The 269,847-nt window shown below is 35.4% G+C and overlaps 12 protein-coding genes and 4 long non-coding RNA genes across 21 annotated transcripts; 8 read left to right on the top strand and 8 right to left on the bottom strand.

Annotated features, from left to right (window-relative positions):
* Positions 1-2,096: 2,096 nt before the first annotated feature.
* LOC123867622 (ras-related and estrogen-regulated growth inhibitor-like protein) lies at positions 2,097-40,910 on the bottom strand. Its single transcript, XM_045909731.1, has 8 exons — positions 40,545-40,910; positions 33,642-33,698; positions 27,269-27,345; positions 24,743-24,924; positions 24,039-24,225; positions 22,420-23,642; positions 10,309-10,321; positions 2,097-2,108 (listed from the first exon to the last, which is right to left on the bottom strand). Exons 1-6 carry the CDS (start codon positions 40,606-40,608, stop codon positions 23,574-23,576), a joined length of 636 nt encoding a protein of 211 aa, XP_045765687.1. The 5' UTR covers positions 40,609-40,910; the 3' UTR covers positions 2,097-2,108; positions 10,309-10,321; positions 22,420-23,573.
* LOC123867630 lies at positions 33,234-56,196 on the top strand. The gene is made up of 3 exons (XR_006796462.1): positions 33,234-33,471; positions 41,775-41,777; positions 56,187-56,196. It is a non-coding gene; the product is annotated as an uncharacterized LOC123867630 (long non-coding RNA).
* Positions 56,197-58,894: 2,698 nt separating this feature from the next.
* LOC123867614 (tRNA-specific adenosine deaminase 1) lies at positions 58,895-60,854 on the bottom strand. Its single transcript, XM_045909721.1, has 2 exons — positions 59,611-60,854; positions 58,895-59,300 (listed from the first exon to the last, which is right to left on the bottom strand). The coding sequence occupies exons 1-2, from the start codon at positions 60,543-60,545 to the stop codon at positions 58,994-58,996; spliced, it is 1,242 nt and encodes a 413-aa protein (XP_045765677.1). The 5' UTR covers positions 60,546-60,854; the 3' UTR covers positions 58,895-58,993.
* Positions 60,855-62,655: 1,801 nt separating this feature from the next.
* Positions 62,656-78,709, top strand: LOC123867617 (protein spindle-F). Of its 3 annotated transcripts, none has more exons than XM_045909726.1 (3): positions 62,656-62,666; positions 76,998-77,743; positions 78,222-78,696. In XM_045909726.1, exons 2-3 carry the CDS (start codon positions 76,999-77,001, stop codon positions 78,572-78,574), a joined length of 1,098 nt encoding a protein of 365 aa, XP_045765682.1. In that variant the 5' UTR covers positions 62,656-62,666; position 76,998; the 3' UTR covers positions 78,575-78,696. The 3 variants fall into 3 exon arrangements, with proteins under 3 accessions (XP_045765682.1, XP_045765683.1, XP_045765681.1); XM_045909727.1 differs by lacking the exon at positions 62,656-62,666 and having other exon boundaries at positions 76,941-77,394; positions 77,512-77,743; positions 78,222-78,709; XM_045909725.1 differs by lacking the exon at positions 62,656-62,666 and having other exon boundaries at positions 76,942-77,743; positions 78,222-78,692.
* On the top strand, positions 64,477-65,137 carry LOC123867625 (protein PET100 homolog, mitochondrial). The gene has a single exon (XM_045909734.1). It carries the CDS (start codon positions 64,638-64,640, stop codon positions 64,854-64,856), a length of 219 nt encoding a protein of 72 aa, XP_045765690.1. The 5' UTR covers positions 64,477-64,637; the 3' UTR covers positions 64,857-65,137.
* Positions 65,138-69,215, bottom strand: LOC123867616 (major facilitator superfamily domain-containing protein 9-like). Its single transcript, XM_045909724.1, has 5 exons — positions 68,877-69,215; positions 68,406-68,537; positions 67,690-67,819; positions 66,300-66,518; positions 65,138-65,895 (listed from the first exon to the last, which is right to left on the bottom strand). The coding sequence occupies exons 1-5, from the start codon at positions 68,916-68,918 to the stop codon at positions 65,192-65,194; spliced, it is 1,227 nt and encodes a 408-aa protein (XP_045765680.1). The 5' UTR covers positions 68,919-69,215; the 3' UTR covers positions 65,138-65,191.
* On the bottom strand, positions 70,487-74,840 carry LOC123867615 (major facilitator superfamily domain-containing protein 9-like). Of its 2 annotated transcripts, none has more exons than XM_045909722.1 (5): positions 74,623-74,840; positions 74,091-74,222; positions 73,373-73,502; positions 71,961-72,179; positions 70,487-71,306 (listed from the first exon to the last, which is right to left on the bottom strand). In XM_045909722.1, exons 1-5 carry the CDS (start codon positions 74,662-74,664, stop codon positions 70,600-70,602), a joined length of 1,230 nt encoding a protein of 409 aa, XP_045765678.1. In that variant the 5' UTR covers positions 74,665-74,840; the 3' UTR covers positions 70,487-70,599. The 2 variants fall into 2 exon arrangements, with proteins under 2 accessions (XP_045765678.1, XP_045765679.1); XM_045909723.1 differs by having other exon boundaries at positions 70,488-71,306; positions 74,598-74,840.
* Positions 78,710-79,278: 569 nt separating the features above from the next.
* On the bottom strand, positions 79,279-88,824 carry LOC123867624 (39S ribosomal protein L32, mitochondrial). The gene is made up of 5 exons (XM_045909733.1): positions 88,760-88,824; positions 88,566-88,684; positions 87,170-87,406; positions 86,241-86,371; positions 79,279-79,498 (listed from the first exon to the last, which is right to left on the bottom strand). The coding sequence occupies exons 2-5, from the start codon at positions 88,648-88,650 to the stop codon at positions 79,361-79,363; spliced, it is 591 nt and encodes a 196-aa protein (XP_045765689.1). The 5' UTR covers positions 88,651-88,684; positions 88,760-88,824; the 3' UTR covers positions 79,279-79,360.
* A 1,389-nt stretch (positions 88,825-90,213) lies between these two features.
* Positions 90,214-176,860, top strand: LOC123867620 (all trans-polyprenyl-diphosphate synthase PDSS1). The gene is made up of 8 exons (XM_045909729.1): positions 90,214-90,453; positions 131,955-132,143; positions 143,279-143,418; positions 148,325-148,466; positions 168,969-169,058; positions 169,836-169,967; positions 171,406-171,600; positions 172,872-176,860. The coding sequence occupies exons 1-8, from the start codon at positions 90,304-90,306 to the stop codon at positions 173,091-173,093; spliced, it is 1,260 nt and encodes a 419-aa protein (XP_045765685.1). The 5' UTR covers positions 90,214-90,303; the 3' UTR covers positions 173,094-176,860.
* LOC123867627 lies at positions 107,175-116,827 on the bottom strand. Its single transcript, XR_006796459.1, has 3 exons — positions 116,816-116,827; positions 109,931-109,934; positions 107,175-107,261 (listed from the first exon to the last, which is right to left on the bottom strand). It is a non-coding gene; the product is annotated as an uncharacterized LOC123867627 (long non-coding RNA).
* Positions 123,603-124,937, bottom strand: LOC123867629. The gene is made up of 3 exons (XR_006796461.1): positions 124,885-124,937; positions 123,977-124,794; positions 123,603-123,892 (listed from the first exon to the last, which is right to left on the bottom strand). It is a non-coding gene; the product is annotated as an uncharacterized LOC123867629 (long non-coding RNA).
* Positions 176,861-179,766: 2,906 nt separating the features above from the next.
* On the top strand, positions 179,767-190,147 carry LOC123867612. Its single transcript, XM_045909720.1, has 9 exons — positions 179,767-179,798; positions 180,768-180,912; positions 182,245-182,367; positions 184,326-184,512; positions 185,384-185,457; positions 185,543-185,635; positions 185,743-186,248; positions 189,139-189,211; positions 189,980-190,147. Exons 1-9 carry the CDS (start codon positions 179,767-179,769, stop codon positions 190,145-190,147), a joined length of 1,401 nt encoding a protein of 466 aa, XP_045765676.1.
* Positions 190,148-198,905: 8,758 nt separating this feature from the next.
* Positions 198,906-218,035, top strand: LOC123867302 (putative uncharacterized protein DDB_G0271606). Its single transcript, XM_045909289.1, has 2 exons — positions 198,906-199,075; positions 214,626-218,035. The coding sequence occupies exons 1-2, from the start codon at positions 199,064-199,066 to the stop codon at positions 216,345-216,347; spliced, it is 1,734 nt and encodes a 577-aa protein (XP_045765245.1). The 5' UTR covers positions 198,906-199,063; the 3' UTR covers positions 216,348-218,035.
* Positions 218,036-219,335: 1,300 nt separating this feature from the next.
* LOC123867304 (coiled-coil domain-containing protein 12) lies at positions 219,336-221,720 on the top strand. 2 transcript variants are annotated; one of them, XM_045909293.1, is made up of 3 exons: positions 219,336-219,813; positions 220,997-221,135; positions 221,258-221,720. In XM_045909293.1, the coding sequence occupies exons 1-3, from the start codon at positions 219,665-219,667 to the stop codon at positions 221,486-221,488; spliced, it is 519 nt and encodes a 172-aa protein (XP_045765249.1). In that variant the 5' UTR covers positions 219,336-219,664; the 3' UTR covers positions 221,489-221,720. The 2 variants fall into 2 exon arrangements, with proteins under 2 accessions (XP_045765249.1, XP_045765250.1); XM_045909294.1 differs by having other exon boundaries at positions 219,341-219,813; positions 220,997-221,117; positions 221,276-221,720.
* A 2,674-nt stretch (positions 221,721-224,394) lies between these two features.
* On the top strand, positions 224,395-237,461 carry LOC123867305. Its single transcript, XR_006796380.1, has 3 exons — positions 224,395-224,476; positions 229,132-229,136; positions 237,450-237,461. It is a non-coding gene; the product is annotated as an uncharacterized LOC123867305 (long non-coding RNA).
* Positions 227,350-255,980, bottom strand: LOC123867303 (putative carbonic anhydrase 3). Of its 2 annotated transcripts, XM_045909291.1 has the most exons (8): positions 255,771-255,980; positions 232,188-232,235; positions 231,318-231,482; positions 230,643-230,781; positions 229,173-229,278; positions 228,226-228,453; positions 227,672-227,936; positions 227,350-227,470 (listed from the first exon to the last, which is right to left on the bottom strand). In XM_045909291.1, the coding sequence occupies exons 1-7, from the start codon at positions 255,814-255,816 to the stop codon at positions 227,691-227,693; spliced, it is 978 nt and encodes a 325-aa protein (XP_045765247.1). In that variant the 5' UTR covers positions 255,817-255,980; the 3' UTR covers positions 227,350-227,470; positions 227,672-227,690. The 2 variants fall into 2 exon arrangements, with proteins under 2 accessions (XP_045765247.1, XP_045765246.1); XM_045909290.1 differs by having other exon boundaries at positions 227,350-227,936.
* Positions 255,981-269,847: the final 13,867 nt, after the last annotated feature.

Here is a 269,847-nt window from a genome sequence, read left to right on the forward strand (position 1 = left end):
GCGCCAACTATTCCGGTTAGCACGAATGTACGGAACGATACGATTGCCGCCACTCACACAATTCACAATATGAAATCACGAATCATTTGCTGAATCTTGATAGTAGAGCCGAAACATAAGTGAAATACTATCACACCAACCTCAATTTTTTACTGATAACAGGTAATCATGATAGCAGATACTAAGTCTACCTAAGCATACTTAAGCAGTTGGACTGCCTGTTTACCAAGGATGAGCGAGGAGCGAGGGATAAATGACTAAAAGGATGGCTTGTAAGCTAAGCAATCAAAATAAAACGATCGTATAGTGAATTAAACCAGAGACAGGTGTAAACTGTAGGAGGAATTCAGATACACTTTTCTAAATACTAAATAGTAACAAAACAAAGACGCAATCAGCGTTTGTCTGTATCTAGTACCTGTGCTAATCCTTTACAATTTTTAGGTCATGCATGACAGGCCGTTAAAGTTACATTACTGTTAACAAATTCTATCTATGCTACCCACTTTTTTAATCGTTCGTCATGTCACTACGAAACCGGGCGAGTCAGCGAGTGTATTATAAAGGCAAATGTTTACAAAGGTAAGGTACATATCAATAATCATAATAATATCTTTGCTCGGATTAAACCTATACATAGTAGGTACGAATTTCGAAATATCCGTCTGAGAATTGAAGCTTTATCTGAAGCCGCCGTCAACAAACATTTGTTATTACAATTGCTTAATAGAGTTTTCAATTTATTCTTGTCAGCATCTATCCTTACAAAATTACATTAGCGAGAACTGTGTTTATCGACCCTAGTGATAGACAATGGTTTAATGGGTACAAGGTCTGCGATCAGATTGCGATGCTGAAGTTCATCAGTTCTCACACGTCTTGTCGCAACCACGAAAAATGATTGAACGGGCTTCCTTTCATTAGTGCAATTCAAGTGTAATTATCTTTACAAACTTTCATAATCATAATAAACTACTTATTTACGTTTATGCTTACGCAATGCTCATAAATTATTATTATTTTTGTAAAATTAAAAATTCCATTCATCCATCCTGTATGCGTCCCCTGCAAGACATAGGCCTTTTGGAGTACGCGCCACCATACACGGTCCTCCACCTTCCTCATCCATCTACTTCCCACCAGCTTTTTAAGATTGTCGGTCCAGCGGGCTAGAGGTTATCCTACATTACGTTTACGGGTACGCGGTCTTGTCTGCTTCAACGGCCATGGGTTCTGCGACAAATACGGCCTGCTCACTGCCACTTTAGCTTGCTAACTCTCAGAGCTATATCGGTTAGTTAATTTGATTCTCATATGGATTCATTGCGAATCCCTCAGTGAAACAACCAACAAGCAATTTTAATTTAAACGTTTAAACTCGATGGAAAAAACCTCAACAAAACGAAAAAAATCTTTAATTTGCACAAAAATTAGATAGGTAGGTAAGTGCCTTAATTACGCATTGTCCGAACCTGAGCAAATTCTGCAGAATTTTTAGAAACCCAGATAGTTTGCATTATGACACAACGACACTCTATGTTTGACTCAATCAGTGATGTACATTGTACATACGTCACTGGAATTACCATAATAATATTTAAAAGCCATCATTCACTAATGAGTAACATTCTTTACATCTCTACAACCTTGAGGTGTTGAGGTGCGTTGCACAAGACTATTTGTAGCCTGTGTAAGTACATTTTGCGAAAAGCATGTTATGTTTTCACTTACAAATAAGACCTTGACCAATCAATGGCCCATTAGACCTTTCTGGGCGCCAGGCGAAGCTCCGGTTTATGATAACTAAGTAAGTACATGACGATAAGTGTACCAGCAATACATTTCTAGGACAGCTAATAACCACACCTTCGTTGTATTTTATAGGTAAGTTAGAACATAAATCCCTTTAAATCGTGTTAATTTTCCCATAAAAGTGCATTACCAATTGAGTAAAAACCGTGTCACGTGAAATAAAATAAGAATTTTATCCAAAAGATACCTACCTATTACTGCCGCTAGAAATAATAAACAGATAGGCACTGATTTGCAAAACGATTAATTTAAAAACTTAAGAACACGACTGTCCTGCCAAAAAATTAAAAAAAAAGCTTTTATAAATGGAGCCATATTAAATTATAGCCAGTTTCACTCTTTTTAAGGATACACTTTATAAGGATTCTAACAATACCATAAAATACATGCAAATCTCTTCGAGCAGTTAGAAGTTTTGGTGGGACAAAGAAATTCACCAACATTCAATATCACGTTTATTAGGTTATATTCTTATATGGTGTATCTATCTATTCATTAGAAGAAAGCTGGTGATAGTTGAAGCAACTTTTTACGTTATCTTATTAACATAAAACTATGTTCTGCACTGGCATACCTAGCTGTTTATACCGTTTTATTTTTAGCATATTTTTTTTTTTGCCTAAGTATAATTATTTCTTCCTAAATAAAAAATAAAACTTGGTCTAACTAAAATACCTACTGGATGGAACTGGGATAACCTGTGGTCTAAAATTCTTCTCAGCTTAGTGGTACATGAATACGCTCATTCACAAGGTAGGTATATTACTTAATAGAGATTAACAAGTCCATAGCCAAAACACATAATTACGTTTTACAGGATACAATAAAAATAGCTATGATCCAATTCAGAACCCAAACATTGTTTTGTTTGAGCAATAAGCGACAATAGCGAACGCTAAACTTAAAATAAAGTCTAAAGTATAGTTTAAAAAAAATATGAAAACACGACTGCCCTGGCATATTGAATTTTTTTCAAAAAAAAATTATAACAGTCATTTGGGTTGATGTAAGTTTTCTAACGATACCTACCCCATACATCCAAATTTTAGGCATTTAGAAGATTTAGAAGAAACAATAGTCCTTTTTTTATTTAAAGATTTACTAGCGATTTAACATAAACTTAATAACTATAATAAATACATTGTATTTTTCATCATGCTCAACTATGTTAAATCATTTAAAAGTAAACACTGCATACAAAATCAAATTTTTTAAAATATATAGGTACTGTTACTGTTTCGTGGACAGTCGAGCAAAACGTAAACAAAAAAAAAATGTTGTATTAAACTAACAACGGGATATCTACCTAAGTATGTTTCACCAAAAAATAATATACCATGATTAAAATAACAGGTGTTTATAAGTTTATGTAAAATCGATGCTTATCCCGATATATCGATAACCGGTAGCCGCGGGACAGCTCGTAAATACGAGAACGATCCCGATTAAGATCCCATATCGTTGAGAAATTCGATACGAACCATTGAAATTTCCTGTTCCTGTACACATTGTAGGTAGGCATCTATATCCATACTACCATGTTTATATTGCATTATAATCACACTAATATTATAAAGGCGAAAGTTTGTATGTGTGTGTGTGTGTGTGTGTGTGTGTGTGTGTGTGTGTATGTTTGTTACTCCTTCACGCAAAAACTACTGGACGGATTTGGCTGAAATTTGGAATGCAGATAGATAATATCCTGGATTAGCACATAGGCTACTTTTTATCCCGGAAAATCAAAGAGTTCCCACGGGATTTCAAAAACCTAAATCCACGCGGCCGAAGTCGCGGGCATCGGCTAGTATTATTATAAATGCGAAAGTGTTTCTGTCTGTCTGCTCGCTTTACGTGGCCCATGCTTTTGACTCATTTTGGTACCTACAAGACTTACTTTAAAAGTAAGCAGACAGACACACTTTCGCATTTATAATATTTTCAAGTACATATAAGTACCTATAGGTACAGTGTTAGGTGATATCTATTGCGTACCTCCGATTGAATAAAGTAATTGAATTTATAAAGGAATTTCCAATTATTTCAACTGTCTTATAATTAAAAATGTAAAAGATGGTTTGTTATCTTAATTTTATCTTCCAAATGTCGTCGTCTTATGCGTAATTAAATTATAATATTTTTATAATATTTTCAATAATATCGTATAATTTGCATAATCCTTTGGATGTTTGTTTTGATATTGCCTGTCACTTTTGCGATAGTGATCGCATAAAATATTATTTATTATTAAATGAAAACTGTTAGGTAAAACCTACTCTTACATTATGAAGAAAATGTGATTTTAACGAACTAAAGGCACTCTAAGGCCACGATATCAAGAAGGATGCCGGTTCAACCCTTGCCGGTTCCTGCTTGATTTGGTTAACGCCAAGTAAGAGGCGCGGCACGGGCTTCATAGGTTCACAGACCAGGCTGACTGACATGATCCATCAACGCACAGCTCAAACTACTGGATGGACCGGTACAAATGTTTGCACGCAGGTAGCTATTATGACGTATAGATCCGCTAAGAAAGGATTTTTCATAGTTCAGCCCCCAAGGGGATAAAATAGTGATTTGAAATTTGTCAGTAAGTCACGGAAATAAGCTAGTATATAAAAATAACTGTCTGACTGATCTATCAACACACAGCTCAGACTATTAAACGAAAAATTGAAATTTTGCATGCATAAATATTCACTAAGAAAGGATCTTTGAAAATTCGAAAAGTTAGACGCGTCGTAGATCCCCCGACCTACGACGATATATAGAAAAGAAATCCAACTCTTCTGTCTGGTGAATACCATTCCATACTTTGTCTAATATTATAAATGCGAAAGTGTGTCTGTCTGTCTGTCTATCTGTCTGTCTGTGTGTCTGTCTGCTACGTTTTCACGGCCCAGCCGCTGAACCGATGTTGATGAAATTTGGCACAGATATGGGCTACATCCCGGGGAAGGACATAGGCTACTTTTTATCCCGGAAAATCAAAAAGTTCCTGCGGGATTTTAAAAAACCGAAATCCACGCGGGCGAAGCCGCGGGCATCCTCTAGTACCGCATGATATCGTCACATGATAAATAGAATAATAATTATAATTATTGTATTACCTACGATGATTACAATTTACATCGGCTGCAGCAAGAGTTATGAAATCAGCCTGCAGGGTTGTGTACGCGAGACAGTCAAGAAACCGTTGGCGATATTTGACAAACTAATACTACTAACTGGCAGACAATTACTGCCTTCATCCGCTCTCGATTGAGAGCACTACACTGTTCAAAATCTAGGCACCTACTACCTCCGCTACCTAGTAAACTACACCATTGCAGGGATCGTACTGTACACCTTTTTGGGGCCACACTGTAGAAACCTAAGGGAAACTCATACCTAAGGGAAAATCCTTTTAGCAGATTTTGAGATTCTCGCCTTATTACCTTAGTTAGATACCGCAGGTAGGTATACTAGACAGTATAATAGATGTAAAAATTTATCTTCAAAACATTATAATGAAGACTTGCTCTGAATGACTGATTGATATTTCAGTGCATAGCCCAAACTTACAAAGACGTTATCTTCATTCACCCTTATGGGAAGTATAAAATAGGGGATGAAAAATGTATACCTTAAATGTCCGTCATTTTTCAAGGTATTTTAATGAAAATTGATATTTGAGCTTTCCATCAAAATTAAAGAAATTCGGGTTTCAGGATTTCTGGAAGTTCGCCGATTGTAATAACTTCTACTCGAGTGCAGCCGGGGTAGATCAACTAGTACAATATAATCAAGAAACGGCAGGATTACTTTTTACCAGGATAGATCTTCACACCTTTGAAAATGGAGGATTATTTAACTGCTCATAATTTGGCCGTGACTGTGGACTATAAATAACGTTGTAATTACAGAGCCACTAACGCGGATATCTTCATTACATCTGGATATACCTATTGAACTTAATTACGGAATGCAGCTAAAGACATTCAAATATTAATTTGCTTTACGATTGCGCTACGCAAGAAAATTTGAAATCTTACTTTAAAATATTATGTGGGGACTTCTTTCACAGTGCTCCCTGTGGAAAAGGATAGTATTAGGTTTAGACCTGTCAATTTAGAAATTGTGTACAAAAAAGAACTAACCACACAGCCACTCTACATACATAATAGGATTAGGTAGGTAAGTGTATTCGCTTTAAGACCGTGTAATATTTTTTTTATATATGTAATAGTGTTTAAATATTTTTATAGTGCTTCACGTGGAATGCCTAACATAAAATATTATGTTGAACAACATTCCACCATCTTGTAGGTAATGAGCGGATGTCGAGGATCGATAGCGAAATTGTGAGCATATTTTATAATTTTACTTTTAGTCGACCATAAATGAGCTTTGTAACGTAACAACAAGGTACTTTTTAAGCATCCAGAGTATATAAGGAGAAGTTATAAGGCACAAATTCGCATCAAAATAAAGTCCTATAAACTATGAAATAGAAGCTGAATTTACATCTTCTTCATGAGAGACGTGCAATAAATATAGGTAATAGAAGTTGGCGCCAGCCATTTCATACACGCACACGAACACGATAGGATCTCAAGTGTAGTCAACGGACTGTGGCTATTTTAAATTACACTTAATAATAATCCTCTAATCCTATTTGATACAATAAATTGGACTTCATGTCTTAATCCATCTTTTTAAATAGCATCAGTCTGACAATTATACTGATCCCGTGAATTAAACTTGTGGCTAGTGGCGATTCGTTAAGAGGAGTTTATTATTGAAATAGTCCAAACAAAGTCGTAGTGTAGTCCTTATTTGAATAGTTAACCAATCAAACTCAATGAAATTTGAGTTTATTATTCAAATAATAAACTCCTCAAATATTATTTGAATAATAAACTCCTTGACAATTCAATGCGCTCCAAACAAACGTACTTTCGCTGAGCTCATCTGAATAGTTAACCAATAAACTCAATGAAATTTTGTAGATCTACAAAATTCCAGAGATGGGCTTCATATAGTTCACAAACCATATAATAAAAAAAACTGCCAAAACGTCAAAATTTCTCAGTTAAAAGCTTACTTTAAACCTCAAGGAGGAATAAGAGTGCCTTTCCTTGTCATGCAAACAAAGTCGTATCCTTTGCCTCGAGCTACGTGCTCCAAATAAATGCTAATTCTCAAGAAAGTCTGTGTTGCGTCAACATTATTTTCTCTCTCCTATACACATATACATAGCACATATCTATCCTTATAATAAAACTGACTAGACGATTCTTATCTTATCATCTTCTTAAATATATTTTGGAAATTATAATCGTACGAAGTATTTTTATCGATATAGAGCCCAAAACAGTATTTTTATTAATCTGCCTGTCTGTCTGTGCACGCATTACGCAGAACTACTGAACGGATTTGAACGTATACTTATAGCTAATATACTTCATCAAATCTTAACGGATTTTGCCAATTCTTTTGTTATAAAGACTGTTTAAGTACAGTATTAAATAAAAGTGAAGAGATGATTAATAGTTTTGGAGCTGGAGAACGGGTAACAGCAAATCGATGGCGATCAGTGTAATAGGTAGCTTAGTGAAAAGTAAACATTTAACATATAACATCACACATTTTCATCCCATCATCACATCATGATTAGTAACAGGTTCCTTTTCGGTTTAAAAAAATGTTGGTATCTATCTTTATTATTATTTAGATCAAACCAGTTTATAATATGTTAGGTATTAAAATATTAGTCACATCTGTAGATTAATAGGTCAACCGTGTGCCCACCTGGGTAAAGTCAGGTTGGGTCAACTAGTGTTAGAATATTTAATATACCTACATAATAATAAAGAAATGAAAGTTTTGACAAATTAGAACATAGATTTTATGGCCTTTTTTCCTTTTCGATATAAGCTCTAACGATAAATTTATTCCTAGCAACAACGTAGGTGTTGCGTAGGTGGATATTGGATATCTCATTACATTATACATTAAGAAAATCTTGTTCAATATGTAAACGTAACCTAGGTGCTTACCCACTGGAGTGTCCGTGGTTAATGCACTTATTTATAAAACAAACTGTACTTTACTTGTAATTTAAAAAAAATAACTAGGAATTAGATAAAATAACGAACAAAATCATTAGGTATTTGAAACTAGAGGATGCCCGCGTGGATTTCGGTTTTTTAAAAATCCCGTGGGAGCTTTTTGACTTTCCGGGATAAAAAGTAGCCTACCCGGCTACTACCCTAAAAGTAGTACCCGGGGTGCAAGCTATCTCTGTACCAAATTCCTTTAAGATCGGTTAAGCGGATGGACCCTCAAAAGCTAGCAGACTGACAGACGTCTGTCTGTCTTTCTTATACTTTTGTATATTAGTATGGATTTTAGTTTACGTGCCTGTTTTAAATGCTTCTTTTATTATTGTAAACCTTTTCAGTTTACTTTGCAGATTGCACGGCCTTGTTTGGCAATACAAAATATAATCAATATGGAGAGATTTAACCATGTGCTATAAATATGCATGCGCGTAAGTGGTTAAAAGATTGTCCATAACTTTAGCTATATAAGAATTTGTAATATCATGTTTTTGAACAAATAAATACTTGAATACTCAAATATATTTTTTTAATTGATAGCGGAAAAACATATTTATATGATAAATAAAAAAAGTTTCATATTTTAAATGATTGAAGAAATGTAATAATTTTATTTGGATTTTGAATAATTCAAATCATATACATAATAACTCATTACCAAGACTCATTAAGTTCTCAATTACTTCGAATGAATTTAAAATGGTTTCACCTTTGGCTTGCTTTTATTCCAATGGTAGAGCAAATACAAACCAGGGCGCTCGTAGGGACATGTTTGCTCGAACTTATTATGATATAAGCATACTCCGAAAAGCTAATATTATTATGAGTCATTACTTGAAATTATTAGTATAGATTCCGTAATCAAAATGGTATTTAGATTCTGACAAATTGAATCACAAAGCAATTTGCTGTAACTAAAACCATTTAATTTTATGAACCGGACTGCCATAACAAGTCAGTGAGCCTATTTAAGGTAAGTAAAATCAAAGTCTGCTTAGAGTTTGAATGCTAATATTTATTGCTGAAAAAAGTTGTACGTACGCTTACCTACCTTATATTGCAAGCTTTAAACTTTCAAGTTTTACATTGTTCCTTATCAGAAATTCAGTGGAATATTTTAATGGAAAATGCACGTCACCAAACTGAGATCCCTTTTATCTCCTTCTCTAATATAATTTATTGTAAAATGAACAATAGAAAAGAGCAACCGTCAAGTTTCTTGCTGGTTCTTCTCGGTAGGAACGGCATTCCGAACCAGTGGTAAATTATTTGAAGATTCAAAAGCACTTGTAAAAGTTTATTTAAATAAAATATAGTAAGTAAATACCTACAGAATGCAGTAGTTATTTTAACTTTTTTCTTGGTGAATTTCAATGCAGTGTAACCATTTTACGTTCACATATTTTAGTCAATAGAATCTAATTCGTGATCCATAGAAAGCCCGGAATAAATTAATATGTAATTAAGAACACAAAGGCTGAGGCTATAAAATAGTAAAAACTTTTTATTTTTCATAAAAAAAAATTATCTTTTTATTTTAATATGTATATTAGTAAGTCATTAATGATACTTAAAATATTTATATGGTAATATATGAGACTCTTAAGAGAAATTATAAAAGAAATCGCGCATGTCGAACAACGGTGTCGACGTGAAATTGTTTGGCACTCGAGTTCATATTTTATCACTATCGAATGCAGATCCGGTTTATCTCATTTCATACTTTTCAATGCTTGCGATGAATTTATTGCTTCCTCTTTATAATGAATGGTCCGTGAGAATCGGTGAATCTAACTTCACTTTTAAAGTTATCTTAACCTTCGTCGTAACATTTGTGATGACAAAAGGAAAGGTCACAGGTATATTTCAAACTTTCTCAGTCTCTTACGATAATAATTCATGAATCATGATTTTTCGGAGGCCCTAGTTGAAGAAATTTAAATTAAATTGGGAAGGAAAACATTGTGAGAAAACCTGCATGACTGAGAGTTTTCCATAATGTTCTCGGAGCCGTGTAAAGTCTACCAATCTGCACTTGGGCAGCGTGTTGGACTATGGTCAAAACTCTTCTCGTACTAAGTACCCTGTGCTCAATAGTGGGCCGGTAATGGGTTGATGATGATGATGTGCGTAGTATGGACAGAAAAGGGGCGAAAAAGTTTTCTTTTCCTTTCTCGTTCATCCTAAAAGACAGATTTACGCACAGTTAACGTTAACTCTAAAAGTTACAATAGAACCTCTGATCTACTAAGGTACGTGTCGTCGTTGTTCGTTGTTTAAATTGATAGATGTCCACAGCTGGGCATAGACCCAGAACACGCTTTTGCGCCGCTAATAATAATAATTTGCCAATAGCTCCTATAGGCATTAGCTTGAGATCAACTGAACCAACTACTCTACTTATATACCTTACCTATCTACAAAGAGTATCGTGTGGCCTAGTTGCGACAACTTATAAACCAATCGGGCAACGGTAACCCAAGTTGGTAACTGGGTGGGTGACAGGCTTCGAAGGTTTGACTTTACGTTTCCTCTGTGCTTCGGGGAGTGCATTAAGCTGTCGGTCCCAGTTATTATCACTAACCTGATGATGACTGTACCTAAGGTCTTAGATACCCAAGAGCCCATAAGTCAAAATTTCATTATCTTAGTCGAATTGTAGCACCGCAATATTATCCTCATAAAATTCCTACCATTATCTGATCAATGGAAAGAGGGCATGATCCTCAGCAATGAGGAATAGGTATGTACGACGTACAGAGAAAGAGAGAGAGAGAGATCTACAATAGGTATTTATACCATTTTTATTATAATTAATAAATTATTTTAATAAACATAAAACGATGACGTTGAACTCTTTTGAATGAAAATTTAGAATAGAATGTAGATTTTTATTTTATATCATATTTTTCTTTTTATGTTTTTCTAGAATAGTTCCACGACTAAAAAGTGAAAAAAATACGGAGTTTTGTGAATAAGAGATTTTCTTTCATAGGTTTGCTCCTTAGGATCCAAGAAAAGGCTTAAAAAGTGTTTATCAAGATTTTTGATGTAAATTTTGGGGAAGTTTGGTATCATTGAATTCATTTAAGGAATTATTTTACTAGTTTTTTTCTGAATAATGCCTATATAAATGAATTCAGCAACCCTGTTTTTTTTTCGAAAATGATACTTACCAGTAATTAATATTATAAATTCGTAAATGTGTCTGTCTGTCAATTTTTTTTATAGCTTGTATCCTGGACGCAGATAAACCTACTAAGTACTAGGGTATTTTTATCCCGGAAAATCAAAGCCTCCCACGGGATTTTTGAAAACCTTAATCCACGCGACCGAAGTCGCAGGCATTAACTCGTTTACTATAATTTATTACAGACTGTCATCTTTGTAACGACTCCGTAATAAAAAGTAACATAAGCTCAATCATTACGGTGCTGCCGGTCACTCGCGTAGTTCTCAGCGTAACAAACGTGACATGTTTTATGCAACATTTGGTTTACAAATACAAATTAGCCATTTAGCGTTATCTTCGGACCAGCTTTAAATGATGGACACATGCGATTTGTAATTACAGATGTAGAGCTTATACGCTCACTGGATATGTCGGTGCCAGTAATTAAGACGATATCTTAAAATAAATATTTTATTGATGACAAGTAAAATGCTGCCTACATAACATAACAAAATAGTATATATAGTAGTAGAAGAATTCCAGTATGTCAACTACTTTTATCGTTTATTTCGATAAGAAATCAAAAATTAAGAAACGAGCAGAGTACGTGTAAGCATAGTGCAAAGCACTACAGATAGAAAACAATGAAGCTTATATTATTATTTTCTTACAATTGATAAGACATTAATATTGAGACATGTAATAAACATATTAAAGTACAAAAACTTGAAACTGGTGGCTTGAAAAATGTCTTTAAAATAACTTTAAACCAGTTCCGCTAGTATCTACGTCCGAAAAATGAATTACGTCGAAATTACAGTTCATAAATATTTGCCAGACAATCTTTGGTGTGTATCGTGTAATGATCGCTTTGTTCTTATCGTTTCTAGGTTCTATATCTCGGCAGTATATTTCACTTTCTCCGATGAGTCTGCCCACAACTTCTCATTCGTCAACGATTAGACAGGTGATCTCTGATTATCTACATTAAGCTCCATTAGTGTTTAACTCGATACAGTTCGGCCTACCGGTTTCCAGTTATACAATTGGATTGCAGGACTAGGAAATTTGAATATTATGAAACTCGTGATTTACGAGATAATTTCGACATTTGTTTCTACCCTACTATGGCAAAGCCAAAAGGAAAGGTTATGATTTTAGCTGTATGTGTATTTGTTTGTACCACCGTAGTGCCTAAACTCTGAGCCGATTTAAATGAGTGAGATGTTAATCAATTCATTATTATAATCCGGGTGACATAGGTAACATTTTATACTAACGAATTTAATATATTTAACGGATGATCCATCCAAAAAAGTAGGGGGAGTCTCTGAAATTTTGTTTTTGCTATCGTAGTTATCGTATGATTTGGTGTACTCAATACATCCCATGTCATCCTCGTAGTCAGGGTAGCGACTAAAGAAATTAGCCGCCAGAAAATCCGGCTATACACCGCACACGCTGCAGGCAGCTAAATGACCTATGGAGGCCAAAATATGCGAAAATTTTAGTTTATTTTTTTTTATTAATTTTGCCAAAAATAACGTAATAACAAACGTTGATTTGCGCTGTTAAAAGTTAAAACATCATTCATCGACTCAATCTTGAGTATGTTTTACCCGTAAATGTGATTGGAACAGCTTGCGCCAACGCTCGACTTAAAGTGCATGCGTTTGCTATCGATTGATGAAAATAATCTTCTGTAAATAGCTAGACTACGCTTTACATAACTGAGCACAAGTTGCAAGTTACGGACAAGGTAGGCGCAAGGGCACGTTGCGGTTAACATGGCTATCGGATTCAAGCATTTGACCACACGATCATATTATGTTATAGAATATTGTGAGTTCGTTAGTGTGCCCTTCAAGAATGTTATATTTTATATACTTACATGTGGGTTTATTGTTTAATAATAAGTTAGTATCATCTTTCTATTTTTCCAGGGCTATGTCGTGAGTTTCCCTGAAAGAGAAAGATTAATTTTTGAGGAGTAGGTGAACAAAACAGTGTTATTTACGAAATGCACAGTACACGAAAAAACTGAATGAAAGCTGTTAAAACTTTATTATAAGTGTACCGTTCTGATCGAAATCAAAAACTTTAGAATAAGTTTTAGGCCGTTTAGCTCGTTTGAAATTTGAATTCATTCAGGGACCGAAATTCTCTTCAATCGCTCAACTCAATTTCAGTAAGTATAGATTCTCAACTCAAATCGAGACTTTGAACTTAATTTCAGTAAATTTTTATTATATAACCTATTTTGCTTGGTAATGAATTCAGATTCGTATTCAGGGATATAAAAACGCCCGGATTAAAAAAAATTATCAGAAGTGCTGTAAATTAAACCATATTGTTCGTTAGTTCCCTCATTTGAAATGAAACGATCCACTGAAGAAGGAATGTAAATGACCACATGTCAACATGTGTTGACAGCGCGCAGCGGTTAGGTCACACATGTAGCAAGCAGAAGCGATGCTGCCTAGAGAAGGGCTGGAAAGTTCTACCGCGTAAGTACGTTTAACTCTAAGCGCCTTCCAGCACTATGGGCCGACGATTTTACAAGGATGTTGGCATGGCAGTAGCTGCATGAGGATGACTCATTACTGAAAACCAAGAGACTTAGATCTAGCAGTTTTACAGGTTTTCTACAAATTCATTATTGAGGTAGGTGTTGAGATGTGGTGTTGGCGACGCATGCTCAACATATCATGGACTGAACATCAAACCAACGTCTCAATACTTAATAAACTTAAGATAAAGATGAGGCTAGCTAACATCTGTCTGCGGAGGACTCTTGAGTACTTCGGTCACATCGCAAGGAAGAACGCCAGCAATATTGAAAAACTCATGGTCACTGGTAAGATCGAAGGAAAGAGACCCCGCGGACGTAGCCCGAGACGTTGGTCAGACCAAATAAAAGAAGCGGTCAACACACCCATCTGTGATGCAATCCATGCGGCAAAAAACAGAGTGCAATGGAAGAACATCGTAGCAAGGATTGCGTCAAAGGGGAGCCACGATCCTCAAAATTGAGGAAGCGACGCAGGAAGAAGGTATTTGAGATGATAGTTTATTTTTAACCCGGCAGTAGCAGGAAGAGAAAGTAGATATCAGCAGCCCAATGTGTTTATCGTTTAAAATTATCGTGTAAAACTTGTCTATTCCTATCAAGTGCAATTTGTACTAAGCGTTGGCGATGATCATATCGAGCCATTGAACTTTATTAAAACAAGCACGCTGGAACTGCGATTGACGACCTGTTTTTGAAGCAACTTGATTTTCGCCATTTTGGCGCTGACAGCAACAGTGAAGTCATGTGAGCATACTGGAACAAGTGCTAGGGGTGAGATGTCTGTAAACATAGTGTCAACACGAACAGCATTTGACACAAAGTGTCAATTTTAAATGCCCGGTATGTTCTCGGTGGGAAGCTTCGAATAGGCACAAAAGTAACTGTCATTGTGTATGGCAGACCTCTTCCAGCGTACTTGTATAAACAATAAGTTCATTTCCGCGTATCAAGCACATCATATTCATTAAACTTGACATCTATGGACCACAAAACACCTTAAGCTATACGGAAGATAACAAATCTGTTTGGATTAGAACCGTACAAGTTGAAATTCGTAGAACAAACGACGGTTTCTTAATTTAGTTATAAGACGTCACAAAGTATTACTAAACATTGCATTAGCTGACCATTATAATTCCTTGCTGTCTCCGTTCATGCACGAGTTTCCAAGACGAGACGAACATGAGCAATTAGACGACACTGGCAATCATTGATCTAAGCGAGAGATGAAAGTGACTGATAGAAGGCAATATCAGATCCATCGTGAACGCGCCATGAACGCCAAGATGTATCTACATGTCATAAGTCCTGTCACTGCATGCACGCATCACATCTCTGCTGCCATTCCTTACAATATTGTGAGAACGTTTCGTAAAGCCTAATGCACATACCAACCTAATATATTATTATTATTCAGAGTTGAGATTTACTTTTTTACTGAAAACGATACAATACAATTTTAATCTAGCCTTATCTAATTACTGTATAAATCAGGCCCGCGCGAGAGTGCCAAGAATAAAGATACCTACAGGTTATCCTATACCTCAAGGTATTATATACCTATAGGTTAGAGCCTCGATAGCTCAACGGTTGAGGAGCGGGCTGAATTCCGAAAGGTCGGCGGTTCAAACCCTACCCGTTACACTATTGTCGTACCCACTCCTGTCACAAGCTTTACGCTTAATCGGAGGGGAATGGGAGTATCTGCCATGGCTAATATTCTTTGTCAAAAAAAAGGTTGAATTTCTGGACAGCGTTTGCCTGAAAATGCACCTTTGCTTAAAAAATGAGCAAACGCATCTGTCAACAGATGAGACAGTTGTTGGTAAAGCTTTATTTTCTAAATACCAGCTTTACTGATATCGCGATAGATTCCAAATACTTTTTAATATAGTTACGTAAAAACTAAATAATCCTGAAATCAAATGTTCAATTTTTTTCCAGCACAATAACCCGAATATAATAACAGTTAATAAGTAGGTATAAGACTTTTCCCTTTCCTTCGTTATTCATAAAATACCAAAAATATTGAACTGATTTATGATCTTTTTGTAAAGTACATAATTTGTGAAAATAAATATAGCCATACATAGCCATACCTACTAAGTACATATCTGTAAAATAAATAAGTATATATTACAATAATATTTTCGTACTTATATCCTTAAAATTTGTTAAAGAGATCGGATTTCATCACGAGACTTGTTTTGATAAACCTGTTTAAATATAAAAGATATTTTGAAATTGTCTACGGCAGCCTTAGCAAAATGAATACAGAATAAGAGATTAAACATCAGTTTATATCACTATATCTTTATCTCTGATTGCCAATAGATCTTTTAAACGTGATCAATCCATACAATAGTTCGATAAAACTTGTCTGATTACGCGCTAAATGCTTTCACTGACCAATCAATTGTGATTCATTGCATTCTATACTTGACACTAAATTCGCAAATATACCACAAAAGGTCAGACTTTTAATCTACTGATTGAGTTAGTGAAATTTGGCTATAATAAAATAACGCTTTCTTTGTCGAAATGATGTTCTACATCATTAGACTTTGATATAAAATATATCTAATACTTCTCACTCTGAGAAGAGACCCGTGCCCAGTAGTGGGCCGGCAACGGGTTGATCACGCATATCTAACACTTACTCAATAAATCGTCTTTTGTTTTCATAATAGCAGTGCCTACATCAAAAAATTTAATAACTTTTTCGATACTTTTCAGCAGAGACAAAAACATAACTTTTATAGCATGTCGCAATTGAAATAATAACTTCTTCTGAACGTTTCATTCAAAAGAAGTTATGCTGATACTTAATTTCAATTTCTCCTGAAAAGTGTTGAATTTGAGTTGGTAGGTACCAATTTCACTTGAGGCACTGATAGGTATTTAGATTCAAAACTTACATAGGTATTATGAACGATTTAATTAATGAATTTACTATTACATTATGAAGGTTTAACGTATAGTTAACACACCACAGTAGGTACTATTTCACTAAAACTACTTTAAAGACCTCAATTATAGAGGAAAAACCTTCCTAACGTACATTATCTCCTCCAACATCTCCTTTGCAATACAGTTTATATATTGTTTTTGCAGTACAATTTGTATTACCTCTATCGATGTCAAGCGCCATGTATATAAAAGTAAGAAACTAGATTTATTTTCTCTTCCTGAGCACCATTTCACGGCTTGACATAAGAACGAGCGGAACGCTGGCGCCACTAACGCGATCAGGGAATTGGATTTATTAGTTACTTACATCTTATCGGTTGATACACCTGTATCCTATTAAAGAAGCCTACACAAACTCCGATTTGTCAGACTGCCTGCCTTATAGATAATCTCGTTTGAACAAAAAACGGACGCCGCCAACACTTCTTTAATCTTTTTAAATAAATCGGATCTAAAGTATTAATTGGTCGCCATAGTTTGTTATCTTCATCTTTATAGACGCTCTAGCTTATGCCCGCAACTTCATCCCTTAAGAGGGCTCTCTCCGTCACTCGTTTTATACCATTTCATACAATCGTAGTTCCAATTTCATTTGAATACTAAGCAACCAAAGTCCATGAAATTTTGCAGACATATTCTAGAAACTAATATCTATGTCTGTGGTTTTCCAGATTTCTGTTAAAATATTCGGTTTCAAAGTTACGCGGTCTTAAAATTTTCATACAAATCTTTGAGCCCCTGTAATTTTAAAACTACATATTTTTAGAAAAATCTAAAACACCACAGACACAGATATTAGTTTCTAGAATATGTCTGCAAAATTTCATGGACTTTGGTTGCTTAATATTCAAATGAAATTGGAACTACGATTGTATGAAATGGTATAAAACGAGTGACGGAGAGAGCCCTGTTAAGGGTTTAGATTTTCTGAGATCCTTTCTTAGCGGATGTCTATATCATAATAGCTATCTGCATGCCAAATTTCAGCCCAATCCATCCGGTAGTTTGAGCTGTGTGTTGATAGATCAGACCGTTTTCCGGTTATAGATTTCGGTTAGATTTATTGCGACCTGACAGGTCGTAAGGTCTGTATGCACTTTAACATCATCCACCGACTAGACTCTGGACCATTTATATGGAACATTACGTAATTGCTGCACTCGCCAATTAGTTATTGCTCTCATGCTGCCATTCATTCAAAAAGACCCAGTTTATTTATAAACGTGCTCTTGGACTTGTTACTGTTTTTACAAATTGCCGGGCGCTAAACAGTAAAAACCAATCAAACAATTTCCGCTTCGATGATCTAATAAAGTTTAATATTTAAGTTAACTGTACACAAACGGTGCCAAAGAGACTCTATAACTAAGCCTCAGAGGCCGTCCATCCGTCTGTATGTCATGCTGGCGGGGTGTACCTCATGAACCTGAGTTGAAATACACTTTGTTATCTATTCCTTATGCCGCTATAACAGCAAATATTGAATAAAAAAACCCAGATGGCGAAAAGTAAAACGGTCGCCATGCAAATTAAAGGAATTTTAAAGTACATATTGTTATAACTTGTGCGATGGTACGGAACCTTTTCTGTGCGAGTTCGACTCTCACTTGACCGGTTTGTACAAATTGCCGGTAGCCAAACACTAATCGAATAACTTCCGCCTCGGCGATCTAATAAAGTATCATATTTTTTAATAATTATCCCATTCATTGCAAAATTTCTCTGATACGCCTTAAATTTGCACCTGTCTCCAGCTTTCACATGTAGTAAACTAGTGCCGTCACATGCTGTTTATTGTGGGACGTTATCTGCGGATCGGCTATCGAGTGGGTGTGGGTGCTCGGAGCTTTGCGTACGAGGCCCGGACATTGAAACATTTGCCTTACAGCTATTATTGGAATCAATATTTGTACATTTCGTTTCTAATCTAGTCATCTTATAAAACCGGCACTAGAGTGACCGCGACAAACCAGGAATGAAAGGCGTGCTAAATGATCAAATTGATGGCACATCAAGTGATAGCTGCAATGCGCTCTCCAAACAAGACTAGAGATTAATTCCAGTGAGGAATTTATTTAAGAAAACAAACGTTTCCTAATTTGTCAAAGCGCCATCGTCAGACTTCTTGCAGTACCTACCGAATTTTCTATCTGCTGAAGTATTGAAGAGGAGTAGTTTTAGGTATAGCTGTAGTTCATCATGATCCCATCACCGGCCTATTACCTCAATACTGGTCTCTCAGAATGAGAAGGAGATTCATAGTTCACCTCGTTAGCCCAGTGCAGATTCACCGACTTCACACACCTTTGAGAGCATTATGGAAAACTCTCAGGTATGCCTAGGTTTCCTCACGATGTTTTCCTTAGTCATGGCTTAGTAAAGCTAGTTACGGTCTGGAAAACCATCATTCTTATCACTCCGGGATTAAAAAATATACTACAGGTATCCTTTCCTTCTCTATGCTAAATACACGTTTTAATCGGTTGCTTGCACTTCTATACAAAACTATTATAGAGCAGTGTTTTTAACCCCCGACCCAAAAAGTGGGGTGTTATAAGTTTGACGTCTGTATCTGTGTACGAGTATCTGAGTATCTGTCTGTGGCATTGTAGCTCCTAAACTAATGAACCGATTTTAATTTAGTTTTTTTGTTTGAAAGGTGGCTTGATCTAGTGTTCTTAGCTATAATTCAAGAAAATCGGTTCAGCCGTTTAAAAGTTATCAGCTCTTTTCTAGTTACTGTAACCTTCACTTGTCAAGGGTGCTATAAATTTTTAATTTATACTTGTAGACATGTCTTTTTTGGTCATGCACTATCAAAAATCTTTTTGAAGATAAAAATAATGCAGGTGCCACACTAGACTCGTTAAAGAATAATGCCAATATAATAATAAAATATAAATAAATACACTTATGGTACGGCTCCACTACCGGGATTCGGCAAATGATTGGAGTCCGAGCTTTAAATTAACAAGCCACACTATTAATTAGGGACACGGCGAATTTTCAGTGTTTGGCGAATTTTTAATTACATAAATAAGTTTGGCAAATGTAAGTCGGTGGGCAGACGCGACAATCTTTGACAGCGGTTAATTCTCCGTGTGATGGCCTTGGGTAGGTACTTAGTTATATGCCGGAAATACAAAGAATTACTTAACGCGTGATTGTTAAAAAGCCTATATTCGCGCCTTACCACAAGGCCGCACAAATCACAATTTACGATATCACGAATCATTTACCGGATCCCAAATAGTAGAGTCGAACCATTAGTCACCTCACGATCAAAAGGCGTTTAGACCTTAGATCCTATCTGCTTAGACTCATTATATCCCAGTTTAGCCGTTTTGTGATATGCTGAAACCTGTAGAAACCTTCATTTATCAAGGTTTGGAAGTATTGCACAGTTTTATTGTCTACTTGCCTTGTTAGTGTCCGTTTTGAAAGATGTATTGGGCAGTAACTGGGGCGAAGTACCCACGCTTGGGGCGCTAATCTCGAGGGCGCTGTGGGTCAACAGTTCCTATCGTATTTCACGTTAACGATACCAAATACATAGTTGTCTGATTTTCGTCTTTGTTTAGTACGAAATCGTTAGTTTTGCAAATTGCAACTGTACTTGTTGAAATAGCTTTGGAAAGCGTAACTTAAGTAAGTGAATACGCCCTGCTTATAAGTTAAAAAAAAACGTGGCACGTGATGTAGGTATGTTAGTTTTTAATACAGACTTTGCTCAAAAAGTGGCGTATTGCAGGGACGTATAGCGTTCGGGATGTGGGCTATTGCATACTCGTGCTTTTTCTTTACCTTTCCCGCACTCGTGCTTTTTCTTTCCCAACTGTCAAAATATTAAAAAGAAAAACCAACCATGAAGTTTTTACTAAAAAAATTCATTGAAGTTTTTATGATTCATGCAAATACGTATTTCTAATAAGAAGCTACTAATTTGTTTCAATATCAGATTTAATGATTTGCTTGAATGAGTTTGGTTAGGTTTCATTTCATTTCATCTCATTAAATTTCATTTTCATTTCATATCAATAAAAAACTTCTACTGAAGACTTGGCTATATGGGCATAGTTCCCTTTGCCTACCAGAATGGGTGAAGAAAAAAAAACTCTGCTTATATTCTACGGTTGGCGCCATTTTTCAGAAATTTTCTTTGCGAGTTTAGTTGTTGGTTGCCTAAAATGAGTAATTTCGACCCTAGTTTTTTATATCTATCAACAATAAAGTTGTTTTAAATTAAATTAAATTAAGTTAGTTGAGTTTATTGTGTTTTTATTATTTTATTAAATTGCTTCATTTTTTCGCAACTGTATTAAAAATAGTCGTTCAGTACACGTGCGGAACCGTCATTGCAACTCGTTCCGACTGTCAACCCTCGCCTTCAGCTACGCCTCGGCTCGGGTAGACATTTGTCGGAACTCTTTGCAATGACAGCCTTTCCGCACTTGTTATGAAATATACTATTGCCGTATGGAGTTGGAGATGGCAAATAACAGCGTTTGGCCATCCAAAGATGGGTAGTCAGTACTCAGTACTATAGGCCCGGTTGCGTATTTACCTGTCCGTGCGTAATAGGAGGCAGTACTACCTTGAAACTTGCACGGGTTTGTTACGCTAACTCCCTTTCCAAACCCGTGCTCAATTTAACGCACGCGTCCTTCAACCGCGCAAGGGTTTTTTTTTTTTTTTTCCAGTGTGTGATCTGCGATCAGTCGACAGACTATAAGCAGATTTGCTATGGTCGGTTATGACTTTTGCAGAACTTAGGACCAGTGTCCTTAGATCTGCACACTATCCAGCACATTAGCCCGCTTCAGACGCTTTATCCGTTCCACTGTTAGCAGGCTATGTGCCAGTTGATTAGGGTGCCTCAACAAGCGATCCCGATATTTTGTATTATACTTATTGATTTCCTCAATTACTGTTGGTATTTCCAGATATTCGCAAGGGTTTGCAACGCAAACTGTTCTTCCAAAAGAGTTCAAGTCGATGCATGGGATCCCTTAACTTAAGTTAGGTCATATATTATGGATTACCCACTAAACCTAAGTGCGCTAGGGGCACATGAATATCTATTTTCTAACCTAACCTAAATTGAGTTATTGGCAAATATAGTATTGATTTCTTACATTTGGTACACAATTAGAGGACTAGGTTCCATGCATCACCTTGAACGTGTTCGGAAGAGCAGTTTGCGTTGCAAACCCGTGCGCGATTGGAAGACGCGTGTTTTAAATTAAACACGGGTTCGGAATGGGAGCTACCGTACAAACCCGTAGGTCTGTACGTGTTTCAAGGCAGTACTGCTTCGTATTGTACACGGAAACGTAAATACGAGGTCCGGTTTCAATCATAGTGGTGATTCCTGGATAAGTTTAGAAGACCAATCAGATTTCATTTATAAATGATGTCATACCTAATTGGAAATCTGGCATAAAAATAATAAAACAGTATAATATTTTAATAAAGAATTTTTATTTAACTTCAGTGTATATTTTATAACTAAAAGTACCTACTTACATAAAAGAATATTTACAAGTTACTTATAATCTACAACAAGCTTACAAAAGCTTTCATTAATGTGTAATGCGAGGTTTCTTTAAATATAATAATATTTACAATAATTTGCAAAACTAGGTAGTTAGGTACCTACTATTTACATTTTATAAACCTAATTTAGTTATATTTACTTTAGTTTTCCTTAACTGACTTAAAAGATAAACAAATCGCATCAAAACCTCTGAGAAACGCGTAAGAGACTTAAGTTTTTCACTCATACTCGTAACATTATTTCATTGTTACAATGTCTGTAACTCAGATTGAAGTTATCATTAAAATCATTTGAGCATTTAAAGCCAATCATACAAATTATTTTTAAATAAACTCAAATTAAGTATGTCACAAAGCCATAATCTCATAATATGTGTGTAGGTGGGACTTGCCTACCGGGTGCCTATTTATATCTCGAGTTTAATACGGATATAAAACTTCACCACACTATTATTTCAAGCCTGTCTTGAGCACAGAAATAAACGTAAGCTACTAATTAAAACACCATAACTTTCCAAAATTGTAACAAAAAATTATTACTTAAGTAAAAAAAAATTCGAATATTCTTTACCGCCTCTAGCAAAGGCCTCTATAACCCTAGCAACCACACCCCCTCGCTACGCCACTGTATATTATTTTATCTTTAAAAATAATCTCCCCTTATTTATTTATGGTAGAGACTTTATAACGTTTTAAGATGAGTCAGTCTACGCTTAAGAACGTTAAATAATACAGAACATAGCAATCAGTATACTAGATATTTAAATAGTATACTAATTTATAATACCCTCAGTCAGCTGTAAAGTTGTAAGTACCAGTTATTGTAAAATCAGCAAAGCGCGGGCGCGGTGGCGGACGCGGCAATAGGGATGATGACTACTAGTCAAATCAGCGACTTTTTATCAAACGTCAAAACTTTCGCTTAGTAAGGGAGCTTGTATGAAATTCACAGATGTGACGTCATACACATTTGACGTAATTTGACGTACTTTTTTAGTTAAATCGATAATTTAAAATGGTTAGCAAACTTAAAACTATAGCATTGAATGTGGATTTTGGGAGGCAATCTATTTAAGAATTACTAAGAAATAATTTATTTTTGACATAGGTATCATCCCCATTATCGTAGAACCCCACTTTTAGAAATCATAGAAGACCCCATAGAAATCATTACTCACGTGCCCTAAGCCCACCAGATACTTTTAGCATCGGGCTTGTTCTTACATTATTTTGGTATCACGCCGGCTACCACGCCACGCCCGCCTATTAACCTAAACACAAACTAATGATATTGGACCCAAAATAAAACAACTATTATGTACATTGTACAGCTTAAATTACCTATTTAAACTAAACAGTCTATGAGAGTAAATCTTGACAATAAATAAACTTAAATACTAAGCGACGGTCGTTTCTTTCGCACACTTTTACTATTTTTTCCGAATATCGTTCCGATTACCTGCAAAGAAAACAATTATTAATTTTTTAAATAAAAATGTGACAAATTAAAAAAAGTACGTCTCAAGAACCTTATTCATCAGGATCAATCAATCCATTGTCAGCCCATCTACTGAGATCGGGTATTCTCTTAGAATTTAAAGGGAGAAAGAAAAACCTTATTAAAATAAATACTATATGTACCTATATTCTACTCGTACGTACTAAAACACGTTGAAACAATAAAATTACTAGCATTATTTTTGCGTTGTTATTGTTTTTACTTAAAAAATAATTTGAAAACACGTTGCCTGCGACTTTCTGTATCTACTAAAGTACGGAGCCAAATCAAAACATATTTTGTCCTCTTCTCAGGTTAGTTTACTTTAACACTACGGTCTTACTGAAGTTGGCGTACCTTGGAAACAGAGTAGGCGGCGAGCTTTCGTCTGGGCGCGGGTAGTAGTAAAGCTAAAGAACGCGCTTCACGCAGCAATGCGTGGAAGGCGAGTGCGGCGCCCGCGGACGACTCCGCCGCTGACACCTCGTAGAACTGACAGCCGAACCGCAGCGACAACTCCTGTCCCTCCTCTGCATGGACCTCCCTAAACAACAGAAGTTTACTTCAGTCAAAACATCCCCAAACTATGCAAAAATGTGTAGTTTAAAATATTTTGTTAGTCAGTAACACCGACATGGAACTTGGAAAGATTTTGAAGCTCACCACATTATTACCCCAAGATGGCCCTTACCATAATGTAATTAAGAGATAGCGGTCATGAGTCATGACTCACTGCAATGAGGAATACGAGTTACGATGCAAGGAGAGATAGAGAGCACCGAAACGAATTTATGACACTTCTCAAAAGAACTAAATCGATTATCGATCCATCGAGGTTGACCCACTCCGATTAATGATTAATTATTTCATGATTATAAATACTCAAAGTGCAGCGGCTGCGATAGTTTATTGCAGCGATTACGCGCAACAGCAGCTGTAGGTACGGCACAGCACGTCACATTAAACATGGTGTAGGATTTGTGGTATCATCATAATCACTCCATCTTATTACAACTTTTCTGCTATCGCGCGTCGCATTTGTAAGCCTTCAGTATATTTACCTGGCGTGTTCGAGGTCTCGTTTGTTGCCCAGGAGAGTGATCGCGGCGCAGCTGGGCAGGCGCGTCTGCGCCAGCAGCGAGAGCAGCTCGGCCGCCGCCAGGAAGGAGCGGCGCTCGCACACGGAGTACACCACCGCGAACGCGTCGCCCCAGCGCACGTGCTCGCCCAGGCATCCACGCATCTAAACAAACATTTTAATTATTAAAACTAGCTGATGCCGTCTTCGAACTTCCTTTCATGACACCCCATAGCACTCCATGTAACTATTGCAAACACCTGAAAAAATCCGTTTATCTTTGAGCTTCATTATCATTATCGTCATATCCATCATATAGGTACCATTAAGCCAAGAGTGAATAGGCATCCTCCAGGTATGCGTGTTCCGTCTTAGGATGTAACATCACCAACCCACTACTGAGTACCAGTCCCTCCAGTCTCCTCTTAGAAGAACTTAGTCATGTCCATCACGCTGGCCAAGTGAGGTGCTAGAAGACTGCACACACCTTTGAGAACATTATGAATAAGTCTCAGGTTTACAGGTTCCCTTACGGTTTTCCTTCACCGCTAAGCATGTGACATATTGTGACATTGATGCTTAAAAGGCAATTAACTCCGAAAAGTTAAAGGTACCTACGCCCGGGATCGAACACTCGACCTCCTGAATAGGAGGCCGAAGTCTTCACCACTAGACTACTATCACTACCTCTTAGCGTTTCCTAAACCCTAAAAAACAAAAGCAATGCGCTCGCTTTTATTTTTTAAATGCTATGTTGTTATCAATGCTGTGCACAAGAGAGGTTTCTTATTTCCAGTCACGGAAAAAATTCAACATGGTAGGCCAAGATGTTTCTTTAATTTACAAATAATAGGTAAGTACCTAATAAAAATTTACGTAACACAATGTGTAGCGTAGGTACTACCTACGAACAATAATTTAAACATTCCATGTTCCGAAATCTAATGCATCATACAATTACTTACAACTCGCCTTATAATAAATTTAGTGTAATTAAAGCGTACGCAGTAGATCAGGCGGCGGCGCCGCGAGCTAATAGAGCAAGAGATGACTATTATTTTAAAGGTCGAATACAAATACAAGTATTATTAGGTCCGACCTGGGTTTTTATTCTAAGGGTCCGACCACTTCTATAAACACTCGTTTTCACAAACGTTACTATGAGGTCTCATAGTGCGCTCGAACGCACAGTGTAGGTTCCACCAATCAGATTACTGTATCACGTCAATTTACAATGATCTGATTGGTGGAACCCACACTATGCGTTCGAGCACACTATGAGACCTCATAGTAATGATTGTGAATACATACAGCCGTAAAGACTAGTGAGTAGTGTCGCTTCGCTACACACCTGCGTAAAATATTACGTCGCCGAATGTTTGGTGGATGAATTTGCGGTCGTAGTATTCAGTTGGCATGACATACCTTTTGTAAAAAAAGCGCGCCGAGAAGTATCTGCACAACAGAACTTTTATCGTAGCGCCTTTTTTAGCGCGCTCCATACTGGTACATGGCGACAATGTACCGATATCTATTGCTTGTTGGTCCTTTCACGCTTGCCATGCAAAATACATTGAATACATTCTGGCAGACACTATCGCCCAACGGAAGGTAGTTACGGCACTTCGCTGAACGCGTCGTATTCAGTAAATAGGTAACATATCACTGTCATAGGTAACTTTCAACACTTTCTTTCTTTAGTTTCATACTAGTTACTAAATATGAAAAAATCAAAACGAAGTTCAACCTTTTACTTTGCTGGTCTAAGAGTAAATAAACATTATCAATTTCTTCCAGAGTAGCAGAAAACACCACTGTCTCTTGGAGTACAAACTGTCAGATTACCATCTTCATTGTTTGCCGTTTAATTAACTTTGTCCCATCTATCTCTTGATTATGCACTTCCTATTCGCGCGAATAATCTCTGCCTTAACGATATAAGGTATAGCACGGACCACAATGTAGGTAGGTACCTACTGGTTTAATTACACCATCACATTCTTCAGCTAAATATAGATTCAACGCGCAGCTACAAGCTATTTAAATACTTATAAATTCAAGTCCTGCTCTTAAAGCGTGAAAGTTACGAAAGTTGCAAAGTTGGCGAGATGAATAATTTTATCACTTTGTTAATTTTGAAAGGTCTACGAATTTATGATTTTAACGGTGGATGTTCTTTTAATATGGTCCTTATATACAACAAAAATTTTCACATTGCTTATCCGTATATACCTAGCACGAGTTGATACGTCCCGACTTTGCAAGGGGAGCTTACCTATCCCATAGGCAAATAGGAATATATTATATGAAAATCCTAACCTAATTCTAACCTCCCTAGCGAAATATTCTAAATGATAATGAAACTCGTATTGAATCGCCCCGAGAACAATAAAAAAAAATCTAATTGCATTTTTAAAACAATATACGTTTCACGTATTCGTTTATATTTTTATTATACTTACTTAACTAGCATTTTTGCACTAGGTAGGTATAGTTCAAACTAACTTACCGCACAATTTGAGGTGTCCAATATTTCGACCTCTGAAACCGCGCCGTCGAACGCCACTCTATGTGTGTACAGGAAATCTGTAAATAAGTTTTTAATTTAATACACTAGTTACATACATTCATTCATTCAACAAAAAAAAAGTCATTCATTAATCAATCTCATACACATGTTCCAATAATTATGTTACTACTAGCTTATACCCGCGTCTCCGTCCGCGTGGACTACACAAATTTCAAACCCCTATTAAAATAGGGGGGGGGGGGGGGGGTGAAGTAAACTTCACTAGGGATTGACGTTTCCAAAATTCTTTCTAAGCTACCTACGTCCTAATAACGAACTATCGATCTGCACGCCTAGTCCAGTAATTGTAGTTTGAGTTTTAAATAATTAGATTGTATTTTTTATTCACGCGTTTTGACTTAGTACAATGTGATCGTAGTTACGAAATAATTACATTGTATCGAATAATAAATAATTCGTCACATAGTAGTTTTAACTGTACTAATCAGTATAATACGATAATATTCTAATTTATAACCTTTTTTACCTCAATATTAAAGTTTTGTTTCTTTTGCAGGTAGGTCAGTTGAGTCTACATTTAAAATAGTTAAATGATTGTGCAGATATTGTCATTACTTATATTATCTATACATATAATAAAATTGTAGAAAAGTGGTGTCTGTACAATGGAAATATATAAAAAAAAAGTAGCAGGGGTTGTTATTATATCGATGCCGAACCCGAAATTGTAATTAATTTTTTTTTGTCTGTTTGTCTGTGTGTTTGTGCTCGCTAATATCAGAAACGGCTTATTCGATTTAGATACGGTTTTCACTTATATATTGTAGTAAGCTTCACTTAACATTTAACAGAGCTCTCTCCGTCACTTACTCCATACAATCGTAGTTCCCATTTCATTTGAATATTAAGCAACCAAAGTCCATGAAATTTTGCAGACATAGTCTAGAAACTAATATCTGTGTCTGTGGTGTTTTAGATTTTTCTAAAAATATGTAGTTTTAAAATTACAGGGGCTCAAAGATTTGTATTTTTCTTTAAAAAAAAGGCCCAACTTTGTGCTCGTTTTTCTAGACAACGAAGCAATTTAATGAAATTTGGAAAAACCACAGACCTAGAAAATTTAATGAATATTATGTAGTAAAAAAATTATCGTTATATATTTTATATTGTTATAATTATGTGGGAACTACGAAAACCAGAAATTACACCCAGAAATCTTGAAAATTTCGTGCTGTCTCGATTTGTGCAAGCGGGGTGGTGAAGTGCGGGGGACGACACGTGAAACTGACAGAAACGGACAGTCTAAACACACGGGCCACATTTAGACTGCACCCGACTCCAAACTTGTCGATAGGTCTAACTAAATACATTTCAACTTGCGTTAGACGTATGCGTTACCTACTCAGACGTTGCCTGTAGATAAAAATATGTCTCATATTTGCTGGCAATAGCGTATGCATCAAACCCTGCAAGTTGCAACTCTCTTGCAACCTATTCCTCACGCAATACGCACAGCTTTAATATTATAATTTTTGACAATGTATACTATATGTAATGCCATATCACAGGTCACTCTCTGATTTATTGCTAACAATTTACTTCCAAATGCAAAGAAATCTAAGTGTGTTGAATTCACACTGCCCAATACCAGGACCTTAAATGACATAAATTCATTGATAAATAATCATATGTTGAAAATAAAGGAGAACCCCGTGTTTCTCGGTATAATGTTAGATGCAAAGCTTCTATGGAACACCCACATATCAACACTTGATGGTAAACTCAGCTCTGCTGCTTACACTGTTAGAAAAATTCGACAGGTACTGACGTGGAAACTGCAAAAATTGTATATTTTGCCTATTTTCACTGTATTATGTCTTACGGACTCTTGCTATGAGATAAAGCGGTAGATATTGAGAAAAAAATGTATTACAGAAAAGGACAGGACGTGCAATTTATAATTTAAAACCGCGCGCTGCCATACAATAAAAATATAAGGAAATAAGTACCTTATCTATTATCTTATAGTAGCTTCTAAATATATTTACAACTAGCTAATGCCCGCAGCTTCGCTCGCGTGGATTTAGGTTTTTAAAAATCCCGATCCTTTCATTTCCCAGAACAAAAGTTGCCTCTCCGTAATAGCCCGTCCCCGGGATGCAACTTGTTTCTGTATCACGTAAGAATATTTAAACGGATTATCCTTTTCAAATCCCGAGGGATCACCAGGATTTAGGAATGCAATTTCTTACAGCATCAGGGTTGAGGTCAACGACAAAGTGTTTACTTGGTATAGATACCTTCAATATCAATTAATAATCGACACTTTTTAAATCCCATTAGCTTTAGTAGTCAGGTCCCCTGCAACATCAGGATTGAGGAGTTGGAATCCAAATTTTTTATTGAACAATGTCGCAAACTTTCTTTATCGATTAAAAAAACTACCCAAAATTACGCAGTTAGGTTACCTGCCAAATTTCATGGTTTTGAGTCAACGGGAAGTACCCTAGAGGTTTTCTTGACACACACGACAGACAGAGAGATAGACAACAAAGTGATCCTATAAGAGTTCCGTTTTTCATTTTGAGGTACGAAACCCTAGAAAACGTAGGAACGGCATTCCGAACCAGTGGTAAATTTTTCTGACCATCCAAAAACACTTTGAAGTTTACCTAAAAGTTTACAGGAATAAAAATTTATCATTGTATTCCATTCCATTTCATTCTATTCCATTCTGTTCAAAGATAAATAGATAATAAAAATATTTGTCACCGAAACAATAATTTACGATACATCGACCAATATCAATTTTACTGATGACAATCTGACTATTACTAAAGTGAACGACTACTATAATATCTATTATATACGACTAACATAATATGTATTATAAATTGTGTGCCGTTTGCATTCTCACTAGGTTCTCATTAAGTTTGTTTTATTTGGTTAAACTTTCTGGCATTTATATTGTTATGACGTTTAATTGGCAAACAGTCTGTTTATTGGCTGAAACTCAAAAATTCAGCCAATCACAACAAAGAAAATATTGTAATAATGATTGATGCAGCTTTCTGTAATTGAAAACAAAATATTTGACATTAACTTGAATGTGACAGTGTTTTCCGAATAGGGTTGCCAGAGGCCCCGTATTTTACTGGTTACCCCGTATGTCAGGATAGAGAAACCGGTAATTATGAAAATAAAATACGGGGCAAATAAAACTAAATATTTTTAGGGTTCCGTAACTCAAAAGCAAAAAGAACTCTTATAGGATCACTTCGTTGTCTATCAGTCTGTCTGTCTTTCCGTCTGTCCGTCTGTCCATCTGTCCTTCTATCCGTCTGTCATGTGTTCATGAACAAATATTAGTATTTTCAATTTTCAAAGTAAGATAACTACATATATCAAGTGGGTTATCATATGAAAGGGCTTTACCTGTTCATTCTAAAACAGATTTTTATTTATTTTTATGCATATTTTTTTTAATGCATAACAGTTTTTGATTTCTCGTGTAAAATGTCGAAAAAAATACCCGAATCGGAACCCTCGGTGCGTGAGTCTGACTCGCACTTGGCTGGCGAAACCGAACACTGACGTTATGTCCAGTAGAAAGAATATTTTCCTTTTGCGGCAATGCGTAGCCGAAACCCACTCGATATTGATCATGGTCGTAGCCAAGGCGGCGGGGCTTGGTTTGAGGATGTTAGCCTTTTTTTATACAAGTTAGCCCGTGACTTTAATCTTTTCTAGCGGTAAGTGATGATGCAGTCTAATTTCTTGGCCGTTAGGGCCATACTAACCATATAACTAGCCATGACCGAAGCCTCCCACCAGACCAGAAATTTAGAAATGGCGACTGCGCCTGGGAAGCCGTCAAAAACCTAAGCCTAAAATAATACTTACACTATTTCTTGCATTTGCTTACCAATTTTTTTTTGGAAATATATCAAACATTTCGCGCTCACTTCACTCGCGCTTTGAATTTGTATTACTTGGTGTAAGCCCCGCAATTTCGTTTGCATGAATTTAGAGTTTTAAAAATTCCGTGGGGGATTTTCCGGGCTAAAAAGTTTATGTCTGGGATGCAAGTTACCTCTGAATAGTAAGTACCAAAATTTTGGTAAAGAAGATGGGCCGTGAAAGGGTAACAAATAGATAGGCAAATAGATATACTGTCGTATTTGTAATATTAGTATGGATAGGGAGCTTTAAAAATAAAATCTTGCTATGGCTAAACTCGTTTCCCTTTCACTTTAATTCTTTCTGTAATTGAACCAAAAACACTTACGCTCACTGCGCTCGCGCTTTTTTATTGTTGTATTTTATCTCACTGTCAAATTGAAAGGCGAAATTCCACTAACCAGGTAATTAGCCCATAAAGTTGAGCGAATGTTATTTTCCTCATGACAGGATTCAGTTCCGGCCCTGATAAAACCTATCCCGAAATCGATTCCTGGCTACGGCCATAGTATTGATACTGTGAAGGTGGAATTACAAGTTAAATGTAAATTTAAGTTAAAATGCAAAGATTGTATGCATGAAATGTATAACATTTTGCTTTACAAAACTAGAGTTTTTAAAAGCTATTTAAATAAATAAATCTTTTATTTAAAATCACATTGCAAACACAGTTCACCAATCAAGACACGGCAACATACAGAGAAAAAATACAAAACTTACAAATAAACTGAAATATCTAAATAGGCTTTCCATGCATTTCAGAGAGAACCACCGCCTATTTCTTCAAATACTTCAAATTTTTAAATTTCTTCAAATCTAAACCCCGTATTTTTGATGGTGGTAGCCTGTAAATCAAAAAGAGGCAGGTGGCAACCCTACTTGCCACATGACATTACAGAATGAAAAATTGTTTTCATTACTCGGTAAGCCTACTGCCATAGTTTCACAGAAAGTGTGACGGTAGTTGTGACCTCTGATTGGTCGACTCTCTTTCACTATTTGCTAAAATTGATGATTGCAACAACAATTTTTTCTTTTTTGTAATCAAAAACAGAACACGGACGTCATACAGGTTGACTAATTGCAATCATTTCTGACCGGCTAACATTGTTCCGCTAGTGGCTCAAACTCACTGTCGCAGCAAGAACATGGTAAATTCAGCCAATCACAGCAATTAGAATTGGTTATCACAAATGCACCGATCTAGGAACCGAGAATACACGAACCAGGGCAGATAGAGATGAGAACAATAATATCATACGTAGGAAATCGACGGGGGATCGTTGACAATGATCCTCTTAATGTTTATTTCATGTCAATCGGTTCATAAATAAAAAAGTTATGTCAATTTAAAGAATCACGGCGAACATTTTTAACGTAGTGTACTACACGCCTCGCGCCTGAGCGTCCGTGGCTATATAAAGCGCGCTGATTCCACGCGAACGAAGTCGCGGGCACAGCTAGTAAGCAATAATTCTCAATCTCTGTAAATACTCTATCAATCAACACCGTAATTTTTTAGTAAGTGAAGCAATAGTTATATGCATAATTATTATCTTTGTTTATAAATGCAAATCATCACAATATTATGTCCTCACGCAATTGGAGTAAAACTCTACCGTGTCTCTTGATAAACAAATCTACCTTCCTGTATGAACTTATATGTAATTCGCGTAAACTTAATAATTTACAATATAATCCTATATCTATGTGTTGAAACGCACGCGTCATCGTGTTGACGCAAAAACTGGTTGTGGTCGGAAGGAAACGAATTTAAATAAAAAGAAAAACAAAGCTGTTTGGATGCTTTGTTGTTCACCTAAAAAATCTCCAAAGCTTAGTAATTAATATAATGTCTATACTTACTAATATTATAAAGAGGATAGATTTGTTTGTTTGTTTGTGATGAATAGGCTCAAAAACTACTGAACCGATTTAAAAAATTCTTTCACCTATAGAAAGCTACATTATCCGCGAGTAACATAAGCAATATTTTATTTTCAAAAAAAAAATGATCCCTAGAAAAACTGTAATAATGTGATTTTCGTCTCATCTGAGAGCTACCATGGCGTGCGTTGAGTAAATAATACATAATTAAAGTTACACGAAAACAATGTATGGTGGAATTGTTTCTCTCAAAAAGTTCTAAAAAAAAGTCCGCGATAGCATGTATACCTATCTATCGTTTAAGGTGGACTCACACTAACAATTTTTATCAATAGGTATTGATAAAGCTTTGACTTACTGCTAAAAATACTAAGTAAAATCTGTAAGCCCTAGCCGTGGTGGACTCAAACTATGTCACTTCACGATAAAATTTGCAGCCATGCGGAGCCGGGGCTGGTCGCTAGTGTATTAATTATCATATGTATTTAATTAAGAGATTGCTCACCCCCGGTAGAGCTGTATTCTCCAATATAGCGCTTTGTGAGGTACCGCACAACCACCGCTGCAACAAAAGAAATAAAACATCAGAATACGTTATTTAAAAACTGTACCTACATAGTGAAACATCTATTTCGAACATTCATTTTACGCAACTCATTAATCTCGTGCTATACCCTTCATATTACATTGCTCTAGTAGGTACTCATAGGAAAAAGTCATCAAAGGGTCATTACTCCCAACTTTCTCCTGGACGTGGCATTGATTAGTCTTTTCACTGATGTGTACCACTCCTGGAATTCCCATTTAAGGGTGTACAGTACACAATCAACATAGATGACGAGGCACGTTGCATGAATAGCAGAGGCTACCGACAAAACGAAGTGTGGAGAATCCTAGCAGCCCGTCAAAAGGACGCATCGTATTCTCAAAGGTGATTACATCTCTGACAGTACATGAAGCACCCAGCGTATTATGTTCTCACCATTTTGATAGATGGACTATGGTCAGACACGTTCTAATGATAACGTTCTTGTAACTACAAACTACGTGTTTTGTAACGATGGTAGATATTATGTAGATCTGCCTACTGAGCTGTTAATCATTTAACGACACAAATAGTACTAACAAAAACACACATATTACAAACGAATTATAATAAAATGTTATTATATTAATGAATACGATGAATATCTACAATGGTTTAAGCAACATAATATGTATATTATAAAAACTTATGATTTTAAGTTTAAATTAACGGTTTTAAAAGCTTAAATTCACGACATAAATGCCGGGCTCGGACCGGTGCAGTAGCAGTCACGTCGTGGCCACGTCAACTGGTTAAAAATATCGATAATTTAAAATCATTGTATTAATCGTAATTAGTGAGACGTACGTAGTAACATTGTATTATTACCTAAAAACCGTCCAAGTGCGAGTCAGACTCGCGCACCGAGGGTTCCGTACTCAGGTAATTTTTCCGACATTTTGCACGATAAATCAAAAACTATGCATAAAAAATAAAAATTAGAATATACAGGTAAAGCCCTTTCATATTATGATACCCCACTTGGTATAGTTATCTTACTTTGAAAATTGAAACACATTTTAATTTTTTTTCAATGATGTAACCACAAATTCTTGGTTTTCGGACGGACGGACGGACGGACAGACAGACAACAAAGTGACCCTATAAGGGTTCCGTTTTTCCTTTTGAGGTACGGAACCCTAAAAGTAATTTTAGTCAGTCAGGCATAGCAGCGAATCGCCTGAACCAGTTTAATGTTCCCTATTTATAGTCATTTCATCAAATCGGAGATACGAGTACACATAAATTTCATACTATTATAACAGTCCGCACAAAACATTACAATAAATTTGAAAGCCATTACTCGATAATTCATTACATGGCGATTGGTAGAACACTGCGGTCAGTTATACAATTGTTATATTATTATGAGTCATTGACTGTCATAGGGAATATTTCCAACGGGAGTTAGTATTCAGCTTGACAATCGAATCACGAGCTAAATCGGGTGTATAAACCTAGTTCAAATAAGACCACAACACTATTATGCAAGCGAGGCCGAGCACCGCATGACAATGGACTTGAAATAGATTCCATACGCATTCTATTTTGGAGACTCACTTAAATGCTACGTAATAGAGGACTTTTGTTGAATAAATACTACATACATGAAATTCTACGGATTTTTGTACATAATATTGTTATTTATGAATACGGTCGCCACGTATGGGCCTCATAAGAAAGCTTAGAGTCACTCAGCGAGTAATAGAGAGAGCTAGCTATGCTTGGAGTTTTTCTAAGTGATAAACCCAGAAATGAAGAGGCCGTAAGAGAACCAGAATGACCGATGTAGCTCTATTAGCTCCGAATATGAAGTAACAATGGGCAGGGCACATACTCGTAGTTCAAAAACCGATAGATGTTGGGACGTTATGCTACAAAATTTGCTATAGGGGAACTCAGTGGAACAACACTTCAAAGTATACCAATATAATATTTTCTTCATTAATCCATCCATACAGGAGCCTACACACAGGAGCTAACAGTCAGTTTAATTAAATTAAATATCGTCAACCGTTCTAAAAATGGTAATTTATAAAATACCTTAAGTTAATCGATGTTACTTATGAAACGCATGTCAAATTCCACACTCTCGTTTTCGTTTTATTTCTCTTCCCGCCTTCAGTAGGTATTTAAATGTAAACATTTTACTTTCTCTGTGGTCAGATAACGCCAGTATTTTTTACACTCAGCACTCAAAAATGTTCATTCATCATAATTCAAGTGATCATACAAAACGTATGGATGTTATTTTATCAACGTCATCGTACAGTGAAGCAAACTTAAAATGTCATTAGTTTTGAATAACCAAGTTGTCTTGAATTACGATATTAGAGCAATATTAATTGTTAATGTTTTGAGATTTATCACCAATGTTTATGGTCATCGTAGCGAACAAGACAAATTATAACGATCTAAGTACACGGCTCAACGTGGGTTGATGAATGATTCGGTGCAGGACAAACAATAGGTGTTGTATTGACAGGAATCGATAGGTAATTAATAGATCATGGGCACCATCAATCATATTATGTCGCTACGTGTGTGTAACATGTTTTGTATAAACAAGTTTGCTTTACTGCGCTGACAGCTGATTTTTAACCGACTTCAAAAAAAGGAGGAGGTTCTCAATTCGTCGGAATCTTTTTTTTTTTTTGCACCGATTACTCAAAGACCCCTGAACCGATTTGGAAATATTTTTTTTGTTTGAAAGGGTATACTGTGCAGGTGGTCGCGTGGTCGCATAATATAAATTTGGTGAAGATCTGATGAATATCTTCGGAGATGGAGAACAGAACTCCTCAATGGATAAGAGCAAATTGCTCAAAAGCAAAAAAAAATTTTAACTGATAAAATAGTGCAATAATTTGAGTAGAAAGATGTGAATAGTACTTAGTAGAAAATCCAAAGCTACCTCTCATTTCTACATGAAGAAAAAGCCAAGATTTTTTATAGACGCTGCGTTTGTTTCTTACAGTCAATAAATTATTTTACCAGAAAAGCCTTACTTAATAGATCAACGATAAAACCTACTACAACTCAAAAGGTCCCCGATTAACTACTTAGTAGGTAGATATTTTAGATAGTTATTTGAAATAAGCAAGCACCAATTTAGTAAAGGCTGAAGCTTTGTGAAAGCCTAGTTGTGCTTAGGTAAAAACCTATCATCGTAAAAAATCGTATAAGGGATGTAGGTTAAAGATCGTAATAATATTATAATATCTTAAGCTTTTAATCATAAAATACTACTACTAAAAATACTACCTATATTTTATGAAATTAGTGTTAATATGCGCGTCTGCATGTGTGTGTGTGTGTGTGTGTGTGTGTATGATACGCTTGTGACGTTTGCGAAAACTTTTTGCGACCCAGGCTTCCTTTCCACTAGGAACTGTTCACTGTTCCGTTGGCACTTGGCATTGATTGCTAAAAAGGTTGTCTGACCAACTTGATAATTGAAACAATTCCACCCAGTCTGTTACCTAAAGCTTTCGTTTTAATTTTTAAGATCAATATTAACAACAAGTAGGTAGGCAAGTACCACAGTATACACTCGTAAGATGCGTATCGCATTTCTTTAACAGACTGAGGTAGGTGAGAATAATTTTGGCGAAATGGGTGAGGGCCAAGAATTATTGTCCCATTATACATATAGTATTTTAAACAACGGTACATCGTATCGAAGTGAAATGAGGCCATACCCTAGTTTTATCCGTGAAAATCGTTAATAAAAAACGAAAGTGCGAAATGCTCCTAAAAGTTAAGTGGCGTCATTTATTACGTTCTTGAACCTTTGCCGTCGAAGTGAGCCTTTTAGACTGGCACTTACCATAAAGTTGACGTTGGCGGCTCAAAATATGCATAAGTATTCTCAGATAGTTACGTAGTATTAGTAGTCCGTCTACTAGTAGTTCATCTACTAGTAGTCCATCTACTAGTAGTCCGTCTACTAGTAGCTCGTCTACGAGTAGTTCATCAACTAGTAGTCCATCTACTAGTAGTCCGTCTACTAGTAGTCTGTCTTCTAGTAGTTCATCTACTAGTAGTCCATCTACAAGTATTCCGCCTACTAGTAGTTCATCTACTAGTAGTCCATCTACTAGTAGTCCGTCTATTAGTAGTTCATCTACTAGTAGTCCGTCTACTAGAATATATACAAACGTACATTATACCTAGTACGGAAAGCGTCAGTTTATAGCATATTTCTATGGTTTATAGAGAACAATCAGAACAATATTATAATACCTAATTCTTTATACACATTCTCGTATTATATAGATTTCTACTTATTCATATTCGGTATAAGTATATTTATATTATATTTCTCGGATCTAGTCCGACTGAACATATCAGCCATAGGTATAGCAAACTCTACCTAATAACGACAATAAGAAAAGTTTAATATGGTACGTTTATATGCAGCTATATAAAATACTGTGAACGATAAGTAGGTACTTACCAGTACTTACTACACGCATAATAATACCAAAGGCGACTTACTTGCTAAGAAGAAAATATATGCAACTCGCGTATACTCGTACCCATCCGTAATAAGGATTAAGGCTGTCAGACGTCCTCCGATACATAGACAGGATCTACTTAAATACCAATTTCCATGTCGGATCTTCTAGCGTAATGAATTGCAAAGGCATGCGTTGAGGCCGTCCGTCGGGCACAATTAGGGCGGTGCAATTACAGCGAGTCGCCGGCGACTCGGCCGCTGGGTCAAGAAGCGATTTCCCGACGGCAGCCACGAACTGCTGGCGCCAACATTGTGTAACACAAGCGTCCGTTCGGCCGTCAGTCGAGGTCGTTGATCTACATGTATGTATAGTATTTGCGGATTGTAGATAAGCGGGTTAGTTATGCGGATAGTTCTACTTACTTAAAGAAATGTCATGCACGGCGTTATTTTTGGTCCGTTGATAGCTTATATATCACAGACACTTGGATGAATGCGGACTTCATAGGTTGACAAGTGTAAATTAAAAATTTATAACACCCCCGACAAGTGAAGGTTACAGTAACTAGAAAAGAACTGATAACTTTCAAACGGCTGAACCGATTTTCTTGAATTAGAGCTTAAGAACACTCGATTAAGCCACCTTTTAAACAAAAAAAACTAAATTAAAATCGGTTCATTAGTTTAGGAGCTACGACGCCACAGACAGATACACACGTCAAACTTATAACACCCCTCTTTTTGGGCCGGTGGTTAAAAATAGCTTGTTATTATAACATTCTTCATTAATATGAATAAAACAAGTAGGTAGGTACCGCACCTACTCATATTTCGAATATTCCTTCTAAATTTTTCATAAATTAAGTTACAAATGGTTAGAAAAGCTCTAATATAATTCCGATCTATTGACGTGTAAGTATTAAGCTGTCTTTTATAGTACCTGCAGAATAACACCCGTTAAGTTATACTAGGTAGACGCCAAAAAGAATACAGTTCTTTAAACTTATGTTACTGCGTTTTCTAGTCAGGAAAGTTTATATATAAATAAAATAGTAAGTACCGTGAATGAATAACCAACAATGTATAAAAACAAAACTTGAAGTTTTTGCATATGAGTAGGTTCTGTCTATAACATAGCCTTATGCCCGCAGGCATAATTTTCTGTGGCCACACTAAGAAAGCAGTTCGAGAAAGGACGAAACGCCGGCAATCAGCTAGTTTCCACAAAAATCCTAGTGAAAATTTTAAAACTTAATTCTAAATTTATTTTTAAATTCACGCCTTTAAATTTTTAATAAGTAAAAGATTTAATAAGAAAATAATGGAAGTATTACCTTAAACTTCTATTATAGGCTATACCTTAATCTAGGCTCGTACGTTTTATTTTTTAATATTTTAGTTTAGTTACATTAAAAAAATACTCAAGAAAGATTTTAGGTCAACTATATGGATATTTACGAGTATATGCTAATAACTTTAAACTTAGGGAAAATTTCTTTAAAATTAAAATGTACGAGCATAGCTCTTCATTATATTATCTACATTTCTAAAACATGAAAATTGGATTACATTTACAGGGAGAAAAACGTTATCGCTTTTGTATGAAAATTTATACTAGACGATCCTCTTAAGCCCAATATTTTTATTAATTATGTAATTATAGGTAGATATGCTTATCAGAAAAGAAATAAATATAAATACTCTAACAATGCGTCATGGTATAAATTATAATAACCCAGCTGATATGAAGTTACAATAATAAAGAACGCCTCCGAATTAAATGCCATGATAACGCCATAACGTCAAAATAAATATTTGCACACTACCCAACACTACACAATAGAAAATGTCCTATAATAGGTATTAGGTGTCTACCATACTTACTCAGTGACTTTACAATATCGTCGTAACAATAATTACCTATTGTATTTAGTATTTACCGAAGGTAATAATCGAATGGATCATATTTTTTACTTGGCAGAAATAAAACGAATCGCTAATGAGACTCCTGTAATTTTTTTCAATAGGATAGGTAAGTACCTACCTAAGAAATTTACTAGGTATACTGTAAATGTAATTTTCTATCATTATATTCATAATTACATAAAAATTTGTGCAAATTTCTTATAATATTATCACAATTTTTCTGAAAAAATCCTAGGAAGTAGACGTTAAATTGACTGCGGACAAAAATACGGAAAGCCCAGCCGCTATTGCGCTTAAAGCTTCCGTTGTAAACAGTTGAGTTTTCCGGCATGGCTACCGATCACGTATTTTCTTTTATATTTTTAATAAATCATTTAAAATGGCATAGATCATACAAAATTGAAAATACACGCAAGATATAATTTGATACTAACCCGATTTCCCACTCCGAGGGCTCCCAAGCACAACCACCCTTATACGATTTACAGTCATCTTCATTTGGACAGTTTTCAGCGTTACACAATAAACGAAATGTTCAACCGGACATGGTAATAAGCTTTTATCACACCAGTTTATTATTCACTTTATGTATCCACAAATAAAATCATAAAATCGTGCAAAGTTATCGTAAATGCGTTCGAGAAAGCGTTCTGGAGCGGTGGTTCGCGTACCACGTACTCGACTATGCGCCGCTACGCTGGCCGTGCGACTGCCGGCATGTGCGCGCGCGCTGCATCTAGACTCGGGAGATCTAGCAACGCGTGCGCAGCCTCCGATTACACGCTACAGCCTCCGTTCTAGTTTGACGTATGCGCATACCGTATGGAATGCCATTATCATTATCTCATATAAATATTACTGCGCTCTAGCAAACTAAATCACGTCACTTATGTACTTATTGAAAGTTGACAAACATGCGTGGTATGCAAGATATTTCGTGTGTAAAGAACGTCTTGGTATAGGTATATCGTTTCCAAATATATTGTTTACAAACTACTTTAACGCAAACAGTGGATGCTCAGCTCAAACACTATAAAGCAATTAAATTACTTAGTGATACTGATAAGTGATGAACAATGAGTATCGTGGTATGTAAGGAATTTGATAGTTATCACCTTATCACTAACTGACACAGATAATACACAATATGCTCAGTATAAGACCCAGCCGGCACCGCGAATTTTATACGCGCGATTTATTTTCGGCGTACGGAATTTTTCCTACCCACACTGCAAAGTCGCTAGATGTCGCCAGATGAAGACAAATTAAAAGTTGCTAAAAGTTGCTGAAATCAGAATAGGTAGACACAGAAAACTAGAAAATCAATCACACTAATATTATAAAGGCGAAAGTTTGTGTTAATGTGTGTGTGTGTATGAATGTTACTCATTCACGCAAAAACCACTGGACGGATTTGGCTGAAATTCGGAACGGAGATAGATAATATCCTGGATTAGCACATAGGCTACTTTTTATCGCGGAAAATCAAAGATTTCTCACGGGATTTCGAAAAACCTAAATCCACGCGGGCGAAGTCGCGGGCATCGGCTAGTACAAAGTAAATGACGATTTTTTAATTAAACTTTTTTTTATAAAATCCAACTTTATTTCATTTACATAATGTCAAATATAAATACTTACACATTACAATAACAAGAAATAAGCAAGTCACCTCATTCTCGGAGGTATAAGTTATCTGTAAGACCGTGATCTCCATTTCATGGGTATTTTTTTTTAACAAAGACATATTTCAAAGGTCGCTAGAAAAGTCGCTCGCGTATTCGAAATGTCGTCAAATCTAGCGACGAAGTCGCTAAACTGGCAACTTAATATTAATAACTTATTTGTCATAGAATAAAGCTTTACTGATAATGAATACATAAACATAAGTCTAATCTGTGGTTCCCATACAAAAATACAGGAGGAGAACTTATCTAGGTAACACCAAGGGTAACACCGTGATCTCCTCTCCATTTCATGGGTGAAAATTTTTTCAAAAGAGACACTTCAAGAGTCGCTAGAAAAGTTGCTAACTATTTTTGTCTCTAAAACCGAAAAAGTCGCTAGTATTTTCGAAATGCCACTAGACCTAGTGACAAAGTCACCAAATTGGCAACATTGCTTACAATTACTCCATACTGAATAAATTAATATTCGCGCGGATTTAGTACCGCACCGCGTGTCAAATCACAGATTTATTTCCGCGCGATTTTTATTCGCTGTGCGGGCTAGCTCTAAAGGCTTGTGTATGTAGTAAATCGTAGTTGTAAATATCTTGTGAAAATTTTCCTAAGATTAGGTGCATTATTATTCAAGTGCAATAAACTTTTCAAACTCATTTTTAAGGCAATATCCGATAAATTCGAGCTTATTAAAAAAGTTTGACCGGTGTTTTATCGGCTTCGCTTGCATAGTTTTAGGTTTATTTTAATCCCGTGGTAATTCTTGGATATTCCGGGATAAAAAGCATATATCTCTCTCTGAGTTGCAAACTATCTCTGTACCTTTCATAAAAATTAATTAAACGGATGGACCTATAGGAATCTAGTGGGAACTCTTTGATTGCCTGGAATTAAACGTCCGTCTGTGGGATGTTAGCTAACTTTGTAGCTTTCATCAACATTGGTTTCATCAACATTACGGATGGGCCGTAAAATGCTAGCAGACAGACAGATACACGTTCGCTTTTATTATATTGTATTATATTGTGTCTTGGGGCATGAGACGGGCCTGCCCGCAAAATTCAAACTTAATTTGGTTTTTCGCAATTTGCAAACTAATACGACAACGTAGGCTTATGGCATTTTAATTGCGACAATGGCAGTATCATCCTCACAGGTTTATATAAAAATCTTTACTTGATAAAGTCCAGTTTAAGAAATTAGTTCTAGCTAGTATCGACTAATTTGTGAGAATAGTCGATACTAGAAATAATTTCTTAAACTGGACCCTTTCAAGCAAAGATTTTTATATAAACCTATGAGGATGATACTACCATTGTCGCAATTAAAATACCATAAGCCTACGTTTACGTATTAGTTCACAAATTGTGAAAAACCAAATTAAATTTGAATTTCGCGGGCAGGCCCGTCGAAATACTTTTGAATTTGTAGTAGGTAGTTGACGAAAACGAAAGCGCGCGAAAGTTTGAAGGACTTGCGCAAAGTATCGTAGGGTGAGCTCTGGGCGTCTTGGGCTGGTCTGCGACGGTGTCAAGGTGAGAGCGACGCCCCGGCGCCTTCTGTTGTAAATTAATTCGCAACGCCATGTAATTGGATCTGTCCACCGCTCCACCCACACTAGCTTCTCTGCATTCCACGAAAGGTACAGGTTAAGACGTATACATTTTAGAAGCAACATTTATTTTCTTTGTAAATCGTGACTAGAAGCATTTGCAGCGGAATTTTTGCAAAAAGTTGTTTAAGATAATTTTCCGTCAAACATAACGGCATAAGATATTTTTATCTCTCTCTCATTGCTATCGTTAAGTATTTAAAGAGCAAACATTCTTATAGTTTCTAGGTTTAAAGATTCAACGATTTCACATTCTATCCAGCTTTTTACATGTTTTTGTTGTGCTAAAAAACTCGGGTATAATGCGCTAGTTTTTGCAAGTCCTCTATTAGAATGTTTTACACAAAGTAACTCGTATAGAAGAAAATAGAAACCGTAGATGGTTTAACATCTCATTATGGGAAGTTGAATTGGAAAAATGCTTCCCGACGGCGCGACGCAAATTGCTCATTACTAAGACTTCCTCGAACAGGCTTCTCTGAGTTTATGCAATCGTCGCCATGGCGATGAACGCGCTTTTTACTCGTCTCGGCTATTTATAACTCCAGTGCACATAAAATATTTTTATTTTATGGCTTTATGGTCTCGCTTTAGGTACTTCATAGAGACATAATTAGTAATTACCTGTAGATGGCCAGAAATCATAATATATATTATGTGAAATTACTTGCTATACATAACTATCACTATGTAGTTATGTATGTAGTAGGGTAAAGCTTCACGAATATGATCCTATTAAGGTCTTATAGGGTGTAGGGGATATCGAATCCTATCCAATGTCCCCTAAATGTTATTGGGCGAAAAACACCCGATATTGGTCGTTTTGCGTTTTTCAGAAAAACCGCGGATTTGTTGTTTTAAAATTAATTTTGAAAAACACTTAAAAACATATCTATCTTTTAACCAAAACTTACCAGAACACCTAAAGACCGCGAACTCTGTTTATGAAATTACAAAGCTAGAAAGACTATGTAGGTTGGTACCTAGATACCTATGTATGTATCTACCTACCTATATGACGAATCATAGCAATCGTAATCGAAATTTTTTAAAAATACCTAATCAAATATTTCAAGCCTTGCTAGCTTTTAGTTAGCTGTTATTTACACTCGGTTATTTCATTCAGTACTCAATTAAAGTCTAATTTAATTACTTATCACCAACTTGGATAATAAGGGTCTATTTATTTTAGTCGTGAGCTAAACATTTCGCAAATACAATCGCGTGTCAAGACTCGTTTATTTGGCTTAACAATAGTGGCGTTCACACTCGCCCATTAAACAATACATATCTATCCATCGCTGAACCTTTTAAGGGGGCTTTGTTTTAGTTAGAAAACAAGTATTCACCTGCGCTACCAATGTTCTGGTTCTAAGTATTGGGAAACAGTTTACAAAAATTATACACCTGTGCCTTTCCCGCGACTTCAAAACTATCCAACTAAGACATAAAGTACCAACGAGTGAAATGGGCTAAAAACGAATTATCACTGTGATGTTACAACAATCGAGTCTCTGTGGAAATAAAGGAGTAAGAATAAAAATAATACAATACTTCAATACTTTTATTTTGGTTTAATTAATACCTTTTAAGCCTATTGGTTTGGTAAATTAATAATAGCTTGATAAATTGGTAAAAGGTTTTCTGGATTACTTTCAGTTTACAGACAAGATATTTTTCTTTCATATAGTAATACTTACTTTCATATAGTAGTAGCCTACGATGGGGTAACTATTACGCTAACCGAAAGAACTAAAAATCTTGGCGTGATATTGGACGGCCATTTATCGTGGGCAAGTCACATTAATGAAGTGAGTAAGCGTATGCACTACTCCCTTCACTCCTTGAAACGTTTGCAGAATTTCCTTCCTCTTAAAACTAAAATCTTACTCGCACAATCTCTTCTGCTTCCTCTCCTAGATTACGCCGATGTCTGCTATTTAGATGCAACCGAGGAGCTGCTTGATAAACTAGATCGCCTTCAGAATTTGTGCATCCGTTTTATTTTCGGATTGCGCAAATTCGACCATGTTTCTCAATTTCGAAATAAGTTAAAGTGGCTCCCTATTCGACTTCGCCGGAATACTCATATTCTCACGCTACTCTTTAAGATTTTAAATTCATCCTCCCCCTCTTACTTGCGTGAGCGCTTCAACGAAGCCGCTCCTCGGGTGATGCCAGTGCGTTCGTGTGTCAAGTTAAACTCACTTGCAGTTCCCCCTTACAACACTATATTTTATGCTAAATCTTTTACGGTACTCGCAACTCGCCTTTGGAACTCACTACCTGACAGTATTTTTAAAAATAACCCTTCCATCACCAGCTTTCAAACTTCGTCTGAAACAGCACTATCTTTCCTCTCTGTCATAACACAACCGGAGCAGAATTCTGTTTGTATTAAAGCCCATACATGTTCTCAAATAAGTAACTGTTCATGTTACATTATTAAAAGGACAAGCGTTATTAAATACCTTGGTGTATTGATCGATCAGAATCTCAATTGGAAACAGCACATACAAAAATTAAGTTGCAGGATAAGGAAACTTATATATATTTTTAAATTACTCAGGAATGTTTGTTCAACTAAATTACTATTAAGTACTTACTATGCCCTATGTCAGTCTATAATCATTTATGGGATAAAAGCATGGGGTGGTGCTTCCAAAACCACCTTATTAACCATAGAAAGAGCGCAACGCGCCGTACTCAAAGTTATGACCTTTAAAAAATATACTTACCCTACCCACCTTTTATATTCTGAGCTAGAGGTACTTACAGTTCGTAAATTATTTATAAAACACGCGATAATTGCACAACATAAAATTCAACCAGTTCCTGCAATTAGGCGTACAATACATAGAGTGTATAATATCCATCAACAAAAAACAGGTTTCGCTCAAAAATTCATAAATTATCTAGGACCGAAACTATACAACGCAATAAGCAAAAAGATAATGCTAAAAGATTTTACAAGTAATAAATTGAAAACGCAATTAATAAAATATCTTAATGTTCTAAATTATAACGAAACAGAGGATCTTCTGATTAAAATAGTATGATATTAGTAGTAGTAGTATGACAAACTGCAAACATAAACAACACACAATGCACAATCACACGCAAACACACAAACACACACACGCATACTCTACATATACACACATGCACACATACATATATACCACAAAATTCACGTAAGCGCACACGCACGAAAACCTATAGGCTTAATATTTACTAACAATAACATTACACTACATTACTAATATTTATTACTAGTGATACAGGATAAGAACTCGGTCTCTAAAAACTCATAACTCAATGTACGCACAAAGGAGTGACAGGCAGTTGGATTGCATGATACCTCACAACGATGCCGCGTGTACGTAACTACAATCACTACCTACCCTCCATTAAAATATATTATTAAGACTTTTTATTTTTATTGGTACACTATGTTTGATTATAACGCTGTTGTATTGGTACGGTTTTGCATGTCCGACCATCAGCACACCATATTAACACATTTAAATTAAGTACTTAGGAATGGGAGAAGTCAACCCACTGTAATACAGTGTTTACTAGCACAGGGGTTGTCAAACCTATTCGTATGTTCTTACTAACTTTCTAACATTGTATACCTACTGTTTATAAGGCACATCTACTAACAAATACTTAGTACATAGCAAAATATTGTAAAATAATATTTAGGATAACTATTTGTGCATTGAAATAGTTTAAGAACTAAGAATGAATAAATGAATAAATGATTACAATGAATAACATATTGTTTACATATATTTATCGGTATATATTATAAGATATATTTATGACTATAAGTATATATTTATGTATTAAGGTATATATGTTTTTGTAAGTCTATTTTAATATATAAATATTTGTAAGTATATATTATAACATAATATCTACTATATTTATTTTTTATTTTTCATGATTACTGTCTATCTTTGCTGTACCTATTCTACTCCATTTACAACCTCTCGCACTGCCAAGGGTCACTGGTAGAGATCTCTTATAGAGATAAGTGCTTCCCTGTCCACTTTTTCTTTCCTTTTATTTATATTGTTACAACTTTCTGGTACAAATAAAAAATAAATAAAATAAAAATAATATATGTATAGATCTGTATCTAGCTTACCCATTAATTGAGTCCTTTTGTGGTATGACTCTAGTGTCCCAATGTGTAAATAGTGCAATTTAATTGTCAGTTTAAAATATATTCTGTTTATCTATTGTGTTAGATCTTTCATTCAAAGTAGTTATGTAAGTTATATTCATTTTTGTATGTCTTTTGAAATGAAAGATATTAAATAAGTATTAATTGCTAATGCCCGGTAGTGCCGGTAGTCCAATCCAAGACGTATTCCAAAAAAACAGCGAGGGGCTAGCAAAACTGACGTGGCAGTGACCTCGCATTGGAAAGTGCAGCGTTGGAAGACCCCTCACCAGGTGGTAAACGACACCAAATGAGTAGCAGGGAGCCACTGGATTCAGGCGGCGCGGCGCAAGACCGGGGCATGTAAAAGTCCCTACAAGACCTATGTTCAGTAGTGGGCATCTATTAGTTGACTCGATTGAATCGAGTTGATAATGATGATGATGATGATGATAATAATGCGCGGTTATCATCAAGGCCTCTTTTCTTTTCGATTGAATTGACATTTTTTGAATTACATAAACGATGCGCAAACGCATAGGCAGATTTGAAGTGCAGTGAACACTGAAACATAATTTTTTTTATCAACCCCCGACCCAAAAAGAGGGGTGTTATAAGTTTGACGTGTGTATCTGTGTGTCTGTCTGTGGCATCGTAGCTCCTAAACTAATGAACCGACTTTAATTTAGTTTTTTTTTTTTGTTTAAAAGGTGGCTTGATCGAGAGTGTTCTTAACTATAATCCAAGAAAATCAGTTCAGCCGTTTGAAAGTTATTAGCTCTTTTCTAATTACTGTAACCTTCACTGGTCGGGGGTGTTATAAATTTTTAATTTACACTTGTATGTAAGTAAAGTATGTATTTGTATATGAACATAATTATTCATGAAAGAAAAAATTAACTTTCATAAATGAGGCAGAAAATACATACAAATCCAATCACTTTCTTGCAACTTTGTCACTAAAGATTTTTATCTCGAAAAAATTTATTGTAGGATTTATATAGATTGTCGTTCTGTAGATACTGACCTTATTGCAAAAGCGGATGCAAAAAATATGACGTAAATGATATTAAACGAAGTTAGTAACTGGATAGCCTTACCCATTGCTGCGTAACTTAACTCCTCGTAAAATGTACTTGCAAATTCCTTCACTTTACCTTTAGGTAACTCCAACCGGTTTGTCCATTGATCCTCTTTATAATCTGTATCGGTAGATCTAACCTTCTGGCTTCTGATATTGATCTTAAAACTAGAAATCTATCGAACACAACTAATACTGTAGGTGAACACTACTCCTCGAAGTATTGACTTAGAAATCATCGTCACCACTTGTTGAACTTCCACGCCCCATGTTCTTGCGCTACCCGCCTGAATCCAGCGGCCCCTGCTACCCGTTTGTTTTAGTCTGATCACCTTTTTTTTCGAGGGGGAAATCTTCTTAAGATACCCGCTTGGGTTATGTGGGATTTCTACCTAAGATACCCTCGGTGGCCCTCCTCAGCACATATTGAGCTCCGGGAACTTAAAAACGTGCGCCGGTGCCTTTCTCGCGCGACACCCATTGGGCTCCACCTGAACGATGTACTTCCTGACCCTCATGCACCTGCATGTAGGCACGGCAGTTTGTGCCACAGCATGCCACCGACTTCTCGATGGCTAGAGCCACACTCCAGCCACTCACGACCTCGAAGTCCTACCGCCAGGGACTATTGGATAGACGGATCAGGACGTTGATCAACGCCGCTCTGATGTCTCTGCCTCCGAGCAGGATTGGCTCGTGCAGTCCGTTTACCTAGTGGGTGTTTTTTGAACATTGCTTTTTCCGGTGCGAAGTTGCTATTCTAGCACCTTGGGATCCCAATGTCTATCCGTTTTTGATTTATCGTGCAAAATTTCGAACAAAATACCCAAGTACAAAAACCTCAGTGCGCGAGTCCGACTCGCACTTGGCCGGTTTTTTATATCAAAGAACCAAGAAACTTGTCCTGAAGTTTTATGGGAGACTCAACGGAAAAGTATACATAGCCTACTCGTACAACCTTTGTTAAGGACATTCTAATTAATTTCTTTTCAAAATAATCTGATCCGAACCATGTAATTGGATAAATTCAGCTTGTGGCATAAATTACATATAGGGTTGCCAACAAAGTCTTGATTAGAATTATTTTGATCCATACTAAGTAAATAAGTACTAAGGAAATAAATGTGAATTCTACCTGTTCTATCTGTCTGTATGCTAGCTTTTTACGGCCCATCTCTATTACCAATTTAGTACAGAGACAGCTTGCATGTCGGATATTTGTCCCGGAAAATCAAATAATTCTCACGGGATTTTTAAATAAACCTATATCCACTTATTATTATTAGTTCAAAGATATTTATACTTAGATAAATGTCTTTGAACTAATAATAATAAAGTGTGCCTACACCAGGCTATATTTTATAGCTAAAAAAATATTTCGTCTTTTAGTTCATATTAAAGTGTTTCGTTTACTGAACTAAGTACATATTAAACTATGCAACATTTACTAATCCATTTTTACTTCATTTATCAATGCAATACAATAATACAATACTTATGAAACCAAGAAAAATTTGCACAATAAAATAACTCCTTCAATCTAGTACATAGATAAAGTAAAGTTATTCGTATCCTATTTAAACCTGGTCCGCGTGGATTTAGGTTTTTAAAGATCCCGTGGGAGCTGTTTGATTGTCCGGGATAAAATGCCTATGTCAATTACAGGGACGCAAGCTACTTCGGTAAGAAATTTCGTCAGAATCAGTTAAACTGTTGGATCGTGAAAAGGTAGCAGGCAGACAAACAGACAGACAGACACACTTTCGCATTTATAATATTAGTATGGAAGTATGGATTATTACAAATTCTCTGCATGTGAAAACCCTAACCTTAGGTAAAGTTCACAGGGTCACAAAACCAAGATGAACGAGAACAGCCCCGTTGTAAAAACGAATGCAGCACTCGAGATCGGGTCACTTGATAACTGTCGGACTTAATGTTTCATTCTTGCTTTTTTTTCAGTCGTGAAATTGATCACAAGTTCAAAAGACGTCATCTGCTTTCCGGGACGGGACAATGGTTGCAAATTCTTTGGTTCTGACTTTTGGCGACTCGAGTAATAGGTACAATATGAGAAATTTGCTGCGCTTTAAAGGACTATTAATTAGTATAGTCAAAGACAAGTTGGTGTTCGTGTGCTCTGTGGCACTGCCTTAGAATTACTGCCCATATTATAAATGCGAAAGTGTGTTTGTTTGTTGGTTTGCCCTTCAACCACGCCGCAACTATCTTTACATCGATGGTCGCAACGGATCGATCTGATTTTTTGTATGGCTATATAGTTAAAGACGTGACATAGGCTATATGTTATTTGATCCCGGAATAAATCAATGAGTTCCCACGGAATTTTAAAAACCTAAATCCACGCGGGTGAGCTTAAATCAACTGAAGGTGTAGCCAGTGCGATCAATTTGCGAAAGTTTCGAGCAAGAATTGACGCTTTTGTGTCGATGGTATTTACTTTACAAAAAGATAAATGCAAAGAGAGCCCTTTTTGGGATTTCAACCTTTTCAGATAATCTAAAGCAGGGGTTATTCGCTAACTCAGTGATCATCACGCCAGCAAGTTCGATTAACATTCATTTTTGATCCATTGAAGGTTTCCTACTAGGTGAAGGTGCTGAATAATTACTTTTATATCGCTCAGTGAAGCAGCAATGTAGACCCAATCAATGTCAAACGAGTTAGGTGGCTTTCGTATATCGTTTACTCTGGTATAGTGATGATCCAGATTCCAGACCATCTAATATGGTCGCGCTGCAAAAGATGCACGCGCTCAATGGCACGATTTTTAAGGTTCCGTACCCAAATGGGTAAAAACGGAGCCATATTAATGTCGCTCTGCTGTCTGACTGTCCGCGTGTCTCTATCTCGTCGTCGTCGAAGGTCTTTAGCTCGTAGACTCGTGTTGTTAGAACATTGACCCAAAACCAAATATTGAATTAGAAATTCAATTAAATTATTTTTCTATGGGGCCACCCATGCATGAAAAAGGAGCCGGGGGGAAAAAATTACCCTTGCATGTGGGGTATCATTGTTTAAAACTCATTGTGTAGAGTACGAATATATTTTTCATTTTTTTTTAAATAAGGAGGAGGGGGGGAGGGGGGGGGGACCTATCCCAAAACTAAACTAAATAGTTAGAAATGTGAAAGTTCGGTATATTATGTACCATACATACTGTATTTAAACAACAAATATAAAAACAACGATTTACAAAATAGTTTGTAAGCTGTCAGTGTGACCAAAAGAAACGAACACTTTTTGGGGTTTTCTTTCACGGTTTATTGCGATGTTCCAGTTCGGAAAACAAATATTTCATACACCCAAAATATAATGTTCAGAATTATGTACGGAACCCTAAAAGAGCGAAGAGCGACTCGCATTCGACCGGCGGTCTTTTATTTTAATAGACCCTAAGTACCTACAAAATGCCGGCCTCGCAGTCGTGGGGTCTGGGGTTCGATCCTGACCGCGTACCTCTAACTTTTCGGAGTTAAATGCAATTAAAAGTATAACTTACTTTAACGGTGAAGAAAAACATCGCGAAGAAACCTGAAAGGGCGAGTTGCATGCATTGTCTAGCAACGTATTTAACGTTTAGGTAATGAGCATCGATGTATAGTAAGTAATAACTTATATCTATTATAAGGATTATGCTAGGTTTCTTCATAATACTTATCCTGAAAGATGTGTGAAATCTGCCAAACCACACTTAGCCAGCGTGGTAGACTTTGATAACCATTCTCATCCTAAGAGGAGACCCTTGCTTATTTAATTAATGAGTCGGCGATGTGTTTGTTGATGATGATGAATAAGTACAGTTAATTTTAATTTAAATAATTTCCACATAGAAGCCATTATCAACACAATCGACCTAGATCGTTTGTAGACCATTCCATTCGATTGGAAGATGTATTCCATAACAAAATCTAAATTGCAAGATTGTTAAGTAAGTTGATACATGATACACGGAAGCTTCAAATATATTTTATTTTCATAACATTGGCTTGGTTAAGTATCTTCACTTTGCGAAATTCTCGTTCTCGTTGCTCTAATTTCAAAATTATTTAAAAGGTATTATGTGACAATGCAATTTATGTGAAATACGAAATTACGAATCCAAATATGGGGACCCTTAAAATGTTATTTCGATATTTTGTACCTTACACCTTAACATTTCTCAATTAATCCTGATTATTAATATCATTTTTATTGAGAATATTAAATCTGGTAAAAAATTATTATGATGATGTCCTTGATATTATTGTTTTCTTTTGTAACTGTCACAAATTAAAATTTACGACGAGAATAATTGAGTGACCCAAACGATTGCTCCAATATTAACAGACAACGACATTTTGATTTTAGCTACTCAGAAAATAGGGAAGTGGTACTACTACTTTAACAGGTAAAATAATAACTTGTCAAGAGTTAGGACGTGGTCAGGACACTCCCCAAGTCCCCACATATTGTGCTTATATACCTACTCTTTGACTCCCCATTAGAGTCGATAGAAAGAGAGGTGACGTCTCTTCGGTGTTCTTGGGACTCTAACTCCAACAGGAAATTCAATATTTTGGGGTCTGCTTGTTAGAATTCCGTACCCAAAGCCTTTGGCCCAAAGGGTAAAAACAGAGCCATATTAATGTCACTCTGCTGTATGTCTATCTAGCCGCGTGTCACATATCTCTTGCTCGTAAACTGTTACAAACCTGAAATTTTGGTATATGGTGTTGAATGTTGACTCAAAACCAAAAATTGAATTCCCAGCCTCAGTCCGCTACTGGCAATGGGCTTCGGTATTTCGGGGCCAATCACGCCACGCCGGGGCGGGCATGCCGAACGGACCCTTACGTTAAACACAAAGAACTATCGAATAATCGTAGTCAGCGAAAAGCTAATTAATAATCTTGTATTTTTAAAACCCGTATAAAACTAGTAGCCGATGGTTAGGCCATTAAACAGGACCACACCACACCGCTGAGTAACTGTAACTTACTTTACATGGACTGAAAGCAACCAGACTGCTTCCTTACTTATTCTCTTACATTGAACCAGTAAACCTACATATTATCATTATTTTTTCAATACATTTTGCTTATAAAGTGGCCCTTATTTTACCGCTATCAAAAGTACAAAGTATCTACTTAGTACTTAGGTATCTATAACCGTTGGGCAACAAAAATATTACCGCACACTTATTAATTTAGCCTACAAAGCCAATGGTAATAAATACCTACTTATTTAAAAAAAACTGGCTACAATTATAATTTTTTGTTCATTGAAAATTGGTCTGAGTACCTACCTAGGTAATTAATAAATCAGTACCTACATTTATCATCATTATCATGATTAACCCAACTATTTATATGTGGGACTAAAGACGCTAGAGACATTTCTGTACCTATTCAGCCGTTATGTTTCAGGATTCAGGACCCTGTGCAGGATTTCATAATAACTAATATGGCTTTCAAATTACAAAGGAACAATGAGGAGCGTGGTTGCATATAGGCAAAACAATGATCAATATAACCATGTTAGACCATCGCTTTTGTCAAACATGATTTATTGGCGCGTTATACAATGTCAGCTTTCTTCGCGGTTTGACCGTGGTAATTTGTTGCAAGTAAACAACGAGTCGTGACCGGAGCCTCCTTCTGATAGAAGGATCAGGGGAACAGCCAATTTACGACCTCACCGTTATATTTATTGGGGCACGGTTTAAATTTTATTAATATCAACCAGACCAAAGTCGTGAATACAGCCTGAATTACATATACAGTGCGCGATGCACGGCAGATCATCACACTAAACGCGCGTGTATGCGTGTAAGATTTGTTCTACGCGTTCGCCTGCAGCTGGAGCGCTACATCAACGCACACTTCGTACCTAGTTTGTTCGCCTTCATACAATAATTTTGTACTTCTACTTTTTATTACAATTTCTAGGAGTCGCGTAGAAACGTCACCGTCGTATATCGTGTTTTAACCCAAAAGCAGTATAGTGATGGATAATATTATTAATAGTTTACTTACCAAGGATCGGGAAATTTAAAAAAATCGAAAATATCTCCGATTTATTTATTAGGTAGGTATGTGTCTACTTACGATAGTGTTATCACCGTGGAGTCACTAAGAATTAAGGAGTGACTTAGGTGAAGAAGAGTGAAGACTATCCCAAATCCCAATAACTAGGTACTAAGCGGATCTCGCCCATACATTATTTACACCAGCCAATATTACTTTTTCTTACCTTACCAATAGTACCTACCAATTTACTTTTAAAGATGGATTATTATAAAATAATGATATTATTACTGTTATTAAACAACCGTAACGTAGACTGTACACAAATAATAATAATAATATGCTCATTCATTGATCACATACTCGTATATACGACCTGCGCACGCGCTCACCTGCTATGATTTATTCCCTAGAATAGCTATTGTGCTGTCATAGTGAACAGTAAGTTTCAAGTTATTAACTACCTAGTAGTTTAAGAATGCACATATAGGTACCTACTTACCCATCCATACTTCCATACTAATATACATATACATGCGAAAGTATATCTGTCTGTCTGTCTGCTACCTTTTCACGGCCCAACAGTTTAACCGATTCTGACGAAATTTGGTACAGGGTTAGCTTATATCCCGGGGACGGACATAGGCTACTTTTTATCCCGGAAAATCAAAGCGTTCTAGTGGGATTCCTAAAGACCCATTCCATAACCGATTTGTATGGGTACCGAGGTAGCTTACGTCCCTGTAATTGACATACTTAGGCAACTTTTTATCCCGGAAAATGAAACAGTTCCCACGGGATCTTCAAAAACCTAAGTCCACGCGGACGAAGTCGCGGGCATGGACCGCTAGTTTATCATAAAACAAAATAAATGTGATGAATTAAGTAGTTTCGGAGATGGAAAACGGAACTTCTCAACGCTTGCAAATCAATGGCAATAATTATTATCATCATCAAAATATCATCGCCGGCTCACTACAGAGCACGGGTCTCTTCTCAGAGTGAGAAGGGGTTTAGGCCATCTACCACTCTGGCAAAGTACGGATTGGCAGACTTCCCACAGCTTTGAGAACATTAAGGAGAACTCTCGGGCATGCAGGTTTCCTTATGATGTTTTCCTTCACTGTAGTATAGAAGCTGCGTGGTGGTGGTGCGTGTGGCTTGTTTGGTGGCTGGCTTTTCCTGCAGTGGGAGGAAGGGCGGTGCGTGTCTGCATGTTGCACCATACAGATTTTTTTGGTTTGGCGGATTATAGCAAATTAAGCTTTTGGTTTCTTGTTTTCCTTCACTGTTAAAGCAAATGATATTTAATTAGGTAATAGGTACATAACATAACTCCGAAAAGTTATCGGAGGTGCGTGCCCGGGATCGGACCCCCGACCTCCGATTAGGAGGCGATCATCTTAACCACTAGGCCGTCTTTACCACAGCTTGGCAAATGGCAATTATAGCTTAGTAAAAAGTAAAGACTTAGTTATAGTACTGAATACATAGGTAGAGCTAGTTTATTTTGCATACCTACCTACAACATTTTCATTTCTTCCCTATCACTAACAGTTTCGAATTCAGTAAAAATCTCAGTGCAATTCAATATGGGTTTCATAATTCAGTACCAAGGTAAGTATAGTCCTCGATAGGTTGAAATGACAATCGTTGAGGGAACACCCCGCTTCATACCCGGATTGCCATCTCAACCTGTCGCGGACTATACCTATCATTCTGAACATTTCAAAAGGTTTGTATGTATGTTTATATGTGTGATTATATGTATGTATTATTGTAATATAACACAATACATATTTGTCTATTAAATGACTAAGGCCTCCCGTGCGAAGCCCGGGCGGGTCAAATAACATGGTAGGTAAGTTTTTAATATGCTTGCATAGCCTACAGAAAGAGAAATGCATATGAGTTTTAATTGCATTCCGGTAGAAAGTAGGTGAACCAGCAAGCTTCTGCAAGGCGAGCAAATCAGCTCGACTTGCATTCGTTCAGTCGCAAGCCTGCATCGAATTCCATCGCCGAAAGCAGTAACTTGATCCCAAAATATACCTATAGAACTTACCTATAATATTGGCAAGTTTCAGAGTACCTATACCTACTTATGTGGTTAACAGAAATTCAAAGAGTAAAAGGTTAGGTGACCTAACCCTTCTTTACAATACTTTGCTAAAGCGCTTAAGTGCAAATCGGACTCGTACACGAAGGGTTCCGTACCATCGTACGAGAAATAACGCTTTTTATTTTTTTTATTTTCATGGCGGCCTTTTTGCAACTTTATTATTTGTTGTTATATCGGCAATAGAATACCTACACAATACACATCCTGCGAAAATTTCAACTCACTACCTATTACGTTTCACGAAATACAGCCTGCTGACAGACGGACAGACAGACAGTGCTGTTTTAGTAATAGGGCCCCGTTGGCATCCTTCGGGTACGGAACTCTAAAACTGTTAGAATAAAACAAGTTCTCACAGCAGATGATATGCTTTTTCATCGTAGAGTTGGATTTTTAAAACCTTGCGTTGTTTTGAAAAAGCATGTTTTGAGGAGGGCTCTCTCCGTCACTCGTTTCCACTCGTTTCATACAATCGTAGTTCCAATTTCATTTGAATATTAAGCAACCAAAGTCCATGAAAATTTGCACATATATTCTAGAAACTAATATCTATGTCTGTGGTTTTCCAGATTTCTGTTAAAATATTCGGTTTCAAAGTTACGCGGTCTTAAAATTTTCATACAAATCTTTGAGCCCCTGTAATTTTAAAACTACATATTTTTAGAAAAATCTAAAACACCACAGACACAGATATTAGTTTCTAGAATATATCTGCAAAATTTCATGGACTTTGGTTGCTTAACATTCAAATGAAATTGGAACTACGATTGTATGAAACGAGTGGAAACGAGTGACGGATAGAGCCCTGTTAAATGCTCGTAAAAATCATCCGTATGAACAAAGGCTCAAGGTACTTACTTAGGGTTTTTTTACGACAAATACAGATAAATAAAAGGTTGTCATCATCATTATCATGATTAACCCATCGCCGCGCGCCGGCTCACTACAGAGCACGGACCCCTCAGAATGAGAAGGGTTTTTTCCGATAGCAATTCCTTTTTAGGCCAGCGTGGTAGAACGCTGGCCTAAAGCGGAATTGCAAATTGGCAGGCTCTGGCATGCAAGTTTCCTCACGATGTTTTCCTTCACTGTTAAAACAACTGATATATTATTGCTTAAAACACACTCCGAAAAGTTAGAGGAACCACCCAGCTCCCGATTAGGGGGTGGACATCTATATTCTGTAAGCACAAGGCTACCACAGCTTAAAAATAAAAGAGTACAGCACAAAATAAAAGGTTGGTACCTTTGTTCAATTGGAAAGCCGAGCCCTCGGCCCAAGTGCTTCCGGTGTTCCATAATAAAAACAAAAAAGTACATAGGTATTATTAGGTATATTAAAAATAAATCTTAAAATAAAAAAATCCTTTTTAACATCGCATCGCATAAAACCTATCTCTGTTAAAGCATTAATAAAGCAGTAAATCAACGTAATCAGTGACTGATACATGATAGGATCAACGCGTAGGCGCTAAGCCTCGGCATCCTACGACACATCCATTTGTTTTGCTTAATTTGTAATTCCCCTAACAATTGATTACGAATAACGGGAATTCAGATAAGGGGTACAAATTATACCTACTTTTGACTTTTATTAAACTCGAAAGATTATAGACCTACCTAATAATATTTATTTTAATATAGAAGGACGCATGGAATAGTTACTTCGATTTCAGAGATAAAAATAAGCCTATTTCCATCTCTGAGATGCAAGCTATCTCTGTACGGAATTTTGCAAAAATCCGTTAAGCAAATGGGCAATGAAAAAGGTAATAAACAGATAGACAGAAACAATTTCGTAATTTAGTATACATTTTGGATGAAACTAAAATTCATAATTTAATATTAAATGCATATAAATGAGTGATTCACGGACCGTGACTAAACCAGTTTTGATAAAATTTGGTGTTGAGATAGCTTAGTACCTACATTCTGCACAATAGGCTAATCTTTACCTCGGGAAAGCGGCGATAAAAAGTAGATCCAAGAGGAATTAGAGAAGCAGGAAAACAACTGAAGTCTGAACTAGTAAAACTGATATATTTACATAAATATACACACACATAATATACTTAAATAAATGATATTATTCTACACATTTGAAAACTCCAAGTCAACATAATATTATTAATTGCATTATCTATCAAAACAAAACAGAAAATTTAATTAATAATTAATAACTATCATGGTCCTATATTAATACAAAAATTCCAAATATCTGGTTTCAATGTCCATGATTTAAAAAATATTTCTTTTGTTCTTCTCCACCGAGTCTGATACATGATGGCTTTTCTTTTCATTTCATTGTATGGGATACTTTGTAAGGATTGTTCACCACAAATATGGACTTTTAAATCTTTACTTTTATGTAACACTTCCAGATATTTGTTATATAAATTATTTTTACTGATAGCAACACTACTGCTCATATCATTTGCTCTTTTCTTTGTAACACCTAACTTTTTACCTTGAACAGCCACTTCTAGTATTCTGAAAATAAAAAGAAATAACATTTAATTGAGACTTAAGAAAATAAAAGGTAATATTGCCAATGAGTTTTTATACTAGGAAGTACTTTTTGTAGTAGGAAAATTACTTAAACCATTGATACTTTGTAGGCTAGATAACAACTCTTAACTTTGCATGGGTTGAATTTCTTGAAATCCTTTTATGAAGTGTATCTATTTCTACATAATAATATAGTTGTTTTAATATTGTTTACAAAAATTAACAGTAGCAACTAGCTATCAGTACCAACATAAGTTACATAATTATATTTATCTTTAAAGAATTACTGTACCTATTTTTTGTTTTGACCCATACAATGCTGCCTGCTGCAGGCCTTTCATTGCTTTTACTTCTTACATGAGGAAATATCAATGAGCTTTTATAGAAGGTTGGTATTACTTTTAATCTATCAGTAATACTGACTTTAGATTCTCTCTGCAAAAGAGCTCTGTGTAATGTCTCATCTGAGTATGGTACACCTGACCCAAATATAAAATGTTTAATAAATAGAGATTCATATAATAATAAATCTAATAGGCTGCCTTGAACTCCGCAGTGAATCCACCGAGCAATCTTGTCACTACAAGACACTGATAGTGTACGATCTCCTCGTCCAGGCTTTGTTCGCACTTGTCCTACTAAATGGTACGCCTGTCCAGCCTCCTTAAGGTCTTGCTGATTATAGGACAGACATTTGGCTCCAGTTCTGTGGATGTCTAGCTTTTTCTTTTTAATCTCTACATCACATAAATCATCCTGAGCTTCTCTCTTGTCACCTGATATTAACTCACCAATATCACTGCAATCTCCAGTCTTAGGTATTATCGATGCATCTCCACAAGGCATCTGTGATGAATAAAAAACAAACTCTATGTTATCTTTCAATTTAAATTTAATATTGTCTTTTAAAAATATTGATTGCCGATTTTCAACCGCATTTGTTACATTCTCATACAAATATAACAAAAAACCGCGCCGTGCGATCACTTCAGAGTGAGAATCATTGAGAATGTTACCTTGAGGTGACATCTTTGTGGCTCCAATACATTTTGATCTAGTGCCCAAAGCAACTACTTCATGCATTTTTGTGTCCTTTTGATATTGCACTATACAAGACAGCACCGTCCACTCTTTATCAACAGGTTTACCAGTTTTCGGTAGCTTTTTATATAAACTGACACAGCTTTCTGCAATTTCATCTACTAATGTTTCACAGAGGTTAGGCATTATTGTGTTTACTGATTTGTGCTAAGAATGAAGTACCTATTGATTAATTATTATTGTTTCCCGGATCCAAGAGGTGATGTTAGAACTTATTTATTATAGATGTTACACATAGTTACTCGTAATAAAATATTTTCTCCTTATCAAAACCATAAAATCCAAAACTATATAATATTCGGAATCAACCAAATTCATTAATTTAATTAATTACAATTACAATTTTCACAAAATAGGTGAGAAATAAGTAATCAAAACCCAAAAATTGGGTAGGTAAACCATTAATACGTCCATGCCTATGGTTAGTGGTTACTGTCAAGTGTCAATCGTGAATCGCCAATTATTTGTCAATGTCAAATAGTGAAGTGACTGTCAAATGTCAAATTAATTTTTGTTTGTTATTTTTTTTTAACTGACTTAACGGTTCTGGATTCTAGATTTTTGGGCCTTTTAATTTACCTTACAGAGGTCACGGGTAACATTGGAAACATGTGAAACATTATAAATCGACGGCAAAATGGTAGTAATAGTAATAGGCTTTCCTGACAGACACGACAGACGGACAGACATACAGACAGACAGACAACAAAGTGATCCTATAAGGGTTCCGTTTTTCTTTTTGAGGTACCGAACCCTAAAAATACGGGAACCCGATAAATCAAGTATTTTATTTTCGCAATGGGCTTCTGTATTATCATACCATAAAATGCGGCGTAGGTAATCCGTAAAATACGGGGCAACTGGCAATCCTAACTATAACTAATATTATTATGCCTACCTCCTTATATTACCTATTATATTTTTGATTGTGGCTGTAAGCAATGGTAATAAACAAAACCTCAGCAATCTTCAACCTTAGAACAATAATCGTGTGTATAATAATACTTCATAGCGGAAACCAAACAGGCCGACTCTTAAATCTATTACGAGCTCTTCTGTTTTTCATTTTTTTGCGGTTATTTTAGTTGCTTGCAATTTTGCAAATTCCTTCCAATTCCTTCTTTCCTTGCAATCTTCTTCCTAATACAATAATATAAATTATACTTCGTAAATACCTACATAATTGGTAGCTTGATATTATAAAATCCAAACTGAATTATTAATAGGACATACCTGCCTATTTATGTCTTTCAGAAAAAAAAGAAACAAGTTGAAACCATGTTGAAACACATTATTTTAATAATTGCTTGTTGGCAGGACCACCCGTATCTTCCTATAAAAGAGGAAGGTAATTATACTGTAGCGTGCTCTTTAATTTTAAACTAGGTACTACAGCAAATTGCAATACCTTGCTATCCCATTACCACATCGCCTATTTAATTTAATTACTTACAAGATTTAATTTACTTACAACTCGCGTCTCCTTGTAATTATTACGATCTAGTTGTATACGATAGTGCGGTAATACTATTTGTTCACTCACAACATCAATATCGCGTTTCAAGCTATTAGAATATACATGACAAGCTTTAACTCAATGATATATTATGTACGGAAGTGTTAGGACCGTTAATACGATGCTGATAAATGACGTGCCGAACACTAATACTTATTACGAACAACCGTTATCAGCGGACACATAAAGATGTCCTTCCGAAGTCTATTGCAGACTTACATAATTATTGATCACCGGTTAGGCGGTTAACCAAGTCAATTGCTCAAGCAAAAGAAACAATGTTGTAGAAGCTTATAAATAGTCATAACTCATATTAGGTAGTAAAAGTAGATAGATAGATAGATAGATAGATAGAAACACTTTATTGCACACAAAAACACATGTAAAGGATCACAACACAGAAAAAAGTAAACAGAAAAAACAATTGTGTGCAAAGGCGGCCTTATTGCTTGGAGCAATCTCTACCAGGCAACCTTTGCTGAAAGGAGAAGTGCTAGTGCTAGGGACAGGTAGGTAGTAAAGTACCTACTGTACGTGTAGGTGGACTTCCCTATCTTTCCAATAGAAAACCCGGTTTTCTACTTGAGAGATGGGTAAGAAGGTGGGTACTTTATTATACTTCCATGTCATTAGCGCGAATGGCGGGATTCCGCTTAAATATTTTTTAGGATTTAATTAAACTGATTTAAACACTATAAGTAGTTTACATTATTTTATACCTACCTACCTAATGTTGTTCCTACCATGAGTTTATTTCCGTACCTACAACAGAATGCTCCGCCATTTGATATCGGAAAGAGCAATTTTGCGATCACCACGGAAGATATTATACCTGTCTATGTCCTATAGACTGTAATAACATGAAATACTGAGAGCGCATTACGGTTGCATTACGTAGATATCTGATGCCGTGCACCGGAACGTGCCGCGTGCTAATGTGGGCCCAGCACGATTCCGATTCGTTATCATCGCCATTGAAATTCAAAATGTAATGATAAAAGCTCGACCACATTAATATCGATTGTGTCTGTATTCTAACCGGCCTTAGATTACAGTGGAAGCAAGTTTTTTGACCCGACTACGGTGACGACCAAATATGGGTTATGGAGAGCTGTTATGAAAATTCAATGTTCTTGAAACCTATACCTTTTTTTTGAATTTATTTTCACTCGTTTAAATACTACCCATAATTTAATTCCTGCCGCTAGCATTTGGGAATTTAGAAATATGACGTATTTAATTGGAAAATTGTAGTTACCTTACCCACCTATAGGTACTAAGTAAGTATAGTGCTATTTAGACCTTGCTTAATAGACGGGGAGCCACTAATCCTGAAAGCTCTGTGATCGCGGATTTGAATTTTTTTTGATGAAAATGAAGAGTTAACACTTAAAGGAATAAGATGAGCTTGGTCGGCGTGGATTTAATTAGCCAAAAATATGTTTTAATAAATTTTATACATATTACTAAATGGCCGTTATGTTTAACATCATCGCAAATTTTGTGCAAAAGTCTATACAAAAGAAAAATTCCGGACGACCGATGTTTTTTAGCCAGAAAGGTTCGGCATACCTATTTGAATGGTGTGTGGTGAGGAATGAAATTTTTCTATCATCACGGAAATCTTTTTTCTAACCGACTTCAAAAAAGAGGTTTTCTATTCGACTGTTTTTTGTATGTTTTATTACGTGATTACTCCGCCAAATATGGACCAATTTCGATATTTTTTTTTGTTTCGTAGGTCATGATTCTAGGTCAATGGGAAGTACTCTATAGGTTTTCTTGACAGACACGACAGACGGACAGACAGGCAACTCAGTGAAAAAACTTTTTACTTAGCAACACCACATAATACGATATACAGAGGCAGCGTGCCATATAATTATATGTATTATTAAGCGTTATACGTATAACGAGCGCATATAAACGTATAACGGCACTATACCTACCAATGAGCAGAGAGGCCCCGTTACGGTAGCGCGGGGTGAATGGATTTTGCTTTCTTATTTAAAAACGGCAAAGGGAGAATTCAAAGTGACGTTTGGAATTACGCCTATTTTTCCCAAAAGAAAACATTTTATTACGCCAAGTAAAGACGTTTGAAATTACAAAGTTGGTAAAGTGTGACATGATTACAATTTTCTAGTTTCTTATATAGTTTAGCTACGCACGAAGTTACCTCATTTGCCCTAAAATAGAGGCTTTTCAAGGGTCATAACTTTCATAATGAATATAACTGATTTGACTAAATTTATTATTTGAAAGCACAGATAATGAAGAGATAAATCGATATGTGGCTTAGTTATAGATCTAGAATAACAAATGATAGAATAATAAGCGTAATACGTTTGTATGGAGAAGTGTAAGGGCTACCCATTAAACACAGTTCGACACGTCTGCAATTTTACTCGTGACGACTGTGAAATGAGTTATGATGACTGTATTGTGTAAATTTCCAAAAAGTTATAATCCAGAGCCAGCTAAAGGAAATAAAAAAATACTATGTATATGTCCACCACAGTCTACATCTAGTATATAATTATAGTGATCTGTGGTCCACATTTTATCTACGTAAATGTCATTTTCCTATTATATGTGAAAATTATATTTTTGGAAACCTCAAGAAAAGTAAAGGAACTGCCGTCTAAAGTACATAACGTAACCAGAGTACTTTGTAAAAGTTACGCGTAAAGGAAGTTAACATGGGTAGCTGGAAATTAGAAGTAGCAAGGATGGCTATGTATACTTCACTTCCCGTTGGTCTATTTTTTTTCTTCAACCAACCAACCTATTTCGAGGAATGGGTTACGAAAACTAAGCGCCAAATATATCCTCCTGAAAATAAGCAGAATAGAGAAGATATACAGAAGTTAATTCAGGATATGAAGAAGAAACAAATGAGATCTATAGAAGGAGAATAAGTTACCATTTACAACCTCTATGGAAACATTAGCGCATACTGTGTACATATTAGTTTTAATTAATGAAACAACATTTATTTTTCATATAAATATATTAAAATTATTGCATTTATAGCTACAACAACAATATTATAGATGCAGCGGTAAGTAAAGGTGTCTCATAATCTTTTATGGTTAAATACCTAAGTGTAAGTCACAGGTACAATATTATGTTATAAGAAATTTGAACAGGATTCATTAGTGTCTCAATAATTTAGTAAATTAAAATAAACCTGCAGAAAGTAGTGTGTATAATTTTTTTATAATAAACATATACCAATCCATTTCCAAACTTTTTAGTCTACCTTTAACTGTTTGGTTTTGTAATGAAAACTCATTATAAGTCCAACAAATGTGGAAAAGAATGAAGCATATATAACATATGCTACACCAAAGAATTCACCTACAAATCCAGCTACCAACGGTGCTATAACACCCGATAGAGATCTGACACTATTTGAAGCTCCTATCAAGGTCCCTCTATGATCTCCATGACTCCTCTTCAATACCATTTCTAATGTAACTAGTCTACCTACTGCATTACCTATAGCTAGCGGAATTAACAAAGCAGTATACATTACAATGTTGATAGATAAACATATTCCTAACAAAGATGCACTTAACAGAATAAATACATGATAATTTCTTATGCTATAATCTTTGTCATGAGTGTAAAAGCTGTTAATGTAGCCCATCATAAAACTTGATATGGCGCCAATAACACCTTGAATCGAAACAACATACCCAATATATTTTGGTGAAAGGCCATACTGGGTTTTTAAGTATAGCGCATAATTTGAAAAGTAAACACCCATTGCAAAACTATTTAGGGCTTGAAACATAAAAATAGTCCAATATTTGGACCACTCTACTTTCGACAACTGTACAAAAGATTGTTTACTACAAGATAAAAGAGATTGTAGAATATTATGAGAAGAGCTGGTAGGATTAGATTTTTTTCTTACAGGATCATTTACTTTCGGCAGCAGATAAACAAGACCTGAAAAATAAATTACTTACAATAATTTCTCATACATCTATTCATTCATTACCTACTCTGTTTTCTTACTGGTTTTTCTAGGTAGGAACAGCATTCCGAACCAGTGGTAGATTATTTTAACGATTCAAAAGCACTTGTAAAAGTTTAATTGAATAAAAATATTTTGAATTTAAATCTGGCAAAAAAAGATAAGTGTCAGAAAATAAAACTTAAATGAAATAATTTTTACAAGTACTTTTGAGTAGTCAAACTTTGGCACAAGTCAGGGTTTTTTAACTGTGAACCCTAATTTAATCTTAAATTTATGATATTTTTTTATGATCAATATTTAGTGGTAACTGTAACATAAGAATTTTAACTGCCTAATATGCAACTTTCACTTATCAAATAGCTTAAAAACTTACAAGCATTGACAAGAAAGCAGATGGATACTAATACAGCTGCAATGCTGAAGCCATGAATTGGATGATCCTCTACGATATGACCACCAATTACAGGTCCTATTGTGATTCCCACACCAGATATTGCAGCCATTTTTCCATAAATCACAGACTGTTTCTTCTCATCCTTCTCATAATCAGGGACCAACGCCTTTGTCAACAATTGAGTTTGTTTAAATATACCTGAGAAAACATAAATGCATTATTATTAAAAAATTTAAAATCTTTTGATATCAATTACCATAAAAATAAATAAAGCAAAATTGGTGAGGCATCCTATCTACAATCTAGCTAGTAGCCACCACAGTGGTAACTGCAGGGGAATTTTGTGACAAGATTTTGGCTAGAAGCAACATCATCTGATCACTACTCAGACGAAGTGTGGCTGTAAGACCGACATGATCCAAGAGAGGTATCTAGTAATAATGAGGAAAGGAAACCAGCTCGACGACATTTGTTGCTTTAGTGAAATCAGCTAGTTTGGAAGCCTATCTATTAGGCAACTAATCGCTATCTTTTTGAAATTTTTAATTCATTGAAATGGCAGGGGTCTGTTCTCACCCCAATCAAATCTACACTCTACAGCACTGTTCCATTTAGTAGTTTAGTGTCCACTTCTTGCAATAGTTCTACACACACATTACAGATTATTTTATCATTCATATATAGAGATTATATTATCATTCAGTGCAACTTTTTGATGCTTACTGATCTGAAGGAAGTATAAGATCCAGTTAGGACTTCGTCTGTGTTGGTGTTAGCTGGCGGGCGTGCTCTGCTTTTTTGGAGTGTTTTTTTTTGTTAAAACTGACTGGAAAGCGCTCTAAGGGGGTGCCGTGCGTATGTCGGCGAGCGCCGGCACAGACGGGGTCCATACTTGTATAGTTTAACTAACTTGTTACAAAAAATAACTACAAACTTGACATTGGCTAATCTTTGTAAAGCCAGACGAGAGAAAAAAAAAAGATCCAGTTATTGTACATATCAATCTCACACTCTTGATTAATCCTATCCTAATATTAATACTATAAATTTGAAATTGTGGATGTTTGGATGTTTGTTACTCAATCACGCAAAAACTACTGGACGGAATAGGCTGAAATTTGGAATGGATATAGATTATATCTTGGATAATCACAGGCTACATTTTATCCCGGAAAATCAAAGAGTTCCCGCAGGGTTTTGAAAAACGTAAATAGCGGACGAAGTCGCGGGCATCAGCTAGTAAATAATATAAGTAACTAGCTTATACCCATGACTTCGTCTACGTGGACTACACAATTTTCAAACACTTATTTTATCCTCTATTTATAATTTTATCTTGAAAAATTTAAATATTTAAGTAGGTAAGTACCTAGAACTGCTCGCATTAGTAAAATAATTGCAATAGAATTTGTTCCTCCCAATATCAAATAAGCTACACAACATACTAATAATGTTAAAATTAGTATCTGTTTCCGTCCCTTCAGGTCACTCAAGCTACCCTAAAAAATAAAAATAAACACCAATGATTATTTTTAAATATATTCCTATAATCACCTTCACCCACCAATTTTAATGTAGGTACCCTTTCAATGTAGTTAAGTAGGTTGAGTCCAGAGTGAATAGGCATCTTCTAGCCAAGCACATTCCATCTTAGGCTACATCATCATTTACCAGTAGCAAAGCACTAGTCTATAAATTAAAAAAAAAAAAAACACAACATTCATATTTATAAAATTGGAAGTGATAAGTATAATATTAAGAACCAATTAGGTACATGAGCAGAAACGATTGCTACTCTTAGTGAATAAGATTTCATTTAAATAGTTGTGAATAAATCAAAACAAACGAAATTTTAAACTGACTGATATACCAACATGCAGCTTAAACCACTGGGTCAGTAACTTGAGATTTTGCATGTAGGTTTTCTCTATAACTTAGGACTCATCATAAAGAGAAAACTTACTTTACACTTAACACACTTATGAACTCATAAGTCAAAAGTAAAACCTGTCTTAAAAAAAATCTAATAACTATTAGATAGACAGGTTTTACCTTTTAACTATAGTTAGATGAAAAAATACATACTATAACTGGACCTGACCACAATTGAAAACCTGCATATATTGAGCCAAGTAGGCCAATATAAATGTGGTTACCTCCCATCTGTCGCACATGGTTAGGTATTAATGGCACTATGAGACCAACTGCAAATAGATCCTGAAATTTCAATTTACTTATTAAAAAAATTAGGTATAATAATCATTATGTACTTTTATGGTCAGATGAATAGGTGTTACTAATTTGGTTTACAGGGTAACCAAAAGATCATCCCATGAGGTTAACAATAAGTAAGTATATTTAATTTATTATTTAGTAATTTATAAGATCATTTTTGTTTAGGAGGAATAAATTAATAATGTACTTATAGTAGGTATATCAAGGAAGTGTCTAGCAGACGGACCGGCGGAAGACGAGTTTATTTTTATTGAGCCGACCGGTCGCATCGCTAGCCGATCTTTTATTAAATTGTGTAAGTAAATAAAATGGCGAACTAACCAAAGAAGCCACAAACTGCAGAAGAGGAACAGAAAACGACATTTGCACTGTTTTAACGTAGTCTCTAGTCTAGTACATTATAAGACTTATCAAATAGGAAGTATCCTGACTTTTGAAACGTGTTTTACTAGTTTACGCATAATAATGATATGCTTGGTTGGATAAGGTAGGTATATTCTTAAATCTATTTTTAAAGTTCAAGCAAAGTTCAAGTAAAATAAGTAGGTACAAAAAATTATCTTTCACGGTTCACGATTCACAAAGCTACGAATATTTTAATTCTTATTCAATTCAACAATTCACTTGTCAACAACATAACATTTTCCATTTTTTGTGTAGTTTTTTTTTTCTCTCGTCTGGCTTTATACAGATTAGCCAATGTCAGGTTTGTAGTTATTTACAAGTTAGAGAAACTATACATTTGTATAGATGATGGACTTCGTCAATCGTATGTGCCGCGCGGCGCTCCTTTGGAGGGCTTCCCATTCAGTTCCACCAACAAAAAACACCAGTAAAACACAAACACAGGCCACTTTTAACAAATATAAATACTCCAAAAAGGCACCGCACGCGCGCCAGCAAACGCCTACGGCCAACACAGACGAAGTTCTTTGTGTAGGTAGGTCATAATGTTCTGTGAGGTAGGTACCTACCTACAATTCTATCTTTGACAGACGACTGAACAATGTTGCCATCTTGCCATCAAGTTTGTAACAGTTGCCGTTCATGGTTGCCGTATGTTGATTTGCAACGATATTGGATTGCCGTATATTTTGATGACACGGCAATAAAAACCTACCGTATACACACTAATGGATACACCATGGATGATCTATGGGATGCACCGCATATCAATGTTTTTTGGGTTGCCTGTGTTGGAATGGAACAGGGTAGAATGTGGTAGGGAGAGGGGGTAGAACTGGGCGCCGGGTATGTGGTGTATGGATATGATATGGCTGAATAGTAGGATGTCCAACAGAACCTACCTACAGCTAAACATGGATTAGCGCTAAATAAAAAAAAAATACTGTGTAGTTGTGTACCTACATAGATAATCATTATAGTTTATAATGAAACACCAATTATTTTTCATACAAATATATTAAAGTTATATAGCATGTATAGCTATAAGTTATAGCTAATGGTTAGGTACGGCTGCATCCATAATATAATATTGTTATAGCCTATAACAATATTATTATGGATGCAGCCGTACCTAAGTATATTGGAACAGTATGTAACCCAATACCCATACGTAACCTCATTAAGTACATCTAGAAAAACTAAAACCCGACTGCGATCGTCTTAATATAAAACCCTTTTAAAACACTTTATCGCTTGGTATATTTTAATTTTGTAGTATATTTATATTCAGGGACTCAGAATTGTCTCCTCTTTCATTTGACATCCCACTCGATACAATAATATTAAAAAATTGACATCCACTAATACATATTAAAAGAGACATCCACTGTTCTCCATGTAACATCCATTAGGTCAATTTTAATTTCGTATAAAATGTAGCCTATGTCATCCGGACCCTTACGACGAATCAATTGACACGTCATTCATCAAAATCGGCCCATTAGTTTAGACGCTATGGTGGAACACACAGAATCTGGATTCAAACATACATACATAGACTGCTAAAATCATAACCCTTCTTCCTTTTGGCTTTGCCGCAGTCGGGTAATAATAGCGTTCTATTTTTGTATGTAACTTTTTAGTCTACCTTTAACAACCATTTAGTTTTGTAATGAAAACTCATTATAAGCCCAATAGATGCGGAAAAGAATGAAGCATATATAACATATGCTACATTAAAGAATTCACCTATGAATCCAGCTACCAAAGGTGCTACGACCTGACATAGAGACCTGACACTATTTGAAGCTCCTATCAAGGTCCCTCTATGATCTCCATGACTCCTCTTCAAGAGCATATCTAATGTAACTAGCCTACCTACTGCATTACCAATGGCTAGCGGGATTGACAAAGCAGTGTACATTACAATGTTGATAGATAAACATATTCCTAACAAAGATGCACTTAACAGAATAAATACATGATAATTTCTTATGCTATAATCTTTGTCATGAGTGTAAAAGCTGTTAATGTAGCCCATCATAAAACCTGATATGGCGCCAATAACACCTTGAATCGAAACAACATACCCAATATATTTTGGTGAAAGGCCATACTGGGTTTTTAAGTATAGTGCATAATTTGAAACGTAAACACCCATTGCAAAACTACTTAGGGCTTGAAACATAAAAATAATCCAATATTTGGACCATTCTACTTTTGATAACTGAACAAAAGATTGTTTACTACAAGATAGAAGTGAATGTAGAATACTATGAGAAGAGCTGGTAGGGTTAAATTTTCTTCTTACAGGAACGTTTACTTTTGGCAGCAAATAAACAAGACCTGAAAAATAAATTAACATTATTTTCTTATACATACTAACCTACTCTGAATTAAAAGAAAAAGTTTCAGCTAGGAAAATTAATTTGAATAAAAAAAAATCAATGAGTAGGTAGGTAGGTACTTTTTTGGAATGAAATGAAATGAAATGAAATGAAATGAAAATTTATTTCACAAATTTAGATATACGCATTTCATGGAGTCCTGGCCCCTAAACTAGGACAGAATAGGATTGAATACAGAATTTGGACAAATTCTGTATTCAAAATCATGAAATTGATCCTGAAAAAACATAAAAATTAAAAACTTCGAAAACTCGATTTTCAATCATAGATACATACTCGAGATAAAAATTTAATTTTGCGCCACAAATGTTCTGCCAAGAATATGTTGAGTTTTTGGTAACCCTATATAAGTATACTAAGGGTAGTTGCATATCAGGTAGGTAGTCTAATTTTCATTATGGCTACTATTAAACTATAAACGTTAATAAAAGCAAAAAGTCAGGGTTTGTTGACTTTTGATTGGTTGCTTTTTCTTTTAAACTTAATCATGGACATATGAATGGACTTGTAAAGCCCACTTAGATTTTTTTATAGTTAATATTTTAACAATCTGATATGCAACTTGTCTTACGAGATAACTTTAAAAACTTACAAGCATTGACAAGAAAGCATATAGCTACTAATATAGCTACAAATCTGAAGCCATGAATTGGATGATCTTCAACAATATGACCACCGACAATTGGTCCTAATGCAATTCCCACACCACATATTGCAAACATTTTTCCATATATCACAGACTGTTTCATCTCATCGCACTCATAATCAGGAACCGACGCCTTTGCTAACAACTGAGTGTGTTTAAATATACCTGAAAACATAAAAATAATGTACCTATACTTACATTATGTAAAATTGTCATAGAAGAAATCACTTGTCGGTTGGTGAAATTGGGTAGTTTAGAGGACTATCTATTAGACGGCTGGTCACTGTCTGCCCTATTATTAGGTTTTCGTACCTCAAAAGGAAATAAGGTACCCGTATAGGATCATTTCATTGTCTATTTGTCTGTCAAGACTAGGGAATCAAAACCTTTAGGGTTCTTCCCGTTGACCTAAAATCATGAATTTAAAGAGGTAGGTAGGTCTTATAGCATCAGTAAAGAAAAAAATCCGATAATTTGTGAATTTGTGGTTCACAAAAAAATTAAAAGTTCAAGAACAAATAATTTCCTACTTATTTATAATTCTTTTATGATAGTCTTTTATCCACACTAAATAATCGGTCACGATTCTCAGAAGATGCAGGTTCGAATCCTGCCGGTCCCGCAAATTATGATTTGTACTTATTTAAAAATTATTAACAAATAATTAGTTTACTACATCACATATACATAGATGGCGCTGTCTGTCAATAACTTGCGGTGTTGTATATAAACGTATTATATCTTGTACAATGGTATGGAACCTTTCGTAGGTACGCAAGTCTGACTCACACTAGACCGATTTTTGCAACTTGTAAGGCATTGAAATGGCAGGTGTTTGTTGTCACCCCATCAAGTGTACACTCTACGGCACTGCTCTATTACTAAGTAGTTGAGTGTCCATTTCTAGCAATAATTCTACACCCACTAGGGATTATATTATTATTATTCTGTGCAACTTATTGATGTATTGAACTGAAGTATAAATCAAAAACAAAGAAGTATAAGAGCTACTCATTGTATCAATCTCACAATTTTGATGAAGTAATTTTTATGTTAAGCAGATGTGTTGGACCAATATCTGCCAGCTTAAGATCCTAGCTTCTTATTGTAGGAGATTGAGGTCTCATAAAAATCCAATAGAAACTCTGATTTTCATTACAGGGATAAAAAAGTAGCCTATACTTATACATCTTTGGGATGCAAGCTATCTTTGTACCTACCAATAAATTTAAATGGATAGGTAATGGAAACAGATGGACACATTTTTAATTATTATGTGTAACTAAATCGGAATGAAACTAAAATAAAATGATTAATTTTGTGTTGATTTTTTTTTTAATATTTACTTAAGTACTTACCTAAAACTGGTCGCATTAGTAAAATAATTGCAAAATAATTTGTTACTCCCATTATCAAGTAAGCTACACAACATACTAATATTGTTAAAATTAGTATCTGTTTCCGTCCCTTCAGGTCACTCAAACTACCCTAAAAAATAAAAATAAATACAAATGATTAGATTGAATAAGATTACTGATCAGTTTCACCCTCCTGTTTTAATGTAGGTACCTTCCACTTTCAATGCATCTTCAAGGCAAGCACATTTCATTTTAGACTGCATCACTTGCCAGTAGCAAAGCTACTCTACTCTACAAATCAGAAAAAACTAAAACATAGTTACTTATTTCAAAAAATATTAGCTGGGTATATTTGGAACACACTAAATAATGTATGTTGCTCTGTCTGTGTAAATTTAAAACTCCTGTAGGAACTAAGTCACTTTTCAAGTCTTAAACTTCATGTTGATCTTTTAATGTGTTTCAGCATTATTGAAGGAAAAACCAATACACACTCTTTCATTTTTATACTTAATATTAGTAGTGACTAGTGACCCACCCCAGCTTTGCATAGGTGCAAGATTATGGCAAATTAACACAACACAATATTAAACTATATGTATAAACCATCCTCTTGAAACACTCTATCTGTTGGTCAAAACCACATTAAAATCTAATGCATAGTTTATAAGACCTTACACACTAACCTTATAGTTAAGTACATAAAAAAAATACTTACTATGACTGGACCGGACAGCAATTGAAAACCTGCAAACATCGAGCCCAGCAGGCCAACATAAATGTGGTTACCTCCCATCTGTCGCACATGGTTAGGTATTAATGGCACTATGAGACCAACTGCAAATACATCCTGAAATTGCAATTAAGGTACATATTAATATTGATAAAAAAACGTTAAATAGGTAGGAATACTTAAGCATTACCTGCTTCAATGGTTTGGCACCTAGATAAATAAGTGTTAGGCACTAATTTAGTTTACAAGATAACCAAAATAGGTACATCGATGCCAGAAGATGATATCTTGTGAGTTTAACAATAAGTAGTTAAATAAGAAAAATATCTTGTTCAAAACTAGGTACCTAGGCAGTCATATGGATTATGGGTAAATCAGTCTGTCAATCAATCAATGGACTGATTATATTGTGGTGTGTAATATCAAAAGTTTATTAAGAAATGAACATTTTTAACAAACTTCTTGTTTTAAGCGGAATATATAGGTACTTACTTAGTAGGTAAAATGGCAAACTAACCAAGAAAGCCACAAACTGCAGAAGAGGAACAGAAAACGACATTTTTGTACTATTTTTAATGGAGCCTCCAGTACTTGCCTACAATAAAAGACAAATTTATTGCATCAAATAGGAATATCCCCACTTTTGAAACGTGTTTTATTAGTTTACGCATAATTATTATGCATAATTGAAAGGTCGACCAAAATAAAAGGTAGGTAGTAGGTACTAGGTAGGTACGTACCTCGTAGGTAGATTCTAAATCTTTTTTTAATAGGTCAAGTGCGAGTCGGGTCTCGCTCTCTTAGGGTTCCGGACATAATTATTATGAACATCATAGATACTTTAGGTTTGTGTATCTTTAGGTATCTCTACCTAGTAGGTAGATAAACCGTAAAAGTAAACCCCAAAAAATGCACCGAAAATTCGGATTAAGTATATGACTGTTAGGTAGTATATAGGTAGGTATATTTTCTTAACTACATAGTTAGTTTATTTTTTGAGATAGTCCCCATCACAAAAATGGTCCAAAACTGACAACTTTGACGGGCCCCCATTTCTTTATTTAAGATTTAAAAAATATCACACTAATATTATAAAAGCGAAAGTTTGTATGAGTGTGTGTGTGTGTGTGTATGTTTGTTACTCCTTCACGCAAAAACCACTGGACGGATTTGGCTGAAATTCGGAATGGAGATAGATAGTATCCTGGATTAGCACATAGGCTACTTTTTATCCCGGAAAATAAAGAGTTCTCACAGGATTTTGAAAAACCTAAATCCACGTGGACGAAGTCGCGGGCGTCAGCTAGTATAAAATATTCTACGAGCTAGAGACCTGTGATACGCGGATAGACAGACAGACACAGACAACAGAGTGACATTATTAGGGCTCCGTTTTTACCCTTTGGGTACGGAACCCTAAAAACCGGTCAACCGTCAAGGTTTAGGAACTAAACTCGAGATTAGAAATATCGTAGGTAACTATAAATTGACTTGATATTCAGAGCATGATATGAGAATCAAATCCATGGTACAAGAATGTCAACAAACAAAATAATGTCACCGTCAAATTGACGATTTGATACCTACCATCTACGAGTCTGACAAGGCACATGACAAGGCTCTCTTGGCGCGTGGCCAAAAGTTGAACTATTACTAACGCCGCCATCTTGTGAAGTGTCACAAGCTCCCTTGTATGTGGTGTTGCTAAGTAAAAAATCTAAATTTCACTTTTTTTTTTAATTAATAGTCATTCCATATACATAACTTCGCAATAGGTATATTTTGACAAAATTAATAGCTTAAATGTGTCTGCATCTTATTGCTATATTTAGCACTAGGTAAGTATAGTATTTGAGCAGGTAAACGTGATAAGTTGCAAGTCCCTAGCCTATCAATAGTTTTTAGCATTCTTTTTCGATGTAAAAACTGGAACAGCTTGTCTAATTTCTTTTTCAGTTAAAATCAGATAAAACTTACTCGATTTTTAACATTAACATTTTCGAGATATTCCCTTAACTTGAGAAAATTTTATTTGCTGGCAGCCTTTGCACTACAATTCGCCTCTGTCAATGTCACTCTAGTGCCAACTGCCAAGAGAGCCTTGGACTTCGTCTGTGATGGCGTTTGCTGACGCGCGTGCTGTGCTTGTTTGGAGTGTTTTTTTTTGTTAAGAGTGGGTGGTTTTTGTGTTAGTTGGTGTTTTTTGGTGGTGGAACTGACTGGGAAGCGCTTTAAAGGGGCGCCGCGCGTATGTCGGCGGGCGCCGGCGCAGACGGAGTCCATACTTGTATAAATTCAATAACTTGAAAATATCACAAACTTGACATTGGCTAATCAGAGTAAAGCCAGATTTAAAGAAAAAAAAAAAAAAAAGAGAGCCTTAGTGTTTATGTACTCTTTGACTTCGTTTGTGATGGCCTATGGTGATGGCGTTTGCTGGCGCGCGTGCTGTGCTTGTTTGGAGTGTTTTTTTTTTGTTAAGAGTGGCTGGTTTTTGTGTTAGTTGGTGTTTTTTGGTGGTGGAACTGACTGGGAAGCGCTCTAAAGGGGCGCCGCGCGTATGTCGGCGGGCGCCGGCGCAGACGGAGTGCATACTTGTATAAATTCAATAACTTGAAAATATCACAAACTTGACATTGGCTAATCAGAGTAAAGCCAGATTTAAAGAAAAAAAAAAATATACTCTTTGGCCTTGTGCTTGTCGCACTGTAGGTAATCCGTCACCAAGGAACATTTATACTCTAGGGAGTCCGTCACCTTGATCACCATTCACCCAATTCACCACCGACCAGAAAAAAAGGTACAGTAGCTAATATCAGTATTCAGTAGCCTGCGATTAACAAATAGGAGCCAGGTACCTATATATTAAGTATTTTGATTCAAAGAGAATATAATGGCAATGGATTCGTCATCTATAGTAAGTTTTAATAATGATTCAACTTACCAAACAACAATAAAAGCAGATTATAGTAATGTCCATGAATTGGCACTTCATGCTATGAGAGATCGATGTCTACTACTTCAACGAAGAATAAACACCCTGGAAACAGACAACATGCGGTTGAAGTTGGATATTACCAAAGCAACAGAAAAATCGGATTATACACCTAATCTACAAGATGATGACAAAGTATCTCTGCATCAAAAGATAGCTGAGCTTAACAAACAGAAATCGCAACTGCTCCACCACGTCTTTATGGTTTCGTGTGAAAACAAGAACCTGTGGAATAAGCTCTCCAGCTTAAGGGGTTCGGAAAAGTCAGTGCGAGATCGTCCAAAACAACCTCTGGTACGCACTAACACATACATACACAGTACTCCTAAATACAATACTCAAAATCAAGAAAAATACTCAGACTCAAGTTTAGAAGAAATATCTTTGAAATTAATAAACAGTTATATACAGGAAAAATCGCAGCTTGTGGAACAATATGAACAAATGACACAATTACAAGACATGGATGATGATATTTTAAACATGGATTCAATAGGATTTACATATATGGAAGATCCAGCTACTGATTCACTCAAAGAAATTCATAGTCAAACAGAAAAGTTACAGTGTCTCAAGAAAGATTTAGCCAAACAAGAAAAAGATTTAAAAACTCTGATATCAAGAATAGAAATAATAATGAAAGGTAGATATGTGAATTAAATTAACACACTGAGTGTCTGTCCACGTTATGTTGTCCTTTCTCCAGTTATGTTACCATAGAGTCCACTAGTGATATAAGCATCGTGACTGAGCATTAACAATTGTAACTATGTAAGGAATAACAAATTTGAACAGAAATCATTTCATTTAAATAATGTTTATTTCAATGTACTAATATTACATAATTATTATAGATGATGTTAATGAGGTTACAATGGTCAAAATGAAATACCGGTCAAGTGCAAGTAGGACTCTATAGGTTTTAGTTCCCTTTTCTTGACAGACACAACAGACCGACAGTCAACAAACTGATCCTTTAGGGGTTCCTTTTGATGTATGGAACCATAAAAACACCACAGAGCCTAACCAGTAATGCTCATGGCATTCTTTGTGTTAAAAATCTATATTGTTTAGTCATTTTAAATATTTATTTAACTCTTTACATGATCTCTAAATTTCAGAAGGCTACAAATGTCCATCATGCTTGGCAAGTAAATCAAAAAGTGTCATATGTGAAAACAAGGAAACAGAAACCAGTCATAGCCTTCTGGGAAGGCAGCAAATGGATTCTAGCAGTAATGACTTTGAGGATAATAATACTACAGCAAATATGAATTCAGGGAATTATCAAGATGGTGATGAAAATTGTGAACCATTCGATAAGGTGTGTCCAATATGTGGAGAGAAGTACCAAAAAGATACTGCATTTGCTGACTTCCAGACACATGTAGAAAACCATTTTGTTGGTGAAAATGAAGTAGATTCTATGGAAAACTTCGGTACAGTTCCAAATTCATTGGATATTGTGATGTGAAGTAAAAAAATTAACTATAATTTTGTGATATACTTATTTATTTTAGTTTAAGTAAGTAATAATTATTTATTTGTGATAGGTCTGTTCTTAACATAATTTTTAATTTAAATTCAGTTGCTTAATGAATTTAATTAAATATTTTATTTTTCAACATATTTCAGGTGTTGTTTTATCAATACCCAGCTGATGCCCACATCTGTTACTGTTTTCATTTTTAAGGTTCTGTGCCTCAGAAGGAAAACGAAACCCTTATTGGATCACTTTGTTGTCTGTCTGTCTGGAACCCTAAAAATTTAAAATGTGTTTCAATTTTCAAAGTAAGATAACAACACCAGGTGAGGTAGCATCATGAAAGGGCTTTACCTGTACATTCTGAAACAGATTTTTATTTATTTTTACGCGTAATAGTTTTTGATTTATCCTTGCAAAATGTCTGAAAAAATACCAGAGTACGGCCGAACCCTCAGTGCGCGAGTCTGACTCACATTTGGCCGGTTTTATTTATTTTTTAGGATAAAGTCCCATTGTCAGTGAAGTTCTAACAGTTAGCTAGCTAACTATTTAGTTAAAATCAGTTTAGGAGTTGAGCCTTGAAAAGGTAGGTTACAAACAGACAAATAGACTATGGATTGCAGTTTTATAAATGACTTTTCATCATAGTATGATAGGTAAATTTTAGTTAAATACTTAAAACAAACAGCCAACTCATTTGAGGTCATTATTTATTCATAATAATTATAACATGTATATAAACACTAAATATACTACTACATACTACTAAATTGTCTAAGCTAAATCAGTAGGTTTAACGTCTTTAGATTCTGATGGTTGTTGTGTTGATTTCTGCAAAAGATTCTTACTGAACCACTGTGGTCTGTCTTTCTTCATTTCAATTATCCTTTTCCCTTGCCAAAACTCTTTGGGCTAGAAAAATCAATAAAATAAGCAATTAGCATACTTTATTAGTAGTCATCATCACAAATTGTATTACAAAAATATAATAAAAAGAGTAACTGACAATATTATCAATAGGTACACCAATCAAACAGCTAGGTATATAAACTTTACTTTTTGTATGTAGGTTCTCTCTATAATGTAGACCATCACGAAGAAAGGATTTCAAAAAAGCTACTTGAGTAAGGCCAGGACAGATCTTCTAATTTAAAAAAAAAAGAATATTAGCTATTTTAATCATGACTAACATTCCCCTTACCCCTCCAACTAAGCGTAAAGCTTGTTCTAGGAGTAGGTACGACAATAGTGCAATGGGTGGGGTTTAAACCGCCAAACTTTCGGATCTCAGTCCGCTCCTATAACCGTTGAGCTATTGAGGCTTAAATTATCTACAATAATAATATTAATTACAATAATATATCTATTACAAATGCGAAATTGTATGTATCTGAAGCCTGAAGGAAGGATTTCAGAAAGGCTACTTGAGCAAGGCCAGGACCACAGGCCAGGACTGATCTTCTAGTTACAATATAATGTAACGTGCGAGGAGCGGGTAGAGAGAGAAGGAGCGAGCAGCGAGTAGTACTGAGGCGAGGGGTGACGAGCCGAGGCGAGGAGAGGTGCGGAGAGGTGCGGAGAGGGGAGGAGAGGAGAGGAGAGGAGTGATGGCGATGCATAAAAGCGGTTGTCGGGCCGCGTGCGCGCATTATTACGAGGGGTGGCTGAAAAGTTCTGAGCCTAGGGCATTAAAAGTCTAGATAAAAATCTAAATAAAATTTATTTTTCAATATAGTCCCCATGGACTTCAATGCACTTTTGACATCTTTTATAGAGGGCTTGTATCCCTGAAAAAAAATAAGCCGCGTCTTTAGCTTGAAAATGTTCATTTACGGCCGCCTTCATCTCTTCATCATCTCCAAATCTTCGTCCCCGAAGGTCCTTTTTCAAATTTTTAAATAGAAAATAGTCGCTAGGGGCCAGATCTGGACTATAGGGAGGGTGGTTCACTTCATCGAATCCAGTTTCTCGCAAGGCTTGCCTCGCAATGCGCGCTGTGTGAACCGGCGCATTGTCTTGCAGAAACAAAATTCCTTTGCTGATTTTGCCTCTTCTTTTTTCAACAATGGCTTCGCGAACTTTTTTCAAAAGCCCTGCATAATACTCTGCATTCATCGTAGTTTTTTTTTGGAGGTAATCTATGAGTAAAACTCCTTCGCAATCCCAAAAAATGGTGGCCATGAGTTTGGAAGCCGATTTTTCCACCTTGAACTTCTTCGGCGGCTTTTCCCCCTTCTCTATCCATTGCATTGACTCTTGTTTCGACTCCGGGTCGTATTGTCGGATCCACGTTTCATCAACGGTGACAATACGAGTGCAAATTTCCTCCAAATTGTCCTTGCACAGGTCTATAAATTCTTCGGAAGTTTCAACTCGTCGCTGCTTGTCCAGTGGCGTGAGCATTTTAGGCACCCAACGCGCACTGACTTTATTCATATGCAAATGATTATGCATAATGTCTCCAACTCGTTCCTTACTGATGCTCAGCTCTTCTGCTATCTGCCACAATTTTACTCGCCGATCGTCCAGTACAATTTTTTTTACTTTTTCGATGTTTTCATCAGTGACTGCGGTGTTCGGCCGGCCCGAGCGGGGGTCGTCTTCCAGAGTCTCTCGGCCTTGTTGGAATAGGCGTGTCCATCGTTTAACCGTGGCTGACGACGGTCCAGATTCTCCGTATACACTAGACATTTCTTCAAAAATTTCTTTTGCTGTTTTCCCCTTTTTTACGAGGAATTTTATGACGGCGCGATGTTCCAATTTCGTTAACTGCAGCGATGACTCAGACATGTTGATGTTCACGGTTCAATTACTCAAAGCTTAATGAAGCTAATGACATGAAACTTTTCTTATATAGTGGGTAGATGTCGCTCAACTAGTGACCCGCCGGATGAGTAATTAGCACGAATACAAGTGCCTTAGGCTCAGAACTTTTCAGCCACCCCTCGTACGTGTAGTTTTGAGTGATTTATTTACTGCATATAATCTTGTGAATATCGGAATTAAATCCCTGTTGGGTTATACAAGTTAATTTCTTTTATTTCTGAGTGTTCGTCACATTCAGAAGTGGGATGAATAAGGCCCACAAAAATCTCACAATGAAGCGAGAAAAGCGAGAAATATCCCTGAGGTCGAAGAGAATGCGAAGGTCAGCAAGAGATTGTGAAAGCGCTGTTTTTTTTCAAGACCCGTAAGTGAGTACAGATGCAAAAGTTGTCATTTCACACACAGACTGAACTGAAGGTTATGTTTGATAAACACGTTGGTAAAGCCGCTAAATTATTATTTTTTGAGGGTACTTCGGAAAAGTATCCGAGAAAACCGTGTTAATACATAAATTTATCATGTGTTATTATGTAGAAAGCTGGATTAGCAAAATTGTTCAGTTGGACGAGATCTATCAGTGGAGTGACGAAATAAAATCATTCAATTTGCAATCGAAATTTCTGGGTCAGGCACGTGGTTGGAATAACCATAACCTGTTAGAATTATACAACCACACTTGAGAAAAATGGAAGACGATGATTGTGTAACGTGTGTTACTAGAGGAGTTGTGGAGTCGTGTATTAAAATATTTTGAATTCGAATTTGAATTTGAAAGTTGATGTCCAGATTAAAATGACGAATGAGATCATAACAAAATATTTTCAAGAAAAGTTAGCCATGTACTACAGATGCCAGCTAAGTGATCAAACAGCCGTTTCATGCGTAATACACGCCTTACCGAGTGAGCTATTAGTTATTTTCAGAGCAATACGAGAGATTCTTATAGGAAATTAACAAATACTAGACCACGATAGAAAAGAGAACAGCATTGCTCATGCTGAACAATGTTCGGAAATAGCAGAGGTAAGTAAGGTAAGAGGTAAGTGCAAATCTACTGCTTTTTTATATTGTACCTACATGTCATGTCATGTTCTTTGAAGACTTTGGATTTTGATATCGAGATAAGATTTTGATATAGAGTTTAAGATTGCGATATTGAGTTTAAGAGTTTGATATCGAGTTAAGATTTTGATATCGAGTTAAGATTTTGATAAGGAGTTTAAGATTTTGATAAAGAGTTTAAGATTTTGATATTGAGTTTAAGATTTTGGTATTGATATTAAGATAAGATTTTGATATCGAATTAAGATTTTAATATCGAGCTTAGGATTTTGATATTGAGCTTAAGATTTTGGCACTAAGTTTAAGATTTTGATTTTGAGTTAAAGATCATAACAAAATATTGTAGAATTGATATCGAGTTAAGATTTTGATATCGAGTTGAGATTTTGATATCGAGTTAGGATTTTGATATCGAGTTTAACATTTTGCTTTTAAGTTTCAGAATTTAATTTTGATAACTAGTGTAAGATTTTGATATCGAGAAAGTTTTGATATTGAGGTAAAAATTTGTTATTGAGTAGGTACATGATTTTGATATTGAGTTTAATATTTTGATATTGAGTTTACGATCTTGATATTATCGAATTGAGATTTTGATATCAAGTTTAAGATTTAGGTATTAAGTTTCAGATTTTGATATTGAGTTAAAAACTTTGTTATTGAGTATATTATGATTTTGATTTTGAGTTTAAACTGTTGACATCGAGTTTACGATTTTGATATTGAGTTTAAGAATTTGATATCGAGTTTAAGATTTTGTTAACGAATTTAAAATTTTGATATGGAGTTTAAGGTTTTGATATTGAATTTAAGAATAATGAGCTAAGATATTGATAGTGAGTTCAAGATTTTGATAACGAGTTTAAGATTTTGATAACGAGTTAAGATTTTGGTAACGAATTAAGATATTGATAACGAGTTAAGATTTTGACATCGAGTTTAACATTTGATATTGAGGTAAAAATTTTGTTATTGAGTAGGTACATGATTTTGATATTGAGTTTAAGATTTTGATATTGAATTTAAGGATTTGATATCGAGTTTAAGATTTTGATAACAAGTTTAAGATTTTGATAACGAGTTCGAGATTTTGATAACGAGTTAAGGATTTTGATAACGAGCTAAGATATTGATAGTGAGTTCAACATTTTGATAACAAGTTTAAGATTTTGATATCGAGTTTAAGATTTTGATAACAAGTTTAAGATTTTGATAACGAGTTCGAGATTTTGATAATGAGTTAAGGATTTTGATAACGAGCTAAGATATTGATAGTGAGTTCAAGATTATGATAACAAGTTTAAGATTTTGATATCGAGTTTAAGATTTTGATAACAAGTTTAAGATTTTGATAACGAGTTCGAGATTTTGATAACGAGTTAAGGATTTTGATAATGAGCTAAGATATTGATAGTGAGTTTAAGATTTTGATAACGAGTTAAGATTTTGATAACGAATTAAGATATTGATAATGAGTTCAAGATTTTGATAACGAGTTAAGATTTTGATAACGAATTAAGATATTGATAGTGAGTTCAAGATTTTGAGATTGAGTTTAAGATTTCGATATTGAAATTGATAAAAATTTGGATATGTAGTATATGATTTTGATATCGAATTTAGGATGGAGTTTAAGCTTTGATATTGAGTTTATGATTTTGATATTGAGTTTAAGATTTTGAAATCGAGTTTCAGATTTCACTTTGAGTTAAAATTTTGACGTTGAATTTAAGGTTTTGATATCGAGGTAAATAACGAGGTTTTGGTATCGAGTTTTAAGTTGAGTCTTAAGATTTTTACATTGAGTCTAAGCTTTTTACATTGAGTCTAAGATTTTCACATTGAGCCTATGTTTTCACATTGAGTTATTGGTTTAGATTAAGCAGTTAATTTAAATGGAACAGTTGATTTAGATTGAGCAGTTAGTTTAGATTGAACAGATGGTTAAGGCTTTGGATTGAACAGTTAGTTTAGATCAAGCAGTTGGTTTAAATTGAGTACCTAATTGGTTTACATTGAGCAGTTAGTTTAAATGGAACAGTTGATATAGATTAAGCAGTTAGTTCAGATTGAGCATATGGTTTAGACTCAAGACTGAGCAGTTAGTTTAGATTGAGCAGATGGCTAAGGTTAAGCAATTAGTTCAGATAGAGCAGTTAGTTAACATTGAGCAGGTGGTTGAGATTGAGCAGTTGGATTAGATTGAACAGTTAGTTCAGATTAAGCAGTTGGTGTAGACGAGCAGTTGGTTCAAGTTAGCAGTTGGTTTAGACTGAGTAGTTGGTTTAGACGGATATTTTAGCTTTGATTGAGCAGTTGGTTATGATTGAGCAGTTAGTTTATGTAGAGCAGTTAGTTTAGGTAGAGCAGCTAGTTTAGACTTTAAATTGAGCAGTTGGTCAAGACTGAGCAGTTAGTTTAGATTGAGTAGTTGATTTAGATAGAGCAGTTGGTTCAGACGGATCTTTCAGTTTAGATTGAGCAGTCGTTTATGATTGAGCAGTTAAGTTTAGGCAGAGCAGTTAGTTTAAGTAGAGCAGTAAGTTAGATTGAGCAGTTGCTTAAGATTGAGCAGTTAGTTGTTGAGTAGTTGATTTAGATAGAGCAGTTGGTTCAGATGGATCTTTTAGTATAAATTGAGCAGTTGGTTATGGTTGAGCAGTTGGTTATGGTTGAGCAGTTAGTTTAGGTAGAGCAGTTAGTTTAGGTAGAGCAGTTAGTTTAGGTAGAGCAGTTAGTTAGATTGAGCAGTTGCTTAAGATTGAGCAGTTAGTCTAGATTGAGACGTTGATTGAGATTGAGCAATTGGTTTACGTTGAACAGTTGATTCAGATCAAGCAGTTGGCGCAGATGAGCAGTTGGTTCAAGTGAGCAATTGGCTTAGACCGAGCAGTTGGTTTAAATTGAGCAGTTTGTTTAGTTTGAGTAGTTGGTTTAGTTCAAACAGTTGATTTAAATTGAGCAGTTGTTTTAGATTGAGACTTTGAGTAGTAGGTTTAGATTGAGCAGTTGATTAAGTTTAAGCACTTAGTTCAGTTTAAGCATTTGGTTTAAATTTGGCCGTTGGTTTAGTTTGAGCAGTTAGTTACATTGACCAGTTTAAGATTGAGCATTTGGTTCAGATTGAGCAGTTGCTTCAATTTGAGCAGTTGGTTCAAACTGGGTAGCTGGTAAAGGTCAAAAATCTGGATTGAGTTTAGAAGTTTAAAATTGTGAGCTGAGGAGATTTTATTGAAGAGCTAAAGTATGTTTTTGCGCCGCGCCAATTGCGGTGCAATTGTTTCAGGACGGCCGACTGTAACGTGCGAGGAGCGGGTAGAGAGAGAAGGAGCGAGCAGCGAGTAGTACTGAGGCGAGGGGTGACGAGCCGAGGCGAGGAGAGGTGCGGAGAGGGGAGGAGAGGAGAGGAGAGGAGTGATGGCGATGCATAAAAGCGGTTGTCGGGCCGCGTGCGCGCATTATTACGTGTAGTTTTGAGTGATTTATTTACTGCATATAATCTTGTGAATATCGGAATTAATTCCCTGTTGGGTTATACAAGTTAATTTCTTTTATTTCTGAGTGTTCGTCACAATAACTAATATTATAAATGCGAAAGTTTATCTGTCGTCTAGTTTTCACTGCTCAAATACTGAACCAATCTTGCAGTTTGAGATAGATTACATCCTATTGGATAGATACTTTTTTACACATAAAATTGAAAAGTTCCTCAGGATTTTTAAAAACCTAAATCCATATATGCATTTCTAGGTTTTTCTATAATTACCTGTTCTGGCAAATTTTCCCCATTATACAAAACAATGACCTCACTTTCAATTGGTTTTAGGTTGCCCAATTTTTCCTGTATTTTATCTTGAATTTCTTTTGTTTCTTCTTCCACTTTTTTGTAGCAATGGCCTGGAATCAGCAATTTTTATAACAAATGGTTTTATTATAAGTAATCTACTTGTACTCAAATTGAAACTGTAAGTGAACAATTTCTATACATTAATATGTTTTGAAAATATTAATCGGAGTAAAACATTACTATCGATTTAGACCCCAAAACATTTCTTTTTTTTGGGGGCGGGTCAGCTAATATTAAATAAAACCATCCAAGTGCAAATCAGACTCACACACTGAGGGTTCCATACTCAGGCAATTTTTCCGACATTTTGCCCGATAAATCAAAAACTATAATACATAAATATCATATGATCATTGATGCTTTCATATCATACCCCACTTGGTTTTTTGTGATGTAAGGACAAATTCACAATATAAGACCTACCTACCTGCCAAATTTCATGATACTAGGTCAACGGGAAGTATCCTATAGGCTGTTTCGACAGGACAGACCGATAGACAACAAAGTGATCCTGTAAGGGTTCAGTTTTTCTTTTGAGGTAAGGAACCCTAAAAATGGCTATTTAGAATTTATAATGCTAAGAGGTTTTTGAGTAATCAGAATTTGTATTTCTGGGGTCGTTTCCGGTAGAGTGACAGCTACAATGTCACGATCGCAATGATTGGTTTACACTCCCTGCTTATTGGCTACAAACAAGGCATTGTTGCAACAAGAATACCATAAAAGCCAACAATTGCGATTGTAATAATGATTAATGCCGATTTTTCGGAATCCATCTACTGGTTTATATATTGAATCTAAAATACATCCAATTTGGCTAATAGAAATAATTAAAAATAACTTTGTACCACAGATGTAGCCACGCTCATGGTAATGCCCACAATCATTGCAAACAATGATGTTAGTTTTTGGTACTAGCATTTTCCACACATATTCTGGACTTCCAAATTTTCTCTTCCATCTCTTTTCCACAGTTCTCCTAAATTTGGGTACAGCTAACAAAATTCCATCTCCAACAATGTCTTTAATGGAAAACTTTTTGGGTTGTGGTAATTTTTTCTCATAAGTATATGCCAACGCCAACTCTAAAATACAAATTATAAAATAAAATAAATAAAAGTAGTTAGGTAGGACCACGGTAGGACTAAAATCAATCCCAAATGAAATAGAGGACAAGTAAAGGATAGGCAGAGACAGTGCTGCAAAGATGTAGGTTGTCCAATGTATACTTATAATAAAACTGTAAGTGGATGATTTCTGCTATATTTTGAATTTTTAGTCCGAGGAACATTATTATAGATATAGAACCCAAATCATTTTTTAAATTTTTTTGTGTCCTCTGTATGTGCACACATCACGTGAAAACTACGGATAAGACAAATGAAATTTGGTACAGTGGTAGCTGAGACTCTGAGTTAACGTTATAGGGTAGTTTTATCCCAACAAAAATTTGGGATACTGAATCACATTAATTGAGGCTTGATACCCTTTAGTCTACAGTAATTGAGCAAAGTGCAATGTTGGAAGTATAATTATGTATTTTTAACCCCCGACCCAAAAAGAGGGGTGTTATAAGTTTGATGTGTGTATCTGTGTGTCTGTGTATCTGTGTATCTGTCTGTGGCATCGTAGCGCCTAAACGAATGAACCGATTTTAATTTACTTTTTTTTGTTTGAAAGGTGGCTTCATCGAGAGTGTTCTTAGCTATAATCCAAAAAAATTGGTTCAGCCGTTTAAAAGTTATCAGCTATTTTCTAGTTTTCTTGTAGAAAAGAAGGTTAGATAACCCTTAGGTTCATAATATTCAAGTGTCAATTGACAAATGTCAAGCTGTCAAGATGGACGTTGCCTAGATATACATAATTATTTATTTGATAATGATTTGTCGGGGGTGTTGAAAATTTTTAATTTACACTTGTTTATACTAAAATTATGGCATAACAGCCTCCATAGCAAATGAGATAAAATATAATTTATGATAAGGGGTATGACAGTTCACAGTTGCACCCTTTTGGTGGAGAATTTACCCAGCAGATCTAGGCACCATAAGCTGTTTAATTAGTATCTTCGTGACTGAAATTTTTGCACTATGAAAAGTAACCAACCAAATGTTGCAAAATAACACATTAGGAATTTAACTGTAATTTGTTGGACACTTAATTACACAGCCACTGAGATAAGAAAAAAGGCCTGCTGGCTTTCAACTGAACCCAGGATTAATTAAAATATTTTTAAGTAAGTACCTCTAGGTGGAAATCCAAATATTTGTAGGACATTTTTTTCAAAATTCTTTATTATATTCTTCAGATGATGGACACGAGGTATCATTTTGAATGTAGTGTAATAGGTATCTGATTTTAAACTGAAAAACAAACAGTTTTATCAAATTCTTTTGTAGATATTATTCTAATTTTTTCCTTTTTTCTTGATCACCAACCACAAAAAATTCCTCTTTTCTTCACCTGGACACAGATAACCAGTAATCAAAGAGTATATAAACACTACGTTCAGTAATTATTATTTTAATTTTTTTAGGTAGGTACCTATTATTTTATAGGCACAGTGCACACAGATCAAGTAGGTTCACAGATAACTATTATACTAGTTTAGGTTTCAAAGACTAGGGTTCATCTATATTCTCTACTCTATGCTCGATAAACATGATCTGTGAATTTTGTACTGTGCTTTTAGTGTTTCCATTATCATTTTCATTATTCTCCCAAGTCGGAATGCTAAAAAGTAGAAAAGTTATTGAGAAAAGAGGTAACTAGGTATTTTATAGGGAAAAGTTCATCTGCCAGCGGATCCAAAATTAATTTTTTTGATATAGAGCCTATTGCAGTGTATGAGCGAATTTGACGCTTCACTTGAGACTACCCAGGTAATTAACTACTTTGTGAAAGTGATTACCTAAGTCAAAAATGTACAGTGCGTTAGTTAATGTTTAAAAACGAGGTAAGGGATTACAGTTACTGCATCAGCATAATACTGTGCAGTATTTGACTACCTGCAGCGTTAATTTTCAGGTTCTGCTATGTTGGAACTCAAAACATGAGTTCTCCATGTTTAACTCAAATAAATGAATACTTATCAAAAAAATTATTGAAAATTAAAGAATAGAATGTTATAATATTTGATTTAAGAATATTATAGTTTTTGTATAAAAGAGATTTAATCATGAATCTGAGAATAGGTGTATTGCAGATTTGTTATTAATCCAAAGTGGTCACTATGTCATTACAATAACTTAAGTCCCTGTTATGCAATTACTTAAAAAGAAAGGTGACTGACTGACTGACTGATTTATCAACACACAACTCAAACCACGGGATGGAATCAAAGGTTTATATATTATGTAATAATAGATGGTACCTACCCGTGGGACGACTGGGTACTTCTTGGATAAAAAGTTTCCTATACCATTTTCTGGGATACAAGTTACCTTCTGTACAAAATTTCATAATTAACTATAGGTAATTAGTTATGTACGTAAATTGGTTAAAGTTAAAGTTAAGTCTTTAAGAATCCCGTGGAAATTTTTGCTTTTCCGTCCTCAAGCCTATGTCCTTCCCCAGGGCGTAAGCTATTTCTGAATCAGATTTCATCAAAATAGATCGATTAAACTGTTGAGTCGTGAACAGCTAGCTGACTGACAAATATATTGACATAACTACTTTTGTACATAAAATAATATTAATTACAGATTTTTGCCCCGAAAACATATATCTAAAATTATTGTAACGATTATAAGCTTGTGAAAAGATTGGCATTTATTTATTATTATTGCCTCAAAGTTTACTAAAACTTTTCAAAATGGTACTAAATAAATGTTTCTGGCAATATAGATCAATTCACAAAATTGACAGCACTTTGACAATCAGCTGTCTTGACCTAAGTGGGGAGGAAAAGGCCGATCCGCGATGGCTCTGCACGTATTGTAAAGTAGTTCATGTCTCCAAGCGTTTGCTCGCAGTTGTAGCTATGGCGTGTTTAAGTTCGAGTAGGCTTTGTGCTCGTGTTCAGGATAAGTTTATGTGTCAATTCGGACCTAAAGTTCGAAGACAGACTGTATTTGTGAAACTTAAACCTCCCGGACCATCTCCATTGCGGATATTTGGAAAGACTTGTCAGGTTAGATAATTATTTTTAACTAATTAATAGTCCCTTTTTTAAATTTGTTACGAAAACATACAATTATTGATTATTTTAGAAAATAATAGAAATTCAGATTTTGTTTGACATTACTAAACAACAATCCTTTTTATATAACAGCATGACTATGACATTAACCTAAGTCAGCTGATCTATTTAGGCGATAATAACCGTAGCGATTTCATCACAATTTACTTACTTTATGTAACGATATGTAGCACAAAATCAAAACTTACCCGAAGTAAATGAAATCATATAAATTCTAAAAAGTGAAATTGTCTGCGGTCAGTAGGTCAGTTCGCGGCACAGGTTTCTTGGCTTTAATCTGCGATTTTCACTAAAATCAAAGCTTTTACTTTCGACTTGCGTCTGTTGAAATCCATTATTTACGACTACAATAATTATTATTTAAACAAAATTTTAATTGTAGTAAGTACCTAAATTAAGTACGTTAGGCATAGGTAATAATTGATAACTATTTCCTTATGGCAATTATTAGTTATTGTGTGATTCAGTGCGTCTACGATTGACGGCCACTGGTAGTTGGTACGGTCATGAGCCGCGCGCCGCATCACGCGTCGTGCTTTCTCGCGCAGCGTGCGAGCATGCGATGTAAAATCTTGACGAGTCACACAAAACTTTCTAAGCAACAATTAAGTGTCCATATAAGACATTAATATTTCATTTCGCTATTTCATATCTCAATAGATACCTATTATTCTGCGTAAAAATTACTATTGCTGCGAGTAATTTTAGTTGTTTCTAACTTAGTTACCTTTGAATTCTTTCAAATAAAAGTAGGCACCTAAAATCTGTATTTCTAGAAAAGGTTGCTTGCAAGTTTAAAACGTATCTATTGAAATTATAGAAATGTATGAAAATAAATGAGGAAAGTTGAAAGTTTCACTTTTCTGTATTTCGTTAAGTTCCTATTAGTAAATACTTTTGTAAACTTACTTAACGGATCTTAGGCCATTATTAAAAAGCAATATTAATATATCCCTGCCATAGGGTTGCTATCTGTTATATCTATAAACTAGGACAAGGACCTCATATTTCCCAGATTTAAGAGAGAAAAACCTGGATGTATTAGCTGTCTTTTTTACCTCTCATATAAAACAAGTATAACTACTTAAATTGATATCATTTATATAAAATTTGTATGGATAACTTACACTTTGGTAACAATAAACTGATTTAAGTAATTATGTTATTTATTATTATTAGTATCATTCATCTACATAATATTAATTTAACTCATTATTATTGCACATCATTATATTAGTAAACCTTGTCCTTCCCTTCAACTTACATATTATTTATATGCTAAACATATTGTGTAATTCAATAAAGAAACTATAATTCAGATTCTGACTGTGATTCTAAAAATTAAACAGTCTTTTTCTTTCATCATTCGTTCAAGAAATAAAAACTTCTCAGACTTTTAATGTTTCCAATATCCTCTAGAACCTTTCCTTACTTAAAATTTTATTTAAGTAAATCAATACAGTTAAAGTTATTGAAATTAAATTACATTTAGTTCTTATCAGTGATGATATTGTTTTTGGGCTCAATGAATCTCTTCTTTCGGCCACTGCTATGTAAAACTAATCAGTGGAAATTGCAATAGCCGCGCGGCAAAGCAACATACACGCGCTGCGCTGCTCTGCCATTTGGATAGCGCTCAATAATTTGAAATCCCACAAAACAAAACAATATATAAAACCCCGGAAATCAAATCCAGGAAAACCCTTGTTGCCGAAATAAGGCTTTTATTTTGATCCAAGTTAGTAAATCTTGACTAATTATTGTGCAACCCATTTTGCTTTTATTGACATTTTAATGGATAAATCAAAAACTATTACTTATGCATAAAAACAGATAAAAATCTGTTTTAGAATGTATAGGTAAAGCCCTTTCATATGACGCCCCACTTGGTATACCTATTAATCTTACTTTGAAAGTTGATAATACTAATTATTTGTTCATGACATATTTTGATAATTTTTTTGATGTAACCACAAATTCACGGTTTTCGGATTTTTGATTTTGGATTTCGGGCACCCTGTAGGTTTCTTGACAAGCACGACAGACGGACAGACAAAGAAGTGATCCTATAAGGGTTCCTTTTTTCCTTTTCAGGTACGGAACCCTTAGCTGTTAGGAGGTACACCTACTACCAAAGAATACTTGACACTTGCATGTACCTAAGCATGTCGATGACGTGACCTTGAAGTTTTAACATTTCCCAAAAATCGCCTAATGCGCTTATAGAAATTTTAACATCCATAAAGTAAGTACATAATAGATAGGTATCTATCTAGCTACCCAAGTAGTTTGGAAATGTGGCTGTATTTCATGAATCACTACGATAATTTCAACGAAAACATCCATTTAATCAAATAAAAGTCATGCGGACCTCTGTGCCGGTTGTCAGTGAAAGTTGTGTGAGTTTCGGCAGATTTTTATGAGCGCCAATATTGGGTAGATGACTTATCGCGATGTTATTTTATCATCTAAGTACAAACAAGGTAGAGAATCATCATTAAGTAAGAATCAGCATTCTGCAGTGAAGATTTATCAAGAACAAAAGTAGAACTTTGCGTGATCAGTGCCGGCAACCTGTCTACAGCTTACGACCAGCACTAGGTACTGACTATACTTTGATAGAAAAAAGTAAATTTGAGATAATTCCAGTTGCTATTAAGTAGTCACCGATGTCAAGTAAGCATAGTAACAGCGCTTTTCTTTAAATAGGTAATTACTTAGCTGCTTTTTCTGCCCGAATAATTAAGCCCATGCAAAGTACTTATATACATGCCCCAAATTGTATTCTATAACTAGATGATACCCACGACATCGATCATGTTGATGTAGGTTGTTAAAATTACGTGGGAACTCTTTGTTTTCTGAAACGAAAGTAGGCTAGTCTATTTCATCTCTAGTACTTATATCCATGCGAAAAATCACATGAATCCGTTAATGTGTTGTGTGTGTTGCGACTGAACGGCAAAGGCGTGGAAAATGGCATGCCATCCCGCAGGATACGTTTGGATAAAAAGTTGCCTTTTTAACTTTCCAGGTCTTTAACTATGTAGTTATAACTTATAACCAATATGCAAAAAATCACGTCGATCTGTTGCGACGTGATTGAAGGATAAACCAACAAATCAATAAACCAGCAAACCAACAAACAAACACACTTTCGCATTTCAATTATAATATGGCTAGTGATGAAGGTTTATACATATGTTTCTTATTAACCCCCGACCCAAAAAGAGGGATGTTATAAGTTTGACGTGTGTATCTGTGTATCTGTCTGTGGCATCGTAGCTCCTAAACTAATGAACCGATTTTAATTTAGTTTTTTTTTTGTTTGAAAGGTGGCTTGATCGAGAGTGTTTTTAGCTATAATTCAAGAAAATCGGTTCAGCCGTTTGAAAGTTATCAGCTCTTTTCTAGTTACTGTAACCTTCACTTGTCGGGGGTGTTATAAATTCTTAATTTACACTTGTTTAAAATTGTCATTGTTTTCCGCCTATGTTTTTAAAGTAAGTGCCTACTTAAATGAATTGAAGAAGTAAATCGACCGGCACGTAATTTCCTTTGCAAAATGATGGTCACTAGAAATGCGGAACACACCACTATTTGTCCAGTCGACATCATTGTATAAGAGTTTGCAGCAATACATACATCGTAGCATATGTTATTTTGGACTTACAACACTCTTTTCGATACCAAAATACGTGCTAACCATACCAAAGGGCGTCTAGTAATGGTAATTAATTATAACTGTAGAAGTATCATCTCACTATACCTAAATACTTAATGAAATTGTAACAGAATGATTACTGTACATTTACGGCAAAAAATAATATGCAATCCTCTTTGCAATCTGTCGATAAGTTATTAGCAACATGGCTATTGATCAAAAATTGTATGGTCTTTTTTTTAAATAACAAAGTTTTTTTTTTAGATTTTCAAATTAATTATTTGGCAAATACATACATAAGCAATTGTATCAAAAATTGAAATAGTATAATTTGTAAATTAAAACCATTATTGCTTTGTATGACTTTTCCGTATAATTTTGTGGTGTGGTGGTGGTGGTGTGTGGTGGATGATAAAAGTATATTCATTAATTCATTCATTTAATCATTATTTTAGTTTTTACACCTATCGACACTCTGAGCACTAAACCTATCTATCCCAAAATCGTCCAAAGTGTCTAAAGAAGTTCAATAAGCCTAAAATCTTTAGTTGCATGTCGGTTTTCCGACTAGATAAAGATAGAAGAAGATAGAAGAAAGAAGATAGGCTTAGGCTACCACTAAGAAAGGATTTAAAGGTGCACGCGAGCGAAGCCGAGAATATGGCTAAGCTAGTTTTAAATACACATTGAAGTAAAGTTTTGATTCATCGTAGATTTAACACGTTCCCTGCGTTACGAGAAGTATTTTGTCGTATTTGAGTTCCGGCCTGTGCGGCAGCTAATTGTCCTTGTCTTACGCCTGGTGCGCGGGTGGATAAACTAAGTTCCCATACACGAACAAAAGAGATAACTATATTCCCGACATCCTTGCTTTATATGTAATCAGTTTTCTATAAAAAAATGTACGGGAAGTATTTTTGCGTAACGCGTAGAAATAAAATTATTTTCCTCTGATGCGGCACGGGAACTATTTGGACGTACCTCTCCACCCCGTACCGCACTGGCGTGCGCGCACGCGGCGCTCCAGTTTGCACTAGTGCGGTGCGTAGTTGAGACGTCTCCACGTTGCTATTTGTTGTCACGCGCGAAGTGCGAAAATGAAACGATCACGTAGGAAGCTTAATATGCGTACAGCAATAAAGACAGAAGGTGAAGAAGCTAGAAATAATGTTGTCCAGTGTAGTGGTTCCAGTCTGACTAGTTCTCAAAAACCGAGTCCGATTTCAAAAAATCCATCGCCAGCGAAAAAAAAAATTCAAGTTTTGCATAGTGTGACAATTAACAAGAAGCTTGATTCACTTATTAGTGATCCGGAGGTGACTTGTACTCAGAAAACAATGCACAAGAAATCGAACTCAATTTTCACAAGTCCTTCGACAAGTAAACAATTTTGTGTTTTGGAACAGGTACAAACCAACGAAAATGATATCACTGAGGCTGATTCGATATCCTTAGACAACATTTCTATAAGTAATTTGATACCACCTCTAGAATCACCTATGAATTCTAAGGTTATGACTGAACTGCTATCGACACCCAAAAGTAAGAAAACAAGTAAGCTATTTTCACAGTTTAATACACCATCGTCTTGCACGCCCACAAATACGGATGGAAACATTCAAATTCACCAAACACCTACGTTGTCTACAAAACGGAAGGGCGTTCTATTTGGAGATTATGACGATAACTCCAATAATGTCAGTGTAAACTCACCGAGCACTCCAAAGCAAGTGAAATTCACAAAAATGAGATCAGATAACAACTATGATGATATATGTTACCCGGCTATACATAACGAAAGATCGCCTAGAAGTGATGATGACATTGAAAGTTTACTAATACAACATAAGGTTTCAACTGCAGCTGACGAAGAATCTGATGAAGAAATATTCGATCAAGTACCTAGAAAAACAAAAAACTTGATTACTACTCAACATCTACCTGAAAAGAAAAAAACCCCATTTATTACTACAGAAACAAAACTTTATGAAGAGCAGAAGCAACTAGATCAATCCAGTACAGAGAACACACAAAACATAGAAACTAATAAAAAAATTCTTTCACCTAAAATTAGAGATAAAACTCACAAACCACCCAGCTTTGAAGTAAATGTAAGAATTGAGCAATTTTCTTCTGATGTATCCTCGTCTTTTGAAGATAGTAACTTAGATTCAGAGGATGGTTCTGATACATTTGATGAAATATATGACAGTGAATCTGAATCAAGCGCTTCTATTGAAGATGTTGATAATGAAGGGTCTGAGGAATGGGTTGATATTTCAAATACAAATGCAATAAATTTTGAACAGTATTTACAAAGAAGCCAAATAAATATTCCACCAAATATACAACTAAATGAACCCCTTGATTACTATAAATTATTTGTTAACAAAGAACTTATTGAAAAAATGGTGGTGGAAACTAATAAGTATGCTGCGGAATATATAAGTTCACATGACATTAAGCCAAAGTCTCGCGTAAAAAAATGGGTGCCAACTACTTTTGAAGAAATGGAAAAGTTTATGGGTGTGTTAATGGTAATGGGTATCACTAAATTGCCTCAAGTGAATTTGTATTGGTCTAAAAAGAAATGCTATCGAAATGAGTATATAGCAAACCTTATATCTAGAGATCGTTTTTTGCTACTTTTGAAATTCTGGCATTTCAGTGACAATGTTGATAAAGGAGACAAATTATATAAGATACGAAATGTACTCGATATATTGTTGAAATCATTTACTGAAGTATTGAAGCCTGGAAGATTTATGGTTATTGACGAAACAATGATACCATGGAAAGGACGCCTTATATTTCGCCAATATATTAAAAACAAAGCTCACAAATATGGCATCAAGTTATATAAATTGTGCACACCTGAGGGTTATACTTACTCAGTAATTATTTATACGGGAAAAGATGACGAAAAATCAGGATCAGGACATGGATATGATGTCGTATTAAAACTAACTAAGAATTTATTAGAAGAAGGCCGAACTCTCATAGCAGATAACTTTTATACTTCAATTACTTTAGCTGCAGAATTACTAAAAAAGAAGACATTTCTTTGTGGCACTGTGCGAATTAATAGGAAAGGACTGCCAAAGACATTCATAAGCACAAAATTAAAGAAAGGACAAATTATTGGATGCATGAACCAAAAAGGCGTTAAAATAATTAAGTGGATGGACAAACGTCCTGTTACAATGTTAACTACCGTCAAAGAGCACAGTGCTACTTTAAAAGATACTGGAAAACTATCACGTGTATCTAAACAGCCAATCATGAAGCCAGCGTGTGTAATAATGTACAATGAATGTAAAAAAGGTGTAGATTTTAGTGACCAAATGACCGCCTACTACTCAACTCTCTTAAGAGGATTAAAATGGTTTCGCAAGCTGATGATGAGTCTGTTATTTGGAACTTGCTTAGTGAATGCTTGGCTTATACATAAAATGAAAAATGAGGACCAAATAACACTGTTAACATTCCTGGAGTCTATAATTCAATCTCTTACGAAGATATCTTTTACTGACTCGCACAACAACGAATCAAAAAAGCGAATAGCTCACACTTTAATAAAAGCAGAAAAATTTAAGAAATGCCATTTTTGTTATAAAGATTTGAGAAAAGAATTTAGCAGCCGTGAGAGTGATAAAAAGGTAAAAAAAGTTCGCACTTATTGCCAGGATTGCCAAAAACCAATGTGCTTAGACTGTTATAATAAAGTACATGACAAATAAGCATAGCATACCTATCATTTCATGTATCATTTACATTTAATTAAATTTAAAAAATAAAAAAATATAAAATATAAAAAATAAAATAAAAAAATAAATAAATGAAGATATAAAAAAGATTATACATATATGTATGGAAAAAAAATAACATTTCAATGACTAAGAGTGTTCTTTGAGTTCCTTATATTTTTGTGATAGTTAAAATACTTAATAAAAATATAATTTCATATCATAACTTAATACTTTAGTCAATCATGCAAAATTTTAAAATTAGGATGAAAATATGTTGTTTGTTACATAGGTACTTAATAGTAATTGTTTTGTTCTTTTATTTAGACTAAATATGCGATCGTACTCTTATTCTTACTCTCAAAGTTACTTCAATATATTCTTTGTCATTGTTAGGATAACCAAAAACCAATGTGTGTGCTATAATAAAATACTTACTTGTAAATTAAGAAATTAAAGAAAAATAGGTATATAAAAAGTAAGAAATATCTCAAAAACTAAGAGCGATGTTTAAGTTCCTTTTATTCTGTGATTTTTACAAAAAAGGTTATTAAAATACTTAATGAAAATATTATTTTATATTAAGTATCTACTACTTTTGTTAATTAAGTAAAATTTAATGATTAAAATAAGGATGAAAATATTTTGTTTGTTACATACATAAAGATAATTGTTTTTATTTCTCATTTTATAATTTCTTTATTATTTTTCTTGTCATCAATCCTGACGATTGCCAAAAACCAATGTGTTTAGACTATTTTAATGAGGCACATGTAAAATAAGCAATTAAAATTAAATTAAAAAAAATTATGTTAATAAAGTTAAAAAAAAAGTAATTAAAAGTTGATTAGATACTTAAATACTTAGCAAAAACATAATTTTTAAAACTTAAGTACTTAATTTTTTTGTCCAATTAAGCAAGACTTTATAATTGAATAAGATTTTTTTTGTTACATACTTACTAATAATTGAGGAGGTGAAGAACAGAAGGTGAGATTTATATATTTGGGCTATGTGTAAATGTCACCTTTTGTTCCTAATCTTCTCAATTGTATTGTTTTTATTTTTTTTACTTAAGACTAATATAATTTGTTAGCTTGCTCTCGTTTAATAGTTTCTCCACTATATTTTTTGATTTAGCATGCTTATGATTAGTAAATTGATCTCAATAACTAAGTCTGATCTTAAGTTCCTATTATATTTGTTTTTTAAAAAACAGGAATTTGTAATACTGTTTTATTTTCTTTTTGTTTTTAATGATTATTATTTTGTTAATTATGCATGTTGAAATATTAATAAATATTATTTCAAGTTTATGTCGCCTTTTCATATTTTACGAGTGTACCTCATCACTAGCGTTCTATCTATTCTACGCGGCACGGGAAGTAATTTCCCGTAAAATCACCGATTTTGAAAAATGCCTATAACTTTTAAAATATCGTACGGAATCCCGGGCGACGCCAACTGTATATACACAAGGATATAACCTATCGATTCGTTCAAAAATTTTGTACTTGCGATGAGTTTCCATGTCTCCAAGGACCTTTGAAGTCAGGACCTGATACGGGAAAATGAAGGTCGTAACGCACAGCTGGCATTCTTGCTACGAGAAATATATGACTCGTACAGCACTGGCAGTAAGTCTTAGTCTAGCGCCAACGCAGTGAAGGTGTTAACTAATAACTATTGCCACATGAATCAAAATTTTAAATTATTTTCGCAATAACTCATCACATTATTCAATTGACCAATCGTCTGATATTTTACATGCTACCTTTGAAGTAGGTTATATATATGAAAATTACGTAAATTTTACCAGTTTTAGTTCGTATACCTACGTGAGATATTTTATAAATTGTCTCATTTTATTCATTGCCTACTCTCGTTTGTTTTATTAACTACCGTCAGAGGATTCTTATTTGGTATACTTTTAATATTAGCATTTGTTGTCTTGTATTACTGCAATAGTAACAAGTGTTAGTAGCGTTTTCCTACATAAAAACATTTTCGTTCATAAAGAACAGAGTTTATCATAAAGTCGCATAAAAATCACCGTTACCCGAAACGTTTAGGTCGAGAGTTTAGATCAAAAATCTAAAAGCGTTTATTAAAATATCAAATAGATTTCAAATTAAAAGCTTCCAAAAGCCGCAAAAGTTTTTCATATATGGGCTTTTAAAATTATTGAAAAGTGATTGAAAATAACTGTTCACTTTTCGTGTCAGAGGTCATAATAAGTTAGGGACCTCAGACAATATTTTATTTATTATTATTAGGTTCTACAAAGTACAAATTATGCGCCTACTTATTGTTTTTGGTGCCCAGTCATAATTTTTCGGTGAGCAAAAATTTGATAGGCGCTCGATTAAATACTACACACTTTTACTATATTCTAGCTAATAATGCTAGCTAATAATCTACATGCACTGTAATGCCTGACCACCATAATTACGTGACGTACCATCATACATAAGTTATTATAGAAAAAAAAAACTGGTTAAGCGCGAGTCGGACTCTCACACGAAGTATTCCGTACCATCGTACAAGAACACTTTACTTATTTTTTGTGATGTAACCATAAATTCACGGTTTTCGGATTTTTCCCTTTACTTGGTCTGCCAAAATTCATGGTTCTAGGATAACGGAAAGTACCCTTTAGGTTTTGATTCCCGAGTTTGGACATACAAAAAAAAAAAAGATATACAAATACTTCTTTAGTTTAGAGAAAAACATCGACGCCATTTAGTAGATAGCAGTAGAAGCGGTCACCCTCACCGGTTACTAAACGTCCTTGCAACCGCTGAATGTTTAGCCTGGTACCATTGAGCAAGCGCGTTTCGGTCGCCTCTTACAAACAATGAACTCATCAGTGATTGTGGAAGCAATATTAATTGCAGTTACCCTGGCACGTGATGCTGGAGCTCGATAAGGTCTGAGAATTTCGCAGTATCTACCTACCTACCTATCTCATTAGATTTTATTTGTTATTCAGATACTTGTTAGCCCTTGACCTGCGATCTCACCTGGTGGTAAGTGATGATGCAGTTTAAGATGGAAGCGGGTTAACCTGGGAGGGGTATGGTAGTTTATTATTAAACCCATACCCCTTTGATTTCTACACGGCATCGTACCGGAACGCTATTAGCGGCACGGCTACGCTGGTAGGGCGGTAACTAGCCACAGTAATTATTCTCTAGCTACCTAAAGCAACTCTTAACTAACTATATATATTTTTTTCTTTTTTAAAGAATATTAGCCATGACTAATATTCCCCTTTCCTCTCCAACTAAGCGTCAGGCTTGTGCTAGGAGTAGGTACCACAATAGTGCAACGGGCGGGGTTTGAACCGTCGACCTTTCGGTTTTCAGTCCACTCCTTACCTCCTTAGCTACCTAAGTATAAGTATAATTAAACTTTGAAATCAAGTACCTATACCTACTTATTTCTTTTAAATAAAAAAAAAAGATTTCAATAATAAAGAGTTTCCTTCATTTGGATAGTTATTTAATAAGTTAAAGGTAATACGAGTTATTTCGGTTTTTGAGAGCGTGACCGTTCCATGTTTTGTAATGTCGAATGCCTACTTAATGCAACTCGTTTGCTCGTTCTGTAGCATATTGCATTCATACAGTCATATAATATGATTCGAATAACTCAGAGACGCATTTATTGTACATACGAGTATCTCTAGATAGTATAAAACAAAGTCGCTTCCCGCCGTCTATCCCTCTGTACGCTTAGATCTTTTAAACTAGGTACGCAACGGATTTTAATGCGGATTTCATCAATAGTTTTTTTTTCTTTTTAACCCCCGACCCAAAAAGAGGGGTGTTATAAGTTTGACGTGTGTATCTGTTTATCTGTCTGTGGCATCGTAGCTCCTAAACTAATGAACCGATTTTAATTTAGTTTTTTTTGTTTGGAAGGTGACTTGATCGAGAGTGTTCTTAGCTATAATTCATGAAAATCGGTTCAGCCATTTGAAAGTTATCAGCTCTTTTCTAGTTACTGTAACCTTCACTTGTCGGGGGTGTTATAAATTTTTAATTTACACTTGTTAAATTACACTCTAGCGCTTGGTGGCTAAAGCGACTCAAGAGGAAGGTTACGTATAATTTAATATTGTTTTGTGTTAATTTGTTGAAATAAGATGTCGGAAGAAATGAAGCGGACTAAGAGCTTTCATCGAATTCATAATTCATTTATTCATTGCAAAAATTGCGAAAATGTTGTCCAGGCATACATTAATCTACGAAGCTGTCTTATTCTTTTAGTAATATTATATGTACATTAATCACTCCACACTCACCACATTAATATGCACCCATTGCACCCTTGCGAAGCCGGGGCGAACCGCTAGTGTTTTCATAAATCATAGCATACAGCCTTGGCATTATAAACTTTAAAATATAAACCAATTAAAACATTGAATTAATGAATCATTTCTACTCAACTGCATCTTCTGTGTGTAAGCTACCTTATTTCAACCAGTCACTAATGACAGTGATTATAAAATGACTCCGCAAAATAGCTGTGAACTTAAAAATACCAAACTTACATTAACTTAAATAATTAACTAAAATATAAGCACTACTTGGTAGTAAATTAAGCGTGAAAGTTCTTTTAGTACAAAAGTAGAAGGTTAAAAGTTAAAACCAATCCGAAGTTCCGAACTTTCGGAATCGGAATTGAACCACCATAACATCTCTAGAATAAATTAGTTACTTACCTACTTAAAAAAAAAAAATATTAAGTTTTCAGAAAACCCCGACAGCACGGCGGATTGCGCTGTATCTTTTTTAGCCCGCACTGTACCTATACAATCCGCCATTTCAATTTTTTAAGAATTATGTACCCACTGGTAGTACCCAGTGACACTCGCGCCATCAAGACGAATGTAATGACGTATCATTAAAGTATCATCAAAATTGGTTAGGCAATTGAGAAGTTACGAGCAGTCATAGGAACGGTCATACAAACATAAAGGTCAAACACATAACCCTCCTTTGGCTTCGCCGCAGCGCGTAAAATTAAATTGTATGTACGTTTTCTGTCTTGTGCCTAACTAGATGGTGGGTTTTTCATCGTAATCGGACATTTATTTACACTTACCCACAAAAGTAAAACTACGTCATTAGCACTCGTATATTGACATTTACTTTAAAGGATAAATGTTTGAAATATTCCTTATTTGCACGTACATATATATTTTTGAGTTGTTTAACATAGGGCGGAAACGTCAAGATAAACAGAAGTGACATTACATACCTATTATACTCGTATATTGTAAAAAAATTTACAGGGCTTTTATGGTTTCATTTACAAATTATATTAGGTACCTACCTACATAGATATACACGTTTTGTAAATTGTAAATATTACTCAATAATTAAGTACCTTAAATAAAAGTATGAAACGTAAAAATTAATAGTGTACTCGTGTGTTTGTTTGTATGCGCAATCTGCACCATTTTCTTATGTTAAACTTCTGAAGAAGTTTGTCGGCTTGACCTATTGCTTTATAATAATAAATGGTAACTACGGGTGCTAGGAAATCGAATTTACATTTTACCAGTGCAATAAATGCACTTACTACCTGAAGTACCTATATTAAAAACATAAGCTTCCTCGGTTTCTATTGCCTTAAGAATGATACAACTTTAAGTAAGGTTACCTATACCTATATTTTTATAATTTTTATGGATTTCTAAATAATTTTTAAATACATATCAAAAATTCGTATCCTGTCGGTTCCGTAATGTCTGATATGTATTTAAAAATCATGTATTAAGGTAGGTTATACCTACCTACTTTAATAAGTCTTGACGGGCGTCCTTGATTTTTGAACTCTGGAGGCTGTGCCGCGGTCTTTGACCCACTTACCGCTTGTTTGGCTCACCTACCTTAGTAATTACAGTCGCAATTATTATGACACGTACATGCATATTATGACCCTAGAGAATGGCTCCCAGACTCTGATGAAACTACCGAGGAGTAAGCCAAGATGAAACGCTTCGCATTCAAACTGTCAAAAGTATCGAAAGTAAAATTACTTTTAATTTATCGATAATATTATTTCTGGAATGTTAAACTTTTTAGTTATTCTGTGTTTAAATGTCATTCTTTTAAAAGCTATAATTCAGTGTAATAACTCTATGACATAATTGGATATATGAAAATTGCGTAACGAAAGTTTTCTTCATCTAAGAAGAAAGAAATGACTGACTGACTGATCTATCAACGCAAGGCTCAAACCACCGGACGGATCGGGCTGAAGAGCATGAAGATAGCTATTATGATGTAGATATCTGGTAAGAAAGGATTTATTTGAATTCAACCCCTAAGAAGGTTAAGTCGCGGGCATAGGCTAGTGTAATTATAAAAAATGATTACTTCTACATCGATGAAGATATTACATGATTTTTTAACGGAAAAAATGCTCAGGAAACGATAGGGTGACGTTCGTTCTTTTTATCGTGACGAGACGGTTAAAAAAACTTTTTTAAAAGAACTGGCTGGCCGCTGGCTAACTACTGAGGACGGGTTTCCTCCCAGAATATGGATTTGGCCATAGTATACCACGATATATCTTATCTCAATAAAATGTCTACTATAAACCAATGGCCAAGTACAGGGCAGACTTCACAAACGCTTTCTGTAGGTAAGAATTTAATAGAATTGCTTAAAATGCATATAGGTAACTCAGAAAAATTAAATGTGCGTGCCTGGGATCGAACCCCAGACCCTCGACTTGGAGGCTGACGTTTTAACCACTAGGCTACTATCGCTTTAACTGTATGCTTGGATGAAAGATGGTATTCCATAAATGGGTTTGTGTTAATCGACATGCATTAATATATGTAAAATATCCTATAAATATTAAACAAAAGTGTTATTTCTGGCAGGTATTACCCATGTATGACCTAAAATACCTACGAGTACCTGTACGAAGAATTTACGAGCGCCAGAAAATAATAAAAGAAAGGGAGATGAGATATTTAAATTCTTCGTGAATTGATGTCTGTAATAAAAAGCCAGTATGTTTCTATAAAGTCTGTAGTAAATTTCCCAATTAATTTTATAAGACATCCTGAGCGATCAAAAATACTTTTTATCTCGATTTACATTCCTGTGCAACCAGTCTCTAACCTTGGAATTCTTTTTTAATTGTTAATTATGCTTTTTAATTTACAGTATCAACGGTTGCAGTAGTTTTAGCGTTCTTTGATAAGCTCAATTCTCGTCAAGTAAAATAGGTAATTACTTAATTGTACTTAGTTTCTGATTACTAGATTTCATAAAGTAGAGAATTAGGGAATGTAGAAATGTCTTAAATCATACTTAATTGTATTTATTTCATCATCATTTTTGTCACAACTGGACACGTAAATATGGACTACCTGATATTATAAAGTTTTGGTTAAGAGGGTACCTTACCCTTCCAAGTAAAGTTTTGCTAGCGCACGACCACTTATTAAGTTATTGTATTATATCCAAGAAAGGATGCGTTATTATTCATTTTGATTGCTCTGCCTATAATTATTCACTTGTGGTGTTTCATGAGCGTGAAATATTTATTAATAATATAATCAATAAATTGCGAAGGATCCGGGTAGAGCAACGAACTCATGGCATTGTAGGCATTTCACTTACAATCTTTTCTCAATAAAATGTCTACTATAAACCTTATAAGAAGTAACCCACGCTATAACATTTTAAAGGAATGCAGTTGGTGCCTAAGGGGAAGAACATTTCCCTAGTGGTTTTTATACATTGTTCGTAGCGGCATACTTTACGTTAAATAATTTAAATGGTAATAAAGTCTCTTGTGCCATGAATAAAGAACTGCAAGAAGGATGATGTTTTTAAAATAAAACATAGGCTAGGTACCTACCTTGTAATATGAATGTGGGAAACGCATTTTTAATGTTGTTCGTATTTACTTACAAAAGAAAAATTGTTTACATTTGGCTTTTAAATTTTCATGTATTTTTGCAAACACACGAAGTAGCTACCTACGCGCCTTTTAAAATATGTAATCTGTTGCGCATACTATAAAAATTATAGCTTCGACTATTTAAATAACTAACTTCTCTTTAATTCATCATACATAGAATTAAAATAAATATTGGCCATCCGAACCTTTTCGGCAAATAAATTATTCTTATTAGGGTTCCGTACCTCAAAAGGAAAAAAGGAACCCTTATAAGATCTTGTCTGATATAAGTCTGTCGTGTCTGTCAAGAAAACTTATGGGGTAGGTACTTCCCGTTGACCTAGAATCATGAAAAACAGATACGTAGTTCTTACAGAACAAGTAAAGGAAAAATCAGAAAACCGTGAATTTGTGGTCACATCACAAAAAAATATATTTTTTTTTGAACAAATAATTAGTAATAATTTTCAAAGTAAGATTACTATAGCAAGTGGGATATCATATTATGAAAGGGCTTAACCTGTAAATTCTAAAACAATTTTAGAAGTTTTTATTTATTTTTAGGCATAATAGTTTTTACTTTAAGTAATGTGCAAAATGTTTAAAAAATACGACTGTAGTACCAAACCCTCGGTGCGCGAGTCTGACTTGCACTTGGCCGGTTTTTTTATAGAGTTTATTTGTACTCGTACGTTTTAGTCGTTTAAAACGTATATTGCTTCAAACTGTTTCGCGTGCAGCGAGCATCAAACAAATCTGCTAATAGGCCGACGTCTATATAATATACTATGCTACTCATATTACGATGGGTTTAAGCAATTAAATATCACTTGCTTTGATGGTGAAGGATTCTCCCTGATGTTCTCAAAACTAGGACAAAACTAAAAAAGTCTTGGACTATGGCCTAAACCTCTCTCATTCTGAGAGGTAACCTGCGTTGGTTAAGATTTGTATCTTATTAAAATGTATAGAAAATATTTATTATATATTTAAAATTCAAATACATAAAGGTTTGTCTTTAAATAGTTAAAGAAATAAGTAAGGTACCTATTTGTAATTATTTTCTTTTCGTAATTTAAATAATAAGTAAATATAATTGAACCCTCATTACTTCCACAATATTACAGCACGCAATGAATAGGGTCTTGGACTGTAGTAATAAAATGATGCGATGTTTTGTATAGTGGTAGTTTATGTGTCTAGAATTCATTATTAAAGAAAATAATCGTCATTAATACACGCCTTCCATACACGTGACGTTGATAATAATTAACTATGATAAAAATATATAAAAATCATGATTTTTATTTAATTATTCTCTTTAATAATGAATTCTAGTCCCATAAACTATCGCTATACAAAATATCACATCATTTTATTAGTACAGTCCAAGACTATTGGTATAGACAAAAGTACCCAAGTAGGCGGGTATATCATGTATTACTACTACAGTAAAATCATCCTATTAATCGAATATTTTATCAGTATTAACCTAGTGCGCGAACTCGTCGCGCGTTTATGTCTTTTACTCTGTATGTAGCTTCGCGGTATTACAGATCTTTGTTAATGCCTACTAGCTGACGTGTCTCTGCTTCACTTTGGTTGAATTTCTAAAGAATCTTTTCTTAGTGCTGAGTTCTAGTTATAGAGAAAACCTAGAGCTGATAACTTTCAAACGGCTGAACCGGTTTTCTTGAATTATAGCTAAGAACACTTTCGATCAAGCCACCCTTCAAACAAAAAAAAACTTAATTAAAATCGGTTCATTAGTTTAAGAGCTACGATGCCACAGACAGATACACAGATACACTTTGTAATTAGACATTGTAAGGTCTACATCTCCTGAGGATGCTCCGGTGTCGGGGCGAAACGCGCGTCGAGTGGTGTTGGAATTTGTGTGGTACATACAGATTTCATTGGTTTGGCGGATTATAGCAAACTGGAGGATGCCCGCGGCTTCGCCCGCGTGGATTTCAGTTTTTTAAAATCCCGTGGGAACACTTTGATTTTCCGGGATTAAAAGTAGCCTATGTCCTTCCCCGGGATGTATCCCATGTCTGTACCAAATTTCATTCAAATCGGTTCAGCGGTTGGGCCGTGAAAACGTAGCAGACAGACAGACAGACAGACACACTTTCGCATTTATAGTATTAGTATGGATTAAGCTTTTGGTTCCTTGTACATATACACAAGTCAAACTTATAACACACCTTTTTTGGGTCGGGGGTTAAAAAGGAGAGACTGACGCTGCTGACATTTCTAGGCTACTTTTTGTCCCGGAAAATTAAAAGAGTTTCCAAGGGATTTTTCAAAACCTAATTAATTCGAGTAAAATAAATACGAATATTCGAAAAATTATAGCCAGTTGCCTTCACGGCAATGTTATAAAGGTGTAATACTTAAATATTTGTTTCCTCTTACTTAACTAATCGTTAATTGGTGTGATTACGTATTGATTGTGTTTATTTCAATCAATGGAACGTGTCAATTGGCTACTGACTATTTTTAGAAGCGCAGGACGGTCGATGCTCACTTTCTATCGTATTAATTGTTATGTGCCGCTGACACATGCAATTTTACGTGCGGCAATGTGTACCCACATTTACATTGAAAACGGATTAGTTTTTTTGTGATTTACAACTCGTGTGTAAAGTACGCATGCACTATAATGCGTGATTAGGGTAATCTTGTGTAGGAAATGTTACATTCATCTGTTTATAAGAATGCAAAGCTCGATTTGTTCTAATTTTATTCATAGTTTCATGTGACGATGGGGCTGGCACCTATCCTGACCTATAAAACCCCTTAAATTGTCCGATTAAGCGACCACACATCACACACTACCTATCTCTTTCCAAATTATTAATTTTTTGTATTTGTATGTATTGTAATTGTGGTTCACAGTGGTGCGTGCCCGGGATCGAACCCCCGACCTCCGATCAGGAGGCGGACGTTCTAACCACTAGGCTATCACAGCTTAGGTATAAGAATGAACACTTCTAATTAATGCTTTCGTATGGACGCTCAAGTCACTCCCGAGCGTCCCGTTGGAAACTTAAACCTCTGTGCCTAAACTGCTAAAAATGAAAAGCTCAGGAACTGAAAAACAGCGATAGATAGCTAAATCATAGTGATCCAGCCTACGTCCTTTCCACCATAACTATTGTAGAGGACAAAGTCAAAGCCTTTTATTAATCCCCGATCCAAAAAGAGGGGTGTTATAAGTTTGACGTGTGTATCTGTGTATCTGTCTGTGGCATCGTAGCTCCTAAACTAATGAACCAATTTTAAATTAATTTTTTTTTGTTTGAAAGGTGGCTTGGCTTGATCGAGAGTGTTCTTAGCGGTTCTGCCTTTTGAAAGTATCAGCTCTTTTCTAGTTACTGTAACCTTCACTTGTCGGGGGTGTTATAAATTTTTAATTTACACTTGTTTATACTTTTTGATTGTCTCTTGTTGAATTTGAGCACTCAATTTGACGTATCTATGGTGATTGATAACTTATACGTAAACTTAAAACTAAAGCTACGAGGGTTCCAATCCGCACTGGTCAAAAAGATGCACACGATAAACTCAGCCGGGAGCTGAATTTTTTATCTCGGAACTACTGACTGAATTACAAAATTCTCGTACCTACTACTTGATGAACTTTGACTACTTGTTAAAAGTCAATTAAATAAGCCAAGAAAGACTCTACGTGTGCAGTATAACAAGTGTAAATTAAAAATTTTCAACACCCCCGACAAATCATTTTCACATAAATAATTATGTATATCTAAGCAACGTCCATCTTGACAACTTGACATTTGTCAATTGACACTTGAATATTATGAACCTAAGGGTTATCTAACCTTCTTTTCTACAAGAAAACTAGAAAATAGCTGATAACTTTTAAACGGCTGAACCAATTTTTTTGGATTATAGCTAAGAACACTCTCGATCAAGCCACCTTTCGAACAAAAAAAACTAAATTAAAATCGGTTCATTCGTTTAGGCGCTACGATGCCACAGACAGATACACAGATACACAGACACACAGATACACACGTCAAACTTATAACACCCCTCTTTTTGGGTCGGGGGTTAATAAAAATAGTGTCACTTTAGGATAGTTATATAATGAAATTGAATTGATATCAGCATGTACAACTTAGTTGATCTTGTTACTTAAATTCTAACGTCAGACCTTGTACCTATTACGTCTCATACCCCTTACCCGTACCCCTTCCAGGTTAGCCCGCTTCCATCTTAGACTGCATCATCACTTTCCACCAAGTGAGAGTGCTAACTTGTATCTGCATTAAAAAAAAAGGTATACCTTTAAATTAAAATGTTAATTTGTTAAGAAATAAAATAAACTTTCTGCGGACGTCGCTATCGCGTGTGCGAAATCTAATGTACATATCATTACTATGCGATCCGTGGATGTCGGCGTGAATTGGGTAGGTTGCCAAATAGTTTGCAGGGTTCTAATTTATATTTCGATACCTGATTTGTAAAGTATTTGAATGAATGAACCAAAGTTAGGTCGTTACGTATTGTATTGTATGCGTATGACGTTAGCTGGTGCCAATTTTTTTTGTACCGTATTTATTATGAATCGAATTATTTTGAGTCATAAGTTGCAAATTCTATTGACATGTACCTAGATTCTCCAGGCACAATGTTGTATTAGGTATTCACCTATGCAATGTTTTTAACCCGCGACCCAAAAAGAGGGGTGTTATAAGTTTGACGTGTGTATTTGTGTATCTGTGTAACGTATTGTGTGTAACATATTATTTTAATGCGTTTCTCCCTTTTTCTTCCGACATGGCGATCGGCCACTATTATAGTTCGGACTGTTCTGTGAAGGGCTTTTTGGTTTTACTCTAATTGTTTATTACTTACTGCACTTATTAAGGGCGATTCGTAATTAGTAGGTAAGTTACGAAAAAAGCTTCATATTAAAGATTAGCAGGTTAAAGGTGCCCGCGCACTCGAACTGAACTGCAGCTGAACTGCGCGTCGCGTCAGCGCCCCGCACGATATTCTCTCCAGCCGCGATGCGCGTACGTCACTGCCGCGCGGCGCGGCTGGAGAGAATATCGTGCGGGGCGCTGATGCGACGCGCAGTTCAGCTGCAGTTCAGTTCAAGTGCGTGGGCACTTTTATTGTTATACTTTTATGACTTATATTTCGTCTATTAGCTTATGGCCTATACGTATTACGTTGTAAGTAATTTGTACATAATGCAATTAATCTGTGCAATGTTATATGTACATTTATCATTTGGAAAGTAGAAATATTCAAGTAGGTATCTACCTACTATCTGGATTCGTGTTTGGTAACACGTACATAATTGTTTGTTTGGTAAGAAAGTAGGTAAATTAATTATTTTAAATAATAAAAGTCTCCTGTGTTCCTTCGATTGAGAAGTATTTGTGCAAGTAATTACCTAATAAACGTGCGTCGTGCATACCATATTATTTGAATTCGTGACGAAATGAAACACCAGGTACGCCGTATACCTTATACCTATTTATTGGCCACAAACATTTATTTTCCAGAGTAATATTATAATTTGTACGTTGACCTAACCCAATTGCCAAGTACCTACGCAAGGTTATTATTTATTACTTAGTACGAACTCATAATTTATGACTAATATGTGAAATTATGGTAACATTGTGGTTTTTTTAAACCATAAACTAGTTGATATAGGTTTTTAAAATAGCGTGGGAACGCTTAGATTTTCTGGGATAAAAATTAGCATAATATGTAACTCTCCAGATCTTTTACTACATAATATATGCAAAAATCACGGTGATCCGTTGCTCCGTTGCGGTTTGATTGAAAGACAAACCAACATTTTCGTATTTGTACCTATAGGTAGTCATATTTTTGTGGTGAGCCCCAATTAAGCATGATTCATAAGAAATTTACTAATGCAACTGATAGATTTTCCTGTGACTAAGAACTGTTTCATGAAACCAAGCGAACAACATGCGACAACGCAGCATGCTACAAATAAAAAAAATTATTGCAGCGTATGCAGCACGCAGCAGTCTATTTCATGCCGAGACAACATCGTGAATATTACGCTTTGACAGTCTGTCGACGATTCGGGCTGCACTTTAAAATATATTGTACTTAGGTACCATGCGATTCTTGGCATGCCGCATTGTCGCTCTATGCTTTGGTCTAAATTAAACTTAAGTCTTAACGAGAACATAAACTGAAAATTTGTCACTGCGCCTGCCACTACCGTCGAACTATAAGTTTACAAAATTAAACAAGCTTTTATTCAAAGTACCTATTCGTGTAAATACGCTATAAAATGTATAGACAACATATTATAGGCAAATAACGTGGTCACGAATAGCATGCGCGCGAATGTTTTCATTCTCTACTAAATTGAACATCATTAAAGGAAATGTTGTATACTTAAAACATTGTTCAACAACACGGTGACTTTATAATATTCCGTTTCTAGTCTAGACCTAAAGTATTTAGCATTTCTATTACCTCATTGCCTATTGAGGTTTCTTTTGTTTGGAAATACCTACCTACTCTACAATCTACTCTACTCTTAAATAAATTCTACGTCAAATCCACATTCTAATTCTGAAAGTTACAAAGTAAAGTATTTCTACTACTAGGTACTAAAATTGAGTCTGAACATACCAAGATTGTGCTTATGTTGAAATATTATTTTGAAACAAAATTAAAACAAAAAACTTGAACGCATATACCTACTTACTTAGCTATAAGAATTGAGAATATACTTTATCTCAAGGCCGCCTTCTTTTTTAATGACCTCTTAACCTCCGACTTCGTTTTATTCTAAGAAAGTTTGCACATATTTTTACGCTGATTCTGATACTATAATAGAAGAAATAGTAAAAAATGCAGTTAATGAAAATTAAGTTATTAAGTATGGTATACCTAATATTTAAGTTGATTACGAAGCAGGAGAAAGTCAAGCATTGAGGTTTTTGTTTAGAAATAGTTTTAGAAGCTAAAAGAAAACGAGATGACCAAGGCAATGATTCAACAAACGAAGAGTATTCTCCCTCATCGACCACTAATTGGTTTTTTTAGGGTTCCGTACTCAAAGAGTGCTAACGGGACCCTATTACTAAGCCCCCCCTGTCTGTCCGTCCGTCTGTCAGCGGGCTATATCTCGTGAACAGTACTAAAAAGTGTAGTGTAAGTAGTAGGGGATTCGCCGGTTCTGCCCCAGGCCCTGGCCCCCTCCCATGCCTCGCTGCCTCAGCCCCCTCCGTGCCTCGGTCAAGATCGAAACCTAAAAAAAAAAAAAAAAAAAAAAAAAAAAAAAAAAAAAAAAAAAAAAAAAAAAAAAAAAAAAGGTTTTGGGGTACGCTGAATCGATTGCGCTCACTCCCGACGTCGTATCTCTAACGGTTGCAAAGTTAGCTTTTCGAAAAACTAATCCCTAGTTCGTTATCTAATTGCTTAATCACCTACTAATGACGCTCTATTGTTCGCTGGCTCGTTGCTTCATTCTATGGGTTTTAAAGGAAACGCATGAATCATAACTACTCTTTATTAGCCTTCAAATATTGATTTAAATAACTCACATAAAAATATATCATTCTCTACTGTATTTTCATTGAATAAATCTAAAAAATCTGAACTTGTATAGTAACCTGAAAACATGAAATACAAATACATTATACAATATTCTCCACAAACTGATGTGTAATCATTCTGTATCCGCCTTGTATTGAATTGCCATATTCTTGTATTTCTTTCCAAGAACTGCTTATGATATTTTGGTGGTGCTCGTCCAAATGAATCAAAATATTGTCCAACACCATTTGTATCTATATATATGGCTATCCAATGCGATCCTGGTTTATAATCGGGGTCTAGATTGCTTATTAAATAGGCTGGTGTTTCAACATAAATCGGTAACCGGTTTGCGGCATACATATTGTCTTGCAGACTTGGGTGTATTCTTCTTAAATATGTCTTTATCCCTATTGTATTCATATTACTTCAATACTACTGATCTTATCGCTGCCGAGGATCATACATGAATGGGACGTAAGACCATGTTATTTCAGATATATTATAAATCATCAACCCATCGCCGGCTCACTACAGAGCACGGGTCTCCTCTCAGAATGAGAAGGGTTTTTTGGCCATAGTCTACCACGCTGGCTGAGTGTGGATTGGCAGACTTCGCACACCTTTAAGAACACTATGGAGAACTCTCAAGCATGCAGGTTCCCTCATGATGTTTTCCTTCACCATTAAAACAGTGTTATTTAATTAAGTACTTGAAACGCACAAGACTTCGAAAAGTTAGAGGTGCGTGCCTGGAATTGAACCCCGACCTCCGATTAGAAGGTGGACGTCTTAACCACTAGGCTATCACAGCATAGTCTTATTAAAAATAATGGTCCATAACTTAAATAAAAACAAAAAATATTTCTTGTATCAGTGTTTTATTACAAACCTTAATAATAATGTAGGTACAAATTATAACTTAATCTATTTACAGAAATTAGGTTTCTTAGCTGCTATAGTCCACGCTTACATTACGATTTTTATCAATTTCAATAACATTGTCAAACTCTGCATATACGATGCAGTTTATCGTTTCAGGAATAGCTGAATCAAAGCGAACTTCTAGCCTCACACTACCGTGCTTTATAAGATTCCAATGACTAGAGTGAGCTGATAAATCAGGAGTTAAATCGAATGCTAAGAGACAATAGCCTTTTGCATATTGTTCCCTAGATATTCCGTTCCCTTCATTTAAAAAATGGATTCCCGTGCCTGAGAATAACGTATGATAGGCTGAACTGAAAGTATTATCATCGAATGATGGTTGCAAAGCTTTTGAAGGTATTTGTTGGCCATCAATATATAAACTAAATGTATTCATATGATAATTTTCAAAGTTGAATGGATTTTTCGTAAGAGTTCCATTAAATGCTGCGTTGTTAACAAATCCGACAATACATCTTTTAGGAACTTGACCAAGAAAAATATTATCGAGTGTTTTACCCTGAACCCCTGAAGGAATTGTTAAAACTTTAACTTCCGCTCGAGTTATTGGATATTTTGCAGTAGTAGATGCTAAAACTTTTTGATGTGCAAGTAATACAGTCGGATTGATCCGCGCGCGTCGAACTATAAGGGTTGCATCCGTGATACACACTTTAAGTTTTAAATCATTTGAAGAAGCCATAAGACTGAAAGTTTCCCTTGAGCGAATTAATTTAACACACATCTCAACACCATTAATCAAAAATTTTTCCTGGTTGAATATATCACCATGTAAGTGTCCAATCATTTCTATTTCTTTACTTTCGGCTGCAAGACTCTGTCTTTTAGTAAAACCTGTATTTTTTTCATCTACTGAATCCATATTCCCCGCAGTATCTTCATACCAAAGACCGCAAGTCAGGTGAGATTCTTTTGCTGCTGGCGCATAGTTTAATAATGTCTCAATGTAAGCACGGTAAGCGTATGTATTGTTTGGAGGTGAAATGAGTTTTTGATTCAAGTATACATCCAGCTGACTGAAGACTGAATGTAACCAATTGTTAATTGGAGCTACAACTGCAGATGAACTAAGTTTTGATAAGTCTTGATTCACTATCTTAGCTTTTAAATGGATCAACGTATGAGACAAATCTATGTAGTCTTCGCTCGTTCCAGGTATTTGAAATTCTATCGGTCCATCATCAGCAAGGGATGAAATGGGTTTGTAATGAATCCATAATCCATTTTCTATACTTGTTTGCGTTGATGGCAAAGCAAACAAATCTAACTCTGATTTAATACACTCACATGAATGATTATGTAAAAAAGACATAATTAATTAGAAAATATATCTTTTATTTTATTTTGACTGAGCCTTGATTTTTTAATAGCTTTCACTTTAGCTGTCAGCGGTTGAATGAATGAAGATTGTCGTTTTCTTTTAGTTATATATCCTGAGCCAGACATATTAATTCTGTCTATCTTGTCATGAACTTTCCTTTTTAAGTTTGAACTAGCTTCCTTAAGACGAGTTTTGATAGAATCTTCCAAAGGTCGTGCGCTAACCATATCCGATAGAAGACCAACACCTGCATTTAATGCTTCTTTTCCTACAGCTCGAGCACCACTAGAGAGTAGTGGTAAAATAGACCTAAACAATCCTCCAAGAAAACTCCCAATACCATGACCACGTTGATATGGTACACCTTTATAAATTACTCCAATACCTGACCCAGCCTGATGTGAATAATATTGCTCGTAAGGACAAGTTATCTTATCTTGATAAGGATCCATTATAATTTTCTAAAGTGAAGTTTAATACACACAGTTCCAAACTGGAATGGGATTTTATTGCCTGTGCTTGACCTTATATCTATTTCAATAGTATCAAACTCCCGCCGCATAACAGGTAAATAGTGAGGTGGTGAGAAAATATGCATTTTATTTGCTCCATATACATATGTTGCCGTATCTAAAGGTACAATTCTGAGAAGAGGAGCCATTACATCCCCCACAATTTGCGGTTCTATTATATCACAATAAACAAACAATTGAGATGGCAACCCTAATTTTAAATTAGAAGGATAGCTCCCAATTTTATTTACTGCAAGATTTTTGTTTGGTTCAAATCCAAGTTGTAAACATAATTTGGTTGACAACTTAAGTGTGTCAATTGAGTTATCCAAAATTGATACTGATACGTGTTTGGTTATTTCATCATAATGAAATACTATTTCTTCAAAAGTATATCTATTTAAAGTTTCTATAACATGTTGAATGCTGTCATAGTTCATGGCCGGAATCCGTCCTTTATAGTGCACTAATGAATGTGTGTCATCATCAGGCATCAAAACCCATTTAGATGTGTTAATAACATTTTCATGTTCTTGAACAGTAAATACCGTACAAGGATATTGAATTTCTACAACTCCAACAAACCATTCACCTTCTAATATAAGGGATTTTGGTAACTTCGTTGAAAACATAGTTGTTTTGTTTTCCGGGAAGTATTCCATTGAACTATTACTAAGTAAAGTCAAATAAAAGTTTTCCTTTATCATATTTGATTTAAATTAGACTCTAAAACCCAACTGTTAAATTTATCAGGATAACCTTTCCACTTCACTAACACTTCTTTTCTGTTGCCGGAGTATCGAGAACTAATGATTTTATCTATTTTATAATTTGAGGAGGGGTCATAAAATACTTTTTGTAATTCTTTTTCATAAAAAGTTCCAACTATAGGTTCGTTTTGTAAATCTTTCAATGTGTAAACTACATGTGGGGATCTATCTATTATTGAAGATATAACAAATATTTCATCACTCCAGTTAGATTCATAACCTTTTTGAAAAATGTGTTTATATTTTGAAATTCTAACATTATCACCAACATGAAATGTAGGTAGTGAATTTTGTGATGATGGTTTGTTAGTTGCTTTCCTATCATATAAATTTCTCCAAACAGTCATTATATTGTTAGAACTAACATCACAAGGACACATCTTAATACTAGAATGAAAACTATGGTTATACGAATATACCAAATCTTGTAAAATATCTATGTATTTATATGTATTTTTGTATGTAAAATAGCGCCACATTTTAGATTTCAGAGTTCTTTGAAACCTTTCTACAATACTTGCTTTTATATCAGGATTATTTGTAGTGTAATAATTTATATTTTTGCTTTTAAAATACTTTTTAACATCTTTAGAAACAAACTCAGTTCCTTTATCCGATTGTATGTGTGTAGGAGTCGCATTAGATTCATTAAATATACTTTCAAAACATTCGATTATTGTTTTAGAGTTTTTCTTTTTCATCGACCTAGCATAAGCATATTTACTAAAGACATCAATAACACACAATATATAGTTAAAACCATCATTATATTTCGAATAAGTTCTCATATCACTAAGATCAGCCTGCCATAATTCATTGAGATTTGATAATATGTATTTGTTTCGAGAAAACTTTCTGTGAACAGGTTTATGAAGAGTATAGGTTTCTTGTGATTGTAACCATTTCTTTACATCCGTTTTACTCATTTTACCTTTCATGGTCTTTGATAATTTATCAATGCTACTAAACCCAGCTGGGTGTTTTGGATTATAATATATATTATTAATTTCTAATAAGGGGTCCATTTTTCCCAATCAATTTTCTTCCTAATTTTTTTAATATATTTATCACCACTACCTTGTGGAGTATTTAAAGTTCTTTCATCAGATGTAGAGTTCCCTTCGAGTGATTTCATCTGAAGTTGATGAATAAAATCCGACCTCTTAGAATTTCCGATGTAAGTCAATGGTACTTTGATTGCATGTAATGCCTTGGCAAACTTTTCCCAACCTATTGGATCACTTTTTTTTAGTGGTCTCAACGAATCATTAATTAGATCAACAATATTACTTCCAGGGACTTTTTCATTATTAATTATCACTGTACCATCATCATCATCCCAATAAATTGTATTTTTACTCAAAGAAATCAAGTTTAATAACAGCTCACCTTTTTTCAAATATGATTTTGGTATAAGACTTAGTATTTGAGTTGTTGAGTAACGTGGTTGACTATGTTCATTCGAATTTTTATTTTCCTTCACTTCAGCTGTTGGTGACTCGAACGATACTAAGTCTTTATTTTCCTTGTTGTTATTTTTATAACTCTTAGTTTCATTTATATTGTCAGTGATGATTGGCAACTCGATAGGTTGTCGTTCTCCTTCGGTAAAATGTAGGTATCTTTGTAGAATTTGTAGATATAAAATACATTTTTTCCGATCTTCGATATTACTATTTAAAATCTTTTGCATTTCTGCATCTAATCGGGACATAGGATTTTCAGTATTGGTATGCTGCTTTAGTTTTTCTATAAAACTAGGCTCAACAAGCAACATTTTTTTAGCATTTTCCATTTTAAACTATAGATGATACTAATCCACTCAAAATAGAACCCAAAATTAAAGGTAAAAATGCTCCTCCTTTTTGAATCAATATCTTTTTTCTTAGTTTATTTTTTCCCTTGCGAACCAAAGTGCGAAGTATACTTTTAAATTTTTTTAACTTTTTCTTTCGTCTATCTTCTAGTGGAACTTTACCTTGTAATACGTTGTGAATGCACTCACAAATGCAATTTATCTCTTCTTCTTCACAGGATTTTAATAATGCTTTTTGATATTTAGGTTTAAGTGTATGCAACGCTTGTAGCAGCTCTTTATGTGTCTTTAGGCTTCGATGCATTATTTGTAAATGATAGGAATTTGATGATTCTTTAAATATTTATAATCTTTTGGTGGGATATATACGACGCAACATTCATCAGAGGGAAATATTTTTGACTTAATTCGACACATGTCATTTGTATCTTGTTTCAGATCAATCATCAAATATCCATGTGCTTCTTTTGTCGCATCCTTATAGGCATCCTCAATGAATTTTGAATTTTCTGGTGACACTTGTCTTGATAGGTATCGTATTTGTGTTTTATCACGAGGATTTTTAAAATAAATAATGTAACTTGCATTCAAAGATATATCTCTTTGTCCTTTTCCCTGATGAAATAAATTTTGAGTAATATAAAAAACACTTAAGTTTCTGTGATGACTACCTTTAGTGAAAATATCTACAATACGACCATCAGATTCTCTCATAAGATCATCAATTATAACAAGGTGAGCATCTTTGCCATCAAACATTGTAAGATCAGGAATTCCTTGATGATAGTTAACATTTGATAAATTATATAGTGGTTGCATTTCATCATAACACCAAGTAATTTGAGCAAAGTCTCTACTGCAAATTTCTTTCACATATTTTATGAAATTTGTAACAAAATTTGATTTTCCACAACCACTTGGACCAGCTACGATTGCAGTAAATGGATGAATAAAACACAACATTGTAACGTGTGTTACTTGAAAGGTTTAAAAAAAGACTGAGACATTTCAGTGACAGTATAACATTTTATTTTACTTAATATACATTATATACAATGGAATAAAAGTTCTATGAAACAAAATAAAAATCAAAAAGAAATAAATCACATTAAACATTAATTTTTTTTTTTAATCTATTTACAAAAATGAACTAGAGGAAAGTTGTAATAAAATACATATAAAGACGAAAGTTAAAATCAATTTCTTAAAACTATATAGTATTTACAAATAAAAAAATAAAATAAGAGACACATCAAATTACAATAAAAATTCCTTAAAATATTTACAAGTAAAAAATAAATAAATTAAAGACACATCAAATTACATTAAAAATTCCTTACACTACATTTCTTAAAATACCTCATTATTACTAATTTTATAATGACCCCAAGCTAATGTGTCAATATCATTTTGTAAAATATACCGCTTGGTGTCATTATACGACAGACAAGTTTTATTAATGTTTTGTGTGAAAATCGCATGTTTGATGGATCGAAATCTTAGCATATTACAATACTGAATTTTTTTATCAAGTAGACACGATCTGTAATTTTCCATGGTCATATTTTTTGTGACACTTTTATTTACTCCTTTTGCTTTTGCAAAAGTTTTATGGTCCACATCCAGTGCATACATTTTTGATCTTAATCCTACGAATTCTCTTAAAATTTTCCCATTATTTTCATCTTTAAAGAATCCTAACTTTTTTTTATTTATTTTTGGATAGCCGTAAATATTATCTTGTGGATAATCGGATGTATCGAAATAATTAATTAGATCACATTTTATATCTTCATAAAAATTGTCTGTAAAAATTTGATAAATTAAACTATCTGTATCTGTATACAATAACTTAATATTCTTGTTAAATTTTTTTATCATATAATTATAATGGAATTCATACATTAAAGTTTTAGAAATGTCTAAAATACAAAAACCCAAATAAATTGGTTTGTTATAAGTTAATTTGGTTCTGCGCAACTGTATTGCTACCAAGTTATCGTTGAAAACGGCTAAGCTATGGAATTCAGGTTTAGCAATTAAGTCTTGTGCCCCTAAGACTTTACCACGATTTTCCCAATGCGTTAACATTTTAACATTGACTCTCTTTTCGATATTTTCCATAGTCTTGCCGAAAACGGAATTGTTCATTAATTTGTAAAAATCTTTCTCAAAATCTGAAGTAGCCAAAGTTCGCATATTCGTATTTAAATCTATATATGTTTGTAACCAAGGACTTTGGTTAAATTTTAATATTCTATGAATTTTAGTTAACTTTATACCCATACTAAGACATTGTTTTAGATTTCTATAATGAATTTTATATTTCGTTTTATTATTAAGATTGGGTACTAACTTGATATCTTTAGAATTCCCGATACGAAGATTTTCAGGGCATAAAGGTAAGTCGGAATGCAAATCATGAAGTTCATTAGGATACTCCAAATCGACCTCAAGAATAAAGCCAATATCCGATGTGTCTGATACTTTAAAGTTTGTTTCAGTGTTTACCCATTCAAACCCACCTGTTGGAAGATACTGGGACATGGCCCAACCATAAAGATTATTAGCGTCTAAATATGTTAGATACGATTTGGGTTTTTCCTTATCATAATCTTCCATAAACTGATTATTTGCTTTTGCATAACGATTGCTACATTGAGATATGCCTCCTCTGATCCCAGTTTTAATAAAAGCTATTTTATCATAGTCGGTCAATAACTCTAGCTCAATTTGAGTATATTTAAGCATGGCATCCCAACTTAAACCTGGAGCTGTGTAATAATGAGCTGGATCTAATCCATATGTTTTGATGCAAATATCACGAAAATTTTCATATATATCCGTTAATAACAAAACATCCGTTTGCAAATACAGATTCGAATAATCTAACATGTTTTGACAAGAAAAATGACTCCAAATATCTTTTGCATGATTATAGTCATCATCGGAAACATGGGAATTAGACAGCGAATTGTAAAATTGAGGTTGAGATGGGAGTGATGATGATTTTAAACATTCAATGGAAGTCATGTATTCATACGGATAAATACCTTTTCTTCTTAAACGACTAAAGTCATCATTATGAGGAAAGTTTCTTTTTAACGATCTAAATTGATCGTCATTGAGATTTTTTGCTAATTGATCAAGACTGCACGGCAAAAATTTGAAAGAATCTATGAATCTCAAACTTATCTGTTGGTTATTAACATTTAATATTTTTGAAAACGAAATATATCTTTCTTTATTTTGAGGTATTACTTCGATTTCACCTTCCGTAAAATTTAATGAATGAACAATGAAATGTGCGTCATAATCACTAAGATTATGTAAAATTACAGGAATATGACGGGGAGCGCGATATTTTTCCACACATGATTCATGTGCTACACCTCTTAGATTTCCAGTATGCCAGTCAAAGTCCAGAATGGATTCTCCATTCAGTCTTGATTCGCATATGTGACAGTTATGAGAATTTGCAATAGTTATTTCATCATCTTTTGTTAGTGGGTTTGGGCGTTTTTGAAAACTATTTTTTCTGCATATTAGTTTTATGTCCTCATAGAGTCGTTCCATGAATACTTTAGTGCAATCTGGACCGCTGTATGTTTCATATTTTGAAAGGCTATCATCGTATGAACATTTAATATAATATCCAAAACTATACACTTCGTGTTTCTGAATATTCTCAGTAAAAGGTTTAGAGGGATCGTTTGAACATGAATTTATTGGTTTTAAAAACGCTTCGAAATCAGCATATATTACAAATGGTATTCTTAACTTTTTATTAAACTTATCAAACTTTATTTTATTGTTTGATGATGGTTGTCCAAACCAATTTTTTTTAGATAGTTCACTATTTGGTAATTCTGTAATGATATGAACGCAATCATTTTGTTGGTGGGTTTCTAATCTCTCCTGTGTAGGAAAATGTAAAAGACACCCATCACATAAATAAATGGCATGTTCTTGGTTTGAAATTTGCTTGCTAACTAGTCGTGACATGTTTTTAATATAGCAATAATGCGAGTTTGTTTGATTTGAGATTAATAATAAATTAACATGAGTACTATTTCGAGATTTTGTAAAATAGAGGGGACCTACAATACTATGATTTTTCTTTTCTTTATTATATTCTAAGCCAAAAACATTCACACTTATATTGTTTTGCTTTTCAACTTTAGGTATATCTGTTAATTTGACTGGAAATGATATACCATCAAATTTAAGTTTATCTGAATGCATGCTGTATGACGAGACTCTATCGGTTTTGTTATTAGCAGGAGGATATAAAGCAGAAAGTAATGCCCATTTGAAACACATATAATCAGCATTTTTAACATTTATCACCGCTTTTTTTGCTCTAATATCTTGAGGTAAATCAATATAAGATGTACCACGAAGCGGGTTAAATTTATTTACATTCATATGTAAGCATTTTATGTTTGTTAAACTCCAGCCACTGTCTTTTCTTTCAAAAGAACTAATTTTATTTTTAAAAGTGTCACATAATGATGACAGGAAAATATTTAGATCGTCTCCACGGAAAACTATATAGTTTGATGTTTGAAAGTCAAATGAATTTGTCAATTGTTTGGTTTGTTGTATAAAGTCTGCGTGTAAAATGAAGTTTACCTTAAAAACTGTATGTTCTTTGATCGACTCTTGAACTAGGAATAAAATATCATTTTTTATTGAATTCAAAAATGATTCAGGGGTCTTAAAAATCGATAAATCATCATTTTTACTATTTATCATGTACGTTATTATTCTTTGTCCAAAAGCTGAATCAATTACAGAAACATTCGATAATGATGGGTGCGACTTTAAATGATTATTTTTATGTAAATTACTTTTTAAATGATTAGAAAAATACCTTTTGGTTATAAAAATATTGCAAATATCACACTTCACTTTATTACCTTCTGAATATGCAGATGGTGTAGTGGAGTTATTTTCTGAGTGTTGAATAGATGAAGTTGAGGCTCCCTCATTATATTTCACTCTTTTCGCAGAGTTGTTCACGGTGAAATCATTGGACCGCTTTAAAGCTCCACCAATTTGAAGTTTCTGTTTAGTTGGGCTAGAAATGAAAAATAGAAGCATATAAAAACAATCAATAATACACATTATATAATTTTAAAAATAATAATGTTTAAATACTTACATGATTGAATCAATTGCTTCACATATATTATACAATTCATTGTCATATGCTGGATCCAGTAAGTCAAAATAATCTAAAGCCTCAATGAGTTCCTCATCATTAATTGAAGTGTTGAAAAATGTGCTAACACAGCTGTCAATTGTATCTTCCATTGCTGACAGTTTATAAGACTACAGAGGGAGACTTATTCATTAACAGCACCAGGTGGCTTACTGACATTACTATAGGATTTACAATGTGTTTTTATACTGCTTGTATAAGTGTTACGTCGAATTAATCTCACAAATTAAATTATGGTGAAGTATTTATGTGAGGTAGTTTACTAATGATAGATTAAGTTATTAATTATTAAATGAGTATTTTTTACAACCCTCTGTTTCTGCGATTTCTTTTGTAATATTATAAATTATCTCATTCGTGTTCGCAAAATTTCCATTAGCCTTTTCTGTATAATATTTGATTTTTACATTAGCATGTTTCCAGTGTTGAGACTGAGGTATTTTGGCTAGTTTTTTTAGGTCATACACCTCTAATTTAATGAGATGTGTGGCTGTCGCACCATCGTTGGAGTTCGTAGATATATACGATATACTGCCATCTTTGTTAGCTCGAGCCACTGTTGAACTAGTTTTGTTTTTATTTTTTGGGGATGACTCGAAAAAAATATCTATATTTTCAGATTTCCTTTTCATTTTCTTTGATGGCATTTCATGATCTATGAGCAAATTTTGTGTTTCTTCTTCTACCAAATTCGCAGGAAAGTAATATTGCTTATATGTATTGTTTTCTTGACTATTGCAAGGGGAGTACGATATATTCTGTAACAATAAAAATAAACTATCATACTGATATCATAAATATTTACATTAATTTAAAGGGAACTAAAAGAAAATAAATTACACACTCACCTCCATTGTTTATCACACGACACTTCTTAATCACACACTGCTAATAAACACTTGTATGAACACAATATAGATTTAAAGTCAAACTGTACTCTCTCAGTACTCTTCAGTAGAAACGAGGTAGTAAATATGACAGAAATTATTTATTTTGAGCTTATATAGTAAAACCAATGCCATTATCGTTAGTGAAGAATGTATTTGCACCGATAACAACTAGTTAAACAGCATATTATCGAAAAAGGTTTTGTAATCAATATTTCAAAAAATGTGGTTAGTGATTGTAACAATTATTGAACAAAGCCAAAAGGAACGTGATAAGCTAACTACCTAGATAAAGATGTATTGTTGGAATTTTCTAATGACGAACCTACGGAATTTCAAATACCTGGAATGAATAATGACTAATCGACACGTGCCTGTACTACTTGCTCTGACTGTATTACTTGCACATCAAAAAGTTTTAGCATCTACTACTGCAAAATATCCAATAACTCGAGCGGAAGTTAAAGTTTTAACAATTCCTTCAGGGGTTCAGGGTAAAACACTCGATAATATTTTTCTTGGTCAAGTTCCTAAAAGATGTATTGTCGGATTTGTTAACAACGCAGCATTTAATGGAACTCTTACGAAAAATCCATTCAACTTTGAAAATTATCATATGAATACATTTAGTTTATATATTGATGGCCAACAAATACCTTCAAAAGCTTTGCAACCATCATTCGATGATAATACTTTCAGTTCAGCCTATCATACGTTATTCTCAGGCACGGGAATCCATTTTTTAAATGAAGGGAACGGAATATCTAGGGAACAATATGCAAAAGGCTATTGTCTCTTAGCATTCGATTTAACTCCTGATTTATCAGCTCACTCTAGTCATTGGAATCTTATAAAGCACGGTAGTGTGAGGCTAGAAGTTCGCTTTGATTCAGCTATTCCTGAAACGATAAACTGCATCGTATATGCAGAGTTTGACAATGTTATTGAAATTGATAAAAATCGTAATGTAAGCGTGGACTATAGCAGCTAAGAAACCTAATTTCTGTAAATAGATTAAGTTATAATTTGTACCTACATTATTATTAAGGTTTGTAATAAAACACTGATACAAGAAATATTTTTTGTTTTTATTTAAGTTATGGACCATTATTTTTAATAAGACTATGCTGTGATAGCCTAGTGGTTAAGACGTCCACCTTCTAATCGGAGGTCGGGGTTCAATTCCAGGCACGCACCTCTAACTTTTCGAAGTCTTGTGCGTTTCAAGTACTTAATTAAATAACACTGTTTTAATGGTGAAGGAAAACATCATGAGGGAACCTGCATGCTTGAGAGTTCTCCATAGTGTTCTTAAAGGTGTGCGAAGTCTGCCAATCCACACTCAGCCAGCGTGGTAGACTATGGCCAAAAAACCCTTCTCATTCTGAGAGGAGACCCGTGCTCTGTAGTGAGCCGGCGATGGGTTGATGATTTATAATATATCTGAAATAACATGGTCTTACGTCCCATTCATGTATGATCCTCGGCAGCGATAAGATCAGTAGTATTGAAGTAATATGAATACAATAGGGATAAAGACATATTTAAGAAGAATACACCCAAGTCTGCAAGACAATATGTATGCCGCAAACCGGTTACCGATTTATGTTGAAACACCAGCCTATTTAATAAGCAATCTAGACCCCGATTATAAACCAGGATCGCATTGGATAGCCATATATATAGATACAAATGGTGTTGGACAATATTTTGATTCATTTGGACGAGCACCACCAAAATATCATAAGCAGTTCTTGGAAAGAAATACAAGAATATGGCAATTCAATACAAGGCGGATACAGAATGATTACACATCAGTTTGTGGAGAATATTGTATAATGTATTTGTATTTCATGTTTTCAGGTTACTATACAAGTTCAGATTTTTTAGATTTATTCAATGAAAATACAGTAGAGAATGATATATTTTTATGTGAGTTATTTAAATCAATATTTGAAGGCTAATAAAGAGTAGTTATGATTCATGCGTTTCCTTTAAAACCCATAGAATGAAGCAACGAGCCAGCGAACAATAGAGCGTCATTAGTAGGTGATTAAGCAATTAGATAACGAACTAGGGATTAGTTTTTCGAAAAGCTAACTTTGCAACCGTTAGAGATACGACGTCGGGAGTGAGCGCAATCGATTCAGCGTACCCCAAAACCTTTTTTTTTTTTTTTTTTTTTTTTTTTTTTTTTTTTTTTTTTTTTTTTTAGGTTTCGATCTTGACCGAGCCACGGAGGGGGCTGAGGCAGCGAGGCATGGGAGGGGGCCAGGGCCTGGGGCAGAACCGGCGAATCCCCTACTACTAGTGTATTGCCGCTATAACAACAAATACTAGAAATATCAAAATGGCCGCCATGAAAATTTAAAAAATGAAAAAATTTTATTCTTTGAACGGTGGTACGGCAGGAACCCTCAGTGCGCGAGTCCGACTCGCAATTGACCGGTTTTTTAAACAGAAAACTGTGGCGTAGTCTACACGGCGCACGTATATACTATGCATGCGTGCATCAGTCTTGTTGGTTTTGCAACGGCCGGTCGTCGCCCATCAGGTGTGGACTGCACTCATGTAGTTGCATAAACAGTTGCAAAACACGGATCTCGGTCACTGCCGCTTTAAGCTAAGGGCACCTGCCGCACCCTCACTTTATCAACTTTAACTGAATCATTCAAATATTTGACTCGAGAGGAGTAACTGGATCCGTTAGTAAATAAAGTTGTGCAATGGAGTTTGCTAAATCACAGATGCCGCTAACTTAACACAGCATTCCGAAAATAAATTGAAGTAAAATGTAAGATAGACTACCCTACTTAATATAATAAACGAAATTTGTATGTGTGTATGTATGTTTGTTGCTCTTTCACGCAAAAACTACTGGATGGATTTGGCTGAAATTTGGAATGGAGATAGATTGTACCCTGGATTAACATATAGGTCACTTTTTATCCCAGAAAATCAATGAGCTCCCACGGGATTATTAAAAACCTATAAGGAACGAAGTCGCGGGCATCAGCTAGTAATATAACAATATAATCGCGGCGATTAGCCTAGTAGTAATACGTCAACCTTCTATAAACTTAGAGGCTCCGAGCTCCGAACTCCGAACTCCGAGCTATGCCCATTTAAGACATCGTAAGGAAACCTTAATTTCGGAGGTGTTGCATGTATGTTTGATTTCTCCATAATATTCTCAAAGGTGTGTGAAATCTGCAAATCCGCACTTGGCTAGCATGGTGGACTATGGCGAAACGCTACTCATTCTGAGAGAAGACCGCGTCTCAGCAGTGAGCCGGCAACGGGTTGATGATAATTTGTATGTTATGAAAATGTAAAGAAAAAATTCAGTCAAGCAATCAAGTTAGTTTTTTTCTCAAATAAAATAGTTAGTAAAGTACCTATTCAGTAAATATAATAATTATTGAAATCTCATTACTTCCACATCCTGTACCTAATTAATTAACCTACCCAAAAGTAGGAAAGTAGGTAAGTATAACAAGTATGTAGGTACTAACTTGAGATTATGTTGTTGATAATTTCAAATCGAAAAAAGTAATTAAAAAGAATCTGTATAGGTATGTATCTAGCGGCAGTATGAGCGTATTATTTTGGAACCAGGTGTAAGTTTTTTTTGAATACGAGTACATGGTATTCCATTGAAGGAAAGTCTGATTAGAATCTAAGTGAATTTGTTGATCCCTCGTTAAAGAACAATAATTTTACTATCTTGCTGTTTACCTACTATTTTGAAGCATTATGTACCTACGTAATATACTGATTTTCCGCTTAGATTTGTTTTTAACCCCCGACCCAAAAAGAGTGGTGTTATAAGTTGACGTGTGTATCTGTGTGTGGCAAAGTAGTTCCAAAACTAATGAACCGATTTTAATTTAGTTTTTTTTTTTGTTTGAAAGGAAAGTTATCAGCTCTTTTCTAGTTACTGTGACCTTCACTTGTCGGGGGTGTTATAAATTTTTAATTTACACTTGTAATCTAATGAAATAACCTATCCTAACAAGAATTGATTGATCTCAGACGATCTCTAACTTAAACAAAACTGAGATTATAAATCACGTTTATCGTGCTGTCTGATCTTGTAGAAATGAAACTGGTATTCGGATTGAAACTCGTTCGCATAAGCTGGGTGTTTTAATTTATATTAAAGTCAATATTTATTCATCTTTTATAGCAACAGAGTGATAATAATATGTTGACACATTCTATTAAGTGGAGACATAAAAGAGACATTGATAAATCGAATTACAATAGTGCCTTAGCAACTTTGGCCACGCTAACTTTAGAAAAGTCGGTCAAGCGCGAGTCAGACTTGCACACGACTGGTCCGGTACGTCGTACAAGAAATAACACTTTAGTTTTATCATTTTCATGGCGGCCATTTTGAATTTTTTATTATTTGTTGTTATAGCGGTAATAGAAATAGATATTCTGAGAAAATTTCAACTCTCTACCTATTACGGTTCATAAGATACAGCCCGCTGACAGACAGATGGACAGCGGTGGCTAAAGGCCAAAATTAATGCTCAATCTATCTTTAACTTGTCGATAAGTTACTTAGCAACGCTGTTATTTGTCAAAAGGACTTTTGACGAACAACAACATTGCTAAGTAACTTATCAACAGATTACAGATAGATTGATTTTAATTTTGGCCGTTAGTAATTGGGTCCGGTTGGCATCCTCTAGAAACAGAACCCTAAGCGGAAGAAATGAAACTGTTTTGGTTTGTAGAGGTTTTGTATTATACAAACACGCTTATTATGAAAAAAACTAATTTATTACTTATATTTTTAAAACTTTAATACTTTTCTTTTTTATGATCACAAAAATTCGGCCTAATAGTAAAGTATCACAAAATCGTTTGGGTAAATCGATATAATAACAAAAAATTAAAGCATTTGTAATCTAAAAAAATACATTATTAATTTTTTTATTACAGAAACACTATTTATTACACGTCAGTCGATACCAACATCTATTTCAAAATGCTATACACAGACACAAACCTTTTACTTACTGGACTTGTTATATTTTCATGACGTTTATGTGTTTCTTCATTCGAAACGTGGTTGAAGGATACTTTTCCTTTTTTATTCGATTACGGCAGTGTTATATTATACTTTAACTTATAGGTTTAGCAATAGTATGTGCATGAGTTCCCTAATGACTCTCAAAATACTTAATTTTAATAAAAAATAAATCAAAATAAACTAACGTTTTTAAGTACTTAAAAGATTTTTTTAATGTACTTACTAAAAAGATTGAAACTTACTCATCAAAATAAATTATATGTATAAGCCCAACCACGGCTACCTATCCTATCATAAGCCATCAAAGAGTTCCAGGCCCACCTTCCATCTGCACAATTAGGCTTCTGACTCATTGTATTTTTGAAAAGTATAATGTATTTATATTTATTTTTCATGTACTAAAATTGTAGTTACAAAGTAATAATAAATTAAGCTAAGTACATAGGAAATGCTTATCTTTAAACAGAAATTTCTTCCAGCTTCCCGTTGCAGGTTGTGAAAAAAAAAAATTCCAAATTAGATCATCCTGCCTTATGCCATCAGAGAGTTCCAATGTCCACCTCCCACCTCCATCTGCAGAGGTGCTCAATGTAACCATGATCATGTATTGTCATCCGAACCACACGTGTCTGCTTTGCAACTCAATAGGACATTATTGAAAGTAGCTGAAAAATGTGTAATAGTCCTTACAAAATGCGCAAAGAAACTTATTAAAAAGCTTTTAAAAGGATAGTACCTACGAATAGTTGGCGTTTTAGTTTTTTATTTTGCCTTATTCTCAATAGATATGTGTTAAATAAATCAATGAAGATGTGCATACAGGTATGAAAAGTGACGCAGTTTTACATGTTTTACTACTCAGTTACGCCCGTTGTGATGCAACTGTTGTTTCATAATGTTGTTGTGTATCCTATGAATGAAGAATTACGTAGACTGACACAGTTAATGATAACACTACTATTAGGTATACTTAGTAGGTAATTGATTCTTTGTACCAATTGAACTAGATTCGTAATATATGAACCAGTGTTGGCAAAATATTTAATTGGCTGGAAAATAATGATTTAATATTAATTAAGAGCCCTTGAACTTCTTGCAGAAGGTAACAAAAGTTTTACGGTATTAAAATTTGCGATACGTCCTCCATGTTTGGGAAGAGCCCTATGCAGGGAAAATCACGATTTTTATTTTTTGCATGCAACAGCAACGTCTACTAGAGATTTTGTCGGTTTATGGACGAAGCATCCTTCCATAATTTTAGCAATTTTCATACTTTGCAGCTGCCAGTCTTAGAAAAGGCCACACGCCTCTACAATTTGTGATAAAACAGCACTGCTGGTTTCATACCCTTCCACACTTTAAATCCGATCATAATAAACTGTGGGAAAAGTTAAGTGGACCTCATAAAATACAAAAAAAAGTTTATTTAAAAATTGTGCCATTCAACTAGTTTTACTTAAAGTCCAAACTCAGCCTTCACCACTCACATATTTAAGTTAGGGCTCCAAGCAGAAGAAGCGCTGGCCTAAACAATTTTATGCGTGGCACAACTTGAAAGAATGTCCTAACTCAGAAAAATTCAACTCAGACCCAAAAGAATTCAATAACAACATGTGAAGGAAATAGCATGGTGATGCTGGCGCTTGCGTCGTTTTTTCTAGCAATGGTTTAGATTTTAGACTTAAAGAGTTAGATAAAAATTGTATTTGTTGACGAATTTTTTATAATTTACGCTTACAAAAAGTAAGAACTACTGTTTCTTAAATAAATTAACCGTCAAACAAATAAGGTTCCCCACTCATCCTTTCACTATCTTACTCTGTATTTAAAATTTCAAGTCAGAAATTGCATCTGAAGATGTTTTGTGCGCGGTTTAGGTTCAGGGGCGTCTAAGAGAGATACAATGTGTATCGCCATCTCTAGATTTGAAATTATGGCTGGAATACCTTGCCCCCTTAATAACAATTTTCTTTACTCTTTACAGCGAGTAACGACATGCGGCCCAGCCTGCGGGTCAGCCGGCTCGGGGGCCGTGGCCGGCGCAGCGCGGCGGCTGGCCTCCAGTCTACAGAGCACGAGCACCGGTTCACTTCCCGACTACGGCACACAGATCGTCGATCCTTATCGTCTATTAGAAGACGACCTAAACGGCATATACGAGGATATACGATCAGTAAGAATTTTCTTATACTTACAAATTTTTATCCAAGTATCCTAAAGATAAATATGAGATTAGTTTTATTTGCTAATTAACATTAAGACTTGTGTAAGAGCGCTTTTTGCATTCCTCTCTCCCATTTTTAACCCCCGGCCCAAAAAAGGGGTGTTATAAGTTTGATGTGTGTATCTGTGTATCTGTCTGTGGCATCGTAGCTTCTTAAATGTCAAAAGTATACGGAGACTTTCTCGATCATTGAAAATCTTAAAATGCTGGGAGCGAAAGGAAAGCGAACGTAAAAGTGCTCTTAAGAAGGCAAGTGATGTTTCAGTATTCAGCCGCTAAATCTTTAAAGAAACATACCTTATAATTTTAACAGAACGTTTTTAAACTGGTCAAGCAGGTACCATAACGTAGCTAAGTGAAAACAATGATATAATAACAATAATAACTAATTACCGAACATTCCATGCGGTAGGTCACTAAACGACATTACAATTATTGTTTTAAAATCCAAATAACGCAACTACTAAAGTGCGTGTTCACGTCATTCCTAAAATCAGGGTCATGAACAAAATATGTTTTTAAATTCGTATGTTGTGCCATAATGGAAATGCCAATCGGTTACGTGAGTGCATTCTATATATCTCAAATTAGTGGTACTTTTTGAGTGCCAATGTGGTGCCCATTGATCGGCAAGTGTGTCAAAGTCATGACATGCCAGCACGCGAGCCGTCGAGGGTTAAGCAATATGCGCATCATCAGTTGCCTATTATAAAACCAGTATTTCTGTTGATTAAGAGTCATTTATTTTTGGTGACTGGGCCAAACGAGGATTGAGGTGTGGGCATCGACCAAGTGATATTATGAATAGTTTATCTTGGGGAAAAGTTAGTGTGCCCAAGCGGCTCTCACTTCTTCGGGAATGTTGACAATGACACAATAAAATGGTTGCCTTAAATCAAAGATCACTTCTATTACTGTACGAGTATGTTTCCTAGTTCTGGTAGTAAGTGTAGAGAGGTATTATCATTTGTCAAAGATGATATTTTTTTAGCAAAATTTAACCTTGTCTTAACATAACTAATCCCTCTTTCACCTTCAATTAGCTGCCAAAAAGCTTGTGTTACTACTTACATTAAACAAATAGAAAGATTTGCGGTTTGAACTTACGAGCGTTCGGATTTTAGTCCGCCGTTAACTGTGGAACTATGTGGGTTTCAATTACATGAAATTAATAGTATACTAGTTCAATACTATAAGGTTTTAATTTGTATGGTACCGTCATCATAAAGATTTGAAATTCCTAAATTCTTAAATAACGACGTGCTCAATATCTGATGGACGTTGGAGCAATACAAGGCTCCCTCGTTATCAATCGATTAATCAATCATTTATTTATTATAACGATAACGATTTATTTATTTACTTAGAATAACGAATGAAAGTACATATAATACGACTCATCTCATACCCCCGGACTGGTTGCAGATAAATGAGACGAAATTATTTTTTAAATAAAACTAATAATAACATTGTCCTTGATTATTATATCATCAAAATAGTGGCGGGTGTTCACGGATGTGGATGTGCAGCAATTGTATCGAAAGCGATGAGATGAGTTTTGAAACGTGCTCATTAGTGCATCCTGTAGAAAAATTGAGGTCATACCTAACCACATAAATATTTGGCCTTTAATTGCTACTTTATAATAAAGGCTTCATTTTTCAGCGGGTTTTCAAGTTGTTTACTAATTGAACTTTCTTTAGGCACGTTGGGCGATTTTGGAATGGGTAAAAACTAACTAAGCTAGGTTAAGCTGTGATAGCCTAGAACGTCCGCCTCCTAATCAGAAGTCGGGGGTTCAATCCCGAGCACGCACCTCTAACTTTTCCGTTACGATGCGTTTTAAGCAATTAAATATCACTTGCTTTAAAACATCGTGAGGAAACCTGCATGCCTGAGAGTTTTCCATGTTCTCAAAGGTGTGTGAACTATGCCAAACCGCATTGGGCCAGCATGGCAGACTATGGCCTAAACCCTTCTCACACTGAGAAGAGACCCGTCCTCAGTAGTGGACCGGCAATGGATTGATCATGAAAAATTAATGTATTGCTAGATCCACTTTGTGTATTATTAAGGCAGTTAAAATTTCAAAAATAAGCTCTGGGAAGTCACATAGTAGGTACATGCACGTCACACTGTTGACGTGACGTGCAGCAAGTCAATTGTTAACCCCCGATCCAAAAACAGGGGAGTTATAAGTTTGACGTGTGTATCTGTGTATCTGTGTGTCTGTGTATCTGTGTATCTGTGTATCTGTGTATCTGTCTGTGGCACCGTAGCGCCTAAACGAATGAACCGATTTTAATTTAAGTACTTTTTTTTGTTTGAAAGGTGGCTTGACCGAGAGTGTTCTTAGCTATAATCCAAAAAAATTGGTTCAGCCGTTTAAGAGTTATCAGCTCTTTTCTAGTTTTCTTGTAGAAAAGAAGGTTAGATAACCGTTAGGTTCATAATATTATGTCAATTGACAAACGTCAAGCTGTCAAGATGGACGTTGCCTAGATAAATAATTATTTATTTGAAAATGATGTTTTGGAAAACTCAAATACTTTGTCATGGTCGGGGGTGTTATAAATTTTTAATTTACACTTGTATTTGTTGCAAGATTTTGTTGCTCAAAATTTTCAGAAATTGAATTATTTAGTGACATTAATTTAAATTAATTAATAATTAATTGAATTATTTATTAACTGTTTTTTGACCTCTTTATAGTAAGAACTTGAGAGGTAATAATACTTATTGAAACAATCATTTGTTTCCTTTATTTTCAAGACAATAGATAAGTGCAATAAACACAGGGCACGACAATTTTAATCAAGATTACGTCGTATACTTCGTCTAATAACAGTGTTGTAGTTTTGTTAAAAAAAAATATATATTACAGTTTTATTATTACACAGTTGGCGTTGCAAAAATCCGTTTCGGATGTTGATTTCATTTGTCCTTGACTTGGATGTTCTTTGACAGTAAAGCGTTGATAAAAGAAGACACCAAAGATAAAAGATGCATCAATAAATTCAAATACTTGAATGCCTTGAACTGATCGGTAACGGTGAAGCAATGATAGCGGCTGACGTTGAATTAACAAAAAGTACGCGAAACTACACGAATATGAAAAAATATTTTGTAACTTCAAAGCAATGAAATTCCGCCGGATTAAAGATTTTATTGAAACAAATTCTGTATTATCTGTAAGTATATTTATTATATTTAAATTGGTAATTGTTAAACTAATTGTAACGTTATCCTAGCTTCAATTATTTTTTGGACGGTAATTACATTATTATCTCAATACTAGATTGACGTTGCGTTAGAGTTTAGACGATGGAAAGTGGCGTGTGAAACCACGCGAAACTTAAGCATTTGACCTTCTTTCGAGGCTAAACACGGTGAAGAAAACCTCCAAGAACAAACACTTTCTTTATTCCGTGCGCTATGCATATACATACTTATATTTGTAAAATACAGTGGTTGTTAAATATCATCATCATCATCGCCGGCTCACTACAGAGCACGGGTCTCCTTTCAGAGTGAGAAGGGCTTTGGCCACAGTCCACCACGCTGGCCAAGTGCGGATTGGCAGACTTTACACACCCTTGAGAACACTACGGGGAACCCTCACGCATGCTGGTTTCCTCATGATGTTTTCCTTCACCGTTAAAGCAAGTGATATTTAATTACTTTAAACGCACATCTCGAAACTCTCGATAAATTAGAGGTGCGTGCCCAGGATCGAACCCCCGACCTCCGATTAGGAGGCGGATGTTCTAACCGCTAGGCTAATAAAACCATCAATTAATACTAAAGGACCCCGGATGAGTTCGAAACTAGTCAGGCTTACATCGACTAAATATTTGAGTATGGCCGTAACAATCTACAGTTACGAGTATAATACAAAGAGCATAAATTAATACTCTAAACAAAAAGTTATTACAGTTATAAATAAGTACAGAATCACTTGACCGTATAGAGTTTCCCATCACGATTTTACGTAACTTGATTGTACACCTTTGCCTTCATTCCCAATTATCAAGCAACTGCGATGCGATTGGTAGGTTGAAGAACAATTAACACATTAACGAATTATATTACATTGCATCACAAATAAATGTACCTACTGTATGTAATATTATAAAGAAAAATTAAAAATCGGTCAAGTGCCAGTCCAACTCGCACACGAAGAATTCTATACTTACCATCGTCTAAGAAATAGCACTTTTTATTTTTTTTTAATTTTTGTGGCCGCCATTTAGTTTTTTTTTATACTATTTGTTATTATAGCAGCAATCGAAAGACACATTCTGTAAAAATTTAAACTCTCTACCTATTATGGTTCACGAGATACAGCCCGCTGACAGACAGACGGACGGATAACGGAGCTTAGTAATAGGGTCCCGTTGGCACCCTTCCGGTACGGAATCTTAAAAATTGGCATTTAGTGTGGGCTGCCGACAGAAGTGAAAATTTAAAACTATGAAATAACAGTGTTTTTTTGGACTTTTGAATAATTTGTATTATGAAAAGTTTAAATTGCATAATTTGTAAACTTATAACATTGGAATGTCGGTAACGCGACCTTGAAGTTTTAACCCATCCCAAAATCGCCCAACGCGCCCAAAGAAGTTGTCACTTCAATAAATTTTCTCAAGAACCCTCTCTGCCTCAAGTTATTCGTACAATCTTAGAAGTTCGATTTGTATTCTTTCTAGACTAATTGTCGTTTCTCTGCGATCCTTTTTGTGAAAAGCGTTAAAACAGCTATTTTCCGGAGCGAATTTGTTAATAGAAACAAGTTTATTAGCTTGGGTGGTATGTATAGCGATTTTGAGCTGAAAGCTAGGAAAAATCAGAGGTATTTGTCAATTTGTATCTCCTGTATCAATATTAGAGGTATTTAAAGCCCTAACCAGATAAACTTACAAACATCTAATAATATTATGTTACAGTTTTTCATATTCTAGATACGTGTGTCGAGCCATATGACTATTTTGTCGTATGCCTAGGGCTGCGTAGGCATTACGGATACTTTCTAACAAGGATTTTTTGTCATTTTTACGTAACTTGAGCTAAGTATAACACTTAACCTTCCTGTTTGATTTTCAAGTATCTTCGAGGTTAACATCAAATAACACATTTGCGCGTTTTGTTAGCACTTACCAGTGACTATCCTGAGTTAGGAAATCTTTCAAGAATTTGCGATAATTTACACTGGAATCCATAGTCCAGATAGGGGCTTCTTTAGGGGCTCATTCAGACGGCATGTGTCATAATCTACCTTTATACAATCCATTAAGGTAGAACATTACTCGCCTGAATGGTCCCCTAAAGAAGCGTCTATATTGAATAATATGGAATCCTGTTTTAATTTCACAATGGCAACATATAGTATTTCACGGTTCACCTGGCACTATCCGTAGCGATTTAAAATTACTAGGTATTCAATATTGAACATTATACTAGCTCTTGCTAGTACAATGTTCAATATTGTGTAGTTCATTGGTTATTGTACTTTTTAACCCCCGACCCAAAAAGAGGGGTGTTATAAGTTTGACGTGTCTATCTGTGTATCTGTCTGTGGCATCGTAGCTCCTAATCTAATGAACCGATTTTAATTTAGTTTTTTTTTGTTTGAAAGATGGCTTGATCGAGAGTGTTCTTAGCTATAATCCAAGAAAATTGGTTCAGCCATTTGAAAGTTATCAGCTCTTTTCTACTTACTGTACCTAACCTTCACTTGTCGGTGGTGTTATAAGTTTTTAATTTACACTTGTTAGAATAATTTTCAAATCTCAATAATAGTTAGGTCATCCACCGGATTCGTACAACTGCATTTTCCTCCAGCTAACCAAGCATGCTCAATGACTCGATCGGTTAAAAAAAATAGCTAAATATGAATTTGCAATCATTTTCAAATGTGATATTCATATATATGATATACCTAATACGCTGTGATATTATGAAAATTTTGTATTTTGATCTCAAAAATAAATAAATATGCCGAATAAGAATAATGAAATAGGTATAATAACATTTCGTCGATTTCAAGAAAATTTTATTTCTTGTAAGCGAAGTAACTTTATCTAGCAATATGTTTGAACTATTCAAAGCAAATAAATAATTTATTCAAAGTAGCTACTATTGTACACTTTTTGACTGTCATTTGTTGGACTATTAACTCTAATTTGGTAGTTACTCTTGTTTTCTAAAAAAGAGAATAATCTGCCTTCTCCTATAATATTATCTTTGATTTGGACTTTTTTATCAGCCGGTTTTGGTTTCAGGAGTTCCATTCTTCATCTCCGAATATCGACATACGATCTTAATTTAATTTTGAATAATTTGTAATGTAAAAAAATGTATAACTTATTAAGAAAATATGTATGTGTTGATTTTATGTTAGAGTACATGACATACCCTTGGCGAGTTACGCCTATAAAAATACTAACGGAAACACGAAATTTCCACTTAAAAATTAAAATAATCGCTTGTTCAAATAAATTACCTGTGAAATAAGTATATTGTCAGTGAATACGAATTCCAAGGAGTGGTCTTTATGATTCCTGGTTGGATAGGTCTGTTACTTGATAGTAATAAGGACGGGCATCTGGAATTCCCCATGATGACAAACGAAAGGCGCTGTCTCGTAGAGCTTCACTCGGCCAAGGTTGGGAGCAACGACCTTACTATTGAGATCAGTGAAATTTCAATTTCAAAGACGGATGGACTCCGGTCTTTTTTGCTGTAGGTAAACGCAATAGTATATAGGTACAATAAACATAGTATCTTAACTGCTTCAAACGACTAATCACTTATGATAACTCATCATTAAGGAGTTATTTGTATGTTTTATTATGGTAATAACTAATAAGTAAAGTTATGTATCTTGTGGTTGATTTTTACGGCCTTGTAAAAGTAATAATAAACAGACAAAAGTTTCCGATAAAATGTAATTATAGGTCCATTAGAATCAGGATTAGCCACAATTAATAAAAATTATTTTTTCCTTCTATCTATCATTATCCATTATGTTATCATCGATCTGCAATTACTTACTACATCCATAATAATCCATACTACTATGTATTATAAATGCGAAAGTGTGTCTGTCTGCCTTCACAGCCCATTCGTTTAACAGATTTTGATGAAATTTGGTAAACTGATAGCTTGCATTCCAGGAAAGGATATAGGATACTTTTATCCTGGAAAATCAAAGAGTCCCCACGGGATTTTTGAAAACATAACTTCACGCGGACGAAATCTACAACGAAGAAAATTTAAACGAGTAGACATACATTTTTTTAAATCCTAAAACTGAAGAAAACTGGCCAAGCGCGAGTCGGACTCGCGCAGCGAGGGTTCCGTACTATTTGCATGATATCTGTACATTTTACACGATAAATCAAAAACAATTATGCATAAAAATAAATGAACATCTGTTTTAGAATGAACAGGTAAAGTCCTTTCATATGGTACCCCACTTGGTAGGTATAGTTTTCTTACTTTGAAAATTTAAACACATTTTAATTTTTTTAATGATGTATCCACAAATTCACGGGTTTATTTTCTATGAAATCGACTACATAGTACATACTCATATAGCTCCTAAGACCACCGCTCCCAAAACTACAGCCTGTATAATATTATGTGTAAATAATAACGTCACAACACGGATTGGACTTTCTTTTCTGTATTAGTATTATGCAATCAACCTGTCCGTTTAACTTTAATGGTTGTAGTACCTACTTCTAATTCATCGGGTCCCTTTAATAGAGGGCGCGGCTAGATATGTATGACGTAGTTATCCATCAATTCTTTAGTTATAGGGCTTATTAAATAAGAATAATTTTCTGAAGATATATTAGACTAGCTGATACCCGCGACTTCGTTCGCGTGGATGTAGGTTTTTTAAAATTCCCGTGGGAACTCTTTGGTTTTCCGGGATAAAAAGTAGCCTATGTGCTAATCCAGGGTATAATCTATCTCCATTCTAAATTTCAGCCCGATCCGTCCAGTAGTTTTTGCGTGAAGGAGTAACAAACATACACACACACACACACACACACATACAAACTTTCTCCTTTATAATATTAGTGTGATAATAGAGACTCAAAGTACACATTTATAAAAATCATATCATTTGAAATTTTCTATCTTTTCAATTGTTATTTATTTTTCCTAATCAATTATGAATCTACATCAGTAGGTAATCATTAATTAACTAATTATTATTTATTTATTGTAGTCATTGCTTGGTGTTACATCTTTACGTTTATGAAGCACGTCCGAATTTTCTTTAAAAAAATCTGATAATACCTACCTAGTTAAAGTTATAGACTTCAGTGAAACCAATCAGCCTTTAAGATTACCAAACTGATACTGTTCTACTTTTAAAAACAACTAAAGAAAAACGGGTTTTCTTGTTTGGGATGTGTGTGTGACTTGTGAAAAAGTGTGAGTTTAACACACTCATCGAATGCTCTGTATAGATAAAAAACTTTTTTTGAACAATTTTCATCGTTTCACTTTTTTTTGAAACATGACAGCTATTTCTTGTTCGTGTTTTTTGTTTCAGTTCTCCAAGTTTCCTTGTCCCTTAAATGCGTGAAATATCCTAGCAAAAAAAAACCGGTCTGTGCGAGTCGGACTCGCACATGAAGGGTTCCGTAGCAGAGTACAAGATATAACACTATGTAAAGTAGTTTTATTACTAAATTTTTATTATTCATTGTTGTTATAGCGGCAATAGAAATAAATACATACTATGAAAATTTGAACTCTCTACCTATTACGGTTCATGAGATACAGCCCGCTGACAGACAGATGGACGGAAAGCGGAGGACAACATGGTCTTCGTTGGCACCCTTCGGCTACGGAATCCTAAAAACTGAAGGCTATGCGATGTTTGTCATTCAATTTGCTCAATAAGTAACTGTGACTTTGCCTTCGTAACAAATGATTATAAAATACCTGGGTTTTCTCACTTACGGAACTGAAAGGTTGTACCAAATTATAATGTTAAAAGGTAGGTAAGCATCTAATTTAGTAACATGAAGAAATAATGGCTTATTGATATACCTATACCTAGTACGGGATAGGTCGAGATGGCAATCGGGGTATGAAGCGGGGAGACGTCCCGTAAACCCGCACCTCACCCGCGCTATCCCGCACCGGGTTAGCGCGGGGGCTGTGCGGGTGTGCGGGGCGTCACCACTCCGATTGCCATCTCGACCTGTCGCGTGCTACACTTTATTGATAGGATTTACTTATTCAAAAAATAAACTCATTTTGTTAAAAGAAGTACTTGTAAAAGTTTAAACGTATTTGATCAAAAAATCTTTGTGTTTCTATTCAATCGCTAAAATTATCTTTCAGCAATTTTAATTAAATATATGCCCAAAATAAAAATCATAATTAATGAATATTTGGACACGTTGTGTTAATTTAATGGGTTGAGAAAATAAAACTACAGCCAACCTCAACAAATAGGTTGATTAAGTTGATACTTACAAGTATATACGTGATAATTACTATTGCAAGTTTACCATACCTAAGCACTTCCGTTATTTACAAAAGTAAGTGTTGTTTTCGTTGTAAACAATATATACTCGTATAGACATTAATGCAACTTCGAGACACTAATCAAAAGTTCAATGTTATTATGGAGCCTACAAGTATGTAGGCACCATAATACAATGAACTTTACTATTTGGCAAGTGGGAAAAAGAAAAACCGAATGAAAAATCAATCTTAACAGGGCTCTCTCCGTCACTCGTTTCATACAATCGTAGTTCCAATTTCATTTGAATATTAACCAACCAAAGTCCATGAAAATTTGCAGATATATTCTAGAAACTAATATTTATGTCTGTGGTGTTTTAGAGTTTTCTAAAAATATGTAGTTTTAAAATTACAGGGGTTCAAAGATTTGTATGAAAATTTTTAAGACCGCGTAACTTTGAAACCGAATATTTTAACAGAAATCTGGAAAACCACAGACATAGATATTTGTTTCTAGAATATTTCTGCAAAAATTCATGGACTTTGGTTGCTCAGTATTCAAATGAAATTGGAACTACGATTGTATGAAACGAGTGACGGAGAGAGCCCTCTTAAACCACGGGGATTAGAAACTTTTGACAGTAGTTTCCCTAGTTTCCTTTTATAATGTAGCATTTCAGATGAAACACCGCGATTTTTCAAGTTACACCTGTTTTTGTGTTTTCGATTGAAAATGAGCATACGTGTTTAAGGAGATCGGAAATTCCACACTGCCTCACCAATTTTCCAAAATTCAACTCGAACGAAGTCGGGGCGGGTCAGCTGCTATGAGTAAATAAAAATAATATCTACGTGTGTGTGAGAGTGTGTGTGTTTGTGTATGGGAGTGTGTGCAGCTCAGCCGTAACAGTTTCTCAAATAAAATACAAGCTACATTAATTTTACGTGAATGTGCAATAATTCACTTGCCACTATGTAGGATTCGCATTGTCTGCTCAATGCATTGCGTAAAAAAGTCGGCGCTATATATATGGACCTTGGTCTTCTGTTACTTAATTTTTCGTAGTGATCCATACTTATCTTCACTAAACCAGTAAGAACTTATACCAAACGCATCAAAATCCTTTTTCAAATGACTCTACAAAGGATTAAAAGTATTTGTTCTTATTATAAAAACACTATGGATATTATTCTAATTTACATGATAATATAAATAGTAGGTACTTACATATGTTTAGAGACCAGTTGATAAAAATAAGGCTAGGTATGTGTCAAATCTGAAACTAAAGGCCTTCCTCTTCTTTATAGGAAATCATTTTCAATTCTTTTGCCCTTTTTATGTTTCCATGACTGATGACACGCATTAAGTTCATAAATGGTTCCTACAAGTCCAATCCAGAGTGGATTGGACGCCAATTGGCTGAAATCGTTTGTTTGAGCGATCGCTTCTTTGTAACATATAAATTCTAATTCTAAATAATATAAGTAACTGCTAGAGATGCTAGATGCTCAGGCGTTTGTTACCAATGTGGCACACTTAAAGTACAATTAGATCCAAACTCGACTTTAGTTCTTCTTATCAACAGGAATTGGAACGCAACACAAACCAGCCAGAATTAAACACCATAGCTACATACTACTTCGACGGACAAGGCAAGGCGCTAAGGCCCATGGTGGCGATATTAATGGCGAGAGCGGTCAACTACCACGTATATGGAGAAAATAGGTAAGATACGCCATTTCATACTACGAAACTTAACTATAACTTAAGAAAAGTGTCCACTAGCAAGTTTTAGTAGTTGGTAGTAAATTAAAACAACTAAAACTTGCATATTCTGCAAGAAATTGCGGAAGTTACATTCCAACGGAAACACTTGCAATAATAGATTTGCTGCGAGAGTTTACACAGTACAAGTGAATTGCTAGAGCTATCTTCTGCAAGTTTTAATGCTAGTGGATACTTGGTATTAGATATCGAGATACCTATAATATCACTGGAGCAGCGAACTTCATAGGTACTGGTATACTGGTGTCCCGTATTCGTGAACAGAAGTCAGGTTGAGAGGGTGGGACAGTAATATTATGACACCTGTGATTAAGTCTATCTAAGTACATCTTGCATAGGTAGGTAAGATTGTGCACAAAGCAACTCTATCATTATTATCATTAGTAAATACATCAGCTTGTAGTCCAATCATTTGGTAGTTTTACCTGGAAAGTTTTCCGGGAGTTTTGAAACGTGGTGATTTTCTAGATTTCGACTGCTCTTTCCGAATTTTCATTTTGCCACCTAGTATCATTAACGCTCAAAAACAGTTTTTTGACGATAACATCTTTTCGACTCATTCAACGATGAAATCATCGTAATGTGAGTCATGAGGTTATGTAATAAATGAAACTATAGTTATAGAGACAAAACCACCAATTTTTTAAACTCCTGGAAAACTTTCCAGGTAACCCCCTTTTTTAGCACCAAATGACTGGACTATTACTAGTTTTCCGGCTAAGTTTTGCCTTAATGATACTTGCTTAAATGACATTACAAAAAAATTTAAATCGACAACTTAAGGCATTATTGAATAGTGTCTGGCCTTTTCCAAACCGAGCCATTCACTCTAATGGTAGTTGCTAAATTATATGTTTAGATTTTTCAATTCATTTGCTCAAATCGAGGTTAGGGTTTTGTATATCATACTGCGTCCTTTTGAAATTGAAAATAAATTGATCACAAAGGGCCGCTAGGCGTTCTAAATAATTTTATCTGTACCTATACCTACTTAATAATAAATGCATAGCCTTGCATAGCCTAGGATCTTTCTTTGAAAATAGTCTTTCTTTACTTATTTCTTTCTTTATAGTCGTATTTCTCATTGCCGAAGGTTGTGACCCTTTTCCATTAATCACATAATGTCATACACACTTGACATTATATGGATACCAGCTGACTGGTCCACGCCAAGTCCGCTGCAAACTTGACGGTAGATCATGTGTGACCTGCGTTAGGAGTTACCGTTGACCATGAAACCACGTGGAAGGCTATAGCATTTAACTTTTCTGTGACAACTCGTTAATTGTAGTGTCTATGGTAGTGTCACACTATTTCGTAAGACATCTATTTGTTCGTCCAAGCATAAATCGTCCATTCATAAACGTAAAGCTGTAAATTTTAATTTAGATATATTTTGAACTAAATTAGTACTTACCTAGGCATTTTGTCATTGACAGAATTTTATATTAAGTACACTAGACGATGCGCGCGACCTTGTCCACATGGATTTAGGTATTCTTAAAAATCTCGTGGGAATTCTTTGATTTTCCGGGATAAAGAGTAGCCTATACTCATGTCCACGATACAAGTTATCTTTGTTAGTTTAACTGAATTGAAGATGTATTGACATAGCTGAAGTCCGAGCCGAGCAGAAAGCGCCTTTAAGAAAACGTTGTCTCTGACCCCTTCGAGCCCTAGGGCTACCTCCAGGCAGAGCTTCGCACTCTGCAATCTTCCCAGAAAAACTTACGGTTTGGTTGTACCCTAGTTTCTATTTGAGTTCGTCCTAAATTACCCTAATTTCTTTTCGAAATATTACCCTGATTTAGAGTGCCTAGCAATTATTTAACGTTAATTATATTGTTGAACATAATTACACGCTTTTAATATAATTTAACAATTCTAAAATATCTTAATAGTTAGTAAGTATTAATAAGTCGTGTAACAAATACCTAAGGCATTTGGTTATCATTTTCTTCCATTTTCAAATTAAAGTAACTGTCTCATAAACGAATAATTATTTAACATCCAGCTTAATTAATTGTTGTAAGTACATATAAAATATACCAATATTCCAGAATGCAGTTTTTTTTTCATTCTACCCTTTTGAGCGAATCTTTGATAAATCTGAAAAATACAACATTCATAGTGTGTGAGTTATAAAAATAGAATCAGGTACCACCTGAATTTCAATTTTACCCCAAATTAAATTATCCTTAATCTCTATCCTAAAATAGGTCGCCCTGTTGCCTTAAAAAAGGGCAAAATCCCTAAAGGAGAAATACTGCAGGACGTTCCACGTTGGTTCCACGCAATCCGAAAATATCTAACGAAGCTTTGCTTATTGGACAACGCGATCACATTTCAAGGTGTCTTTGTAGACAACCGAATACAATTCTAATTGAATTATTGCAGTTTTATTTGTTGCAGTACAAATAAATCTAACTCGAGAATTCTTCGAAGATAAAACCTAAGGAATTCATCGGATGAATATTAAATTTAGTAATTACGTAGGATATTCACGTTGCTATGATTCGCCGCGTACTGCCCTATACACTTTAAGAATATTTAAAGGACGTGATAAATCCGATGCGTGCGCAGAAGTTGCGTATAGAATTATTTATAATCTTATAAATAATAACATTATAGTGTTCCATAATACATAAGGGAGGCTGTCATCTTTGTGTAATCACTACTTATATTATAAATGCAAAAGTGTATTTGTTTGTTGGTTTGTCCCTCAGTCAAATCGCAACGGACGTAATTTTTAACCGACTTCCAAAAAAGGAGGAGGTTCTCAATTCGTCGGGATCTTTTTTTTTTTTTTTTTATTTTTTTTTTATATTTTTTATGTATGTTCCCCGATTACTCAAAGACCCCTGGACCGATTTGGAAAATTTTTTTTTTGTTTGAAAGGATATACTGTGCAGGTGGTCCCATATAAATTTGGTGAAGATCTGATGAATATCTTCGGAGATGAAGAACAGAACTCCTCAATGGATAGGAGCAAATTGCTCGCGATCAGTGTAATAGCTTAGTAAACAGTAGGGTTTTAACTGGGCACAGCATATTATAGTACAGTGGGGCCACTAAAAATTGTGAAATAAAAAATTTTCAAAAGAAAAATAAAACCGACTTCAAAAACGACAAACACTAAAAAGTAAAAAATAACTTTTGTTTAGCTACACGTGTAATGCACCTAGGTATGAAGTCGGGCGAGCTTCACTCTTGGATTTCTAATTTTGTTTTAATATGCTCGCTCGACTTCATACCTAGGTGCATTACACGTGTAGCTAAACAAAAGTTATTTTTTACTTTTTAGTGTTTGTCGTTTTTGAAGTCGGTTTTATTTTTCTTTTGAAATTTTTTTTGCATAAAAACCTATAGTTATAAACCTGGAGAGTGACATAAGCTACTTTTTATACCGGAATGTCGAAGAGTCCCCACGGGACTTTTAAAAACCTAAACCCACGCAGACAAAGTCGCGGGCATCAGTTAGTACTTAATATTACCATCTTATGACTTAAATCTCAAATATATAATCTTATATTTGTATTATAATATAAAGGTAATATTGTTAATTCGGTTTACATAATCTAACTTAAACTTAACTTAGATTAACAGACCTAAAATAACTTCAATCGTTTCCACAATATTCTATGTTGAAAACAATATCACTACATTTAGACCTCTCATTTCATGAACAGTTCCTAAATCCCCACAGCTTAGTATGTATAGCAGCATCATGATTGAAAAGGAATTACTTGGAGTTAAATTAATGATCGATTAAGTCTATATTCGCCTTGAGTTAGATCCAAAAATATTTTTCCAAGTTCTCGCAAACTTCCTCTATTGAGTAAAAAAATCCTCCAAATCGGTCTAGAAATCTCGGAAAAAACGACGTAGGCACATAGCAAAACCACACACGCGCCGAATGGAGATTCTCTTCTTTATGCAAATCGGTTAAAAATATGAAATAAAATGAATTTAAGTGTGTAAGTCTAGTTTGTAAGTGAAGCAAAATAAAACTGCTTAATAATACAAGTATATTTAAATTAGTTACTAATTTTAGTCCAAATACAACTTTTAAATGCATATAATTATAGTACGTTGGGAAGGGAGTTATACATATCACCGTACGCAAAACCTTGAGCACACTGTTTTCAGATCCGCCGCAACAAATATTGTACTTGTACTTGTTTGGATATGTCATTACTCATTATATAATGTTTGCATAATAATTAGTATGTCTGTTGATATCGGATAACTATAAGACGGTATACGACTCAAACCTAAATCCAAGCGAACAGTACACTCTCCAAAGGATGTCCGATAAAAGACCGACAAACAGAGGCGACAAATGTCTGAGCAATTTCGTCTGCGTAAATAATTGATCGCCAATTTTATTCTTCAGCCGCGGCGATCTAGTGAGTCATCGAGTTGGTAGGTTTTTTAAAATATTAATAGCGAGCAGACGATCAGGCGGGCCACCTAATGTTAAGTGAATACCGTCGCTCATGAACATTTGCAGCAACAGAAGAATCGTCAACGCGTTGCCGTCCTTTCAGGAATTTGTTGATCCGCTCCTTGAATAACCCCGCATTGTAATACCTAGTGGCTAGTAGGTACTTGGCAAAGCCATTCCAAAGGTGACAACAAACTCCATGCCAGACCGAACGTGAGCCTGATAGGTATAGAGTGAGACGTGGCACGTTTTTTCAGTTTAAAGTACCGCTTCAAGTGAGATACCAAGTTTTTTGCAGTTTTAGTCTTTGACTCGATGCATTTCCCGAAATCCAGTTTGGGAGATATGTCGAACTGTCGCAATATGATTAATCATAACAATATTTTATTGTGGTAACAGTGCACTGCTGCCATCGCAGAGGCAAGTGGCCATGATCAGCGAGATGATCCACTCGGCGTCGCTGATCCACGACGACGTCATCGACCAGAGCGACTTCCGACGCGGAAAGCCCTCAGTCAACGTGCTCTGGAACCACAAGAAGGTAAGCGTCAATTATTGTCTCACCTGATTGCGCAATCAGCAATCATACAGTTGCAATAATGAAATGAAACAATACTATCCCAAGGTCCTTCGATACGATTCATCACTAGATATCACAGTAGACATCGTTTTAGATCGGTCACGTTTCAGACTATGTTTTAGGTATACCAATCACTATTTAATTTCAAGAGCAACTAGTTTCTGTAGTTTCAAGTTTGTTCATGATATACTTTAGGTATCGTTTCGGCGGGTTGGTAATTTCGAAAGTCATCTCTAGTATTATAAAATTGTAATAGTTTGCCACTTTACTTATTCAAGCGCGCATCACATAAAAAATACAAAAGTAATTAAGATGAGACTTTCAAAGTTCAAACGCACAATTACTACTTGCCTGAAACAAGCAGCTCCCTGTGATTCATTTGATGTCGTTTGTTCTACTAGTAGGGGTCTGCCAACGCTGCGTTTTCCAATGCGAGGTCGCCATTCGAGCACTTGGGATCACATTATCGCTTTTCAAACTACATATTATGTGCTTGAACATTGCTACTTCAGCTTCGCAACCCGTTGAGCTATGTCGGTTACTCTGAGTAACCGTGTATTGCCCTATTAGTATATTATGTAAAGATCAAATCAATTTCATAAAAAGGTCTATGCGGCATATTATTATTTACTGGTATCGCATGATAATGATCATTTTGAGATAGTTCCTTGTTTGTATGTGTCATCTTTATATGGTTGAACCTATTGTAATTCGTTATATGTATATATCTACTATTTAATGTAATGCAAATAGTCTTCACAAGGTCTATTGATGTATTTAATCTGGAAATTATCTTGGGAATATCCGGTCGTGACAAGAATTATCTTATGAAAAATTTACGTTTTGCTGAAATCCATTGTGATGTCAGTGCAGATGGAAATATTGCCGACCATTAACCGCCGTCCTCTAAACTTAATAGATTTTATATATATGCTTCGAATGTCAAAATGTACCTTTGTAGTTTGTAGCGGAATTACCCGAAATACCTACTATTTAAATATGAACATAGTGTCGTCTCCATTAAGGAGCGTCTGGTATGAATGGCGTCGTATACATAATGTGTGTATAAATGTTGCTAAGGAGGATAATAACTTGTCATAACAAATTCGCAAACATTTGTAAAGCAAAGATATAAAAATTTATACACGTAATCGGTGGCTAAGAGGAATTATCCAACTAGGTAAATGTGCGGGGGTGTTTTCATTAGAAAAAATTTAATTGAAGCGTAATTTTACAGGTGGGACGATTAAAAGTAAAACCAGATAACTTTATAAAGGGAACTCCGTGCACAGCTTTATAGGTTTAAGGGTTTGTTCTGGTCAGGACTTTTATTTTTGTTTACTGTAGGAGATGATGGCTAAATATCAAATTGCTATTACAAGTATTAGGTGCAACTAAACGTTTCACATAAGTAGATATGACGAATTCGAACAATATATTCTAAAAAAAGGGAAATAATTATGTATATTAAGGGACAAAAAAAGAGTAATAAATTGTCTCCTGAGTAGATAAATCATTTGTAATGTTTTAAATCTCAAATCTTCCAAAGCACAATGTAGAGTAATCCTAGAGTAACGTTTTAGATTAACAAGAAGGTAGTAGTTAGTGGTTGTATCTTTCTCCCTTCGGATCGATTATAATCAACCTCGATTACGGTAAACTGACAGCTACAGTGCTACAGTGTGACGATCGCAATCACTTCTGATTGGCCGACACTCTCTCGCTATTGGTTAAAATGCATTGTTGAATCAAAAGTACTGAAAAATTCTGCTAATCACTGCAAATGAGATTGTCAATGCAATGATGCAGATTTTTCGTAATCGCATATTATCATTTTATAATTTCGCACTCAAACGAATTAGGGTCCCATACTGATCTGTTGTGTTATCAACAATACATCAAACATTGATCGTTGTCCATTTCAGTTTACAATCAATGTAGAAAGCTGATTTTTGCGCCGACTAACAATGCGTGTGTAAATTATTTAATGAGGCCGTAAATCAACTCTCCTTATAGGCATGTACATAATGTCATGTAACCGGAGTAGAACACAATTTCTTCTATTGGTAAAGCTGGGTTGCTGGTAGGGTCCGATCGAACCTTTGGCTTCGGCCAAAATGGACCAAAGTTTTGGCAACAGCCGAAGGTTTTTAGGAAATGCCGAAATCAAACAAACTGCTTTTAAGTAAAAAATATTACAAATGAGATTTTCATTCCGAAGTGTTAAGTACATAATTATACAGGGTGTCCCAAGAAATAGTGTCAAGCGGTTGTCCAGAGGTAGAACAATACTAGGGCTACCTGAATCACCCCTATGTATGTTCTGCGGTTTTGCGTAGTTTTTGAGTTATGATTTTTTTTCTAATTTTTTGAGTAATCCCGACTTGCAAGAGATTATTCGTCACAGAGGCCTCAATTATTGAGATATGTCAAATTTTAAGTATGAAGCCATAAAGATAACTCATTGAAATTTACAGGGTTACTAGATGATAAAATAAGCAAGTTTTTAAAAAAGGTCTGGGCAGAATTTTATCAGTGACTTTTTTTTTTAATCAACTTCGAAAAACTTATGTAGTTTTTGAATTTTTACTAACTATGGGATTCAACTTTTTTTTACGACTTAACGGTATCAGATCTGACCACAATTGTTTTTTTATATGCAAGGCATGCTATTCACCTAGCTAATAAAAAAAAATCAAGCACATATCTCAATAATTGAGGCCTCTGTGACGAATAATCTCTTGCAAGTCGGGATTACTCAAAAAATTAGAAAAAAAATCATAACTCAAAAACTACGCAAAACCGCGGAACATACATAGGGGTGATTCAGGTAGCCCTAGTATTGTTCTACCTCTGGACAACCGCTTGACACTATTTCTTGGGACACCCTGTATAAGACAAGTTTAATAAAACAATGTCTACAGAAACTTTAAAAAAAAACCATGATTTTATTCACTTTTAGTCAATTTTGAACTCGTATGCCATATTAAATCTTCGGCTTCGGCTTCAATTTCGGCCAAAGATTGTGACGATAGCCGATTAATCGGCTTCGGCTTCGACTGAAGTCGACTTCGGTCAGACACTAGTTCCTGGATAACCTATGCTCGATAAGAGTGAAAAAGAAAAGAAGTGAACAATTTGGGTCATTGTCACGTTCAGGTTCTTGTCCTACATAAAAAAGAACAACACAAATTGTGGGAAGTAGTCCGCGTCGCTTACACCTAGCGATATAGACAGACGCTGCTACCTTTCACTAGCATTTATAAGAACGAGACGGAGCTACTGACCGGTATGAATAAAACCTACGTACGTAAACAAAGATGTATAACTACCTACGTAGCGAGAGTGGTGGTCAGTTAAGATGCCAGAGAGGGGCCGAAAGCTGACGACCCCGGTGAAAGTGCCCTGCAGCCTCACGTTTATAATTTTTGTTTTCGCCTCATTTTCCTTTTATACTCAATCACTTACGAGTATACCTATCTAATTTATTGTTTGTATTTCGTTTTACAGCCGATTTTAGTGAAGCATAAAACAAATATTGAATAATAATAATTGATTACCTATTTTAATACCTTTGGTATTTGATTTATTTTACTTTGGGGGTCGTCTGAAAAACGTACCGTCTTGTATGATGGTACAGGACGTGTGCAAGTCCGACTGGAACTAGACCGGTTTTTTGGATTCTTTCTGTCAGATTCTCTAGTTTGCTTTTTGAATGCCGCCATTTTTGTCTGGATTAAAAGGTTATCTAATCTCAAAGTCATTGTGTGATCTCTGTTTGCTACTTATAAATTTTTCTTACTTTGTACTGTGTCGCTCATATCCCAAATAAGGAATTATGTATTCATTTCACTCTGTCTACCTAATAACACCAAATAAAGTGGTTGTTCTAAATTTTTGATAGAACATTACAAAAATAACGAACATATCATTTAATTAATAGAAGGTATGAAGTATTTAGATTTAACTAAAAACTTAAACTCTACCAAAAAATTATATAAAAAAGTCTAGTAAAAGTAAGCAAATGTTCTTCCTTATGACATAGGCTTTCTCTAAGCAAAGTTCATTGTCACGCGTTACTCTGGTAAGTAAGAAACGTGCTGTTATGATCTCTAAAGTTCTTAGAACTTTCTTATGTTTTCTTTTTCAATAATATTATATATTTACTTAAGAAACTGTATTTTTGTTTGCTAAAAAGGGTCTCCTATAATATTCAGTAAGTACGTAATTCTAATCTGTAATTTATGGTTGTTATATTCATAATTGGGTAATTTTACTAACGACAGAATATCACCCTTAAATGAAATATTTGTTGAAAGTATTAAGACCCTTAGTTATGTCCTCTCAAGGTAGTTTTCGTAAGCCTTTGCAAAACGTTGGTAGGTCATGCTGATATCACAATAAGTTTTAAGTCCTTATTGTTCTTGCCACTTATTCTACATGGAATCAATTCTTATGACCTTATGGTGTTCCATGTTTGCTATTATCACTGAAATGTTGAAATCGTTTTATAATTATTGATGGTTGTTTTTACCCCCCCTTTAAATTTTAATTTTTACACAGAAATATTACCTACCTTTAAAATTTTTCTTTGCTAAAAGCTAGGTAAAAATCACTTTACTGTGGATGTAGGTTAAATGTTTGAAAGTAGGAGTATGGACGACTTAAAACTAAGTCATGTCCAAATTTTCCTTTCATTGTAAACAGAGGTGCGCAATAAAGAAAGTTAGGCGGATCGCGAATCGCTACTCAGGGTCTGTAATATAACTTTATATCATTTCATTATCTGATTAGCTGATGTCCGCGACTTTGTTCCCGTGGATATAGGTTTTTAAAAATCCCTTGGGGTCTCATTGATGAAAAGTAGCCTATGTGTTAATCCATGGTATAATCTATCTCCATTCCAAATTTCAGCTTTATTTATTTATTTATTTACTAAAGTACCGCCCACAGAGTTACACATTTAAATTATACATGTTGTTCCTTAAATTCTAGGGCTCTTATGCAACTCCACTTACGGGCAGTCACAGCGTGCATTAACATAAACATAAGTCGTACAGTAAAATATAAAATATAATATAATAGCTAACCTAAGGACAATGAAAAAATACCTAAATCCTTCCAGTAGTTTTTGCGTGAAAGAGCAACAAACATCCATCGATACATATAAACTATCGCGTTAATAATTAATTAATCAAATGGATATTATTAACGTAACTTGTACGTTGGTATCTGCCACGATACAATAAAATAACAATAAAACGTCAAATGCGTATAGAATATTTATATTATCAATCATTACACAACTTGAAGGCATTGCGACTTTTTTTCATCCTTCAGTATAAAATCCATAATCGGCAGAATAATTCTGATCTCTGTTTTAAAACACTGCATTTTTATTCATTGTATTAACAATAATTCTCTAATTAAAGAATTTAATTTAAAAAATCCTTTAAGTAAGTGCAAATATTTTTTCTCAGTTAAAAAATAATTGTGCGTCTGTGGAGTGTGTTATACAAGTAAAATAGTATAGCACCTAGGCATCTGCAGTAATTCTAAAGAAACGAATCATCGTTGTGACAATATCAAATATGTGTGATTAAGTATGGCGGATGTTGTCCGAATCCGTTTGGAAAATATTCAAACATGGATAAACCACATTCAAGTCTGGTGTGTAGGTACTTGATTTATAATGTATAATGTATAAATGATAATGTAGCTTAATTTAGATGTCTGTAGATATTCATTTATGTTGATTTAGTTATCTCTATTTTTTCGTCTCATATAACTTTTGAGCTTATAATAGCGTTCTATGATGTCAATTTTGTCAAAATGTTTATCTATACTAATATTATAAAGAGGAAACCTTTGTATTTTTGTATGTTTGTATTGAATAGGCTCAAAAACTACTGGACCGATTTCAAAATTTCTTTTACTATTACTTAGAGGGATTCTTCCGAATCCGTATAGGCTATATTTTATCCCGGAAAATAGAAAAAATAAATGTCCACCCGTGCGAAGCCGGGGCGGGTCGCTAGTTTTCCATACATACATACCTAATTTGCTTTACCACAGCTTTTCTAGTACATATTTCGCACAGGTTTGACTTGATATTGTGCATTGGCGAATCACTCTATATACACTCGTTCTTATCAAATTCTCTTTATGTAATAGGTACTTACCTATCGATTTTGCCAACAAGAAGTAAAGTCATTGACTTCAAGTTTTTTTATTCTTTTGTTACGTATTATGTGCTGAGTGCAAATTAGTTTAGGCCACGGCCTCGACGACAGCGTTAAGCGGCGGCGGGAGCGGGCGATGGCACAATACCCATTTATTTATATGATGCTGTCCTAGCCGACAGCGGTGGCAGTGACATGGAGGCTCCATATAAATGAAAAAGCGTATTGTGTCATCGCCCCGCTCCCGCTGCCGCTCTCGCCTCGCTCGCCGCTGTCGTTGAGGCCACCGCGGCCTAGCGTGCAAATATTGCCCGCGACAATAGATGCGGTTGTCAAGGATGCGATATAAAACGTCAGCACTGTATTGGCGATTCCTATCGTTTCTGTGACCATTGTTCAGAATATGTCTCGTACGTTATATTGTTCATTGGACTTCGAAGTCGTCGCTGGAGAACTGTGAGTTTTAATCAGGATCGTATGCGTCTGGAATATTTATGCATTCTTGTTAATATGACTCTAAAGTTATAACGTCCAACGTGTATTTGTAGAAATATGAGAATCAGAGTTACTTTCTCTATCATGTATAATATATGTACATAATATTATGTATAGAAAAAGTAGACTATTATTAAATGCTAGATGATGCCCGCGATTTCGTCCGCGTGGATTTGGGCTTTTTTTAAATCCTGTTTCCCACAGGATTATTTTTTTTTTTAATCCTGTGGGAACTCATTGATTTCCCGAAATAAAAAGTAGCCTATATTCATTCGTGGGATGCTGGTTATCTCAACGCCAAATAGATAATGTCCACGACTTCGTCCATGTGGATTGAGGTTATAAAAAAATCCTGCGGGAACTCTTTTATTTTCCGGGACAAACATAACGCCTGTCCGTCCCCAGGATGCAATCTAAATTGCCAAGCTGTACCAAATTATATCAAAATTGGTAGAACGGATGGACCGTGAAAAGCTAGCTGACAGAAAGACAGACACACTTTCGCATTTATTAATATTATGTAGTAGCAGATAATATGGATGGATGAATTGCACCGTAGACTGCGGGGCTGTGTTTTATTTTGTATTATTTTAGTCTTAATATCTGCAATTTAGATTTGCTTAGTTATTTGTACATATATAAAACGATTGTCGATAATATTGATATGTACGAACTCCGAAATGCCCACTCACTACCTACCACTACCATTAAAATGATAGGGTAAGTAATATTATCTGGGAACCTGGGTATTGATTACTACTATAATATGATAGGTCAATAATCCAATTTGGTATGTTGCAACGTGATTTTATTTTTTTACAATTACTCTACTCGTACCTACGTTGTGATTGCTTGAAATAATTCTTTTTCCTTAATATGAATTCAGTAATCATTAGTAATTATGGTAAGGCATTTTTTGCATCCCACTTTTTTGGGTAATTTTGTCGACGACATTTTTGTACGACACGGTTTCACACTGCCCTTATAATACACGCTGTCATATTTACTCAATTATTTCGTAAATACCTACACTGAATTTAAAGATTAATCACAACCATGCTTACTTTAGTTAATATAGGTACAAATTAATTTTGTGTGGAATCCAATAATGTAATGAATGAAACAGAATAAGGATGTCTAGATACATATAAAGTATTAGCTATGGTTTTATTAAAAACAATTTAAATAACATTTTTGTATACAGCTATTTTAAATTGGGGGTCCGTTTTGTATGAATTTACATTTGAATGCCCTTACTGATATAAAACGATTTGTATTACTTACACATTTATACACATTTCAGTCATACATTTGTGTGCATAAATCATGTATTCAAGCGGTATGAAATTTTTTATTAGTAAGGGCCGAAGATATTACTTCAAATGTTATCACTTATCACGTAATACTCACAAGAATGTCGTTAAGTAGAAGAACCGGCTTCACTGTAAAAGGAATTATTTTATTGCAGACGAACATTGGGATGCAATTTCGACATCAATCAATCCATACTAATATTATAAATGCGAAAGTGTGTCTGTCTGTCTGTCTGCTACCTTTTCACGGCCCAACAGCCTAACCAATTCTGACGTTTGGTACAGGGTTAGCTTATATCCCGGTGACGGACATAGGCTACTTTTATCCCGGAAAATCAAAGAGTTCCCACGGGATTCCTAAAATCCCATCCGCTTAACCGATTTGTGTGAAATTTGGTACCGAGGTAGGTTATGTTACACCGTATATAACAATATACACCTATGGGTATAACACCCTGTTTATTGTCCCTATAATTTCCCTTTTTAAAAAAAATAAAATAAACGGTAGTGACAACTCGTTGGTAGGTATAGTACCGTTTCCACAATAAGGAAACAATGTTATTTGTTCGTGTCACCCATTCCCTCTAACCGCACCTCACCACGTGAGAGGCCGGGTGAATTAATTCCGCTTGAGATACTAGATTTTTTAGTTAAAAAAGGGCAAAGGGAAAATTCATAGAAAAACGTTCATATTGGAGTCATTTTCAATTTAACTGGTTCAGTAGATTCGGACGGAAAATTAGCTCTGACAGATGGGCAGACAGACACACGAGTGATCCTATAAAGTTTCCGTTTTTCCATTCGGATTTACGTAACCCTAATTAGATTACACTTAATGTATAAAACACTACTATGTGTAATTTCGCTCGTGATGAATCAGCTAATTATAGCAAGATGATAATTATAATTCTGAGTTTATTGAATTAAGATGACCAACTAACACTTTCTATTGGGTATGACATAGAGTTTCGTCGAAAGCAAAATTCGTTTAACACTTTCCTCTGACCTACCTGTCGGGCTTTTAATAATGAATGTAAAGTCAAACTGGTCTTCGTAACAGTACCTTGCGGGGTCCGCGGTGCGGGGATGTGGGTCGAACTTGGGCTCCACAGTTCACTCCGCTCCGCTCACCCGCGGCGCGCTGAGTCGCCGCGCTGGCCGCTACAGTGCCGGCAACAGTCGCTCTGCAGGCTGTTCTACTACGCTATGCTACGCTCGGGAGTTACTCTAAAATCCCTTGTTATGCTTGGGATTTATCCCGGCGCCCGCGACGTAAGACATTACATTACCCCCCATGTTGAATAATCTACTATTTCTCCCACTTGTTCGGAAATAGCTTCACTATTTAAAAAAAAAACAAAACTGTAATCGGTATGTACGCACGCCAGCAATTTCCGGCATGACTGGATACTGACAACGAGGTTCTTTAAAAAATGCACACTACTAAAAATTGGGGGTTTTAGGTACACGTGATAATATTTATTATTATAAAGCAAAGAGGCTGAAGGCACATCTTTTTAAATTATAGTATTGCAAAAGGTGTTATCTAAAAAAAAGGCTAATTCGTGCTACGGCTTATAGGCACTTGATATACGCATAATGCGCATTTTTTTCTAAATTTTAAAAACAGAACAAGACTGCTTGCAGTCGAATTGACGCGAATGGACATGGCAATAATAAATAGGCAATAAAGAATTTATCTATGGCCTATTTATAATTTATTGTATGTACCTATATCTGCAAACGACCTATACACTATAATAATAATGTAATTTATGAATAACAAGTGTAAATTAAAAATTTATAACACCACCGACAAGTGAAAATTACAGTAACTAGAAAAGAGCTAATAACTTTCAAACGGCTGAACCGATTTTCTTGAATTATAGCTAAGAACACTCTCGATCAAGCCACCTTTCAAACTAAAAAAACTAAATTAAAATCGGTTCATTAGTTTAGGAGCTACGATGCCACAGACAGATACACAGATACACCGATACACAGATACACACGTCAAACTTATAACACCCCTCTTTTTGGGTCGGGGGTTAAAAAAAGGCCGACCAAGGACGATTTCAAATCCTATTTGTCAAAAATTCCTTATAAGGGCAATATTAAAATTAATGATTAGCATGTAATATATCTAATTTAAATATAATAACGTCCTAGCATTATAATATACCTAATTTATTAAAAAAGGCCGGCCAAGGATAATTTCAAATCCTGCTTGCCAAGATTTTTTTATGACTAAGGGCAATATTGAATTATATAATAATAATAATTAGCATAAAAAACGGCCAAGTGCGAGTCGGACTCGCACACGAAGGGTTCCGTACTATCGTACAAGTTATTTTAACACTTATGTGTGTAAGTAAACTCATAATGTTCGTGAACACATTTTTTTGTGATGTAATCATAAATTCACGGTTTTCGGATTTTGTTGGTCAACGGGTCAAGTACCCTATAGGTTTTCTTGACAGACACGATAGACAGACCAACAGACAGACAGACAGAACAAAGTGATAATATAAGGGTTCCTTTTTTCCTTTTGACGTAGGGAACCCTAAAAAGTTTATATTCCTAAGACTTGCCTTTACAACGTTAATAAATTATGATAATTACTCGTATATAATTTTTCTGGTTTCTACTCGGAAGTCATTGAACTATATTCGAAAAGAATAGAACCTATTGATCTTTTAATAGTGTTGGTAAAACAATGACATTATTCCATAGACATGCACGCTCATAATATTACATGGCGAATACACTAAATCCGTGCTTGCTGATGAGTAAGACATAAGGTTTCAGTTTTAAGTCTGCACTTCAGATACGTATCTATTTTTTACATATACGAGTAGAGTAGGTATATATTATCAAAGTATATAAAAAGAACAGGTAACTGACTGCTCTATCAACGCACAGCTCAAACTACTGGACGGATCGGGCTGTTTCGCATGCATATATAGCTGTGACGATCCGCTAAGGAAGGATTTTCGAAAAGTCAAAATTAGGGTAAAATAGGGGGTTGAGAAATGTGCAATTTAAAATATTTGACGTGACAACGTCTTATAATTCGATAGAGCCGGCTGCACGCACGAAAAAACATGACTCATGCGGCGTTACCTCGCTCTGAGGCGTTCCGTGTAAGGCTTGAAGTGCAAGCGAGAGCGCAGAACGAGCGACAAAGAAGCACAATCGGCCTTTGTTGTCACGTTCAACTATCGTCAGTAAACCGAAAACCGACTTTACAGACAACCAATATTTTTTGGCTATGTTCTTCCTACGGAATTATGATTTTGCATTAAAAACTTGTTCCAGATCGAGTTGAGTTTTATATAACATTAATCAAATAAATCGTTATCGAATAACCAGGTGGATAGGTAGGTACGAGTATTTAGGCGTTACGCACCACTAAAACTACAAGTTTACAATAATAAATTATTTCTTGGATAATAAGTAAGTATATGTAATAGCAATGCACTATATAATATACATTTTATAATAGAAATAATATTTTAAATCTATTTAAGTTTCGTTAGCTACCTTCCTACTAAATATTAATGTCCCAGCTTAAACAACTGATAGGTGATTAAGATAATTAATATTTCTTGCATAATAAGTAAGTATATTAGACTAAGGGCCAGCGCGTGGCAGATCTTCGTTATTTTATTAAAAGCTGAAAGTTTCACTACGTATTGTTCCCAACACAGGTAGGAACGATCAGCGACTATGAAGTTTGGATCATGGTGGCTTTGGGAGATAACAGGTAATAAAGGTGTAAAAAAACTTCGGAATAAAGTCAATTTTTTTTTTTATATTTTCTTCGGAATAGTATTAGAAATCAGGTCATGCATTGCCAGACACTTAGTGTCGTGGCAACCCCCTGCCAGACGCGCCTAAAGTTTAAAAGTAGGTATAAGGGTGTCTAGTAGGGGGTCCGTGTAGTTCCTAGGTTCAAGTACCTAATATATATTTAAATGATTGAGAAGAGGCTTTGAAATTACATCGATTTTATTTGGGTTCATTGATAGAGACGTAAGTAGTTATATAAAGACGTAAGTAGGTATATGTAATTTGCGGAATGTCTTAGGACTGACCAAATTTTAAGCGGTACATGTGTCGCCTTGCCATCTAGCCAGGTATGTTGAAACGATGGCCCACTCGGCTACTAATCGCCACAACATGCCTGCATGTTTCGTAACCACCCGACCGACCACTCACTCAATGCGAAATACTTCGATCGACTGTAATTCGAATAAATCTTGATCATTCTGATACTATTTTCTGTATTTTAAGACTACGTCCTATTTTATGCCAATTGCTTTTTTATATAAGTATATAATGTCATAGAAAAAAAAGTGCAATTTAATCGACATATTTAATTTTTATAAATTTTATTTTGACACTAATAAATAATTAATCAATTATGTTGTTTTAAAATACCTAGTATAATAGTTAGTACGATGTATTAAAATTTCTATTATTATATTTGATACATACCTAACATGGACAACAAGTCTCTTGTGGAGTTATTTTCAAAGAAGAAATCTGTAAAATGTCTACATCATCTGATGTGCAACTTACAAAAATACCAATGTATTAAAGTTACAAGAAAATGCAATATTAACCCGAAAAATACTATGAAACGTTCGATAAATTTATTCAATGGAAAAAATACAGAATAATTCCCCGCGAATGTATTACTTTGGCATATTTTATACAATACTTGTTATAGGTATAATTGTCTACATTGTGGTTCCTATTCCAACTACAGTAATTTTTAAACATTTTATTTAATTAATAAAAATTTTCATCATACTGCACTTGCAACACGAATTACTATTAATATATTGATAAAATAGCGCAGATTCATTTCGATTTCACAGCGTGATTTCTAAACAGGTTATTGAGAACATAATAAATGCATTAAAGTATTCTTTACACGATTTCTGAGCGTTTGCAGATACCGATGCCGACTATAAAAAGCAGTTTGTTAGAGGAGGGTTATAAGAGGGGAGTCAAGGCCGTCCGCGTGACACACATTCATCCCACCACATTCACCTTACGTCCGCCACCTGCCCACCACCACTGTCAAGGCTGTCTTGCGAAAGATCACGTCGACTATACACGCAGACCGCTCAGTTTACGCGAGGTCCACTTGTGAAAAACTCATTTCGCAACTGACCAGCAATAATAGTCAGTTTATTCACATCGTCATATTCATTTTCAAGTTCACTAGTATCTACTACGAGTAGATTTCTTTTACGGATAGATTTCTTTTTCAAAATAATTAATAATCAATCTATCCGTAATCTGTCGATAAGACACTCAGCGACATTGTTATTTCACAAAAAAACCTTACAGTTTTTGGCGAACAACAAGGTTGCTAAGTAAACTTCGACGGTGGGATTGATTATAATATCGGCCGGTTTTCAGCTTGATTGACGTAACTGTTTCCATATACGAGTACATAAATAGTATACTTGTCTCCACTCAGTAGTTATAATGTCAGGTTTGAATTTGGTGACTACATCTATATTGAAATGAGTCTGATACGCTATTTGTAATGTGACGCACGTCCGGAATCTGATTTGCAAATTCTATCATTGATAAAATAATTTAATAGGTCTCTAGTCCTTGAAGTGTGTAACGGAACTAAAACATTTTGTTTTATTAACAACACTGTTAAGACATGCATAGGAATAAATAAGATAGTATTCATAGGTGTAAATGAATTGCAGAATAGAAACTCAAACGCATTCGGAATATAGTTGGCGTGAAATCGTAGAGATTTTTCTGGTAAATTATTCATGTGGCTTGCGATGGGCAGACTTTCAAAGCATTCTTGAAAAAGCCTTTCACTCTTATCGAGTGCCGTCTACCCAATACACACGAGTATATATAGTTGATTAAACTGTGGCAAAAATCTTTTTAAAAGATTTTAAAGGATTACAGTAATAAGAGGAGTGGTTGCTAGTCAATATAGTCAATAGGGGACTTAAATGTATTTTTCTTGTCTAGAGTATCTTTAGTTTGACTATTTTTTTAACGCTGAGATTTTTCAGAAACTTGATTCACTTAGTATGACAAACTGAACGACACAAGAATTACAATTATGATCTACTCTTAGTGACATTGACTTTATGCAAATTTTAAGATACTTAAATTAAATCTGGCCAAGACTCAGATTGATAGCGAGACTTTAAGTGTTATTTACTATTGATTGATTTTCTTATTAACGACTAGATGATGCCCACGACTTAGTCCGCGTTTTGTAATAATTCCGTCGGAATTTATTTCCCATAAATTACCCGCAATTTCGTCCACTTGGATTTAGGTTTTTAAAAATTCCCAGGGAAATCTAGCTTTCCGGGACAAAAAGTAAGTCCGTCCCCGGGATAGAAGCTATCTCTGTACCGAATTTCGTGGCAACGTAACGTGAAAACGTAGCAGACAGACAGACACACTTTCTAACTTTCAGATATGGGTATTATTATGGATTATAATATTTGTATGGGTAATCCATATTTAATAATAATTTCAAACCTTATTATTCAAACATAGGTAGTTATGTTTCAATTAATTTTTTGTAAAAGCTATGAAAAATAGATCAAATAACGACATATCCACGAATTAAATTTAAAGCTGCGTATTCACGAGTATATTTTCAACTAGCTGATGCCCGCAGCTTCGCCCGCGTGGATTTAGGGTCTGAAATCCCGTGGGAAAGTTGTCACAAAGTTCCTCTATCGATTAAAAAAAAAATTACGCAAATCGGTTCAGAAATCTCGGAGATTTCGGTGTACATAGGAAGAAAAACACAACTCCCTTTCTGAAAGTCGGTTAAAAAAGTAGCCTATGTTACTCCCTGATCAATCCTCTACTTGTCTGAAAACCCCGTCAAAATCGGTCCAGCCGTTCCGAAGATTAGCCTTTTCAAACAGACAGACAGACAGACAGACAAAAATTTTAAAAACGTGTGATTCAGTGTTGGTATCGTTCAAATAACCATATGAGCTTAATATGAGGTAGTTATTTCGAAATTACAGACAGACACTCCAATTTTATTTATTAGTATAGATTAAGTGTACCTGTATTGGTGCGGTGGGTAGGTATTAAAGTAGGTATGCTCGTAACGGATGTGTTTTTAGTTCGGATAGCGGCAGAAAGTGTGCTAATGCGTGCGTGATTTGTGCACCGAAGCGCGAACGACACGCGCCACCACCGATCGTTCCTGTCTCCAATCCCGTTGGTTCATCCGTGTTCAATATCTAAGCCATACAAATAACAAGTATGTTTGTTCTTAAGGTGCATTAAATGAGTCTAACCGCGAAATTCAAATTTAATTTGGTTTTTGTAATTTGTTAACTAATACGACAAAGTAGGTTTATGGCATTCTAACAGCATCAATAGTTGTATCATCTCCACAGGTTTATATAAAAATCTTTACTTGAAAGTGTTCAGCTTCAGCGCACGTAGGTTGGAGCTCGAGTTCGAGGTTGACGTAAAAATCCCAACCTCGAACTGATGTTCGAATAAATTGGTGTCATGAGGGCATTGGTTATAAAACCAATAAATAATTTGATATGGGTAATAATAATTTTATAAAGTAGTTAAATAGTAATAAAATTTTCAATCAAAATACACACGATATTCAAGGAGGACCCATAAATATAAACATCACAGGATTTTCTGCAGAAAAAAAATCCTTCCTTTGTGGCGGTTGTTATAGCAACGTTGACTCTAGTCAACAAATGGGTGGGTGACCTACTTAGAAAAGGAGGAGAATTTGGCGTCCGTTGGTCCCAGATATTATCACAAACAACTAACACTAACATATCAATAATAACTAATTGAAAGCCACTGCATAATTGTTCGATTTTCGTTGTTGAAAAAACATTCATGACCAAAATATACCTGATGATGACCTTTCTAATGAAAATAGAACTGTGAAAATCCGTTAAGATTTGATGGAGTTTTGGAGTAAGATCGATAAAAAATGGTCCGCTATCCCGAAGGAATCCTATTATTTTTCAGCATAAATGATATCCCCAATGTTATCCCAAAGTATTAAGTACCTACTATAAATAATGCCAAATACCATAAAATTACGTTCAGTAGTTTCAGCGTGATGCACGAACAGTCAGAAATTAAAAAAATACTATTTTGGGCACTATATCAACAAAGAAGCTTTCTGCAATTAATTTTTTTTTAATATATTTAATGTAGATAGGTACAGAATTCGACCAGTTAGTTTTATTTTAAGCATACCTTAAGATTAATGTTTACGATTCAATATTATTAAAGAGCAACGTTCTATTCTTACAAAGTTTGTAAATAGCACGAAGGTCATAACTAATATCAAAGTTATTAATTTCATAAAATAACCGCTTATATTGTGTTAAATACCTATCGGTTGTAAAGTATCAGGTATAGTCCGTGAGGCATTTCCCAACAGTCGAGTTCTTAGAGAGCGGTTTGGTAAATCTCGGAAAGGTTATAAGGTTCAAGACCATATTGCTTCGTATATTTGACCATTGACGTGATAGGTTAAGTGGGTGCGGTGGTAGTGACGAGGTAACTTATATGAAAGTCAAGAAAATAATGTGGATACCGCCACCGCCCCTCTGTCTAGCAAATCACCTAACTACAGAAATCAATGTAGGTAGATTACAGACTGCGTCTGCATTTTTTATTTGTTACCAGATGATGCCCGCAACTTCGTTACCGTGGATTTAGGTGTATTCAAATTCCGTGGGAACTCTTTGATTTTTCCGGGATAAAAGTTGGCTATATCGATCTCCGAGATGCAAGCTACCTCTGCACCAAAGTTCATACAAATCGGATAACCAACTCTTTAAGAAGTAATGTGTCGCACAAAATAATAAAAAAGTTGAACTTTCGTTGCTCGCTCATCAGCCCCGGTCGTAAGCGCGTTGTTGACCTAGCAGCACTTTTCGGGCTTAGACGTCCCAACGACAAATTAATGTAATTTTTTTTTTCCCTAGCTGATACCTTAATTTATTTATTTAAACCACTTTATTCCTTAAAACTATGACAAAGAATAAAATACAGGATAGATTTACAAACAAAGGACGACCTTATCACTAAAGTGATCTCTTCCAGGCAACCCATACTTAGAAGTTAGAACTTATAGAACTGTAAGGGAGTCGCAATGCAGTAGGTAGGTATACATAAACATACACTCTAATAGGTACATTTTATAATATACATATATAATAAATACATATATATCTTATATCATTTTCGTTGACGACGCGTTGCCCACTTATTGACGACACGTCGTCTACTGGTAACTGTCAGGTTGATCGCCTCGTCGCCCGTCGACAGAACGACTCGATGATGCTGAACCGAAAGTTGCAGTTGGAACGGTGTTGTCGAGTCTGTGTAATATACGAAGACTTTTAGTATCCTATCTGGAAGGTACTATTAAGTATTCAGTGGTCCTCCAATGTTATGAATCAAGACGATACCTATTTGGCTGATAGTTATAGGCTACCACGCCACTATGCTAATACACGTTATTTGAATAGCAACTGCTGGTCCCAAGGTCAAACAATCTATTTTTAGTATATTCTAGGTGGTCTAGTGAAATTAATGGGTCTAGAATCTAGACATAAATATAACTTCTCCTTTTTACTTACTTTTTACTAGCTAATGCTCGGTATGCGTTGTAAAGCGGCTGGTGTGCCATCTATTGTACATAAGTGCCAACAACAACTGTTCAAAGTTGAAACTCAATCGGATCAACGATGCGCGAGAGCATTCTAATTCATAATTCATTTATTTCGTTCTAGTGTCTCTTATACTACGTCTGGGACTCTACTACTGGTTCGGAAAGCAGTTTCTACTGAAACAAGCGGACAAGAAACTCAGCAGTTCCTTTTTTCAATTCATAAAAAGAAATAAGAAATCTGTAGTCTCCCTGGAACCTCATCGGTCTCACCCAGTTTTATATATAGGTATTCCAAAGCCGGTCAATGTATGTAGGTTAACCAGTCTTTATTAATGGGAAACGTGGTTCTGAAAGCCTATAGTCATTAGGGTTGCAAATACGTTTAAACACTTTTAATTGAAAAATAAAAATGTTGATGACATCATCTTATATTTTTGTATCTTGTTAGATAGCTAAAAAAGTGTTTTAGATGTTTTAAAATTATCTGCAGGGCCAAAATCTCACCAATTTTTAAGAAAAAAAAAGCACTTTTGTCAAGTTTACATAATAAAAATCATGCAATTGGTAGAGTTTTGGAGTCCTAATCGGAAAATCTATTTTGATAAACTTAGTAGGTACTCATGACTACATACCTACTAATTGAAAAAGCTGCGAGCGCTACCTAGAATTAAAAAGTTGGCAAAATGCATTACTTTTTTAATTTAATTTTTAAGGAAACAAATCCGCTTTTTTTCTAAAAACAAAACTTTCAATAACTCAAGCTCTTTTGGCCCAAAGATATTTAGGGGTCATTTGATAGCGATTACCATACAACGGGATCATGCCGTTTTACGGCTGAACTTAACAATCAATCCTATCTGTTATCTGTCGATAGGTTACTTGGCAACGTTGATATTTGTCAAAAGATGTATGATCTTTTTGACAGTTAACAACGTTGCTAAGTCATTCATTATATACAGATTACGTATGGACTTCGTCTGTGTTGGTGTTAGCTGGCGGGCGTGCTCTGCCTTTTTGGAGTGTTTTTTTTTTTTGTTAAAACTGACTGGAAAGCGCTCTAAAGGAGTGCCGTGCGTATGTCGGCGAGCGCCGGCACAGACGTGGTCCATACTTGTATAGTTACTAACTTGTTACAAATAACTACAAACTTGACATTGGCTAATTTGTAAAGGCAGACGAGAGAGAAAAAAAAGCCTTATAAAAAATATTTTTATTAATTTGGGCCGTTAGTTACATCCTGTATAAGTGTCAACCCTAGTTACAAAGACACGACGCGGCGTGCGCCTGCGTCCGGCGAAACCGCTCCTGCACAGTGCACTGTAGGTATTAGTATGCGAAGACATCACAACTTTCTACACATTCTTGGTGGCTAGTGGAGAAATGAGCGCCATCGGTACATAACAATTTATTGATAGTACGCACCGGTCTAATGACATCATTGTCGTTAATTCATTTGATTTACGACCGAAACTAATTATAAACAAGCCTGTTTGAAATCTGTCGATAAGTACCAATAGAACGGGACAAGTCGAGATGGCAATCGAGGTGGTGACGCCCCGCACACCCGCACAGCCCGCGCGCTAACCCGGTGCTGGACGTGCGGGTGTGCGGGCCGCTCCCCCGCCTCATACCCCGATCAACATCTCGACCTGAAGTACTATACGTTACTTAGCAGCGTTGTTTGTTGTCAAAAATTATATGATCTTTTTTGACAAACAACAATATTGCTAAGTAACTTATCGACAGATTACGGATGGATTGATTATAAATTTCGATCGTTAGATGAAGCAAAAAGAAGGGTTTGCTACTTTTTATAGGTTGCCTAAGTATAAGCATTCGGTCTCAACCATGATGTCACTTGTCACTAATATTCTAATAGAGCAAACAGTTTACACCAGCTACGTCAGGGTGGCTGGCATTCGTTCCATTAAAAACATGTAACCTATCTATAAAGGTTTAGAATAATAAGCAGGCCATGGCTAAAAAGGGGAGAAGAAGCTATAGATCGACACCTCAGTGACGCACAGTAATACGATGTCCCACTTAGCATTGGTCACTTAGAATAGGCAAACCTACTCAATATTTAACTTACCTTATCTAGTAAATTGTACCTCGGGCAGTTGTCATTGAACTGAATCGTACGTGGTTTACTTTTCTAAATCTAATTAGTTTAGCATTAGGCAGCGTAAATATTTTGGTTTCTATTTTACAATCTGCGTAGTCGCATTACAGATATTACATGACTTTGACTAGATGTCGTTAGGCTTCAGGCGCTCTATCTGTGGATCGCTATCTTGAAAGTGAAGTAGGTACAGTACTGAAAGATAATATGTTCTTTGGCTCAAATCTGTAACACTTATGAAAAGTACCTATCTTAGGCCGCGATTTTACCTGTAAGTTTTACTCTCATAAATAGCTTACGTAATTAATTGACAATATATATTTTATTAATGTAAACATCTTCTTTTTATTTAAATACAAGTTATAGTCCTTGACTGCAATCTCACCTGATGGTAAATGGTGCGTTTACTAATGTAAACATATCGATATTTACATTAGTAAAGTCGTAAGTTAATCATGTAAGCTACTTACATGAGTAAAACTTACGGGTGTGTCCGCGGCCTAAGAAAATAAATAACCACGGCCTTTTCCGTGTGATATTTTTCTGTGCATAAGTTCTTAGCAGTGGCTTATCGTGGTATAGGGATTTTTTTTATATGTGTGTAATCTGCGATCATACTTTACGTACCTAATTTGCGTAATTTGATTTCTTCAGGTGGCGATGGCCGGCGACTTCATCCTCGCCGTGGCGTCGATGATGATAGCTCGCTTGCGCAGCGACGAGGTCACACTTGTACTCAGCCAGGTATTCAAATATTTTTGTTTTTTAAAAGTATATCTTCATAGTCAGTGTTGACCTTAACGTATCCAATCACCAAACTGCATATATTATAATCACTACCCGTATCATTAATGCGAAAGTGTGAATGTTTGTTGTTTGTCCTTCAATCACGCGACGGCGGAGCACCGGTTCCACGAAATTTTTCGCATGGATATTAGTTTATTGGATAAACATGGAGACTGCAGGAACTCATTGATTTTCCGCGATTACAAGTAGCCTCATGTAGAATCAAGTTATCTCTGTACCAAAATTCGAAATCGGTTTAACAGAAAAGTTTAACAGACAGATAGACAAATAGGAAGTGAAACAGACGACAGACTTTTGCAATTATAATAGGTAGGTATGTATTAGGTACGGATTTGCATTAAACAGCATCATCACTTGTCAGCGAGTCTGTTTGCAGTGCTAATCTTTTTTTTAAATAAAAATAGCGAGCAAACGAGCAGGCAGTTCACCTGATGTTAAGTGATTACTGCCGCCCTTGAACATTTGCAGTACCAGAGGAACCGCCAATGCGTTGCCGGCCTTTCAAGAATTTGTTGGCCTGCCCCTTGATTATTCACACGTTGTAATCACATAGGTAGGAACATCGCAGAAGGGAGTTGATTTCACAGTTTGCATGTGCTTGGAAAAAAGGATCTGCCACAACGGGCGGTCGAAGTGCACCAGGCATCCAATAAAATAAAAAAAGAGTATAAATAAATTGAAAATGTTTAAAGTTTTTTTATTGACCTTTTCCAGGTGGTCACAGATTTGGTCCAAGGCGAGTTCATGCAGCTAGGCAGCAAAGAGACAGAGAACGAGCGGTTTGCGCACTACCTCACCAAAACATACAGAAAGACAGCCTCGCTAATCGCAAACTCAGTCAAAGCGGTAACTATTTTTATCCTACATTTATGCTAAAGCTATAAATTGTGACAAATATTTTAAAGAGAGTAGTTTTAACACGCTGTATAATTTAAAATACGACTGCTCTGCCAACAAAACAAACTAAAAGTAAAAAAAAAACAACATTTGAAAATTGCGCCATAGTCACCATCGAGAATAATATAAATACAAAAGATTGACGATTGAACTCACGTATTAGTCGAAGAATGCCCGACTAATTTTCAACTCCAGGTCCACGTTCAATGTCCAGGGTCCTTGAGGGCAGCATCCATCCACTGTTTCGATTGAAATTCGGGGAGAGTAATATACCTACAGACGATTCTTGGCAAGGAGGCCCCATACAAGTATTTACGTTTCCGTGTACAATAGGCGGCAGTACATGCCTTGAAACACGCACGGGTTTGTTACGCTAATCACTTTCCAAATTCGTGTTCAATTTAAGGCACGCGTTTTCCAACCGCGCACGAGTTTGCAGGCCGGGCACATGAATGTTTATGTTTTGGGTTCGCGGGAAGGGCAATTCCATCTCCACGTTCTCCATCCTCGACATCTCCCTCATCCGTCAGCAAACTGGACAGGCGAGAGACCTGCCCGTGATTGGATGGGTGATGAAACACTCATCATCAACCACCCAACACAGCCACACCCTGTGCTCCTGGGGCTATGCCCCATGGGTGCGTCTACTGCACCCTCTGCTTGGGACTCTCAGAGGGTCGCGCGGACAACACCCCCTCCCTGCCAGGTCAATTAGCCATGGTTAACAATATCCCATGAAGAAAAATTGTTAACCATGTTACCAGGGTACACCGGCCCAAGCGCTGCTGTTACACGCAACAATCGGGCACACGGGGCGTTTAACTGGCTGGTACCTCAGGTTGTAATCGAACCTGACGTAACTTTAGATTTTGGCAAATATAGTGTTGATTTATTACATTTGGTGCGCGATTGGAGGACAAATGCCATACATCGCCTTGAACGTGTTTAGAAGAACAGTTAGCGTAACAAACCCGTGCGTATTTCAAGGCAGTGCCTCGTATTGCACACGGAAACGTAAATAACATAGCTTTTATTTTTGACGGCCTCCCTGGCGCAGTGGTAAGCGCTGTGATCTTATTAGTGGGAGGTCCCGGGTTCGATTCCTGGCAGGGGTTTGGAATATTATAATTTCTAAATTTCTGGTCTGGTCTAGTGGGACGCTTCGGCCGTGGCTAGTTACCAACCTACCGGCAAAGTCGTGCCGTCACCGTTACGGTACGATGCCGTGTAGAAACCAAAGGAGTATGGTTTTAGTGAACATTGCCCATACCCTTTCCATGTTAGACGGCTTCCATTTTGGATTGCATTATCACTTACCAACAGGTGAAATTGCAGTCAAGGGTTAACTTGTATCTGAATAAATAAAAAACAATGGTGTGGTTCGCAGGTGGCGCTGCTGAGCGGCGCGGACGAGCGCGCGTGCGAGCTGGCGTTCCAGTACGGGCGCAACCTGGGCCTGTCGTTCCAGCTGGTGGACGACCTGCTGGACTTCGTGTCGTCCGCGCAGGCTATGGGCAAGCCCACCGCCGCCGACCTGCGCCTGGGGCTGGCCACCGCGCCCGTGCTCTTTGCGTGCGAAAAGGTAAAAACTCTTAAGTTTACTATTATTATATTATAGACTAGCGATGTATAGCGGCTGGCGGGAGTGGCTGCATGAGAAAGGCTGAGGACCGGGTGTGGTGGCGCTCTTTAAGGAAGGCGTATGTCCAACAGTGAACATCCACAGGCTGATGATGGTGATGATGATGATGATATAGACTAGCTGATGCCCGCGACTTCGTCTGTGTGGATTTAGGTTTTCAAAATTCTCTTGGGAATTCTTTGATTTTCTGGGATAAACAGTAGCCTTAAGCAAGAACCTCTATCTATTTATTTGAACATCTTGCGGAGTATGCCCTCTGAACCTGGAAGCTACTATTAAGTATTCTGTGCTATAAGAATGATGAACAGAGCGCGAACTATGAAACGATTCCTGCCAAAACCTCATTCTGAGAAGAAATCCGTGCTCCGTAGTGAGCGGCAATGGGTTGCTACACGTTAAAATTCATCAAAACTAATGTTTCAAAATAAATTATGACGCTTTATTGTCCTTCGTTCGTATAACTTACTTTATATTTGACGTGTTATATTTTTGAAAAGTAATTTAAATAATATAGAACAACTGACCGTCGAGAACATAATATTACAGATCTATATTAATTTATTATCTCGATTACCTTGATCATTTTCTGAACAGTCTCTTTATTGAAGGTTTGTCTATTTTTGCTAAATGGAATACTTTATAATGATGCTTCTCACTAGACCAGTAGAAAAAAACATACTTGGTTATTTTTGTCCTATTCTAAATATATAGGTGACTGACTGACTGATTTATAAACGCACAGCTCAAAGTATGAATGATATTTGAAATTTGTGTAGCCCACGCGAACGAATATTATAAATGTGAAAGCTTGGATGTTTGTTACTCGTCACGCCACAATGACTGAAATGATTTTTCTGAGGAATGGAAATAGCTAGGTGGGAGGGAATCTGCCGACACTGCCCTTTCCGGTGCGAGATTACCATTCCAGCACCTCTACAGCTTCGCAACCCAAGCCTCGATAGCTCAACGGTTAGAGGAGCGGACTGAAATCCAAAAGGTTGCCGGTTCAAACCCCACCCGTTCCACTATTGTACTATCTCCTAGCACAAGCTAGTTGAAGGGCAAAGGGGAATATTAGTCAGAATGATAAACTTTGCTCATATTCCTTTTTTTTTAAACTTGGAGACTACGGATCCTCTAAATTACTGATTTGACCCCGGTTCTCTATAGCTAGCTTATATTTGTCTGACGACAGAAAACTCGTATTTCAGTACCCCGAGCTGAACCCGATGATAATGAGGCGGTTCCAAGAGGCGGGCGACGTGGAGAAGGCCTTCGAGCTCGTGCACAAGTCACGCGGCCTGGAGCAGACGCGATTCCTGGCGCGCAAGCACGGCGTGGAGGCGGCGCGCCTGGCCGCCGAGCTCGCCGACTCGCCCTACCAGAAGGGGCTCGTCGTCACCACCGACCTCGTGCTCAACAGGATCAAGTAGCCCCGCCCGCCTCACGCGGAGGTAAGGACTTAGTGCGCGATTTGCACGGACGTTTCTCCCTCAGTTTGGCATCAGTTCAGTGATCGGTCCACGATGTTCTATTGGGCAATCGACGCTGTTTAATCCTGACTTTCATTCTGCGATAACATCTTAGCACTAAACTTTGACAGCTACAGCGCCTCTAATTGGTTGACGCTCTCTCACCATTGACTAGAATACATATTTGCTGTAAGAATGCTATAAATTCAGCCAATTACCATTACGATCATCGCAACGAGACAATCACAACTTCGCGACCTGGGGTCTAGCTCTTGATAGACTGATTATTTTTATCAATTCTTGTAACTGACCGCCATTTTTGAAGCGACAATATCTACATAGATATTGTCGCTACGCGAATTTATTTCCACTTTTTTAAATGCATACGTATGAGATTTGCCTATTTGGAGTTTTATAATAGCTTTACTGATTATTATCTGAACAGATTTAAGATTATTTCATCTTTGTACATCTCACCAGCGTTGATAGAATCTTCAAGTGTCGAAATACAATAATTTTACAGAAAAAAATTACCTAAACGTCCTGGATTCAAAGTAAATTCAGTGCCACCGATTTTAATTTCGCCAAGTCTCCGCTTAGAGCGCTGATTGTAAATGTATACTTGAACTTGAGCTTTAAAACACGGTAAATAAAGTAGATTTTGCTTTAACGCTAAACTAAAATCTCACACTAAGCACACAGAATGAAGTCCTTAGTTTCATCGTGATGAACAACGCGATCTGAAGTGATGCCCAACTGAACGTGTAACGTCCGTTTTAGGAGAAAGTCAAAGTTTTAAATACGATTCGCAGTTGAGAGACGTTACATCTGAAATAATCTTTATGGACTATGTGGTGCTAATTCGGTTGTACATGAATAAATTTAAAATGTGACAAAATTAAATTGATCTTTTCCTAATCGAAAAAGTTGGCGAGCAGTAAGTATACATTAATGAAATAACAGTGAGGAGTTTTTTGGGTTCAATTTAGTTAAAGTTTGCGTATACAACCGAATTAGCAACGTTGTAGATTAAGCGTCTGAACTAATTTTATTGTTATCTCTAGTAAAGACATTTGTCTTTTTCATAAGATGATAAACTAAGTTGCGTACATCACACATCCACGGTAAAATGTTATACGTTTGAAAACAAATCAGGATTCGTTAATATGGTTACAGGCTGGTGTAAGTCCTGGTATTCCAGTAAAGTAGGGTAAAAGACGTGGAAGTTATATAGCATGCAACAAAAAAATATTTATTGGCTTTTATGTGGATTCGGACGCTATATAGTCCAAATAATGTTTGTTGAAAACTTTGAGAATTAAGTGAAGAAACTTTTATTAAATGTTATAGTTAGGCCGTTGTCGTACTATAATCTCGATACAAAACTGTACAGTACTTAAATCACTATCGAAAGGCATCCACAGTTCTAAGGACTACTTATTTTCCAATGGGACTTTTTGGGAGGTCTTAAACTCTTAACGAACAACTTCAAGGTACTTTCAAGGTCCTATATAACGAAGCTGGTATATGAACTTCCAAGTACTTTAGAAGTGTATACACCTATCACACGCATAGCCTTTTAAGGTTCAAACGACGAAGTACAGAATTATGGATACCTTTTTGAAGGTAAAGTGAAACTGAAAATTATATTAAATTTTGATTTATGTGAGTGTTTGAAATAGCTAGAGACTATCCTGTGTGTGTCTATAGAATATTGTGTAATTTGTGTGTGCATGTATGTGTGTGTGTGAGAGAGTGAAATGGAATATAAGAAGAGGTTTGAATGTAAATATTTCACGTCAAGTGCAAACATCAATATTGTTCGATATCGGGCAACTGTAAGCGCACTTGACGCTAAATCCATCATGAAATAAATGTTTTATTTATTTAACGTATAATTTTCTTATAATTTTGTGACGTACTATTTCTTACTTTTTTATGTGACCTGATTTATTTTAAGTTTTCTTTGAATTCCATGTTCAACGTTAACTATCTTTAAGAACAGTACGGAAAAGCCACTATATAGTAGATTAAGCGTGTATGTGACCATTCGTTACCAAATACCGCTGTACATAAGTATGTACATCATGTGCTCAAATATTAAATAAATTACAGGTCTACTTGAGCATAGTAGGCGAAAATTGTATATACGATTATGTTAGTTTTATATCTTCGTACTATTCTGTCTGCAATGTTGTCCAATTATTCTTAATTGATGTGTGACAGCACAGTAATTATTTCTATGATCCATTGCGAAATTTGTAACGCGGTTTCCATTCAATATTTGGCTGCAAATCGTCAAATGCTGTACTTTTTTCTTTGTAAATACTTCGAGTCATTGGTTAAGTTACCCGTGTTAAAATCTTCAAAACCAATTACCTCAATTTCTTTACGGCCAATCATTCGATCTATCTGTAAATTGTAACTTGTCGGTGTGTAACTCAGCAACGCTGTATTTTGTGAAAAAATTCCATATAATTTTTAACTAATAACAACGTTGCTAAGTAACTTATTGACAGATTACAGATAGATTGATTATTTCGGCCGTAAGTAGACACGTGCGTATTAGGGGTGTATCTGCATACTCGTGTGGACTTACGTAGTATTAAATCGTTAGTTCTGTACGAACACGCACAACGTTATTCAGACGAAATTGTAAACGAAGTCTTTAGTATCAAAATTAAATTAAAGCAGTTAAATAATAAGCTATTACTTGTAAATAATAGAGATATATTAGGTATTCAGAATTACTTAAAAAAAAAGTATGATCAAGGTATAAAAATAATTTTGTGTAATATGTAATATTAGTTAAAGAAGAGGCACTTATTGGATCAGCAGATAACTTTGAAAATATGATTCTTTCTGATATTGAGTATGTATTAGATGACTCGATTGGCGGCACTGTATGCCAAGCATTAAAGTTGTTTGCTGATAGTAATGAAGCATTAAAGAGCCAGACGCAATGATTAAAGATTCAAGAGTTCTTTATGAAATAAATATTTTTAATAGATAAAATAAGTGAACAGCTAAAGCAGGTAGGTAATTCTCTGTATTAAAAGTTTATCAAGTAGTAGTTTTGTTTACAAGAGAAGTTTTCTTAGCGTGCAACCCAGCGCTATCAATACATGGGTAGTTTGGTTCCCATTTAAATATTATCCAGTCACGTTCTAGAAATAAATTATATCTTTGATTTGCGAGATTTCCATAAAAATGTGTAGTTTCAAAGCAACATGAGTTTAAAGATTTGTATGTAGATCTTTGAGCCCTTGAAACTTTAAAACTAAGAAGTAAGTACATAATATTTTTACAGAAATCTGGAAAACCACAGACACAGATATTAATAAATAATTTGTAGAACGTGTCTATGAAATGATCATCGAGTTTGATTGGTTAGTATTCAATTGAAAATCAAACGTCGTTACTCGTTTGTTTGCAGCGCGCTACGAATGAGCTCCTTTAATAAGTTGGAATATAACATTTTGTATTTTTAGTCATTGTGTCCACGAGCCTCAGAGGCTCTACGGACGTATATAGACATTATACGTTTAAAGGGAGTCAATGAATTTTTTTTACATAAAATAATTATGTAATATGTAGTCATATTCATAGCTTTTATTGTTTGTAAATATTATTTTATTTCTTTGTAAAATGCTAAATCACGAATAATATTATAAATATTAGTTACAAGAATATTGTTTTATTCTTAATAAACGTGTTTATTTAATCGACTAACTGTCTTATTCAAAACACCAAAGCAACACCAATCTGGGAGACAAAATTCTTTTCGGAGCGTTATTTTTGGTATAAAATAATATGTTTGCTTGGCTTGAGGAACACATAGCCACATTGCCAAGTTTGTAACTGAGTGGGCAATCGAATTGGCCCTAAGGAACATTATATTATGACGAAGAATACCTTCCACGTGCATAGTAACAACGATAATAGTTATAATATACAGTCTAAAGAAGTAAAGTTTGGATGTAGGGGGTAATCTTCGGAACCATTGGTCCGATTCTGAAAATTCTTTCATTGTTATATAGCTACACTAGCGACCCGCCCGGATTTAGCTTATGACAATTTTCGTAGAGATCTCTAATTTTTTTGAAAATAAACCTGTCACTCGAGAATAATGAAGCTTTCTACTTAAAGAATTTTCAATGTCGGTTCAATAGTTCCAGAGATTACTTCCTACAAACAGACTTACAAAGTTTAACTCTTTATAATATTTAAGTATAAATTATCCTGGAGTACTGTTGACTAATTATTTTGTTATTTCGCGGACGAAGTCGCCGGTAAGTTTGTGTAAATGTAACATAATTTCATTAATCCAAACCAAATATGACCTACAATAATAAACATAAGTAATTTAATTGCCTCAAATTGTCAAGTTATGGACACAGTCATGATTCTTTATCATGATTATCTTTGGAAGAATTGTTCAAAACCTACCGTTGGTACACGATTTTTAACTATATAACTTGTGACTACCTACCTACTGTATGAATGCAATACAATGTGGCGTGTTTGCGGCTATCGATCGGTCCGCGACCGGCACCGCCAGGACCTAACTGAAAAATGACATGGAAAATTCAGACGCCCGCTTCAAATACAAGTCTTTATTACCAATTTATTCATTCGGTGCACAACGCTTTATTACTTTGCTGTAAGGTTTATTTTAAAAATATAATGAAACTTGGATATCACGCAAGTGAACTATAAGTATAAATACCTATTTGAGTACTTATCAAATTACTTAGGTGTACCTATGCCTACCTACCTACTTAATTACCATGTGAACTAGTAGCGTGTCGGTTAAAGTTACAGATATAGGATATTCTTGATGAAAGTATTTAGATCTAGATTTACATTATTATATACTGGATGATGACTGCGTCGGCGTGGATTTAGATTTTTGAAAATCCCGTGGAACTCTAATTTTCCGGAACAAAACGGAGCCTAGGTCCCTCTACCAAATTTCGTTGAAATCGGTTAAACGGATGAGCCGTGAAAAGCTAACAGACTAACGGACAGACACATTTTCACATTTGTAGAATGCACTCTAACAATTATAGGTAGGCACTTACTTAATTGTAGGTGTACCTACCTACATACCAATTACAATATGGATACCTAGATAAATAAATAAATCTTTATTATCTTTACATAACAGTGTTTACAAACATTAGTTTGAGGCCCTGCCTCCCGATGATATCATTTATTTTAGGTTTTTGATATAATCTTATTCACATAACTAAGTACTAAAATAAAATTAATAAGTTAGCTTCTCATACCGTGACTTTTATCAATAATTATTGAATAAGCCCGAGTTAAACTTTATTGCTAACATGAAACTGATAGTAGATCCTACCTTTACAAAAATTTGCGTATTTTCGTCCTCATTTTACTGATCGTTTCTCGAGACGTGAGGTGACATCGCCGTATGTAAAACTAGAGATGTAGTAGATATTATAATATAGAGCCTGTAAATATAGCTACAATGTATTATTATTTCATATAAGATATACATACCTACCTAATAAAATGTAGTATCGAAGCCGGCGTTATTTTGCGGAAGTCCATGATATACAAGGAACCAAAATCTTAATTTGCTATTATCCGCCAAACCAAAGAAATCTGCATGGTGCAACATGCAGCATGCGACACGCACCGCCCGCCCTCCAACCGATAAACATGCAGGGAAAGCCAGCCACCAAGCAAAGTTAATGGGTAGGTGGTTCAGACTTTTTTTTTTAAAAATCCAGATAACATTTAACCCTTGACTGTAATCTCACCTGGTGATACCTAACTGATGATGCAGTCTAGAAGATAGAGGCGCGCTAACCTAAAAGAGGTATGGCAGTTTTTATTAAACCCTCTACACTTTAGGGTATTTGTTAATCCAAATAAATAAAAAAATAAAAATAGAAGGCAGCCTAAAAATAAAAATGGAATGGATAGTATCGAAAGATATGCAACATTAGGTGTGGGGTGTTGTAGAAAACAGCCCGCCTTTGTAAAAGTTATAGGCAATTATGTTAATTGTGTAGATAGTAGGTAAGAACCTACACTTAGAAACTTACTTGCTTATACTTAACCATACTTAGGTACTTAATTATTATTTAATACTGTATTTTATATCATTACCAATATTATGAATGCGAGAGTGCGTTTGTTTGTCGATTTGTCTTTCAATCACGTTACCTACCTACTTTTTATCCTGGACAATCAAATAGTTCTCGCGGGCTTTAAAAAAAATAAAATCAGTGCAGACGAAGTCACGGTCATCAGCTAATTTATCTGTTCTTTCAAAGATTAAGAATATTCTGTTAGGTAGTTACCTACTTACCTCTTTCCGTCATCGTTCCTCATTATTTTCTTTACATTCACGAATCACGTTTGAAATTAGGACAGTGGAAACGTTTTCTGAAACATGGTTTATCGTACTTATTTCAGAGAGTCACGTTAGCAGTTAGAGCGTAGAGTCGTGCAGTTACAATCGGCTCATGCCTGAAAGAAACTTTATATCATTTTCGCTATTTACTATTATAACTGTACATTATTTTATACGAATGTGATTTTCCTAAAATGATCCCTCTTTATATATTTGTGATACATTAGTGAATTGTATACCTAAATGTTTGCTTTACATTCAGATCGATTACGGAGGTAAGTCAAAAAAATTTGATCCTAGGTACTTTAATAAATACTTAATTATTATGTTATGCTTAAGTGTATAGTTTATTTAGAACCTAGTTAAGTAGACAACAAAAATGACAGTTAATCAAGCTTCTACTGATACTATAGTCTATAACAGATAGCTTCTAGGTAATAAATTAAATTGAAGGGGCTATCTTAAGAGGGGTCTCTCCGTCACTCGCTCCATACAAACGTAGTTCCAATTTCATTTGAATATTAAGCAACCAAAGTCCATTGCAGACATATTCTAGAAACTAATATCTATGCCTGTGGTTTTCCAGATTTCTGTTAAAATATTCGGTTTCAAAGTTACGCGGTATACATATCTTTGAGCCGATGTAATTTTAAAACTACATATTTTTAGAAAAATCTAAAACACCACAGGCACAGATATTAGTTTCTAGAATATGTCTGCATTTCATGGACTTTGGTTGCTTAATATTCAAATGAAATTGGAACTACGATTGTATGGAGTAAGTGACGGAGAGAGCCCTGTTAAGTACCTAAGCCCTAATTCGCACGAGCGTTAAAAAGCGTTGCGTTGAAACCCGGCGTTGCGCTGATATTAAGTGCGCGTTAAAAAAGCCGTTGACGTGTGAACAGATACTTGGGAATGCATTTGTTCTATTTGAACGCTTTTTTAACGGACGTTAAAAAAGCTCTCGTGCGAATGAGGCCTAATTGTTGCTCATAATGTAACCTATAGGTTACCTAAAAGTTATCAAATCGAACGATCGAACGATAGCAAAATTTTAAAAATTTTGCTACCGTTCGATCGTTCTAAACGACTAAACTAACTTGGACAAAATTTCGCTGGTTTATAGTAGAGGACTATGCAGGAGTGATATCTAGGTTTTTCAACACGGAAAAACAAGGAGCTTCCACAAATCAGCTGCATTAGGCCTAAAATCAGGTGTAAATACAATTTGTGCTATTTAGAAGATTGAGTGCCCCTACTTCTGGGTCGGCGCGCAGACGGGCACGGGAGAGGCGGCGAGCGGAGCAGACGCGCTTAGAAGGCGAAAGGCTTGCTCGGGAGCGGCGCGAGCAACGACAGAGGGAAAAGTTTGAATTACAGAAGAAGGTGAGCTTCTATAGGTAACTTTTTTTTAATTTATAGACTAGAGCTTGGCTGCAAGCAGAAGGTCGAGCGCGCTTGCCTAGAAGATGCCAATTCACTCTTGACTTGAAGGCACCTATCCATCTACAAACAGATGAATGATTGAATGAATGAATATACTTTTAATGTACACCACAAAATTAGTACAGAAAAAACTCATACAAAGCACAACAAAATATAGGCAGGTAGGTACAATTTGGCAGCCGCTACCTAGCGATCTCTTCCAGGCAACAAAAATGGTGCAAAGGACACAGTTATAGATATTAGAGGTAGGTGGTGCTAGTATTTACACTACTGTATAATATCGATTTCTAATCAGCATCGTCATCCTTATCAGCCTGTAATTTGTGTCCTCGACTGGACATAAACTAGACAAAATCCTCAATAGCTCAACCGGTAAAGGAGTGGACTGAACTGACGGTTCAAACCCCGCCCATTGCACTATTGTCGTACCTACTCCTAGCACAAGCCTGACGCTTAGTTGGAGAGGAAAGGGGAATATTAGTCATTTAACATGGCTAATATTCTTTTATAAAACAATTTAAAAAAATCACTCCTACAACCAATACACAATTGCGCGCTTGCACAAAGTAGGTAGGTGGGCAGATAAATGATAATTTTGTAGTAGGTACTTAGGTAGGTTCTTAACTATGTAATTACCTATATAAAGTATTAAAAACATATCTACTTAATTTAAAATTTAATAGAAAACGATTGGCATTTTAGGTATTTGCATAATACCTATGGATGGAATTTCCCCACACCCAACTAATACATAATGTTATGTTATTGTATGTTTTACGGTGGTTTTACGTAAGTTGCAATGGCATGTCAAAGGAAATGGCACAAAAGCCAATTGTTTATTTTCTCGTGTCAATAGAGAAAGCTGCAGCAAAATGCCGAACAGGAGGAATAAAATATTATAACCCGACTATTTCTATTGTAGCTGATGTACAGTGTACCTATATTGGAGTGGCGGCATTAGATTAGGGCGCGGTCGGACGATTGTACAGGGCGCCAAGTATAAAAGGGGCGCCGAATTAAATAATGAAAATTAGTATGAGGAGTATAAGAAACTTTTCAGTAACCCATATTTTAAACGCGAAAGTGTGTTTGTTAGTTAGTTTGCACTTCAATCGTGTCGAAAGGCAGAACTACTGTGACCTGTGGGAAGAACAGATTGGCGTGATTTTTTTGCCTAAATTACTGGGCCGATTTTGATGAATGAGGTGTCAATTGATTCGTTGTAAAGGTCCGGGTGACATAGGCTATATTTTTAAAGTAATTTATTTAAAGGTTCATCGAGAGCTGGCTTCGTATGAGCCGTGGGGTCGCGCGGGGGGCGGGGCGCCCAACCCTCGCGGCATTCGTTTCACCAACTTGCGCGCCGTTGGAATTTATCCGGAGGACGAATTGAAGGTACGAGTAACTACGCTAGTAATAAAACTTTAACTGCAAAAGCCTTAAATTATAACTAGTTTCTACTACCATGTCCAAACGCTGAAAGACGTGTGCCATACAAATTGAGTTTTTGGGGTTTCGTACCTTAAAAGGAACAACGGAACCCTTATAGGATCACTTTGTTGTTTATCTGTCTCTCTGTCTGTCCATCTGTCGTATCTGTCAAGAACTACTTCCCATCGACGTAGAATTTGGTAGGTAGGTAGGTCTCTACACAAGGAAAAATCCGAAAACCGTGAATTTGTGGAAATTCATTTAAAAAAATTAAATGTGTTCATGAACAAATAAGTAATTAGTAGGTACCATCTTCAATTTCCAAGGTAGGTAAGATAACTATACCAAGTAGGGTATCAAGTTGCATGTTGCTTCAAAAAGGTCGGCAATTGCAAGTCGAGCATAATATAGAGGTCTACAAACCGATTATTACAGTGGTTTGTTATTTGAAACGATATCTTGACATTTATAACTTAATTGCCTTGTTGATCTAGTGCTCGCTTATTCGTCTGCAGATGTATGAGCATATGTGGAAATACGGTACAGAGATCATAGCTTGCAACCTAGGGACGGACATTGGCTAACTTTTATCTCAGGAAATCAAAGATTTTCCACGGTGTTTTAAAACCCCATCCGTTAAATCAATTTTAACGAAAGTTACAAAGATAGTTGGCAACCCAGACCTGTATTTTGATTCATTAATCCCGGATAGTAATTAATCGGAAAATCAAACTTTTAAAAACCTTAATCCACGAGGACGAAGTCGCGAGCATCATCTAATTAGGTAATCATATATTGTAACAATATGCTGCAGTCATGTTTTAATGTTTAAACTATCGTGAGTGATTTCCATTCGTGTGCAGTCGATGTAAACATGCAGTCATGTGCTAAAAAGTTTTCAGGTATCAGCAAATTACGTACAAGGTACGAATTGCACATCCGTAGCCGACACATAATAATATGAAGACTCCATCGCGTCATCAGAGCTTCGGGCAACTTAATAACGGTCATAAAGTATCAACATGCAATAAATCTATATAAGGCAAGGGTCACGTTGCGTGTGTACGTCGCGTCGACGATGCGTGAATGACGTAACGAGGGTGCCGCGGATTGTGCTATTAACCTCGTCCTGACTTACGGACGTGTGAAAAAACTTTGCGCAGTGTAGTGTGGGAGCTCTTAGGGCCGGCGCACATATGGCGGAGCGCGGCAGAGCGCAGCGCAGAGCATGCTCGCGAAGTTTTCTAATCGCGTGACACATTACGCGAATTTCTACCAGAGAATGCGCGAGCACGGATGCATAATTGATTTTAGATATTATTTCAATGAGGACAATATCGAAAATATTTTGACTGCGAAAAATGCTCTGCGCTGCGCTCCGCCATATGTGCGCCGGCCCTTAGGTTAAATCTATAGAGCGCACTTTGACTTTGCTTACTCGTAGATTGTATGCTGTATGTAGACTAGTAGGTATGGATATTATTAAACTTTTGTCCCGGAAAATCAAAAAGTTCCCACTGAGTTTCCAAACAATTCTGATGAAGTCACGGGCAAAATCTATTTAGCACTTTACAGTACAAAGCTTTACTTTCGGAAACGAATATAGGCTAAGTAAGTGTTATATATAGCTAACTATATTTTATTCCGGAAAATCAGAGTTCCTATGGGATTTTCGAATAGCTAAATCCACGCGGTTTCGTCCGCGTGGATTTAGCTTTTCGAAAATCCCGCGGGCATCATGTAGTTAGTGATTTTAAGCTTATTTCGTGGTTTAACGGCAATATAGTTAAAATACTTAAAGTTAATAATAAAATACAGATAAAGTTGAGTTAAAATACTATCGTGGTATGTACCCGTTGTCTAAAATACATATAAAAATCATGTAGTTAAGCCATGAACAGAATATTGTTGCCACTGTGCAGGGTGTATCAGCGCACGAGCTCAACCGACGCTGGTCGCTTTTCCGTCGACGCCAACGCGGCCGCACTCCGCTGCGTCTGCGCGAAGACCCGCAGCTGTGCTACGCGGAGCTGCTGCGGCAGACCGTCGACAACGACATACGATACAGGCAAACTCCACGCGAGCAACAGGCTTACAAACAAATATTAGGTTAAGGGACATTCTCCACTCACCACTCTAGCGCGGATCCACCGTTGTGGGTACGGTGGGCATGCCCATAACCCTAATACAGTTGTGACGTCACACTTTCACGGTCAGCGTTTAATTTCATTTGATATCCTTTAAACTTGTAAAAAAATCATCAAAATCGGTTTAGTAGTTATGAGTAGAATGAACTGCGACGTGCAAACTAGCACACATTTGCCTTTGTAATTTTTACAGGTTTATTAATTTTAGCTTAAGCTTTGCCCACGTGGAACTAGAGCGGTACAAGTACGTCTACACTACAAAATCTTGGTCAGGCCGTCATATATTTTGTAAACATCTCCTTTGTAGGAATGCACTATATCGATCATGAGCGAGTTTCACACTCCGAGTAGCACTTGGCCGATTTTCGGGTGACTGTGCCCACAACCTTTTTTGAAGGCTGGATCCGCGCCTATCACTACTGCACGATACGACAAATTTCGCATTGACGACTCCGAGCGTCATATTGAATCGTCTCATGCAACGACACCTTAGCACGTCACAAAATTCGCAGGAAGCATTCCAACTGACTCGACGCTGCGTTCGAGTCGTAAGCCAAGTGAAGCCAAGGGGTGCGTACGTACTGCTATCATTGCTGGAATCCTCACTTGTACACTTTATGTTATTTCATTTCATTTCGTTTCATTTCATTCATTTCAGTGTGTCGTGTGTTACGAATCGTGACTGTAGCGTGTCGTATGCTGGTCTGTTCATAAAACAATGGTAATGGATTCATATTAAACATATCATAAATATTTGTATTATCATTAATATGTCTAAAATAAATGTAAATATCTTCTAAGCTTTAAAGTTAATGTCGTTAAATTCGTTTTAGACGACATGGTGGTGAAAAGACAAAAAGCATTAGATGAAGAAATTAGACGCGACATGGAATACGAACGGAAAATGGTAGGTAACCCATCGAATATTTTTAGTTTTAAGAATATTTATCACAAATAACATATAATCACTTATTTCATAAAACTAATTGTAGCAAACAATGGATGGTCCATGGGGTAAACCAGGGCCAGGCGGAGCCATTTGGAGGAATCCTCGAGATATTGGTCTAAATTTCTCTAAGTCTATGGTAACCAAACCTAATTTGTTTATTATTTTTGTTAATTTTCATCTAGGTATTGATTTTTGGATTTCAGATTTGACTTGTATTTTATAATAGCTGCAATTGTAATTCAGGGTTGGACAGATAACGAAATTTTTGACAAAATGAAAGGGGAACACAAGCGGTATAAAAGATCGTCACTTTTTTTACCTAAAGTAAAGACAGCCGACGATGAATCCAAGCATGATGTGAATAACAAAGAAAATGTTAAGCCTTCCAGTGTTGAGAAGTTGCCTGATATAGGAAAACAGACGAGTCCCGAGGTCAGTCCGGAGGGGAGAAGGAAAAGTGATGAGAGTAAAGAAGTGAAACCAGTCAAGAATGGTAAAACAAAACGGAGTCCCAAAAAGAATGTGTTTGTGAAGAGGTTATCAAATGGTGAACGAGTGAGAAAGACATTGCCTGATGACGAAGTTGACAATGGTGATGCTTGTGGTGAAAAGAAACCGACGCCAGAAGCTACGATATTGAGGTTGACGGGTGGCATAGAGCTTGTTCCTCTGTTGGCGCGAAGAAGGCGCGTGGGAGCCCGCACTTTGCCTTCCAGCGATGTCACTCGACCTCCGGAGCAGTCGTGCGAGTACGTATATACCAATTACCAATCACGAAATCAATGACAACTGATAAGGTCAGCGTAATTATTGTTATAGATTACTGTTTTGGGAAAGCTTGCTGCCTGCAAATTGATAGATAGCTATTGTAAGCTTTTCTGTAATGGAATTAGACATTAAATTCCGAATCTATAAGAACGATAGGCCATTTCGAAATTTAAGGTAATTGCTATTCGTGTTGTAATTTTTTAAAGTTTGTAAGTAAAGTTTTTAAAGTTTTTAAGTTGTAATTTTTTAAGCTTTCTACAGCTTTTTTTCAACGATTGGTATTTTATAAATTTCAAGATACCACAAGAGTTTAATTCTTATTAGTAAGATCGAAAAATTTCATCGTCATTATTATACAACCTATCCCCCCGTCCACACACTGCCCGTGCGGCACGGGAAGAAGCGAGGAACGGAGGCAGAGAAGTAGTGTGGCCGCGTTACCCGCATGTTCCTCGTTCATGCCCATCGCTCCCTAGTAGGGGTAAGTATGCGATAGCGCGCACGCTGCCACAGTTTCGACGTCCATCGTGTTGCAAAGGCAAGCGACCTAGTGTGGCGCGTCGCGATTAATTGCGCGAGTAGAGCAGTGTGCGGACACACAGTATGGTAGACGTCTTCTGCTGGACATTTTAAGTCTCTTGTAGGCACTTCTACACGCCACGGTTTTACGCCGGCTGAACCAAGCGGCTTCCTGCGACTCGTTTGACGTCGTCTGTTCACCTAGTGGGGGTCTTCCAATGGTGTGCTTTCCGGTGCGAAGTCGCCATTCTAGCACTTTGGGACCCTCAAGTCCATCGTGTTTTCGAACTATGTGCCCTACGCATATTGCCCTGTAATATTAGGTATTCTGAGCCATCGCCACTTCGGCTTCGCTATCTGTTTGCTACTCGGTAGCTCCGGTTCTCCTACGGCTCTCCTTATTTTCTATATGATCATGTAGAGAAACTCCAAGCACAGCTCTCTCCATCACTAGCTGAGTGACTCTGAGCGTTCTAATGAGACCCATAGTTAGTGATAAAGAAACAGAACATCGTCGCTGCCCATTCAAAATCCGCTGTGTATTTTTGTAGGATTTTTGTTTTTGATGTCATTTTGTTTGGTTTTAAAAGGTGTGTGTACAATGTACATGTAGAAACTCGTTTTTTAACAGGTGATAAAAGATGATTTGATTTAAATGCTTTAGCCTTTTTCAAAAAAATTAAGTTTAAAAGAGTCTCCTGAAAACTTGTGATTTTCTATATAGCGGAATTTGATGGGCAGCGACGACATATTATTTGGGCTAACTTTAAAATATCTGTTCACTAAAATTGACAAAAATTCAAACAGATCTAAATGATTAGGTATAAATATTTCCCAAGTTAAGAATTATGTGTGATGCTAATTTACGATATCGCAACGCGTTAAAATTTCTTGTCGCACAAGGTCTCACGAAGGCAAACATGCAATGACTATAGAGAAATGTTATTAATTAGTTTTCCAAATGGATGTTGTTGGAAATAACTTATAGCTGTTGTCATAGGCATCTTACATAATATCGCTGCGCCTTCAACATCTTCAAAATGAGGAGTTAAGATGTAGACATACGTAGGTTTTGTAATTTGATTGAGATTCGTAATAATTGCACGACTGCCCAAAAAAGGAGTGTAATATGTTTTCAGGGTTTATGTATGTGTGTGAGTGTCTTTCCACCGTAACTTCTAAATGCCTGAACAGATATGGATGTATGGGATTAATTACTTACACCATTAACTACATTTTCAGACCATTCGTTGTGAATTTATCGTCTTTGATGGTATTTAAAACGGTTTGCCCCTGTTATAGGTAGATAATTCAATAGAAGTTCGTGAAAAGCTTAAATATAATTTTTTGTGCTTGTTGTTAAAATTTCGTCGTTTGAAATACCTAAATAATATTTTTTTATCAAAAATTTATGTCCTATTATACCTACCTACTTGGTGGGTGGATTAGATACCATAAAGAAAGATCATAAACATGTAACATAAGCAAAAGTAACATACAGCTAAAATATTATTTCTGAGAAAACTGAGCAACTTTTTTCCTTATAAGCTTACGTAGCTTTTTATAAAAGGTCGTGGCATGCCCTTAATAGGCTGTTTCCATCAATATGAAGTATTGTGGTGCTTTTAAAACCTTAACACCGTGAAAGTGCCTAATTAATCTCCGAAACTGCAACGGATCGAGAGAGATAATATTCATATTACTTATTACCTAATAGGCAGCATTTATTTAATTTAGTCACATGCAGTGCGCATGCTTAGGTACTTGGCTGTTTTTCGTAGGAACAACAACATGCAATAATGTGGCATGCTACAAATTCTTTTTAAGAGTCGAGATAGCCTCATGCTTTACTTTAGAATGCCAAAAATTCTTCCTGCATTTTAAATTATTCAAGCATGCCATGTAGCTTGCCTCAGTGTTACACTGTGTTGCTCTGGGGTAAATGAAGTTTTATTCATTTGTTTATTTGTTTGTCATTAATCGATAATCTCTGAAACTACTGAATCGATTTTAATAATTCTTTCATCACTAGAAAACTATCTTTATCCAGATCTAACATAGGATAATATACATATAGGTAGGTTCATAAAACTTCAAGTGAGCGAATCCACGAGGGTCAGTTAGTAAAATATAATGTAATGTGATTTGATCAGAAAATGTAGAATTATTCATAATTTGATATAAAACTTATTTAATTTAAATATTATGCAAATATGATTTTACCACATCGATTTCATTTAACATGGGATAAGGGCGTTATATAAGTTAATCAAATCATTTAATTTAGTAGTTTTTTTCAAATAGATTGATAAATATTATGTATAGTGGAAAATTCAAACTCATTCTTTGCAGATGGCGCGAACTCTCCGTAGATTATTTGAGGGAATTAAAACATCAAATGCGCGTTAAATGTCAACAGAAGGAGGTAATTATGGTATACTATGTAAATGATAGATTAATTTATAATAAATCTTCTTTTACTGCAGAAATACGCATGGAAATTGATTTGTTATTTAATGACATCGTATTTATAACATTAGTCAAGAATTTTAATGAATGTAGTAACTGATTAGTTTAGTTATTGATTTATTATCAACATAAATAAATAATTTATTGTGGTTCTCTAGTTGAATAGTAAACATTAGTAGGTTTAATACCAACTCGTAGATATTAATGGTTTTTTTTAACTATGTAGCTTTGCGCTTGACTGCAATCACTTATTCACCAAACAGGATATGATATTATGCAGTCTAAGGTGAAGCGCGCCTGCCCAGAAGGTGCCTATTCACTCTTCCTTTGAAGGTACCAATACCAATAGCTAGCAGAAAATTGGCTGAAAAAAAGACGGAAGGGCATTTCATATAGGGGTACAGACCATGGCCGTAGCCCGGAAATTGGATTGGAGAGGGGGGGGAGGGGGGGGGGGGGGTGTTTAATCCGTTCATGACGTTTTTCATAAGAAAAAATGTTTTACTCAACTTGACAACTTGACTCCCCTCTCCCGGCAATGCCTCACGGTTCGATACTAAAATGGCGATGGGGAACAATGTTGAATAGTTCCTTAGAACGCTCTCCGAAATATATCATATTATATATCCTGTACAACACCGACAGAGTCATCGTAACATGAGGCCACGTAAGTCCACCTTTTACCACTTCAAGCTTTTATTTTATTGAACTTTTGTTACATTAGGAGAGCCGCCGTGATTCGGCAGAGAGTGTGCGTCGCCACCACGCCACCTGGGCCTCGCTGTGGGGCCGGCCGGGCCACGGCGCGCCGCAGCTACGCGGCCGCTACGCGCGCAGCAACCTCGCGCAACTGCTGTACGTGGCGCCGCCGCTTGCTAATGCTCAGCTGTAGATGAACTACTATGAATTAAGGGTACTAAATTATTTTTTAAATTCTTTACTTATTTATATATATGTCGCAGATATATTGTCAAAGCCGTGATATTACAATCTCACTAGTGATATTATAATTAAACGGTAGATTGTCAATTGACTTCATTTCTTACATTTTATGGGCCTTGTTTTAGTGACATTGTAATGTCACGGGGTCATTATAGTGACATTATAAAAATCTAGGTATATTATGAGTGAAGTTGACAGTGGGAGTCACAGAGGCTGTTGGATTACGGCGACGCTGAACCGTGGCGTGTGGAAGTTCCTACAAGAGACCTATGTCCAACAGTGGACGTCTATCGGTTGATAATGATGATGATGATGATGCAGCCTGTTGCAGGATGATAACTCTTTAACTAACTAGCCCCGCCCCGGCTTCGCACGCTTGGAATTGAAGCAAAATAATGTCCCATATCCGTTTTTTTTTCAGAAACCACATCTTATGGCAAGTTTTTATTCGTCACGTGGAAGATGAGAGTAGCGAGTTAGAGACACATGGGGGTTCACTCTAGAAAAGAAACGGGCACGTAGAGCCGTAGGAAATATTTGCAGGAAAGGGAGATCATACCTATTGTACAACTAGTTAATACAAATGTAGGTATATTATGTAAATACTAGTAGATATATAATATACTATAACTATAGACAAAATACAAAATATATGTACCTACTTATATAACATAAAACACGATAGGATCACACAATCTGTTTATATTCTGATCTCAAAGACAAATACATAAAAATAGTTTTGTCTAATTAATTCAATTCATTTTAGTTTTTAATTTAATTATTTGTTTAATTTAGATTTAAGTTTATTTTATACGAAAGCTTTTATGTTGATGTCAATAAAATTTTCTTTTGTCTAATTTTAATTAGGTATTAGTTTTTCTATTCTTATAACTCTCAATTTAATATCCATACCTACTTATATAAGAGAAAGTATAATCTGTCAGTCTGTCTACTAGCTTTTCACGGCTCATCTATTTAACCGATTTTAACCAAAGGTACAACGATAGCTTGCATCCCGGGGAGGCTTAGTTTTTATCCCAGAAAATAAAAGAGTCCGCAAGGGATTTTAAACCTATGTACATCCATGCGAACGAACTTGCGGGCCTCATTAATTAAGTTATTTTCAAAACGCATTATTTTACTTTATTTCGAAAGTAGAGTCGTCCTTGAACCGCGGTTGTCACTGTTGTACGGTTGTGTAACGCATTCCGCTGTTGCTGGGTGCGCTGTCCGCGCCCACTGCATGCCGGCTTGCGCAACCGTCGGTCGCTGCATTCGGTTCCCAATCTCATCCCGCCGCCAGGTGTAAGGTCTGTGTGCCTAGTGGGAGATTTTTAACCTATTCGATCGCGTAAAAGTTAACTACGTTTTGTATGGAATTGAAACACCGCCATCTAGTGACAAGTAGGGGAAACATAATTTGTGAGTGCGAGTTTTTTACGTCCTCGGGACCGACTACTGTTTACCGACTCGCATGCGAAAGTGACAACGTGAGCGCACGTGATTGGTTGATTCAAGAACTATGAGAGTGCGAGTATCAAATTTTGACAATTCGCGAAGTAAATCGAGTAAACACGACGCTAACGCGATAGTTAAGTTGTCGCATAGATTTTTACAGTGAAAGTGGAGGGAGGAGATAATTTTAAAGACATTTATTTGCATTTTTCAAGTTTAATTTAAAGGACTACGATTTAAAAATTATGGCAGGGCGGTATTTTAGTCAAAACTATTTTTAATTTACTTTTCTAGGCTCTAAAAGAATATGTGTTCATAAACATAATCAGTTTTCTAAATCACATATAGATGGCGCTGTTGTCATTAACTTACAGTCTTCCACGTAAAATTATTAAAATATCTTGTACGATGCTACGAAACCCTTAGAGTGCGAGTCCGACTCACACTTGACTCATTTTTAATACATAATGATGACGTACATACTATACCTACCTACAAAGACGATGATTTCAAAACATAAACATAGACAGTAGATATAACCAGTTAAATTTTGATAGACAGCTGCTTCCATACAATCACTTCATAGAAATTTCATTCTAAATTTGGTTGGTTTATATCACGACGCCAACATTACGAAAATAATAAACGCCATTCACGGTGAGTACACGCGTATGGGCTGGTTAGCTTCGGTGGTATCTCACACTCGCTGACTCGCGATTCTCGATGCGTTTGAAGTTAGCTCGGTTAACGCAGTAGTGAAGTCATTCGAATAATTTTGTGGATCTCCCACTCGGCACACTGGACATACATAACGCATGGCGACATGACGCCTGTAGAATCAGTACGAACTTCTTGTATGTGAAGGTAAAATAAACGTATCCTTGTATTTAAATTATGTAAAATTGTGTAAAAAACGCACTGGAAACCTTGGATAGATCCAGCTGACCAATATTTTATTATGTAGGTATTTACACCTTTATGTACCTGTATCTGCAAATAATTGAAATTGAAAAATTGTGCGCCATTACATGACAGATTGTAATTGGACTTTTGAAATTTTTAAGACCCTGACCTATACTATAATTTTAATTAATAATATACGACGTTAATTTAGATTTCCCTACAACTCTATGTAGGATAATCCCAGGGTAACCCACAACCAACTTGCACACATACAGTCTTGCTTCTGTCACCGCTTCACGGACAGATCTAAAAGACGTGAAAGTAAAGTAAAAATACGTGAGTGCATAATCCTGTGCATATATTATTACGAACGGAGGTAATATTAAAATTTAAAACTTAGCGCTGTGGGGTTCTCCAACTCTACCGTACTAAAGAAACACCATGTAGGGGACACTGCACCCCAATGTAAGAGAATTAGTTATCCAAAATAGTGTAGAGCTCTGGGGTTAACGTCACTCGAATACGATTACTTCACAGAAGATTCAAAATATTCATGCTCAGGAGACTAATGGCAGCAGTACAGCAGGCCGTCACACTAAATAATTACTGTGCACGATTTTTGTTGTAAAAGAATTGTATAATAAACACAGGATTTATGTTATAAAAGAATTGTATAATAAACGCACTTTGTAACGAACGAAACTGCAACGGCGCGCGGGCAGCATGCGGCTTCTACGCGCTCCCCTGTGTACGTTTTCAACCTAGGTCCTTGGTCCTTTACTTTAGATGACAAGACCATCAGCAAAGTACTTCATAGCTTGCATACTTGGATACCTATCAAACTTGTACTTCCAGCAATAAATATTTTCGCACGATTTAAATATATTTCTGTTTTTAATCACACTAATATTATAAAGGCGAAAGTTTGTATGTGTGTGTGTGTGTGTGTGTGTGTGTGTGTGTGTGTGTATGTTTGTTACTCCTTCACGCAAAAACTACTGGACGGATTGGACTGAAATTTAGAATGGAGATAGATTATACCCTGGATTAGCACATAGGCTACTTTTTATCCCGGAAAATCAAAGAGTTCCCACGGGAATTTTAAAAAACCTACATCCACGCGAACGAAGTCGCGGGTATCAGCTAGTTTCAAATAAAACCAACAAAAATTTAATTATTGTGGTTGAAAAATATAAAAAATCTCAAATTCCATTTGAGATTTCCACTTGCCGCTGCCTTCGCTGCCGTTGTGCATCTTGTTTGTCACAATCCTTTTTATCTGAGTGCTTTGTTCAGTTTAATTAATCCATCCATTGATGTTGGAGGAATCTGAGTCCTATTCAGTGTTATGGCGGAAACGTCGGAATATGGGTAATAACATTTTGATATTTGAATAAACTAATGCACGCTAGTAAAATTATATTTGCGGCTTTGAATTCCGACCACCTATTTATGACCTGTTAGGTACTTCACACTAATATTATAAAGGCGAAAGTTTGTATGTGTGTGTGTGTGTGTGTGTGTGTGTGTGTATGTTTGTTACTCCTTCACGCAAAAACTACTGGACGGATTTGGCTGAAATTCGGAATGGAGATAGATCCTGGATTAGCACATAGGCTACTTTTTATCCCGGAAAACCAAAGAGTTTCCACGGGATTTCGAAAAACCTAAATCCACGCGGACGAAGTCGCGGGCGTCAGCTAGTCTATCAATAATTACTTAAATGAAAAATTACTATAATACTATATGTATAGATTGTATGTTGATATGTTCAGAATAAAAAATATCAAGAACTAGTTTGGTGTTTTCTTATGTATTTTATATTTATATTTGCGAAATAGAAACTGAGAGCGATGTATGCATAGAGATCCACCAAAACCTGTACTACTAATGTGAAAAGCTATAGAATATTAAATGTGTTGTAAGCACATTTTTATTCAACGTTCTTGCCTATATTGCTCTGAAAGTGTGAGGTTTTTAATGTTATTTATGATTTCATAAGAAACTGCAATCGTAACTTGATTAGACAAAATTTCCACTTCGACCCATTCAACTGGCAATCGCAGAATAATTTTGGACATCTTATAATGTTTCACACACATGCACGAAAAAAAATAAGACAATAAACCATAAAAAATAATTGAAACGTAGGTATGTTGTAATCAAGAAGGTATAACTATGTACTGCATTGAGAGATGAATTGTGTGTGAGAAATTGTGTATTCTGTAAAATAAGTACCTAGTATCTATTGCATTATGTAATTAATAAAAACACAGGAGTCCCATACCTGATGCCAGACCAATTTATTTAATAATGAAGATAAGAATCTAACTCTAAGACTTCGATAACGAAAATTATGAGTACCTACCTAGGCAAAAGACAGCGACTTTAACTTTACCATGTACCTAGTTAACAGGCACCTAGATACCGGAAATACCGGAATTCCGCGGGATTAAGAATTTTCAATCCCCCAAATACTTTAGTATTGAATTTTTATTGCTAGGCCACATTTCCTACCCATGACTATCAAAACGTGCCTTAAGTTCTTTTTAAGACTACAGTTAAGTTTAAGGTTGATTAAGTACAAAGTGTGAGTATATTCTGTAGTACAAATAAGGCCGCTAGAAGTAATTAAACGCATCTGTAGTTACATAGGTAGGTACACACTGTACGTACTGATGTCGCGTAAGTTATTGTTGGTGAAATTTTTTAAACAAACAGAAAATGTGCGTAAGTATATGTAAATGACGTGAGGAGAAAGCCTCATCATGACGAAACAGCCATAAAGCGGTAAAACACACATCACTCGAAGGAGCGGCATCGGTTTTTAATTTCGACGATTTGTCGTGCTTGTAACTTATGATTACACAATTTACGCACAAGATGAAGTTCATTCATAATATAAAAACAGACTATTTACAGCATTGATCTGAAGGTGTAAAACATGAAATCGTATGTACATGGTGCATAATATATTATCTTCTCTGTAAAATGTGAAATAATATTAATTTTGCGTCTCAAATCGCAATATTCATTTAAGTGGTTCGCGACCCCAGACCCGTAATATTAATCGCATAATGGTAGGATTTTTTCTAGAATAATAATGAGGGTTATACCTAAATCCTTTCGCATCCTACCTTTCTTCGTGGGTGTGCGAGTACGAGTACGTAAGAGATAAGTACAATCTTTGGTTGCAACGGTTAATTAATGTCAGTTACTTGAGACCCGCCCCGGCTGCGCATGGGTGCAGTTAAAAAAAAAATAGAATAAAAAATATCATCCAAATTTCCGACAAAACTAGCAGCCCAGAAATTTCCTTTGTTTATTTAAAAAGTCGATTATTATTTATCGTCATTTTGTCCACTCCGTACCTAGTAGGTACATCCGTAAATAGGCATGTAGTTCCAAATTATTTTCCAAATAATTTTAAAAGTGGTAGATTATTATGTAAAAGTTTAATTGAATAAAAATATTTTGAATTGGAATTTGAATTTGAATTCCATGGACTAGTCACACCCAGAGACGGGCTACCTAAACGTGTTTAGGTAGCATGTCTCGGGTCACACCATGGACCATAGACTAGTCACACCGATTACGAATGGAGGTAAAAAAAAATCTACATTTGTTACTGCCTTTAGTTTAAATTTTTTAGGCGAAGTACTTACACAAATATTTAATTGCCGCTACGTAGAACAAAGAATATCTCAAAGCAATTTACATAATACCTTTTGATTATTCTCTCAATACTTTGAATGACCCCAGTTAACCCGATCTGCCAAGCTTGAAGTCTGACAAGGTGTCAACAGGAACAATAAATAATTCATAGTATAAGTAACACATTAACTTTGGTCATTATAATCTATTTGATTACTTTTGCTTATTCAATGAAGATGTACTTATTAAAAACCTTGTCATAGGTATCCAAAAACAGTAAGTACTTCAAAATTATTATTTCTTTGTCTTAGAGCGGCCATACATGTAGATAATAATTTATAAGCACTTGAAATGTCTTGAAATGTTCGAAGATATTTCGATAGTTTCTGATTCTTTCGTTTCTAATATGCATTTTCAATAAGACTGTTTAAAAATGGAATCAAACACACACCATGGGGAAATATTTGCTTTGGATCTATGTGTTTTACGTGTGAGTTTGGAGAAGACGGATATAATGTCGTAATAGAAAGTCCACGGTTAGGAGAAGTGCAGACCGGTCGGTGTTTGACCTCCCACCTCCCACTATAATAAGCTACATGTTCATTCATCTTCCATCGGTGTAATCAAACCTTTATTTTAATTTCAATAGAAATGAGAAAAACCTTGTCATCTTATCAATACAATACATTTTAGGCATTGATGGCCTTTTTGTAACATCTGTGACAAGTATTTGTGGCATTCATCTTATTTTTTTTGATAATACAAAGCAGGTAGGTAAGTAGGTACACACTCTTATAAAAAAATGCTGACTCTCCATAAACAGAGACCCAAAATCAAAGAAAACAAAATGCAAAAACTTAATTTTTGTTGTCTTGTTTTTTATTAACTAAGCGAGATGCGAGCGCGTTGATGTCTTTTGCAAGGGAGTTAAATCATTACATGAAATTTTTGTACTTGAGTTCGCAAAATAAACTAATAACCGTATCTACAAAAATAAATTAAAGAAAATTGAAGCTACAAAATTAATAAGAATGCTTTTAAAAATTAAAAAAAAAACGATCAAGTGCGAGACGGATTCATACACAAAAAGGTTCTGTACCATCGTACTGATATACTTATTTTTAATTTGCATGGCGACCATTTTGTAATTGTATTGTTTGTTGCTATAGCGGCAATAGAAATACACTAAAAAATTCTCCTACGCATTAGGTATGGTTTATGAGATGCAGCACGCTGACAGACAGACATACGGATGGACAGCGGAGGCTTAGGATCTCGTTGGCACTTTTCGGGTACGGAACCCTAAAAATAATAGGAACGACTCGTATATAATGCGCTATTGTAATTTATTAAGTTAAAGTCATCGCTCGTTGAGCATGTTACATTAAATGACAAACGTCTGGTAATACAAATTGAGTGTATTGAGGTTGAAAATGTATTTCCTGCTGAAAGCTGACACCCAGTATTTCTAAATAAGTTAAGGCAGGCAACATAATTCAGACAAAATAATATTGGAAAGGACTTTTAATACTTTTTAGAACTTTTGAGGTTATATTTGTAACATTCGATTTTTTTAACAAATTTTCAGTACTTGATTAGACATATCTTAACCGTGAATATAATATATCGTATATATACGATAATTTATAATTTTGTACTTCATATATCGTATATAATATGAAGTACAAAATTAAGATACAAAATTTAGAGTTCACCAAACAATTTTTACGAAAATATTTGATATTTTTACATCACAAAAAAACTTGTATACCTAGTTAAACAATATTGCTTAAAATATTATGATTCAATTAAAAATCAAACATCGTTCGATTATTTTGATTTATCATAATATTATATTTACCTATTATCTAATCATTATTTTTGTAGAAGTTACTCGTATGTAGATTATTTTTTTATATCCTCTGTTATTATAAATGATAAAGAATTTAATGTTTGCCGAAATTAAATCAGACGTGAAAAAGAAAATATAATCAGATTCCTTTACTAAATATAGTATGACGCTTATTGTCGGCCTATTATGTGTACGTTTTTTGCGTGATTTAAAACATGATGTCGCACTCCATTACGTTACGAAGGCGTACCTAAAGATATTGACAGAATTGCGTTTCCAGTTTCCATGTTCAGCGCACGCTAAGTGCCGCTGGCTACGACTAAGTAAAAATTTCATCATGGTCGATATTATTTATAATTATTGATGTATAAGCGGTGATAGCCAAGTGGTTAAGGCTTTTCGGGAGGTCGGGTCCTGAACTCGATTGATCTCCTGACCAAAGGAATCGAACCCGAACACGCACTTCTAACTTTTCGCAGTTATGTACGTTTTAAGCAATTAAATATTGCTTGCTTTAACGGTGAAGAAAAACATTGTGAGAAAACCTACATACCTGAGAGTTTTTTTCTCCATAATGTTATCAAAGGTGTGTGAAGTCTGCCAATCCGTACTAGGTCAGCGAGGCAGACTATAGCATAAACCCTTCTCATTCTGAGAGGAGACCCATGCTCATCATCCAGGATGCAAAGTATCCATGTTCTCGTTAAGATCGGTTTAGTGGTCAGACATACTTTTGCGTTATTAAAATTAACCGCTTAGTAAAATACTTCACTGTTTTAACTGAGAAGTGTCAATTTATGTATCGAGTGCGCAATATTGAAACAATTGCCGGCATCCAGTGAATTTTGTAAACATGTGTCAGGTATCATATTAACACATAGGGGATATTGGAAAGATGGTGAGGGTCCGCTGTGAACTCAGTGCTTCACGGTGTAGCGAGAAAGCCACTTGTGTGCTGTGGAAGTTGTCGTCTTGTTGATCGTTGTGCAGTGATAGGCCACCATGACGCGCCCGGTACGTACCAGTGTTCGTTTACTATGCTTAGATAGTAAATTCTAACATAACAATCCTTTAGATAATTCCAGAGAACGTGAGGCATTTTAATCGTGGCTACTTACCTAATATCGTTTCCATTCTAATAGCCTGGAACTAGGAAAAGCGTTACCAACCACGGGTGAGATTTGCACCCATGAACACGATCTTTTGGATTTTACATTGAACCTGTTGTTATCTTTTTTGTGATATGCCAATAAGATACTTGTACTTTTTTTTTAATTGAAAATACTACAGTAAAAATTAAAGCTAGTCCTATCTTTTAGTTATCATCAGTATCAAGTTGTTTAATTACCAATATGTTATTCATATTAATAGGTAGTTCATTAACTGAAATTAAAATCCATAAAAAGTAACAATATTTTTACAGTATAATTTTATCATGATTTTCAGTATTTACGTAGTTTTAAATATTATGTACTTAGGCATATAAATAGTAGATGAATAACTACTGCAAGAGCAACAACAAATAAATACCATCTTTACTACGTAATACGTCCGTCTTATCTTATAAATACAAAATCATGAATGCACTTTCCCCGTATGACGCAATCTGCATGCTTGATGCGATCTGTTCCTTCACAATTAAGTATATAAGTTGTAAGAAGTCGCGGTTATTAAGGATTCATACCTCGATTCGCAACTTGCAGACGTTAGTTGACTGCTTTAGCACAAATTAAGTATATCATCTAAAGAATTTTGATTTCACTTCATTTTGATGGGTGTTTAGCTTGCGCAATTCTATTATTACTATTTCTGCTAGTCATATTCTGCTCTATAGTATAAAACAAAATCGCAATTTTGTGCTTGTTTTTAAAAATTTCTTAACTTTTTAGCGGATTCCACCGCAGAATTTAAAACACATTTCACGTCATTTTGCCTGTAGAATAGGTAGGTCCGATGCAGTGAAGCCGGAACATCAAAAAGTTTGCGTTTAACTTCAGACGTTTTTAAGCGTTTTAATTTGTGTAATTTTGTATTACTTTATTAACACGTGATAATGAAACTAATTTGGTACCACTAATTTCCTAATTTACTAAATGTAAATTCCGCTTTAGTGTTAAAAGGTTCGTAAGCCTCGCGTCAATATCCATTATAATCTCAAATCTGTGATCGTTACGCGAATGTGTCACGCACACAAGTGTGCGAATTTGTCTTCACTTTTCGAAATTCTACCTTTTCTATCTAGAGTTTTACAATAAATTTCTTATCTAGATTTTTTTTAATGCCACTGTTAGTAATGCTAGTGTAGCATGTGAGTTGACCAACAGTACTCACCCAGTGCACTTACAAAATCGTAACATCCATACTAATATTATAAATGCGAAAGTGTGTCTGTCTGTCTGCTACCTTTTCACGGCCCAACAGTTTAACCGATTCTGACGAAATTTGGAACAGGGTTAGCTTATATCCCTGGGCCGGACATAGGCAACTTTTTATCCGGAAAATCAAAGAGTTCCCACGGGATTCCCAAAAACCCATCCGCTTAACCGATTTGTATGAAATTTGGTACCGTAGGTAGCTTGCGTCCTTCTAATTGACATAGGCAACAGGGTTAGCTTATATCCCTGGGCCGGACATAGGCAACTTTTTATCCCGGAAAATCAGACAGTTCCCAAGGGATCTTTAAAACCCTAAATCCACGAGGACGAAGTCGTGGGCATCCTCTAGTAATATAATAAAGTGATATCTTTCTACGAGCTACAACGACAGCGTCGTTAACTGTAAATTAATTCATTAGGTAGATACCTAATACTACCTACTTGTTCAAAAGAGGTCAGTTACAAAGATTACATTGCTCAGAATTAAGTTTTTACATATAAATGCGATTAGAAGATCCTGCTGTTACGAAACATGTGAGAAAGAAATGTGGATAAATTAAAATACACTATGGGTTTGATGATCCGTATGTATTATGCAACGAAACCTGTATGACATGTCGCCACCTCGCATCTGTAACCTATGCTCTCTAGAAAATATTTTTTAGAGAGTTAAATTAATTTAAGCCTTTATTTCTTTAACGTAGCGTTTAATTTACATAATGTTTTTTTTATTTATAAAATCCAAGTGTGTCTGTCTGTCTGCTAAATTTTCACGGCCCAACAGTTTAACCGATTTTAATGATATTTGGTACAGAGTTAGCTTACATCTCGGGAAAGGATGCTACTTTATCCCGGAAAATCAAAAAGTTTTCGTGACAGCACATGTGAGCGCACGCCTTTTATTCCACACACGCGCATTCACAATATTTTAACAGGGCTCTCTCCGTCACTCGTTTCCACTCGTTTCATACAATCGTAGTTCCAATTTCATTTGAATATTAAGCAACCAAAGTCCATGAAATTTTGCAGACATAACCTAGAACCTAATATCTGTGTCTGTGGTGTTTTAGATTTTTCTAAAAATATGTAGTTTTAAAATTACAGGGGCTCAAAGATTTGTATGTAAATTTTAAAGAGCGCGTAACTTTGAAACCAAATATTTTAACAGAAATCTGTTGTCGTTGTTGTCTAAATGAAATCTTTATTTTTTGTTCTATAACAGGAAATAGTCTCTCATTAAGTAATTTATTGATAAAGTACGTTATAATATTTTATATGTACACCTTGCGTGTTACCTTACTAAGTAGTTTGGTTGCTACTTGCTACAGCTCCGGTATAAATTCAAGCAACAGTATTAAGTTACCGCCTATTGTGATTATTATGAGACAGAAGTAATCATAACATCCGAGAGAGGAAATTCGAGACTAACATGCACTGTGTTTTGTATACTGTCACTGCAAGCCGCCACAGATCACTGAATCTAAAGAAGAAGCTAAGCTGATTCTGAACTCCGTGCAAGTCACTGTAGAAGTTTTGGCATACGAGTTTTGCTTAAAACGATATAAAAGAGATTAAGATATAAAATATGGTGTACCTACAGAAATAGTCATGCGAGTTTATGTTTACACCGCAATGTCAAATACTCTGTAAATGTGTTTCATTAACAAATAAATAAATAATAAAAAAATAAAAAAATAAAAAGTAAAATAGGACCGATTTAGGGCCGACGCACATATTATAGCGGAGCGCAGCGTAGAGCATTTTTCGCAGTCAAAATATTATCGACATTGTCCTCATTGAAACAATATCTAAAATCAATTGTGCATCCGTGCGGGTAAATTCGCGCATCCGCGCGCGTGCTCGCGCATTCTTTGGTAGTTTTTTTTTTATTGGCACATGAATGGATGGATTTATTTAAAAGCTGATTATTTTAAACATAGGTGCACTAGAGCTATGCATATTTGATAACTTATAATTTTTTTTACCGTGCACTGATGCTGTGACCGAGGCAACAATAAAGGGTAAGTAGATAACCGGTAAAATTCCGTGTAAAATAAATTTGCATTAATTGAAACAGAAGATAGCACATAGATAAGAATTATGACTCGTTAAAAAATACATCTTGTTTCCCATAAAACAAAAGCGGTCATTTCTAAAATGATTTACATATCACTTAGGTTAACTATCGCCATCACAAAATGCATTAGTGTCGGATTCATCATCGTGGGACAGTGAAAGCTTTCAGAAGCATATTTTTTACTTCAGATGATTCTCAATTCTCACGACAATACTAAATTATAACTTTCGTAATTTAATACTTTTCCTAAAAGTTATAAATCAGATTTGAATGATATCAACGATGATATAACCTTTAATTTACGACTTAATGAGAAAACTGTAACTTGAATTTAATTATGTTAATAAATGTATCTGCCTACGGCAAACTTAAATGCGTATTAGAATACCTTTGAATGGTTCACCATCTTAACTCAAAAGTTTCAATACATACAATGCATGACCTAATAAAAATTAAAGAATAAAATTAATATTTTTTTTTATTAAAAGCCCTCAGCCTCGTAAACGTAACCCATTCATATTTTTGCATAGCAGCTTTTATGTACCTATGCTAAGACAGACACTTTCCGGAGAATTAAGTTAAATAATAATTTAACTTTTAACTTTATTGCCGTCAAATCAAGCAAGATAAAACACCTATTAATAAATATTAGTATTACTTAATACTAACTTACTACTGTTTTTCTAATGCTGGATACAAACTCAAAAATAATGTGATTTTAGTTTTATATTTCAAAGTAAGTGAGCAGGTCCTATTTGAACATAAGTACAAATCGTAAGAATGTGTTAAAAACACGCAGTGAAATATTATAAATTAATATGATAATGTTATACAATAATTGTATTATTATTATTTTTGTACAGTATAGCAGGCACTAAGTACTTATCACTTAAAATATAACATGATATCTAATAAGCTTTTTTTATGAGTACTTTTTATCTTTGTTGTACCTACTCTACCCCCTTTATAACCTCTCACGCTACCAAGGGTCACTGGTAGGTCACTGGTCGAGTAGAGTAAAAGCTTCCCTGTCCACTTTTCTTTGTTTTAATCTTTATTATTAGCATTTTCTGGTATAAATAAAATAAATGTTATAGTATGTAAGTTTAAAGCTATCAAAGGTTATAATTTCATATTTTTAGGAAAAGACATTATACTTAAGTACTTACGAGTATATTGTGTAGGATTCGAAGAGCCAAGTAAAAGTTTATTATGCAACACAAATGTAGGCAGAAGTAGCTATCTTAATCCTTAATCTTTCCTTCAAAGAGCGTATAAAGAAATTCTATAAGGATTTTAACTAGATCTTATGAAACGTCTTCTTTTTAACCCCCGACCCAAAAAGAGGGATTTTATAAGTTTGACGTGTGTATCTGTATATCTGTGTATCTGTCTGTGGCATCGTAGCTCCTAAACTATTGAACCGATTTTAATTTAGTTTTTTTTTTGTTTGAAAGGTGGCTTGATCTAGAGTGTTTCTTAGCTTTAATCCAAGAAAATCGGTTCAGCCGTTTAAAAGTTATCAGCTCTTTTCTAGTTACTGTAACCTTCACTTGTCGGGGGTGTTATAAATTTTTAATTTACACTTGTGTAAATTAAATAGATGTCTGATTTTACTACCACCACCATACTCTACTACACAGATTACTTTGTCAGTGTCTACCATCGGTCAACAGTCTAAGGTCTGGAAACTCTAAATTGATTATAACGTACATATTTTCCCTAAGATTGTTATCAAACACTTTTATATGCAATGAATTTGTAAAACGTAATTTTCGTGACTATAGGCTTGTGATTGACGAGAGTCTTAACAACAGACGTTCAAGCAATTAAACACATCAAACTCACGGCGCTCTACCATTTAAATTACGTAAGATGTTATAGAAAGATTCAATTTGGAATTCATTCTTTTACTCATAAATCGTAACAGATTTACTTATCTATATTTAATAAATAAGATTGGAGTGTCTGTCTGTAATTTCGAAATAACTACCTCATATTAAGCTCATATGATTATTTGAACGACACCAACACTGAGTCACACGTTTTTAAAATTTTTGTCTTCTGTCTGTCTGTCTGTTTGAACCGATTTTGACGGCATTTTCACTGACAATTAGGGGATTGACCAGGGAGTAACTAGCTACTAGCTACTTTTTTAACCGACTTTCAAAAAGGGAGTTTTTCTACCTATGTACACCGAAATCTCCGAGATTTCTGAACCGATTTGCGTAATTTTTTTTTAATCGATAGAGGAACTTTGTGACATTGTTTCATAAAAAATGGATTCTAACTCCTCAATCCTGATGCTGCAGGGGACCTCACCATCAATACTGATGGGATTTAGAAACTGTCGGTTATAAATTGATTGATATTGAAGGAATCTATACCAAGTAAAGACTTTGTCGTTGACTTCGAGAACCCAACTCCTCAACCCTGATGCTGTAAGGAATTGCATTCCTAAATCCTGGTGATCCCTCAGGATTTTTTAAGGATCATCCGTTTAAATGTTTTTACGTGGTAACAGGAACACGTTGCATCCCGGGGACGGGCTATTACGGATAGGCTACTTTGTCCTGGGAAATCAAAAGTTCCCACGGGATTTCAGACCCTAAATCCACGCGGGCGAAGCTGCGGGCATCGGCTAGTCTTTAATATTTTTCTATAACATATTCCGTGCTTACGAAATGTCCATGTGCTGAGTGAGAACAGCGCGCGGCCCTACTTTCCCTCAATACGTTGGTACTTTTGTTAGCGTTGTCGGTAAATAATACCTACTTCCAAACGTGTTACTTTTTGAACAAATAACACAAAATTGTGTAATCATAGTTAACACTCTGTCATAGGATCATCCCATGGTGACAGCCGACACCATATCTCCTATTCGGCAAGCCATACATACCGAACAAAATATAATATCAGTTTTGAGTAGTTTATAAAAGTGATTTCATCTATCCAAACTAAATCCCTCTAAAGTCAGTTTTCAGTGAGCTTTTACGCCATCAACCTATTTATATACTTGCTCGTTTGCTCGCTATTTTTTTAATTTGAAATAAAATAAGACTAAAATTCCAGCTTACAGGTTCGATTTCGGTAAAAAAAAAAAAACAATTAGTAAGTACGTGTACTTTTCAGGCACTACTAGTTTCATTATATGTTTCAGAATCAGTTTCAGTGGCTAGTTATTATTCTACCGACAAAGACGTGCATGCCGACAAACAATTTAGCGTTCCGGTACGATGCGCCTAGAAACCGATCAGGGGTAGGTACGGGTTTAAAGAAGCTTCCATACCCTCTCCTAGTTTAGCCCGCCTCCATCTTACGCGGCATCATCACTTGTCGCCAGATGGGATCGTAGTCAAAGGCGAATTGTATCGGAAAAATATTAAAAATGTTAACATAACATTATTCATTCAACTTTAGAGTGTGGTAGTGTTCTCATAATAATATTTAGGTACCTACACTATGTGGGTATATCATACTCGTAGAGATCTTATTTTTCTGAGAAAATAATGAATACAAGTAAGTAATCCTTCATTATATGTTCTGAAGTTTCATCATAATCACGTAGTTAAACAAATTGGGCAAGGTTCATAATAGAGGCTCATTAAATTTAGATACGCCTCAACAAGTGTACCGGGTTATAACCTGGCACACAAGCGCGATAATCTCATAAGAGACACCAGCATTGTGTTCTTACGAGGCCCGAGGGAAATATGCAATATTTTTATTGTGTACATCTGATTAAGATTCGTTCCTCCTCTGTAATCTTGGTCTAATTAGTGCTCCAGCCCTAATGAAGATATAGAGAACAATTTAACTTAAATGGAAATGTGTAGGTACGTGAGGCTTAGTTGCAACACCAAACACTTAGACTAGATCTTTTCTAGTAGATATACCTAATATTTACATAGGTATTGTTTACATACCTACTTCAAATGAATGACTGAAATGAAAACACAGTTTTACGATGTAGGTACTAAAACTGAGCACGGCCTCGGGTCTCCTCTCAGAATGCGAAGGGTTTTGCTCATGCTCTACAAGGCTGGCCAAGTGCGGATTGGCAGAATTCACTTACCTCTGAGAACATTATGAAGAACACTCAGGCATGCAAGTTTCCTCACTATATTTCCTTCACCATGAAAGCAAGTGATCTTTAATTGCTTAAAATGCACCCAACTCCGAAAAGTTGGAGTTGTGCGCCCGGGGTTCTAGACCCGACTATAGCCATATTAGTACATCGTAAAACTAATTAGGTTATTACGGCTTATATATTGTGTTGTACTAAATGTTTGAACTCATGTAGAAACAGTGTTAAATATTACCAAGGGTATTTATTCATATCAAACGATTTCGTTAAGGTGCCCATTTCTCGCCCAAACTTTAGTAGTCTTTTTATTTTATAATAATTGTTAACTTTCCCTTTTAGTGTCAGAGAACACGTTAAACCATTAGACTCGGTCTTTATATCAACGTCCAAGAATAATCGCGTACTCTAGTTAATACTTAATTCTAAACATGTGCTTATATTGTGTAGGGGAAATCTGATGACATAGTAAGTAATCAGTGGTTCTAATATATTTTCTGAGATTGAAATAGAATTTCATAAAGTAAATACATAGGCGAAGGTGAGAAGATAAAAATTGATACCAGGAACAAACATATCATGATACTAAAAATTTAGTATTTACCTAGGAGGTACAATACTTACATAATAATTATAAGTAACTTAAGAATCCAAAACTGTGTCTATACGTATTAGTATGAGGTAGGAATTTAAAGCTTAGTTCCGGATTGACCGATAAGCAATATAAGGAAACCTCAAACCGTTCAAGGAAACGCTTTCGATCACGTCTACAGCTCTCGAACAACAAACAATCTTTTCTCCGTCCATATAAAATATGTAGTTGTGCAATCCAAATCATATTACCTACTAACTTAAAATGTAAATGTTTACGGTGATACTACATGCTATGTACTTACATGTTTTATAAAATACTAGAAGCCCGAGTCTCTGTCTTTTATTTTCCAGGGTAAAAGTAAACATATTGCCGTCTCCGGGTTGCAAAGCAATCTTTCAAATAGAAAATGCCCACGATTTCATCAACGTTAATTTTTGAAAACTTCCCGGGACGAAAAATTCCCGGGATGCAAGCTATCACTGTACCAAATTTCGCCAAAACCAATTAATAAACGGATGAGGACAAATCAGCGAAACGGAAATACATAACATAATATTCTGTTCATTATAATTATATTATTATGATGATGAATCAATCAATTCGGTAAACCACCGCTTATTATTTTTAAGTATATAATATTTTTGTTTTATCGCCTATAAAATGTCATGCTATTATGGAAAATATTTAACACTTTCTCTTGTGTGGTCGAAAGTGGGGTCCTATATAAGTTAAATAGATATTATTATTTTTTGTAGATTTTTACGGCTATATAGGTACTCACGTATTAATGATAAATCGTCCAAAAAAATGTCCTTCTAGAAGCTCTTCTGGAAGGACTTTCAAAGTCCTGCTAGCAGGCCTTCAATTTCTTTGAATTATGACGTGTGTCCTTCTGGCAGAACGCCGGTTTTTTTTCATAGAGACTCAGCTCGACGATAGTTTAATGAAATGATTTAGGTAGGTACATCGTAGTGACACGAAATTTTCTATCAATGTACCCGTGGACCTTCTGGAGATCGCTGGCAGAATTTTAAAGAGCGTGATGTGGCGCTGGCGTCTGCTGCACAGGCGGGTTGTGGCGCTACATCTATTGGGTTATTTCGAGAGCTGAACGAATGTTTTCTCTCTATTAGCATGGTATGGGCATAGTATATGACTTGTCAGTTTAATTCAGTATCGTTTGTAAAGGTTAATCGATTGCGTGAATCTAACTATTGATCTCTGCCGCATTCAAAGCAAAGCTAATAAGAGGTAGGTATCACACCGGTTAGAATAATTTTCAAGGTACTTAGTTATGCAAAGATAAGTAAGATTAAACTGACAGCTGATTTTGTGCAGCAATTTGATTAATAGTCGCCTCTTCGATACAATATGAGTATCAGCTAACTATCTAGGTACGTAGGTATAGGTATTAGATGTAGGGAAACAAGCTTCTCTAATATTCTCTTCCGCGTGAAGCCCTTTGAGTACCTATTTCTTACTCTGTTTCTCACCTTCTTCAAACCTCTAAACAATCTGAAACAAATTAACCTAATAACCTAATTAAATGACCTAATGAGATTAATCCAAGGGTACAATATAACGCTGTTACATAGTATCTACCCCTTTAATTGTACCCCAACCGGTATCAAAAGGTTCAAATCAACTTACCCGAGATCGTTTTAAGGTTAGAAAGTAATTAAGAATGCTAATATTTTATAATATAGAAAACATGACTCATGATTATTTAAATACTGTTTCACTAAACATAAAAGAATTTCACGAAGCAACTTGTTACATCTCAAAATTATTTTTTTGCGTTTAATCGACCACTAACTTCACGATGAACTGTTACAATGCCTTATTGGTCGAAAAAAATGAGCGCGAAAATTTTGGAAATTCAATGGAACGTCACATTAACGTACCTACGCCATGTTACACTGCTGTGTAATATGCTGTGTGTTATATAAATATAGGTAGGGGCAGTGGCAGTACTGCCTCTACCTATATTTATATTCTATCATTTGAAGTTTTTTTTTTTCTTTATTTATTTAAGGGCTTTGATACATTTAAAAGTACATGTCAGCCCTATTATAATCTAATTAAATACAACAATACAACAAAATTCTTAACCTAACAAAATAAGTCTTTCTCACTATTATCATTTGAAGTTATGGTTATGCGTCTGCTATAAACATAAAAAACATTTGATTAGAGCTGTTAAAAGTAGATATAAAAAACTTAACAGCCCCAAAGATAATCTTATACGTAAGATATATATATGTGCATAGGTACGTATTACTATACCAGTATCATAAAATGGATAACGGAAACCAACATAAACCGAAAGCAATACCATTTTTATAGGCTTGAATAGGCAATAACACATTGATTCGTGTAATTTCAAGGTAAATATGTATGTGTAGCTACATTGGTATAATAATAATAAATATAGGTAGGCACAAATCTTTTTGTGCAGATACAAACAAAATAGATTGATTTCCAGTTTGCAAGATACGAGTACGATCTCCTTCTTTGAACCAAAGTAATCAGTGCTCACCTTTGTAAGAGAAATGCCTCGTTGTTGACAATGCCTTATGTAATATACTAACCCATTGTATGTATTTATATACGACAGTATCGATGTCAGCCTCGTTTTAGCAAATCCACCCACAAAGCTTCAATGACTCCAAGAATAACATGAATATGAAACAGCATGGTTCTGGATGTATTACACCTAATTTATTTTTAAGAAAAGAAGCAAGGATATATTTAGTACTATTAAACATTCTGAATGAATATACTATTATATGTTCATTCAGTCTGTCTGTCTGTGTGTCACACCTATCTATACTTATAATAAATAAAATTGGAGTGTCTGTCTGTAATTTCGAAATAACTACCTCATATTAAGCTCATATGGTTATTTGAACGATACCAACACTGAATCACGCGTTTTTAAAATTTTTGTCTGTCTGTCTGTTTGAAAAGGCTAATCTTTGGAACGGCTGAACCGATTTTGACGGGATTTTCACAGACAAGTAGAGAATTGACCAGGGAGTAACATAGGCTACTTTTTTAACCGACTTTCAAAACGGGAGTTGTGTTTTTCTACCACACCGAAATCTCCGAGATTTCTGAACCGATTTGCGTTATTTCTTTTTTAATCGATAGAGGAACTTTGCGACATTGTTTCATAAAAAATTTGGAGTCCAACTCCTCAATCCTGGTGCTGCAGGGGATCTGACCAATCCACGCGGGCGAAGCTGCGGGCATTTAAAAATAAACCATATTATATAGGCTGTAAAATTGAGCACAGTTGTAGAAACCTATTACCTCTAAACAGAGACATCATTATCTAGATATATAACTATCATTTTTTTTAAATAATCTGAATATGGCGAGAGGCTAAACTTTGGTTTACCTCCTCGAGTGACACCTAAATCTGACCGCCAAATTCAAATTTCGCCCTCATAGCTTGGCTACCTTGCCTTGTGATGTTGTGAATATGATACTTTTTTTTATTATTTTGTTTTTAGGATTGTGTACCCGAAGGGTGCCAATAGGACCCTATTACTAAAGCCTCCGCTTTCAATCCGTTCATCCGTCCGTCCGTTTGTCTGTCAGCAGGTTCTATCTCGTGAACCGTAATACTTAGGTAGAGAGTTGAAATTTTCACAGAATATTTCTAACGCCGCTATAACAACAAGTAACAAAAATTTTAAATGGCTACCCCAAAAATGAAAATAAAATAAAACGTAGTAGGTAAGTAAGTATTTCTTGTACGATCTATATGTAGAGACGATAGGTCATACCACTTCGTTTCCGAGTCTGACTGGCTTGACCGATTTTTTCACATTTGAGTTTTTAACCATTTAACAGAAAACAAGTGTAAATTAAAAATTTATAACACCCCCGACGATTCAAAGTATTTGAGTTTTCCAAAACATCATTTTCAAATAAATAATTATGTATTTAGGCAACGTCCATCTTGATAGCTTGACATTTGTCTATTGACATAATATTATGAACCTAACGGTTATCTAACCTTCTTTTCTACAAGAAAACTAGAAAAGAGCTGATAACTCTTAAACGGCTGAACCAATTTTTTTAGATTATAGCTAAGAACACTCTCGATCAAGCCACCTTTCAAACAAAAAAAAAACTAAATTAAAATCGGTTCATTCGTTTAGGCGCTACGATGCCACAGACAGATACACAGATACACAGATACACAGACACACAGATACACAGATACACACGTCAAACTTATAACACCCCTCTTTTTGGGTCGGGGGTTAATAATGAGAAATTGTCACTTTGTAATACATATTTTTGTAATGGGTTTTAAAAAGTCAACTTTATTTATGAATGCGGTGACACGCAAAATGAGCATTGAGCAAGATTTCGTATCAGTGAGAACAATCGAGAAAGGCGACCTGCGGTCAACTGAATGGTTTCGATTTGCACGACACCGGCAACTTGTAAAGTGCATTTTCTTACCTGCAATATAAATAGTAGTAGGTTTTTATAAGCGTCACTCAAAAGGCAGAATATTTTTAACGAATCATTGGAACGTCCTCCCAAAACAATCGCGAGGATACAAATCACATCGCGTAGGTAGATGTTTTCGGGAGTTTTAATCAAAAAAACTAATGACAAAACAATTAATCATATAATTAGAGCGCGATTGCTATCGCAACATCTATTTAGTCCAATTCACGATCTAAACAACGAGTGCATTTAAAAATCGTATCGAGCCTCCGTCCGAGGGAGACAAATAAAAACCTTCAAAATGATCGTATTCGTATGACATCGAATGAGTCAAATGCTGATTTTTTAAAATATCCCCGACTACCCTCAATAAATAACTGAATAATTTTATATCATTTCTGACAATTCAAATCAATTTTTAAAAATAACGTAACAGTTGATATTATAGGTAATGTTAATTGACTTCGGCTGCACAGAAAATTATGTCTGTAATAATTTTCAAATGGGAGAGGAACAAGTATTTTTAGATAACTTAAGAAAAGGAGAAGTACCTATTTAATCTTTTCCTCCTGTATGAATATTATAATGAAATTTAACTTAGGTGATTCTACATGTAGAAAAGAATGTCTACCCATTAGGAGGAAGCGATAGTTAGTCGCTCATACGTTACATAGTCACAAAAGCTCATTTATGTAAGAAGGTAGGTATTCATTAAACTTATCAAATTTAAGGAGGTGAAAGTGTGAAGATGACCACAATTTACTAAGGAGTACGGACCTAATTGTAGATAATGATTATAAATGGCTACATGCGTTGGTATTTATTGAGTCATACTTACTATATTAAATGCTGTCGCATGTCGGCTGTAGGCACAATCGTTCGCACTTTCGCAATGTGTGCTTGATTCTAGCTGATGTGTTCGTACTGAAGGTATGCAAAAAAATGTTGTACTTACACCACACAGGGCGAAGTAGAGGAGGGATGGTGGGTTAGAGTTTTGGAGTTTATCTATTACATAGACAAATATGAATGAATAGTTTGGGAGCTGAAAGACGGAACTCCTCAACAGGTAAAAGAAATCGATCACCCGATTGTGACGAAAAGACCGGAGATAAGAGATCTAGGAAACAGACATCTATACGATACCTATTTTTATCACCGACCTGTTATTAAGCTTCCACTGTCCGTCCGTCTGTTCGTCAGCGTGCTGTATCTCGTGAACCGTAATAGGTAGAGACTTGAAATTTGCACTGAATTTTTATTTCTAATGTCGCTATAACAACAAATGATAAAAATTTAAAAAAAGATATTATTTCTTATACAATCGTATAAGAAATAAGTAATATCTTTTTTTCTAACTGGTGTCAAATAACACGCAATACAGAAAAAGTACCTTTCTTTAATCAATGGTTTTTGGAAAGTATTTTAAATAGATACATAGTAGACATACATATAACACATATCCACCTACTAAGGAAGATACAGTTGAAAACTATCAGTAGGTATAGGTACAGCTAACTAATAATATTCTAGTGCATTATTATAATGATGATAGATACAAAATCTTTCTCATGAACAACAATGCAATGTGGAAACATGATGGTAATCTGGGAAGACATAATATTTTTGTTAGCCCTAGTGTTTAATACACGTGGGATCATTAAGAAATTAGTGGCATTATTACACTGCCATTAGCTACCTACTATAATCGATTTGTTTTATTTAAGTTTAAATTAATTGAATAATTTAATTTATAATTTGAATCAGGATGTTTTTCTTTTTAAAAAGAATGTTATCATGCCATACATGACTAATATTCCCCATTCCCCTTTAATTAAGCGTAAAGCGTAAAAATGTACTAGGATTAGTTAGGACAAATTAGTGCAACGGGTGGGGGTTGGCTTCGAACCGCCGCCGGCGGCCGCGACCTTTCGGAATTCAGTCCGCTCTTTTAACCGTTGAGCTATTGAGACTCTTGCTAATTGGTAAGAGTCTTTCAAATCCATATCATTAATTTTATAAGATGAATGTACCAACTTAGATGAAAAATTGAGCTATTTTAAACACTCGTGTAGTCTGCAGAGGAAGACGAAACTATTGCGCAACTGCATGGCAAATCTCGTCATTGTTCCACATAACACGAAAGAATTTATTGAAGTCAACAAAACATGATCGTGGAATCGTGAAACTACCTACCTATCTACTTACATAAATATAAGTCAACCGACATTGCAGATTCGAGTACTTACCTACTCGTAAGTCGTACCAATATTTTATGAGCATCTTATTGTTAGGTACTTATTCTAGTTATTGATTATGATTATGCATCTATATTTTAGGCAAAGGGAGTAGGTATTTAGTACTTATATACACATTGAATATTCGCGTACAAAATATTTATTTGAAGTTGATCTAGTAGATTTTTTAGTAGTTTTTTTTTTAATTTCATCATCGTCAATCGATATGCTGCTGGACAAAGGCCAAGTCTCTTGTAGCGAGTTTCCACGGTCTTGCACACCGCCTGCATTCAGCAATTCCCTGTTAATCGTTTTATGTCATAGTGGTCATAGCCAACGCTCCGCTTTTCGATGGGAGGTCGGCATTCCAGCACCTTGAGATCCCGACGTTTATCGACTGTTCGAACTATGTGCCCTGTCCATTGCCACTTCAGCTTCGCAATCCGATGAGCTATGTTAGTTACTCTGGTTCTTCTATAATAATAGTTAAGGTCATCAAAATGTGAACAGTTTCGTTAACCTTAACAAAATTGATAAATATGTATTTATTTGTACATAAATGTATAGACTGACTGACTTATGAATGTTATGAACGAGTACAAAATAACCTTTCATAAGCAGAAAAATAATGTATTCTTATCATAGACCGTACAATAAGCCTACTGACGTATTATTATAATCTGGTGATTCTTATTTCTTATCAAGATTTTTCCTTTGTTTCAGGTGCTGGGAATTATTTTCTTCGCCTTGTTATCTCTTGGTGCCACCCAAGAGACAACTAGTACAGATGATAATAACGACAAATCAAATACCGTAGATCCACCGCCCTCAGTTCGGCTGGATCCTTACATTCGAAAAGCATTATTAAAAGCGCTTACTGATCTGGAAGAGAGTGAAAGCTTTACCGACACTGATCCGACGGATGCGACTTCTCCACTGGACTCCGATATTTTAAATACTGGCGAAGATGTTACTGTTGGTGACACTAACAAAGAGAATGTACAAATTCATTCTTTTGTTGTTAACGGACAAGCAGCATTCGCCAATACGTCTAATACCAGCCCGACATTTATTGACGATAAAATATCAATTTTAGGTACAACAGTTGGAAATGTTGAAAATTATGTAACAGCTAGTCTTCCCACGCAAGCGACATTTAATGAAATTTTTCAGACTAGGGAAAGTGGCGTTAATTTACAACAAGTTCGGAGTATACAAAGCACAACAAAATCGAAAAATGATATTGCGCATAATAAGTATGCTACTTCAAAACCAAAAAGTTCCATAAGTACAACCACGACTACAACGACAACGACTACTACGACCCCAAAACCAACCCACAACGACGACGGAGAAAACATTGAAGATGTCGACAAAAAGGATGTTCAAGTTTTCCAAGCTCCTTTAGTTGCAGCATTTACCGTACATCAAGATGGACAAGGCATTCCAAAAAAGGTCATACCGATTTATCAACAAACGACTAATCAAGAAATTTTAAAGGTATCGCCAACATCAAATGTGTACACTCAGAAGCTGCCTTTCGAAAGTTTTCCAAATGTGCCGTCAACAGACTTTATAAATCAGCAATTAACATTACAGAAACAGCTAGAAGAAAAGCAAAGAATCCTGGAGGAGCAGCTCCGGTTCTTACAAATACAGCAGCGACAACAAGAGCAGTTACTAAGAAATCAACAATTTCTTTTACAACAAAAAGATGCACTAAGACATCAATCATTATTCGAACAAGAACAAATAAAAATACAACAACTCACAGAACAACAAAAACTTCCCTCCAATCAAGTTAATAATAATTTCTCAGTGCATAAGAACACCCAACAAAGTATTTTAAATCAAAATAATGCTCATGTTCCACAAAAATCACAAGTTTCAATTCAACCAAGCTTAGCTTTCGACCAATCTAGTACATTAGCACCTCATCAGCAACTGCCGAGTAAAGAAGCTGTAGATTTCCTCATTAATTTACGAAGGCAGCATCCAGATCAGTTTCCATTACAAGAAAATCACCTTCCTCAGGGAATAAGCAATTTTTTGCAACCGCATCCCATTCAGAGCTTCCGTCAAGCTCCAGCTATACAGCTTTCGAATCAAATAAGGCCGACTGAAGACCAATTCAGACAAAAGCAAGGAAATCGTGTTTTTCGTCATGAAAGTGGAGTTGGAAATTTCGGAGTAAATAGCCCAAATTACAATAGGTTCAATACATTTGATGCACCGGCTCTTACAAATCGCTTTGTGCCGGGAAATAGATTTAGTCCTGACGCGGAATTAAAGCAGTTGTTAGCTCAAAGTACTCTTAACTCAAGAGCTCATGAGGACCTGAATATAGTATCCAAAGTATTATCTTTGAACCACGGAGTCCCAATAAATTATATATCAAATAGACTCCCATTCGATAATCGAAGACAGAAAAGAACTTCTTGGTGAATAAAAGAGTAAGTTCAATTATTAAGAGTAGGCATCTTGTTGCAAAATAAGTGCCTTGTCAACTTAGAAATGCTAGAGATATTATTATTGTTATTTACCTAGATAAAAAAAAAACTACAAAATCTATGGAAAAATGAGTACCTGTAAAAGTACGAGGCTACCTATTTATACTGAACTGAATTTATAATATTATTTAGTGATAAGATAATAAATAATAAAGATCCAATATGATGTAGCATCTGGATTTCTTCACTTTTAACATTACAATCCAAAGAAAAACTATACTTATCGGCATCATTGTTTTTAACGGTCAACAGGTATAATTACGTCACGTCCCGCGAGTGGTTAGTGCCTACTGGTCTTATGTAGTCGGCTTTATTTATTTAATTTTATTTATGTATATATGAAATGGTTTCCATAAGTTCATAATTATTGAGGAGTTAGCGAACATATCGTTGCACGTCAAATTTTTTTCAGGAGGATCAAACAACTAAATATAGGCTTTTGAAACTTTACTGTACTGTTCGATTTGAATCACGAACTTTGCGCTCAATTTTTAACCGACTTCCAAAAAAGGAGGAGGTTCTCAATTCGTTTTTTTTTTTAGCTTACAGTTTGAGGCCGTTTTGTTTGGGATTGGTTTAAGTTTGTATTTTAAGAGGACCAAAAACGTCCGGATTAAAAAAAAGTATTTTGATCAGAAGTGTTATTTTTACACCTTTTTGTACGCCAGCTCCTTAATAATAAATAAGTATTTTAAATCAGTTCTAGTAGCAAGTGTAGTTATGTACCCAGTAGTTTTTAATTTAGTTTGTAACATAGATTTTTAACAACTATTTATTTTACATAATATACTCGATGTCATATTGCCATAAGTAGGTATAGTATGTAACATTTATAAGATAAAAAAAATTAATAAACGAAGAAAACTAGCTACCTAAGAAAGAGCTACCTAAGAACTTATAACTACTACGCCATGTTGAGTCTGATTACTTATTAGGGTTCCCTATCTCCAGAGAAATAAGGGAACCCTTACAGGTTCACATTGCGTCGGTGTCTGTCTGTCTGTCTCTATGTCGTGTCTGAATATCAAGACCTATTAAAGGAATCAAAACCTCTAGGATATGTATTTCCTGACCTAGAATCATGAAAGGCAGGCAGCAATGTTTTATAGCACAATTAAAGGGGAAAATCTGAAAACCGTGAATTTGTGGTAACATCACAAAAAAAAGTGTTATTGCTTGTACGATTGAAAGGACTCTTCGTGTGCAAGTCCGACTCGCTTCTAATTTTTTACAGTTCTTATTTTTTTATGACTATCTGCGTAAAACTCTGTAGGTAAATAGGTATTTACTAAATAGATATACTTACATATAAAACAAAAATGCACGCATCAAGTATTATAATAAGTTAACTAAAAAGTTTTTTTTTTAAATCGAAAACCGTTGAACCGTTGCGTCCAGTGTACGAAAGGCTAAAATAATAATAGGTGCTTAATTATTTATTATTATGATGAGTGGCGCTATCAGCTTTTTCTAGAATTTTCGTATGTATGTATTATGTAAATATATAAACCTAGCTATAGGTGAATATTTAGACATAAAACTATGATAATATAAGCATATCTTAGGATGATTTTTTAAGAATGTAAATAATAATAAATAAGTTTATAAAAACTGTATAAAAATTATGTTTTTTATTTTAAAAATATTAGTAAATAATGACCAATAAGAATTACATTACTTCCTAGTTCCTACATCTCATATATCTAATCAAAGCTACATCCATGCTAATAACCGACTAGACTCACGTGATTAGTCGAAGTACCCTCTGTGCTAATGTGGTAGGAAAACGAGGGCCGGAGCTTGATATTGGAGAAAAACCAGAATATGTAGCAGCCATGCAGCGTATGATGACTGATAAATGAAATGCCGCTACACTAAGCCCAACGCGTTTCGAACCAATCGGGGGTTCTTTTTCAAAGGGTCTCTGCCCTCAAAAATGAGAGTGCACGCCGTGCGGCCTTCGGGTTGTGGTTGGGATCATTGGGATATCTATTGTATTGTAGTCAAGGAACATTTATACTCTAGGGAGTAGTACACCAAAGTCATATTTAGATCGCTGTAGTACACTTTGATTAGAATATTATGTAGTACGGTAATTATAATCATTAATTCATCCAAGAGTACAAGAGTAAAGTAGGTACCTACAGTCCGACAAGGCTCTTTTGGCGCATGGCCTAAATTGGAACTAAGGCCGCCATCTAGAGAAGTGCACCACAAGTGCACTTAAAATCCTAATCACAGTTCACACTAACCTGAACCATCATTACAATTTTAGCTAAAATAATAATATTACCGTTATTTTCCTTAGGTCCTATTTTTGTCAAACAAATTCGAATTTAATGTTTTAAGGAAAAAGCCTATTTTCATTTAAAAATTAATCAGTGGATTTTAAAAATTGGAATAAATAAAACAAACCCAAAAATTATTTTTATGTTATGTAGATAATAAAATATCTAATCTTTGGATTACTTACTTTTGTTGAATGAAATGAAAAACGCATACAGGCATACTTATTCTTAGCTTGCTAAGAATAAGTTTAGAAAATTAGTTTTTGCAGATTTTTTTCAATTCTATGCCAATTTCTATTGAGCCGGACGACTTGCTATGTTTGACAAACTTACAATGTTAGCCGTGACGACTCAGGGCGAATTTCTACAGAAACTAGGGAAAACCAAAACCGTAATTGAGAACACTAGAAACTAGAGATAGTTTGCCTATGTATAGTTGACCTCGAAACTATTCAGGAAATCGATAGTATTGCTACGTGGCAATACTACCTATTGATAGGTTGCAGTTTTTAATCGAAGGACTATCGATAGTCTATCGATATTGGACTATTGATAGGAAACTCTACCAGAAACCTGAGTATAATCTGTGGGTATAATGTCAAATGATAATTATGTCAAATGTGACAAATGATGTCAAAATAAAATTCCCTCTCTGCCCTCTGCTCTTATCTCATTGTCTCATAACAATTGTCAATTTGTTTTGTGGTTGTTTTGCTTGTAATTTATATCACAATTTCATAATTCATCGTTTTTGCTTTGAAATTGTAACGAAAATACCCATCACAAAAATAATGGTGAAGTAAAATAGAACACAGTAATAATTACAGTACATAATCATAACCAAGATGAAGATTAAGTGAAAAAGTGACTAAAATAATTTTGTGTTACACGTACACTAGACTATTACGGCGAAAATAAGTATTTTAAAAGCAAATTGAGACGTATTCGTTATCAACAAACAGTTATGGTAGTGTTAGATACCATGGAAGGTATTGGAAATTTAGAAGAACAGGCCCTAAAAAGGAAGGAGAGACTTAAAACCCTCAAACGAAAAGCTCCCAACCAAGGCGATGAAGACACTGCTTCTAAAGGGGATTTTGTTGTACTTCCGAAGTGAGTTAAAATTTAAATATTGACTGTTTTCTTTCTTTCATGACAAGTTAGTTTTTGCCTGCAATGTTCCTTATAAGTGCAATGTACTTAGTACAAGGACCACAGCATTGAAGTAATCGGTCACGAAGTAACTGCTTCAAGGGGTTGACTGCAGTTAAATTGTTGTTGTTCAATTTATCAGCTTCAGGACAGTCAAACATCATAGGCCATGTTATAGCCGGGTAAGTCATAGGTTATGCAGTTAAATTGTATTAGCGAACAAAAACTTGGGCTGTATATGTTTGTTCAGTGATCAATTGCTTCATGCTGTTAATGCTAACCAGGAGGAGATATTATGGTATTTACTACTGCTACTGCCACAACTTAATTGATATTTGGTATGATGGAATACTTAGGCCTCATTCTTAACTATAAACTTGTCATTGCTAAAGAAATGTTAATAATAATTTGTTTCATTTTCATTAGGGTTCCGTAACTCAAAAGAAAAAGTGGAACCCTTATAGGATCACTTTGTTGTCTGTCTGTTTGTCCGTTTGTCTGTCTGTCTATTCGTCCGTCTATCCATCCGCCGTGTCTGTCAAGAAAACCTATAGGGTACTTCCTGTTGACCTAGAATCATGAAATTTGGCAGGTAGGTAGATCTCATAGCACAAATAAGGGAATAAATCTGAAAACCGTGAATTTGTGGTTACATCATTAAAAAAAAAAAATGTGTTTTAATTTTCAAAGTAAGATAACTATACCAAGTTGGGTATCATATGAAAGGGCTTTTACCTGTACATTCTAAAACTGATTTTTATTTATTTTTATGCATAATAGTTTTTGATTTATCATGCAAAATGTTGGGGAAAAATACCCAAGTACAGAACCCTCGGTGCGCGAGTCTGACTCGCACTTGGCCGGTTTTTATTCTATATTCAGTAGAAGAGCTGTGATAGTTAAGATGTTTGTCTCCTATTCAGTAGGTGGGGGTTCGATCCTGGGCACCTATTACTTTTAGGAGTTATATGTTTTAACTTTAAAGCAATTAAATTAATCTAAGAGGAAACTTGTAAGTAGTGAGCTGGTGCAGGCAATGTGTTGATGATGATGATGATTTTTATTGTCCTATATTAATTTGTTTTGAAAATTGTAGATGCTGCAATGTTAAGTGCTGCAAAATTAATTAATGTTAATATTTTAGGCCTAAATTTCGAAGTTACAAGCCACAAGATGAAGATTTAAAAAAAGAGAAATTAACTGATGCTGCACCATCATTAGTTGAAGAAGAAGTTAAAGATTTAGTTGAGGCTGGCAAAGAAAAGGTAAGTTCATACATAATTGTATGCAAAAGGATTATCCTAAATGTTAAATTCTGGTTCTTTGAAATACTCTACTCTATTAATACTCTACTTTATAATTATTAAAACAAAATCTTTGAACCTAGCCTCAGGCCTTCACAAAGCACAATTTTATATTACAGGTAGTTTTACAAGATTTGGATATATCCAGTCTTGCACCTCGGAAGCCTGATTGGGATCTTAAGAGAGATGTCTCTAAGAAGTTAGAGAAGCTTGAGCGAAGAACACAAAAGGCTATAGCTGAATTGATTTGGGAGCGATTGAGGCATGGCAATGAAGAAAACCTGAGTGCTATGGTGACCATGAATGAAAATAGACCAGCAGATGATGATTGAAAAGTAGATAATCTTTTGTGGAATTAAGGTATAATTTGTATGCTAAAGCCTGGTTTCCACCTAAGCGGAGTGAAGAGGAGATACGGTCAATCTATCTATCAGATTCTTAATAGTTACAAAAATTATCATCTTTTAAAAATCAGATTGGTCTACTGAACACATCTCTCCACTCCGCTTAAATGGAAACCGGATCTAAGTCTTGTAGTAATAAAGATGCTTTGTATTTTGCATATTATAGTTGTTTCATTTTAGAAAGTATGTTTTATAAACATGAATTTAAAAGGTGGAGTCATAAAACTAATATTTATAACACAGTATAAACTATAAACTCTAAGTTTCTAATTTATGCAGATTTTATATAGGTGAAGTTTGGTTTTCCTACAAGTGTAAATTAAAAATTTATAACACTCTCGACAAGTGAAGGTTACAGTAACTAGAAAAGAGCTGATAACTTTCAAATGGCTGATCCAATTTTCTTGGATTAATAGCTAATAGGCGAGGAGCCACCAATCCTGAAAGCTCCGTGATCACGGATTCTAATATTTTTAATAAAAAATAAAACTTCACGTTTAGACGAACAAGATTTGCTTGGTCGGCGTGGATTTGATTTGCCGGAAATATTTTAATTAAATTTTTTATTATTAAATTTTCCATATTTTTTTTCCGTCATCACGGATTTTGATGAAACTTATATAGAATTTTGTGAAATATTATATTTAACAAAAAAATATCCGGCCGACCAATGATTTTTAGCCGGAAAGGTCACGCATACCTATTTCAATGGTGTGATAAGGGGTAAAATTTATCCATTATCACGGAAACCTTTTTTTTTTTTTTTAATTCATGCGTTTGAATGTAAAATTTATAATTATCTTGGTATGCGTGCTCACAAACTGCCGAAAGTATCGCGCATACCAAATTTTATTGTGTGAGTGAGGATCATACTGTTATAGATTTTACTTACTTGATGACATTTCTTTTAGAGTCTTTCTTCTACCTCGGTCTCTTCCTTAAGTTTTTAACTATTTATTATACAAATTAATATGGAAAAGAGGAAATTCAGGAAAATTTTTATTTGGGTTGATTATACAATAAATAAAGGTTGATACAAAAAATATGTTCAATTCAAGTTTATTAATCAATAATCATCTACATCATTATCATATTAAAATATCAAAAGATGTACAAATATTAGACGGTTTGACAATTTTAAAATAATTATAAATCCAAAAAAAATGTTTTTTTGTAAATATTCAACAGTGAATTTTGTTAAATTAATAAATATATTTAGAATGCTGATGCGTAGTAAGCTATACAAAATAACGACACTTTTGACAGCTAGGAAAACAGCAGACTGAAATGTCGAAATGATCTGAACCCCCAAAATGCTGTAGGGCAACGTAGGTATGCTGTGACCTTTTCGGAGTAAGAGAGAAAGACCTATGAAATTTTAACATAAATTCGATGTTACTCTTATCTCACTTACTCTTGGAGCAGTCTTATGGACTTGAAAAGAAACCGGAGTAAGAGAGTTAACACTATGCAGCCCTGTCGTAAAACAACCTCACTTTACGGTATTGTGTATCTTTGAGGCAGGTAAATGTTAAATTCGTAGAGAATAGAAAGGGACGAACTCATGCAAGGTTTCAACTTAAACCAAAAATCTGCCTTACTCAGTCTTTACAGAAATATAGAAACCGTTAAAAAGCGGAGAGTTAAAATTTGGTATGCGCGATACTTTCGGCAGTTTGTGAGCACGCATACCAAGATAATTATAAGTTTTACATTCAAACGCATGAATTAAAAAAAAAAAAAAAAAGGTTTCCGTGATAATGGATAAATTTTACCCCTTATCACACCATTGAAATAGGTATGCGTGACCTTTCCGGCTAAAAATCATTGGTCGGCCGGATATTTTTTTGTTAAATATAATATTTCACAAAATTCTATATAAGTTTGATCAAAATCCGTGATGACGGAAAAAAATTATGGAAAATTTAATAATAAAAAATTTAATTAAAATATTTCCGGCAAATCAAATCCACGCCGACCAAGCAAATCTTGTTCGTCTAAACGTGAACTTTTATTTTTTATTAAAAATATTAGAATCCGTGTCACGGAGCTTTCAGGATTGGTGGCTCCCGGACTATAAGTACACTCTCGTACAAGCCACCTTTCAAACATAAAAGAGGGAATTAAAATCGGTTCATTAGTTTAGGAGCTACGATGCCACAGACAGATACACAGATATACACGTCAAACTTATAACACCCCTCTTTTTGGGTTGGGGGTTAATTAGACAAAGATGTAAAAAACCGGTCAAATGCGAGTCGGCCTCGCTGTTTTAGGGTTCCGTTTCGTACATAATTATGTCATATTTTGGATGTAGTATTTCTTTTCCAAGCTAGAAAATCGCCTGTGAAAGAAAACTCAAAAAATGTTCGTTTGTTTTGGTGATAGCTTACAAACTATTTTGTAAATTGTTGTTTTCAGTATTTGTTGTTTAAATACAGCATACGGTACATAATATACTGAAATTCCATATTCTTAACTAGTTTAGTTTTTGAGATAGCCCCCATCACAAAATTGGTCTTAAACTGACCACTTTGGTGGCCCCCCATTCCTTATTCTACCTGGCTCCTTTTTCATGTATGGGCCTTTCTGAAAAACAATTTAGGTACTAAATTGATTTTCTAATTCAATATTTGGGTAAATACCAATATTTCAGGTTTGTAACTCATTTGCCGACGAGCTAGAGGTCTGTGACCCACGGACAGACAGACATCCGGACGGACGGACAGGTTGTGGTGGCAATCAGGGGCGTCCCCACCCCGGTTGCCATCTCAACCTGTCGCGCACTATACTTTTTTTTTTTTAAGATAAGAATAGGTAGTATGTAATAAAAATACAGATAAAATGTAGTTTATTTTATCATTAACGTTAAATAAAATTGTTATGTATCACAGTTCAGTACTTTCGTTAATTTTAGTTATAGGTAACATTGCTTACCTACATGCGTATAGTTTATGATTATTGATTTTGAATAAATTCATTTCACTAGTTCACCAATTGCCTACGCAATCTACATTTCGCCAGTGAAGTTCTAACAGTGCATAAGTCAAAAAGTCTACTTTACAGGAGAGTAAATAAAACTGTAAGTATAAATTAATATTCGTTAGCATCCCTTGATGTATAATATTTTGAAAAGTACTTATTTAAAATGAAGTTATTGACGAAATAACTGTACCTTCATCGGATGGCATTAAAATGTTAAAAGCCGCCAAAACTTACTTACGTATTAGAACTTCACTGACGATTTACTTATAACTATTGGGATAATTTATTAGTATTAGAGATTAGGTTACAGGTTGCTTAAAATGCGCGTTGTAGTTTGGTGTGAGTAGTTTTAAGACTAAAAGCACAGCATTCAGCACTTTTTAGGGTTCCGTATTCGAAGGGTTCCAACGGGACCTATTAGGTATCTACTAAACTAGCGGCACGCTATGATGGCCGGTTTGACGTTTGTCCGCTCATGAAGTTCCGTATTAATTGATAACGACTTTGAAGGAAATAATTGTATTACTTTATTGACGATAGTGATGTGCAGAGATTCATAAATTTTATCGAATGTAGTTTTAGGTTTAGGACTCAAAATTTATTTATTAAATTGATTTCTTAAATGTATACAAGTGTAGAAAAATCAGTTTGCACCATTTAAGGGGTGAATGTACTTGTGAATATGAACAATTTTCACTATGTGGACAAACCTCTGAAATCGCAAAAAAATATCAATAAATTTTTAAAAATGGAATCTAATACGATCGTCACATAGGATCGCTGGCTAGCACAACTACTACCTCCGGCAAACTCGCGTCAATGCTCAATGCAAAACAAAGCAGTTTCGAATTGACGTTGCTTCGAAAAGTATAAACTGTCAGTGCAATGCGATTGTGATATAGTTTTGACCTGGCTTTGGATTTCAAATATTGATACTGCATTACTGTTGACCCTTGCTCGTTAATTTGGACTCTGTTCAAGCCCTTTGTTGTGGATTTCGTCGATATGACCGAACGTACGCAGAGAACTGTTCTAAATAGTCAGACACGTGAGTTCGTAATACGCCTTCGTAACTATTTCGATCGTGAAGCTCAAAATGGAGGGCCAATTTTACCTATAACGTCAGTGGTTGAACGCGTAGCTGATGCGCTTAATATTGGAAAACGAACTGTTAGACGGATAACTAAAAAAAAATATGGCGAGACTGGCACAGAAGAAAATAAACTTCACACACCAAAAAAGAGAAAACGAGCAAAACCAGTCGTAGGCATCGATAGCTTTGATGCCGATGCTATCCGAAGACATGTTTACGGCTACTATTTACAGAAGGAGTATCCAACAAGAAAAAAGTTGGTGCATTCACTGAAGGAAGCTGGATTATTCTTCGGTGGGGAAAGTTCTTTAACGAAGATTTTGAAGACCATTGGATTTCGATACAAAAAATGTAACAAACGCAAAATATTGATGGAAAGATTTGATATAGCGATGGCAAGGTATACTTTTTTACGGCAAGTGAAAGAAATCAAAAATTGGCAAAATGTTGTGTTCTTGGATGAAACATGGCTTATTTTAATGCTAACCATACTGTAGGCCGTTCTTGGAACGATGACACAGCAGCATCTACTTCCAAAGTTCCTGTAGGAAAAGGATCGCGACTTATAATTTGTCACGCCGGAACCATCAACGGGTTTGTCGAAGGTTCTCTCATGGCTTTTGCGTCAAAAACCACTGGAGACTATCATGAAGACATGAATGGAGAAAAGTTTACTGAATGGTTTACCTCAATGTTGTGTAGCCTCCCTGAACCATCTATTATAATTATGGACAACGCCCCATACCACTCGATGCAAATTGACAAGCCACCTGCCCAATCCCAAAAGAAAGCTGATATCGTCGCATGGCTTCGTAAAAATGGCGTAGATGCAAACATGAATATGTTAAAAGCGGAATTAGTACGTCTTTTAAAAGAAAACAAACCAACCAAGATCCGATACGTCATTGACGAAATAGCATTAGAACATGGGCACAGAGTTATACGGTTACCGCCTTACCATTGTGAGTATAATGCGATTGAGTTGGTGTGGGCTCAAATTAAGGGATATGCTGCAAGACACAATACAGAACCCCCATTTACCACAAAAAAAATGCTAAAATTATTAGAAGAAGCTTGTGAACATGTGACTAAAGGAGACTGGGAAAAGGTTGTGAATAGAACTGTTAAATTAATAAGGGAAGATTATGAAAGAGATGTGAAAATAGATAATATTATAGAAAACGAACATATAATTATTAATGTATGTGATGATAGCAGTGACGACAGTGAAAATAGTAGTATGGACGAATCTGATTAATTATGGCCTTTTGTGGCACCTTTTTTGGTATCTTTTGTATTCATATGTTTCTTGTGTGCATATAAAGTATGTATATTCATTTTCGTTCAAATATTCAGTTCGTTCAAATAAATTAAATAAACATATACATTTTTGTTTTATTAAACCTATTTAATCAGGTACAAAAACAAAACTTAATTGTTTTTTGTTCGAGAATAAATTGACATTCCACATCACTATTGTAATGTGTCAAACCGGCCATCATAGCGTGCCGCTAGTGTAAGCCTCCGCTGTCCGTACGTTGTAGGTAGAGTTGAAATTTTCACTGAATGTGTCACTATTGCCGCTATGACAACAAATTTTAAAAATTTCGAAATGGCCGCCATGAAAATTAAACAAAAAAAGTTGTTTCTTGTAGGACGGTACAACCAGTCCGACTCGCACTTGGACGATTTTTTGTATTCTATACAATAATCTATTTTAGAATGTCGCTTTATTTAAATATTCATCGTTAGGAACTTTAAGTATCAATCGCATCATAAAACGAACTTGTCGGCCTACGATATTTTATGTTCATTGGTAGCCCTGACTTGCCCTGACCTATTAAGGTGAACGCACACCTATCCGAGCCGAACGCGTCGAACGAAACGAATTTTAGAATTCTCTAAGTATAGATATATGATATCTCATGAAACCTCGTTCACTTCTCCGTGTCCGAATCAGACAGATCGGTTTCATAAATTGAATTCTAAAATTCGTTTCGTTCGACGCGTTCGGCTCGGATAAGTCTGCGTACACCTTTATCCTTTGTGTAACTATATTGCCAATAATGCTAATATACTTATGTAAAAAATAATATTTAACCTAAACTTAAAGCTACTGTTGTTTCCCTGTTTTCTTGTATTTCCCGAGCCAGTTTCGTCAGGATCATCGACTTCGTTGTAGGCGAAGTAGTTGTTGTCTATGTTGTAGAACACTACGCGATCGCCGATCGGTTGTATCGGTCTGAAGTTGTGGGTAATCTTTCCATTCGCCGATCGCAGCTCTCTAAATGCCTCGATCTGAAAAACGAAAATAAAAGGTTTGATTCCCTTGGCAGGTCTCGACAGACAGACATAAAATGATTCTATAGGGGTTCGTTCTTTTCTCTTTTTTTATTTATTCAGATACAAGTTAGCCCATGACTGCAAACTCACCTGGTGGTAAGTGTGGATGCAGTCTAAGATGGAAGGGGTATGGCAGTTTTTATTAAACCCATACCCCTTTGTTTTCTACATGGCTTCGTACCGGAACGCTAAATCGCTTGGCGGCACGGCTTTCTCTAGAGATACGGAACCCTCATAAGCGTACCTGATCATGTGCCAGTCGTATAGGCTGTTCGAAATCTAGCCATATGACGACTTCCGAGCACGGCGGCGTGGTCAAGGAGCCCCTGTAGGTGAAGTAGCGGCGCAGGTCCAGGGGCAGGATGTTGAGGAAGGAGAACGGGTTGCTCATCACCACGCTGGAGTGCGGCTCGGTGACGTTGGCGAGCGCGGACGTGATGTCGTCGTACGCGGGGTGCTTGTGACGATCCAACTAGACGTTTCATAATAAGTTCAATGAACAAAGAGCTATTTAAGGTTTAAGCTTAGCCATCACACTAATATCCTACTAATATTATAAACGGGAAAGTTTGTATGTATGTATGGATGTTGGTTAGTCTCACGCTAAACCTACTGGACTGATTTAGCTGAAATTTGGAATGGTGATAGATTATACCCTGCATTAACACGTAGCCTACTTTTCATCCCGGAAAATCAAAGAGTTCTCATGGGATTTTGAAAAACCTAGATCCACGTGGACGAAGTCGCGGGCATCAGCTAATGATATATTAAAGGCGAAAGTTTGGATCTGTGTGTGTGTGCGTCTGTATGTTTGTTACTCCTTCACGTAAAAACTACTGGGGATGAGTTCGACTGTTTGGCATGGAGATACCCTGGATAACTGGATTAGCACACAGCCTAGGTACTTTTTATACCGTAAAATCAAAGAGGTCCCATGAGATTTTGAAAAACCTAGATCCACACGGACGTAGTCGCAGGAATCAGCAAGTCTAAAAGGAAAAGTGACTGATCTATCAACGCGCAACTAAAAGTACCTACTGGACGGATCGGGCTGTTTGGTATGCCGATAACCATTATGACATCGTCTAAAAAAGGATTTCTGAATATTCAACCCTTAAAGAGGTAAAAACTTTGGCAAGTCTGAGCAAAGTCTAAGTAGACTTTGCTGAGACTTAGCTCATTTTCGGTTACCTCATAAAAAAAGGCCAGTACTGTTAACCCATCAGAATGTTTCACAGCTTGTTGGATCGACTTGTAGTCTTCTTTGTAAAATACCATATGTAATTCCATTGCGAAACTAAAACATACAAAATTATTACTATACATTAATTTATTTATTTATTTATTAATATAACACAATTGCTTAACAATGTACTATATGTGTAATTCTCACTGAATACTTGTTAAATTAATCAAAGACAAGGCCAAAGATAAATTATCTAGGCACTTCTTATGCTAAGTATATATGCATGAAGGAAGACGTGAATTAATCATATTATACTCAGGTATCACATCACACTTATCACACTAATATTATAAAGGCGAAAGTTTGTATGTGTGTGTGTGTGTATGTTTGTTACTCCTTCACGCAAAAACTACTGGACGGATTTGGCTGAAATTTAGAATGGAGATAGATAATATCCTGGATTAGCACATAGGCTACTTTTTATCCCGGAAAATCAAAGAGTTCCCACGGGATTTCAAAAAACCTAAATCCACGCGGGCGAAGTCGCGGGCATCGGCTAGTGTTAAGTATACAAAAACCCTGCAAAATATGCGAAAACAAAAAATTAACTAATTTGTTATATCTACCTACCATTTGACATCAATTATTATTTTATCAATACCTATATATTATTGTTATTATCAGGTAGGTACACCTATGATCCATATCAATGTCTCTCTATGTTTACAAAAAATATAGGAAGTGTCATACGCTACCATGTATGTATTAATAATTGAATAAGTACATATAATAAAATTGTAGAAAAGTGGTGTCTGTACAATGGAAATATATAAAAAAAAGTAGCAGGGGTTGTTATTATATCGATGCCGAACCCAAAATTGTAATTAATTTTATTTTTGTCTGTTTGTCTGTTTGTCTGTGTGTTTGTGCACGCTAACATCAGAAACGGCTTATTCGATTTAGATACGGTTTTCACTAATATATTGTAGTAAGCTTCACTTAACATTTAGTGTTTATTTCATGTCAATCGGTTCATAAGCCGGTTCATAAGGCACAGCTAGTAATTGAATATTTTTAGGAACACATTTTAAAAGCTAATAAAAAGCTCCTTGTAGGTATAATTTTTAATATCAAATATCCGCTTGTGGCTATCTATAGACACTTCCAGACTTCGTCTGTGGTAGCGTTTGCTGGCGCGCGTGTTGTGCTTTTTTGGAGTGTTTTTTTGTTATAAGTGGCCGGTTTTTGCGTTCTGCTGGTGTTTATTGGTGGTGGAACTGACTGGGAAGCGCTCTAAAGGGGCGCCGCGTGTATGTCGGCGGGCGCCGGCACAGACGAAGTCCATACTTATATGTATAGTTTAACTTGTAAATAACTACAAACTTGACATTGGCTAATCAGTGTAAAGCCAGACGAGAGCACTAAAATTCCTTATAGAAAAGTAGCGTAACGACAATAGAGATGGTTTCTCTTACCTTCTGTGGTTAATTTTATCCTCTGAACCAAAAGTGTCATTGTCTCCCCAATGGAAGTGCATCTGACTGAACACGTAGCTACCGTCCAGAGGGCCTCCACTCACTCGCGGATGGGGCTCGTTTTCTACCTCGATCAGAACTGAAAAATAATATTTCAAGCAGATTATGCTGCGTCTACACCAAGAAGCTTTCAGATTTGGTTTCAGAAATCAAATTCTTCAGACGAAATCATTTAATACCAAACACTTGTACATAAGTAGGTATAGGTTAGGTAGGTAGGTACATACATTACATACAGGTAGGTAAAAACGGAGCCCTATTAATTTCACTCTACTGTCTGCCTGTCTGTCTGTCCGCGTGTCACGGGTCTCTAGCTCGTATACAAAAGTTTCGGTATTTGGTGTAAAAGATTGACCAAAAACCGAATATTGAAATAGAAATTCAATTAAATTATTTTTCATGGGGACTTCCGTACATATTTACAAATATTTCTTACCCTTTTTAGGGTTTCGTACCTCAAAAGGAAAAACAGAACCCTTATAGGATCACTTTGTTTTCTGTCTGTCTGTCCGTCCGTCGTGTCTATCAAGAAAACCTATAGGGTAGGTACTTCCCGTTGTGAAGGTATCAAAGTTCTCTGTAATCATTACAGGACAGTTTCATTATCGCCATTACCTGTATGTCCATTGTTGGTGACGTGTACATCGTCGATAGGGTCGTCGAAGCCTATAAAATCTATGTCGGGCAGCGCCACTTGCTTCACTCGCAAGATGTTTATGTTGATTGGACTCTGATGCTTGCCTCTGCACTCCCTGTACCGATCACCCCAATATGGTGGACCTGAAATAAATTGGTATTAAAAATTAAGATAATTTCGCAAAGGATCCGATCCGAGTCGATAATATATATATACCCATATTTTAAAAATGAAAAAGTGTGTTTTTGAATTCTTAGTCCTAACTATGATATTATCTACCCTATAGGTACATAAGGAACCAAAAGCTTTTGATATAATCCGCCAAACCAAAGAAATCTGTATGGTGCAACATGCACCGCCCGCCCTGCCGCTGATAAATATGCAGGAAAAGCCAGCCACCAAGCAAGCCATACGCACCACCACCACGCAGCACCACACGAATCCCAAAGCACTCGACGCATATTTCGCCCCGACACCGGAGCATCTTCAGGAGATGTAGACCTTACAATGCCTAATTATAAAGAAGGTTTTGGGATTCGTGAGGTGCAGCGTGGTGGTGGTGCATATGGCTTGCTTGGTAGTTGACTTTTCCTGCATGTTTATCAGTGGGAGGGCGAGCGGTGCATGTCACATGCTGCATGTTGCACCATACAGATTTCTTTGGTTTGGCGGATTATAGCAAATTAAGCTTGTGGTTCCTTGTATATAATGGACGTCCGCAAAATAACGCCTGCTTCTATACTACAATTATCTATCCTGTCATTCCAGTGCAATCTCGTACTCTACCCACTAAGTGTAGGACGTCACAGCCTCGATCCATATTTCGCAAAAGTAAAAAAAATGCTCACCTATCTCTCCATCATATCCAAAATCTTCACCACAAGCGAGCTCAGGCGCTGAAACAAAAAAGCTTAAGTAGGTATACGAAAAACTCAGAGGCACAAAAACCTAAATAGGCAAAGGTGATCTTATTTTAGTGGCAGTAGACGTACTTTACGAGTATGTAGGCATGTTGCCGAACGTTCCACACGTACTAATAAAGATTCCAACGAATAATGAGAACCTCCTCCTTTTTGAAGTCGGTTAAAAACAAGAAAAACACACAGCTTGCGTCGGAAACGTATCCAACTAGAAGCCTAGGTCATTCTCCAGGTCTTCCACTATGTATCCCATGCAAAAAATCACGCCGATCCGTAGCTCTGTTACGTGATTGAAGGACGAACCAACAAACAAACACATTTTGCATTTCGCATATTACAAAAAATCACAACTATAAAAAGTGGGCGACCACTGATAGCAACTATCTGTCTGTCTATTTGTTGTCTTTTCGTGCCTAACCGCTGAAACGATTTCGCCAAAACGCAAAGAGATAGATAGCTTGCATTCTGGAAACTAACATGCAACAATTTTTTATGTCCCTTAAAATCAAAGACTTTTCACGGGATTTAACTAACTTAAATTTATTCGGATGAAGACGCGGATATATTTATCCGCGTATATATATATTTATATATGAGCTACTTAGATAGGTATGCGATAAAATAGGGCCAGGTTTTGGCGATTATATTTTTGTTTGTTTATTTAGAAAGTCCTCTTTATCGTGCGTGACCTTGCGGTTGTTGACAATGGTTTCTTTACACTGTAAGTACAGCCACGGCCTATACTTAACCTCTGCAATTTAACCCTTTCCATACCTCAGTATCTACTCAATAGTTATTTGAGTCGAGATTGGATTTCCCATTGTCTGGCCATATATACTTTTTCATGGCAGTAGGTAATTTCACAAAACTTATCGTGAGAATCGCCGACTTACGGACAAACTCCGAAAAAAATACTAAAACCCGACTGCGATGGTTTTAATAAACGCTAAAATATTACAGTACAATTGTTTTTCTGTCGCTTGGTATATTTTAATGTTGTAGTACGTTTATATTCATGAACTCAGAATTTTCTTTTCTTTCATTTGACATCCCATTCGATACAATCGCAAAAAAAAACTTTTTTTTCATGTAACATCCGTAAGGTCAATTTTTTCGTATAAAATGTAGCCTATGTCACCCGGACCTTTACGACGAATCGATTGATACCTCCATTCATCAAAATCGGCCAGTAGTTTAGGCGCTACGGTGGAACATGTCTACGTATGTATGTATGCATACATACATACATAGACTGCTAAAATCATAACCCTTTCTTTTGGCTTTGCCGCAGTCGGGTAAATATGTAATTAATTAAAAAAAACACGTCGCCTTGCCACAAAACGAACTAAAACGTAAAAAACCATGTTGGTAGAATTTTTATAACCAGTGTGACTAGGTATAATATAAGGATTATAACGATACCCAATACATTCAAATCTGTACCGACATTAAGAAGTTATGGTGGAATAAAGAAACTCACACACATACATGAGCCCTGAAAACATTACACTCCTTTTTGGGCGGTCGTGTGATGAGTCTTTAGTATTGTCGCAGAATTTAGGTCAGACATATTGGTATCAGTATTACTTTCCCTCTTAGGTACGTCATAAAAACAAGTTTCACCCACGCCGCCTGGATAGTGGATGACTGGTATCCAGATTCCTGCTACTCCAGCTCATTTCTATCTGTTGCAAATTGTAGAATCAACTTTCAGTAACGGTGTTCCTTCAAAATGGCAATAAATTATGAACCAACCAACCAATATCCTAAGAAATATTTTGACGGAAACGCATTGACGGTTACTCTGGCAATGGACAGTGTTCATGGGCAATAGAAATGCTCGCTTATGTAAAAGAAAAACTAAGCATGCACCTAAAAGCTACAATCAATAATTATTACCTGTTATATTTTTACATTTTCTTGCAGTCATCCGAATAACGTACCTACTTACGTTTAGGTACCTTCCTACGTTTTGCTATTTATTGCTGCAAGGCTTATGATTGATGCCATCATCATTATTTCGCGCTATTTCCATCTAAGCACGGTGGGTACCTGCCTTCGCATAATATGAAGGCATGACATTTCCCTTTGTGTTCAATGTAACACCGGAAAATTGAAATTATTTTACAATAAAAATAACCGCTGCATTATGTAATAAGAGAATGCTGTGATTTAGTTAAAATATTATAACTAAAGTAGGTACCTAGTGTAAGCTTTAGCACAGAATATATAATACTAACGACTTTAGGATCCTTTTTTAACCAACTTCAAAAAGGAGAAGGTTCTCAATTCGTCGGAATCTTTATTTTTAACCCCCGACCCAAAAAGAGGGGTGTTATAAGTTTGACGTGTGTATCTGTGTATCTGTGTGTCTGTGTATCTGTGTATCTGTGTATCTGTCTGTGGCATCGTAGCGCCTAAACGAATGAACCGATTTTAATTTAGTTTTTTTTGTTTGAAATGTGGCTTGATCGAGAGTGTTCTTAGCTATAATCCAAAAAAATTGGTTCAGCCGTTTAAAAGTTATCAGCTATTTTCTAGTTTTCTTGTAGAAAAGAAGGTTAGATAACCCTTAGGTTCATAATATTCAAGTGTCAATTGACAAATGTCAAGCTGTCAAGATGGACGTTGCCTAGATATACTTATTTATTTATTTGAAAATGATTTGTCGGGGGTGTTGAAATTTTTTAATTTACACTTGTTTGAGTGATTATTTTGGTCTTTACAACGTCAAATTTTGGCATTTACCTAGCTGGTACCTATTCGCAATAGTCTAACTTAGGTAATTAGCTCACGATTTACGATTATTTTATAACATTGAACATAGATTGAACAGCATATCAATGACAGTGTATAATTAATACTTAATATCAACGTAGGTATAACTACTTCTTTTTTAATACATATCTACTAGATATTATAATGGTAATTGTGATTCAAACGTGACATAATATCATATTGTTCTGAATGGTAGGTAACATAATTAATTCTGGAATGCTTTGTGGTTTGTAGCTCAAGGTGCCTAATTTTTTATGTAATATAAAAATTATTAACTCGGAGACGCGTTACTAGAACTTGATGTCGTCGTCGAAAGCAAAAAATCTGTGGTTGTAACAAGATAAAGTTGAAAACTAAAACCCGACTGCGATCGTCTTAGTAAACGCTGAAATATTATAGTTAAATTGTTTTTGTCGCTTGGTATATTTTAATGTTGTAGTAGATTTATATTCATGAACTCAGAATTGTTTCCTGTTTCATTTGACATCCCACTGGACCAATAGCAAAAAATAATTTTAGGAGACTTCCACTTTTTTTTAATGTAAAATCCGTTAGGTCAATTTTTTGTATAAAATATAGCCTATGTCACCCGGACCTTTACAACGAATCAATTAACACCTCATTTATTAAAATCGGCCCAGTAGTTTAGACGCTAGGCTGACATACAAACATACATACATACATAGACTACTAAAATCATTACCCTTCCTTTTAGCCTTGCCGTAGTCGGGTAAAAATATTAAAATTCATTGTAGATAATATATCTTATAGATAACAATCTAAAGATCTAACCGTGATAGCCTAATGGTTAAGACGTCCGCCTGCTGGGGGCCCAGGGGTTTTCGATTCCGGGCACGCACAACTACTCGTAACTTTACAAAGTTATGTGCGTTTTAAGAAATATAAATATCACTTGCTTATAACGGTGAAGGAAAACATTATGAGGAAACTTGCATGCCTGAGAGTCCTCTATAATGTTCTCAAAGGTGTGTGAAGTCTGCCAATCCGCACTTAGCCAGCGTGGTGGACTATGACCACCATTCTCATTGTGAGAGAAGACTCATTCTCAGTAGTGAGCCGGCGATGGGTTGATCATGATGATGATGATGAATCGGAAGATTACGTCATAATACGATTAGGGAGCCTATAATTCACATGCATTTTGGGTGAAATCGGGTGGCATCAATATACAAATACAGAAAAGAAACACTGACGAAACGGTGCATAAGTCATAACTAAATTCAGATTTTTACAGCTTATAAGTAAAGCGCAACCTTAAAACCGTTGCAAAAGTATTACAAAATTTATTTGAATACAAAAAAATCGGTCACGTGCGAGTTGGATTCGCACAGGAAGGGTTCCGTACCATCGTATAAGAAATAACAGTTTCATTTTTATTTTTTTCTTTTAATTTTGTTGTTATAGCGGCATTAAAAATACACATTCTGTGGCAGCTCTCGATCTATTAGGATTCACGAGATATACAGGTAGCTGACAGACGGACGGTCCGTCAGCTATAGTAATAGGGTCCCGTTGGCACCTTTCGGGACGTACCCCTAAAACGAAACAAAACGATGGGTTTTTGTAATCATTATGTATTTGATACGAATTATTTCACAAGTTTTACTGTACCAATTTTTTTGGGAAGAGCCTGTCTTAATTGTACCTACACTGTTAAAGGTCTATTAATAAATCTTAACAAATGGTTTACTAAGTCTTAACAAATGACGCTAGTTGATAAATTGTGCCATAAACTTTTTGCGTAGTGTATCAAGTTCATTGATATAAATAATATAATTGGAGTAATTTACTTTATTTTGACCTTCTGTTGTTGTCAATGACCGAATAATAAAAGATAGGTACCTACGAGTACTTATCTACTGATGCTGGTCAGTTGTCTATCTAGACAAATAATACAACAAACATTATTTTTACCCTATTTTTAAGTTGCGTATTAAGTAATAGTTATTTAAGTGCGACATGATGAAAGTAATACGGCCGAGGTGCAAAAACTACTGTTCAAATAGGTAGCTACCTATTACTGCTATTACAGCTCTTGAAATGTTAGAATAGAAACATCACAGTAAAGCAGTTTATACTGCTTATAATTACTTAGTAGGTAGGTACTTTTTGGACCTTTCATTCATTCATCCATACATTTATCAGTCTATCCATCCACCTATAAATCCATCCATCCATAAATCCATCCTTCTATACGAGTAGGTACATATATTATACACTTTACATACATACAAACATATATTTGTCTATCTATGATTCAACTACATATATCTATGGATTCAACAGACGACACGCTGATATTGGCATTTTCGATTTCAAACAACCCTAGAGCATGAATGTTTTATGGCCACGACTGCCTCCAGTTTTGATGACCCTGTAATTGGAAGACAGTATGTTATTTTATAGTAGGCACTGATAACTAGATATTTACAAAATAGCAATGATTCAAACAATGTTCGACTAACTCCTTGAACTCCCGGTTTACACATTGTTCTGAAATAATTGGTAAGTAATTTGCACCGATACGCTATATTACCAAAAATTACTGCTACAACAATGGATGAAAACCTTTTCAATTGGTTGGTAGGTTGTACTGGTAGATAATATAATGTACCTACTCCTTTTGCAATTTGCGTTATTATTTACTTACCTACCTACTTATTTATTAAGTAGGTATGTAGGTACATAAAGATACTTAACTACTTCAAATTCTTAGAAAAACCTTAGTATGTTTTGAAGATGGATGAAAAAGTTGTCTTGTACTTGATAGCAATGATACTTACCTACTAAAAAATATAATCGTAATCAAGAATCGTGCTTGGTAATAGGTTCATTTACCTTTTAAGTTTTAGAATCAATAGAATGAGCATAGTAACTACATAGTATAACTATGTTGGTATGACATAGACCTATTTCATAAAAAGTGCTACAAAAAACCCAAAAAAGGATGTTGAATCTGCAAAATGATTTATTATAATTAAATTAATAACTTGCTGCTACCTGTCTGCGATTTTAATCCGTTGAGTTTGCTTTTTTATAGCATTAATATTTTTCCCGCCGGACCAGGTATATCCAAATGCGGGATGCATGCTTTGCTATCTATGCCTTTCATCAATCGGTTCAGTGGATTAGCCGCGAAAAGCTAACAGACAATCATTGACTAACAGACGGACACACTAGTATGGAAGTATAGGTACTAGATATACTTTAAGTATTATACGGCCAAATAGATAGGTACGAATCAAATTGATCCTTCATTAGCATTTATTATAAATAATTAAGTATCTATTCCATGATACACAAAGGTACATTATTAGGTAATTAATTATTTATTGATAGATCGGTTATACATCCTGTATCTTCATATTAAATGATAAACAAGGGTAAATTAAAAATTTAAATCACTCCCGACATGTGGCGTATTTCCCACCACTTTCCTACTCCAACATAAGACATTGATCACTGTGACTAGGTACCAACTATTTGGTACCTAGGTATTGAGACAAATTCAACGAGTACAAAGTATCTTCAAACTTGGTGGAACTACGTTGAATAGGTGAAGTAAGTAGCTGTATGCGTTGATCCTGTACCTAACCAACTTCCTACTGATCAGAACCCCGTAACTATGTCCCGTTCAGACACCGACCAAGATAACGCAACAGAGGAAACGTAGGAATCTGAATGAGGTCATCTGTTAATTTAAAAATTACGGTTTTCCAGAAAAAATACTTTGCGTAATACGTCGTTGGATAATCGAAAAAATCAGCTCTTTGCAAAAATCTTTGGACGATTGCAGAAAACCGGATCATATAAGCGACGTTCAGGATCATTGCAAACCACATTATTTGCAAATATTCATCACATCTTCACCAAACTAAAAAAACATACAGTCCTGATAGAGAACCTCTTCCTTTTTTGAAGTCGGTTAAAAATACCTGTCGTCGTCATGGCAATGACGTCGCCGTCTGCCGTCATGTGCCGTCTTCCGCGTGGCACGGAATCGCACTCTTCTCTTTGCGCCGGGGATAGGTAAAAATCGAATAACCTTAATAATATAGACCACGTACAGCTACCTATCATGACATCGAAATAAAATAGCAAATGTCTACCAAACAGGGTTATTTAGGTACCTATAACATGCTATACAGACACGCCACGAATCCGAATAAAGCACTTCATAATTCAAGACATAATAACTGATTGTCGATAGCGATTTCCCGTAAACAAAATGTTAATGTAATTTCTATAAGAATGTATGACGTAAAACTTCGAATGAAGCGACTCTTTTTTTTTGCATTGAATAAAAAGTAATGCGTATTTTTATTTTTGGTTCTTTTAATTTATTTTCTGCTTTTTGATTTTTTTTTTTACCTTTCTGCTAATGGTAAGTAAGTATTGTATATTCTTCAAAATGGGAACAATAAATGTGCGCAGAGATTTTCCATACAAACGTAATTATACATAAAAATCAGCACTCAGACTTTAAGGACTCTAAGGTTCAAGTTTAATTTGGTTTTTCGCAATTCGTAAACTAATGCGACAAAGTAGGCTTATGGCACTTTAATTGCACCAATGGCAGTATCATCCTCACAGGTTTATATAAAAATCTTTACCTACTTGAAATGGACCAGTTTAAGAAATTAGCTATAGTATCGGCTAATTTGTAAGTAACTACAAATACAAATACAAATAATTTATTTCCAAAAAGATTAATAACTAAGTACAATTAAATTTACATCTTATTAAATACCTACAATCCTAAGTACCTACAACAAAGTGAACTGTAAGCATATACAATTAGTAAGATAACTTAGTTTTTAATACAATTTTGAGTGTTGCAAGATCAAGGACTGGGTATCCTAGCTAGATCTTATAATTGTGATAGAACTACACACAGGTGAGTTCGTTTAATCATCAAAATTGTACTGTGCATTTCAATTGAGAGGACTATCGGCAATACCTACCATACCTACTTCATAACACGCATATAATATTATATAGTACGCGACAGTTTGAGATGGCAATCGAAGTATAAGGCGGGGGAACTCAGCACACCCGCACATCACCCGCGCTCACGCCTCACCTGCAGTGGGTTGGCGCGGAGGCTGTGCGGGTGTGCGGTGCGTCCCCACCCTGTCGCGCACTATACTTATCATAATAAAATTCACAACATTTTTTGAAATAGTCATACTTATTTCATCACTTGTAAAATGCCAGGACAACATAGTAGGTGCCTCGTCCGCATCTTTTGAAAATAACCAGTCCGCATCTTTTGAAAATAACCAGTAGCCAGTTGAAACTAAGTACATACTTAGGTAAATATCCGTACAAAGAACATCATTGTAGAAAGCCAATAAAACTGTGGTTGCACGTTTTACTGATTTCCGTGAATATTTGTTACAAAGTAAAGTTTAACGATAACTCAACGCATTTCTAGAATAAAACTATGTACTTATTACATTCCGGTGCCAAATTGATTTGTCTAATCCTAGCTATGCTACGCCAGGCACAAATTCAGCAAAAAATCGGTCAAGTGCGAGTCGGATTCGCACACAAAAGATTCCGTACCACCGTACAAGAAATAACACTTTCTAATTTTTTTGAATTTTCTTTTGTTATTATTTGTTACAGCGGCAGTAGAAATACACATCTCTGTCAAATTTCTAAACATTATGGTTCACGAGATGCAGCCAACTGACGGACGGATGGACGGACGGATAGCGCAGGTGTAGTATAGAGTCCCGTGGCACCCTTCGCCTGCGGAACTCCGCCGTTTTGCATTTTTAATATAAGGGAAATCTACGCCTGTATACCTTGTTTTGTCCCCAGCGTAACAGATTGGCTGCTAAGTTTAGGTAACCCAAATTTGACACCGGATTCGTAGGCTAGTGCCCAGCCACGGTAATATTATTACCGTGGCCCAGCGTAGTGGCTACAACCAGAAAACGGAAGTTCTCTTCCGTTTTCTGGTTGTAGCCTTCCGTTTTCTGGTTAAAATCGGCAAATTATTATCGGTAGGTACTTATCGCTATTCTGTGGCCGGTTTCAGACTACCGTTTTTTCCAGACTAGCGTTTTTTCTGCGCGATTTACGCTCGTTTTGACATAATAATAATATTATGTATGCGCTTACACGCGCTCTACGTTTCGCGATTGAATGAATCGAACGCACGTGCACGCGCTCATTCCGCCGTGTTCGCTCGAACCAGCAGTGGGTCAGTCAGTGGGAATATTATAGATTCCGATGAAGTGATGGCTTGCACGTACGAGCTTATATAGGTAAGCATGTCTATGCCCGTACGAAATAAGGGCGTACAAAAAATAAGCTAATACACGCAGAAAAGACGCTAATCTGAAACCGGCCATCAGTTAAGGCATGTCTCCTATTTTAACTCGGATAGTGACTGAGTCACACCGTCACAGTTTAATAAAGATTACAGAACATACCTTACATTATAAATCTAATAAGAGTCTTAGGTGACTACCGCCATTAGATATACTAACTAGGCCAAAAAAATGCGCTAACTATTTAATTAAAAATCAACAAATCCCGTATCATAGGGGATTTGTTGATTTTTAATTGAATAGTTAGCGCACTAATTCACAAAATATTGATTGAATTGAATTAATATTGAATATATTGTATTAATTTAACCGGTTAATAAATTAATGAATCATCACTAAGTTCAAGCGTCAGAAAGTTGTACACGCACGTGTTGCTTTGTAACGTAATCTTAGAATATGATCTTGAAGTGAGAAGAACCTTCACGGTAGTATTCTATTCAAGTAATATGGTGGTTTAATTGCATTTAAATAGGTACAGATAGGTAATCTGTACACTGTGGCTTATGCAGCATGCACCATTGATAACGATCAGCGCTATACAAACTGTAAAAGATTATCATCCAACTAGTTACCAACACGTAACTAAGTATAATTACACGGAAAAATAGCATAGAGATATAATTTATGTGTTGATACGTAAAAATAGCTATAAAAATTAAAATATATCTACGTAACTCGTGACTTCATTAATACAACTAAGTAAGGTACCTACCTACATACCTACATGCCTTTTTACATTTCTTTTCTTTTAGACACTTCGTCGTCACTCAAAAAGAGCATCGTCGTGCTTGAAAAGAGCAACCGCCGAGTTTCTTGCTGGTTCTTCTCGGTAAGAATGGCATTCCGAACCAGTGGTAAATTATTTTGACGATTCAAAAGCACTTGGAAAAGTCTACTTGGATAAAAATCTATTCTATTCTATTGTAGTCGTCGTCAACCGATAGTCAGTCCTCCTGCTGGATATAAGTCTCTTGCAGAGATCTATATCCTATATATGAGATGTCATAGGTGTAGTGTAGGTGTGTATATGTATCTAACTATCTACTATTAAATAAGAGCAGAGTGAAAATAGCTTTCTGGGACTAGCTCTTGTTTGTGCTCTTGTAAGCAATAAACTGCACATGCAATAGCATTAAAATAGCGTCTCTGTTATGAGTTCAATAATAACATTTCCGTTCGAAGTAGGTATATGTACCTACCTACCTACCAACCACGCGTACCTAGTATCTACCCTATATATTTTAATAATAGACAGGTCAAATAATACCTATTTACCTACCCATTTAACAGGAACTCGAGGAAATAAACCAAAATTTATTTTCGACTCACGTTGGGGACTCGGGAGGTACCTACCTTATTTTTAACCCCGGGTCCTCGATGCAGATGACGCTCAAACGGATGGATTGATTTGAATGCGGTTTCTTTTATCTGAAAGTCTGTATAATCGAAATAGTGGGTACCTACTCTTAGCTATGTTTGATGGATGAAAATCTGTTCACCTTGACCTGTCGAGGGTGATTTAAATTATGAATTTACACTTGTATCAAAATTTAAACAAGCCTCTGTATTCACACAATGATTGGCAAGCAACTTTTGTTATAAGTATCCTCGAACCTTGTTTAGACCTTGGTTAAAAAATATATTTAAAAAAATCATTGAACTCCAAGCCCTGGCTCCAATATCCTGATACTGCAGGGTACACTACTCCTAAGCCGTGGCGATTCAACGACGCTTGATGGTGATTTCATATTGTTATTAGGATCCAGTTTCAACTCCTGAATCATTGGATTGTGTCCCAACTTCTGAACCCTTTGCTGCAGAATAGTTTGGTGTAATCACCAACCTATAGAGGATTGCGAAACGGCCGATTATGAATTGATATATTGACTGACTTTAATTAAAATAAAAATTGTTTTCGGTTTACTGAAAAGATTTTTTCCACGCGGACGTGGCGGACGTAGACACGGACATCAACTTTTATAGTAGGTAAGTATAGCTAAGTAATATTTGGTTGGATTTTTTGTAACTAGAGGAAGTCGTATAATGTAGATAATGTAGAAAGCCTAAAACACACACTTATAAAGTCGAGACTATTAAATTCAAAATATTCCGTGACAAAGCTGCATAGAAGCAAATGGCTGAGCTTTCAATTGCCCACAAGATGGCAGTGCAATGTTACATTGACAATATTGTATGTACGAGTATTTGTAACTTTTACGATTTGAAAAGAGCAACTGATGAGTTTCTTACCGGCTCTTCTCATTTGAATCTTTATTCCGTAGGTACCGGTGGTAGAGTCACTGAGTAAAGTCATAAGAGCATAAGAGACATTAGCTGTCTATTTCATTGGTGTGTTACAAATAAAAGATGGATGCTCTTGGATTTGATTTTATTTCCATTCACACGACACAGACAGACATTGTATCAAGACAGCGATAGGTGACAAGTGACAAGTATGTGACAAGTGACAGATGACGTTAGGATATTACACAGACTAATACAATACCGTAACATCTCCCTTTTTTTTTTTTTTTTTTAACACTAGGTACTAACTGTTAACAATTTTATTATTATGACAACGACAGATTTTTTATATTTTATAAACACAAGTATATACATAGTACAAGTACAACATTATTTTTTATAACACCACAAGAAAATCACTTATGACTATCCAGGCTGCATGGTTTACAACCTTTGCCTTTCTCGATACATTGACAGACTACTACTAAAATTGACATTTGTTTTTTGAACCTTTACCTTTCCTGAAAAATAATTTAAATACTAACATTTTGTTTACATCTTTAAATAATTGAAATACTAACAAACTTACTAACAAATAACAATTTCATTTTGTTTACATCTTTATAGGTATACTGACCGTGTTGTGTGCTGTGGAAAATGATATTATGTGTGTACTGACTGTTTAATGATAAACTGACGGTTTCTCCTAAACTGTCCTAGTTCACTATTTATTAGATAACTTCTAGGTTCAGGACCTATCTGGATAATAACTCCAGGAACCCATTTTTTGTGTTCAGGTTTGTGTTTAAATAAGATTTTATCACCTACATGTAGTGGTTTAAGCATTTTTGTATGTTTATTATAATAAAATTTTGTGTATGACTTTTGTTTTTCATTTAATTTCTTTATTTTATTCATATCACAAAGCTTAGGTAGCAAGTTTTCTTTTCCAGTAGGAACTACTGTACGCAGTTGTCTAGACATACACAGCTCTGCTGGTGAATATTGACTTTGTTTAGGGGTATTTCTGTACAAAAGTAATGCTAAATACATATCAGATTTGTCAGTTTTACACTTAATTAACATATTTTTTATAGTTCCAATAGTCCTTTCAACTAAACCATTTGATCTACTTAAGTATGGACTAGAAGTTATGTGTTCTATGTCCCATTCTTGAGTGAATAACTTAAACTCTTTGCTATTAAACGGGGGGCCATTGTCTGTTATTGCAATCCTGCAAATTCCATGACGGGCCAATATTGACTTTAAATGTGTAATTACTTGGCTAGCTGAATAGCCTGATGTTAACTTGGCAAGTTCTATATACTTTGAATAATAGTCAACTACCATTAAGTATTTAGTTCGTTCAAATTCAAAAATATCTATACCAATTTTGTACCATGGTATGTTTTCATACTCATGTTGCATAATTGGTTCTTTACTATTATTTCGACGGTAGGATAGACAAATGTTACATTGACCTATATATTTTTCTATATCATTTTGCATATTTGGCCAAAAGACTGTAGTTTTTGCTAGACGGATTGAGCTGTTTATACCTTGATGGGCAGAATGAATTAGTTTTAATATATACTCTCTCATTGACTCTGGGATTATAATGCAGTTAGATTTGAAGACAACGTTATCAATGACATATATTTGATCTTTGAGACTATAATAAGATTTGACTGACTGACTAACTGAACGCTTATGTTCAGGCCATCCGTTGTGACAATATTGAATTATTTGACTTAATGTTTGATCTTGGACTGTAGACTCTTGAATTTCTTTTAATTTCTCTGGACTGACTGACAAATTAGACATTATTATATTAACATGTAAATCTATATCTTGATCAACTTCTGACAAACAAGTTTCACTTAATGCTGCTCTAGACAAAGTATCTGCAATATATAAGTAACGACCAGGCTTGTATACAACAGTTAGATCATACGGCTGCAATCTAAGCATGATTCTTTGCAATCTTGGGGGAATGTCATATAGAGCTTTTTTGAAAAGAGTTATGAGAGGTTTGTGGTCTGTCTCCACTGTTATGTTATGACCATAAATGTATTGGTGGTACTTAGTACAACCAAAGAGGACAGCTAGTAGTTCTTTCTCGATCTGCGAGTAGGACTGTTGTATTTTACTTAGAGAAGCAGATGAATATGCAATGGGTTGCTTGTCATGGGATAACACTGCACCCATGGCATCCTTCGATGCGTCTACAGATAAAATTATTTCCTTTTTAGGGTCATAGTATGTTAAGACAGGTGTTGAACAAATAACTTTTTTAATATTATTAAATTGAGACTCATGGTGCTCTGACCAGTACCATTCAGTATTTTTTGATAAAAGTGCTCGCAAATGACTTATTTGCTGTGACAAATTTTTAATAAATGGACTAAGATAATTGATCATACCCAGGAATCTTTGAAGATCTGTTATATTTTTAGGACTTGGCATGTTACAAATAGCTTTTACTCTAGACTTATCAACTTGTACACCTTCTTTACTAAATATATGGCCTAAATATTTGACTTCTTTTTGACAAAACACAGACTTTTCTTTGTTAAATTTTACATTAATTTGACGTGCTCTTTCTAAGACTTTTTGTAACCGTTGATTATGTTCTTCTACAGTTCTACCATAAATAAGAAAATCATCCATCATAATTTTAACACCTTCAATATCACCAAATCTTTTTATCATTTCTCTATGAAATATTTCTGGAGCTGCATTAATACCAAAGGGTAACCTAGTGAATCTATATCGTCCAAAAGGTGTAATAAATGTACAGAGCTTAGAAGAAGCTTCTGACAACTTGAGCATCCAATAGCCTTTATTGGCATCTAATGTTGAAAAATACTGAGCTCCAGCAAGACTAGATTTAATTTCATCTAAGGTTGGAAATTGGAAATGTGATCTTAAAATTGACTGATTTAGCTTTCTAGGATCAATGCACAGACGTAATTTACCATTCTTTTTTGACGTTAAGACTAGAGCGCTTACCCATTCAGTAGGCTCTTCAACTCGTTGTATGACTCCACTTTTTTCCATAGATTCTAGCTCTTGTTTTAGTGGTTGCTGAAGACGGAATGGAACCCTTCTGCATGCCTCTATAGATGGAGTTGCATTAGGCTTCAAGGTTAGTTCGCATTGAAAATCTGTTAGACAACCTAAACCTTCAAACAAGTCCTTATTTGTATCAACTATATCTTGACATGTTAAATTCTGGAAAGAAACACTATTAATTTTTCTTATTAAATTTAAAGTTTTACAGGTATCCCTACCTATAATATTTTGACTTTTCATGTCGACAATATGAAAGTTAACTGTATATGACTTATTTTTATGAATCACTGACAAATTGCATTGACCTACCAGAGGGATAATTTCTCCACTGTATGTAGAAAGTGTGTTCTTACTTTTGTGTATGTTGGAAAGTGGCAGATTTAATGAGTTGTATGTGTGAATGGATAGAATATTTGTGTCTGCTCCAGTGTCTAATAAAAAATTTACCTGTATTTGGTTTATACATAGATCAATATTCCAAGGTTTTGACAAATTAGACTTATCATCCTGTATACAGTAGACAGAACCAACATAAAACAAAGATTCATTATTTACAGACTGATTTTCACAATTGACTACTTTTACTTGATGTGAACGGCAAAACTGAGCGAAATGATTGGACTTATTACACTTTCTGCACTTGACACCTTGAGCTGGGCACTTGAATCTATGTACCTGACCGCACCGACCACATGATGTATTCCTCTGACTTGACGTTGATGGTGTGCGTTGACGTCTTTGCTGTGACTGGTGTCTGGACCTGTTTCTATGGGAAGAGTCTCTGCGACTTGGTGATCTTGACACGCGTCCTATGAAATGTAATGATGCGTCTTCCAATGCTTTTGCTTGTTGTTTAGTAGACTCACAGCGCTTGGCTATGTTTATTGCCTCCTCTAGGGTGTTCGGTTTTTCAATTAGAATCCTTTCTTTATAGTAAGTGTTGTTGCAGTTCCAGCTAAATATGTCTCTGAGCAAGCTTTCACGTATGTCACCAAATTCACAAGTGTGACTTAAATTTTTTAGATCCGTGACATAGGTGTCTATAGATTCATTTGGTAGTTGTTTCCTGCTAAATAATTTATGCCTTTCTATCGTGACGTTTATTTTCGGAGTGAAATACTGTGTAAATTTGTTACAGAGATCGCCAAAACTAACTTTTTCGATATCTAGATCAAATGAGTAAAAAATTTCCAGACAATCTGATCCGATGAATTGCAAGAGAATGGCTGTTTTACGTGCATCTTCGGCTTCATCTAAATTATTTGCCTTTAAATAGACTTTCAGTCGTGTGAGCCATTTTTTCCATAGCAATGGGACGTTGTTACCTTCAACGATGAACGGCGACAGGGTCATGCCTACTGGCAATGGCGTCATGGCGTGGCTGGTTGACGACTCGCTGTGACCTGGTGGTCTTCTAGGCTTTGTGTTCACAAAATCTTCGTCCTGCATTGTTTTTCTTTATTGTGATCCCTGTTCTGGCACCATATTTCATTGGTGTGTTACAAATAAAAGATGGATGCTCTTGGATTTGATTTTATTTCCATTCACACGACACAGACAGACATTGTATCAAGACAGCGATAGGTGACAAGTGACAAGTATGTGACAAGTGACAGATGACGTTAGGATATTACACAGACTAATACAATACCGTAACACTGTCGTCCTACGTGAAATAAAAAAATGATTTTAGACTTTAGGAAACAAAGGACAAAAATATTAATAGCAAAAAGATCTAAGCAGGTAGGTAGGTACCTTATTACCTTCCTACATAATATATCTAAAACCGGGACATTGATGAATGAATGATAGGTACCTAATTTTGCACGAGTCTAATAAAAGTCGTAATAGCTAGGTATTCTTAGTACGATAATTGTAAAATGCAGTTGTTGGTTCCTATCCAAATGTAGTGCTAGTCGTACAACTCAAACAGCATTTATTGCTTTAGCCAAGAATCTGTGACGCGTGTGGTGACGCCAACATTTTGATTGATTGAAGGTGTACAGGTATACTGCTCTTCATCATTGGGTTAAATACAATTTTATAGACATCAGACGGGCAGATAGGTGAATTGTCTGATTACCAACGTCAACTTTTGAAGCTCTAAGAAAATTACCCTCTACCTAACGAATATCGAATTCCTACTGTAAAGTATTTTCAGCTTTCGCCCTTGTGTTTTGGGCCGCTTGTTCCCTTGTGTCCAGCGTAGACCCTTCAGCTTCCTGTTTTATACCTATCACTTTCTAATAGCCGCCTATAAGTCGAAAACTACAAATATCACTGAAGCCTATATCTAAGCTTGGAGGTCCACCAATGCTGCGTTTTTCAATGTGAAGTCGGCATTTTATTACTTAGCAACGCCAACAACCGCGCCCGACTACGAGCCCATTCATTTCGTTCAAAACGAAACCCTTCTTTTCCCGCTCTACTCCATTATCCGGAGAGTGACTCTGAGTTTTCTTATCAAGACCATAATGTTTGGGCTATAGGGATTTGTTTATTTATAAGTAGATAATCCACTCGACATAAGCAACAAGGGTGGCTGCGAGCAGGAAGTCTGCCGTCGCATCGGCATGGCAAAGAGCGCCATGTCTCAGCTTTCTAGAATATGGAGAGACAAGCACATATCCCAATGGACGAAAATGCACTTGGTGAGAACTCTTGTGTTCTCCATATTTCTTTACGGAGCTGAGACGTGGACTTTTAAAGCTGCTGACAAAAAAAGGATCGATGCTTTTGAGATGGGTGTTGGCGACCCATGCTCAATATATTATGGACTGAACATCGAACCAACGTCTCAATACTTAACAAACTTAAGATAAAGATGAGGCTATCTAACGTCTGTCTGCGGAGGACCCTTGAGTACTTCGGTCACATCGCAAGGAAGAACGCCAGCAATATTGAAAAAACTCATGGTCACTGGTAAGATCGAAGGAAAGGGACCCCGCGGACGTAGCCCGAGACGTTGGTCAGATCAAATAAAAGTAGCGGTCAACACACCCATCTGTGATGCAATCCACGCGGCCAGGAACAGAGAGCAATGGAAGAACATCGTACTTAGCAAAGATTGCGTCAATGGGGAGCCACAATCCTCAAAATTGAGAAAACGACGCAGGAAAAAGAATTCACTCAAGGGTAAGCTATCACTAAAATCTATAATAGACTGGGGTAACGGGTTGCCGTGTTTTGAACTTGATTTGAAGCAAGTTGCAGGTGTCGTGTGCAACATGGTTCTGTCCTACCGTTCGCTTACATCAGAAGTATTTATTTATTCGTCAGTTCGGTGCATTTTTCTTTTTGGCTAACTCAGTGTTCCACTAAAGCTCCACCAAGCCCATTTGTCATTTGTTTTTAATTGATTGTTTCATTGAAGGTTTGCTATGAAAAAATATTTTAATATCAGTCAGTAAAGCAGTAATGTAGAACCAACTAATGTCAAATGATTCTGTGGCTGGTCGGTCGGAATGTTGAACACTGAGTTAGCGAATCGCCTCGCTGATCCTACCGCGGACTAGGCACAAAATAATAGTGATTCATAGCTATTCCTTGTAAGTTTTGTCATTACGTGTTATAACTGTTATACATTCGACCTAATATCACTTACCTAGGTACCTCTTCTGTTATAGAGTCCTACTTGGATCCTACCAAAGTAGGACAGCAATAAATAGATAGATAAATAAATCAGTGAATCATAATCGATATGAAGTAGATATGGCATAATGCGGTAGAGTCTATGCGACATGACGTGTTTTGCCTAAACGGATAAGTATTATATTTTCATCCATCGTCATCGCCAGCTCACTACTGAGCACGAATATCCTCTTAGAAAGAGAAGGATTTGGCCATGGACGACCACGCCTGGCCAAGTACAGATTGTCAGACTCTAAATAACTTTGAGAATATTAAGGATAACTGTCAGGCATACAGGTTTCTTCACGATATTTTCCTTCGCCGTTATTTAAAGCTAAGATTGCAACCTGTAAATGTACCTATATACTGGGATAAGACCACGAAAACCCCGAATTTTCGAGCGTAGACCCCGGACATATTATTTGTCAATTTTTTACCTCAAAAATTAAATAAAGCAAAATAAACATCAAAAACAATCTCATTTAAAATTTATGAAATCTTTAAAGGCACGCCACAACTGGATGCATAGCCTGTGAAAATTATTCAAAAGCCCACCTGGACGCTCCCCAGATGCCCTCCAAGCTACAATAAATTAGGGGAAACCCTATGGCAAAACCCTAAACCCTAAAACCCCGAATAAGAGGCCGGCGTTTTAACCACTAGGCTATCAAGGCTTTACATTTTTCATCCATACCTAATATTAATAGCATAGGAAAAATATGATTTTTGTGATTGATCCTCTTTCTTAGCTTTTTTATTTAGGTTAGGCATACCTAGGCAATCCAAATTTAGATATACGGTATAGTATCATATTACCCTACCTAATGTTTAAACTTTTGATCATTCTGTAATGTCTAATTAATTTAGGTAACATGAAGTAAAATAAACCTAGGTATCGTATCCTTTACCTCAGCCTTTCAAATCGCATCGCCTACTTGAGTGAAAGTCGAGTGGTTTAGTTCCTGACTATGATAAAGAGGCGTATTGTTGCGAAACCTATCTAGAGTCACACCTAGATAGAGTGTTGCTTTATAATATAAGTAGTTATTTACTAGTTGGCCCGTTCCGGCTTCGCTCGGGTGGGTTTCACCTATTCCATACAAAAATCTTCCTCGTGAAATGTTCGGAATGATTATGAATCTTCTACCTGTTGAGTATTGGTATCTTGTAATAGAAACTGTACATGCAAACCGTAGAATCAACTCCCATCGCGGTGATGTTCCCACTAGATCATGGGGTTATTCAAGGGGCGGGCCAACAAATTCCTGAAAAGCCGGATTCCACTGAGCCGGTTTTTTTATTTTAAATAAAAAACTATCACCTTTCTTTGTTTTTGCTAGTGTTCTACTTACAGTGTTTGGTTAAAATTCTATCATTCTATTCATAAAGCAATTTTTTTGAAAAATAGAATACCTACCTACATAATATCCGCTGTCGCCCCATACGAAAAATTTTTCGACTTTCGGAAGCTTTTTATTTAAAACTATAAAATTTCAAATGTGATTTTGGGTCCTTAGTTTAAATTCATCATGAGTCATGACATAGAAACACGTTTGGATACAATTTCTCCGATGTCTTGTTCTATCGGAGAAATTGTACCTACCCACCCTAAAAAAGCCTCCATTCCCGGGAGCGTGTGCCTATCGCTGGTCTGGTTATCCGCCCCGGACGGGTGTATTAAGGGAATTTGTATACAACTAGACTAAACTATATAACTAACTAAACTATAAAAAACCTAGACATTTTTGTTTTAATAATATGGCCCCATAAAAGAAAGTTTTTTTTATGTTTGTATAAAATTTACCTACCTACCTACTTATTACGTCATAACATATAATAAATATTAAACAGGTTTTCCTTTTATTATTAATTGAAATTTAATTGTTAATGGGATCAAAACTTCAGAATTTTCCTTAACATGAGTTTAGCGCAATGCACCATTTTGTATCGTGTCATTACCACAGTCACACTAATATTATTATAAATGTGAACGTATGTCTGTCTGTAGACCTTTTCATGACTTAGCCGCTGAACCTATCCTTGAAACGAAATTTGACACAGAGAAAAGTTTGCATCCTGGGTACATATTACCAACAGGAATCCTATGATTTGCAAAAGTTCCGTGAAACTGATTTTCCGGGATAAAAAATGCTATGATATGATATTTTTATCCGGAAAAATTAAAGTTGCCACTTGCCACGAAACTTTTCACTTACGTACGCGGTCCAAATCACGGCCACTAGGCTATAATATCTGGTAGTTCTAATATTATATTAATAGGGGCATAAGTTCCTAAGTAGGTAGGTAGGTATATGAATCATTCAATTTCTTGAAACTTAGGAAGCTGATAGGTTCAGCGGCTTTTAAATGGAAGAACCTATACCTAAGTAGGGGATATACGGGGGCTGTATGTTGCCGATTTTTAGTAATTCACTCATACAAAAATAATTTGAAAGAACAGATAGATACTTGCACCTCTAGTATCCATAACCACATCAATTAAACTGGTATGCAAAAACATATGTCTACTTTAAAATAACGCGCAGTGATGGGTCACTGCCCATTCGGTGCGGTGACCCTCACGCTTTTTTAACAGTTCTACCTATACTTATTCTGATTTCTGTCGTAGCTGCCTAATACGCAAACCGGCGCGGGTGAGTCGACGAGGCAGCATGCATATTAATTGCGGCTGTAGAGTCTAAGGAGTTCCAAGACGAAAATAACAAATCACAAAAGGACGAAGAACCTCTCACAAAAAGAACCAGAAGCCCAATATCCAGATCGATCTCATCCGCATCCCACCGCCAGAGGAAATGCATTGTTCTGATTTCACTGTTCAATGTTCCACGGTCACCAGTCACCATCCATAATCTATGCGAAGCTCTGACGTTAAACCTGTGCAGTGGATGATTTATCGATCTATTTGGTGGAATGAAGCGAGGCGCGACGCCTGGGATGTCTATATGCTGTCGCACCATGTGGGTCCGTTAGGCATTTCTGGCGAGGTATAAGAGAACAGTAGGCTCAATGCGCACCATAGACCTCAGTTATACCGAGTAGATATAGGTAGCTAAGTAATAATTACTAATTAACATCCAAAAAAAATGCGATTTATTGCGTTACTTCCTTGTTTAAATCTATATTTACGTAGAGACTTTGCGTGAAAAAATAAACATTAGTTGCAAAACGTTGTTTTTAAAGCCTACCTTAGTACTTAGGTACCGTAAATAGCACATTTTACATGGTTACTTTTTTAGCATTAAAGAATCAAACAGTTACAATTATTTACCTAGTTGAATACTAAGTAGATAAGTAGGTTACTTACCTACTTACGTAAACTTTTTATTCTTCTGAAAGGTAAATATTTTTTGCTTAAGTTGATAAAATATACTTATTATAAATACTTATAAGGTATGTTGGGCAATCTCTACCAAAAATAAAAAATTTATAGATGTACCTACCCGAGCAGCAAGTAATTAAGTACTTTATATAAAAAAAGAACCACTTATTTAGATACTTAGCTTAGGTAATAGGAGTAAGATTTATAATAATTAATAGATGCACCTTTTTTTAGGGTTCCGTACCTCAAAATGAAAAACGGATCACTTTGTTGTCTGTCTGTCTGTCTGTCCGTCGTATCTGTCAAGAAAACCTATAGGGTACTTCCGGTTGACTTAGAATCATGATATTTGGCAGGTAGGTATTATAGCATAAGTAAAGGAATAAATCCGAAAATCGTGAGTTTGTGGTTACCTACATCATTAAAAAAAATTAAAATGTGTTTCAATTTTCAAAGTGAAATGACTATACCAAGTGGGGTTATCATATGCATTTACCTGAATATTCTAAAACAGATTTTTATTTATTTTTATGCATGCAGTTTTTGATTTATGATGCAAGATGTCGGAAAAAATACACGAGTACGGAACCCTCGGTGCGCGAGTCCGACTCGCACTTGGCTGGTTTTTTGATAGTTATGTTGAAATTTTGAAAGTATAGAATTTTATTGCAAAAATAATGAATTCGTGCGCGATCAAAAAAGTTGAACCATTCGATATACTTACGATGTACCTACTAGTTACCTAGGATCGTCTAGTAGGTACAGACCGTACCTACCTTATATTCTATGATCTACTAGTGTACAATATGTATGTAGGAACCTATCTATTTTAAATGGAAGAGTTTTTAAAATGTCTTCGTATTAACTACTTATTATTTAGTTAATTCCTTCGGGCGAGCTTCACTCTTGGATTTCTAATTTTGTTTTATTATGCTCGCTCGACTTCATACCTAGGTACATTACACGTGTAACTAAACAAAAATTATTTATTACTTTTTAGTGCTTGTGGTTTTTAAAGTCGGTTTTATTTTTCTTTTGAATTTTTTTTATTGTAAAGCGCGAAGCTTCAAGGCAGATACTCGCGAAAGATATCCTGAACGAAGGTCGAGCAGGTGAAGCTGATTAAAGGGAAAACGGAGCGAATTTTATGGCGTAGCCCAATGATTTTTTATTTTATTTATTACATGAAAATCTAGAGCGAACTTATTCTAAGCTAATTACACAAATATCGCCAATTACAGATTTTCTCTTATAAATTTTCAATTTATGTAAGTTAAAATCATAAGAATGTGTACAGAATTTAAAAACCAACACAGAAAACCAAGTAGGTACCTACCCTTGAGCCTGAGCGCTCCGCTAAGTAGTGAGTTTTAGGGCCCTATATCAAATTAGCTAACAAACTAGCTCAAAAAATTTTGAATCGCTCAAAACTGAATAAATACAATGTGACTTGGTACTAGATTGTTCAGAATCAGGAAAATGCGGACCTTACAAATGCACAATTGGAAAGAACTTACCAGTGTTTAGCGGTGGGAGGGAGGGCGAATTAAGTGGTTTTGGTTCCTTGTCAAGTATAAAATTTTAAATTTAAGTAAGTAAGTATATCACAGAAAACCACAGTAACGCCTGCCTATACATTACTTAGGAGATCGATCGGTATAAAAGAAGACTGTTTGGATTAGTTTGCATTTTGCATGCTGTTTTTAGTGTTATATGGTATATTATGGTAAATAGGTAAATACCTATAAATATATAACTACTTAAACAATATTTAATAAAAAATATTGTAGGCAATTAAATTTCTTACTGATAGAAAAATAATAAATTGATCACACTCCTATGACCTATGTTTTATAATACTTACATACTTATTTAGGTACAATAAATAATTATTTATTATTATTCCGAAAATAATCTATAGGTACCTATCGCTACCTATTTTATGTACTCGCTACCATGATTAAACTAAATGAATCCATTCATCCATTATATTGTAAATGGATCAGAAATAATATAAAAATATTTTATTATATTAATATTAAATTATTATTTTAAATTAATTAATTAATATATACCTACCTTGACAAAGCGCAAGAGTAATCACTGTTTGTATTAATAACCACATTACGGCACTTTTTACAATTAATATTTTTTGGCGCCAAAAATTCACGAGGCACGCACGACTTTTATTAAATTGTAATCAAATTGTGCATGATTCACATTGCCCGCCAAAACGTCAGCGCGGCTCTGTGCCGAGACAATGGACTGGCGAGTGGCGTTACCATTTTACCAACGCTTCCCCTGCTTATAACTGCCCTGACTTTCATTTCAAACAGCAACAGCTGCTTCCGAAGCAAAATTTTCCAGATTTTAAAAATATTTCCAATTCACTTTAAAAGTGCCTGGTATTAGCTAAGTCAAAAAAGTCCTAATAATTGGTACGTAGGTACTCTAAGTAGGTACCTGCTATTTATGGGCCTATTTAATTAATACACCTACAGCGTGTTATTTTTTAAGAAAAGAAAATCAGTTACTTGGCCCATCCTTACCTAGCAGTTTTATAGAGTCTATTTCGTTTTATAGGTATAGTAGTGTTTAAGGAGAGATCGGGCTATGTGGGGTTTCTACCTACTAAAACTACCTTAGTGGCCCATCTCATTACTCAGCGCATATTAAGAGGCTCCGGGAACTCTAAAGAACGTGCGATGGTGCCTTTCTTACTCGACGTACGTTGGACTCATCATGGAGGCTCTGCTGTCCTTGGCCCTATGCACTTGTAGTTAGACAGCTTGTGCCACAGCAAGCTGCCGTCTTCCCGGAATCGCCGGCCAGAGCCCCACTCGAGCTACTATCGACCCTGAGGTCCCCCTGGTCTACTGGACTCGACACCGAATGCTGAAGTTGCTAATTAACTGTCGCAGGCGGAGATAATATGTCAAATCAACAGTTTTTTTAATGTCCTCGGAAGCGACGCCCTTTCTTCGTAGTGTAAGCTTGGCCCATATTAATTATCTATAAAACATAGTTGGCGCCACTCAAATCATAACATCATATTAGAAGGCGTCATTGATTGGCTGAAGTTGTTCAACATCTGATCGATAAACGTACTGTATATAAAATTCTTATAGTTTTTAGTTGATGAATTGTAGCATAATAAAGGATAATATTTGTAATCAATATATAAGATGAAAACATCTTTATTACTTAGATGATTTGTGAAACGAGCTTGATGATTTGTATATTAGTCACTAAGTTTATTCATTGTACAATTTGGATTGGCCGATAACGATAAGATAAAAAGGGGAGTGGCTAATAAACGTGGAGAGGTTACCTGTAAGAGTGGTTTTAAAACGACGACATTAAAAAATATACTAACGTAAGAGGAACAACATTTATTTGACACAAATGTAAAAGTTAATAAATTTAAATATGAAATAAAAGTGTAATAATTTATCATAAAGATTGTGTTTGTGATTTCGTCAGACCTTACCCAAAAGGTCAGAAGAGGGACATCAAGAAAATATAATATTTTCTTGTCACGCTCACGACTCAGAGAAACAAGTGGAAATATACAGAGGAACGAGAAAGAAGTGGAGGTCTAGTAGACCACAGACATTTTGGAGCACAAGGCCAATATTTGGGCCTCAATATATCAAAGTACCTAGTCATGGCATCAAAGGATTTCTGGATAAACGGGTAGGATCTTTCCATGATTTTATTTTTATTGATACCTATTAATGGTAATTTTTTTTTTATTTGTGTGGGTTTTCGTTTTGTTTGTTCTACATTTAGTTATCATTTTGTTAGAAAGCTTTGCTCCGAGTTGGAATGGAAATTATATAACGTTATGATACCTAGAATTACCCACATGTTTATAATTCATCTTGTATATTGGTTATACAAATGCGATCGACCTTCAAATTGTGGTTTAAATAACATTGAGGTATTTAGAAGGCTTATTTTACAATGAAAAATGAAAAATGTTTATTTACAAAATACAGTCTTGTACAATTTTCCTGTGTCTGTGTGGTGGTACCCGCACTAGGTTATCCTGTATCGTGGGTACAATGGAATAGATAGTGAACATAGTGTTAAACAATATAAAAAGTGTGGTTTACTTAATGATGGGCGTTATTGTTACTTTTAAATAGTTTTCAGGATGTATCTACTATGTCCTGCCGGGGTTTTATTTCTCATTAAATGATTTCACAGGTGAATATCTCACGGAACGTGGTATTTCAATCTTCACACTTGTAATCGTGTGCCGAATTAGTTTGGTTAAGAGTTACGATAGGGATTTATTTTCACATAGTGGTTTTGTTTTACGGAAGGTAGGTTCTGGATTTAGGTTCAATCGTTTGCTGCACTCATTGTATAGATAGATGTTTTCCTTTTTCTAGCACACAGTGACGCGATATTATCACACAGCACTCATTGGGCATCTTGAATGTTGTTTTGTGAAATTATTATTTTTTGTAAACCGCTTTGGGATAAGGTAGAAAAAGTTACATGAAATAGCTTTTCGTTTTACGCCTGCCAGTGAAATAATCCGTCTCTACTTGTAATGGTTACTAAGTGATTGGGGATATAAAATGTTAATTGATAAAAATGAAGGTGATCCGTTGTAATAAAGTAATAGTGACCAGGGTTAATAAATTGAGCATTTTGAGAAATATAAATCCTAAAGTGGGTGTAAAAGTAGGTTTATCTTATCTGGTTATTCTTTAACTAAATTTAAAATTATGGTAGGTAGGTAGTCAGATAGTTTTAAAATACGGGGTGCATAAATAAGTGTTTTTTTTTTTACAAAAGTGAGGAGAAATGTTTTCATTTATCTATTTTTACCACTTGAAACGCGTAATGTTTGAGTTTCAAACATAACTTTGCTGATAACAGCTCACCATGAACAACCCATGGCCGGCCCACTACTGAGCAACAAGTGTCTCCTCACAGAATGAGAAGGGTTTAGGCCGTAGTCTACCACGCTAGATAACAGCAATTTACTTTTAATACTGGCACAATAATTTGAGTACTACGAGTAGCAGGTAGGTATAGTAAATGGGCAGCGGGGTTTTTTTTTTTTTTTGTTTACCTGTATTCACGCAATTAACTGTGTACTGCCGTATTTAAATGCAATATGATTTTGTTTTTATTGGATTAACATCGCTTGGCGGGTTAAATTCCTGGCAAATGTTCTATTAAAATTAGAGTAAGTTTTTTTTTAAAGGTAATATACCTACAGTACTGCCCTTAGGGCAGGGCGCGATTATAAGTACCTACTACCAAAATACTATTTTCTTTGTTGTACGAAAGAAATTTTAGGCAAATATCTTTGCACTACGCTCGCGTTTGTGGCATGACATTATCCCAGAAATATATTTAAAAAAATTTTCACGCTCGCTTGACTCGCTTCGCGATAGTTCAGTTTCGATATGCATTTAGTTAACGAAACTCTCAGGAAACCACGTTTGTTGTGCTCTCGAAATTGATCAGTCTGTTTGATAAAATCGAAATGCGGTGCCTTATAAATTTCGCTTAGGAGCGCCGGTAGTATCTCATGATAATATGAATAGTGATCATAATTTTTTTTTTAGGCTGATTAAGCATTGAAGGTTTTTCGGCTGGTCTGGCATTTCGCCTGATTTTATGTTTTTGCTTATTTAGCGCGTTCAGGAAAGCTTTGACAACGTTTTATAACATGAGTATATATATATTTTTTTTGTTTTAGTTACCGAAACAGAAAAAAAAAGCATTAAAGATGTGGGACCGAGGGATAAATCTAGTGTGATTTTTGGTTGGATTATGAAGTTGTAGTTAGGGTATTTAAAATAGAAAGATTTCAATTGTAGGAAATGATGTAAAACATGTTGAGGATAAGTTGTGTAATAAAGTCGATAATTCACTTGTTGGATGTCACGCGATCTCATTGCGAGGAGGAATCTTTTTCTTGTCTCTGTTTTTATAAATACGGTGTTCTGACGGGTTTTTTATTTACGTCTCGGATTATTGAATACTTTCGGTGTTTGATTGGACGGTTAGAGGTTGCAAAAGCAATCGCCCTCTAATTAAAACATTTATTTAGGCATTAGTTCAATTTGGATTAAATCTCGCGAAAAGCCACGGTGGCTGTCTCTCGCGCGTCTTGGAAAGACATTCCTAATGCCTGTTTTTCTGAGGGAGGGATGCATTATCAAGTGAGATGAGCTGCAATGTTTGCGGCTGACTATTTTGGAAAATTTGCAATCGTGGCAAGTGGAGTAAAGTTTGACTAAGCTATTTAATGAACAAAGTATATAATGGATTTGGTGAATGGTTATATTATATAACATTTTGATAAATGGATGAATTTGAAGAGTGTATGTATGTGGTTGATGCACATTTGTTTCATATTTTTACTTAAGTTATAAAGTATTACATTTGGTGAGTAGTTATTTATATTTGGTAGGGTAGGTTTGATAAACAGGTAGTTATCTTGATTAATAAGTGAGTTATCATTTTATAAATGCGTACTTTAATGTTTGATGAACTGGTATACTTGATAAATGTGCATATTTTCATACTTCAAAGACAAGTTGTACCTATTAGTTTCTTCAAGCTTTTAGTTGCTGATAATTATATTAACATTCTTTAGAGCGCATGTCCTATGGACGAAATCGTTTATACATACTTTCACTGTTTGAAATGTTACAATCATAAAGATATAGTTATGACTAGAGGGGGTCATAGCTTGTTGCCGCTCTTGTACATCCATGTGTCAACTAGGTATTGTTATCTCAGTATATTTCAGGGAACCTCCGTTCGGGTGAAAGCGATAGCTGTTGGATAAATGCTTGTTGGGTTATCAGAAGACCGTGTAGTCTTCGATGAGGTTACTTGTAAATATTATAGCGAAATAGTAAGTTTAAAAATAGAATGAGGCTAAACTAAAAAAATGAGACAAAGATAAAAATAATAACTTAAAGCATTGAAACAGCATAAAGTGAAATAGTAACTTACAAACTATACATACATATTTACGAATTATGTAGATAGATATAGTATTACTGGATTATGTATATCAAATAAGAATACTGTCAGCTCATGTTTTGTTTTCGGCGTGGTAATTTTACGCTTAAAACTCATAAGAGATATCATGAGGTTCGCTTTCTGTAAAAGTTATTAGCTTTAACAGTTAATTGATTTATTACATTATTTATTTATTATACACTCAACAAGTAAAAGTATTTTGTTTTGACAAAATCCAAAGAAGTACCTATTGGATTAATAAGGCAAGGTACGAAGCATTGGCTGGATTTTACAACATTTAAAGTTTCCTGTTCATTTTTATCATTGAGTTAATTTGAGGCGGAAGGATCCTCTGGAAAATTTTTAAGATTAAGTTATTAGTAAGAAAGTATATTTTGATTAGGTTAGTTTAAAATGTACAGCCGGTAATTTTAAAAAAATATATATATTTAATTTTACATAATAGGTGAAGCTGGTTGATGCACCAAAAATCGAATTATCATAGGAATTTAATTAAGCTAACATTTTTATTTATTATCAACTTCAAATATACAGTAGCAAACTGATTAGTTGGAATACATGCAGTGATTGGAATATTTAAGTTCCGATAGAAGAATCTATATCGTGGCTTGTTCCTTTATGGACAAGAATATTTTTTTTTGACTCGTGGGACCACTTACACAAAATATCAACGTTCGGTTTGGAGGTCTTCCATGGCTATTCCTACAGTTCCATGACGTATTGAAGAGGTTAACACTTTGTCGCTCATCACATCAACCAGCACGGCATTTGGGTATGATGGATGGATGTAGATAGGTACACATTTGATGGGGGGGGGGGGGTTTAGTGGTTTGTATCAATAGGAACCAGGGGTTGAATGAGGAAGGCTGAGGACAGTACGTGTGGTGCTTACTAGGGAAGGTTTATGTTCAACAGTGACCTTATGATGATGACGATGTAGATGACGATGATGATGATGATGGACGTACGAGGACGAATCTTTTACGAAACGAATAAAGGAAAATCGAACAGATGCGGGTCATTACGGTTAACATATAAAATAATGTATAAGGTACCTACTTTCTTCTAATCTTTATGATCGATCAGCTTGTGATAGAGATCTTGATGTCGTAGAGAATAGAGATGTATCGAACGGAATATTTATTTCATTTTTTTTCCTGCTATTATGTTGATATCGCTTTTCTCTATGAAAAGGAATTAATGATAAACTAATAGGTATCATTCGGCGGCGAGTCGCGACTGTGTCGTTCCCAGGGTCGAATTTGGTAGTTCTGCTTATGTTACTCGAAACGACAAAGTACGCCATATGGTGCATATTATGGCTAAAATAAAATATATAAGTATCATGTGAAATTATAAATCAAAGATTCTTTTTGCATGTAGATATTATATGGTTAAGAGGCACAAGTGACGCAACTACTGTACCCTGGCGTTTGTTTAACATTGTCCATTAGTACTTCAGAATGTGGATTTTGCTAGGAAAAAAAAAAAAAAAAAAAAAACCATAGGTAATTGTAAGAAATATGGGAAGCGTAATCTGCATTAAAAGAAAAAGTTTGAATTGGAAGCAACCAGGCATAGGATTTTCATACATCCGTAATCACGTTCCTTTCAACTCTCTAACTATCACGGTTCACGATACGCCGTTCACGGTTCAGGCCGTGACGCACGTGCAGACGGACAGACGGACGGAGAGCAGAGGTTTAGAAAATAGGGTCTCGTAGGCACCCTTCGAGGGGTACGGAACTGGAGAAAACTAAATTATAATAATGATAATAGGTTTTCTAGGTTACCAAGTAAAATTACTTCTCTTAGGTCGGATTGTATTATGATGGATGCTTATGAAACAAAATTAAATGAACGGTCTACTCAAAGTGTTTTATGTTTGCAGGATCCAAGGATGTTGGAAATGAATAAATGAGGAAAAGAAAGACCCAAAACTAGGTATGGGTCAGGGACACAAAGTCCCAAGGAAGGAAAGCCCCGAGGTTACGGGCTATGGACAAAAAGTCCTATAGGAGGAAGGAGGTAGACCCTAGGATAAGGGTCATTAAAAATTTGGATCTGGAGGGAAAGAACCCTAGGATAAGGGTCATTAAAAATTTGGATCTGGAGGGAAATAAGGACAATCACATATGTATCCCGGTAGAAGAGAGACGCGCCAAGGCTCGGAATCCGCGATTTTCCAATAAGAAGGGAAGAAGAAAATATGTGCGTAAAACTATTGCGTTGAAAGTGTATGAAAATGTTTTGTGATTTAAATCGAGAACTGGCGGCGATTAACTTTAAGTTTAGAGAGTTTATTTTATCAAAAGGACAAGAAGTTCACTTACACATATTCATATTAAGAATCGCTCCCGATTCTAAATATAAATATAGAAGAAAACATAATCTTTAAAGGTATGGTGACTATACAATAATATAAAAAGTCAAAACACGTTATATTCGTTAACAAACTATACCTACATCTAGCTAAGATATCTATGGTGTTTGACACTGTTTGATTAAACTTTAAACTTTGTAAAAGATTTTTCCTCCAGTATGAGTTTCGGCAAGTACATTATGTAGTAGAGCTAGGTAGTTTACATACCATAATTAGTCCTAGCTTTATGTAATTGTAGCATAATAGGTATGTTCGTTTTGTGTACCATATTTATGAGATTTAGCTTTAAAGTGATGCGTGTATGTACGGACTTTAATAGTATTTTCCTAACAAATAGACATATTTTGAATTTGTATAATTGACTTATATAATATAGTTCATCAGTTTTCTTATATAATTCTTTAGTGGGAAGGAGAGTCTAGTTGGAACAGAACTTTTAACAATTTATTTTGAGATACTTGAAACCCTTTAAAGTAGTTTTTAGTAATTAGTTTTACATGCTCATCCCCAAATCTCTATTGAGTGTTCCTGTAAAATATTGGCTTGTGAGTTATAATTGATGCTTCGGACTTTATGCATATACCTACCTTCTTTGATTAAATTGAGGCCTCCTTTAGTTGCTACTGGTCTCGCAATTTTTGATATCTTTATGATTTTTGAAAAATTATTTATAAATTTAGAGTGTCTGCATCTTTTTATTTTAATATTAGCGGAAGAGAACAGAAAAATGAATTTTAGATTAAAGGCTAAATTTGAGTGCTACTGTAGACTGGCAGGTAAAGTTGCGAGGGTAAATAGTTTCGAATTGAATTGAGTTTATCTGCTATTTTCTAATTATATCGGATGGAAAGGGGTGCTGCGAGTGCTCTAAAATTAAGTTGCAATCATAATCAATACCAATGTATCAATAAAACTGTATATTCCTTCTAGTTAAGTTAGCAAGAATATTAATTTAATTAATTACTATCTTAATTTTTTTTTGTTTTGTTGAACTAAGTCTTTGTCATTTTGGTTGTGAAGTTTACATGTTACTTAAGTTTTAATTTTTTTTTAAAAGCGATGAGACTCGCTTAAAACAGGATGGCCGAGCTGTAAGCTTGGCCCATATTAATTATCTATAAAACATAGTTGGCGCCACTCAAATCATAACATCATATTAGAAGGCGTCATTGATTGGCTGAAGTTGTTCAACATCTGATCGATAAACGTACTGTATATAAAATTCTTATAGTTTTTAGTTGATGAATTGTAGCATAATAAAGGATAATATTTGTAATCAATATATAAGATGAAAACATCTTTATTACTTAGATGATTTGTGAAACGAGCTTGATGATTTGTATATTAGTCACTAAGTTTATTCATTGTACAATTTGGATTGGCCGATAACGATAAGATAAAAAGGGGAGTGGCTAATAAACGTGGAGAGGTTACCTGTAAGAGTGGTTTTAAAACGACGACATTAAAAAATATACTAACGTAAGAGGAACAACATTTATTTGACACAAATGTAAAAGTTAATAAATTTAAATATGAAATAAAAGTGTAATAATTTATCATAAAGATTGTGTTTGTGATTTCGTCAGACCTTACCCAAAAGTAGGTAGGTATCTACCTACCTTCAGGAGCTTACTTAAGAGGGGTCTCTCCGTCTCCTCTCCATACAAACGTATTTCATCTCTCATTGGAATACTAACCAATCATACTCAATGGAATTTTGTAGAAAGGTTCCGGGAACTAATATCTATGTCTGTGGTTTTCCAAATTTCCGTTAAAATATTCGGTTTCAAAGTTACGCAGTCTTAAAAATTCACATACAAATCTTTGAGCCCCTGTAATTTTAAAACTACATATTTTTAGAAAAATCTAAAACACCACAGGCACAGATATTAGTTTCTAGAATATGTCTGCATTTCATGGAATTTGGTTGCTTAATATTCAAATTAAATTGGGGCTACGACTGTATGGAGTAAGTGACGGAGAGAGCCCTGTTAAGTTGTTTAAACGTTGGCGTTATACCTAGGTAATATTATTGGCGTCACTCAGAAAAGCAGGTATTATTTAAATATTTTTATCGAATTATTGGAATGTCCTCTCCAAAACCAACACAAAAAAAACACAAGTTTAATGTGTAAGGTTATCCGAGAGTTTTAATCTAAACAAACTAATGCCAAAATAAATAATTTAATTAGAGCGTGATTGCTATCACAACATCTAATTATTCAGTTCACAATCCAAATACCGAAAATATGCGATATCGCTCCGAATCTCAGAAGGAGACTAAACTACAACCTTCGAAACACCCGTATTTATGCAAGTTCAATCTTGTTGGCCTCCTAGCAACAGATTGTATGACATCGAATGAGCCAAATATCGATTTTATCAATCTACCTGCATTAGATAAATTAATAATTTTATATTATTTTTGACAACTCAAATCAATTTTTAAAAATAACCTTACAGTTCGGCCGTCCTGAATTTAACACGTCCTCGTGTTTCTAATCAATCTTGTCATGTCAGTCACGGGCTTCCTTGCCCTAAGTCAAATCCAAATCATGGGCTATCCTGCCCTCCGTCAAATCATTAAAACCTACCCTTGAACTGCCGAACTCTCAGTTTTAATATCAAATCAACAATAAATCCAAACGACTAACTTCTCATTCGATGTATACAAAATCTGAACCACTTATTGCAAATTACTTTCCACTTCACAAAAGACTAAATTCTTTAAAAAAAAAACTAAAAATTTTAATCACCAAATCAAACTCAATAAAAATTTTAATCGAATGTGGGTTGTTTACAAAAAGATACCACAGCGAAATTAAGACAACGTGAGACACATCCCACTTCTGAATTATTGGCGTCACTCAGAAAAGCAGGTATTATTTAAATATTTTTATCGAATTATTGGAATGTCCTCTCCAAAACCAACACAAAAAAAACACAAGTTTAATGTGTAAGGTTATCCGAGAGTTTTAATCTAAACAAACTAATGCCAAAATAAATAATTTAATTAGAGCGTGATTGCTATCACAACATCTAATTATTCAGTTCACAATCCAAATACCGAAAATATGCGATATCGCTCCGAATCTCAGAAGGAGACTAAACTACAACCTTCGAAACACCCGTATTTATGCAAGTTCAATCTTGTTGGCCTCCTAGCAACAGATTGTATGACATCGAATGAGCCAAATATCGATTTTATCAATCTACCTGCATTAGATAAATTAATAATTTTATATTATTTTTGACAACTCAAATCAATTTTTAAAAATAACCTTACAGTTTGTACCCAGTTGATTGAGCGCTAATTATATTATCACAGTAAGCAGCCTGCAGGCTTCTGTGGTTTGGTCAATGAAATCTAGTATTGTTTGTTTAGAAACTATTTACTAATTATGTAGACGTGTTCACCTAAGCCCGACGTCACGTCGCGTGGCGTGACGTACAATTTGTTTCTGCCATAATCTCCTTTGGCAAACGGATGATTTTATTATGAAATACTTTCGATTTCACTTGGCAGGTTAAACAGGAATAAAATCTTAACACGTCGATTGATTTTGGATTATCGTCATACGGATAGAACCGGGGTCATAACAAAGTTACTAATAGGTACCTATAATATAGACAGACATGAATTTATACATCGCTGTATATACACAATAAAGGTACGCCCTTCCGGTTTTCCCTTCCACTATATGGGTGCCTTCAAGTCAAGAGTCACCACTCGTACATAATTTATGAACAATTTTTTTTAAACAAGATGTCTTTTGATTATATTATTCAGGGAAAGGAAGACTAGATAATGAACAAGTGTAAATTAAAAATTTATAACACCCCCGACAAGTGAAGGTTACAGTAACTAGAAAAGAGCTGATAACTTTCAAACGGCTGAACCGATTTTCTTGGATTATAGCTAAGAACACTCTCGATCAAGCCACCTTTCAAACAAAAAAAAACTAAATTAAAATCGGTTCATTGGTTTAGGAGCTACGATGCCACAGACAGATACACAGATACACACGTCAAACTTATAACACCCCTGTTTTTGGGTCGGGGGTTAAAAAAGGATACCTTCAAAACTGTTTAGCTTTCGTTTCCTTTTTAAAAGTATCAACGTATTATTGCAATTTCTTCAACGTCCATTCTGCATGACTACAAGAAACACCAGTCGCTCGACTAGTCTCCCAGCCTAGTTGCCATCACCTGAATTGCCCGACCGTGCGCAAGGGCTCTTCACATCGTTCCGTCAGTGCGCCCGGGGCGCTTGCTAAAGATATCAACGTCCATTCTGCATGACTACAAGAAACACCAGTCGCTCGACTAGTCTCCCAGCCTAGTTGCCATCACCTGAATTGCCCGACCGTGCGCAAGGGCTCTTCACATCGTTCCGTCAGTGCGCCCGGGGCGCTTGCTAAAGATATCAACGTCCATTCTGCATGACTACAAGAAACACCAGTCGCTCGACTAGTCTCCCAGCCTAGTTGCCATCACCTGAATTGCCCGACCGTGCGCAAGGGCTCTTCACATCGTTCCGTCAGTGCGCCCGGGGCGCTTGCTAAAGATATCAACGTCCATTCTGCATGACTACAAGAAACACCAGTCGCTCGACTAGTCTCCCAGCCTAGTTGCCATCACCTGAATTGCCCGACCGTGCGCAAGGGCTCTTCACATCGTTCCGTCAGTGCGCCCGGGGCGCTTGCTAAAGATATCAACGTCCATTCTGCATGACTACAAGAAACACCAGTCGCTCGACTAGTCTCCCAGCCTAGTTGCCATCACCTGAATTGCCCGACCGTGCGCAAGGGCTCTTCACATCGTTCCGTCAGTGCGCCCGGGGCGCTTGCTAAAGATATCAAGTCCCTAGAGTAGTCTTATAAAAATAATGTGCGTTACATTTTCACGCAAATTATACCGTCGCGTTGGGATGATGTCAGAAATAAAATATACTATAATGGACTTCACACATTTATTGTATTTTTCTCTAATAAAATACTTTATAATAAAACTATTATATTATGTTATACGGATATATTACAGCAATTGACAGTCTTGCTGGTTGTACACCCACCGGAACACAAATTTATTTTACCCATAATGCTTTTAGTGCACTTGTATTTTTCCAAAAAAAAATATTTTAACTTAAATTTACAGCCCTAAACATCGCCTTTCAATTATTAATTTACTAAACAAAACTTAAGCATTTGCCTCAATAAACACCATTCAATGGAAACCTTCCGTATTGCACTACTGAAACAGAAATTGTTAATAAATATAAGTGATACTATTATAAAAACTTTAAGTTGATATTTGGAAGTTGGAACCCATTAAATCTTGGGAATATCAAGCGTAATTATTAGCACGTAGTAGTTTGATTTAGGCACAATAATTTGTTTTCGATCGGATATCTTTAAGTTTTAGAGCATACAAGGTAGTTACAATGCGTTTTTGATATTTTAAATAATTTACACATGTAGGTAGGTATGTAAAGTTAGTGTACTAAAATTCCATGGAGACATCCAGAATACATACATCACAAAATAAACTACGAAAACATAAACTCAGGGGGTTCACACAAGCCAAGAATGATAGTGGAAAAATATTACACCCTGCACTAACAATCGCTGTGCACTCAGAAAATATTTCAAAATGGTCTACTTAAACTATTATGCAATATTATAATATACACAAGAAGAAACTAAAATTGTCTAAATTATAAAATCGAACTCATTTACAACCTCACCTTTAAATAATAAAGTAGAGAATTATAATTGCAGTGACAAAATACACATTCTCTTATTATGGTCAAGAAAATTCTGAGAAAGAATAGAAAAACCTGTAAGTCTTGGTGGTTCATAATTAGTACATTGCCTTGAATAAATACTAAAATGTACTTATTCATAACCAAATCTACTAGGTATGGTATTTGTTAAAACAATATAGGTTATTATTATATATTAAAATACTATTGTTAAGCATCTTTCTTTAAACAATAAGCAAAAGTTTAAGCCATAAATAATGGATTGTGTCAAATTATATACAATTGCTTAAACGACTTTAGTGTCAGCTTCAGTTTTTCGGTTTCTGGAATAGTTTTTGTCTGAATTTAACATGCAGCATTTTTTTTTTAATTACTTTAACTGATTTAACACTGCACAAGTAAACTGGGTACATAATATTTATTTGCCTAACGATATTAATAATCCCAGTTATACAAGCACATTTAAATCGATTTGGGATTGTAAAATAGTAAAATATTGGTAAATCTTTTATACCTACTTATTTTTTCATTTCATAAATTCCACTTATCCATCCTAAACATTGTGAAACAATCTACAGTTCTACACACAGCATACATAGTATGTACAATAATACCTAACTATGTATATACAAAATTATAGCGAATCACTCTCCCATAAACCAAAGTATGAAGAATATTATGACACCCTATAATGTCTAGGGGTGCATTGATCTGTATTTTTCACTTTCCTTTGCTGTTGTTGTATAGGTATCTATTTAGATTTTAATAGTTAGGCTTAGATACTGGCACTTAAATGAATACCTACTACTGAGAAAATCGTTCGATATTCCTGCGATAAAAGATGCACACGTTGTCGATTTAAATATGGAACAGGCAGGACTTTTTGCAAATAGGGGTTTTGAGTACAACCCCTCTATCACCCTCTTATGTATGATAAACTCGATCATCAGATACGTGTTATTTTCAATACTGTGGTGTACAGT

This window comes from Maniola jurtina, chromosome 8 (genome assembly GCF_905333055.1).
Source record: "Maniola jurtina chromosome 8, ilManJurt1.1, whole genome shotgun sequence".
NCBI classification, from domain to species: Eukaryota; Metazoa; Arthropoda; class Insecta; order Lepidoptera; family Nymphalidae; genus Maniola; species Maniola jurtina.

Excerpts from the sequence above, each read along its gene's own strand:
- LOC123867622 (XM_045909731.1), bottom strand. The coding sequence starts at position 40,608 with ATGAAGATGACTGTAAATCGTATAAGGGTGGTTGTGCTTGGGAGCCCT. Across the intron at positions 33,699-40,544 it reads CCCTCGGAGTGGGAAATCGG|CGGTGGTTGTGCGGTACCTC; the intron begins GTTAGTATCAAA and ends CTTTTGTTGCAG. Across the intron at positions 23,643-24,038 it reads CCGCCTACTCTGTTTCCAAG|GTAATCGGAACGATATTCGG; the intron begins GTACGCCAACTT and ends TTTTCTTTGCAG.
- LOC123867614 (XM_045909721.1), bottom strand. The coding sequence starts at position 60,545 with ATGCCTAACCTCTGTGAAACATTAGTAGATGAAATTGCAGAAAGCTGT. Across the intron at positions 59,301-59,610 it reads TGGGTCAAAACAAAAAATAG|AATACTAGAAGTGGCTGTTC; the intron begins GTACAGTAATTC and ends TTTTATTTTCAG.
- LOC123867625 (XM_045909734.1), top strand. The coding sequence starts at position 64,638 with ATGGGTAGCTGGAAATTAGAAGTAGCAAGGATGGCTATGTATACTTCA.
- LOC123867616 (XM_045909724.1), bottom strand. The coding sequence starts at position 68,918 with ATGTCGTTTTCTGTTCCTCTTCTGCAGTTTGTGGCTTCTTTG. Across the intron at positions 67,820-68,405 it reads TGTGGTCAGGTCCAGTTATA|GGTAGCTTGAGTGACCTGAA; the intron begins GTATGTATTTTT and ends TTTATTTTTTAG. Across the intron at positions 66,519-67,689 it reads ACTAATGCGAGCAGTTCTAG|GTATATTTAAACAAACTCAA; the intron begins GTACTTACCTAC and ends ATGTTTTCTCAG.
- LOC123867615 (XM_045909722.1), bottom strand. The coding sequence starts at position 74,664 with ATGTCGTTTTCTGTTCCTCTTCTGCAGTTTGTGGCTTTCTTG. Across the intron at positions 74,223-74,622 it reads TGCAGTTTGTGGCTTTCTTG|GATGTATTTGCAGTTGGTCT; the intron begins GTTAGTTTGCCA and ends TTGCAATTTCAG. Across the intron at positions 71,307-71,960 it reads ATGCTTTCTTGTCAATGCTT|GTCTTGTTTATTTGCTGCCA; the intron begins GTAAGTTTTTAA and ends TTTATTTTTCAG.
- LOC123867617 (XM_045909726.1), top strand. The coding sequence starts at position 76,999 with ATGGCAATGGATTCGTCATCTATAGTAAGTTTTAATAATGATTCAACT. Across the intron at positions 77,744-78,221 it reads AATAGAAATAATAATGAAAG|AAGGCTACAAATGTCCATCA; the intron begins GTAGATATGTGA and ends TCTAAATTTCAG.
- LOC123867624 (XM_045909733.1), bottom strand. The coding sequence starts at position 88,650 with ATGATACCTCGTGTCCATCATCTGAAGAATATAATAAAGAATTTTGAA. Across the intron at positions 86,372-87,169 it reads TGAGCGTGGCTACATCTGTG|GCCATTGCTACAAAAAAGTG; the intron begins GTACAAAGTTAT and ends TGCTGATTCCAG. Across the intron at positions 79,499-86,240 it reads GGGAAAATTTGCCAGAACAG|CCCAAAGAGTTTTGGCAAGG; the intron begins GTAATTATAGAA and ends TGATTTTTCTAG.
- LOC123867620 (XM_045909729.1), top strand. The coding sequence starts at position 90,304 with ATGGCGTGTTTAAGTTCGAGTAGGCTTTGTGCTCGTGTTCAGGATAAG. Across the intron at positions 90,454-131,954 it reads TATTTGGAAAGACTTGTCAG|CGAGTAACGACATGCGGCCC; the intron begins GTTAGATAATTA and ends TACTCTTTACAG. Across the intron at positions 132,144-143,278 it reads TATACGAGGATATACGATCA|GAATTGGAACGCAACACAAA; the intron begins GTAAGAATTTTC and ends TCTTATCAACAG.
- LOC123867612 (XM_045909720.1), top strand. The coding sequence starts at position 179,767 with ATGTTTGCTTTACATTCAGATCGATTACGGAG. Across the intron at positions 182,368-184,325 it reads ATCCGGAGGACGAATTGAAG|GGTGTATCAGCGCACGAGCT; the intron begins GTACGAGTAACT and ends GCCACTGTGCAG. Across the intron at positions 186,249-189,138 it reads CCTCCGGAGCAGTCGTGCGA|ATGGCGCGAACTCTCCGTAG; the intron begins GTACGTATATAC and ends CATTCTTTGCAG.
- LOC123867304 (XM_045909293.1), top strand. The coding sequence starts at position 219,665 with ATGGTAGTGTTAGATACCATGGAAGGTATTGGAAATTTAGAAGAACAG. Across the intron at positions 219,814-220,996 it reads GATTTTGTTGTACTTCCGAA|GCCTAAATTTCGAAGTTACA; the intron begins GTGAGTTAAAAT and ends TTAATATTTTAG. Across the intron at positions 221,136-221,257 it reads AGGTAAGTTCATACATAATT|CACAATTTTATATTACAGGT; the intron begins GTATGCAAAAGG and ends GCCTTCACAAAG.
- LOC123867303 (XM_045909291.1), bottom strand. The coding sequence starts at position 255,816 with ATGTGGTTATTAATACAAACAGTGATTACTCTTGCGCTTTGTCAAG. Across the intron at positions 232,236-255,770 it reads TACTCTTGCGCTTTGTCAAG|CGCCTGAGCTCGCTTGTGGT; the intron begins GTAGGTATATAT and ends TTTTTGTTTCAG. Across the intron at positions 228,454-229,172 it reads TACTGGCCTTTTTTTATGAG|TTGGATCGTCACAAGCACCC; the intron begins GTAACCGAAAAT and ends TGAAACGTCTAG.